The following is a 226,993-nucleotide window of genomic DNA, read 5'->3' as shown; positions in this document are numbered from 1 at the left end:
TAAATGAAGTAGACTGGTTTTCCCTGGCTTCCATGTTTTCTTTCAATTATTTTCTGGAGTTACAAAACATTACAGTGGCAACAAAGAAGATTTCAAAAAAAAACGAGACAACTACCTACCTGGTGAAGTGCAGCACATTTTTTCTTCACAGATAGAGCAAGAAGTTCAAGTTTTTTTTTCAAAAGTACAACACATATTTCTTCACAAGGGGAGAGAGATGGTTGACTTTTAAAAAAAGGGCAGAAAATGGACAACATTCACAGGTTTATAAACAGTGAGTACCAGGCGATAATAAATAAATAAATAAAAAGTAGAAATAGCTGGCTACATTGGAAACGTAGACAAGATCAATTGCACAACAGGTGACTGGATGATGTATACTGAATGATTTGAACAGTATTTTAAAGCAAATGGAAAAGCCAATAAGGAACAAGTGCTGGTTTTTCTGAGTGCAATTGGTAGAAGAGAATTCAATTTGCTTAGAAGTTTCACTGCACCAACCAAACCAGCTGAAATGAGCTTTGCTGATATTGTGAACAGTAACATAGGAATATTTAGAACTGAAACCATTATTGATTGCAGAACACTTTAGATTTCATAAGCCATATCAAAAGCTTATGTGGCTGAATTGAAGAAATTGTCAAGACATTGCCAGTCCAGTTATCGGCTTAATGTTGCACTGAGAGATCATTTAGTTTGTGGAATCTTACAAGATAGTATTCAAAAATGGCTCCTAACTGAAACACAACTCACATTTAAAAGGGCAGTTGAAATTGTAACAATGGAAACAGCAACCAGAGGTGCAATTAAGTTGTAGTCAAGAATGAAAGTGAGCGTGAACAAAATTGCAATGTTTGAACAGAAATGTGCCTGACCGTACAAATTTAGTTACCATTGTGGCGGGGGCTAAGGCACACCAGACTGATGCAAGTTTAAAGATAACACTTTCAGAAAAAGTAGGACACACATAAAGAGCATGTCAGCATATGAACATAAATAGACTGCAGAGGAAAGAGAAAAAGACGAAGAATCAAGTTGCCGTTTCAGAAGGAGCACTAATCTGCATGCTGTTGATGAAAAGTTTGATAATAATGAGTAACATAGGACTGAGTTTTAATGGCATTTCAAAGGTATTGAACTGAAGCCTGTAGATATCCAACTAAGAACTTATACTAGAGAAATGATAATTCCTGTTGGAATGAACTACAACCAACAAGCCACATTAGGCTTGTATGCAGCAAGAACAGGAGGGCAAAGTGAATTACAACTTAATTGGAAATGCATCCACTATTTCCATGCTACATCCCCTGCAATAAAGTCAACTGAAAGCAAATTAAGTTACTGAATGATGCCACAGCAGTGTCCAAGGATGGCACTGAAAAACACAGACCTATCATGAGTAAAATAGTGTTAACTGAAAATGTCACACCTTAGTTTTACAAAGCCTATCCAGTTCCTTATACCATCCGGATAAAGTAGCCAGTAGCTAGGTCGTATGGAGGCTGAAGGTATTCTTTCCAAGTCTGATTGGAGCCCATGGGCAATGTCAGTGGTCCCAGTAGCAAAGAAGAATGTGTCTATCAGGATCTGTGCTGATTTTAAGGTCATCATCTAATCAGTACTAAAAGTAGATCAATACCCTCTGCCCAGGATAGAGAATGACTTTGCAAACCTTTCTGGAAGGAAACATTTCAGCAAAGTGGACTTCACTATGGTCTACCTACAGATGGAGATGTAAGATAAGTCCAAATTGTTTCTTAACATAAAAATTCATAAAGGGCTTTATTGTCATAATAGGCTTATTTTGGAGTAGCATCTTCACCAGTACTCTGGCAGAAAGCTATGAACCAAGTGCTGTTCGGCTGCCCAGGCACTCATCGTTACCTGGATGACATCACCTTTGCTAGTAAGGATGACAAGGGATATCTTGAAAATCTCAAGTCAGTATTCAAAAGATTAGAAGATTGTGTGCTTAGAGCACAATGCAGCAAGCATAAAATGTTTAAACCAAGCATCGCTTACTGTGGTCACATCATTGACACCTAAGAATTACACATTGTGCCAAGAAAATGCAAGCAGTGGTGGATGTCCCAAGGGCAATGGATATGTCACAGTTGTGGTCCTTTTTAGGATTTGTCAATTACTATAATAGGTCCCTGCCAAACCTAGCTACTGTGCTCCACCCCTCAAACTCATTACTACAGATCAGGAAGAAATGGCAATGGACAAAACAGTAAGGTGGCTTTCCAAAAGGCCATGGAAATCATTCCAAATAAACTGATTCCTAAGCTCTGGAACCTGGGCCTTAGCTCTCAGATCTTCAACTTCCTCACAGACAGGACCCAGGCTGTAAAAATAGGGGGCAAGCTCTCCTCTACAATCACTCTGAGCACCGGTGCCCCACAAGGCTGTGTACTCAGCCCCCTGCTGTACTCACTGTACACCCATGATTGTGTAGCCAAGTTTCCATCGAACTCAATATATAAGTTTGCTGATGACACCACAATTGTAGGCCGTATCCCAGGTAATGATGAGTTTGAGTACAGAGAACCTGGTGGCATGGTGCGAAGACAATAACCTGTCCCTTAACGTCAGCAAGATGAAGGAATTGGTTGTTGACTTCAGAAGGGGTAGTGGACCACACGACCCCATTTACATCAGTGGTGCGCAAGTGGAACAGGTCAAAAGCTTTAAGTTCCTCGGGGTCAATATCGCAAGTGACCTGACTTGGTCCAACCAAGCAGAATCCAGTGCCAAGAACGCCCACCAGCAACTTTACTTCCTGAAAAAGCTAAAGAAATTTGGCCTGTCCCCTAAAACCCTCACTAATTTTTATAGATGCACCGTAGAAAGCATTCTTCTAGGGTGCATCACAATCTGGTATGGAAGTTGTCCTGTCCAAGACTGGAAGAAGCTGCAGAAGATCGTGAACACAGCCCAGCACATCACACAAACCAATCTTCTGCCCTTGGACTCACTTTACACCGCAAGCTGTCGGAGAGGTACTGCCAGGATAATCAAGGACACGACCCACCCAGCTAACACACTTTTCGTCCCTCTTCCCTCTGGGAGAAGGCTCAGGAGCTTGAAGACTAGTACAGCCAGATTTGGGAACAGCTTCTCTCCAACTGTGATAAGACTGCTGAACGGATCCTGTCCCGGATCTGGGCCCTACCCTCCAAATATCTGGACCTGCCTCTCAGTTTTTTTGCACTACCTTACTTTCCCTTTTCTATTTTCTATTTATGATTTATAATTTAAGTTTTTTAAATATTTACTATCGATTTGTACTCCAGGGAGTGCGAAGTGCAGAATCAAATATCGCCGTGATGATTGTACGTTCTAGTACCAATTGTTTGGCGACAATAAAGTATAAAGTATAAATGGTGACATCAGACACTGTACTGACACATTATGATCCACATCATCCAGTGAAGCTTGCCTCAGAAGACTCACCTCAGGGTATAGGTGCAGTCCCACCAACATGTTATGAGTGATGGAAGTGAATGCCCATAGCCTTTGTATCACATTCCTTTACCACTGCTGAGGAAGATTACACAAAGATTGACAGACAGACCTTGAGTTTGGTTTGGGGTCTAAAATGTTTCAACTAGTACTTGTATGAGAGATAGTTTATCCTCATTACTATCACTAACCATGAGTGTCCATTTTCAATCCACTGAAAGGCATTCCACTAACAGCAGCAGCACATATGCAGGAATAGGACACAATTACAAGATCAAATTCAAGAGGATAACTAATCATGGAAATGCTGATGGATTATCCCATTTAAGCATGGAAAAATACCTGAAAATATGCAAAAGAGAACACTTCCCTTGACATATTCTCCCTGATATAAACTGAATGTTTCACTATCACGGTAGAGATGATCCAAAGGGAAACCAGAAAAGATGCCACATTGTCTCAGGTCTATGTGGCCACCAAAATGGCTAGAATGTGCAGCAGAATCCACAGTTCCCTCATTTTTCACCAGCTCCTGGATGAACTCACCTTCTTGACAGAGGTTGCTTTAGGTGTAGATTCAGAGTTCATCCAAGCTGAGAGCTAAAGTGTTGGAAGAGCTACATGCGGCGTAGTCAAAATGAAAGCTGGGATAGATCAGCAGATTGAGCAGCTTGCCAAGCATTGTTCAGAATGCTAACATGTCCAGAAGATGCCCAGAGAAGAGCCTCTCTAAACCTGGGAATGACCTGCATTGTCCTGGCAGAAGATTCATGATGATTTTGCTGGCACAGGTTTCTTGGTAGTTGTGGATGCAGCTACAAAGTGGCCAGAAGAGTTCTCGATAGCCTCCACTACGACCTCACACACTGCTGATGTGCTGAAAAGCCTCTTTTCCAGGACTAGTGTTCCAGAACACTTAGTTGGTGACAATGGATTACAGTTTGCTGTGGAATCATTCCAGTAATTCCTGAAAAGTAGTAGATAAGACACATTACATCTATGCTGTACAACGCAGCTACAAATGGCTTGGCAGAAATGCTTGTCTAGAGTCTAATGTCAGCAGAACACACTACAGTAACACAACCAGAAGCTTGCCAACATCATCCTTGCATATCACAATGCAGCACACTCCAGAATGAACAGCTGACCAGCCATGCTATTTCTGGGTCGTCCCTTGCACTCAGCTTGGATCTCCTCAAACCTAATATCAGAATGAGTAGGCAGGACAAACAGCTGAGACAAACTGAAGCCTCCTCAAACTATGGGGGTTTGATATTTCACTCTTGTACAAGCAGTCCTGGTGAGGGTCTATAGAGGTGATCAAAATTGGGTGCTTGTAAATATCAAGGACACAACTGAATCACTCTCCTACACAGTGGAGATTGCATCTGATGTCATCTGGAGGCAATACATCGATCAGTTGAGGAGTGCAGAGTCAATTTTTAGATAAGGAAGGTGGCTAGAGCTGTCAGAACTACCACACAGTTTCAGAGTCAACTTCTACAATCACCACAGAGGAGGCCCCAGGCCCTAAGATTTTTTCCACAGCCTCAAGTCTCACCTGCCAAGCAAAATGAACACCACTCCACCACCTTAATCAGGAGAGACATTATCCCACAAGAGTGAGAAATCCTTCACAACAATTACATTTTTAGGCCTGAATGGGACAATTTTAAGTTTACTTTGCTGTGCCTGTCCGTATAGTAGTTGTATTATTTATGTAAAATACAGAGACCACTGGTGAGCAATACGTTACATATGCATTCTATATTTAGTTGGAGTTTCTAGCTAAGCATGGGAGGAGTGTAGTGTTTTTTAATACTTCAGTAATATTTTAGCAATATTGTAAATATATTGTTTGGTTAAGCATTGTTTGTTTTCATAATTCATTATGGGTTAGATGTAAAAGTATGTGAATGGCTTACATCATTACACCATGTTACCTGTGAACGCCTCTCTCTAAAAAAAAGTAAAACAAAGTAGACCCCTTTTCCCAGGTTCCCATGTTTTTCTTTCAATTAGTTTCTACAGTTACAAACATCACACCATGACCACTACTTCATTATTCTTTTTCCTTGCACTTTTTATTTATTTTGTAATATATGGTGTTACTTACACGCAACAGTTTAAATGAACCAGCAGCAATAGGACACACCTGGAGTCTGGTTTTGATATTAAAAACCACTATTTATTAGTAAATACCTATTACAGTAATTTAAACCAGGTAAATCAAAAGTTAGCAGTGTTATGCATATATATCTGTGTAAATATAATTCCCAAACTCATTCAAGCTCGGGTGGCAAGATTTAAAGTCTCATGATGGTAATGTAAGGAAAGTCAGTTCGATGCTTGGAGTTGGTGGGGGAGAGAGAGGTGAGAAGAACGAATTTACAGGTGCTGTTGGTCTTCCGCTGTCAGACACTGAATCCATTCTCGAGTTAGCCAAACGTAGCTTATCACGAAAGGGTACTGTCTTCGAGGGAAAACTGCCACCCAGGCAAGGGTAGACACACCGGTAGCCTTCACAGGGTCAGCCCTGCTACACACCGTGATAGCCACTGATCAATTCTCAACCCACCCTTGTGGGCACTCGGAAGTTCCACCCAGTGACTCTTCTGCCACTAGCTTCTTTTCCTTGACCGGTCGCCTTAATCAGTGTTCCACTCTGTGTCTGTGAGAGAGTCATCTGACCTTACTTAAATAAACACACTGCGAAACATCTGTAAACATCAACTGTCCATCATATAACTCCACCTCTCTCTCACCATAGCAACCCAGAAGCAGGCAGCAGTACTGTAGTCAGTTTCTCTCTCTCTCTCTCCCCACCCCCTTTTAAAGGCACAGTCCATGTCCGTCACAATGGTAAATATATGTTTTTGCACTATACTGCACAAAACAACACTTTTCATATCATAGAAGATAAAGCTGATTCTGATCCTCTTTTCATAGCACTTTATCATGCAATCATAGATATTGATTTACCTCATCCTTTCCCACAATCCCGGCAACCAAAATGGTCTTCCAAGTGAAGCATTAATTTACTTGGACTTTCTCCAATTTAGTGCATTGTACTTGTGTTCACAATATTGACTACCTACAGTGGAGCAACAAAAAATAAATTAAGTTTCATCAAAATTAATTAAAAGTCATCAGCCAAAAATGCTAACCCTGTTTCTCTTCACTCAGATGCTGCCAGAAATACTGAGTTGTACATCTTGTTTTAACTTCAGCTTTCCAGCATCTACAGGTTAATTTTCCTTTTCCTCATTGGGTGCTTCAATTAACAGCAAAGATATTCTACGTGTTATATCATCTTGAATAATTGAACATCTGTAGTTTAACAGCCGTTACTTCTAAGGATGTGGTTGATATTGACAATTTTTTTGTATATCTAAAGCTATGCAGCGATCCTGGAAACCAGTCTTCTTAACAAACAATGAAAATTTTCTGTAATCATTGCTGAACTCTTTTAGTAATCACTTTGATAAGTGAAGAGAGTCAGATTTTGGCCAGATCCAGACAAGGATGATAGGATTTTCTTTTCCTAAAACTTGTCAACCAGTTACAGATTATAATAAAACAGCAGCTTCAGAGTCACTTTCATGCAAACAATAATTCTTAGATTTCTGATTCTTAAACTGCCATGTTGATATTTGAAAATTTACTCTGTGCAGTCTTTTGTTTTGGCCTAATTGCAAAATGTAGCATTCTTACTTCCATTCGTCAAAGGGAATCTTTCAGCTTAAAATGTAACTTTGATATGCCACAAAACTATTTTGCTTTATGAATATATGTTATCTTGTGATGATCAGGTTCCTTAACAATGGACAGTCAAAATATTAACAGGAAAATTAGCGGCTTTTACTTCAAGAAATTTAATTTTAATTCAAGATATGGAATATACGTACATAAACTTAAATAGCATGCGGTAAAGAAATTCTGCTTCTATTAACTGGATATTAGAACAAAATGTAAAGTAACAAGTACAGAAACTCTAAGGCTGGTTTCACTTCCATGGTGATTCTGTTTGTAAATAGTCTAGCACTAATAGAGCATTTAAAGTGGTTAGTCATCAGATGTACGATGACATTTTTAATTTTGTATTCTACATCTCTTATTAGAGCATGTCTGCAAGAATGAAGTACCTCATTTTGCCTTTTTTCTGTAAATGTGGGATCGGTAAAGTACTGGCAATGATATCATACAATATGATATACAATTCACATCTACATTTGTCCCATTTTGCATATCCATTATGACATAATTTGAAACTAATTTAGGCACTGTAAGATCCCACAATTAGCCATGAAAATATGAGCAGAACCATTGCTCTTTCTACCAGGACTTGGATGAGGCATATTCAAGAACATGATGCACAGTGATTTTTGAAACATATTGAGTCCTGAAAATATTGGCATCTGCACTTGACTGCTGGTGAACCAAATTAAAATTTCTCTTCTATATTCATTTGGTACAGCAGCTTTGGTCAGTTGATAATTAACCCAAACACCTATGGTGAGAAAAGTGGATGTAGAGTCAAAGGCAATGCTTGGAATTAAATACTCCTGATTCCAGTTGGTGCAAAAACCTAGAGGATAAGAATGAAAAAAAAAAACAAGAACATGATATACTATCTATACTAATGATTTGCCCAAACCTGCTGATGAGCAATCCAATTTTGATGGTCCTAGGAAAGAAATGAAATTTTTTCTCCTTTTCATTCATTTTAGAGAAGTGTGGCACCAATTTCCCATTTCCAGACGTTCCTGAATCAAAGTCTGGAATTGCCTCTGTTCTGCCGGTGAAGGCATGCCCAAAGTGTTGTTGGGTGGGAAAAATCCAGATTTTGGACAACAAAAAGTGACCAGCTATATTGTTTAAGCTTGGATGGCAGCAAACTGGAGGGAAACTTCTAGGTGATAGGTAGTATTCTCATGCACCCACTAATCTTATTATCATCCTTTGTTTAGTGGCCATTAGCTCATCAGATGCCACCAGAACAGCCTGGGCAAGTAATTGCCATGTATTTGTACGTAGTATGCACTGTTATAAAGAGAATAGATACTCAATTGACAGAAACTAGAGCACAGTTAATTAACAAAAGAACTAGAAGTGACAAAAGAATGTTTAAGAAATATTTCTCTTTTAAATTATTTGGTGAGAATAGAAGCAGATTCAATTGCTGTGTTCAAAAGGAAGTGGGAAGAAGGATTTGCAGAGATCTGAGAAAGCAGCTGGCATCTACCTAGATTGCTCTTATAAATTTTTTGGACTACTTAGACTACAAGCTGAATAGCCCCCTATTTTCTAACCATTCCTCAATTCTGCATTGGAGCAGATTTAGGCCATTCAACCCATTGACTCTGGGCTGTCATTTTTTCATTGTGATTATCCCTCTCAAGCCCATTCTCCTGACTTCTTCCCATAACCTTTGACATCCTTATTAATTAAGAATCTATCAACATCCACTTTGAAAATACCCAATCACTTGGCCTCCATGGATTCACCACCCTCTGGCTAAAGAAGTTCCTCCTCATCCATTCTAAAGAGACATCTTTGTTTTCTGAAGCTTTGTTCTCTGCTCCTGGACTCACCCACTATAGGAAACATCCTCTCCATGTCCACTCTACCTCGACCTTTCAATATTTGATAAGGTTTCAATGAGATCCCCCTTCATCCTTCTAAACTCCAGTGAGTACAGGCCCAGAGCCATCAAATGCTCCCCATATGTTAATCCTTTTATTTCCAGGATCATTCTTGTGAACCTCCTCTCGACCGTCTCCAATGACAGCAGATCCTCTTTTAGATAAGGGACTGTTATTCCTGGAACACCTAGTGTTCAAGTGTCATCTTTATCTGCTGAGAGTTTTCCGCTTTTCCTGATAGCGGTGTACATTCCACATCAGGCAGGCAGTGGTGGTGCTGAACACCTCGATCATCAGTCACAAAACAGTGCACCATGATGCGTTCCTGATCATTGCGGGAACCAGGGGAGCCACCACACTTGACCACTGTCATGCCATCATCAAGAATGCCATTCCACTCATGCACTTTGGCAAAATGATCACCTGGCTGTACTTCTACTTCCACTTCCAGCGTACAGGCAGACTGAGGACTGCAGTACCAGTGGTGAGGACCACAAAGATATAGTCAAGGGAGGCAGAGGAGCACTTACAGGACTGCTTTAAATTGGTGCACCGGACTATATTCAAGGACTCCTCTTTGAATCTGAATGAATACGCCACAGTTGTCACCGATTTCATTAAGACCTGTACAGATGAATGTGACTTAAGGAACAACAGAATCAGATGCAAGTCAGCTCTGACAGAGTTTGCAAGCATTTACTTACCTCAAAGAGAAACCTAACATCATGAATGGCTGCGATCCTTCACTCCCAGATGAGTTCAACTCCTTTTATGCACATTTTGAAATGGAGGATCAAACTACACCTGTGCGAATCACTGCAGCACCTGGTGACCCTGTGACCTGTCTCTGAGGCAGATGTCAGAATATCTTTCAAGAGGGTGAACCCTCACAAGACGTCATGCCCTGAAGGTGTACCTGGTAGTGCTCTTCCTTCCTTTCTTTAACTTTTTATTGAATTAGAAAGAGCATATATACAAATGAGAATTATCTCAAATATATATATCAATAACAATACAAACAGAAAGTGAAATAGACATCATCAAAATCATACATAGTATTAAGCAAATATGTAATATATAGTAAAAAAAAACTAATTCTCCTCCTAGAGAGAAAAAAACTTTAAATTTTTAAAATGAGAAGCAAAAGGAAAAAAACACTACACTATAAGAAAAAAGAAAAAAAAGGGGGACTGGACGGTCCATTCTGAGGATAGGACTTTCTAATCAAATCTAAAACTTTCCTTCCACTTCAGTAAAATGGCTCTCCTAGCCAATAAAGTTGAAAAGGCTATCATACATTGAGCGGAAACAGGAATATTTCCTGCTTCCGATGAGATAATCCCAAAGATTGCCGTAAGAAAATTAGGTTGTAGGTCCAGATCCAAGACTTTCGATAGCATTTTAAAAACATCTCTCCAAAAATTATCTAGCTTTATACAAAACCAAAATATAGGAGTTAAAGTGGCCACCTCAACATTACATCTGTCACAAATAGGATTAATGTTAGAAAAAAATACGTGTTAGTTTCTCCTTTGACATATGGGCTCGATGCACTACCTTGAACTGTATCAAGGAATGACGGGCACAAATAGATGAGTTATTAACCAAATGAAAAATTTGACTCCATTGATTATCTGAAAATGACTCTTGAAATTCCAATTCCAAGCATGTTTAATTTTATTGTTAGATATCATTTGTAAATTCAATAACCATTTATAAATTATAGCTATCAACCCTTTTTGAAGCAGTTTAAACTAAAAGAGAGCACCTGTCATATTAAGTGGATAAGCAGAAAGGTAATTTGGCAGCAAACCACGGTAGTACTCTAAAAACCTGTGCCAACCAACTGGCAGGAGCATTGAAGTACATCTTCAATCTCTCACTTCTGCAGTCAGTGGTTCCCACCTGTTTCATAAGGCCGAAAATCATACCAGTGCCTAAGAAGAGCTGCCTCAACGACTATTGCCTAGATGTACTCACATCTACTGTGATGAAGTGCTTTGACAGGCTGGTCATGGCCAGAATCATTTCCTGCCTAACCAAGCACCTGGACACATTGCTATATGCAATCGCTGCAATAGGTCTACAACGGATGCAATTTCACTGGCTCTTCACTCTGCTTTGGACCACCAAGATAATAGTAACACCCATGTCAGGCTGCGGTTTATTGACTACAGTTCAACGTTCAACAACATTATACTCTCAGTACCAATAAACAAACTCAAAACCCTGGGCCTCTCAACATCCCACTGCAACTGATCCCTGACCTCCACATCACTGGACCACAGTCAGTGCAAATTGAAAGTAACATCTCCTCTCATTGACAATGCCAATGCATCTCAGAATGTGTGCTTAGCCCATTGCTCTACTCTCGTTACACTCATGACTGTGTGGCTGGACACAGCCCAAATGCCATCTATAAATTTGTTGATGACAATTATTATTTGCAGAATTTTAGGTGGTGATCAGGAGGCATACAAAACTGAGATAAATTAGCTGGTTGAGTGGTCTTGCAACAACAAAATTTAACTCAATATCAATAAGTACAAGGAATTGATTGGAGACTTCTATCCATGATGGTATCTTTCCTGTATAACTATGGGTTTAGCAGCCTCACGTGCAGCACCTTGTCAAAGAGCTCCTGAAAATCCAAGTAAACAATATCTACCAACTTTCCTTTGTCTATCCTGCCTGTTATTTCCTCAGAAAATTCCATAAGATTTGTCAAGCAGGATTTCCTCTAAAGACATAGGATATAGGAGCAGAGTTACGCCATTTGGCCCATCGAGTCTGCTCCACCATTTCATCATGGCTGATACATTTTTCCTCTCATCCTCAATCTCCCGCCTTTCCCTCATATTCCTTCATGTCCTCAACCATTTGGGAGCATGGTTAAGGAAACTAAAGTTTCTTGTCTTTTAGGCCAGTTAGCCTAACCTCAGTGGTCATGAAGGTGTTGGAGTCGGTTGTTAAGGATGTGATTTTGGGGTACTTGGAAGCTCATTGTAAAATAGGCCAAAGTCAGCAAGGTTTCCTTCAGGGAAAAACTTGCCTGACAGATCTTTTGGAATTCTTAGTCAAAGGTGAATTTGTGCATGTTGTGTACAAGACTGCTGAACAAGGTAAGAACCCATCAAATTACAGGAAGAATACTAGTGTGGATAGATCATTGGCTGATTGGTAGGAAGCAAAGAGGGGCAATAAAGGGAGCCTCTTCCGATTGGCTGTCACTGACAAGTGGTGTTCCACAGGGACTTTATATTACATTGTATGTCAATCATTTGCATAATGGAATTGATGGCTTTGTGGCCAAGTTTGTGGACAATACAAAGATAAGTGGAGGGGCAGGTAGTGTGAAGGAAGAAGGACAGCTGAAAAGGACTTAGATGAGGAGAATGGGTAAAGAAATGGCAAATGAAATATAGTGTCGATAAGTGTATCACCATGCACTTTGGTTGAACAAATAAAAGCATACATTATTTTCTAATCAGGAAGAAAATTCAAAAATCTGAGGTACAATGGGACTAAGGAGTCTTTGTGCAGAATTTCCTAAAGAATAATTTGCAGATTGAGTCAGTGCTGATAAAGGGAAATGCAATGTTAGCATTCATTTTGAGAGGACTAGAACATAAAAGCAAGGACGTAATGCTGAGGTTTATAAGGCACTGGTGAGGCTTCAACTTGTGAGCAGTTTTGGGCCCCTTATTTAAGAAAGTATGTGTTGACATTGGAGAAAGTTCAGAGTAACATCACTACTGTGATTCCGGGAATGAAAGTGTGATACTATGATAATGAAAGGGTTATCGATTGATAGCTCTGGCTCTTTACTCGCTGGAATTTAGAAGAATCAGGAGGGATTCTCAATGAAACCGATCGGATGTTGAAGGCCTAGCTAGAGTGGATACTTAGGGTATTTTTCCTGCGGTGGCAGAGTCTTGGGAGTGTCCAATCCATTCTCAGTGCAGATGTTGCTGTAGATAATTCCTACAACTTGGTTGCGCTGTTCAGTGTATGTTGTCTCAGCCTGGATCTTGCACCCTGCTACTACGTGGTGGATGGTTTCAGCAGATTCCTTGCCATAGTCTGCATCCTGGGTCTTGTCTGATATTGCTCACACACACATTTACAAGGCGGTTTGCTCAATTATGTCAACTTCCGCACAAGGGAATAATGGATAGCAAGTACAAGGACACCAGGGCAGGACAAGTGCTGGTATGTGGAGGGTGATAGGGAATGTATCAACAGATTGGAGGGAGGACTGAGACCAGATTTGAAAGGAAAAAGTTAATTATAAAGAGTAAAGAGATTGAGAGATCAGAGACCAGAGAGTGGATTAGTGGAAGAGGATTTGGGTAACCAATGGAGAAGTGTGAAGTGTGGCCAGAGAGATGATTGTTGGTGGTCAATCAGACATCCAAATGTGAAGGGCTTCAAGGAATTAGCTACAAAGATAAGAGTGTGCTAATTATAGGATGGGAGGTGAAAATGGTCACTAACAATGGAATGTTAATGAAGACTCTCAGATAAAGGTCATCTTCCTGTTTTTGAAAACTGCCTAGATTAGGTCTTTTAGAAAAAGCATTCCTCAACATTCTGGTTAAACTCTGTGTCAGCTTTTCAGTTCCACGTCATTCATATGCATAATAGACTTCTGTGGGGATCATGTCATATTGGTGCTGTACCCATACCCAGCAGCAACCACAGACCTGCACATACAGTGAAATGTAAGCAGCAACATTATCTCACAATCTTTGATCCAAATTGAAAAGGGATATGCAATCACTAAATTTTGTGCATTTTGGCTCTTAAAGTCTGGTCTGGCCCCTGAAATTCCTGTGCCAATATAGATTCCTGAAATTTTTGGTGTTGACAAAAAATTTGGTATGATAGAAGTGAGACATCTTGAAACATGGGATATATCTACAAGGGACATATCCAACCTGTTTGGCACAAGGATTGAGATTATTTGGGTTGTTTCCTTCCTCTAGCTTACCCTTCAGTAAAAGGTTCAATCTCAAATCACTTTCTATTTTCTGCTCTTTTCAACTTGAACATCCATGAAATGTTATGCTTCTCCAAAACTATTCCCACTAAATTATTAACAACCAAAATTCCCTTCTTCAGCCAAAAACTGGCCGTAAAAGAATTTTCTCCTCTACTTCATGGACTCATGTCCTATTCTGACAGCAGGATCCTTCTTTTCATAAGGGTAACCCCTTGACCTTGGTCCTCTTGGGCAACTGTCTACTCCACACCAATCCACTACTCTAAAATCCTACAAACGATGTAGACACCAAAATTGTGCCAATTTTACTTAGAACTGCCTGCATCTCTCATCCAGGTGTCCATTGATGTCAGCATATTTCAACTATCTATTCAAATTTCCTAACAATATGTGATTTTACAAAATGCAGATTCTTTTCCATCTTTCCTGATCCAACTACAGTCTTTGACTCTGCTATCTATGTCATATCCCTACACTGTCTATCCACCACTGTCCTTCTGGATGTATTCACACTTGCCTGGGAGTATTCTCTCCAGCTGCAACCAAAGAATTATCAAAAAATAAAATCCAAGGCTGCAGTGTTACCTCAGCCATCTCTTATCTATCCATCATCTCTAGCAGCTTCATCCAAAAGAGGAAACATCCAGCATTAGTTCCAATCTGTGAAATAACAACTCTTTTACCTCACCATTACTACACTGGACTCTCCAAGATCTTTACTTATTATTCCTGAATTAGGAATTTCTTCTATACGATTATAATTGGTAAGTTTTGAGTACCCATCTTAAACTATGTTCCTTAAGCACTGTCCCACTCCCTGCCAACTGCGTTATTCACAAAACTTGATTGGGTTCAGAGGTCATATCTGTGTCACAATGATGACAGTCAATTTCTAACATGTAATATCCACAAAGTCAGCCCCTCTGCGTAGGATTGCCTGCTGCTTAAACCCAGACGCATGGTTTTGCTGCCTATCACCAGTTCCTTGTATTCCCAATGAATACCCTTTTATTCTACTCTCTGTCAATATGGTATACATTGAGACAGTGTACTGATTTTTTTTCATTAAAAGGTTGATCTAAAGAAGTTATTGTCTAATTATTCTATAGGCTAGCCATTAATTGGTCAATAAATTACTAAAGAAATTGGCTGGATACATTTAAAAGAAGAGTAAAACCTCACCAAATATAGAGTTACTTGTTCAACACTGATGCAAGTTCCTTTCATTCAAAGAAATCTTTTCAGAAAAAGAAATACTGTTTATTTTCCCACACTGTACTTTTAAGGTATATGCAGCTTAAACATTTTTGGCATGGTTTTAAATCCAGTCCAAAATAATAACTGGTTTTCCAGCTGAAAGATCTCAATTGGCCCAACAATCTTGTTTATCCAGTTCACATATTATAATTTGGTCCAACTTGGCACTAAATAGATTATTAATTACACTTAAAATAGACTGTGACAAGGCCAGTAAAGCTATTGAGGCTAACAACGGCAGATATAATAAGGATAAGAATGTTTTTCTTCCAACTGGCAGGTAAACTTGCAGGCAAATAGTGAAAAAATTATTAAATTTCCTATTACTGACATCCTGCAACATCAGCACAAAATAATCTCCCCAGTCCCATTTTACTTTCTATTTCTGCGAAAGCAAATTTTGACCTCAATGACAATAGACAATAGGTGCAGGAGCAGGCCATTCAGCCCTTTGAGCCAGCACCACCATTCACTGTGATCTAGTAGAAATAAGTACTTGTGTGAATGTTAATTATTATAACATATTTTAAATGTACTTACATCAATTTTGCTTCTGTATTGTTTTGGTATTATATTTTTCACTATCAAAAACAATCTCTTTACTTAATATTGTTTTGATGTTGATAATAATAGCTTTCTTGAGTTTAGTCTCAGAGCTGCTCAACTCAAAAATATGCCTAGTCTGTTGATTGAAATTTGTAACCAGATGGTGACACAGTTATAAATTTATATTCTTATAGGCAAGACTATCATTAAAATACTGTTTTCTAAAAGCAAAGTTTGAGAAAATTTAAATTTGTATTTAATTCAGAGTATCCTGCTAGATGTAGATTGCTAAGTTATTAACAATATTTACATTTTCTTCATTTAGTTGTAACCTGCCCATCAGGAATGTCAAAAAATAATGGCTAAACAAATATCCCACGTTAAACACATTATATTATGTAACAATTTTATGAATCAGCAGATCAATTAAATAACAGTTCTAATTTAATTACAAGCATAACAAAAATTAAACATTACGTATAAAATCTAATTGGCATTCATACCTTCAGGTATCTTTTATATATAACACAACTCACTGAAATACACAAAGAAGAATGTGATAATCAGGCCTGAGAGTTTTCAGTTGTGGACTGAAATTTCAATTACTGAAACACTCACCAATGTCTGTAGAAAGAGGAAAACAAAGCAAAATACTGCAGGCAATGGAATTTTGTGTCTTCTGAAGAAGACCTGAAGAAGAAAGACCCATTATTTATTGACATCCCTGATGGGCAGATTACAACTAAATGAAGGAAATGTAAATATTGTTAATAACTTGGCAATCTACATCTAGCAGGATACTCTGAATTAAAAGCAAATTTAAATTTTCTCAAACTTTGCTTTTAGAAAACAATATTTTAATGATAGTCTTGCCTATAAGAATATAAATTTATAATTGTGTCCATCTAGTTACAAATTTCAATCAACAGACTAGGCATATTTTTGAGTTGAGCAGCTCTGAGACTAAACTCAAGGAAGCTATTATTATCAACATCAAAACAATATTAAATAAAGAGATTGCTTTTGATAGTGAAAAATATAATACCAAAATAATGCAGAAGCAAAATTGATGTAAGTACATTTCTACCTTTCTCTTCCATGGTATTTCATCATACTCTACATATTTCCTGAGACACTGATTTCACCTCCTTCCCCACCCCCAGGCAAGTTAGATGTCTAATTAAAGTAGAAATGCTTCTGCATGAGGTCATGCATTGCAATGCACTGGATAACACCTGGAACTGTTACCCAGGTTCAATGGACTGATCAATACATTGATTCCAGTATACAGCATATTCTACATTTGTGTGAAATTCAGCTATAAGGGGAAAGAAAGTGCTTTGATGAATGAATGTTGCTTTAACACAGTGAAAATAATGAACACATTATCACTTGCAAGCAAAGACTGTCCTCAGATTTATGATGCACATTTGGACAATCACTTGATTTCCATGACAACAGATTCAATGGTGTTATAGAATGATACGACGATGACCTTTGTGGCCATTAAGAATTACAGATTGAGCATCCAGTAGCCTCATTTGTGAAGGGAGTGCAAGATTTGAGAAGTGCTATGTTCTAACTCTTGTGCTCATTACTTTCTATTTATAAGACATTCCTGGTCTGCCACATAATGAATGTTAAGCAAAAGAAAAACTTTAGACATGGAAATTTCAGAGCAAAAACAGACAAAGGTGGAAGCATTATAGCAGGTCAGACATAATCAGTGAGGAGGGAAAAAGAATTAATATTCTAGGTTAAAGACCCACCATCAAAACTGGAAATGTGGAAAGGCAAGTACGTATTACGTTGCAGAAAGGAGGATGGAGACATAAAAGGAATGCCAGTGAGAACATGCAGAGCTGTCATGGTAATTATTACCTTAAAAACATAATGACATTTGGTGTCAGAAGAAATAACTGAACTAAATTGAACATAAAGGTACAGCCACATCCACGTACGGGGGGGGGGGGGGGGTGCAATAAAGGAGTTACCAAAGATTGTTAAATTCAATACTGAATCTCAGTGTTTGACCTACGTCATTAGTATCTTATGTTACTCTAATGAAGCACGTTGTGAGCTCATCATTTTTTCTACCCAAGTGTATGGTGACATATACAAACTTTGGTAAAAATTTAGAGCATTGAGTAGGTCAGACACTTCTTCTATTCTCTCCAAGTTCCCTTTCTCTGCAATTTAACATATGCTGGTCTCATCACTTATCCAGGTCTGATGCAGTGCCTTTGACACAAAATACTGGCTATATTTTTCAGTCTACTGGTGCTACACAAATCTGCTGAGTAATTATAGAGTTTTCTGGGTTTTTTTTAAAGTCCAGTGTAAAGATGTTGTACCTGTATTATGGGAAAAAGAGCAGTACATATAAAGCCTTTATATTCTCTTGAAACCCTGTCATAATTACTTTGGTTCTGTTTTCACTAAGGAGGACATAAATAATCTTCCAGAAATAGTAGGGGACAGAGGGTCCAGTGAGATGGAGGAACTGAGCGAAATAGATGTTAGTAGGGAAGTGGTGTTAGGTAAATTGAAGGGATTGAAGGCAGATAAATCCCCAGGGCCAGATGGTCTGCATCCCAGGGTGCTTAAGGAAGTAGCCCAAGAAATAGTGGATGCATTAGTGATAATTTTTCAAAATTCGTTAGATTCTGGACTAGTTCCTGAGGATTGGCGGGTGGCTAATGTAACTCCACTTTTTAAAAAAGGAGGGAGAGAGAAACCGGGGAATTATAGACCGGTTAGCCTAACGTCGGTGGTGGGGAAACTGCTGGAGTCAGTTATCAAGGATGTGATAACAGCACATTTGGAAAACGGTGAAATGATCGGACAAAGTCAGCATGGATTTGTGAAAGGAAAATCATGTCTGACGAATCTCATAGAATTTTTTTGAGGATGTAACTAGTAGAGTGGATAGGGGAGAACCAGTGGATGTGGTATATTTGGATTTTCAGAAGGCTTTTGACAAGGTCCCACACAGGAGATTAGTGTGCAAACTTAAAGCACACGGTATTGGGGGTAAGGTATTGGTGTGGGTGGAGAGTTGGTTAGCAGATAGGAAGCAAAGAGTGGGAATAAACGGGACCTTTTCAGAATGGCAGGCGGTGACTAGTGGGGTACCGCAAGCTCAGTGCTGGGACCCCAGTTGTTTACAATATATATTAATGACTTGGACGAGGGAATTAAATGCAGCATCTCCAAGTTTGCGGATGACACGAAGCTGGGTGGCAGTGTTAGCTGTGAGGAGGATGCTAAGAGGATGCAGGCTGACTTGGATAGGTTGGGTGAGTGGGCAAATTCATGGCAGATGCAATTTAATGTGGATAAGTGTGAAGTTATCCACTTTGGTGGCAAAAATAGGAAAACAGATTATTATCTGAATGGTGGCCGATTAGGAAAAGGGGAGGTGCAACGAGACCTGGGTGTCATTATACACCAGTCATTGAAAGTGGGCATGCAGGTACAGCAGGCGGTGAAAAAGGCGAATGGTATGCTGGCATTTATAGCGAGAGGATTTGAGTACAGGAGCAGGGAGGTACTACTGCAGTTGTACAAGGCCTTGGTGAGACCACACCTGGAGTATTGTGTGCAGTTTTGGTCCCCTAATCTGAGGAAAGACATCCTTGCCATAGAGGGAGTACAGAGAAGGTTCACCAGATTGATTCCTGGGATGGCAGGACTTTCATATGAAGAAAGACTGGATGAACTGGGCTTGTACTCATTGGAATTTAGAAGATTGAGGGGGGATCTGATTGAAACGTATAAGATCCTAAAGGGATTGGACAGGCTAGATGCAGGAAGATTGTTCCCGATGTTGGGGAAGTTCAGAACGAGGGGCCACAGTTTGAGGATAGAGGGGAAGCCTTTTAGGACCGAGATTAGGAAAAACTTCTTCACACAGAGAGTGGTGAATCTGTGGAATTCTCTGCCACAGGAAACAGTTGAGGCCAGTTCATTGGCTATATTTAAGAGGGAGTTAGATATGGCCCTTGTGGCTACGGGGGTCAGGGGGTATGGAGGGAAGGCTGGGGCGGTGTTCTGAGTTGGATGATCAGCCATGATCATAATAAATGGTGGTGCAGGCTCGAAGGGCCGAATGGCCTACTCCTGCACCTATTTTCTATGTTTCTATGTTTCTATAATTTTATAAGGCCAGTTACTCCATGGAACCACTGAAAGGAAATCCCATCCTTCATTGCAGGAAAATTTAAGAATTAGATGAAATCATATGGAAAAAAAGTCTCAAAATTCAAAACAAAAGTTGAAATTCAAAGGTCAATTCATGTAATAAAACAAAAACAAAAATAAATTTATATATATTGTTCTTAATATTACAACCAACAGACTCTGTAAACTCTGCTGTATCCACTTCAAAAGATACCCAGTACTGCTAACAAGAACCTGAAAGTCAAATGGAAATTTACAGGCTCGCTGACCAAAAATATTAATTTTATTTTCACTCCCTACATATACTACCTGACCTGCTGGGTATTTCCACCACTTTTTTTTAAAAACCAGTTTTTCTTTAACAATCCTCTTAAACATTACCGAAGCTGAACAGCCGCAAAACCTGTTTTTCATTCTCATCTATGAAAAATCAATGTTAAGTAGTAGGGGCACAAACTTGTTACTGATTTTACACCCAACACCTAATTTAGCAAATCTGTGCTCTATAGAAATTAAGGCTTGGGTTATCCCTCACGGAAGATTTGGAAAATTACCTGATCATCTAATTAAATTCTAATGTGAATTAGTGGAATCCCTTGAGCAGGTTTCCGAGGTGGTTATAGAGAAGGAGTTTCGAGGACCAGATTTGTGAGAACATAGAAATACTAAAGTTAAAATATTTTATTCTATGATTGTTGATCCATTTGCTTTAGGTGCAGAACTCTTTCCCAGATAGTGTAACGTGTTTACATTAAAAATCCATTTGCACACTTACAAGCCATTTATTACATAGCCTAGAATTAACCAATATTGCTTAGTTTGTAAAATATGGTGTTTGTGTCAAATCTAAGCATTCTACTGCAGCCTGGCAACTAGTGCTGAACACGCTATATATTTGCAGCGGTATGTTGTATTCCTTCCAAAACTCGAATCAATCAAAGTTTGAGACCACTTAAGAGCTACCAATGAGGCACAAAGTTCTAGGCAGTATATTTTGCCATGTTGTAGCAATAGAAAGTGCTGCAAATTGTAATGTAATATTGGGAACAACTATACTATGATATTAAGAAGTTACAATTGCAATAGAGTTGAAAAAAGGTTTTCATGACTTAAAATTGTATATAAAATTTTGATACCACAAAAACAATACTTACATTTTTAATCTCTCCCTCTCCCAGTGCAGTGTAGTGCCCTCCTGTTTCAAATCGTCCATCACTGTCCCTGTACCTAAGAAAACAACCAAGGTAGCATGCCTGAACAACTGGCGCCCTGTCACACTCACCTCAATTACAGTTTAAGCAACTACATTGGGAAGCTGGTTGAAGACTACATCTACAGCAGGCTACCACCCACAATGGACACTACAAATCACCTACCAAAGGAACCAGTCTACTGATGGCGTCATAGCCACAGTACTACACACCATCCTCACTCTCCTGGGGAAGAGGGATGCATACATTAGAATGGTGTTCCTGGACTACAATTCAGCATTCAACAACATAATTCCCTCCAGACTTGACAGGAAGCTCAGAGACCTTGGCCTGCATCCTGCCTTGTGCAGCTGGATCCTGGACTTCCTATCAGATCGCCGACAGGTGGTAAGGATGGGATCCATCACCTCTGTCCCTCTGACCTCCAACACAGGTGCCCCCAGAGTTGTGTCCTGAGTCCCCTCCTCTATCCCTTTACATCCCCAACTGTGCTGTCACACACAGCTCCAATCTGCTGATGAAATTTGCAGATGACACGACATTGATCGGCCTTATTTCTAACAGTGACAAGACAGCTTAGAGGAGAGGTTAACACCCTGACACAGTAGTGCTAGGATAACAACCTCTCCCTCAATGTCCAGAAAACTACAGAGCTGATCGTGGATTATAGGAGACAGGCTCGCTCCGATCAGCATCAATGGGACTGCAGTTAAGAGGGTGAGTAGCTTCAAGTTCCTCGGTATACACATCATGAAGATCTCACCTGGACTGTACACACCGGCTGTGTGGCAAAAAAAGCACAACAGCATCTATTCACCCCAAGCGACTGAAGAAGCTTGGCATGAGCCCCCAAATGCACAGGACCTTCTGCAGGAGCGACATTGACAGCATCCTGACTAGCTGAATCAACACCTGGTACAGGAACTGCATCAACCTTGACTGCTAAGCACTGCAGAGAGTGGTATGGACAGCCCAACACATCTGTAGATGTAAACTTCCCTCCATTGAGGACATTTACAGCAGCAGATGCATATACAAGGCCTGGAAGATCATCAGGGTCACCAGTCACCCCAACCATAAACTGTTTCAGCTGCTTCCATCCGCAAACAGTACCGCATCATTAAAGTCAGGACAAACAGGCTACAGGACAGCTTCTTTCTATAAGCCATTAGACTTTTAAATTCACAAGTCTGTACATTGCGATGGTCTCATTACACAAAGATTTTACTCCCTCACATTGTAGGATGAATGTAAGACGTAAATAAATTCTAAATTCCAAATACTCATTAAGAACAATAAAGAGTACTGGAAACAGATTAGTCCAAACATTTCTTATAAATTACTCAGATCCATAGCAACAAGAGAAAGTGTCCTTAAAACTCAGTTAAACTGAATAGCAAATGTATTTTATAATTATTTTTCATTAAAATTTCTTATTTTTGCATGTCAGTTGTTAAATAATCATTCCAAGTTGATTCTTATATAATAAGTACATTTATATTACTTCCACCCTGGGCAAGCAAACATAATGACCCAAAAATTAAAGAATGCTATAGGGTCTCACAGCAAATAAACAAACCACTGGAGGAACTCAGCAGATTGAACAGCATCTGCAGAAGCGAAGGGATAGCTGACGTTTCTGGGTCTAACCCTGCATTAGGACAGTATTGTAAATGAATAAATAAACTCAACGTTTAGTTCATGGGCATTCCCATTAAGATCCTAGGAAAAGGTTGTGAAGAATAAGCTGCTTTGTTATCTGCACCTGCTATCTGGAATGGCATACGTAACAGGGCTTTGAAAGGGGCACATCTTGAAGATTGGGTGGAATGGTAGTGATCAAAAGCCTATGCGTGAGCTTTAATGTGTGGCTGCTGGGAGCACATTTAATATCATTTACTGTCCAAAAAAAAACATTAAAATGTAGGCTTTCAGTAGGGAGATGTATTTATGACCAGATGGTTATAATTTGAAGAACCTCATATCACCTGTTATAAAAAGGAACCATCAAATATTGAAAAAATTGAGATAACAACTAATGAGGAACTATTTTTATTTGTTATCTCATCTTGATCATATCAAAATAAAATATTAGCAAATTAATGTTAAGAGGCTGAATTATTAAAACATATAAACTTTAATCTACAAAATTCAAATGTGTTAAATATAAAATACACAAGTACCATTAGAATTGTACTTTGTAAAATTCAACTCACCCATATATAAAAAATGAACAATAAAGATATAGGGTGTAAATGACATTATTCTATTGTACAAAGCATGCTTTGGACTTTCCATTAACTTCAAAGAGTGGGGTAAAGGTCAGTTTAGAATGCAGAAAACTACTTTGTAACCAGTGTTAATCCCCGAATGAAAGTTATACACTTTAGGCAAATGTTTCCATCTCCTTAATACAGGAGGCTCGACTTTCAGAAGAGATACCAAAGTGGTACTGTAATTGCAAATACAATGGATGGCAACATAAACAAGTCAGCACTTAACAGTGCTGATAAAATTTGGTGTTTCTGCAATATTATGCAGATTTTTAAATTTTATTTCAGCTCAGTAGCTAAAATAAATAAATTAAAATGTTAAGGAACTTGTGTATATATAACATATACAGTATACAGACACATTTTGTATTCTCCAACTGTGGAGGAAGAAGCAGCTTCTAAACGTTAGCTGCAAGGTCAAGTATAAACTAAATCATGAATGTTCAAAATTAATAAAGACAAAAGATCAACCTCTCATGCAATATTTTCTTGAATTAATTTTTATTTTAAAAATAGGATCAGAATAAGGATCCTAAGGGATATGGCAAAATGCTGTTCTGCAGATATGAACAGTATAACAAGTATATAATATATACTGTGTTTGGAGTTTACCTTTATGATGCTGCATATTAATTTTGATGAGCCCATTGAAATGGTACCTCAAATGAATGACCTCAACAAAATGAATACAATTTCAATATTACAATAATGTCCTAAAATGCTTTCCAAAATATCAAACTACATGTTTTAACAAAACTGCAATTTACGTCATCGAAATTCTAAACACAGTATATTTTATATGATAAACATATCAGTAAGTGAATAAAAAGGTTTACCTAATATCAGGGTTCTGATGACATTAATCACCTGCTCGGATTTAATTCTTATCAGAAACCCTTAAATAGGATATGGCCTCAATCACTCATGTATCCAATATTTTATTTACACAATTTTTGACAAAGAATTACAAAAGGGAAAGAGACACTTTAATTCAGTTTGTGGGAAAATTACTGTCTCGGACCAGTAAGAATAAAACAAGGTCACATTTAATTTGTACATAAAATGACAATTATTTCTTGGTTCGCTGATTATTAAAAAAATTAACAGAAGTACATACTTAAATAAGCGACAGAATAATGTATGGGCACATACCAAAACAACAGTCTCAAACTTGACTGGATATAGCACATTGGTGTCTTATTGAGTCTGATCCTTCTCTAAATATCTATAAGATAGATTTGGAAAATTGCTGACTTTCCTTACCAACATGAAAGAGGGTCACAATCTTAAAAATACAGAAAATTTAAAACAATTATTTGTCTTAAAAACCTAATCAAATCAAGATGGTAAACCAAGAAATAAAAACTTGTCACATTACTTCAGGAAAATGAATTGCAAAAGAAAACAATTGCAACTTGGTGAGAAGATTTTAAGTCAAATCAAGCATCACCTTACAACTGCCATGGGGAAAAGCAGAACTGGGACAACATTCTTCTAAGTACCTTAAAGAAATATTTTACTTCAGCTAGCATTGTTTACATTTGGCAGTTTGGAAGAGAAATGATCTGCAATCATGTGTACATTTACAGCATGCAGTGCATGACATCTCATCACTTTCAAAAGGGATAATCTGTGCTCTCATGTAAAAACGCAGAGACTTATATTGTTTCTGTTATATACATATAAGTAGGTGGTGTCAAAAGGTAGAAAACTCTGGAGTGTAATAATCTTCATCCCAGCCCTAACCATTAACTAGAAAAAAGAAAAAAAATATATATTCAAGGCACAATCACCAAATGCTATTTCTTTTGAGGGAAGTTACTGACTTAAAGTAGCATAATAGACATAGGCAGAAAGTGCACAAAAACAACACTGTGTAGTAATGTACAATTTTTAGACATCCAATAAAAAGTCATTTGACCATTTAATTACTGATTACAAAAAAAGCCAACTTTTCTTTAAAATCAGAAAATAGGGTGCAAGCTCCAGAATGCATTACTGCATGGAATGAATTTTAAACCATGTTTTACTAAAAAAGCCCAATAAGCATAATTGAGCTAATATTCATATACAATGGGACCTTTACATTGAGACATTTGTTAACTGCGTACCAGTGCCAAGAAAGTTCCCATGAAACCATATACTATTGAAGGGGTAGGCAAAATCCTCACAAATTAAAGAAGTCTGGAAATTTCAGTGCGATTTACATGCTTGGTAGTTTTAAAATCTCAGAACCTTTTCCAACTTTTAAAGGAGTTAGGCACGGTTCTCATAAACCCAAGATGGAAAGTGTATGTGTGTGTGCTAAAAGCCACTTGAACAGATGGCACGTCTCAACCCCATTCCTGTACTATATCTTAAAATATTTCTTTTCTACTTACAATATACAATATTTGTGTGTACGCATAAAAGCGCCTGTGAAAACATAACTAAAATCAATCCCCTTTTCTAGTTTGCCTCATTTTTTCCTGATTGTGTAAGGTAAGCAAGAAACAACCACTCAGTCCAGTGCAATACAGTCTTTTTTGTTTGCCTCTACATTCAATAAATGGGAGAAGCAGCTTACAATTGCTTCACAAATGCGGGAACGTAAAGGGCCTTTTGTGCAATTCTTTGGAAAACTTGAATTGCAGGTGCCCAAACACACTTGAAGTCACTGCGAGTTCTCTGCAGTACACCTTGATTGACAAATGAGCAAGGACTTCATTACTAACTCGTGTGATTGTATATCAGTGTGTTTGAGGTTGGAGTGGGAGGGTGAGAGGGAGGCAGTAGCAGCTGAAATATCTTACAAAATAACTATTAACATGTATTTCTGATGACAAATACATAATTATACATGCATAGTAATAATAAGCAGATAATTACACAGTAGTAGTAGTGCAAAAACTTGCAAACATTTTCTGATTGAACGAGTACATGAAATGATCAGAAATTGGAAATGCAGAACAAGTGAAATGAAAATTCTAACAGGCTTTGGTGGCATATATTTTAGGAATCCAATTAAGCTTAAGTCAGCTTTTAACATTCTTGCCAACTTAGCATTAACTTAATACAGCTCCAACTTAGTAAACTCATTGAAGAATCGGAACGTAATATAAATGTACAAACCAATCCAAGGACAGCACAGGTGCAACCACTTCCTTAGAAAAATGCAAGACAGAATGATATTGATCTGTTAAAATCCTGAACAGAAAACAAATCATACATTACATATCGATGAATTTCAACTCCAAGCAAATTAAGAACTAAACAGTTCTTGTTTAGAAAAATACTGACCAATGTACTTTACTAAAATTAACTGACCAGTGAAGACATTATGAACAGCAAATGTTATATATATATGTACATACAGGATTTTGAAAATCATCAATATGAATTCATTTCATCTAATTGTTTTGGCTAACTTCCATAAATGCTTGGTAGTCGCAAATAATTGATTAAAATGTAATGGTATTCCTATGATATCTCTCCATATATTAAAAAAATGAAGATCAGAAATTTTAAAGGCAGATTTTAAATGAACAGGTTTGCCAAATTCAATCTTGAACTATTAGCAAATCTGTAATGATAACTGTTTGATAAGTGCAAATACCAACCAGCCACATCTTTCCAGCCAGTAACTATACTCTACTTCCAAACAATTCAAAATCTGGAGTTATTCAGAAGATGACCACATGTATGCCAGAAAGCTAATATTCTAACAACACTGAAAATTTAAGTATGATAAAATGTACCAGACAGTTATGGGTGGATAGGAAACAAGATTTTCAGCTGTAGAGAAAAGTATTTTTTTGGATCAGTCCTTGCTCATTTTGCCTTCCCTGCAGGTGACAATGCAGTAACTTCAAGTGCAACAAACCCTTACCTGTTCTTGTCTAAACAAGAAGCCTGACCAAGTAGACAAAACCCTACAGATGTTTACCAACCTATCAGGTTGGCTTTTGCTTTTTCAGTCAGTTTCCGCAGCCTGCCTCGACTGGATGTTCCAAAAGTTAACGTGGAATCTTCAAACAGCAGCTGCCTTTGCTCCTCTTCTGAATCCTCCTCATTGTAGCATGTTGTCCGTCTACCTTGATTCCTTGTTTTCATGACAGATATAGAACTCATGGCCGCCTCAGTCCTTTCATCTTCTTCCACAGGTTCTATATGCTCAGCGGGCTCCATGGGTTCTTCTTGCTTCTTACTGTTGCTTCTCGTTTGCATCTTACGTTTAGCAAAAACTGTCAATTTGGATTTAGCTTGTAGACTCTTTCCTTTGGGTTTCCTGCCTCTTGTTGACTTCTTCGGCAAAGATTCTCTTTGTGTGTTGCTCTCTAAAGTAGAGCTGCTTTCTGAGGTAGCTTCTTCACCATTCAAATTAGATAAGTCTTTCTTTGCTTCTGTTTTCTTCATTTCATTCTCTTGTAGAATACTAAGTAGCTCTTTTTTACTTTTCCTACCTCTTTTCTTACCAGGTCCTTTAAAACTTTTAACCTCTTCTGGTTTCATACCAAGACCCTTTTTGACCGCCGATTCAGAGATACATGAAGTGTGCCCGTTTATTTGTGGGCTCTTCTGCACTGAGGATTCAGCTTTGATATTACCTGCACATTAAATGGAAAATAAATATGTAAAAACACAGATAAAATAGAATGCATAAACTATTAACAATTAAATTGCTTTTAAATAAGATTCTCATTTGATCATTGATTAACAGTTTAGGCTGAAGACAATTTTTATTCTTTAAGCAATAATCTGAGTTAATTCTTCACTTAAACAGACCAACAAAACAAATGATTTTAATTTGGCAATACTTAGCCCAATTTCCTCAGCCTCTGCACAACTCTTTTTTCATTTTTGAGAAACCCTTCTTAAGATACATTTCTTTTCCCATTCGTACTTGGTCACCTCTCCGAATTTCTTGTTTCTTATGTTGGCAATTATCTACCTCAAATGTGAAGCAACTTGGGATCTTCTGTAATTAAAGGAGTGACATTACAGACATAGTTACCCGTATGGTTTTCTTTCTGGTCTTCCAGGAATCACCTTCATAGATTTTAGCTCTTCCAAAAATTAGGCTTCCATGTTCAGTCCCTCAATGATCCTTATTTGCCCTTCCTGCTTTATCGGTACTACTTCTTTATATTCCGGTGCATTACTTTATAAAATCATAAAAACTTTAAACTCATCTTCGAGTTATTTTAAGCTTGTCACTTGTATGTTCCTTCAGCCTTATTTTCATACTGGTATCCTACTGGCCTCCATATCCAGCTATTTATATATTCCACAATTCCTTTGCCTAAACAATGATGCCAACGCTATCTGTTCCACTCTCCCTGACTCTCCAAAGCTTCTTTGTTTCCACTTCTAAAATATCCAGGAGGAAGTGGATAGCCTTAACCCTTTAAAAGCTAGCCATCTTGATGACAAAGCAGCTGAAATACATCAAATGGCCCGAAAATCAGAGTCAATTTTTTTTGTCAGAAGTTAGAAACATGACATGGAAAATGAAAATTTTCTTCCCTTGTTACACATTAACTTAACATTTAGAAAGTGAATTCAACTATTGCACAGGGTTTGCAGAGTAAGGAGCCCTCTATGAATGCAGTCCATTATTCTTCAAAAGGAAATATGACAATTCTCATATATCCGCACATCTGCGACTATCAATGGCCATTATTCAATGAGGAGGAAATAAAGATGAAGATGAGAAATTCAATGACAGAAGGCACAAGTACAATGGACATCATGATATAATTTCATGCCCCCTTTGGTGTAGTGCTAATAGTTAACCAGTCTGCTAACTTAGTGACGTGCTGGATATAATGCAATAGGTTACAGTATATAAACAGGTTATTCCCACTAAGATGTGATTATCATAACAATCAGATACTTGACTATTAGAAGTAACTGGCTGCTATTTGCCAGTTTAAAAAAAACTTGCCTTTAGGTTGTTTGAAGATTGTTGCTTTATTTCTACGTGTGTACCTCCTTTTCTGAGGCTTTTCACCTGTCAATGAAGTCTTAGCATTGTGTTTTGATTCAGATAGTTTGGGATTAAGGACATTGTTCTGTGCTTTCGATGGCTTAGAATTATTGTCCGCTAAAATATTAAACAAGAAAAGAAATTATGTCTTTTTATTTACCATTAAAGTAATCACATCTGATGTTTCCAATTAAGTTTTATTTTACAGATGCTGTAAAGCATCAGATATTCATAGCAAGATTTCCAGGATTAGTTCTTCAAGTCTATTCTTTTTACTTGAGAGGTTAATAAAACAATAATTCTGGGGACCCAGATAGCAGATAATCGGTTCCTGAGAATATTTAATTTTCTGTTACCCATATCAAGGGAGTCAATGGGCTAGACCACAGCATAAAACATGTTGGCAGACAAAATGGATTTTTCACATCTCACTGTTCATTGGGCACTAATCTTAAAGGAATCCCAAGCAAGCTTGGTGGGGAGGGAAGTGGTGATGGAGAGTGAGGTGGACAACTGAGCAACATTCAGGAGAATGGGGAGAGGGCATGAACCAATGAGTATGACAGAATGGAAGATCTAAATGATATTTAGTGGATGGACATTCAGGTTCCAAGTTTCAGAATCTGAACATAGTTTAAAATCAATATGGAAATAGCTCATATTTGCAATGACCCCAATCCAGTACAAATGTGATTGACTCAAAACTATCCTTTGACATAACATTGTAACCCATTCAGTTGTATCAAATTGCTAAACAACAAAGAAAAAAAATCAACTGCAGATGGACAACCATGCTGACGCTTTCAACAGTGCACACATCAATAATTAATGAAAAGCATTATCAAAGCACCGTCAATTGAAACATCATGGCTTGAGCCATCACAATAGAAGCATGCTGGATTAGCCAGAGTTTGAACCGATGGCAAGTGGGGAGAACTCAGAAAGGGTGTGCAGAGTTAGATTACAAGAGCCCCAAGTTAGAATAACGGTTTTCAAAGGACGGTCTTTTCAAAATGTAAAGGCTTACAAGAAACAAAAATAGCAAAGTACATAAAATGAATTAAGTACAATAGTTCAGCTAAAAATTAACATGGTCAATGGAGGCCAGGGGTGGCAGGCAAGGTGGACAATATGCCAGTAGAAGGATCCATTTTTTCCAAAGGTAGAGGGCAATAGGTCAGGTCAGAAATGCATAAAATGGCTGAGTCTGGTTTTACAAGGCCTAGGATTAGAGATAAAATTAAGAGGCAGATGATATTATGGAGCATATGGAAAACAAAGTATAGAGAAGGAAAAGTCGTGCCAAGATACAAGAACAGTGATGATCTTACTGAGTAGCGCAGCAGACATGCAGGGCTGAATGTCTGATTCCTGCTTACATTTTAATTGCAAACAATTCAGTCTGGCAGAAAGGCTGGGTGGGGATATGAAATGAAATTGTATAAATAAATGTTTGTCCATCCACAAATCTCAATTTCATCAAGATTAGTATTCAAAAAGTACAGAGAATAACACTTGTTTAAACTGGATTGCAGCAATATGCACTTGTTTTCCCCTCTACCATTTGAATTCGGTTTTCTTATACGTATCAGGTTGCAAGTGATCCTGTTAGTCACCATACAACGGGAACCTGAAGACAGAGGTTGAGTCTGGCTCTCACTAATAGCATCAGTCTCTTTGGCCATTTGCCTTTTCAAGGATAACACCACCTTATCTTATATATGCCAACACGAAGAAATCTGCGTATGCTGGAAATTCAAGCAACACACACAAGATGCTGGTGGAACGCAGCAGGCCAGGCAGCATCTATAGAAAGAGGTACAGTCGACATTTCAGGCCGAGACCCTTCGTCAGGACTAACTGAAAGAAGAGATAGTGAGAGATTTGAAAGTGGGAGGGGGAGGGGGAGGGGGAGATCCGAAATGATAGAAGACAGGAGGAGGAGAGGAAGAGCTGGAAAGTTGATTGGCAAAAGGGATACAAGGCTGGAGAAGGGAGAGGATCATGGGGCAGGAGACCGAGGGAAAAAGAAAGGGGGAGGGGAGCACCAGAGGAAGATGGAGAGCAGGCAAGGAGATATTGTGAGAGGGATAGAGAGAGAAAGGGGGGGGATAAATAAATAAGGGATGGGGTAAGAAGGGGAGGAGGGGCATTAACGGAAGTTAGAGAAATCGATGTTCATGCCATCAGGTTGGAGGCTACCCAGACGGAATATAAGGTGTTGTTTCTCCAACGTGAATGTGGCTTCATCTTGACAGTAGAGGAGGCCATGGATTGACATATCAGAATGGGAATGGGACGCGGAATTAAAATGTGGGCCACTGGGAGATCCTGCTTTCTCTGGCGGACAGAGCATGTGTAGTGCTCAGCAAAACGGTCTCCCAGCCTGAGTCAGGTCTCACCAATATATAGAAGGCCGCACCGGGAGCACCAGACCCAGTATATCACACCAGCCGACTCACAGGTGAAGTGTCGTCTCACCTGGAAGGACTATCTGGGGCCCTGAATGGTGGTGAGGGAGGAAGTGTTAGAACAGGTGTAGCACTTGTTCCGCTTACAAGGATAAGTGCCAAGAGAGAGATCCGTGGGAAGGGATGAGGGGGACGAATGGACAAGGGAGTTGCGTAGGGAGCAATCCCTGTGGAAAGCAGAAAGGTGGGGGGAGGGAAAGATGTGCTTGGTGGTGGGATCCCATTGGAGGTGGCGGAAGTTACGGAGAATTATATGTTGGACCCGGAGGCTGGTGGGGTGGTAGGTGAGGACAAGGGGAACCCTATTCATAGTGGGGTGGCAGGAGGATGGAGTGAGAGCAGATGTGCGTGAAATGGGAGAGATGCGTTTGAGAGCAGAATTGATGGTGGAGGAAGGGAAATCCCTTTCTTTAAAAAAGGAAGACATCTCCTGCATCCTGGAATGAAAAGCCTCATCTACGCTCTGTCCACCCGAGAAAGCAGGATCTCCCAGTGGCCACACATTTTAATTCCACATCTTATTCCCATTCTGATGTGTTAATCCATAGCCTCCTCTACTGTCAAGAACTCAGGCTGGAGGAACAACACCTTATATTCCATCTGGGTAGCCTCCAATCTGATGGCATGAACATTGATTTCTCTAACTTCCATTAATGGCCCTCCTCCCCTTCTTACCCCATCCTTTTTTTCTTTCTTTATTTATTTCCCCCTTTTTTCTCTCTGTCCCTCTCACAATAACTCCTTGCCTACTCTCCATCTTCCTCTGGTGCTCCCCTCCCCCTTTCTTTCTCTCTAGGCCTCCTGTCCCATGATCTTCTCCCTTCTTCAGCCTTGTATCCCTTTTGCCAATCAACTTTCCAGCTCTTAGCTTCATCCCTCCCCCTCCTGTCTTCTCCTATCATTTCGGATCTCCCCCTCCCCCTCCCACATTCAAATTTCTTACTATCTCTTCTTTCAGTTAGTCCTGACAAAAGGTCTTGGCCCAAAACGTCGACTGTACCTCTTCCTATAGATGCTGCCTGGCCTGCTGCGTTCTACCAGCATTTTGTATGTGTTGCTTATCCAATAACATAAAGGATTTAACTGCCAACCACAAACTAAATTATTTTGCAGCAACAGTTTTCACTTACTTGCACTTGCTGATGATGCAGCCACAAATGTCTTTGAAACAGCTGCCACCTCCCCTAATAAAGGTGATGTTTCAATCCCAGGAACCATACCCTGTCGTAGCCTTGTACTTCTGGTACGAGCCACTGTAGCAGATTCACCTGGTTTTCCATTGGCATGAACAACAGGGGACTTCATACTTGCTGATCTCACGGGCATTGATAAAGGTGAAGCTAGATATTCTGTCTTGGCTTGAGGTTTCAAAAATTTCCGTTTCCTTTCAGGGCTATAATTTAAAAACATCCTGTCATTGTATATTCATTTATGTCTTTTATGGACAGGATCCACATACAAACATTTTTAAAAATTATTGATCAACTTCTGTTCATTTTCTTCAAGGGAAGAGTTCAGAAATACCTTAGTACATCCAGACAAGTTGTATCTAATTTAAGTTCATATAATTTTATTTGTTTGAAAACAGTTAAACAAAGAAAGATAGCTAAGTTCCTAGAGTAATTTACAATGTTTCTTACTCTTTCAGAAATAAACTTTAACTTTTTTTTTTATCAACTATCATTCAACATTCAAACAACTTCACTATATTTAAACTGCATCAAAAATGCTATCAGTCCAATTGAAATAATTATCCGATCTTAATGTACCACATCACAGCATCACCCATGGTGCAGACCACAGTGCTTTGAGAGCACTTTCCAATTAATCCCATAGTTCTGCTCTTTCCCACTGCCTTAAAAATTGACACATACTTGAGAATAATCATGGAACTCTCACCAACATCTTGGCTCATTTTGAGTCCAAGGAGGGCCTGATTTCCAGTTTGACTTGAGAGCATGAATAAAAACCTCTGCTTTGATAAAAGGTTAGGTGGAAGGACATGCACAATCTGGCACAACTGGAATTGTCCATTGCTGCACCTCACTTTGTATTTTTGGTGGGCATTAATACCTTTTAGGACAAAGCAACACACATATCTGAACAATACACTCTTGAGACATAGATTTGATAAAATTGGGATTAATATATATAGATAGAGAAAAAAATATTGTTTGTTATTGATAAAATAAGGCAAAATTGGCCTCACTTCAATTTCTATTCATGGTTAATCTCCTCCAGCACTTATACAAAGTAGCAATGGAAGGTGGAATAAAAAATCTTCACAACAAATTGTACTCAACATTTTTCAACCTTGCAAGACCTTTTAAAATTTTTTACTTACTTAGCCCTACATATGAGGCCACTTTACCTGTCATATTCATGCCAACTCCTAGCAGAACAAATCCATCATTAAGGGCTTTAAAATGTTACTTCTACTCTAAATGGGATGCATTGAGATTATTTTGTCCAACAGATGGAAATATTAAAACCAGTAAAGGTTTTTCATTAAGAAACATGTGAGCACTTAGCTAATCATTTAACAACAGTTAGCTAATATGTTTGGAGATGCGCAGTTAACAGGTTTGTTAATTTTAGAGTAGTCACTGATAGCTTAGTCCTTTTACCAATTGGTCTGTTTCCTGAAAAGACATAATTGGATTCATACCTTCAAAATGACACCACTTTCAAGCACTCCCTGCAAAACAATGATACAAGTAATGGAAAAGAAAAGCAAGCTATTTACCACCTTGCCTACTCTGAATGAATATACCTTGATGCAGCACTGCTTGAGGGAGAGCTACTTCTTCTCCGCTTCTGCCTTTGTGTACACGGCTTCTTCCTTGAACAAAATCGAACTGCTGCCTTATAATCAGAAATGACTGAGCTTATGTGGTCTTCAAACAATGCTGACAACCGTAAACTCATACTGTAGATCTGGTGAGATTGAACATTTAGTTATAATACAACTCTAATGTCCATAAAAGTGTTTTAAATGTCTAGCTTTAAAAAAAAGTCTAATCAACAGTAAAACTACATTCCAGTTTATAACAATATATTTAGAATTTTTAAAAAATAAACAGTTTACGGGCATCCCAAACCAAGATTCTTTACATCATATATCCAAATATTATTCATTCTTGTGAAATTTGTAAAACTTAGTTTTTTTCAGCAGTATTCAAAAAGATTCATCCCATATCCTGGACAACTTATCTCTCAATCATTAATATAAAAAGACACTAATTGCTCATTCATTTCAACGTTAGTTGAAAATAAACTGCTGTATTTGGTAACATCATAACAGGGAATACTCTCCAAACAGTGACAGTGAAGAGCCTGGGGAAACCCTGAAATTGTTATGGGAACTATTTAAATGGAATACGAGAGAATCTACGATATCAAGTTATAGAATGTAACTCTATGGTGTCAACCAGAACTGCTGTACAATGAAAAGGTAGTAAGTTGTAATTTACAGGGCTTTGCTTGCAGCAAATGTACACCATGGTACTGAGAAGGATGATTTAATATGAACTCAAAGTTCTCATGAGTGCTGTACTTGTTAGATTGGCTATTTGGACTGAAATGTCATTTATAATAGTTTAACACTGGATATGGATGCATGAGGTCATCTAGATATTTTTAGCATGGTAGGTCTTAAATTTATCCCTGCCTTTTGTTCATATTAATTTGCGAGAGAGATTAATTTCCTTTGAAAAAAGTAAAATAGCATCCAAAAAATGATTTGTTTTTGTAATATGTAGGAGTTTACTTCGGAATGAGATGTGAATTTTTGGATTCTGGGATACTACAGAATAAAAGTAAAGATACACCGCTGAACAGCCACCAAATAGTCCAGGATGTATTAATAAATAGAATTGTCAGTAAGAATTGACCAAATGATAATAAAGGGCAAAAAGTGCTGTGGCCGGCTGGTGGTGTAGTAGCATCAGTGCTGGACTTTGGAGCGAAGGCTCCCAAGTTCAAATCCAGCCGGCTCCCTTGCATGCTTTCCATCCGTGCTGGGTTGAGCGTCAAGCTAGCAACTCGGCCTCGTAAAAATAAGAAAGCCTGCTAATAAAAAAAAACGCCGTCATGACGGCGTCCTGATGACTCCACTTAGAGTTAAGGGCTTTCTTCTTCTTCTTCAAAAAGTGGTGTAGTTAATGGTCCTTCCTTAATAGGAAGACCCTATTTTGTAGGTGAATAGTAGATTCACTGGGAACTGATAAGGAATGGGGAGAGAATAAAATATGGGTTAATGTAGCATCACTGTAAAGGGGGTGGTTAATTGGCACAGACTTAGTGCGCCGATTAGTCTTTTTCTGTGATGTAAGTTCTTGTGATTCTTGAATTTTTTTTTGTTTTTAATGGATGTTATTTCTAACTTCATCAATGGCTTACTCTTGACTTTTTGCTGGGAGTGTAAGCCTTGGAGTTGCTAAAAACAAGGCGGACATCTTTACACAATTCCATCGGTGTTTCATAATTTCCAGCCTCCAATGTCTCCTTTACTGTGCCAAAATCCATTGGTGTGTCAACGATCTCTCTATAGTCCTGAAAAAAAGATGTACAAAAAGAGGATGAAACCAAATCCAGGCAGTTAAATCAAGGCCACTGTTTGGAGAAATTACAATTTACATTCTTAAAATTAGGCCTTTCTTTAAATCTCCCAATTAAACAACATAATTTTGGTGGATGTATGTTCAAACATGCTCCATAAACTTGTTTTTCTACCAAACCAAAACACCTAAGATAAAGTAGTGAAGGAAATCCCAGAAAAGGATAACAATGAATATCCCACATGTAACAAGTAGCCAACACACACAAAATGCTGGAGGAACTCAACAGGCCAAGCAGATGCAGATTTTCTCTTGTTTGTGATTTGATTACTACTCTGTGAGGTCTTCTCCAAGGATGCCTACCCTGAAGGAGTTTAAATCTTCCCTTCAACAGGAGTTCAGCGAAACTCTGTCACTGCTCCCCAGCTGTGATCCCTGCTGCTCTCAGACCCTGAACACGTGCTTACCCAAACCTGCTACTGCAGCCATGTATCCTTTCTGGGAACAGGTCTTCACCAATCAACTTCCAACACTTTACTTCATCTCTCCCCCTCTAGGTTTCACCTATCACCTGATGTTTCTCTCTTCCATCCTTCCACCTTTTAAATCTACTCCTCAGCTTTTTTTTCTTCAGTCCTGCCAAAGGATTTCGGCCCAAAACGTCGACTGGACTTTTTTCCATAGATGCTGCCTGGCCTACTGAGTTCCTCCAGCATTTTGTGTGTATTGCTCAGATTTCTAGCATCTGCAGATTTTCTCGTTTGTGTAAAAAATAGCCTGTGATTCTTGCTATAGATAGAACTAATCCTTTACAGATTTAACTAAAAGCAAACACTGGAAACCTGAAATAAAAATAGAAAATGCTGGATGTGGATCTATCAGTGAAGATCTTTTTAAAAAAAAGATGCATTAACATGGCAGCGCAGGCACTTGGTTTCACACTTAGAAATTGCCATCTTCTTAAAAAGATGAGCCAGCAAAAAAAGGCATTAATCGCAGACTGCTGGGCTTTCTTCTGGTACCATATGTTAATTTGTATAGGGTTCCGGCCCGAAACATCGACCGATCTTTTCCAAGGATGCTGCCCGACCTGCTGAGTTCCTCCAGCGTGTTGTGAGTGTTAATTTGTATATGAATATGAGGATGGATTAAATAACGGACTGTGAAGGAGGGAAAGCTATACATTTTTGAATCACTGTTACTGGGGAGCTGCACAAACTGGGCAGTTTTCATCTGAACTGGAATTGGTCCATTATCCCTGTTGAAAGGTTTGCTAGTGCTGTTTGGCAGAGTTTAAGCTAACTTAGCAAGGCAGAGAAAAAATGGACATAATAACACACATGCGGTAATGCAGGCTAAATTGCATCCATGTTAATGAACTTATTGTCATGTGCCATGTGGGAATACAATATTGTTGCTATCACAGAATATCTTTGAAAAAAAGGATAAGACTGTCAACTCAGCATTCCAGGGCGTTGATTCTTCATTTGTATTGGGGAGGTGGGAGTGTGGAACCAAAAGAGATTGCAGTGCCATGTTTATTAAGGAGTCCATTACCGTGGTAATAAGGGAGGATGTCCAAGAAGGCTCTTTAAATAAAGGCACATGGGTTGAGCTTTGCTGGGTGTATACTACAGGTCTGCTAACAATTAGCAGGAGATAGAATAGATATGTTAGACATATCACAAAGAGATGCAAGAATAATTACATGAATGTGTTTTGGATTTCAACATTGTGATATTAACTGAAATTGTTTTAGTGTGAAGGACACCGAGGGGAGAAGCTTTTAGAACGTACACATGGACAGTCCTAATAACACTGATAATGGCAGTATTGGACCCAAACTCAGGAAATGTGAAAATATAACGATGACTGCAAGTTGCAAGATATTATGGAAAGGGAAAAGGATTATCCAGAAATTGTCCTGAACTGAGGGAATTTGATATCATAAGATAGGATATATCAGGCTCTTGTGAATCTAACCATTGTCCATTATTCAATTATGCCTGGAGTCCACTGTTGGAAGGAACTCTGAGGGTATCACACCACTTCAGCTGATTACCAGGGCAGTTGATATCCCGCTAAGAGTTTGTGACATTAGTTTGGTGGATAACTAATTTGCCTCTTGACAGTATCGTGTAACAGTATACTAGTTCAGAATAAAGTGGGGTGGAATGAAGACAGTTAGTGTTAGCATGGTGGGTGGAAAGGCCTATTTTTGAGCTCCATCACTGTGGTTATGAGTGCTCTACTCAACAACACCTATCATCCTGTCAGCTCAAACTGCTGCCACTAACAAGACACTACAATATGAAACTGGGCCACCTACATGAATCAATTTCAAGGAGTCATCAATTGTAGAGTCTGACAAGAGGCATCACACCTGTATGCTTCCAATATAAGCACACACAAAAGTGCAGCTTTTATAATTAATGAAGCTTGTTTAAGCTACTGATTTTTATTCAATTTTACAATACAGTTCTGCCCCATTGCATTTAAAGAAATACATCATGTGATTAAACTTGTCAACCATGTTTCTTGTACCAACTTCTGTAACCCTTACAGAATTTCAGGCTTTGCACTGTGAGGAGGAACTCAAAAACTACTTTCATACAACTTAGTTTAAGCATTAAGTTAAATGAAAAAATGAGATAAGCAGATAGCACACAACAAAATAAAGAAATTAATGTATTTACATACTGGGTATTGAAACAAATCTACAGGACGCCGAAAGGGCTCCGAGTCTTCACATTGAAAAATTAGATCCAATAGCTCTCTACATCTCTCCTTCCATGCATTTATATCATGTGTTTGAACACGATTACGCTGTGTTCTCCTCGGACGGTACTCCTGTATTCAGCAACACAAAGGAAGTTGAAAGATTATACCTACAATATATATGAGCACCCTCGATTCTGATCTTCCATCACAATATGTAGCCCAATACAGTTTCTACTCTTGACAGTACAGCTATGATCAGACTTTAGTGCAAGCTCCAACCTGTAACCAGGGTCCTTGTGCACAACATGTCGGAAAGTAAATGCTTTTTAGCTCCAAGAAAATCTACAAAATCCATATCAGGGCACATAATGAAAAAAAGTCTTGAACACACATGTTCATTGATGTTTATCTTTCTCATGGGTGCATCCAGAATAAAACACATGCTGGTTTCAGAAATAAGGTATACGAGGGGTGATTAATAAATTCATGGCCTAAGGTAGAAGAAGTCAATTTTAGAAAACCTAGCACATTTATTTTTCAACATAGTCCCCTCCTACATTTACACACTTAGTCCAGTGGTCGTGCAGCATACAGATCTTGGACCTCCAGAAAGTGTCCACAGCAGGGGTGATTAATAAGTTTGTGGCCTAAGGCAGAAGGAGATGAGTTATACAGCTCTCGTTACATGCACATGCAGTTCAACTCTTTGAGTGATTAGGCAGAAGGTTTGAGGTTAATAACTCATCTGCTTCTACCTTAGGCCACGAACTTATCAATCACCCCTGCTGTGGACACTTTCTGGAGGTCCAAGATCCATATGCTCCACGACCGCTGGACTAAGTGTGTAAATGTAGGAGGGGACTATGTTGAAAAATAAATGTGCTAGGTTTTCTAAAATTGACTCCTTCTACCTTAGGCCACAAACTTATCAATCATCCCCCCCCATAGGTCACATGCTTAAAAATATTTTAATAGGCTATTTTAGGTAGATTACAGTTTCATGTAGATGACAATACATCCCCTCTTTATACCACACTGAAGAATCCACTATCATGTAAAATGTCAACAGAATTAGGTTTGGATACTGATACTTCACAAGGCGAATATCAAGCTACCTTTGTATTCCTGGTAGAAGTTCCTGGAACATCAGAATTCTCTGCCTCATGATCCTAATGTCCAAAAAAAATCAAAACTTTTACAAAGAAATATGAAGCACATTAATAATAATTATTGAATATTTCAGAATGACTAGCTACTTCAAAGCAAAATTAAAATGTCATTTTCCATTTGGTGAATAACAATTAGTGCTTTAACATGACTGCATATCCAGGATTAAAAAAATTTAATAGTTTCCAAGTACCCTACATAGAGTGCATAAAGACATGTTGGTGATTGAAGTATTACTCATGGCATCCATTTTTCCTACACACAATAGTGGTTCCCGAGCTGGAGTGAGCAGCCCTTTGAGGATGGGAACGCCAAAGATTAAAGGGGTGTATTAAGTGTAATAATGATGCCGATTTAGTGAAAAGAAGATAGCTAAAAAGAACTGGTCTGACTACCAGTCAGTAGGCATTGCTAGCAGAACTGCAACTCCTTAAAGGGAATAACTCAAAAATTCATTGCACACATTCGGCTTTGTTTTTTTTCCCGGGGGCGGGGGGAACAGCGCATATTATATTGACTGTTAGCAAGTAGAGCTCATGCTCAGAAAAGCTGGGAACTATTGACCTGTTAATTGAGGCAATAACACAACCCAAAACAAAACCCTACTTAACCATCCTCAAAAAGACTAACTTGAAGTGCTCGATTCTGTTTGCCTCACTATAGAAAGGGTGCAGAGGAGACTTACAAAGATGTTGCCTGGATTGGGGAGCATGCCTTATGAGAATAGGTTGAGTGAACTCGGCCTTTTCTCCTTGGAGCGACAGAGGATGAGAGCTGACTTGATAGAGGTGTACAAGATAACGAGAGGCATTGATCGTGTAGACAGTCAGAGGCTTTTCCCCAGGGCTGAATTGGCTAGCACAAGAGGGCATAGTTTTAAGGTGCTTGGAAGTAGGTACAGAGGAGATGTCAGGGGTAAGTTTTTTATGCAGAGAGTAGTGAGTACGTGGAATGGGCTGCTGGCGGCGGTGGTGGAGGTGGAAACGATAGGGTCTTTTAAGAGACTCCTGGATGGCTACACGGAGCTTAGAAAAATAGAGGGCTATGGGTAAAGCCTAGGTAGTTCTAAGGTAGGGGACATGTTCAGCACAGCTTTGTGGGCCGAAGGGCCTGTATTGTGCTGTATGTTTTCTATGTTTCTATGAAGTTACTGAACATTGGAATGGGCAATGTAAGCAGTACAAATCCCAACTATGCATAACGCAATCACTGACAAATGATGATGGACATTTTTTTAACCACAGAGTATTATACATCTGATTCTATCTTTTGCTCAAAATGTTAACATGTAAATTTTAGCAAGGAATTACTAGACTGCCATCTGCATTAAAAATCTAGCCTATTTTCCTTCAATGTCATTTGAGGCTAGACAGTCGAAGTTCAGTTATTGCTTCCAAGTTCCTATGTGGTGCCGCAGATGAAATCAGATATATTAGCAACTCTGAACTCTGAACAGAATGGACACCATTATGTCTAGCTTGAGTCCGTCAAATCAAGCTGGGTAATTTTTTTTACATTTAATGGTATCTATTTTGCACATTATTTTGTTCAATTTCAGAGACTTATTTTACCTCATCATCGTCATCTGACATCATTTTCTTCTTCAGGTTATTATAAAATGGTAGGATATCAGTACAGCTCTGGTCTCTGCAGCAATAAATATTTAAGGTTAAGTTATAATAGGATACAGTCAAAAGGAAAGTCCATCAAACAAAGGACTACTGACAGCTCAGAGATCTCTAGAAAAGTAATAATGGAATACAATGATATTCTAGAAGCCTAGATATGGTAGGCTGTGAAGATTTATAATTTACATTTCAAATATTAAGGTTTGGAAATAGGATGTAAATATTTTTGCACTGAACCACTTTACCTGAGGGTAGAAATTTTTAAATATGCCAGATATGGAGTTCAAGTATTTTTTATTCAATTATTTATGAGAATCATAAATTAAGAGCAAGAAAACATTTTAGCACAATGAAACAGAAAGAGAAATAATAAATTACTGACTAGTAGTAAAGTACTGACTGGCCAGTTTTTGAGTATTTAACATGTAGGATATTTAAGTTAATGGCCTAAAAAATATTTATTCTTGAGGTAAAACTGGCATCAAATCTAGTATCTTTCTCAGGCTACTCCTGGAATCAGAAGGCATATTTGGGATATCTTCTTGACCATCTCTGTGTTGGAGCGCTGACTGGACCCAAAAAAATTCTAATAATCGTGGAATTCAATTCTAGGAAAATTCTAATTGAGAGAAGGTCCTGACAGTTGCATGAAGAGTTATCTGATAATGGTTCTCGAGTCTTTGAGCTATTCAGTTTACCAACAGGCACTAAAGGAGAGCAACGGAATCCAATCACATGGCTGGCCTTTATTAAGAGCTTCTTGAGAAGTTTCAAAATGTGCTAGGATGTAAACTAAATACGTTATTTACCCAACTACAAAAGCTACACTAACCTAGCTAAAAATTCAATATTTCAACAACAAAATAAATGGCTACAGATGGTGCTTTGTTCATCCAGATAGGACACTGTTATCCCTGCATTAATGAGGCTCTAATTCCATGACACAGATGATTCTCAATTAGTGGCATTATGGATAGGAAGTAAATTCAGTCTGGACAGTGATATCTCACAAAGGAATGAATAAGATTTATTATAGAACTGAATTTGTAATAATTATACAAAATATTATAAAGATGCAAAATTTAAGTTATAGTTCTTTTACATAGCATTTTTATGACATATTTTCTAACCCTAGGAAGTTCCTCATAGCATGTTAAGTATTACAAAAAGCTGCAATTAATCAACTTTGGAAGCGAGATCTTCTGGTAGTGCCAGTAGTGGGCAGTTTTACGAGCAGAAATAAATATAATTACTTCTTCAGAAATATGCTAATATGTTCAGAGAACATTTTTTACCAACTATCTTGAAAGCCAAAAATTTTGGGGAAGTTCTACAGTATAAACAAAGTACAAACTGGACACAATAGATCCATCTTTCCTTCTCTGCACCAAAGAAAATAATGGAGTTCCCTGTGAAGAATATATCAAGTGACTGACGACAAAGTTGTAAGTCGAATGCAGAAAAATGTGAGATCAACAAATGGTGCACCAAATGGAAAATCAGAGTACTTTAAAATAGTTACAGTTGTAAAATGTTGATATTCAAAGGAACTTGGGTGTACAAAAGTCTCTGAAAGCCAACATTCAGGTGCAGCAAAGCAATCTATCATTTGCTTTTAATACATGACAAATGGGTAAAAAAATAAAGATACTTTATTGAAATTACACAGGGCCTTGGTAAGACCGTACTTTTGAGATAGTTTTGATCCTTTTTTTCTAAAAATATTATATACCTGTCTTCCATGGAGTGCAGTGAAAATCCAAACCGATCCCAGGGTTGGCAAGTTTGTTGTATGAAGAGAGATTGGGATTCTTAGGTCTTTACTACTTACAATTCAAAAGAATTGGAGGCAAGGCCATTAAAATGTGGAAGATTCTTACAGGTCTTGACATGTTGGACGCAGAGAGGGTGTTTCCTGTGGTGGCAGAGTCTAGAACTGAGGCATTACTCCCAGAACAAGGACTGGGCCATTTAAATTTCAGGCAAGGAGAAATTTCTTCCCTCGGAGTGTAGCGAATCCTGGAGAACTACAGGGTGTCATTCATCAAGTTCATTCAAAGCAGGAATTAATAATTTTTCCTGGGACTTAGGTAAATTAAAGGAAATGAAGATTCTGCAGAAAATGCTGAGGTAGATTAGCCATGATCTTAATTAATAACAAAGCAGATAGTCTTCGCCTACTCCTCATTCTTACATTTCTCTCATGTATTTTTCTATACATTTGTTCAAGTATAATTTGACGACTATGATACTTCCTGTAAGATGGCAGCACACTTGGACGCAATGGCCTTTCGAGGTGCAACCAAATGTATGATTGTTTGTCCTTTATGTCCTTTTTATGATCGCAAGATTGTGCTGGATATTAAGAACACAAAGTACTGCAGGTCTACCCTACTAGCAAGTTGTTCGATAGCAGTAGAGCTGGACTTGTTGCGCACTGTGTTGCAGCCTATTTCAGCCATCTGGGGAAGAAGGCATTCGTGGCAGTGCATGGTCCAGTGGATGGTATGGGTGATTGTCTTGGACGTTTCTGTTGTGATCACAAGACCCTGTCGGACAAAGTAATGTAGAATGCTGAGAGTCCCATTCACTGGTTCATTGACGAGACTGAAGGTGGAGGGAGCAGCATGGCCCTGGTTGTAGGGCAGACCAGGCCTTTGTCAATGTCTCAGGGTTGCTGAAGAAGTTGAAACTGGAAATGGCTCAATGCCACTGCATTCTGTGCTGGGTTAGTGACTGGCCCCTCCCGCTGGTGTTTGCTCCGAGGAAGACAAACTGGATTGCATTCATCTGCAGCTGCACTGTCAGATATGAGGAAGTGCTGTGAGCTGTTCTTACAGAAACATGGCTGCATGCCATCATCTATAGGCCATGACTCTCAGGGACTTGGGCTATATTGTTAATTTATAACTATGTTATTTTTGTTACTATATGTTTTTCTGCTATCATAATTAAATGTGCAGTGTCTTGTGTGCAACTATTGGAGCTTCTGTTGAAGGATAATTGAACTTGAACTGACCATGTACAAATATAACACACATTGTACACAAAGCAACGTGCCTCACTTTAAGGCAGGAGTTATGTTTACTAGCTGCAATACATTCCTACGTATATATCAAAATAAAACTTACTTAATGAAATGCAGGAGGACATTGATGACAAATTTGGCAGATTTAACAATAGGGCTTCCAGGCTCATTGAAGGTACGTGCATTGTGTTCAATATATCGTACCTCCCATATCAGTGATGACATACGTCTGAAAAACAGCAACATGTTGCTTAAGCATAGAATTTTAAATGATTACATAAAAACCATTTATGAGCACAGGCAACTCCTTAGAGGAGATGTATCCAGGTCGGGAAAATAATTGGTACTTCTGGAAATTTCTTCAAACAGTATGATATCAAATCAAAAGTGAGGAAATAAAATTTCCTTTCACACATTCCTTGTCCTAAGTAGTAACCAAAACTAAACCAAGGAAATAAAATGAAAACAAACAAAAGAAAATGTCTCTATTTTCACAATATTAAAGTCAATGTGGATTAGAAGTCTTGCTTTTCTCCAAACTTTTAATATTCATATAATTCATATTCCATGATGGCAATTTTACATTGTAAAATTTATTAGCACAAACTTTTATTCCTCTCCCTGCTGTAATTTTTACAAGAGACGAAATACTACTGCTTTACTATCTATTAAAATATATCGCTAAGCAAACAGATTTCAATATGCTCAAATCACGAGCAGAAGCTAAATCAAAAGATCTCTGATTCATAGGAAACACTGACACCAACCTCTCTTTAAAACTGTGCCAAAGAGAATCTCAAGACAGGAAAAGTGTCACAACATGTATTTATACATATATTGCCCTAATATTGCAAATAGCCTGATGCACTCCACAGGAACATTAACAATATAGTTTGGAAGTTATTCTAAAGGACAGTACAACTAAGTATTTCGATAGGCAGTACCTGATCAACATGGCTTTGTGTATGGTAGGACATCTAACCAACCTTATAGAGTTTTTTGATGAGGTTACAAAGAAAGTTAATGAAGGCAAGGTGGTGAATGTTGTCTGTATGCACTTTAACCAGGCCTTTAACAAGAGTCCTGTAGGAAGGATGGTCCAGCTGGTTGTCACTTGGCACTCAGGATGAAGTAATAAACTGGATTTAGCATTGGCTTAGCAGGAGAAGACAGTAGATAAGTTGCCTGTGACTAGTAGTGTGCTGGGCTCATTGTCACTTGTTACCTATATTAACAATTTGGATGATAATCTGGTAAATTTGCAGTGACATGAGCGGTGAGCAAAATGATAAGCAGCATAGATAGAGAGTCAGATAATTTTCCCCAGGGTGAAAATGGATAATACAAGGGAGAATTATTTGAAGGAGATAAGAGGAAAGTACATGGAGAATGTGTGAGGTTAAATTCTTTACACAGAGTGATGGATGTCTGAAACACTGTGCTAGGGGTGGTACAGGCAGATACATTAGAAGTATTTTAAAAAAACTCTTAGATAGGGACATGGATGATAGAAAAATGCAGAGTTATGTAGGAAGGAAGGGTTACATTGATCTTAAGAGTAGTTTAAAAAGTTAGTAAAACAACATGGGCCAAAGGGCCTTTTTTGTGCTGTAATGTTCAAAGTTCTAAAACACCAAGATTGGGGATGTAGTGGAGAGCAAGGAAGGCTATTAAAACTTGCAAAGTGATCTGGACCAGCTGGAAAAATGGGGTGAAAAATGGCAGATAGAATTTAATACAGGTAAATGTGAGGTGATGCACTTTGGAAGGACCAACCAGCATAGGAATTACAAAAAGAACGGTGAGGCACTGAGGTGTGCAGTAGAGCAAAGGGATCTAGGAGTACAGATCTATAATTCCTTGGTGACACGGGGTAGATCGAGTCATAAGGGGACCTTCTGAAACAGTGACATTCACTGAGCACAGGAGTTGAGATAATATGTTGAAGCTGAGTTTGGGGCAGTGTGCAGTTCTGGGCACTTACCAACATGGAAGATACCAATAAGCCTGGATGAGTGCAAAGAAAATTTATCAAGATGTTTCTGGGACTTGAGGACCTGAGTTATAGGGAAAGGTTGGAGAGGTTAGAACATTATTCCCAAGAGTGTAGGAGAATGAGAGGAGATTTAATAAAGGTATACAAAATTGTTATGGGTCTAAATAGGATAAATGCAAGCATGCTGAGCTGCAATATTTGAGAAGTTTTGATGAATGAGAGGGGTATGATGGCTATGGCTGGGTGCAGGTAGGTGGGACTAGGAAGACAAACAGGTCAGCATAGAATAGATAGGCCACAGGGCCAGATTCTGTGGTGCAGTGCTCTATGACTCTATAACATAGAGTCAGAGAACACTGTAGTCAGAAACAGTTCATTTAACCCATCAAGTCCCTGCTGACGTTATAACTTGTCTTGTCCCATCGACCTGCACCTGGACCACAGCCCCCCATATCCCTCCCATCCACATACCTTACCAAATTTCTCTTAAATGTTGAAGTCGAACCCACATCCACTACTTCCACTGACAGCTCGTTCTACAATCTCATCAACCTCCGAGTGAAGATATTTCCCCTCATGTTCCCCTTAAGCATTCAACTTTCATTGATGACCTCTAGTTCTAGTCTCACCCAATTCCAGTGGAAAAAGCCTACTTACATTTACCCAATCTATACCCTTCTTAATTTTATATACCTCAATCAAATTTCCCCTTATTCTCCTACACTCCAGGGAATGAAGTCCCACCTAATGCAACCTTTCGCTATATTTCTGGTCCACAAGTCCTGGCACTCTTTCAAACTTACTTACATCTTTCCTGGAGGTCAGTGACCAAAACTGCACACAATACTCCAAATCAGACCTCATCAAAGTCTTATACAACTTCAACATAACATCCCATCTCCTGTACTCAATACTTTGATTTATGAAGGCGAAAGTGCCAAAAGCCTTCTTTATGATGCAAACCTATTCAACCTTTCCCTATAACACAGGTCCTCAAGTCCTGGCAACACCCTTGTAAATTTTCTCTGCACTCTTTCCATATTATTGACAGCATTCCTGTAGGTGGGTGACTAGAACTGAACACAATACTCTAAATTAGGCCTCACCAACATCTTATACAACTTCAACATAACATTATCTCTCCTGTACTCAATTACTTTGATTTACAAAGGCCAATGTTCCAGAAGCTTTACAATCCTATCTACCTGTGCCACCACTTTCAATGAATTCCTACATCCCTCTGTTCTACTGCACTCCTCAGAGCCCTAGCACTCACCATGTAATTCCTACCCTGGTTTGTCCTCCCAAAGGGCAAAACCTCACACTTGCCTGTATTAATTTTCATCTGCCATTCTTCAGTTCATTTTTCCAGCTGGTCCAGATCCCACTGCAAGCTTTAATTGTCTTCCTCACTGTCCTTGATGTCATCCAGACATTTGCAGGTCCATTTTTCCACACTATCATCCAGATCATTGATATAGATGACAAACAACAATGAACCTGGCACCAATTCCTGCAGCACACCTCTAGTCACATGCCTCCAGTCAGAGACGCAACTGTCTAGTACTTCTCTAGTTTCCCCTGCTAAGTCAATGTCTAATCCAATTTACTATCTCACCTTGATTGCCAAACCATTGAACCTGCTTGACCAATCTCCTATGCAGGACTTTGTCAAAGGCCTTGCTAAAGTTCACGTAGACAATTTCCACTACGTTGTCCTCATGAGCTTTTCTGATAACTTCATTGAAAACTATAAGTTTGGTTAGACATGACTTACCACGCACAAAGCCATGTTGACTATTCCCGAATCAGCTCCTGTCTATGCAAATAATTATACAGTGCATTCTGCTTAACTGGTCTATCGGATAATCAGGGCAGCCACTTATTTGGGACAGCTCTTAAAGGACAAAAACTAATCAAGAAAATAGCCAAGATTCCCTTTATTTATTTGGGACAATATGCTGATCAATAGGACAGTCTCCAAGAGGACCACAAGCTTGTCGTAGGGTTTGCAGGCTTACGTACCTCAATGACCCAGAGAACTATATTGACTGGAGCATTATGCTTTGGTTTTTGGTAGGCTCCTGGTTCAGGGGTTCAACTCAGGGCTAACAACTCTGACTGGTAAGACAACATTGTAATGGAAACAGCAATGAAAATCCTTCTTCATCCAAGTGTGCAGGTATTCCTGAGTCTCCAGCAGGGACTGACAGTAGTGAAAACTGAGAGGAAGCTACCGACATGATGAAGGAAGCCCTGAACACTACCAAAGATAAAGGACCTTCATTGCTGCCCTAAATACTAATGGCAGAAAGATAGTAGACAAATAGTTTCCAACTAGCATCAGTTGTGTGTGCTTGTGCTTAAAAAGTAGTGATTTTTATCACTGATAGCTAGCAAAAAATACGCAGTAAAACAGTTTAGAATTGTTTTGCCCACTGCAGTTTCAAGCATTCAGGCTTGAAAATGCCAGAAAAGGCCAGAAATGAAAATGAAACAATATCACTACTTCAGTAAGTTAAGAACAATGAAAAATTTGAAGGTGTTGATAATGTGAGGGGATCCAGGAGTGCCCCTATTAACTGTTTGAAGAGAGACAGAGAGAGACATTCATCATGGATGGTTTGTTTGGAAAGGAGAGAGAGACAGAGTTATTTACCACCGATATGTTGCTTTTGAAGGGAGGGAGGGAGGGAGGGAGGGAGGGAGGGAGGGAGAGAGAGAGAGAGAGAGAAGATTAACGGTTGGACTGTCACTTTAAGGCATTGGAAGTAACTTTGGATTTCTACTGAGTTTGGAGTTGGAGACAGCACTCAGCAGCTCAGAAGTTGCTATGGTGACTGAAGGCGGTGTTATTTAATCATTCGATGTTATGATTTTCAGCAGGTTGTTGATATTTCTTTCAAGGACTTGTTGCCTGCTTGTGCTCTCCTTTACAGACAAAGGAGGGAGGGACTCTTTGAGTGACAGGTGATGCTCAGCCTGGTGAAATAAATGGCAGATCAGATGATACAGACCTCAGACACATGATCTGGACACTGAATGAGCATTGCTGTGCCCGCAGAGAAAGTGGGTTTTGGAGGATCGATCAGGCGGATCAATCTAACTTGCTATTCCAACGGTAGGAGAAGGGGTTGACTGGTGAGGAGTTGTCTATGTGTCCACCCTTGCCGGGGTGATAGCTCCACCACAGGAAAACTGGTCCCCCGGTTAAGATCATAGTCGGTGACTTGTGAAGGATTTCGGAGGACGACGAGAAGATCAACGGCATCAGCTCACCTGAAGACTCAACTCACTCTCTCTCTCTCTCTCTCCATCACTACTCAACTAAATACCACGAACTGAACTGAACTTTACTCAACATCGTAAGACTGTATCTTTTTACCCCTAGACTTAAAGAAGCTTGGTTTTCATACATATATATTCCACACTTACTTTTATATATAATCATTGCTAACCTGTCTGATTTATCTACATTTATATTACTGTATTGCATAGTTACTAATAAATATTATTAGTTTATAGCAATACTGGACTCCAAAATGGTTTCTATTTCTGCTGGTTCTTTATCCCCGTCACGGGGTACGTGACAATAATCATCTTGAATGTTACGATGAAAATGACGATTTGGAGGATACAATCACCAAAAGCATTGTACGTATGCAGGCAGCCCATTATCTGCACTCAGTGTCTACACAAATGTTGTTCATTTACAGTCAGTTAAAAGAACACGGCAGTGTGCTGGTTGTTCATCCTATCCAACTATGGTAGTGAAACCTATGTGGGAGAGTTTTAAATGTGGAAAAACCATTGCACTGCAATAGTTCCATCATTTGGACCTCAGAATTCTGGGTCCAGTGGTTCGAGCAGTCATCACCAACTGGGGTCTTCACTGTCTGCAACGGACAGCCATGACTTCTCTGCACCTTATCATACCCTTCGCTCTCCACAAAGCATGGCAGAACAGCCTTCTTGTCCATCGGATCTCACTGTTGAGATTACACGCCAAATCTGCTGGAGCTGATTTCATATGCTAAGACAGGCACGTCCCTACTTCAGCGAGTTCTGAGGTCCACCGGCTACCCTCACCTGGTTTAGCCTGCCTGCCGAAGCGATGTACCAGGGTGTGGCCACTGTTGCATGCAAACAGCTACTTGGAGTCACACGTGACAGCAGAGTGTCCGGTGGGGACCAAAGGTAAGTGAGCAGCTCCATAATGGACACAACAAGCCCCTTCACCAGAGGTGCTACCCCTCCCTGAACAGTCCATACATGGCAACGTACACTGGATGTATTCCATCGAAAACTATTAGGAACTAATACACATTTTTATAGTATTATGGTAGTTTTGGAAGTGTTCTCATTTGTTCTGTATTTCAGTTATATACATAATTTGTTACACAGTTAAACAGAAGTTTACCTTTTTTCAAAATACCTTTTTAGCTATTTCCGTGAAACCAGCTAATAGGGGCAGTCGCTTAATTGGGCCAAAATGTACTGGTCCCAATGTGTCCCCATTAACCCAAATCCACTGTCTATCCAGTCCCCTAGAATGCGTTCTAATAACTTGCTAATACTGATGTCAGACTCACCAGCCTATAACTTCCTGATATATCCTTAAGAGCCTTTCTTGAGCAACATAATGACATTAGTTAGCCTCCAATCCTCTGGCACCTCACCTTTGGCTAGGACATTTTAAATATCTCTGGTAGGGTCCTTGCAATTTTTGTACTGACCTCCCAATGTCCAAACGAACAGCTTGTCAAGCCCTAGGGATCCACTCTAATTTTCCTCAAGACAGCAAACTCCTACTTCTCTGCAACTTGTATAGAGTCCATGATCTCACCGCTACTTTGTCTCAATATAGACTCCATGTCCATCTCCCAAGTAAATACAGGTGCAAAAAAAATCCATTTAAGAACCCTGCCATCTGTTTCGGTTTCATGCATAGATGAACCATTGCTATTTTTTTGCTCTTAGTACTTCTGCAGAAGCCCTTGGAATTGTCCTTTACCTTGTCTGCTAAAACAACCTCATGCCTTCTGATTTCCTTCTTAAATTTCATTTTCACTTTCTCTTTCATTTCTTATACTCATGTACCCCATTTGCTCCTTCACTGCCTGCACTTGCTATGCGTCTCCTTTTTCTTTACGGGAGCTTCAACATCTCCTGAAAACCAAGGATCCCCTAAACTTGTTATCTTTGCCTTCTATTCTGACAGGAACATATAAACTCCGTATTCTCAAAATTTCACTTTTGAAGGCCTCCCACTTACAAAGCACACCTTTGCCAGAAAACAGCCTGTTCCAATCCATATTTGCCAAATCCTTTCTGAGACCATCAGAATTGGACTTTCTCCAATTTAAAATCATTAACTTGGTCATTCCTTTCCTATTCTTCAGTTTCACCCTGATAGTCTCAGTCCACAAGCTCTCCAGATGGTCCTATCTGAGCACTACCATGACATTTTCCCTGAGATGTAATGCCATCCTCCACCTTTGCTCATGCTTCTTTGCTCGCTATTTTGATTATGTTACTCACTATTTTTGAATATTTACTTGCCATTTTGAATGTTTTGCACCTTGGCCCCAGAGGAACACTATCTCATTCAGCTGTATCTATATATAGTTTGAATGATAATTACACTTGTTTGATTTTGATTTGATTTAATCCCACCTATACGATCATATCTAAAACAATGGAACCCTGGAACATTGAGCTGCCAGTCCTGCCATTCTTGCAATTAAGTCTCATTAATGTTTACAATGTCATAACTCTACATGTTGATCCATATCCTGAGCTCATCCGCCTTTCCTACAACGCTCCTTTCAGAGAAATATACACAACTCAGAACATTAGTCTCATAAACTCAATCTTTCAATTCCTGATCTCCTCGTTTAAGCTGATGCAAGAAAGAACACTATAAGTTTAGACAAAGAATATGCTTAAGATAGAGAAAGACACAGAGCTGTTTAGGGAAGAAATCCTAGAGCTTGGCACTTGGTTCACCAAAATCAATCTACCAGCAGAGAACATGACTACATTCAGATGATCAGCAAATCAAAAACGGAGAAAAACAAACAATGTCTTAGAGGATCAGAGTGACAGAGGACATTACAGGAAGTGAACACTGGCAAAGAATGCCTTCTTTTTAGAAAAATAAACAGTGACAGAACTTTCTGACAAATACAGATCCATTTTTCACAGTTCACACTTTCAGCTATTCTTCCATTTCAAATATTCTCCATCAGTAAAAAGAATTGACTTGCTAGGCTGCAGGCAGTTCCTATCTACTGTCAAAGAGATATTTTCCCTTTATATTCATCAATCACTTTGCTAATGAAACAAGAGACATATCTGAGCCAGGGCCGTTAAATTCAGTCTATCTTTATTACCTCTGCATGAATAGCTTCATAATATCTCAGGACAACTTTCCAGTACAAACTTCAGATAATAACGTCACTGTGTGAAACACTGGGTAATAACCTTTGACCTTTTATTCCATACTCTTGTATATTCATGCATCTATGCCTTATCTCAGTTACCAGAGGTGTCGAATGACAGTGGGAGCATGCATAAATTGTTTTTTACCCCTGCTGAGAGAGAATATTTCACTTAAATAGCTGACAGCAATTGGATTGAAATCTCAATCAAAAATGACATCAGAATTTTTATCACCAAGTTAACTATCCATGTTATAGAGAGGTACAATAGGTGCTGGCAACTGTAATTAACAATGCATTTTTGCTTTCACCCATGTATAAAGGTTTGCAAGCTCACCTGTAAAACCTATTCTCTAGCCTCTCTTTAATTGTGTTGAGGTCTGTGGGATACGCCACAACTGTACAATACAGAGGATAAGCCTGGAGATCCACAGGTGCCACAAATGGAGCAGCAATATCTGAAAAGAGATTGTGTATGTTTGCATTATTCATAATATACAGTAAGTTACTTAGACTATAATTATCTCACCTTTGTTTAATTTATTGTAAGCCTAGAATAGAGACTGCAATTTAAAAAAACTTATCTATACCTTCCTTATGGAGGCATTTCATGCAGATGAGATCAATGTTAGAATTAGATATGAATGAAATGCATGCGCTATATATTAATTCATTTAAGAAAATGGCACTCTGCAAATTATTTTTTAATTATCAGTTCAGTAGCATACTTTTTCACCTGTCCTAATTTCATATGATAGAGCAGGCCACCATTCTATGTCCTCTCTCAGAGTATTCCCAAAGTCCCATTCTCCCACTTACTTTAACTAATTCTCTCTTACATACCAATCAATTCCACTCAATTTTCAAACCCAGCTACAATAGTAGTAATTTACACCAGCTAATTAATTTATCAACTAGCACACCTTTAGGGTCAAAGGAAGAACATGTAAATGCCACAGAACCCAAGATTCAAGATTGTTTATTGTCATTCTTTCATACACAAGTGTCAAGGAGAACTAAAATATTCAATGCAGCATTAAAAAAAAATTCAGCATAAAAAACACAATAAATAAATATAAAAGCAATCCTATAAAACACAATGATTAATCTATATACACAAATTGAATGTATGTGCTGTATATAAAGTGATGCTAGGTGCAGGAGTATCTGAACATAAGGGAACTCTGCCAGGAAATGATAAAGTGACAAAGTGAGTCTTAGCAAGAGGAACTCTTTGAGAGTTCAAGCTGAATACAAAGTCAAGATACCAAGAGCTATGAGGCAGCAATCTAACTGCAACATCACTGACCTTTTAAACTACAGCAGCAGCTCACAGTAACTCAAGATGATGGATCTTACTTTTCCCCCCGAGAGCAAATTCAGATATCAACAGAAATTTGGTGTGAATTAGTTCAGTGGGATTGCCTCCAAAATTAAGCCCAACTCTACCCAGCAGGTGGACTGGGTTTCATCTATTTCTAGATGAAACTTCATCAAGCAACAAAGGGTAGCTCCAACTGCACTGGGCACTTACCTCAGGAAAAGGTATTTTAAAGGCAGAAAGGTATTAAGGATTTAGATTTTGTTTTTCCCCCTTACTCTTACTGCACATTATTTTTAAACAACTGGCAATAGTCAGGATGAAGGAAAGTTAACCACAGCAAACCTTTGCATTTCGGATGCAGAGCAAACAGTATTAAAAGAGTTTAAACAGCTCCTGCCAATGTCACATAGCTCCGAATTAGTCATCAATGAACTGACGGAAGTTTGATCATAGGAACATAAACAGAGATTAGGTCACTAGGCCCCTTGCACTTGCTTCATTATTTAACAACATCGGAACTGATCTTCTGCCTGCATGTTGTGTGATTCCACAGCATCCAAAAATCTTTCAATCTCACTTTTGAGGATATTCAGCACTAAGCTTCCAAAGCACTTTTCAGTAGAGAATTTCAAAAATTCAGGACCCTCCATATGAAAAAAATTCTCTTTTCTGAAAGCCCAACATCTAACTTTGAGACTGCAAACCTTGGATCAAGTTCTCCGGCTTTGAGAATCACGATTCCTACACCTAATCTGCAGAGTCTTACAAAAATTTATAAATTTTAATGTGATTACGCCTCACTGTTCTAAATTAAAAGAGAGTACAGACCTGGCCTACTTAATCTCTCATTGTACAGCGAACCCTCCAACAAGCCTGCACATCAATCTGACCGAAGTTAGATGAACTCCCATCTATTGCTAAAATTTTCAATTCAGCAAAATTAGTCAATCTTGTAATACAATCTACAGGGTGTGACTGCTTCCTGGAACAAAACATCCAAGTGACTTTACTTCTTCTTGCTGACTGAATTAGCAAGGCTCATTAAGTCTCAATCGAAATTTCTCAAGATGCAAAACATTACTGAAGATATGGGTGTGGTGCCATGGATCAAGATGGCTTGTTTCAATTCCACACACTGTAGCTGGTAACAAGAGGGTTCTATTTCTTGTACAGGATCTGGCTGATAGCATGAAGACCCCAAATTTAACAAATGAGTTGAGTGGGTGAAGGTGGGACTTAAGAACAGGAGGTAGTGAAATTAATTTAAAAATGGATCGAAGCTTCATATTTCAATGGCAGATGTTATTTTTAATTACTTTGTTTTGTTTTATTGCATTAGGACGTACCAAGAGTTGTGAGTTGACTGATCCCAGCATTAATTCTATTACATTCTTCATCTCTCTTTCTGCAGCCCCATTCTCCTTCCTGAGATTTGTACAATTGTACCTTGTGTTCAGCAGCCGTCAATGGAACACTTGACCCTGGCTCAGTGGGGAACACAGCTGAAATACAACACACATTGTAGATCCAACAGAAATTATGTAAATTACTTGATTGAAAAAAACAATTCATATAAAATTATAAACACAAGATATTCTGCAGATGCTGGAAATCCAAAACAACACACACAAAATGCTGGAGGAGTTCAGCAGGTCAGGCACCATCAATGGAAAGGAATAAACAGTCGACATTTCAGGCTGAGACCCTTCTTCAGAACTGGAAAGGAAGGGGAAGTTGTCAGAAGAAAAAGGTGCAGGGAGGGGAAGTAGGACTAACTAGAAGGTGATAGCTGAAGCCAGGTGGATGGGAAAGATAAAGGGTTGGACAAGAAGAATCTGATAGGAGAGCAGAGTTGACTATGGGAGAAAGGGAAGGAGGGATAGCAGGGGAGGTGAAGAAAAGAGGTAAGAGGCCAAGGTGGACAAAGAAGAAAAGGGAAAGGGGAGTGAAAAAAATTATCGGGAGAAATCAATGTTCATGCCATCAGGTCGGAGGCTAACTAAATAAAATATGAGGTGCTCTTCCACTCTGAACATGGGAAAAGAGGAGGGCATGGACCAACATATTGGAATGGGAATAGGAATGAAAATGGTTGGCCACTAAGGAAATACTGCTTTTGGCGGATGGAGTGGAGGTTCTCAACAATGCGGTCTCCCAATTTAAGTCATGTCTCACTAACGTAGAAGAGACCACACCCGATACAATAGATGACCCCAAACAGATTTGCAGGTGAAGCACTGCCTCACCTGGAAGGACTGCTTGGGGTCCTGAATGGAGGTGAGGGAAGAGGCGAATGGGCAGACATAGCATTTCTGTCACTTGCAGGGATATGTGCCAAGAGGGAGATTAATGCAGAGGGACAAAGAGACAAGAGAATCACAGAGGAAGCGATCCCTGCAGAAAACAGAGTGTGGGCGGGAGGTAAAGATATGTTTAGTGGTAGGATCCTACTGAAGGTAGTACAAGTTGTAGCGAATGTATTGGATGCAGATGCTCATGGGATGATAGGCAAGGACAAAAGTAACTCTATACCTGTTAAGGCTACGAGATGATGGTCCCTTAATCGTGTGTAAAACAAGGGTGAGCGTACAAGTCCGGGAAATGTGGGAGATGTGAATGAGGGCAGCATCATCAATATTATGGAGGGGAAATTCTGTTTCCTTGCAGGAAGAGGACATCCCATCTCTAATGTACTGGAAAGGAAAGACTCAATCCTGGGAACAAATCTAGTGAAGATGAAGAAACTGAGAAAAGGGAATAGCATTCTTACAGGAGAAAGGGTAAGAAGAGATATAGTTAAGATAGCCATAAGAATCGGTAGATTTATAAAATATGTCAACAGACAGCTTGTATCCAGATATGGAGACAGAAGAGATTGAGGAAGGGGAGAGAGGTGTCAAAAATGGACTGCAAATTTAAGAGCAGGGTGGAAAGTTGGAGGCAAAGTTGATAAAATTGATGAGCTCAGCTTGGGTACGTGAAACAGAAACAATGCAGCCATCACTGTAGTGCAGGAAGAGTTGGGGAGCACCATCAGTAAAGGCTTGGGACATGGGACGTTCCACATAGCCAGTGAAAAGGCAGGCATAGTTGGGGCCCATGCAGGTGCTCATGGCTTCCCCTTTAGTTTGGAGAATGTGGGAGCAGTCAAAAGAGAAATTATTGAGGGTGAGGACCAGTTCTACCAGACAGAAGAGGGTGGTGGGGGGAACTGGTTGGGTCTTTTTTTTGAGAAAGAAGTGGAGAGATTTAAGGCCTTCTTGATTAAGGATACAAGTGTACAGGGACTGGATATCCATGTTGAAAATGAGGTGGTTAGGGCCAGGGAATTGAAAGTTGTTTAAGAGATTGAGAGCAGGTGAAGTGTCAAAGATGCAAGTGGGTAGGGACTGAACCAAGGGAGATAGAATGGAGTTGAGATATGCGGACACAAGTTCAGTGGGGCAGAATCAGGCAGCGACAATGGGCCTACCCACACAGTCAGGTTTGTAGATCTTGAGTAGGAGGCAGAAACGAGTGGTGCAGGGTAAGGGAATTATACGTTGGTTGACAGGGGATGGGAATTCTCCAGAGTTGGTGAGGTTAGTGACAGTATCAGAGACAATTTTTCTGATGGTCCAGTGAGGGGTCCTTTTCAAGGGGCAAGTAGGAGGACGTGTCAGAGTTGCCACCTCACCTCAGCAAGGTAGAGGTCAGTCTGCCACACAACAACAGGGCCTGTTCAATAACTCAAGATTAAAAAAACTTATACCCAATGTATAGCTACCTAAAAAGTTATTAAGTGAAAAGTATATAATTTTAAGAGTTTTCTCAGGCAATCTCTCAATTTGCGCTTTTTCATTTCATGACTGTTTTGGTATCCTTTAAATCCTTTTTTCTCATTTGTGCTTATATTTTCAACATGGAGTTCAAAGCTGGGAAATGAATGTTTTCATTGGATCTTCCTACGTGTTGCAAAAATGGTATTTGAGTTGTGGTCCACATCTCTGCAACAAAATTTCAGCAGCATCTGAGAATGCTGAAGGGATGCTGTGATTTTTTTTCAGTGGGACTGAGCCAGATTTGAGAACTGGAGTTTTGGGGGAGGGGCAGGCAGCTAAAAAATACAGATCAAAGCCCAGGATCCAGAAACAACGTTAGAAAAATAAAGACCATAAGATATAGGCGCATAAGTAGACCATATGGCCCATCTAGTCTGCTCCATCATTCCATCATGGCTGAGCAGCCAAGGTATAAGATTTTCCATCAAAGATCAGGGCCAGAGATTTTAAGGGATGCCTTCATTTGGAATCATGAATAGAGGGGTGCAGATACAATGGACTGAAATTCATTGATGTTCGGGGTCTGGGATTAATATCAACAATCAGCCTAAGTGGCCATTGTGAGGTAGAGAAGGCTGATAGATTATGGAGATTCCATATTTTTGGGCTGAGGCCACAGGCAAATTGAAGAGTTGAAGTGAAGTAGATGTGGACAGAGGAATGTCATGTCCCATAAGAAATCTGAGGGTCCAATCAACGTAGGGACAACAAGGTATCAGCATTGCAAAGAGTTGTTGGAGGATTGAGGCAATTCAGGAGACATTAGAGAGTCAAGCACAAACACTGCAAGTTTGGAAGTAAGATTGGGGGGCTGGATGAGTTTTGAAGGTTCAAAGAGAAGGTATTTTGATACTGATCTTGGCTTACTTTAGTAAAACTTGCTTGTCTCTGGAATGACCAACAATGACAACTAACAGGTCTAAATTTTTCAAAGAAAACATCAACATATCAGTCGCACAAGGGCGACACACCCACATGAATTTCTAGATTGATACAAAGTGGCTAATAAACAGTCAGCTGTAGCTTCAGCAAAAGTCAGTGCTTAGTCACATGACTCCAAAATTATGTGTCATTTAAGTTTTAGGTTTTAAAATGTGCAAAACAATATATAATTTTAATATCGCAAAATTTTAATATAATTTGTCTAATTTTGTATTATATCACTTTAGAAATGAATCCTGGTTTATCATTCACATCTATTAAGATAGCAATAATACTTTGATGGCAGTAAATACAGAAGTTTGTTAGGAAGTGATGAAGGAATGAAAAGGGTGGCTTTTACACTTGATTATCAAAATGTCAGGATGCAGGCATTATTATCTCTGCTTGCACCCAGAGAAAGGAGGTCAGAACTGTGGGCATGGAAAGTGAAAGCAGCAGACAAGTGAGAGAAACATGCCACACAAGCACTGGGGTTACAGCCCACAACTTTGTAACAGTAATGCAATGATTGTTCATCCTATACAAAATGAAAGCTGAAATTGAAAGTTGTGTTTCTCAGCATGAATATGACAATGAGATTTTAAAGTCATTACAATATCCCATTTTAAATATTTGTGCATTATCAAATAGCTTTGGGACTGAAATTATTAACTGTCAAACTGAGCAATCCTACACAGTATCAAATCCAAACGTGACATTTTAGGTGAACGAAAAACTGAGAATTGAGTAAAACTTCAGTAAAACAAAAAGATAAATATACCCTGTAGAAATTCTAATTTTGTTTAAAACATTGTCGAAGAAATTAACAAGGACCTTCCTCCCCTCTCCCACTCACCAAAAGAAATTCTTAACGGTGACATTCCAGCAATTATTGAAGCAGCGTTATCAGATTACTACTCTACAGTGGCATGCAAAAGTTTGGGCACCCCTGCAAAATTTCTGTTACTGTGAATAGTTAAGTAAGTAGAAGATGAACTGATCTCCAAAAGTCATAAAGTTAAAGATGAAACATTCTTTTCATCATTTTAAGCAAGATCATTGTATTATTTTTGTTTCATACAAATTTAGAATGAAAAAAAGGAAAGGAGAACCATGCAAAAGTTTGGGCACCCCAAGAGATTTGAGCTCTCAGATAACTTTTACCAAGGTCTCAGACTTTGATTAGCTTGTTAGGGCTATGGCTTGTTCACAATCATCATTAGGAAAGGCCAGGTGATGCAAATTTCAAAGCTTTATAAATACCCTGACCCCTCAAAAACTTTGTCCCAACAATCAGCAGCAATGGGCTCCTCTAAGCAGCTGCCTAGCACCCTGAAAATTGAAATAAATGATGCCCATAAAGCAGGAGAAGGCTATAAGAAGACAGCACAGCATTTTCCGTAGCTGTTTCCTCAGTTCATAATGTAATTAAGAAATGGCAGTTAACAGGAACGGTGAGGTCTAAAAGACCAAGAAAACTTTCCAAGAGAACTGCTCGTAGGATTGCTAGAAAGGCAAAACAAAACCCCCGTTTGATTACAAAAAACCTTCAAGAAGATTTAGCAGACTCTGGAGTGGTGGTGCACTGTTCTACTGTGCAGCGACACCTGAACAAATATGACCTTCATGGAAGAGTCATCAGAAGAAAACCTTTCCTGCATCCTCACCACAAAATTCAGCGTCACAAGTTTGCAAAGGAACATCTAAACAAGCCTGATGCTTTTTGGAAACAAGTCCTGTAGACTGATAAAGTTAAAATAGAACTTTTTGGCCGCAATGAGCAAAAGTATGTTTGGAGAAAAAAGGGTGCAGAATTTCATGAAAAGAACACCTCTCCAACTGTTAAGCATGGGGGCGGATCGATCATACTTTGGGCTTGTGTTGCAGCCAGTGGCACGGGGAACATTTCACTGGTAGAGGGAAGAATTAATTCAATTAAATACCTGCAAATTCTGGAAGCAAGTATCACACCGTCTGTAAAAAAAGCTGAAGGAGAAAAGAGGATGGCTTCTACAACAGGATAATGATCCTATTAACACACCTCAAAATCCACAATGGACTACCTCAAGAGGCGCAAGCTGAAGATTTTACCATGGTCCTCACAGTCCCCCGACTCAAAGAGCATCGAAAATCTGTGGATAGACCTCAGAAAAGCAGTACATGCAAGACAGCCCAAGAATGTCACAGAAGTAGACGCCTTTTGCAAGGAAGAATGGACAAAAATCCCCCAAACAAGAATTTAAAGACTCTTAGCTGGCTACAGAAAGCGTTTACAAGCTGTGATACTTGCCAAAGGGGGTGTTACTAAATACTAACCAGGCAAGGTGCCCAAACTTTTGCTTTGGGCCCTTTTCCTTTTTTGTTATTTTGAAACTGTAAAAGATGGAAATATAAAAGTAATCTTGCTTAAAATATTAAAGAAATGTGTATCTTCAACTTTGTGCCTTTTGGAAATCAGGTCATCTTTTACTCGCTTAGCTATTCACTGTAACAGAAATTTTGACCAGGGGTGCCCAAACTTTGCATGCCACTGTATATGATTGATTTTACAACATGCTAAATATGAAAATGTGTGTCCTAGTTACTATTCAAAGAAAATTATTTGTTTCAATCAGATAACTAATGGATCATTTCACATTTGAAATTTACCGCATATTTCAAAAGAACATTTCCAAATTAATGCAGTTGTTCTACTGCCAAGTAAATGGGTCCTGAGAGGAGTTGAGGAGTGTCAGGGAGGAGAAGTGCTGAGATATGACCTGCTCAGTTGAACAAATTGCTGAGGAACTGAATTTAAATATTCATGCTAGTGATTAATACATCATATTAAGACAGCAGCAAACTTTATCAAAAGTTAATATCAATCACTCCTCTCAAAAACAACATCTTAAGGAATGGCAGCTTTTTCACTGTGCTTTGTATATATATATATATATATATGCCTTCCTTCCCCACCCTCACCCCATAAATCTTGCCTCAAGATTCACCCAAACATGCATGTGCAAATAATATCCTGTTGTACTTATCTAAAAATAACAACATTTAGAAACCTTCCTTTGTAAAACTTTTTTTTTGAAAAGTGTGGGAAAAGATCATGTCGCAAAAACACCCACATTCAGACCGCATTTTGCAGAAAATCTACTCCACATTCAATCTACAGAGGATAATTAAAAACAATAGTTCTATTTCTGCCCATTTCCTCAACTAATGACTTAAAAGAAACAAACCTGCTTCATACTTGCTCCCGATGTAGCAATGAACCCCATTATAAGAATAGCAGTTTATGATTGAGATAATCTGGTACCAATCTACACATCATATTTTAACAGGTGTTGATTACTTACTCAGATCATGTTACACAAAAAAAATCTAACTCTAGCTTTCACACAGGAATTGCAATTAACTTTCATTTCCTTGTTTATCGATCGCCAAAGAATGCAATACATTTTTACATTGTATTATAAAACACATCTTTCCCACAGAACAAGAAACATTATCTTGAGTGTTTTTTTAAATTCCAATTCTATTTATTCATGAATACTTACAAATTTGCTAAACAACAAATCTAATGCTCAACTGTTACTTGTGTATAACCATTTCTATAACCACAATTTGAGTAAAATTAGTAAAATACTTTGCATATTACATTAACCACAACCCTAAAAGATACAGTTAAGTAAAACTTATACGTTATTATGAGGGACTATGTGAGGGATTGTGGCTTTTCTTTTGATTCAATTCACAGTGAATGTTCATTACCATGCATTTTAACATTCAGAAATTGAAGATCAAAGAAAACAAATGAATGGACACATACAACAGACACAAAATCTGGATGAACTCAGCGGGCCAGGTAGCATCTGGTCAGCTGAGCTCCAACAGTACTTTCTGTATTATTGCTGAATGGACACATACATAATTAAGACAAAAAAAAATACTATTTTGGCCACAAATTAAACTTACCATTCACTTCCATAATCAATACACCTAATATCTGATATTTTAAAGATTGGAAGGTGCAGTTATGGCAAAAGAATACTTTCTCTCTTTTATGTTTTGTTTGTACATACCATCAGGAGGTATTACTTCCATATCCCAAGGACTCATCTTCTCAGTGTCACCATTATCCCAACTAGAAGTAAAAAGACAAAAAGTATGCACAGATTATTATTCACGGATCCTTTACTGAAATCTTGACTCAGAATGAATTTCAAATACACGTTTTCTCCTTTAAAGCAGATGCGACTTTTTAGAAAGCACAGTTCATCAGTTCTTCACAGCACACAAATTTCAAAAATCGTCTACCTCGAAAAAATATTTAAGAAGAAAATCTCGTGCCTTCCCTTAAGTGTAGCATATTTTTCAGTCATAGATGTCTGAAGGAGAAATGATGAGATGCAGTGGTGGTAAAAGAAAGGAAAAAAGGGTGATGGGAGGGAGAGGGACAAGAAAGGAGGGAACTGCAGCAAAGGACTTTGGATTTGCTCCTAGAGCATTTTGATGGTGATTATTCAGGGAACAGTTAGCAGCTATTATAATAGACCATGGTTGTATGAAAAAAAGGTCATAGAAAGACCAAGTGGCTTCGTAATTTTAGTGTAATTTTATTACTTTACTACCTACTTTATGTCAGTCAGTTTATGTTCAGCATACAGTGCTGATCATCTTACCAGACATTGTAACACTGAAAGAGACTGTCAGGATATTCTGGTTGCAGGGGCTCTTGACTTTCAATTGTTCCAAACCACCATGCATCATCAATCACCGACCGAAAACGATCACCTATTACAGAAACAAATACATTCATATTTTGTTGCCAAACCTCATCAAAACAAAAGTACTAAAACAGTTACCAAAAGCAATGAATATTTTGCAAACTCCTGCAGTAATCTCGTAATTCTGACACAATATCATTCAGTCTTCCAAAATTTGTATGGTCTTACTTGACTCTATAATACACTAGTTAAATTTCAATAACAACTTTTAAACTCAACCATGTTATAAACTATTATTTATAGGAATGAAGAAAATCTCATTCCATTGTTGACTGAATATGGGAATGCAGGTTCAGAAATTCTAGTGCATCCTATACTTGTCATAGATGGTCATATCACCAATGATCCAAAAACTGTTTTGAAAATGGATCTGCTGCTACAAACATTAGTTGCAATTGGTACTGAAGATCAGAAGGTCTATCCAGAGTCAGAGCCAATTTTCTGAGATGTTGGTGGGGAGAGGAAATGAACACCATATCTGAAGCTCACGTGAGAAACTGGAGGATATATTATGCTATAGTAAAGGAATAGAAGTTAAATTTGAGTCTTCATCAAATGGAGTTTCAACATAGCCCCACAAATGTGCTGTGAAGATTGTTCCGGATATGCACGATTCAGGGCCACAAACAGTCCTTCCAGGTGAGGGAACACTTCACCTGCAAATATATCAAAATAATCTACTGTTCCAGTAGATTTATCTAGTGTTCCAGTGCAGCCTTCTGTACATTTGTGGGACCCGACATAGAATGGGGGACTGCCCTGTTGTGTATCTTCGCTTGCTCTGCAACAGGGACGATTTCCTCATTGCCAACTATTTTAATTCCACTCACTATTCCCACATGTTGATCCATGGCTGCTCTACTGCCACAACAAGGCCACTTTCAGATTGGAGGAGCAACACCTTACATTCCATTTGGATAGTCTCCAATCTGAGAGTATAAGCATCAAATTCTCTGACTTCCAATAATTTCCCTACCCTCCCCTCCCCATCTCTCCTTTTCCATTCCCCATTCTGCCTCCCCTCTTACCCCTTCTCTTTCCCTCACATGCCTCTGTCACCTCCCTCTGGTGATCCTCCTCTTTCCCTTTCTCCCATGGTCCACTCTCCTCTCCTATCAGATTGCGTCTTCTTCAGCCTGCCGCCTTTCTCAGCTTCTCACTTCATCACCTCCACCCACATACCTTCCCCTTCACCTGGCTTTGCCTATCACCTTCCAGCTTGTACTCCTTCCCCTCTCTCCACCTTCTTATTCTGGTGTCTTCCCTCTTCCTTTCCAGTCTTGATAAAGGGACTTTGCCTGAAACATCGACTGTTTATTCCTCTCCACAGATGCTGCCTAACCTGCTGAGTTCCTCCAGTAGTTTGTGTGCACGTTTTTTCCTGATATAACTTGGTTTACTCCCTTTGCAATAATTGAAAGGGAGCTTTACATGGTCCTATGGCAGTATCCATTGTGTAACTACCACTAAAACCGGGGCAATGCACAAGAATGCTGGCAGAACTCAGCAGATCAGGTAGAGGCTATGCAGTGGAAACAGATAGTTGAAGCTTCAGGTCCAGATGAAGGGCCTGGACCCGAGACATCAACTAACCACTTCCCTCCATAGATGCTGCTTCACTCATCGAGTTCCTCTAGCATCTTGTGTGTTGCTCCAGATTTTAACATCTGCAGTCTCTTGTGTTGTCACTAGAATTACCTGACTGAACATTCACAGCAGTGTAACTGTAACATGTCAAGATTGTTCTCCATTCTGGAGGGAGGGAAAGAAAATCACTGTTCAGTGGTGTAGAAAAATGCAGTGCTGTTTACAAATTCCTAGGCATACAGTATGTCATTGCTTTATATTGGCAAATATAGAGTACAAAGTACAATATGATTCAAGAACACCACCAATCACATTCTTAACACATTTACTATGCTCAGTAGGTTAAATGAGATGGAATAATTTGAATTTTCAGTCACTTTCACAGGGTTATCATTCAGAAAGAAAACCAGAGGAATGACAAATGAAAATACAGAGTTTGATTTGCCTGGCAGGTGTTGAGGGACACAGAAGTTAGCACAATATTGCTCCACTTCAGGTTAAGATACTTTTAAACCACACAGTATGGCTTATTTTGGAATATGTAGGCCTTAGTTTGAGCTACTAGTCAAAACAGAAATAATGAGAATCCAAGACCGAGTGGGACACTGATAAACCCGGTTCCCTTACTCACCAACTTTCCATTGTCGAGATTTTGTTTCATCAAACTGTTGTCTGAGTACAAGGAAGTCAATAACATCTGGCATATCGTGATATCTACAGTCAAAATAAAAACTACATCATTAAAAGAAAAACCCATGATTTTTGACAATATACAAAGAAAATTCAAATCTTTTTGAAGATATTTAAAATACCAGAAATAAAGTTGGATAAGGGACTATGTAATGTTATTGTAATTTTAAACTTGTTTTATATTTTCATATAAAGTGTTATTTGGAAATTATGTAGCAAATGCAGAAGTTGACATTATTAATTATAAATAAGTTATAACCAACTTCCAGTGAACTAGATTGCCCTTGTTCAATATAACCCATTTTCTAACAATTAATTGTATCTCACTATTTCTTTCCAGATTTATATTTTCATTTAATTCACAAAGGCAACATGTACATTATTCTTTAGTATGTCTCTTCCAGAATGAAAGTAATAAAAGTTAAAAATGGATTCCATTGGGTGCCCAATGAATGCAAGTAAAGGCCTCATTAATATAACTGTTGGGAACTCATGGTGCAGTTTTGATATAGCAAAGACATAAAGCTGAAGTACCAAAAGAAACACCGAAATGCCAAGCTTTTGTTTCCTTGTGGGTCAGTGAATGAGTGCGGGAACACTCTACAAACTTATCCTAGGTCTCTCCTGCCTGGCTTTTCCTTTTATTTTCCCTGACCAAATTGAACCCTTAATGTCCACTTCCTTCACAACGTGGCTTATACCGGACCAGATCTGCAGGTATGGTGTTTGGCCAGTGAAATTCCACTGTCCCTCTCAGCCATCTAGATATTCCCACTGGATCTGAACAGGAATCCAACTTGAACACCAAAATAAGGCCTGGAAATTCAAAATCTAGATCTTGTGCAGGAGACAACATGGACATTTTCCTCTCCCTATATTCTTTCCCTGAATTCAAGTCAAAGCGTATATATCACCTGTGTCTGAAAGAATTTGTTTCCACCAATAGCACTTCTAAGCTCACAGAGTAAAAGCATATTTAGTCAGATTTTATGTTACTGGCTCCCCTGCTTATTTATTCATTTTATTGAGATACAGTGCAGAATAGGCCCTTCCTGCCCTTCAAGCCATGCTGCCCAGTAATCCCCCAGTTTAATCTTAACCTAGTCACGGGACAATTTACAACGATCAAATAACCTACCAACAGGGATGCCTTTGAACTGTGAGAGGAACCCAGAGCACCCAGACAAATCCACGCGGTCACAGGGAGAAGGTACAAATTCCTTACAAGCAGCAGCGGAAAATGAACCGTTGCTGGCACTGTAAAGTGTCATATAACTGTTACACTATCATGCCACCCTATCAAATGTTGCCAGGTACATACAAACATCAATTTATAAAGGTGTAATTATTATATTTTACTCTAACAAATGCCTCTTACTTCATAGAAAATGACCCTCCAGTCAATTTGCCAGTGTCTGGGTCAAGGAATGCCAGTTTGAGGCAGCAGAGAGATGGAGGTCCCACTTCATATTTGATCCCAACAATTTTCACTAGTTCTTGCTCCTGAAAAAATAAAATATATTCCAAGTTGTACTTATCATGAACTTGATGGTATCTACTTACTAGATGATCATGCATAATCTTAGAATCACAAAGGCAGCAAGTGTTTTGCAAACAAGGGAAGATGCTTCAGGAAGGAGCAAACTTCAAGAAGTTGAGCACATGGTTCACATGTGTCCACATGGTTGAAGCAGGATAGGCTACTGATGACACTTAACTTCTAAGAACTTGAACCTCAAAGCTGCTTATATACCACATGCTCCTACGTACATCAGGGGTGTTGAGGTGAGAGGATTGAGAGCTTCAGATTCCTGCAGTGAACATCACCAAAAGCCTGCAAAGATCTAACCATATAGACACCACAGACAAGAAACCTCAACAAACACCCCTACTTCCTCAGGAGACTAAAAAAATCTTATATGTCTCTGTCGACTCTCAGCAATTTTGATCGATGCAGACAGTATTCTATACGGATGCATCAAGGCTTGGTAAGACACATGTCCACAAGAGACTGCAGGGAGATGCAGATACAGCTCAGCACATCATGGGAAGCAGCTTCCCCTCCATGGTATCTCTCTACACTTCTCACTGCCTCCGTAAAGCAGCCAGCATTATCAAAGACAACACCCACCCCAGTTATTCTCTCTTCCACTGGGCGGAAGATACAAAGGCCTGAAGCTCAAGGACTGCATCGACTCCACTGTTATAAGACTATTGAATGGTTCTCTGGTACAATAAGATGGACTCTTGACGTCACAATCTTCCTCATCATAATCTTGCACCTTATTGTTTATCTGCATTGCACTTTCTCTGTATGCGTTACAGTTCATTTTACGTCCTCTTATAGTTTTACTTTGTTCTACTGTACCTCAATGCACTGTGTAATGACTTGACCTGTATGAACAACTGTATCTCCCTACATGAGACAATAATAAAACATTTCCCAATTTCAATGGAAAGCACTGTAAATTCTCTAAAGGCAGAAAGGAAACATTCATAGCACAAGTAGTTACTTTTTCATTGATTGATACCTGCAGCATATAGAAGTCCATTTACATGTTTAAGGAGACCAGATAATGCCCAATAAGAAATTCTAAAAAGTAGATCAATTGTATGTCCAGTATAGCAGACATACTCTGCCCAACCCTTTCCCTTTCCTCCAGTGTATATAAGCTTGCTGATAGCATACAGCACCAAGAGGTTGGAAGATGGGGTTGATCAACCAAATACACACAAGCTCAATAAAAACACCCATCTAAAATATTCCATACACAACAAAAATAAATTGATTCTGAGTAAATTACATCAGCAGATGAATATCAGCCAAGGCCTCTACCATGTGTTGATTACTATAGGTACACATTCCTTTATCCGAAATTCTGAAATCCAAAAAGCTCCAAAACCCGAAGTTTTTTTCGCCAACAGCTGATGTCACTCAGGTGTGACGTGGCAGCGCTAGCAGAGGCCGCCAGACGTCAGTTGTGGCTCAGCGCTCGTACTGGTTACACGTACATTTGCTGTCCGCTGATATTTTGTGTTCACTGTTGACTTTGTGTTTAATTTCACTGTGAAAATGTCAAAAAGAGCCGTAGATACCCCTATGGGTAACAATGAGAAAAAGAGAAGGAATCTTCTCTATCAATAATGCAGGAAGTGGAGTTATTGCAGAAGTTTGATCGTGGTGTGGCGTCTTACTGAAGAAAATAGTGTCAGAACTACCACTGTATATGATTTAAATAAACAGAAAGACAAGTTACTGAAGTTTTATAGTGACAGTGACAGTGATGTTCTACATTTATTCCAATAGGTCATTTACCATGTGTTTGATTCGGTTCATTTGAAGTTGTGTATTTTTCTGTTTTATTGAATGTTTTTGTTGGAAATAAAATTTCTTGTCATTATTCCCTAAACAATGCAGTATAACAATTATTTACATTGTGTTAGGTATTACAAGTAATCTAGAGATGATTTAAAGTATACGGGAGGATGGGCACAGGTTTGGTGCACCACTGGGTCCTAAGCTCCACCGCACTGGCACCGGTTGAATGAGGGCCTTGAGCATACGTGGTTTTTGGTGTATCGGTGGGGGGGGTCTGAAATCTGAAAACTTCTGAATTCCGAAATGCAATTGGCCCCAAGGATTTCAGATAAGGGGTTGTGGACCTGTAGTTACTTCATGTTTATTATCTCACAAACGTCGATTAAAATCAACAGAATTTGGGTTTCCCCAAGTTATATGGTACTCTTATCATTTAATCTAAAATCATCAAGTGATTAAATCAGGAGGCAGAAACATATCTGTTAGTTAAATAGCAAATAGAAATAAAATTTAACAATATGGGCAATATTTTCTTTGACTATAGAGGAAAAAAAGAGTACCTGTACATTTTGAGGGGAAATAGTAAAAACCTGTAAAAACAATTATTCATGAGTAATTTCCTCAGATCCTACAGATGAAGCACAGTATCATGTAAAATTGGGTGCTACATCTACATTCAGAGAAAAAACTGGACACCCAACAACCCTCTTAAGCAATGTCACAAAAAAAAACCCTCACTTGGATTCAAAGAAATTAAATATCAAAACAATTGTTCTGTTATGACTAATGTTTAGGCAGCAAAACAGAGGAAATTATCTTAGTAAAACTGCTACCAGGATGCCGAAGATACCTTACCCTTAAATCCATCTTGTGCCATGCCTGTTTTTTAGTATTTATGCCAATAATTTTCAACTTCTTAGCCATTTCAACATAGGCTTCGTGACCCTGTCGAAAATAGTAAACCTGGAATTCAAACATAAAAATACATTTGTAGCTGACTTACAATTCCCACAGGAGTCTCCAGATATAAATGACAGATAAGTTACAAAACAATGAATTAGTACTGACAGCAATGAATAGTTCCTCGACCAAGGCATAATAATAATACAACTATATGTCAAGGGAGAAGTACAGTATTACAAAAAGAATGAGTATTTATTTCCTGCAACACACATCAAAGTTGCTGGTGAACACAAATTTATTTCCTATAATGCTGAAATTAAAAATGAGGCAACAATAACATTCCTAGTACAAATTTGAGGAAAGGATAACAATGATCAAAGTCATTCTTTTTAAATAAATCAGTATAAAAATACTCTGACGTTTGTTCACGAAAAAGTTTAAATTTTCACATACATTATAGATTAAATTATTTTCAGCTTTGATGCATAATTCACTCTATTCTGCAAGAAATGCAAATTTTAAGTCAAATTAAACACTGATGCGCTGAATTAAGTGGCTGGATGTAAACTTCATGTCAGCCACACATCCAATTCCTAAATGGACATTGAATCTTTGGATACCACCTTACTTTCCTTTATTTCTGTTTTTGCACTTTTTTTTACCTATTCAATATATGTATACTGTAACTGATTTACTTATTTATTATTTTTTCTATTTTTTTTCTCTGCTAGATTATGTATTGCATTGAACTGTTGCTGCTAAGTTAACAAATGTCACGTCACATGCTAGCGATAATAAACCTGATTCTGATTCTGATCAGACACTTTATGGCAGATTTACAAACATTACCAATTTTTTCTGAGTTAAGTGCTCCAATTAGAGTAACCCTTCTATTTTGAGAACATAATCAAATTTTAACAGTGCGTTAATTTTGATTTCAATGTCTTGACATAATTTACAAGAATCTGAGTTTAGAAGTTATACTGATATAATTATTTTACAGTTGAATAGAACACAGGTCCAGTTTCAAGAAAACTTATTATTGGAAGAACAGCAACCTACAGTCGAAGGACAAGGAATATCCCACTTTCAGCTCCACAGGATTATTTCTGAGCCTGAACTACACATACTGGGCATTAATCTGCTGTTCTGCAATCCAATCAGCTTCCCATGGTAATCACATAACTTCAGGTGGGACAATTTTTCATGAACAGTGATCCAAATTACTATAAAATTACTGTATCACAAATGACCTGACTTGGTCCAACCAAGCAGAGTCCACTGCCAAGAAGGCCCACCAGCACCTTTACTTCTTGAAAAAACTAAAGAAATTTGGTCTGTCCCCTAAAACCCTCACTAATTTTTATAGATGCACCATAGAAAGCATTCTTCTAGGGTGCATCACAACCTGGTATGGAAGTTGTCCTGTCCAAGACCAGAAAAAGCTGCAGAAGATCGTGAACACAGCCCAGCACATCACACAAACCAATCTTCCGTCCTTGGACTCACTTTACACCGCACGCTGTCAGAGCAGTGCTGCCAGGATAATCAAGGACACAACCCACCCAGCCAACACACTTTTCGTCCCTCTTCCCTCTGGGAGAAGGCTCAAGAGCTTGAAGACTCGTATAGCCAGAATTGAGAACAGCTTCTTTCCAACTGTGATAAGACTGCTGAACGGATCCTGACCCGGATCCGGGCCATACCCTCCAAATATCCGGACCTGCCTCTTGGTTTTTTGCACTACCTTACTTTCCCCTTTCTATTTTCTATTTATGATTTATAATTTAAATTTTTAATATTTACTATCGATTTGTACGCCAGGGAGCGCAAAGCGCAGAATCAAATATCGCTGTGATGATTGTGCGTTCTAGTATCAATTGTTTGGCGACAATAAAGTATAACCACACTGCCAGCTAACCTGCTGCAGGATAACTCCAGTGCATGTGTGAGCACCTAAGGAATGCTTGCAGCTTTGCAGTGCAGTGTTAATGTGTACAAAATGTCAGAAGTTCACTATAGACCCATTCATTTGACTAGGGTTGGTGATTTTCACAAGGGAAGTTAATGAGTTGTACAAGTGGAATACAGTTTTAGATGCATTACATCCTAAAGTTCCTGAACATTAGGGGGGAAAGGCTTTTTTTTTTGCACAGGTTTTCAGAAATAATACAAGCATGGGAGTCTCACTTGCAGCAACCTGCTGCCAAATAGCCACTTGTAGTTCACTCTCCCTGACAGTATCACAGCAAAAGCAATGCTCACAGCACATTGAAAAACAAGGTTGCAGCTCAGGCTGCAACTCTGGCTCTGGTTAATGTCTCAGGCTACTGACCTTTTACTTAAACCATATATTTTTATATCTACTAATAACATCAGGCCACTTTATAGTTCAACGTTATGTGAGTGTATGTGATGAAGCAACACAATTAAAAATACCAAGTTCTTACCAAATCAGATTAAATGCTGATTACTTTGATTTGAAATATTATGCATCTCATATCAACTATGTGTAATGAAGGGAGGTGCTTAGTATTAGAAATACACAGAAAGTAAAAATTTAAAAATGAAAATACAATGTTTTCTCAGAGTCTCCACATATGTACTGTTTGAGCTGGGGCAATGAGTGATGCAGGCTAAGTTTGCTGATGATACAAAGATAGGTGGAGGGGCCGGTAGTGCTGAGGAAACAGAGAGTCTGCAGAGAGACTTGGATAGATTGGAAGAATGGGCAAAGAAGTGGCAAATGAAGTACAATGTTGGAAAGTGTATGGTTATGCACTTTGGCAGAAGTAATAAACGGGCAGACTATTATTTAAATGGGGAAAGAATTCAAAGTTCTGAGATGCAACGGGACTTGGGAGTCCTTGTACAGGATACTCTTAAGGTTAACCTCCAGGTTGAGTCAGTGGTGAAGAAGGCGAATGCAATTTTGGCATTCATTTCTAGAGGAATAGAGTATAGGAGCAGGGATGTGATGTTGAGGCTCTATAAGGCACTGGTGAGACCTCACTTGGAGTACTGTGGGCAGTTTTAGTCTCCTTATTTAAGAATGGATGTGCTGACGTTGGAGAGGGCACAGAAAAGATTCACTAGAATGATTCCGGGAATGAGAGGGTTAACATATGAGGAACGTTTGTCCGCTCTTGGATTGTATTCCTTGGAGTTTCGAAGAATGAGGGGAGACCTCATAGAAAAATTTCGAATGTTGAAAGTCGTGGACAGAGTGGATGTGGCAAAGTTGTTTCCCGTGATGGGGGAGTCTAGTATGAGAGGGCATGACTTAAGGATTGAAGGGCGCCCATTCAGAACAGAAATGCAAAGAAATTTTTTTAGCCAGAGAGTAGTGAATGTATGGAATTTGCTGCCACGGACAGCAGTGGAGGCCAAGTCATTGGGTGTATTTAAGGCAGAGATGGATAGATATCTGAGTAGCCAGGGCATCAAAGGTTATGGAGAAAAGGCGGGGGAGTGGGACTAAATGGGAGAATGGATCAGCTCATGATTAAATGGCAGAGCAGACTCAATGGGCCGAATGGCCGACTTCTGCTCCTTTGTCTTATGGTCTTATGCACATTTCTCCAGCATTTTAAAAATGAGCTTTACCAAGTAGAATGATTAAAATGTTTAAAGAAACTGATGTTTTTTTTATGATGAACTGAACTAAAACAAACGAACAAATGGAACATACTCTGAAAGGCAAACACTAACACGAATGTAAGAAATTACAATACCTCATCTCCCATTTGTGGAACAAAAGGGCATCGCCTGGGCATAGTGTCTGTAATCCACACTGGTGGCAGCCATTCTTCCAAAGTCTCTCCTTGCCCTGGTAGTACTCTAGCTCTTCTCTGTAGGATCATAAATAATGTTCAAATGGTCATTTTGACAACAAATGATTTGCTGCCTCTGCTTTTCTGTTCTACAGAGTGCATCAAAAAGAAATAAGACATCACCTTCATCCTTTTTTCCTTTGGCTTCCTTCTTATCTTTGGAGCTGCAGAACTATCTTTATCTTCCTTGTGTTTTTTCCTCTCCTTCTTCAACTCTTTTTCCTTCCCTTTCTCTTTATCACCCTCATCTTCTGAACTGCTCACAGCTTTTTTAGCTTGCTGCCGTGAAGATTTCTTTGGGGGCTGGAGGTTAATACCAACATCCGCAGTCCAGTCAGAATAGTCACTTGAATAATCACTAAAAAAGAATTACAGCAAGTTGGTCTAACTTCCTATGGAAGGCCTCAAACATATAGAATTAACAGTGTTACTCCCTCTGTAAGTGTTGTGAGTTTGTAGGCTTCTCTGCTTTAATTGCACAGAACTTCTTTTAAGTAATGTCCTCTGTATTACTACCCTAAACATTGAGGAGTTTACTGATAAACTTTTCAAGAATCACCTGCACATAACTGTCCAAGCACATTGCATTTCATGCCCACAGATGCGGAGTTTGGGGGGTGCAGACCACACAAAGAGTAATCTTAACACAAAGGGGGAGCCGTAGTGGAAGGGGGAGTAAGGGGGTAAAAAGGGCAAGAAGGATGGAAATGGAAGGGTAGGAAAGGGGAAAGGAGGGAAGAAAAAGAAGGTAGCAGAGGGGTTACTAGAGGAAAGTGAAGAGGGAAATTGCAGCAGTAAGGGACAAGAGAAAAAAATACTGTGTGACTGATTTAAAATGGATCATACTTTATTTTTAATATTTACCTTACTTAACAATAGTTTCAACAGGGTCAGTAAGAGTTATTAGTTCAGGTGCTGTCATGATTTGCCTTGGCTCTTGCATGGATAGGAGGATGAATAATGCATCCATTCCATCTCACTTGACACACTTTTTTAATTTTTAATGTGTGCATGTATCTAGTTTTGGTTCTTAGATTATCCAAATTCTTTTAGGTTCTTATGTGGGAAACCTCTTAGTTCTAAAGCTACAATAACATAAGAAAGAGAGGAAACGTAGGTCATAATACCCCTTAGACCTGTTCCACTGGTCAATAAAATCATGTATGGTTCTAATTTTGACCTTAAATCCATTCTCTTGCCCAATCAATTCAAAAGTCAATTTCAACGCTACATCACTACTGACACCGGCAGTAATAATCACCAAATCTTGCTTAAAATTTAAAGTAAATGGTAAATGGCTTAAAACATCAATTGCCTTGAACTGCTGCTCTCATTGTGCCATGCATCTCCATCTTCTTCTGAGGTTACACCGTTGACACCACGGACTTCAATCTCCTGAAAATTAAGATCAAAATGGAATGACGATATATACTAACATAATTAATGCTGCACATTCACTGTGCTCTAAAAACATGAATTATAACAAATAAAAATGTAAGTCAAACGTGGTCAAGTGGTTAAGGCATTGGACTAGTGACCAATGAGTTCGTGAGTTCGAGCCCCAGCCGAGGCAACGTGCGTTGTGTCCTTGAGCAAGGCACTTAATCACACATTGTTCTGCGTCCTAATGCCCTTCCCTTGGACAACATTGGTGTTGTGGAGAGGGGAGACTTGCAGCATGGGCAACTGCTGGTCCATACAACCCTGCCCAGGCCTGTGCCCTGGAAAGTGAAGACTTTCTAGGCGCAGATCCATGGTCTCGCAAGACTAATGGATGCCTTTAGATTAGATTAGATTAGATTCAACTTTATTGTCATTGTGCCAAGTACAGGTACAAAGCCAATGAAATGGAGTTAGCATCTAACCAGAAATCCAAATAATAATGTTAACTACAAAATAACTGCGAATAAAAAGTAAGTGCTATAGCACACAAATATAGAAGTACTGAGACAGAACAATGGGTGCAATACTGCTTAGCACTGTGATGTGAGGTTCAGCAGGGTCACAGCCTCAGGGAAGAAGTTCTTCCTGTGCCTGCTGGTGCGGGAACGGAGGCTCCTGTAGCACCTACCGGATGGGAGGAGAGTAAAAAGTCCATGGTTAGGGTGAGATGCATCCCTGATAATGTTTTTCGCTGTAACATTCGAGATGATCATTGATACCTTCAAATTCTTTGTAGTTTCTAACTTGTTGAAGTAGTGAAATCGTTCTATTTTCACTACTGGCTGTGTCTGATATATCCAAGCCAGAATGCTTGAAACTGCAGTGAGAAATCAGTTCTGAAATGCCTTACTGCTTATTTCTCGCCAACTAGTAAGTGACAAAATCACTGCTTTTTGATCACAAACATACACAACTGACGCTATTTAAAAACTGTTCACTCTAAGCACGATGTACCGTCTCACAGCCACACATGTGCATGCAACTGACACTAGTTAGAAGTGTTCGGCAACTGTCACAATAATCACGCATAGCGTCCCAAATAAACAAAAGGAATCCTGGTCATTTTCTAGGTTAGTTTTTGTTCTTTAAGAGTTGTCCCAAAGAAACAGCTGCCATGATTAACTGATGGCCCAATTAACCGGAATTCACTGTATTTCATTTGTCTTCTTAATTACGCTAACTTTCTACAGCACAATACAGGCCCTTTGGCCCACAAAACTGCTTAATAAGTTTGATAATATGCCAAGTCATAATTTGAAAACAGTTGCATAATTGTTACATATTGTATCTAATCAGGTAATTCTATGATCATCAGGAAAATTTTCATGCATGAACCTAGAAACTGTTAAAAATGTATGAAGATGATTCGTGGAAAACATTATCAACCAAATACACATTCACCCTCTATCCAACAATTAACCCATATAACAACCAGTAACGTTTCAGCAACTTGAATCATTAACAAATTACATGAAGAGGTATTTTCCTATAAAATTTACCTCTGAAGAACTGTTGTAATCTACATTCTGCTGTGAACTTCTGCTGCTGTCATCGATAGCAGATCTTGTGCGGTAGTTGTGTACATTCTGGCGGCCTTGTTTCCTCACTTCCCCGTTTTCATGCAACTGTTCATAGGTATGGGCCTAAAGATTATCAATTTAATAAGGCAAAATTTGTTTTAAAAAAATATTCACTTGAAGTTGCTCAAAAATACCACTGCATCTTTTCAGTCAATCAATTTTTAATAGCAATTGTATCACCAGGTTTATACAAGTTTAAATCTTAACATCAAATAGCTGCCATAATCCAACAGAACATGAGATTACCTTCAAGTTGAATTGGACTGTGGCACAAAATTAAAGTTCACAAAATGGAAATGAGATGAGGATTGACTCAGTTTGGAATGAACATGTAAAAGTGAACAATGTAAAGTCAAAGGGAATTGCAGGTGGCAGAAATCATGTTTAGCAGAGTGTGTGGGAAACACCCACTAGGCATGGCAACATCTGATAAAGGATCATGAACATAAAATATCAATTTCATTACTCTTTTCACAGATACAGGTTCCCCTGCCATCCGAAGGTAGAGTGCTCCTATGAAACTGTTCATAAGCCGGAATGTCGTAAAATGAAGAAGCAATTACCATTTATTTATATGGGAAAAATTTGTGAGCGTTCACAGACCCAAAAAATAACCTACCAAATCATGTCAAATAACACATAAAACCTAAAATAACAGTAACATATAGTAAAAGCAGGAATGATATGATAAATACACAGCCTATGTAAAGTAGAAATACTTTTCCACAATCATTGCCGCACTGTTCTCTATAGCGAAAATCTCACGCAAGCGCTCTCAGCAGAAACACGGCACAAGCGCTCTTGGCATAAACACTCTCTCCAGTAACCTTTAAGCTATGAAGCTGCCAAATCATACCAAATAACGCATAAAAATACACAGCCCATATAAAGTAGAAATAATGTATGTACAGTGTAGTATCACTTACCGGAATTGGGAAGACATCGAGCACACTGATGATGGTGTGTTAGGCTGAGTCGTCGGAGGGTGGGGTGGTGCAGTGGTCCCCAACCTCCGGACAGCGAACCGATATCAATCTGTGAAGAATGCAGTGGTGCAGCGGTAGCCCGGACATACCCAGCACACCTTTAAGAAAAAAGCCAAAATAAACAATCTAATTAATTAGGTGCCACATGGCACGTAAATGTCTGCCCAGATCAGAGGCCACGCAATCAGCAATCACCTCTGATCTGGGCCAACATTTACGTGTCGGGCGGCACCTAATTAATTAGCTTGTTTATTTTGGCTTATTTCTTAAAGATGTGTTGAGTGTGTCTCAGCTACCGCTGTATTCTCCGCGGCAATGTATCGGTCTGTGGCCCGGGGGTTGGGGTGGTGGGACACTGGGGTGTCATCTCATCGTCGTCTGTTCCATCAGGGCAGGCAGGTCATCTTGCTCCCGTTCAGTTCCTGGACGACTTCAATTTCGGTCCATTCGCTACTGCATTCAGTTTTGATTGTTATCCTTTCCTCTTCCAATTGATCAGCTCTTCATCTGTCAGTTCTTGGTCATGGGATGCCAAAAACTCTTCAACATCATCTTCGTCAACTTCCACAAGCCAAACTCACTTTGTCCTTACTTTGTTCACCACCATCGAAACGCTTAACTATGTCTAGTTTTACGCTAAGTGTAACACCCTTATCAGCTCTTTTAGGCTTTTCCGATACCTCAGAACTCATCTTGCTAACAGCTGATCACAGGCACGTATTTAAGCGATGCCGGCGAGAATGCAGTTCCAGGGGAGGAGCTTGGATGCTCGGGGCGCGCACTGGCTTTTATCGCACGCTGCCTTTTTTCGTAACAGTGAAAACACCTTCTGTTATCAAAAACAGGTAACTAATGTAGGTCTTTGGTAACAGCGAGGTTTCGTAAAGCGAACATTCGAGAAGCGGGGGACACCTGTACTGCCTCATCTGCTTAGTATTTCTAAATTTTCCTATTTCCCTTCTACATCAAAAGGAACTGCTAACATCCTGATCTGAATGTAATCTGAATGAATCTAATCTGAAAGTAATATAAGACATAAGACAAGACCATAAGACAAAGGAGCAGAAGGCGGCCATTCGGCCCATCGAGTCTGCTCCACCACTCTATCATGAGCTGATCCATTCTCCCATATAGTCTCACTCTCCTACCTTCTCACCATAACCTTTGATGCCCTGGCAACTCAGATACCTATCAATCTCTGCCTTAAATATACCCAATGACTTGACCTCCACTGCCGCCCGTGGCAACAAATTCCACAGACTCACCATCCTCTGGCAAAAAAATGTCTTCACATGTTTGTTCTGAATGGACGCCCTTCAATTCTTAAGTCATGCCCTCTCGTACTAGACTCCCCCATCATGGGAAACAACTTTGCCACATCCACTCTGTCCACGCCTTTCAACATTCAAAATGTTTCTATGAGGTCCCCCCTCATTCTTCTAAACTCCAAGGAATACAGTCCAAGAGCGGACAAACGATCCTCATATGTTAACCCTCTCATTCCCAGAATCATTCTAGTGAATCTTCTCTGAACCCTCTCCAATGTCAGCACATCCTTTCTTAAATAAGGAGCCCAAAACTGCACACAGTACTCCAAGTGAGGTCTTACCAGTGCCTTATAGAGCCTCAACATCACATCCCTGCTCCTATATTCTATTCCTCTAGAAATGAATGCCAACATATCATTCGCCTTCTTCACCAACTCAACCTGGGGGTTAACCTTAACGGTATCCTGCACAAGGAATCCCAAGTCCCGTTGCATCTCAGAACTTTGAATTCTCTCCCTATTTAAATAATAGTCTGCCCGTTTATTTCTTCTACCAAAGTGCATAACCATACACTTTCCAACATTGTATTTCATTTGCCACTTCTTTGACAATTCTCCCAAACTATCCAAGTGTCTCTGCAGACTCTCTGTTTCCTCAGCACTACCTCTCTCATGCCACTGTAATTTTCTTTACTCCACTGAAATACTGACACATCAGATTTCGGCTTCTCTTTTTCAAATTTCACAGTGAACTCAATCATGCTATCATCACTGCCTCCTAAGGGTTCCTTCACCTCAATCTCTCTAATCATCTCGGGTTTATTACACAATACCCAATCCAGTACAGCCAATCCCCTAGTGGGCTCAACAACAAGCTGATCTAATAAGCCATTTTATAGACATTCTACAAATTCTCTCTCTTGAGATCCAGTGCCGACCTGATTTTCCCAATCCATTTGCATGTTAAAATCCCCCACAATCATCATAACACTGCCCTTCTGACAAGCCTTTTCTATTTCCTGTTGTAATTTGTAGTCCACATCACGGCAGCTGTTAGGAGGCCTGTACATAACTGCCACCAGGGTCCTTTTACCCCGGCGATTTCTTAGCTCAACCCATAAAGATTCTGCACCTTCCGATCCTATGTCACCACTTTCTAATGATTTAATATCATTTCTTACCAAATAAAGCCACGCCTCCCCCTCTGCCTACCTGCCTATCTTTCCAATACACCATGTATCCTTGGACGTTCAGCTCTGACAGACATGCATCCTTTAGCCACGCCTCAGTGATGGCTACAATATCATATCTGCCAATCTGTAGCTGTATGACAAGATCATCCACTTTATTCCTTATGCTGCATGCATTTAAGTATAACACCTTAAGTCCAGTATTAGGTACTTTTTTGCTTTGATTGCACTGCAACTCATCCCAATGGCTGCAAATTTGCCTCATCCCCTGCCTGTCCTTCCTGATATCTTTACTGCTCACAATCTGAGATTTATTTCTGTTTTCCCCCTCCTCCGCTCTATTATTCCGGTTCCCATCCCCCTGCCAAATTAGTTTAAACCCTCTCTAACCCTCTCTCCCTGTCAAATAACAGGAAACCATTTTAATATGTTAAATAACAGGAAACCGTTTTCTTCCACAAAATGAGAGTTGGATTCTGAGACATTCAACTTAAATGAGCACTTAGAAAAAAATTAAAACAGATCAGTTTTTTCAACATCAGCTTGTTCCACAAGTGAGCAGAAATATGGGATTTTGTTTACAAATAATTGATATTTAATACACCAGAAAGGAACTCTCACTAAATTGATGTTCTTCAAAGTCACTTTCAAAATAGATTTCTAAAAGTACTAATTCAGAGACAACATGTGTACTTCATTTACCACTACCCCAGAGATCACTCTAGATGCTCCAGTCTGAATGTTCAGGAAAGTGCAGCTTGTGCTTTAAAAGGACAAATACTTGGTTGCATGCTGCTGAGCTGGTGAGATGATACCATCCTCTGCCTCCTCACTGTTGCACTTTGCTGTGCTGCAATAGTTGTCCAAACCTTAACCATTCATTGCTGATCTCCAGCAATGAATTGTCATACTTGACGTGGAAAGATTATCTGTGAAGGTTGGGACACTCAGCACGAAGAAAGCAGGACTATTTTGGGGGGACCAGCAGCAACCACAGACCACCCAAGTCCAATACTACCTCTCATTAGACTTTTCAGTTGACCTTGTTACCGTAGAAAAACTTCGGCTGGGGAGGGCCTTGCAGTCAATCAAATAGGTGAATATAGCCTTTGCACACCAACCTCTGAATATGTGCAATATCAAGTTAGCCAGTTTCCATCACAGCAGTGCACAGCAACAAAGACAGCAAAAATTTGTGTCAGGTTCTTAGCTCAAAAGCATCTTTGGTAACCCAAAAGCACACTTATTCCTGGGAATACATTCCAAGCATTGAACAAGGTAATGGTTCAACTAATTTCAGCTAATGTGATTTCAGAATACTTTTTTTTTTGTTTTAGATATGCAGTCTTTTGGGTCTGTAGCAGAACTGACTCATTCAGATACAGATACATAAAACTCATCCATCTTTAATATTAATTCAGTTTTTCCCCTCTCCATAGAAAATATCTTTTAAGTAGTTCTGTTTTTTTTTGTTTCATAAATGACTTTATTACTTATCACTAAGTATTCAAATTCTAGTTGAAAATATAGAGTAAATCACAAGGGCCTTAGGACCACTGTTGTATAGAGGGACTTGGGAGTATAAGCATGTCGCTCATTGTAAGTAGAGAAACAGATTCATAAAATGGTCAAGAAGCCAGGACATTGTGGGGACATCATATTCCAAATATATGAAACATTGTTAGATCGCACTAGGAGCACTGTATACAGTTCTGTCACCACACCACAGGAAGATTGTGGTGGCAACGGACAATGCAGAAGAGATTGACCAGGACGTTGCCTAGAATAAAGGGCTATAATCATAAGTAGAGATTGGAAAGTTGGATTTAATCTCTCTAGAACATGGGATGCTAAGATGTAACCTTAAAGAGGTTTATAAAATTATGAGGGGCACAAATAGGGTAGACAGTCAGAATCTTTATCTTAGGGGGGCCGAAAACTGTAGGACAAAGGATTAAGGAGAGAGAGGAGAAATTTAAAGATGATCCAAAGGGTAAGCTTTTCAGAAAAGTGAAGAGGGTGCATATCTAGAAATAACTGCCGCAAGAGATGGTAAAGGTAAATACAATTACAGTGTTTTTGCAAGCATTTACGCATGTACTTAGATAGGAAAGGCATTGAAAGATATGGAAGGGCAAATGTGATTAACATAAATGGGCATCATGGTTGGCATGGACATAGTGGGCCAAGAGGACCAGTTTCTGTGCTTTAAGATTCTATGATCTATTAACTTTATTCCATTGTAACTTGGTATCAGGTCAAGTCCTGAGAGATAAAAAGAAAACAATTTGAACCACCAAGTTGAATACAGACTTGTACCTTCATTGGGAACCTGCAGTTGGCAGTGGATAGACCAGTACATTTGATAAGACCAAAATGGAGAAAACAGCTAACATTCAGGATTTCTGGAACTCCTATAGGCAATGAATGACCTAGTGTGCTGTGGGTTCAGGCTTCCTTGTTGTTAAACCTTCTAGCCTTGTGTATGAAGGTCGGCATCTAGCATACCTGGAGCTATCTCAGCAAAGTCATAGTGTACACAGCTGAACAACAAAATTGCAAAAGAGCTTCTGCAATTTTTATGGAAGATTGCTGGTTCTCTCTTTTTCTGAAAATTCTGCCTTCGTGCTGTTGAACACTACTGTTGGAGGGAGACTGTGTGACTGTTTTGCTGAAAAGGCCATTACCCACTTGAGATAAGGTAGCAATCATTTCACATTCAAGATGAAATAAAAATGAAATACACAATTTATCTTCACAAAACCAATCACCTGAGTTCATCTTTTATATGTACAGTTCTCCTCATTTACTCTAAAGATCGTAGAGTATCACACTGGCTAAACAAACAATCGTAAAGTGAGGAAGAAAAATTTAAATCTTATTCCAATAATCAATACATATCTTCAGTTTCGCCCAATCTAGGTTCGACCAAACAGTAAGAGAAAGCATAAATGTTCTGAAATTTGCAAAGCAGTTGCTTGTTCCATTTTGTGCTCAGTTTCAAGTTCTTTTGGAATCTTTCCACTGATTATAACGACGATACTCTCAGTACTTAGTTTTCTTAGTTACAGCACACTACTTGTACAATTGCAAGAAAAAGTTTGTGAATCCTTTGCAATTACCTAGTTTTCTGCATTCAATACTCATAAAATATAGTCTGATCGTCATCTAAGTCACAATAACAGACAAACACAATCTGCCTAAACCAATAACACATAAACAACTGTACTTGTCGTAAATACTGAGTACACCACTTAAACAACCACAGTCTAGGTTCAAAAAAGTATGTGAATCTCAGAGGTAATGCTTTCTACAAAAGCTATTTAGAGTCAGGCGTTCCAATCAATGAGATGAGATTGGAGGTGTGGGTTGTAGAGGTGCCCTGCCCTATTAAAAAAAAGACACACAAAGTCAGGTTACTGACAGGGCATGCACTTCTCAAGAAAGATCTCTTTATGTGCACCATACCTCGATCAAAACAACTTTCAGAGGACCTTAAAATAATTGTTGAGACACATGAAGCTGGAAAATGCTACAAAAGCATTTCTAAAAGACATGAGTGTTCATCAGTCCACAGTAAGAGAAGCTGTCTACAAATGGAGGAAATTCATTAATGTTGCTACTCTCCCTAGGAATGTGCGTCCTGCAAACATCACACCAAGAACACAACATGCAATGATGAAGGAGGTGAAAATGAACCCAAGAGTAACAGCAAAAGACCTGCAGAAATCTTCAGAATATGCTAAAGTCTCTGTTCATGTGTTCACTATAAGAAAAAAACTGAAATAGAATGGTGTTCATGAAAAAACCATTGCTGAACGTCTCAAGTTTGCAAATGACCACATGGATGTTCCACAATCCTTCTGGGACAACGTTCTGTGGACAGGTGAGACTAAAGTTGAATTTTTAGGCAGAAATGTATACCGCCATGTTTGGAGGAAAAAGGGCACTGTGAAGCATGGTGGAAGGAGCATCATTGTTTGGGGCTGCTTTGCTGCCTCAGGGCTGGACAGCTTGCAATCACTGAGAGAATCATTAATTCAAAATTGTATGACATTTACAGGAGAATGTCAGAGTAGTAGTCTGTCACCTGAAGGTCAGTAAAAGCTGGATGACTCAACAAGACAATGATATGAAATACAGGGGTAAATCAATAACAGAATGGTTTAAAAAGAAGAAAATTTGTGTTTTGGAATGGCCGAGTCAGAGTCCAGGCCTTGAACCAATTGAGATACTGTGGCATGTCCTGAAGAGGGCTGTTCATGCAAGGTATTCCAGAAATATAGATGAACTGAAACCATTTTGTATGGAGGAATGGTCTAAAATTCCTCCTCATTGTTGTGCAAGTCCGATCAGCAGCAGTTTGGTGGAGATTACTGCTGCTTAAGGAAGTTCTACCAGTTATTAAATAGAAGGGTTCACATACTTTTTCCAGCCTGGTCTGTGAATGATTAAACAATGTGTTCAATAAAGACATGAAAAGTACAATTGTTTGACTGTTATTAGTTTAGGCAGTTTGCATTTGTCTATTATCTTGAGCTAGATGAAGATGAGACCACATTTTATGAGCAATTAATGCAGAAAACCAGGTAGTTGCAAATGGCTCACAAACCTTTTCTTGCAACTGCACAATTATGGCTGATCTAATAAATATAAGCAGATTGCAATAGACTAACTGCAAAACAACACCAGGGAAAGGAACTAAAGTTCGCGGCTATAATTTCAGCTCTGTAATTAAGCTTATATTGAGAGGAGAAAAGGCATGTTTTCACAAGAAGCAAGGAACAGTAAGTAATAATTCACCCAGGCTGCTTTTGCACTTCCTGCTGGTCAAGTTAAGTCTACAATTAGAAAATAGCTTTAAAAAAATCTAACACTTTACTTACTGCTGCATTCTGAGTGCCCTCAATCGCCTACGTCAATTATTTATTATTATCCCTTATCCTGTTTGATGCAGAAACTCCTTCTCATTTCATTCATGAATATCACAACACATGTGGAAATGCTTCTACAGAGCTGTAGCACTGACAGGGTGAATCTTGCTTTCAGTGATCTCCAAGTAAGTCCATTGTATAGTTTTAGATGTAGAAATACGCATTCAGAGGATTAATTTATTTCCCATTTATTAACAGCAAGGTCAAGACATAACTGTATTGCTGGAAGCAAAATAAAATTAGCACCTTTGATAAAATAAATCTTCTGAAGTATATGCTTACACAGGTTAGGACCAATACAAGATAAAACTCTCTCCAAAGTTGCTCATACCACAATTTGAGAAATACCATAGTTATGTCCTAGTATAAAATTTAGATCATATAATAACTTGCAAAAAGAAATCCAGGAAAATAGACTGGTTGCAATTAGTCATACCGTTGCAACCTTAGAAAACACCAGTCATAAGTTGGTTATTTCGAGCATGAAGAATCAATCTTTAAATCATCTAAGAGTTATGTGGTCTCTTACCTACCCTTTTGGCTATTCTTCTAGAATTGCTAAATGTATCTGATGAAGTAATTACCTTGTTTTCTCGTTGAACTTGATTTGTTGTTTTCTTTCTCTTCTCATATTTATAAATGTTTACTTCTTCTTCCCCTTTGGCTGCTCTACATTCTTCCTGCTTACTGTAACACAAGTATAATTAGAAAAGGGAAGTTAAGAGTGGCACCCACACATACATCAACTGGATAATAAAGATGAAAATCTTTCGATGCTTTCCAAGGTCTCAATGTTGGAGCATTTTTGTTAGGGCTTATTGTGCAGTGATCAGAGGTTGGCAGAGGACCTTCATTTTGCAGAAGTTCAGCCACAATACAGTCTACATATGGTCACTACATAATGGCCCTTTATTTCAGACTCTCCAGTTCCTTTGCTGATAAATGCAATAATCTCTGGATCACTAATTTAAGCCGCACAATTGGTAGCCCTGTAACATAATCACAGTGCTACTGCACCATAATTTAATATACCCAGAACATGCAATTGATGAAAAAATTGTTGCAAAGTATTAACAGTGAATATCATGCAAACTATAATGCAGAATACATATTCCAAAGGATAAAAATACTTACTATCAATGGAAACAATGGACATTTCATTTCATTTATAAAAGAGAAATTAAAACATGTACAATTTTACTTTTCTTCCATAAAATTTGTATACGTACCTAGCTACACCCTGGGTTAATTCTGGCACTACTACCCTCCGACTCCAGGCCACAAGATCCCGCTCAGTGGCAATTTCACTTCTAGGTGCATTACTGTGCATCTGCCGCACACCTTCAATTTGTCCACTGCGTCTCAAGCCAACATTTGGAGGTGAGTGCATCTCAGAGGTAGAACTTTGTGAGCCTAGAATGAACAAATACAAAAACTTCTGAAATGTCTGTCATAGTGCTTCAAGGCAGGGGAAAACTTGCATGGTAGTACACTAGCAGAATGCATTTCAAACAGACAGAAGGATAATTACCATTAATAGCAATTTGGACTCAAAATGGCATATTTGGAAAGCATACTGATAATAAGTACAAAGTGAAAACAAGCAAATGAGAACATGAACAGCTTTGCAACTATATAGCATTTTCTTTTAAAAATACTCAAGATTTTCATTCTCACAATTTAGCAAAATGACCCAATTTAGATGGTGTACTCCCTTGCAGCATGCCATCAGTTGGAGAATAGAAAAATATCAGTATGATAATTTGAATGAACTGTCAATATTAAGAAATAAGCATTCTTCAAAATACTGGGCCAGATGATGCTGATGGCAAAAATTCTCACTCTCGCATGATCAATATAGTCCAGCCAATCCAAGAATGAGTCTAAAGAACTTCGGATGCACTCCCTTTAACAAGTATATCTGTTCCTAGGTGAAGAGACCATAACTACAGACACTTCAGGTATGGTCTTAGCAAAGACTGTACTCTTGCTCTTGTATTCAATACCTCTTATTACAGGAAGGCCTATCTCTCTTCATAATTGCTTGCTGCACCTGCAAGCTTGCCCTCAATGACAGACGCATAAGCTCCCTTTTCAATCAATATCTCTAAAGCTAACTTTTCGATAACCAGCTCTATATTTTCATCCAAAATGGATAACTACATTTATTCATGTTATGTTCTGTCTGCCAAATATTTTCATGCTCACCTAACTAGTCTATGTCACCTTGATGCCTCTGTATCATCCTCAAAACGTAATCCCACCAGTTCCCTCAACCAGCGTATTGTGAAAGGTACATTAATTTCTATGTGGGCTTTATTTCCATTACCTTTGTCCCTCTTTTGCCCAGAGAATTCATGACAAAGGAGTTGAACTTCTGTCTACTGGGTCCATGTCAGTGCCCAGTACAAAATAATGCAAATCCCATTACCCATTTCCTTATTTCTCTCTATCACCGCAAATTATTCTCTCTCAGATATGTTCATCAACTCATCTTTGAATTAATTTGCATTAGAATACATAATTAGCTGTAGCTATTTAGCATGTCCACAGGTTTTTAGGATGTGCTTAGATTTCTTCAATGTAAAAGACACCCATGTGGTCAAGGCACTGGTGAGGCCTCACCTTGAGTATTGTATAAAGTTTTGGGCTCTTCATCTAAGAAAAGATGTGCTGGCATTGGAGAAGATTCAGAGGAGGTTTACAAGGATGATTCTGAGAATGAAAGGGTTATCATACAAGGAACATTTGATGGCTCTGGGTCTGTATTCAATGGAATTTAGAAGGATGAAGGGGTATCTCATTGAAACCTCGCAAATGTTGAAAGGCCTACACAGAGCAGATGTGGAAAGGATGTTTCCCATGGTAGGGCAGTCTAGAAGAGGGCCCAGCCTCAGGATAGATGGGTGCCCATTTAAAACAGAGATGTAGAGTAATTTCTTAAGCCAGAGGGAGGTGAATTTGTTCCCACAAGTAGCTGTGGAGGCCAGGTCACTGGGTGTATTTAAGGCAGAGCGTGTTTGTTCTTGATTGGCCAGAGCATCAAAGGTTATGGTGAGAAGGCTGGGGAGTGGGGCTGAGGAGGAGAAAAGGGGATCAGCCATGACTGAATGGCAGAGCAGACTCAATAGACCAAATGGCCTAATGCCGCTCCAATGCCTTACGGTCCTATGAGGAGAATATGCATTATCTGGACAAACAGCATCGAAGGCTGGGATGCTAGGTTGGTAGGCGAGTTGGTCACTGCAAGTTGCCTCTATTGTGTAGATGAAAGTAGAATCTGGGGGTAGGAGAATAGGGATGGAGGCAAGGGGATGGAGTATGTGAAAATAAATTTCTAGGACACTTAGCAGGAATGGAACTGCTGTCTGAGCTGGCAAACCTGATGAGCTCAAATGGTCTCATTCTATGTCATGTGGAAATATGAACCAGGGTCTCTGAAGTTGGAAGGCAAACATACTTGCTTTATGTATTAAATTGTAAGTAAATTGATATGAGAAAGGTATATTTTCCAGAACATCTAGAAACTAAGATATGGATAAAGACATAAAAAAGCTTGACTGGAATCAGAGGCGAAGATAAGAAAAGTATATATACATAACATCTGTTACTGGTTACATAGACAAACACAGCACCAACTTTTGCACACCAGGTATTCATCAGTAACAAGCAAACAAGGGATTACATTTTTGGTACAAGATTATATAAGAGGGAAATAGGAATGAGGAAAATCTCTTCTTTTTCATTTATATTATGTCTTTGTTCCCCACCAGTGCTTTCCATTTTGGAAGGTCCTGGTTATGTAATAAAAATTCTTTAAGAGTTTTAGGACTCTTTATTGACTTTTTTTTCCCTCTAATCAGTGTCAAGTCCCTGCTGCAAAGTAACATCAGGGAAGAAACACCCTCCACTCCTTTAGTTAGGTAGCCCTTACCTCAAAAGTGAAATCTGACAGCATTAGTATTCCAGTCCACAAAGAAGAGCATTGCAAGTAAGCTTAACCCTCATTTCCCTTCCAAGCATTCACACACAATTAGTTTGTATTTAGCTTACAATCAGAAATGTAAACTCAATAAATTCCCCTCTCTTCTCACCCCCTCCACCAACTAGTTCAACTGAAACACAGGAACAATGACACAGTGGACAACTTCTGCATATTTGTGGTTGAATTCTGAGTATGGTGGAGCTTATCTCATCACAAACAAACTAACCTTCCAGTCTCAAGGCTGCTTTTGAACGTATGTTCTGCTCTTCGATAGAGTCAGCAAACCAACATTAGAAGCTTTAAAGGCCTGCTGGGATATGGTGTTGCTAGCAAAATCCAAACTATCACTGAAATGTTTTTTTTTTTATTTTTGTTGTCACATATATGACAGAGACAAAAGACATTTGGCCCACTGGGTCTGTGTGTTTTTCTATTTCCCTGTAATGTATTTTTTTTCATCCTGAATTTTTCTGCCATCCTCTACCCCCACTATATTAGGGGGAATTTGCTGCAACCGATTAATTTACAATCCAGCACATCTTTGGAATGTGGGAGGAAATAAGAGCACACAAAAGAATCCCAAGTGGACACAGGAAAAATGTACAAATTCTGTACAGCCAGCACTGGACATCAAGATTGAACCTGATACATTGGTAGTGGCACTACTTACTGTGCCACTGCTACCATAATAACTCTCCTTATTCCCCATGATCAATTGAAAAGGTGGCAGGTTTCACAAACTATTTAACTTTTAGCAGTTAAGCCCAGTGAACCTAGTGAAGCCTTGCACTACTCTGTTGCAACGGCAGCATGGGTAACAGAAATGAGATGGTGTTACTTCTGTTGCTCCCCTGCCATGGCACTTGTGGTGGAATGTTTTAACAAATGACATTATTCCATTATTTCTAACTTCCTTATTTTGTAGTTTACCATTTGTAATCCACCAGGGAAACTGCTGGAACATAAAATAATAAACAGGAAGAGCGTGGAGGCATTCAACTTTTTTTTATTTTAAAAAGGACTTTGGTTAATCTACCTTGCATCTTATTGTCTGCCTGCACTGGACTTTCTCTATGACTGTAACACTATATTCTGCATTCTGTTATTGCTTTTCCCCTGTACAACCTTGACATACTGATGTGATAAAATGGTCTGTATGGATAGCATGTAAACAAACTTCTTCATTATACCTCACTGCATATGAAAATAATAAACCAGTTATCAATTAAACATAATTTAGGCATCCTAAAGTCAATCAAATCTTACAGAAGGCTTAAATTTTTGAGGTGACAATTGGGAGTTCATGGACAAAACGATGAATGACATAAAAGCTATTCTGCTAAATTAGATACATGTTAATTAATTCTATAATATTGCATTTACTAGTCAGGTATTAAATTGTCCTACCTAATCTTCCTCTGTTCAAGGTGTTGTTGGTACCTGTAGTTAGTCTCTGATCTTGTTCCTGCTGAAGTCGTTGAATCATATTGTCCAATGGACTGACTTCATGGTTTGCTTGACTTAGAACTTGGTTCAAACCTAGAGCGAAAGTGGCAACAGCAAAATAACAGGCAAAGCAAAAGCAATTAGTTTCATTCTACAAATTAGCAAGCACTACCATATTCCTTAGTAAATTTTTTTATATTTTCCAAAATAAATATCTCTTGTTGCGTTTTCTAAAATTATATATGTGACATTTGAAAATCTTTACACTTTTTGTTAAATTTAGTATGTATTTATTTCTATTCTGCATTTTTAACTTGACAAGGACAATCAGATCTATGTATTATTGAGTTACCAGCATGGTAGTAATATCCCCTAAAGCTGCACCATTATGTGAGAATAAAATCCTACACACTATACAACTTAAGTATGAAATGAGCTTTTGAAAAATATTGGCACTACAATTTCTTGCCAAAAGTATTATATTCCACAGAGTCTGGAAGGAACACTGACATTAGCTTAAGAGACATGCAAGTTTTAACTGCATTCTGAATTTTTAAAAATTTTCATTTGTTAATATGCAATGCTAGATACTTGACCAGTTTTCAGTTTCCTTAGATCATGAGTTTGATTACCTGTTGCAGAAACACCCATTTGTGGAATGAGTTGGTCATCTTTACAGTTCTCCCGGCCAGGTACTAATCTCTGGAATTTTGGTGGATGGGGGTTACCATCCACATCCACCAGGAACGGAGGTGGCATAAGATGTGGTGCTTGCTGCGTCTGCTCATCCAGTACATAGTTGTTGGCATCACGAATTAAGGGTCGATAGTCCGTGTGGAAAAACATCTGATCAGAGATCTACAGCAAGAAATTTTGAAAGGTTCAGGCATTTCATTTTACCTTGAAGGATTTATCAACTGTTATATTCACTTCTTTTTAAACTTGAAAGCTATAAAACCTGATGGTGACATGTTAGTATTCTGAAATTTTAGTTTTTAAAAAAAAGCGAACTTTTGCCAAAAATCCCAACAAATTCCTATTTCTGAAAAGGGGAATTCCAATGACTAGAGCAGGGCCTTTTATTTTCATGTTCACCGTATACAATATGTTTCAACCCAATAAAAAAGTTAACTTGATTTCTCATGCCACAGATGCTGCCTGACCTACTGACGCTATCATAAGAATGTAAGAAAATTAGAGCTGGAGCATGCTATTTGCCCCCTCAAGCCGGTCCCACCATTCAAAATAATCTTGGTTGATTTGCCCCAGACTGCATCTCTGCCAGTTCCTTGTAACTCTCTAATTCATCATCATTCAGAAATTTATCTACTTCTGCTTTAAATACCTCAAATGACCTCCAGGGAAGAAAAATCAAGAGATTCATTGCCTGAGTTCCTATGGAATTAAACAGCAGCTCCTCCCAGTCCTATAATCATTCAAATCTCGCCCATTAATGGAAACATATCATGCTCAGCATATTCAGTTTTTAGCATCTGCAGCTTTTTGATGATTGATTTCTCTTTTAGTTGGGGTAGGAGAGTACAATTCCTTGAGTATAGAGGACAATTATTCAAAGATTTATGATGAGTTCAGAACATCAGCAGTTGAGCTTGGGAGCAGCAAGAGGTCTACAGGCAGATGGCACCAGTGAGGGAAGAAAGTTTAGAGGCGGCAAACAATTCAGTTACATACCAACAGATATTAAGTTATTTCTTCCTGTACAAACCGACAACTACTTACATTAATAGAAAGAGAAACTCTGTTTCTTATGTCAAACATCTGTTAACTAATTTCTCTATTAAGAACTACAACAGACCATCAGATTAGCTAACTTTATTTTTGTTTGCCTTCTCACACTGTAACATTAATAATAAACTTTGTTGCACATACATGGAATGAGATAAAACTATTGCTAGAAATTATGGAAATATTTTGGTGGTTTAACAATTGTTCATGAATACCATTTCATCTGGTATTCATGTGGCAAAACCAATTATACTTTATAATAAATCATGTGCTATATAGTAATTTTATATTGCTATGTATTTTAGAAAAGCTGAGTTTTGTTATAGACCCAGGAGGAATTGGTACATATTTCTCCAACTTCAATTTATTAACTAAACATTTGATGGTTTACTCCTTCCTCTAGTCAGCTATCTTTGGCTATTCTCTCAAACATCTTCTCCAGGGGCCTACGTTCTACTTCCCCATGCCTAGCGATACTAAACTAGTTGTCAGACACCACTCCCTTGACCAACTGAGATTGCTAATAATTTCTCTTGTCAAGTACTATTCCCAGCTGCCGGAAAATCTTTCATCATCATCTTTACACCTAAAAACCACTGATCTCTTTTCATTTTGCAAACTACTGCTACATCTTTACCCAGCTGCTCCTGGTAGAATGTACCCAATTCTTTGTTTTATATCTCCATCACCAAAGCCCCCTCTATCAACATCCTTTTATTATTAAGTTAACCAAAAATTTAATGAGAATAGCCACATAAAATTGATGCCTGCAAGTACAGGTGAAAAGTTCAAAATTCTGTGCAAGCCCTTCCAGCAACTACAAGCAATGAGAGTGCAATGAAATGGAACTGGAATAGTCCCACATCTCCTCTACAACACTCATGAACCTTGGCACCATCCAGGACAAGGTGGGGTGCTTGGCGCATCGGATCTGCTGTTTGTATTTTCTACCAAGTGCACTTCAGTTATTTACCAAGAGTAACACATACAAAATGCTGCAGGAACTAGCAGGTCAGGCAGCATTTATATTACTTATTGAACTATCTTTACTTACTTTACTATCAGAATTGGAACGCAGCCACCTATAGATTCCCCTCCAAATCACATTAGGTCCTGATTTAGAAACATTGCTAGATTTTTCACTGTTGTTGCCTAAATGTTTCAGGTCCAAAAGCCCATGTCTTTTATATGGGCTTGATGTCAGGTTTTGTTTCATACTGCTGCTGTACAACAGAATGGGACTTTTTGCTGAACTTAAAGATAGCACACAATTACAGGTAGCAGTGAATACAATATTTCTACTAATTAAAAATTTTTGATTACCCTTTCAATATAGAAACAAAGTAATAATAATCTACATCATAATTTTACTGTTTGGGATATTCAATGGTTATAGAAGCACTGGAATTCATCATCAGAATCTGAAGAATGAATATACAGTACACACACACAAACTTTTCCACAATAATAAATTGTTTCTTCAGATTCTGATGATGACAATAAACTCAAGATGTTGAGGTCAATGCTCATTAATAAACTCATGTGTCAGGAATGGAAACCGTTCATCATGTAGATAACTTTTTAAAAATACTTCTCTGGCTTCCATTTGTCTGCTCACATAATGATTCAACAGCAAAGGAGAAACAAACATTGAAATATTCAAAATGTCAAACAACAACAGTATCCAAGTTTTTTTTAATGTTGTAGATTGAAATTTTAAAAAAATATTCAAAACCAAAACCAATGTTGGGAATCTTTAAGACAACTTATTTTTTTCAAAAGCCATCATACCTTGTCATATTTACTGCTTGAACCAAAACCAAAAATAAGAAGGTGCCCATGGGAATCAGTACATGCAAAATGTTGCCCATCAGGGGAGCATTTGCAATCAAATACAGCTCCATGTCCCTGGCCTTCAATCTGAAAAATAGAATTTAAAAATAGTAATGAGAACAACACACATTGTATTTTTGCAGAGAAAGGATAGCTGACTTCGCCATCAGATGCACAAACCTACATCATTCTGAAATTACTGTATTTTTGATGGAGAAGTAATGATTTAAATTTAAGTACCATACAATCCATTTTTTAATTATATCTGCCAAAAATCTTGCCACAATTAATCCAAAAGCAGCTGGACAGAAAAATAAAAATCAACAGCAACAGAATAGAATTTATCTTGCCTTTTAAATATGAAGTGCTAATTTTATTAAGTGGACAAAAACATGGAAGACTTATGAAATGCATGCCTAAGGCTTGCACTAATTACAATAATCATACACACGTGACTTGACTGGCTTTAAATAGAACTAGGATCTCACAATTACCATGTTAACGTGCTGACAACAAAATGCATTTTGCATTCATAGTGATTACGGATGGATGAAGAAAAGGACAGTTCTCCGAGTTACACAGATCCAAGCAGCCACTTTTCTTTGTGGGGTTCAGAGTGATCAGCATGCTGCCAAGCAATGATACTAAAGTGAAACAGCATTTTAATTCCTAATAAGGATAGTATGTTTTTTTTTTAATCTAAAGGCATTCTGCTTAAACCTTTTATCATCCTGGTTTTGGTGAAAGTACCAAGGGAGAAGAAAGCACAAAAAAAAGAACAAGATTGTGCTTACATTTCAATTTTCAAAATTGTTAAAATACGGTTAGAATTAATCATTTTAATTAAGAATGTTGTAACATTCTATGTTGAGTCAAAATATTAGGCAGGACCACACTGAACCCATCCACCTTCTGAAATTGTCATCAAACGCTATCTGTCTGCATTAATCTGGGCTGCATGCAGTAGGCACGTTCCAATAACCTTCTGTCGCTGGCAGTCAGACATCAAGACAAAGCAAGGACTTAGGCCAGAGTATCCTGACAGCAAAGCTTGGGGTGAAGCTTTTGCTTTGTGATAAATCCTACAAAGCTTTGCTTTCGACATCAAAATAATATTAAAAAAATTAAAACATTTAAGGATGTATATTTTAAAAGTTATAAGAAATGCATTAAAGGCTGAAGTGAAATAATTTTAAAATACTAGCCTAGATACTGGACAGAAGGTCATATTTTTTCCAGCGGTGCAAAATTGAAATCATCTGGAGACTATATTAGAAAAAATTTTCAGCTGAAGTTGTCATAATATTGGATTAGGTGTTTCTGGTCACAATATATGCTAGCATATCAGACATCTTCCCAGCAAAAGATCTACACCTAATGCCAGCCAATTTGAGACCGCACTGAAACAAAGCTCCACACATAATGGAAGTAGAGTCGAGTCGGTTAATTGGGGCCGATACTTATTTGAAACAACTCTTAGAAAACAAAAACTAATTGAGAAAATAGCTAGGATTCCTTTCATTTACTTGAGACACTATGCCGCTTACTTTCTTGGGACATGATACTGCTGCCAAACAGTTTCTAACCAGTATCAGTCACGTGCACGTGTGGCCATTGGATGTGATTAGAGTGCAGTTTTTAAGTAGCGTCAGTTGCATGTGCCTGTGTTATGTTATCCATCTGGGGTGATGGACACCGATTCAAACAGCAATGCCTTTTGATAATTTTTACTTTAAAATTTCGAACCTTTGCAAGATGCCAAGAAACAGTTTGACATTAGTCAAATAAATTACTGACTTTGTTCATTTACAGTCAACCAAAAACATGGCAGAATACACAGATGAATTCCTCTTTCGATAAAAATAACAAACTAATACAGAATTTTATAGTACTGCCATAGCATTGGCTATGTTCTAATTTGTTCTGTATTTCATTTAAATACATAATTTGTTTTTCAGTTAAATGGTAATTTGTGTTTTTTAATACCTTTTTAACTATTTGCGTGAAACTCTGGCTAATTGGGGCAGCCGCATAATTGGGCCAAAGTATACTGGGTCCAATTAACCAGAATCCACTGTATTACAAGAATGAGAAGCTTGCCATGTTGTGTTATTATTTTATTCAGAATGTACGGAGCCTTGCAGCTAATAAGAAAAAAATGATTCAAAATAAACTGCACCAAAATATGCAAAGGTCTACAGAATGTGAAGAAGTTTAAAGCAAGTATTCTATTTCAAAAGTACCTTCTTGCTTAGCTTCTCATTCACTGAATGCCTCAGTGGTGACCTGAATTTCAGCTCCAAATCACACACGATCCTCTCTTGGAAATACATGAGGATTATCAGTCTGAACTCCCAATAATTGTTCTATTATTGTTAATCTGCTTCAGTTAAAGTCAGCCGAGAAGCCAATCTTTAATTGAAATCAGAACCCTCCCGGAGTACTGTGTGCAGTTCTGGTCTCCATACTTGAGGAAGGATATACTGGCTCTGGAGGCAGTGCAGAGGAGGTTCCCCAGGTTGACTCCGGGGATGCAGGGGTTAACCTATGAGGAGAGATTGAGTCGCCTGGGACTATACTTTCTGGAATTCAGAAGAATGAGAGGGGATCTTATAGAAGTATGCAAAATTTTGAAAGGGCTAGGTAAGATAGAATTAGGAAAGTTGTTTCCATTGGTAGGTGAGACTAGAATTAGGGGTCATTGCCTCAAGATTCAGGGGAGAAGATTTAAGACGGAGAGTGGTGAATCTGTAGAATTCTCTGCCCAGGGAAGCTGGTGAGACTTCTTCACAAAATATATTTAAGATACAGTTAGATAGATTTTTACATAGTAGGGGAATTAAGGGTTATGAGGAAAAGGCAGGTAGGTGGAGCTGAGTTTATGGACAGATCAGCCATGATCTTATTGAACGGCGGGGCAGGCTCGACGGGCTGGATGGCCTATTCCTGCTCCTATTTCTTATGTTCTTATGAAAGTGTCACTCTGAATTGAGGAAATTCAGTTTTGTTTGTATCAATTGTACCAACATTTTGAGATACCCACAATAAAATTTCAACATTTGAGGCTCTTTGGACTTGTGGGGGTAGGTCAGAAAAATGGGATAGCATTATTTAAACATTATTTATTTGTCAGTGTCAAAAGTCAAGTGTCTGAACATGTGATCAGCTGTTTTGCAAGTACCTGACCAGGCTTTGTTATCATCCTAGATGTGAATTAAGAGAGTTCTCATGAAAAAGACCTGGAATATGCACTAAACTATTAAAGGTGACACTTTCAGAAGATCAGAAGGTAGGAGAAAGGATTTCTTTTTTGTTATTGTTGTCTGACATGCAAGCATCTGTCAAGTGAAAAACTGCATTCTATTTTGCATGTAATTCGTAATTATCTATTGATGATTCTTATTTTAAGAATATTATATTTTAGATAGCATTCCTCATTTATTTTATTATATCCACCAGAGACAGTTAGGAAAGTTCTAATCAAAGTATTATGATAATATCACAAAGGCAACAAGGTAACAGACCACTGGAATATTGTTTCCACTTAAAAGCATTACACACAATAATGGCCTTAATTAGAAATGAAATCGACTAAATTCATATTTATAATAAATTTAGAAAGCACAATTTTATACCATATTGAAGTATGATCGAATTTTCACTCCTCTTACTAGGTCCCAAACTATCACATTGCCATCATGTCCTGCAGAGAAGAGAACTCTGGGATCAAAGGGGTGTGGTTCAAGTACAAAGACTTCATCTTCATGCCCCTGGAACAAAATAATTGTTGAATTTTTAACAATCTGTAATACAGCAAAATTTTTATTATCACTGTTTCAATTAAACTCTCATTCTTGCTGCTAAACTCCAGGAGATATAAACCTAGTGTGTTCAACATGTTAATGTGGGCCTAAAGGAGCCTACTTTCATCCTGTATGATTTTATAACTGTGTCACATAAGCTATCTTATGACAAGATAACTTATGGCATGCATCAAATAAACCTTCCCTGTACTGTTTCCACACATTCAGATCCACTCTTAATAAGACCAATCCCACTTGCAGCACTCCATATGAGTACCTACTAATGCCCCGTACAACTTGGGCAAACTCTGCCTACTTAACCTATTCAATTCCTGATCAATTAAGTGACAACAACCTGTAAGCTTTCCAAATTACATGCTGCACCTGCATCCTAGTCTTTAAAAAAAACATGCCCTGGGACACAAGATCCTGATGCTTCTCAAAACTCTGCAATCTCTTAACTGTTACATATGATGTTTTTTTTTAAATTTTTCTTGCCAAAATGAACATTTTTCATTTATTATAAACTTATCAACCATACCTTTTGTCCTTTCATTCACATCACTTACATAAATTATAACAAGTTGAGACCCAAGCCACAAACTCTGTGGCACACCACTTGTTACATCTTGCCAATCAGAAAGAACTCGTGTCAATTCCCTTATTCCTACTATCTCTGCCCATCTTCTAACCACAATAGTACATTTGTGCAACACCATGAGCTTTTATCAAACACCTTTCAAAACTCCAAATGCAGTGTGCATCCACTGGTTTTCATTTATCCTTAGCATGTTTCTTCTTCAAAGAAATCCAATTAATAGGTCAAACACAAATTCCCTTTCAGAAATCCATTATTAAATTTGTCTGAATTTTTCTGAGTGCCTTTCTATTACATCTTTAATGATAGCTTCAAACATTCAACAAGTAACAGATGTTAAGCTGACGTATACTGCTTTCTGTCTCAATCTCTTTTTGAAAAATAAATAACACTTCCTATTTTCTATTTAAGGGAACATTCTCCAAATCTAGAGAACTTTGGAAAATTTAGACAAATGCGTGAACTATCTTAATAGCCATTCCCTTCGAGACCCGAAAATAAAGTCCACCAGCGCCCAGGAACTAGTCAGTCTGCAACTCCTATGACATGTTTAGTACAGATTCTCGGAGACTGTAATTTTATCTAAGTTCCTCTCTACTTCCCAATTCTCAGTTTGCAGTTATTTCTATGATGTTACTCAGAATCTACTACATTGAAAACCAATGAAAAATACCTGTTTCAATTCATCTGCCATCTCAAAGTTCAACATTCAGAGTAAAAATATATGTCACTATATGCAACCCTGAGATTCATTTTCTTGCAGGCATATTCAGTAAATCCAAAACCATATAGAACCACTGAAAGACTGCACTAACAGGGTGAATAACCAGTGTGCAAAACAACAAACTGTGCAAACACTAAAAGAATAACAACCAAAATAAATAAATAAGCAACAAATATCGAGACCATGAGTTGACGAGTCCCGGAAAGTGAGTCCGTAAGTTGTGGGAAGCTATGTTCTCTCTAAGCTGTGCGCGTGTGCACGCATACACACGTTTTTCAACCAGTGCACAAAGGAAATTAATGTGCGCACAAAAGGTAGGTTGCCTAAAATAATGTAGTAATTAATAATTATACTTATTGAAAATAATCTTTTAGCTAAATGTTTCTGTTAACTAGTTAGTCAGTTTTTCAAATACCACAATGCACATCACTAATTTGTGTCACCTCACCTTTCCTGTTCTGGTTTGTACAGCTGCATCACGGCGGCAGCCATGTTTAGCAGACAGTGTTCATATCGTAAAGTTTACAAAGATCTGTTTCAAATCCTGTAGGTAGCTTACTATGTTTTTATTGAAAAAGATATTGATTCACTATGTCAAATTTAAAAGAAGTGAAGGGCGTGAAGCACAAAGGAACTGCAAATTTGTTTAAAGTTGAATGGCTTAACAAAATAGTAGAAACTGCTACACCGAAAGCTTATGAGGTCATGAACGTTCAGCTAAGAGAAATATTTATGTATGATTCGGAAACTGGAGTTATCTGTTTGTATTGTCGTGATGTAAAAGTTGCTGGAGAATTTGCTAGTGGAAAGAAGTGGGATGATATTTGGAAACTTGACTTTTTGAAGCATCATTTGGCAAGTAAATCGCATTTGGACGGTGTACAAAAGCTCAGGCAACAGAACCCGTCACTACCTGTTACAGGAGTGCTACGCATGTTACAGTTGAGTACAGATGAGCAAGAGCGAAAACGATCAAACTTAAAGATCAAAAGTTTCCTGAAGATGAGGTACAAGAACGGTCAGTTTTTGATTTCTCTGCATTTGCAAATTGTGACTTCACATTTGGCGATCAACAAGTTAATACCTTATGTCTAAAATGTCATGGTTTTCTAGCTGAAAATACTGTAATAGTTAGACAGTTTAATGACTTCAAATTTTCTGTGCAAAAACAATTTAAAGCCAAACTGATTTCAAACTTTCCTCAAATGGTGGCATTTGTACTTCAAAATGAAGACTTTTTCTACCTTGCACAGTTGATGGACATTGGGGAAACTTTTCTTGCATCTAGTGCGGACTGTGAGTGAGGTTTTAGCCTAATGAATCAACTCAAAAACAAGCTGAGAAACCGTTTAGGTGAATGTCATTTGGACATGTCAATGAGAATCAAAAGCTATCAATTGGATAGAAGCTCTATTAGTCTAGATAGAGATTACAAAGAATGGGTAAATGCCAAAGACAGGAGAGAGAAAAAAATAACTGAGTGAATTAAATGTGTATGTTATTTTGTTGTTATTCTGTGCAGTTTTATGTCAAATATTTTGTAAACCTACATAAACTGCACCATGTGTGCATTCAGTGCGCAAATACTTTTGTCACAGGAAAAAAATTTGCACTACTTAAGATTTTTGCACACACTACTAAAAATTAGGTGGAACATTGGTGGGAATATTTCAGTGATGGGGCAAGTGGAGTGAAGATATCCCCTTTGCTTCAAGAGTCTGATGATTGAAGGGTAATAACGCTTTCCGAACAATGGTGGTGAGTCTTGAGGCACTTAGACTTTTTTCCTAATAGCAGCAGCGAGAATAGAGCATGTCCTGGATGGTGGGGGTCCCTGTTGATGGAAGCTGCTTTCCTGCGACAACGCTCCATGTAGACGTACTCAATGGTGGGGAAGGGTTTACCCATGATGGACAGGGCTGTATCCACTACATTTTGTAGGATTTTCCTTTCAAAGGCATTGATATTTGCATACAAGGCTGTGATGCAGTCAATTTACTCTCCACGACACATCTATGGAAGTTTTTCAAAATTTTATATGTCATGCTGAATCTTCATACTCTCCTAAGGAAGTAGAGGTACTGTTGTGCTTTCTTCATAATTGCACTTGTGCTCTGCACGCAGAACCGGTCTTCTGAAATGGTAGCACCAAAGAAATTTAAAGTTGCTGACCCTCTCCACCTGTAATCCCCTGATGAGGACTGCCTCATGGACCTCTGGTTTTGTCCTCCTGAAGTCAATAATCAACTACTTGGTCTTGCTGACATTGAGTAAGAGGTTGGTGTTATGGTATTACTCAGCTAGATTTTCAATCTCTCTCTTATATGCTGATTTGTCACCATCTTTGATTTCACCTATAATAGTGGCATCACAAGTAAACGAATATGGCATTGGGCTGTGTGTAAAGCAAGAAGAGTAGGGGGATAAGCACATACCATTGTGGTGTACCTACGCTGAGGGAGATTGTGGAGGAAGTGTTGTTGGCAATCCAAACTGACTGGGGTCTGCAAGTGAGGAAGTCAAAGATTTAATTGCACAAAGATGGCCAAGGTCTTGAAGCTTATTGATTAGCTTTGAAGGGATGATAGCAATGAATGCCAAGCAGTAGTCTATAAAGAGCATCCTGATGTATGCATTTTGCTGTCCAGATGTTCCAGGGTTGACTGAAGATCCAATGAGATGACATCTGCTGTGGACCTGTTGTGCCGGTAGGCAAATTGGAGTGATCTAAATCGCTTCTCAGGCAGGAGGTCTCAAGCACCAACCTCTCAAAGCACTTCATCACTTTGGATGTATATGCTACTGAATGATAGCCATTGAGGCACGTTACCACGCTCTTCTTAGGCAGCAGTATAATTGAAGCTTGCTTAAAGCAGGTGGGTACCTCAGACTGCCAAAGCAAGAGGTTAAAGATCTCAGTGAACATCCAGTCACCTTAACTATTTGTCCAGGTACTTATATTTGTGCCAAATGCTTTCCATGGGTTCACCCTCCTTAAGGATGCTCACACATCGGCCTCAAAGATTGAAGTCACAGGATCATCAAGGGCTGTGGGAGTTCATGATGGTTCCTCCATGTATTGAAAGTCAAAGCAAGCAGAGAAGGCATTGAGCTTATCTGGAAGCAAAGCCCTGTTGTCACTTATGTCGCTTAATTTTACTTTATAAGAAGAAACAGCATTCAAGCCCTTCTACAACTGTCCAGCATCCCTCATTGATTCAAGTTTGGCCTGGAATTGCCACTTTGCCCATGAGATGGCTTTCTGGAGATCGTACCTGGACCTCACGTAATGTTCTTGGTAACCAGACTTGAATGCCTCTGATCTGGTTCTCAGTAGATTGCAAGTATCTTGGTTCATCCAGGGCTTCTAGCTGGAGAAGACTCTGAATGACTTTGTGGGGACACACATTTACAACAGTTTTTATAAAGTCTGTGACAGCATGAGGCATTAATTCATTCATCTGTGGATCTGAAGAGTCCTTATACAGTCCAGTACTACTCCTCTGTCTCCTATGACCACCTATTTGTTGTCCTAATCTCTGGAGCCTTACTCTTTAGTTTCTGCCTGTAAGCAGGTAGGAGGTGGACAGACAAGTGATCAGATTTCCCAAAATGCATTCTAGGCATGGAAGGGTAAGCATATTAGTATAACAGTTGTTGATTGTGTTGGGACCTCTGGTGCTACAGGTTATATGCTGATGGTAATTAGATTGGGATTTCTTCAAACAGACCTGGTTGAAATCCCCAACTATGACATGAAATGCACCACGATCTTCTTGTTTCCATCAGTAATCCCTCAGCTTCAATTTCTGTAGGACTAATATTCAGGTGGCTGTGGTATCCACAGACACGTTAATAGAATGTTAATGTTCCAGGTGGAAAATATGTTCCATTGCTGCCCTCCTTTTCCATATTTACACACCATCCTTCAAGAGACATTTCTAGTAGAAGTACAGCTGACTCCAATTTATGTCATGAAAATGCCCAAACATCCAAACCAAGCCTATCTTGCCAATGTTTATATCAAATATGAATAAGCTATAATAAAAATTACAGGCAATGAATTTAAAAATGAAAAGAATAGCAAGATAATAGAATATCAAAGAAAACAAAGATCAATAAAAAACCAAAAGAAATAAGAGGAAGGGAGATAAAATGATGGGATCACAGACAGCAATAATAATTGAGATACTTTTATAGAAAATGGGAAGGAGGCTTTAGGAATATCTGAAGTGATTAAGCAAAGAATAAAGGTAATAAGCTCTGAAAAAGTTTTTGTCATTGATAACACTTCATCCTCCAACACAATCTGGAGTTTTCTGGTACTCTCCTAGACTATCTCAATCGAAATGAAAAATGCAGATTCTTACCATTAAAACGTGTATGAGCTGACCAGTACAAGAGTTCCAAACCTTCAGTGTTAGGTTATTGACAGCTGTAATGACAGTGCTGTCATGCCGATCCCAAGCCACCATGGTTACTTTTAGTTTGTTCACTTTGTCTTCCAAACCCTGGGGATTATGCCTATAATAAGCAAAATCGTGTTACAAAAACATTAAACTTCCAAATCACTCTTGTTTATTCTCCACCTCATTATGTCCAAATAATAGCTCAAAGTGGTTCACATAATTTGTGAAAAAGGGATCAACAATGTTCATATCGTTATCATGGGATGTAAAGAATTTCTTTGCCTTCAAACTATGAAAATGATGATTAAGCAATGAAAGAACACAATAGGAACAAAGAAGAAAGCACCAACATTTCAGTTTCTCCTTGATGCAGCATTGGAATGTTAGCTTCAATTACAAGTTCAACCCTAACAAAGAACTCATGTCCACAAAATAAGAGGCAAAAATGTTTGCTAATGCAGCTATTGGCATAGTTACCCTTCCTTAAATGAATTAAGGCAGGTAACTTAAGGACATTAAATATTTTCCCCTTTCTCATTAGTAAATTTCAGATTAAAGTAGCATCATTCCAGAGGATTTGTGATTCACATGATGAGAAAATATTTATCTTCCATACAATTAAATTCTAAATTAGATTTCAACACCGCATATAAATATTTATAAATTAGTCACCAATTCTGTCAAATTCTCAGTTACAAGTGACTAAAAAATCTAAATCATTATTTCTAACTTATACGGTGAACATGTAGCTAACTGTCAACAGAAATTGTACAATGGGTCAAAGCACAGGACTATAGAGTGTAGTGAGATGCATAACATACATGTACGATATATTCTTGCCATATTCCTGTTATAGAAACCCCTTCATGGTCTCTGTCTATACTTCTGCTGGCTCAGTAAAGCGGCCAACATAATCAAAGACCCTATCCAACCTGGAGATTCTCTCTTCTACCTTCTCCCATCAGGCAGATGATACAAAAGCCTGAAAGCACATGCCACTACTCGAAGACAGCTTCTATCCTACTATTACTATTAAATGGTCGCTTAGTACAATAGGATAGACTCTTCACCCCACTCTCTACCTTGTTATGATGTCTGCCTGCACTGCGCTTTCCGTCTGTACCTGTTGTACTTTCTTCTGCATTCTGTTATTGTTTTACCTTAATGCACTGTGTAAAAACTGGTCTATATGAACAGTACGCAAGACAAGCTTTTCACTGTACTTCAGTACATGTGATGATAATAATAAACCAAATCCAATTGAACAAACTGCCCACTTGTGTTTTCACAAATTATTTATATATACATAATTAAGTGCACTAATGTTGCAACTCCATTAGTCTAAAAGGCATGTAAATTTAGAATGTTGCCTTGGCATCACTGTGCCATATAAGTGGGCTATATTAAGACAATGTCAAAAGCACTTTCCTCTCTCCCCTCTCCCTCACATAAATGTCTCTATAACCTTTGTAGCTCCAGTTAGTTTATAATTCATCACTAGAGTTTTCATTCAGCAGCACATACTGAAAGCCAGAAACAAACACAACAGCAAGGAAGATATTTTGTCCAAACATTACAAGAGTTCCTCTCTGCCCTCTAAATTTTAAATTTATTTTCACAAGGAAAAAGAGCTTTGACCAGCGACCAATTGGCATTTGGGATTGATTAGCATGAGCTAATAAAAAGAAGGCAGGGGCAAGCATGGCAGCCATCGTCAGAGTGGTGAGATGAGAGGAAAGAGAAACACAGGATGATGGTGAAACCGTGAGGGAGAGGGATGAAGTAAAGAGCTGGAAAGTTGATTGTTAAAAGAGATACAGGGCTAGAGAATGGGGAGTCCGATGAGGGAGGACAGAAAGTCATGGAAGAAAGAAAAGGGGGGAGGAGCACTAGGGGGAGGTGATAGGCAGGCAAGAGATAAGGTGAGAGAGGGAAAAGGGGATGGGGAATGGTGAGGGTGGCGGGGGGAGAGAAGTGGGGGGTACTGCCAGAAGTTCGAAAAATTCATACCATCAGGTTGGAGGCTACCCGGACGGAATATAAGGTGTTGTAGCGGTGGGCTACACACAGCGCTAAAATAACCATACGTAGTCCGTGAGTTGGAGTTGCGATGAAAGAGATTTATTCAAACTTCGCGGCCTGCTTTAAAGCCTTCCCGTTCCCGCCCTCCCTGGGGCAGGACTGCTGTGGAGAATGCATATTCTCAGACCCTTTCCACGTGTGGGATTTTCCCCCTGCTGGTGAAGATGGCCTGGCGCCCTTTTTGGGGCCGGCCCTCTGCCTGCGCACGCTGTTTCGTGAGCCGGTTCATGTGTGCGAGAAAGTGGGTCGCCACAGTGTTGTTTCTCCAACCTGAGTGTGGCCTCATTATAAAAGGAGGCCATGGATTCACATACTGGGGCCATACAGAACGCCGAACAGTCCTTCCACTTGAGGTGACACTTCAGTTGTGAGTCTATTGGGGTCATATACTGTGTCCGGTGCTCCCGGCGTGGCCTCCTGTATATCAGTGAGAACTGATGTAGATTGGGAGACCGCTTTGCTGAGCACCTACACGCTGTCCGCCAGAAGAACCAGGATCTCCCAATGGCCACCCATTTTAATTCCACTTCCCATTCCGATATGTCAATCAATGAACTCTTCTACTGTCGCGATGAGGCCACAATCAAGTTGGAGGAACAACACCTTATATTCCGTCTGGATAGCCTCCAACTTGATGGCATAAACATCAATTTCTCGAACTTCCAGTAATGCACCCCCCCACCCTTCACCATTCCCCATCCCCTTTTCCCTTTCCCAGCTTATCTCCTTGCCCGCCCATCAGCTCCCCCGGCGCTCCTCCCCCCTTTTCTTTCTTCCATGGCTTTCTGTCCTCCCCGATCAGTCTCCCCCTTCTCCAGCCCTGTATCTCTTTCACCAATCAATTTACTTCATCCTTCCCCCTCACAGTTTCTCCTATCACCGTATCTCTCTCCTCTCCACTCACTTTTTAAATCTACTCCTCATCTTATTTTTTTTCTACAGTCCTACCAAAGGGGTTCAGCCCGAAACATCAACTGTACTTTTTTTTTTCTGTAGATTGCTGCCTGCATCTAGGTTAAGTTTTTTTTTTCTTCCCTTCTTTATTTCTGCTCACCTAGGATAGTACAGATGTCAGGTAGGTCCTCCAGCAGCATTTGGGAAGGCAGGAAGACCTTCACTGTCCCTAATGATTACAAATATGAGAACTGCTTCCAGCTGAAGCTTCTAACAATCCACATTAAGGAGTTGGACCTGGAACTGGATGAACTCTGGATCATTCAGGAGGCAGAAGGGGCGATTGATAGGACATACAGAGAGATAGTTACACCCAAGGTGCAGGGAACAGGAGACTGGGTGACAGTCAGGAAGGGGAAAGGGGTTAAGGAGCCAGTGTGGAGTTACCCCTGTGGCCATCCCCCTCAACAACATATATATCACTTTGGATACTGAAGGGGGTGGGGGGGGGTGCGGGTTGGAGATGACCTATCAGAGGAAAGTCACAGTGGTCAGGTCTCTGGCACTAAGTCTGCCTCTGTGACTCAGAAGGTCAGGGGGGAGAAAAGACACGCTGTGGTGATAGAGGATTCATTAGTTTGGGAAAAGGACAAGAGGTTCTGTGGACGAGAGCGAGAATTCCAGATGGTATGTTGCCTCCCGGGTACCAGGGTCCAGGATATCTTGGATCGAGTCCTCAGCAAGTGGGAGGGTGAACAGCCAGAGATCGTGGTCCATGATCACATGGGCAGGACGAGTGATGAGGTTCTGCAGAGGGAGCTCAAGGAGTTAGGTGCTATGTTAAAGGGTAGGAACTCCAAAGTTGTGATCTCAGGATTGCTACCTGTGCCACATGCTAGTGAGTGCAGAACTAGGAAAATTATACTGTTTAATACATGGCTAAGGTGTTGGTGCAGGAGGGAAGACATAAGATTTTTGGATCATTGGGCTTTCTTCCAGGGAAGGTAGGACCTATACAGAAGGGACAGATTGCACTTGAACTGGAGGGGTCTAATATCCTATCAGGAAGGTTTATTAATGCTGCACAGTGGGGTTTAAACTAGAGCTGCAGGGGGATAGGAACCAAAATGCCAGAACAGTTAGTGGAAAGATTGTGGAGGCAGGTAGTAAGATCTCAAACAAAGTTAGGAATCACAAGATTGAGCATGTATGATTAGTGTCCTAAGCTGCTTATATTTAAATGCAATGTATCGAAGGAAAGGTGGATAATAGTGCTGAAGATTAGGTAGCTGGTTTATAAACAGAGGAAATATGCAATGAGGAGAGGCTGTTGATAAGGCAAAATTGCAGTCAATGGGATGAGTTTCGATGTAAAAGGCGGACAAAATCAAAAAAGGGTGAATACAGGGCTGAAAGAGTTATACTTGATTGTGTGCAGTATACAGAATAAGGAGAACGAACTTGTAGCAAGCACAATTGAAGACTGGCAGATATGATACTGTAGGCATCACTGAGTCATGGCTGAAAGAAGTTGGGAAACTAATGCCCAAGGATACACATTGTATCAAAAAGACAGGCAAGAAGGCAGGGAGGCTGACATTGCTCTGTTGGTAAAAAGTGAAATCAAATCTTGAGGAAGAGGTTACATACGGTCATAGTTCGTTAGATGTTGAATCAGTGCGAATAGAGCTAAGGAACTACAAGGGTAAAAAGACTTTGATGGGAGTTGTATACAGACCCCCAATCGATAGTAAGAATGTGGCCTACAAATTACAATGGGAGAAAGAAAAATGCATGCCAAAAGGGCAATGTTGCAAAAGTTATGGGGGACTTCAGTATGCAGGTAGATTTGGGAAAATCAAGTTGGTGCTGAATTCCTGGAGGGGGTATTTCTAGAGTGCCTACAAGATGGCAACTTGTGGTTGATTCCACTCGAGGATCTGCTATTCTGGATTGGGTGTTGTGTAATGAACCAGAAGTGAGCTTAAGCTAGAAGAACCCTCAGGGAAGAATGATCAGAATTTGATCAAATTCACTCTGAAATTTGATAAGGAAAAGCTAAAATCAGATGCATCAGTATTATAGTGGAGTTTTGGGGGATTACAGAGGCATGAGAGTGGAGCTGGTCAGAACTGATTGGTAAAGAACACTGGCAGGGATGACAACAGAGCAGCAATGGCTAAAATTTCTGGAAGGAATTTAGAAGGCACAGGAAAGAAGAAAAAAGTATTCTGAAGGAAAGATGGGAAACATGACATAACTATGTCTAACAAGGGAGGTCAGAAGATTAGGAAGCTTTTAAAAACCAACAGAAGGCAACTAAAAAAGTCATTAAGAAGGTAAAGATAGAATATGGAAGTAAGCAAGCCAATATTATTAAAGAGGATACCAAACATTTCCTCAGGTACATAAAATGTAAAAGAGAGGAAAAAGTGGATATCAGACCACTTGAAAACAATGCTGGAGAAGTAGTGATGGAGAACAAAGAAATGGCAGACAAATTCATTAAGTATTTTGCGTCAGTCTTCACTGTGGAAGTTCCAGATGTCAGGGCTCATGATAACTGTGAAATTACCATAATCAGAGAGAAAGTCCTTGGGATTAGACATGGTCAAGTTAAAAGGAGAGCTGGTTCAAAATGGCTGCACTGTTCACAGTTCTAATTGTCCTTTTAACCTGACTATGTCTGATCTGCTACATCTTGACTTTCCTAACTGTTCATTGATATCTTACCCTGACAAATGTTACTATGAGTGCCAATCAGCTTGCACTCCTAGAAACAATGCTTTGAAAGCTCTTTGAAGCACTGGTTTCATTTCTTCATTACAGCTGTGGTAATGGAGTCCATTAGGGCTAAAGCCCTCCTCACCATTGAGCACATACAGAACAACAGAGAGAAACAGATTGTCTGGATAAATTTAGAAAATGTCAGATGTCAGGAGGGAGGAGGAGATGGAGACGTGATGCAGCGCGCGTGGCCGTTCCGAATGATATCATATGTGTTAACTGGGGGCCGTGCGCAATCCTGATTTGATGGAGACAGCCATGAGAAGCACGGAGAATCACCTGGAGAAGCTTCTGAAATGCCCGCTTCGCTGCCGCTGCTACTGTGTGATCGAGAATCTCCAGAGGGGAAGGCCCCAAATCCTCGGCTTTGCCCATTGCCTGTTGCCAGGGCCGGGGTCGAAGCGCTCGACAGAGATGGTGCTCGGTGTCGGAGAGCTGGTCGGAGGCTCGGAGTCAGACTGTGGTCGGATGTTTCCAGGATGCTGCATTGGCAAGTTTGCAGCACTGGAGGTTCACTGTCTGCGTGAGATGATGGGACTTGAGAGACTTTGGGACTTTCGAGAGACTTTGAGACTTTTCACCGTGCCCATGGTCTGTTTTTTTATCAAATTACGGTATTGCTTTGCACTGTTTTAACTATATGTTATAATTATGTGGTTTTTGTCAGTTTTTCCAGTCGGTTTGTCATGTGTTTCTGTGATATCATTCTGGAGAAACATTGAATCATTTCGTAATGCATGCATTACTAAATGACAATAAAAGAGGACTGTGTGTCCTCATAATCTAATCTAATCTAATGTACAAAGTAGTCAGGTAAACTACAGGCCTGTTGATGCCATTAAAGATTCCTGCAGATGCAGAACAAGGGAAAGATATAGCATAGGAGATCACAGGCTGTGATACAACCGAATGTGAGATGGTAACAGAGAAGACAAATAGGTGCAATTAGCGGACAATTAACCGCAAAACAAAAACTGCCTACTTACGCAATGCACATCTTTGATACAGATAGGGGAGTGGGGGGAGAAGGGGAGACAGAGGGAGAATGAGAGCGAGAGAGAATGAAAGGGAGAGAGAGGGGGAGAGGGGAGGGGGAGGGGGGAAGGGGAGGGGGGAAGGGGAGGGGGGAAGGGGAGGGGGAAGGGGAGGGGAGGGGGAGGGGAGGGGGAGGGGAGGGGGAGGGGAGGGGGAGGGGGAGGGGGAAGGGGAGGGGGAAGGGGAGGGGGAAGGGGAGGGGGAAGGGGAGGGGGGAAGGGGAGGGGGAAGGGGGAAGGGGAGGGGAAGGGGAGGGGGAAGGGGAGGGGGAAGGGGAGGGGGAAGGGGAGGGGGAAGGGGAGGGGGAAGGGAAGGGGGAAGGGAAGGGGGAAGGGAAGGGGGAAGGGAAGGGGGAAGGGAAGGGGGAGGGGAAGGGGGAGGGGAAGGGGGAGGGGAAGGGGGAGGGGAAGGGGAGGAGGCAGAGGGAGAATGGAAGGGGAGGGGGGAGGGGGAAGGGGCAGAGGGAGAATGAGAGCAAGAGAGAATGAAAGTGAGAGGGAGAGGGGGAAAGGGGGAGGGAGAGACAGGGAGAATGAGATCGAGAGAGAATGAGAGTGGGGGAGAGAGGGGGGGAGGGGGGAGAGAGTGGGAGAGAGAGTGGGGGAGAGAGAGAGAGGGAGAGACAGAGAATGAGATGGAGAGAGAGAATGGGACAGAGAGAGAGAGGGAGTGAGAGAATCAGAGAGAGAGAATGGGAGAGGGAGGGTGAGGGAGCGGTGAAAATGTGAGGGTGGAGGGGGGGGAGAGGGTGGAGAGGATGGAGGGATAGAGGATGGAGAGGGAGCGGTAGAGGGTGGAGAGGGAGGAGGAGAGGGTGGAGAGGGAGGAGGAGAGGGTGGAGAGTGAGGGGGAGAGGGTGGAGAGTGAGGGGGAGAGGGAAATCTCCACGGTGTCCGAAGAGGTGGCGGGGGAGAGATAAGTATGTAATTTTTTGGTAGGATCCCATTGAAGATAGCGGAGGTTGCAGAGAATGATGTGCTGGATGCAGGGGCTCAAGTGGTGGCAAGTAAGGACATGAGGAACTCTATCCCTATTAATGTGGAAGGAAGATGGGGTGAGAGTGGATGTCCATGAAATGGAGAACATGCAACAATGGTTTAGGTTTGACAAACTTCAGTTGCTTAATCTCAAATGGTTGAGGAGCCGAGTGGAGACCTGATAAAGGTTTATATATACACACAGGATTATCTTTTTCTCAGGGTTGAAAGGTCTAACTCCAGAAGGCACACATTTATGGTGAGAGTGGTTAACTTCAAAGGAGATGTGCAGGCTAAATTGTTTTTTCTTATATCCTGAGTGATGGGCACCTGGAATGTGATATCAGGGATGGTGGCAATGGAAAAGAATGCTATAGAGGCATTCAAGAGTCTTTTAGATAATGTGAATGAAATGGAGATTGTGAAAGCAGCTTGGATTATTTTAGTACAATTTGATAATAATTAATTTATTTCAGCACTACACTGTGGGACGTAGGGCCTGTTCCTGTGTCGTTCCTGCTATGTTCTAGAATCATTAGAAATGAAAGGCCAACAACCACTTGGCAGTCTGTGTTTCCAAAGTTATTCTCATTAGTTACAGCATGGAAACGGGACATTCTGAATGTTAAGAGACAGGCAGATATAGAAAGATTGAATTCATTTTACATACTTGAACAAGAACTTGATAAGTCTGATCTTCAAGTTTGCCCAAATAGTTCTTTTTGGTTCAGTAGTTGAGGTCTGAGACATAATACTAATTTATTGCCTCATATTGGAAAGAAAAAAGGCTTTCAACTAGTTTATTTATTTATTTAGAGATACAGCACAGAATAGGCCCTTTTGCCTCAACAAGCCACACCACACAGCAGCCCACCTATTTAACCCTAGCCTAATCACAGCAGGACAAGTTACAATACAATGTGGGAGAAAACCAGAGCACCCGGAGTATCTTCTGATCCTTGTTTATGGTCTAGTATCTAGAAAGTTGCCAGTGGATTTCTTTGTTTTCCAAGTTCAGAAATCATTGTGGTTATGATAGTAATGTGGAGACTTGTAGCCAAATTCAGTGTAGGACAAAGGTCAAATACCTTGCAAGCGTCTCACCTCCTGACATACTCAAATCCTTTCCACCATTTAAAAAGCACAACTTGGAAGCACAGTGGAATAATTATCCATTGGTCCCAATGAATGTGACTTCAACAACACTACCCAGACCAAACCTATCCATGTGGTTGGCACCCAAGCACTTCCTTAAACATTCATTCCCTCTGTGCAAGTACTGTGGCTTCACTGCATACCATCTACAAAAGACACTGATGTTAATCATCTGGGCTACTCCAACAGCACTGCCCAATCCCATGATTCTACCCACTAAGGAGGAAATTGACTTCAAGATCACAAGAATATCACCACCTACATGCATGTCCATCCCAACTTGGAAATATATCACCAACTCTTTGCCACTATGTTTAAATCCTGGAACTCATTTCTAAAAGCACAGTGAGAATATTAAGACCAGAAGGTCTGGAGTTATTCAAGGCAGTAGTTCATCAACACCATCTCAAAGGGAATTAAGGCTGAACAATGAACGTTGACATTGTCAGACAAAACCAAATTCCCCCAAAAACAATCAATAACTGAGACGCAAACAACAGGAATTACGCAGATGCTGGAAATTCAAGCAACACACATAAAAGTTGCTGGTGAACGTAGCAGGCCAGGCAGCATCGTTCACCAGCAACTTTTATGTGTGTTGCAATAACTGAGACAACTTTTTTGTTATTTCTTTCTCTAACACTTAATAGACATATAGTACCGTAGTTTCTGAACATTTTTTTCTAGATGAATCTCCAAGCACGTGATGGAATTGTTTATACATAGCACTATTAATTATAAAAATAGTTGAAGATGACTCTAGTCACTCACCCAGCAGGCTTGACAGCCATATCCAATAAAATGCTCCTCCACTCCTGCCGACGGAACTGCCAGATCCTTGCTGTCCCATCACGGCTTCCACTAACAAACCTACTGAAAACCAAAACTTTACTTGTAATATTATACAAAGTTTGAAAAGCATAGAACAATATTACACAAAGAAAATAATGCCAAATTACTAGCTAATAGCAATGTTGTGATTCGTACTCAGAAAGGGAAGAATGAACAATTTCAGAAAACAGGTTTGTTTAATACCAGTGTTAGAAAGCCGCAATGAAACTTTATTCAAAAGGGTCAAGGAAGTACTTAAGAAACCAAATAAATAAATTGGACCATTTAATGATGTGATATGAGGACACAACTATCCATTAGTCATAAAAAAAATTGGAGAAAGTTGAAAATATTCTTCATAACAAGGGTAACTACTTTATAGCATTCTCTACTTCATTCTGGAAAAAGGCTAATGATCACTTCTACCAAGAAACTGATGGTTGCTTAATAAGTGTGAATATTGAAGACAAGAAAGTGATTCCTCAAGAAGTATGAGGTATTATGGTATGGAAGGCAGTCAGACAATGGAATTAGAGTTGGCTTCCTCAAGCAAAGGGCTTGGGCATTCTTGGCACTTCAAGGCTGTCTTTTGAAATGTCACTACTCAGAAAAGCAGCATGATGAAATTCAAAAAAACACCAGATTATTAAATAAAGATAGAAAACTTGTTGAAATACTTAGCAGATCAGGCAGCATTTGTCAAAAGAGAAACAAGCTTAATTTCAGGTGAACGAGACCATTGTCTTTTCCTGTTCTTTCATCTCCACTGATCACTCCCTTTCTCACAGTATATTCCTTGCAAAACCTGTTCTCATCTACAGTGACAAGGAAAAAACCATCATCTTATCTCAGAACACCGCGGCATTCAGAACTCAATATAGAACTCAACTATTCAGGTAACGCACCTTCTCTGCTTGCGTCAGGACTGGCCAATTCTGCTATTGTTGTCCATCCATAATATATGACTGAGCATTCCTTTCTCCATTGGCCTAGCCTGTTCCGCTTAGTACTTTTTAAATGTGGATGGCACAGCAGCATTGCAGTTTGCACAATCGCCAGCAATCACTAATCAGGGTTCCATCCCTCATTATGTCTGTAAGGAGTTTGTTCATTCTCCCCATGACCACAAGGGCTCCAGTTTCCTCCCACTTTCCAAAGATGTACGGTTAGGGTTAGTGATTTGTAGTCATGCTATGCTGATGCCAGAAGCATGGCACCACACTTGTGGTCTGCCCCAGTACAATCCTCAGACTATGGTGGTCGTTGATGCAAAATGCTGCATTTCACTGCATGTTTCAATGTTCATGAGACAAAAAAGCTTATCATTTCTAAATTTCACAGTGTTGATAATGTTGTTTGTTTGTGTTCACAACAGCAGCCCTAGCCTCACACTTCAGAGATATGTCTACAACCTAAAACTAACTTTTTTCTTCCCTTTTTTCCCCACTTCTGTCAAAGAATTATTGCTCTGAAAAATCTGTTTCTCTTTGCATACACATGGTATGACCTGCTAAGCATTCCATTTTTCTATTACAAACCCAATAGCAAATGAACAAGTTTCTATGACATATTTCAATGAGCTGGAAATTTGCATATTTAAAAGATTGAAGTACAAGATGATTCAAGTTCAACAGACTAAGTAATAAGTCATTTTTAACAAACAATTCAAGGAGCTGGCAAACAGCCAAACTGAAACTAGCAAGGGCTGGAAGGGCCTATTCCAGGTTTCACCCCTAAAGATGAGTGGCAGAGTGGAGATTTGTCTCTTCCAAAGGAGGTGTAAAGTGCTCGTTCCCTCCACTAGTCTGCAGGTGACCCTTGGGCAAAGTGTAGCACCTCCTTAGCCTTTGATCAGGGTCATGTGAAGCCATGTGAGCAGGTGGTGGATAGTCATCTGAGGGGCTGGTGCATATCACAAGTCCTGGTTATGCGACCACTGATGCCAGGCAGACAGTCTCTGAAGAGTTTTGATAATGGCTGGGGTCACCTGTCTTGCAAAGACACTGCCCAGAAAAAGGCAACAGCAAATCACTTCTGTAAAAATATTTGCCAAGAACAATCACTGTCCTGGAAAGACCATGATCATACAACATGGTACATAACAAACAAACAAACAATCTCTTCAAAAATAAAATTATTCTTACCTGTCACTTGTGTTGGAGAACTGAATACTGTCAACTTTGTCCTAACAAAAATATAAATAGGAGCTAAATTAACTGACTGTAATCTTTTTCGCCTTTTAAATTAAGCATCTATAATTTTTAATTTTTTTATATCAGTACACGTCAGATTTTTCAATCTTACAATTAATTAAACATAGTGCATAAGTATTCCAATGCTGCAAAACCATCTCTTACCAATCAGCATTCCTTATGTACTTACCATACTCTCCTTGTTACTTGTAAATGGATTCATTTCTGTGACTAGAAGAAACCTCAAGTTCCACCACATTCCCACAGCTTCTAATGAGCTACAGAGAGCCTATTACCACAATATGTATTTAGCAATGCAACACCCTCTAGACTTATCTCCAGGGATATACTAAGATTCTCAATATTTTCTGCACTGCCTTCCCTAAAGTTTCAATTCTTAATGAATGAATATCCTTCTTTGTTTTGAATTATTCTTATTACAAAATGCACAAACTATAAGCCCATATGTTAATATAATATCAACTCACTTCCTCCCAAACTGCTTATACAATTCTAGCCTTGGTAAATATTTAACTCCTGGTTGTTTTCTATGCAAGTGGACAATTTGGTCATGAGACCCAAGACCAACTTAACTGTTAAGAATGGAGTTGTAGGGAGAACAGAGCAGGGGAAAGTATAGAGTAAGGAAGGAAGTAAAGCTACAAATAGAGGAGAAGGGCAATGGAAAAAGAGGCAAGCCATTTATGTTTCACTTCATGACATGAAACTCTATAAAATCCTTTTAAATGAATGACAATCCAGTGAATTGGATCTAAATCATGTGATTCACCAAGATTGCATATTAGTTTTCGGCATTTAATGGATCATAGTCAAATTTGAATTCATAATATTAACTTCCGCTGAAGAATCTATTATGCACACAAACTCCTCAAAAATTACTTTGTAGAGCTAGCATTCTACAAATATTAAGTCACAATTCTTTCAAAATCCTCCTGGCAAACTTGCCAGGGAAGGTTTCCCAGTAGGTTTCCTCATTAACAGAATCAGATCAAAGAACTTACACTGTAATTTGCTACTGAATGCATCAGCCTTCACTGCAATTATATTATAGATATATGCTTGCATTAGAGATCAGTACCAGGCATTGCCTTTTCTTGTCATATAGGTAGCACAATTTTTAAATTAGTTTATCAAATGCAACTTCGAAACGTATATAAGAAGCAGGATTAAAGTGGGCAAACATATGGCAACTACAACTTAATAAGGAGCAAAGAGGGAACAACTTGCATTGCAAACGATATGGCACTTATTTTGAGATTGTGCAAATTCACAAATCTTTTGAATGTTGGCACAGGTGATCCTTGGCTTTGCATCCAGGGGAAGTGAAATTAAACCAAAAAAATATGGTAGTCAAGTCACATTTGCAAATGAGTTCTGAAATAGAAACATAGAAAATCTACAGCACAATATAGGCCCTTCAGCCCACAATGCTGTGCTGAACATGTACTTACTTTAGAAATTACCTAGGGTTACCCTTAACCCTCTATTTTTCTCAGCTCCATGTCCCTAACCAGGAATCTAGGGTTATCCAGGATCTCTGCTGAAATATTGTGTTTAATTCTGAGTACCACACTTTTGGAAGAATGGAAAGTATGGTTGAGTGTTTACTCAACAGATGATTTACCAGGATAATAATAGGAATGAAAAACTTCAAAAATTTGGAGAGCTTAAGGTTCAAGATTGTTTAATGTCATTTCCAGTACACAAATGTAAAGGCGAATGAAATAATTGTTACTCCATATCCAAGGCAGCATAAAAAAAACACAATAAGGTAAAGAACCTATTAATAAAAAAATATAAACGCAAAAGAAACTTATAAATATAGATTGATTGTATGTCCATAAGGTGATGCCAGACACAGGAGTGTCTTTCTACAAGGTGACTTTCACAGGAAACGATAAAGTAGTTGTGATGGGGGGTTATGGGGGAGGAGTTAGTGGGCAGAGGTGTTGATCAGCCTTACTGCTTGGGGAAAGTAACGGTTTTTGAGTCTGGTGATATCCTTCATGATGTTAGTGACCTTTATCTAGCAGCTTTCTGTATGTATGTCTGTCATGGCAGGTAAGATGATGCCAGTGATGCACTGAGCAGTTTCTGTACCATCAGGGATGCAGTATGTTGGGATGCTCTCTATTCACATTTGTAGAAGAACCCGAGTATAGATGTGCATAGTCAGCTCTCTGCAGCCTCCTCAGAAAGTAGAGTTATTGATGAGTTGTGCAGAATGTGTTCTGGGACCATGAGAGATTGTGCAAGATGTGTACTTCCAAGAGTTTGAAACTGCTCAGAGTTTCCACTGCTGTGCTACCAATATAAGAAGGGGTGTGAGTTGTCCTGAGATCAATAACCTGATTATTTAAGTGCTGAACCACAGTTGTGTCTGAGCAGAGTGCACAGTAATGGACTTAGCACACAGTCCCAGAAAGGAGAGGGCAACCCATGATGGGGAGGGAGGAGCGGTTGTGCAGCCTGACTTATCAGAGGTCTGTGGGTTCGGAAGTCCAATACCCAGTGGGAGTTTGTTCACCATGGGACAACAGTGTTGAAATCTCAACTGAAATCCAGAAACAGCATTCTGACAAGAGTGTCCTGTTTTCCTGGTGTGTCAGGGCCAGGTGCATAACAGATGTGCCTCTGTCATAGCGAAGTTCTGTCAGTAAGCATATTGGTGAATGTCCAGTGTGGAAGGGATGGAATTTTTGATCTGTACCATTACCAGCCATTCAAATCACATCATGATGATTGGTGTCAATGCCACCAGGATGTAATCCATTCAAAACAGTCCTGGAGCAGAGATTAATCTACCCAGAACAGACAAGCATATGCAGAGATTTGAATATATAGGCCCTACAGACTATGACAGATTTCGACTGAGCAAGCAGAGAACAACTGTTCCTTTTGGCAAGAAGGGCATCGACCAGATGCCAAAGATAAATTGGCAAAAGAGCTAGAAAGATAATTAGGAGATATACTTTCACATCGAGGAATGTAAAACATTTGATTTGCACTAACTGAAAGGGTGGTAAAAACACATTTCATTGAAAGTTTCAAAAGATAATTAGGCATGTACTTGGAGCATAACTTTGACCATTACAGGGAAAAGGCTAGGATCTGTTCATAAATTACTTGATTGTGAGAAAATAAAAGTACAGCTTAGTGATTTGTTATATTTAACACATATTAAATATGTGTTCGGAAGAAGGAGATAGCGCGCCTGCGTGTGCGCAGCCCTCCGGTGAAAATGATATCGTATCTGCTAAATAGGGGCCATGGACAATTCTGATATGATGGAGACAGACATGAAAGCACAGAAGAACATCTGGAGAAATTTCTGAAACACAGGTTCCCTGCCAATGTTACTGGGCGATTGAGAATCTTCCGCGGGAAGGCCCCAAAATCCCCGGCTTTGCATGCTGCTGGCGGCCGAGATTGAGGTCGAATCGTTCGGATAGAGATGGTGCTCGGTACTCGGTGTCGGAGAGCTGATCGGAGGCTCAAAGTTCTCGGATGACTCGGAGTCGGACTGTGGTCGGGCATGGCAGGGAGAGTTTTCTTCCTTCTCCCATCTGCGTGAGATGTGGGACATCTGAGAGACTTTGAACTTTTTACTGTGCCATGGACTGTTCTTCATCAAATTATGGTATTGTTGCACTGTTGTAACCATATGTTATAATTATGTGGTTTTGTTAGTATTTTTCAGTCTTGGTCTGTCCTGTGTTTTGTGATATCACACCAGAGAAAATATTGTATCATTTCTTAATGCATGCATTACTAAATGATAATAAAAGAGGACTGCATGTCTTCATAATCTAAATATTATAATTTTAACTCAGTATAAAACAATCAAACATATTTTTACTGTTTCAAAAAAGCACTTACAGTGTGAAACTCCAATTCTGAGATTTTCTCAGGTTGCCCTGAACCAAAATAGTAAACTCGAATAATGTGATCTGTGCTCCCCGTTGCCAAAAACATTCCACCTGTAAAGGAAGAGAGACAAATGTCAGTATCTACTGTATCCAAAAGTGAATTATTGTAATTATCATCCTTCACAAAATATAAACAATGACAGAAACAGCTGGCTTGTTTGGCCTTTTACCTGCAAGTTAAGTAAACAACAATCAGCTCATAAAAATAATCCTAATCACATTTTTCATCGCCTTCTCTTTCTCAGTTCAATCTTGGATGTTGATCATGGTAAAAGTGGGAACCATTAAGCCGAGAAGGGTAACAATGACCTCCACTTCAAAATATTTTGGCCAAGATTATGCATAAATAAGAATACAGGTTAGAATTAACCGTAGCTAACTGAACAACCATCTTTGACAGTGTACAAGTGCTCCATGGTGGCATAGCAGTTAGCGCAATGTGATACAGATCGGGGTGTCGTGATTCCGAGTCAGTCCTGGCTTCCTCTGTCAGGAGTCTCTGTGGAATGCATGGGTTTTCTCCAGGTTCTCTGCTTTCCATCCATTGTCTGAAGACGTACCAGATAGATTAATTGGTCATTGTAAATTGTCCTGTGCTTAAGTTAGGGTTTAAATGGGGCCGTCAGGGATTGATGGGTGGTGTGGCTCTTTGGCCTATTCTGTGCTGTATCCCTAAATTAAAATAAAATAAAATAAATCACAAAGTTGTGAAGAACCAGGTGGGAGAACTAGACTGAAGACAGCAAGGACTGTATGCTGCAACTAATACGACCAACACTATGAAAGGTTGTGTTACATAAAAATCTCATTCTACTTCATCTGTACTAGTACTCAAGGGAAATCATCAGTCTTCTATCACATCCTGTTCTTTCCCATGCACGTTTATTGAAGCAGGCATCTCCTTTCTAATTCTGCCTCTACATCAGTGAAAATTTCCCAGGGTTTGAAATTAATGGTAATTCTATTTAATGAAATAATGCAGGTATTTTACAGCATCACTGTCTTGGCTTCAAAATGTCATCCAATAGCTTGCACAGCTTGTGCCACCTCAGCTCAAATGCAATTAAAATAAGTTGTTGGCTTTTGAAAACATTATGCTGGGGTGGGGGTGGGGGTCCAAAAATGGAACTGATTTCTGCATCATATCCTCAGAAATGTAAAAATCAATTATGGCAAACTATACAAATAGGCACATGTTCAGTTTTCCTGAGAAAACTGAAGAAATTTGGCCTGACCCCTAAAACCCTCACTAATTTTTATAGATGCACCATAGAAAGCATTCTTCTAGGGTGCATCACAACCTGGTATGGAAGTTGTCCTGTCCAAGACTGGAAGAAGCTGCAGAAGATCGTGAACACGGCGCAGCACATCACACAAACTAATCTTCCTTCCTTGGACTCACTTTACACCGCACGCTGTTGGAGCAGTGCTGCCAGGATAATCAAGGACATGACCGGGAGAAGTCTCAGGAGCTTGAAGACTTGTACGGCCAGATTTGGTAACAGCTTCTTTCCAAATGTGGTAAGACTGCTGAACGGATCCTGACCCGGATTCTGGGTCGTACCCTCCAAATATCCGGACCTGCCTCTTGGTTTTTTTGCACTACCTTACTTTCCATTTCCTATTTTCTATTTATGATTTATAATTTAAATTTCTAATATTTTCTATCGATTTGTACTCCAGGGAGCAGGAAGCGCAGAATCAAATATCACTGTGATGATTGTACGTTCTAGTATCAATTGTTTGGCAACAATAAAGTATTAAGTATGTCAGAGAAAAGAGTTTAGATAAAATCAGTTTCCAAAAACAATAATCTGCTCCAAAAATTTAACAGGCCGATCAGCATCTGTGGGTGCAAAGAAATTGTCAAAGTTGAGGTCAAATCCCTGAATCAGAAACCCTGACCTAAAATATTGGCAATTTCTCCCCCCACCACTTATGCTCCCTCTGAGGTGTGCGCACAAAGGAATTGAAACTACGCACAAAATTTTATCACCCTCTACCTCATTGGCCATGTTAAGTATATTTCACAATTGTACACACAATCACATTTCCTTTCCCCATTTGTGATGCGGATGGTGTTGACAACGTGGAGTTTGTGTTGATCTGTCCGCAGATTTCAGAACTAGGTTATTTACACCGTTTTTATTGAAGAAATTATTCAATGCGCATGTGTTGTTGCCACTGGGCAAAAAGTTGCATAGCACAGGATTTTTGTGCACACTGGTCATTACAAATTAGAGGGAACACTGCCCACAACCCCCCATTCAGTTCCTTCAGCAGATTTCTGCTCCAGATTGTAGCATCTGTAGTCTCATGTCATCAGTATTTATAAAATGATGACAAATGTATAGTGCTGCACTTCCCAAATACATTTGCATTTTAGTCTATACATTTACTGTACTATCTATTAGATACTTATAATTTCATGGAGAATCAGACAGCAAGGAAACACACCCTTATGCCACTAAGCACCTACGTACACAAATCCCATTTTATTCTCCCTGAATTTCCATCAATTTTCTCAGGATTCCACCATTTACCTACACAGTAGAAACAATTTAAAATGACCAAATAACCTATCAACCTGCACATTTTTTGGATACAGGAGCACCTGGAAGAAATCAACATAGTCACAGAGCAAATGAGAAAACTCCACATATACAGCAAAATTGAAGATTGAATGCAGGTCACTGGAGTTCTGAGCCACCACTGTGTCCTTCAGGGCAAGCTACAATGATTATCAATTTAATTATAGTTTAAATTACTGATTCCTCCAAGAACCTTGTCATGGTGTGGAGACTTGCATGTCTCAATGACCCGGAAAGCTACATTGGCTGGAATCAAGGTATTATGCTTTGACTCTTGGCAAGATCACCCATGCCACACACGTTAAAGGGTAGAAGCCACACTGAGAGTGGTCCACTGGTACTCCAGGTTCAGGGGGTTCAGCTCAGGGCTAACAGCTCTGACTGGTAAAAAAATTTTTTTACAAAAACAGCAATGAAGAATCCTTCTACATCTGAGTGCATCCTGAGTCTCCACCTGGGACTTGCATGACTGATAGAAAACCAAGAGGAAACTACTGACATGATGAAGGAAGCCCCGAACACCAACAGAGATGGTGGACCTTCATTGCTGCCCTAAACGCTGGTGACATAATGGACAGTAAGCAAATTAGCAAATTATTGATTGATCCAATTATTGGTAAACAGCCTAATTTTGATTGTTTTCTTTCTTCCTGGATATAGGTAAGATTTGGCAGAGTAGATGTTTGGATCTAATGGTTAGGTGAATATTCTTCCTGGCTTCAGAATCTCTGATGTAGCATGTTTCAAATGGAACACTATTAATTAGTTTGCACCATATCAAATAAACTTGAGGAATGAGTTCTCAGATATCAACATAACAGAACTTCACTGCCAATTAAATGTTTGTTGCAGATGGACTGATTTTACATCTTCATTACCTGGACAATGTTTGTTCTTCAATCTACATCTGCTTGAACAATTTTGCAATCATCAAATGAAGTAATTCCTATCAGTTCGACAAATGATGATGTGTGTGCCAAAACATCAATAACCAAAGATGATTTCAAAAAAATCTAGCAATTCTGCCAGAATCATTTGAATTAGAAGTTCTAGATCCTTCAAATGAAGTTCCAATAGGAAAGAAATATTAAACTTAAAACAAAAGAGATTTACTGGAAATGAGTAATTAAAAAGCTTAATGAATAAACTCTTCTCGGGCTACCAGCAGGTACAGATATTGATTTTAAGCAATGTTTCGATGACAAACTCTTCCATCTTCATCAGGGCTGATGCCTAGACATGTCTAGTCTGGTGGTATATATAATCCCCGTCATCTGACCCTCCTGATTGGTTAGTCCTCATCCAATCAGGTTTGAATGAGGACTAACCAATCAGGAGGGATGGACAAATGGAGTATATATAAATCACAACCTCTAATCTATTTTTTTAATATCACTGTACACTCCCGTACCTAATTAAATGGATACTGAGTGTATGTTCATTGGCCTCTGTTGCTGTAGCCCATCCACATCAAGGTTTGACATGCGCATTCAGAGTTGCTCCTCTGCACATCACTGTTGTAATATGTTTATTTAAGCTGCTGTTGCCTTCCTGTCAACTTGAACCAGTCTACCCATTCTCCTCTGGCTCCTTTCATTAACAAGGTGTTTTTGCCCACAGAAGTGTGCTCATTAGAATTTTTTTGGTTTATTTTTGCACCATTCTCTTTAAACTCCAGAGACTATTGCATGTGAAAATTCCTAGGATTTTAGCATTTTCTGAGATACTCAAACCACACGATCTGATGCCAACAATCATTCCATGGTCAAGGTCACTTAGATGACATTTCTTCCTCTTTCTGATGATTGGCCTGAACAACAACAGAATCTCTTGACCATGGCTGTGTGCTTTTAGGTACTGACTTGCTACCACATGATAGGCTGATAAGATATTTGCATTAACGAAGTGTACAGATGTACTTAATAAAGTGGCCATAGATTGTAATACGCAATTAAAAGTTAATACAAGAAATTCCAGTCTTAAGATATGACACAGTAAGGAACTGCGTAAAAATATAGCCATGAGAATGACAGGACACTTCGCCAGATGTAAAGAGAGCCATGAGACCAGGTTAAAACAAAGGATCTGCCAGTTCAATCCTGGGAGGATTCAAGTAAACAGTCAGTATAAAAACAGATAATCTCATTGAAGCCTCGAGGGCTAAGGACACAACTATAAGTGAGAAACAGTATATGAATGGGCTATAAACAATAGCCTGATGGGCTGAAAACAGTTCACGCTACATATAATTGCACAATGTGCAAACTATGAATGGATAAATGGGCTAGCAGCACACCTGAAATACATGCAGGAATGAAGTAACCTGATACTACTGAAACAGTAAAATAACAAGAGGCTCTCTCTCTCAATCCAATGTGTAATAAAATGGAAAGGGATAATAGGATTTAGATTTTTTTTGGAAGTAATTGGCAATTTCATTTCATGAGTGAAGGCATATGAGAAAATGAATTAGTGCATGTAAACTATTTAATAATATGAAAAATTTGATAATTTCCAAATACCACACTGCTTGGAACAGATGCTAATACTGCTGTTTCAGTGTTTAGCTTATAAAAGCAACGATCTGAATAGCTGTTTCAGAACCCTGACAGATTATCCTCCTGTTTATTGCCAATCTATCATTGATTAAATTTCAAGCCTTAGAATCTACTTTTCCGTGACATATGAATGACCATGGAATCCAACGTTCAAATGTTCACAAGCAGCAAAGCAAAAATGTGGAAAGTCAAGACAACACAGTGAGAAGCTGTAAGTCCAAATTTCTTGACGTAGTTTTGTGCATCATCAATAAAAGTGAGGCTATGATAACACAAAAGTGAGGCTATAACCTCTTGATTCGGTCTCTGAATTTTGATTCAAGTAATTAATTACATCTGGAATATGAAGCTGATTATCTGTAATGTTAAAAACGAAAGTGCGAAATTATTGTAAATGCCTGCCTCATCGATCAAGAAATGGCATCGACTAGTGTGGTCCAAATGCAAGCAAAGTATCACAGCCCAATTCCAAGAGCAAAATGAAAAGTTACTAAATGACATTTCAGATGGTGAGATTCCGATTTATTTATCACATGTACATCATAACATACAATGAAATGCATTGTTTGTGGTAACAACCAACACAACCTAGCACATGCTGAAGTATCCCACACGTGCCGTCACACATTCTGGAGCTAAATTAGCATGGCGGTAATGCTCAGCAGAACCACACAGGGCACAACAAGTAACAAAGCAACAACAGCAAAATAAGCCCCTTTCCTCCCTCCCACCCACCCACCCATACAAGCGCGGTCCCCCAACTCCAGGACTGGCCTCCAGCCATTAGACTTCAACTTCAGGACCACCTGTACATGTTTACGGCCTTCAACAGCACAGCAGAGGCCTGGACTGCGGATGTCTTTAATCACCCATCCATGTTATTGGACCCTGAGCATGGAAATATCAAACCATCCCAGGGAAATTTGGAAGTATCAAACATTCTGGCCCAGCTAGTGATATGTACATCTCTATCAAATATATAACAAATAAAGCCACAATTTTCACTCAATGCCTGCTATTTTAGGTAGAGAAATGGAACCCAGGGTGGACTTCTACTGTTGTAGCACCGTCCACTTCAAGGTTTGACATGCTGTGTATTCAGAGATACTCTTCTACACACCACTGCTGTAACATGTTAATATCTGAGTCACTGTCACCTTCCTGTCAGCTTGAACTAGTCTGGCCATTCTCCTCTGACCTCTCTCAATAACAAGCCAGTTTCATGTACAGTACTCACTGGATGTCTTTTGTTTTTTTTTTCAAACTATTCTCTGTTAACTCTAGACACTGTTGTATGTGAAAACCCCAGGCGACCAGCCATTTCTGAGGTACTCAAACCACCCCATCCAGCACCAACATCATCCCATGGTTAAAGCCAATTAGGTCACATTTCTCATTCTGATGTTTGGTCTCAACAACAACTGAAACTTTTGACCATGTCTGCATGCTTTTATGCATTGAGTTGCTGCCACACGATTGGCTGATTAGATAAATGCATTGACGAGCAGGAGTACAGGTGTACCTAATAAAATGACCATTGATTCCTGCCGAAGGGCTATGGCCCGAAACATCAACTGTACTTTTATCCATTGATGCTGCCTGGTCTGCTGAGTTCCTCCAGCATTTTGCGTGTGTTACTCTTGATTGTGATTGAGTGTATATCTGCATTTAAAGTCAGAAAGCATACCTGAAGTTGTAAATACTATCCCTGTTATTCTTTATCCTGTGGAAGCTACATCCACAATACTACCAGAATCATCTTGAATAAGAAATAATACACGCATGAATGTGCACTTTTCTACCCAGAACAATGGCTGGCCTCATTTACAACAACGAAACTGGGTACAGAGAGTAGCTGGTAAAATGGTGTGAACACAACAACTTGAGTCTCAATGTGGACAAGACCAAAGAGATGACTGTGGACCTTAGGAAGGTACAGGTTGACCACTCCTCATGATTCCTCCATGCAGAGAGTTCGCAGCACCAAGTTTCATGGAGTGCACAGAATGGAAGATCTCACCTGATCCCTCAACACCAACGTTTTGGTCAAGAAAGTACATAAGCATCTCCACTTCCTGAGGAGACTGAGGTAAGTGAGGCTTCCCGTCCTCCCAACATTTCAACCAATTTTTATAGGAGCACCATCAAGAGTGTCCTGGCCAGCTGCATCACCTGGAATTGCAAAGCATCTGACCAAAAGTCCCTGTAAATGATTTCAAAAACTACTGACAGGATGATCAGGGCCCCACTTCCACCCATTAGGAGATATTTATCAGGAGAGTTCCAAACACAGAGCCCTTATTAGCATCGTTAATGATCCTTCCTATCCATCCAACAATCTCTTTGACACCCTACCATCAGGTAGGAGGTATCATAGCATTAGAACAAGAACTGTTAGGATGGGAAACAGCTTCTTCCCTCAGGCCATAAGAGTACTGAAGTCCCGGCTACCCAGGTCTCATCACATACAATCTGCAGGTAGCGTTCCACTGTTCATCTTTTTTCTTGTGTCGTATGCACCTTGTTATTTAATTTATTTGTGGTTATATTATTTTATGTGCTGTATTCGTCAAGTAAAGTGACGAGGGAGAAACATTGAGGCGAATGCAGTAAGTGAGCACCAGCTGCCTGCCTTTTGATCGCTGGTAGGATTGCTCTGCTACAGGAAAAGAAGAGACTGCCTTTTGATTTCTGGTATAAGCTATTCAGTCCTATAGTTTCTTAGACTCTGTGATTTTTGCCTGATCTTTCTCATTTTTCTGTTTGCGGCGGAGGAGGATTTGGGGGTTGATGTGCCTATTCCGTTTTAGTTTGTTTTTTTTGGGCAGGGAGGAGGATCTGGAGGCTGATTGTCCTGCTGCCATTCTTTTCTTCCTTGGTTTGATGACTAACTAGAGAAGAGGTTTTTCAGAGATGAACCTTTGATGTGTTATGAGTTATATATACTGTGTTGTGTACTTTGATCCGGAGGAACATTGTTTCATTTGACAGTAAAGATGTTTACAGTTGAATGACAATAAACTGAACTTGAATTGTCATACTGTCTGCTTGTGTTTCCAGATATAATATGCCTCTGTTAGTATTACTTTTTTCACCCATACTTCACTACCAATCTCACATCTGCACACACGGGTATTGAAGTAAGTATCCAATAACTAGCAAATTTTAAATGGATTCTTAGAATATGTGTTTCCTACAAATTAAGTTCAGAATTACAGTCAACAAGTGAGATTCTGACTTTGCTGAGCTCATCTGTGTTCTTAAACCAAGCTAGTTATCATACACTGTTCTCTGAGCTATTAATTTACAAGTTTTGTATAAACCATGTTAATAGCAAGCAAAAAACATACCTTTGAAAACTCATCAATATTATGCAGAAATATTAACATGAAGACCAGAATAAAGATTAGTAAGTGGATATTTTCTTTTGATTCGGGTGTTGACAACATGAGGGTGTAAGGGACAAACTAGAGACTCTTACAATATTCCAAAACTCGTGTAATTAGCTTCACCAACAAAAGTAAAATTAAACTACTAGAGAATATACTATTTACAGAATCAACTGTTCACAGAGCCAGTATTCTTCATAATCTGAACACCTTTTCTTTTTAAATATGCACTTTCTGAATTATGCAGGCATATTAATTTGAAATCTTCCTTCATGTTGAAACTTAAATAATTACTACCACCAATTCTTAAATATTAATAATGATAAATGTCACTTACCAGCACTGAAAGAAGAACAGATCATTTGGACCCCTGGCCTTGGGCGCTCAGTAAATTTAATTGGTCGATGACTGTAGTAAAAATAGAACAACATTAAGATATGATTGTAATTACTCTCATCTTAAACAGCTGTTAAAAACTGAAATATTTCACTTTTACGTTGGTGTGCACTTGCTCTCCTCCTGGAGGTTAATATTATTAAAACTAGAAGCTGACACAGGCAGCAATAATTAGTATGACTGACTCAGGAGATTTTTAATTTTATGTAAATTTGACATTGACTTTAAAGAGCTCACTCATTACAATAATTATTATGCTGCAGAAATAGGACACCATGAAACTAATGTCAAAATGGCTTCCTTGAAAAAGATCTTAAATCAAAAGGATGTTTAGCTATTAAAAAACTGTAACTGCTTCGTAAATGTGGACTTGAAGAAACAATTCAAAGATAAACACCACATTAATGGCAAGACAAATGCATCTCTCTTTAATTAAGTAATCATGGAAGCACAATAGAACACCATAAAGAAGCATGCTAACCATTACAGCAAATAAAAATAGGAACCTGCAAAAATGATAGCGAGCATTGCAAAGGGAAAACTATCCAAGTACAGGTACAGCACCAAAACAGTGCCTCCTACTCATTACAATGATTCCAGCCAGGGCTGAACAACTGACTCATCATATCAAAAGGGAACAAAAATTGTGTGAATGACCAGGTCAACTTAAACCGAACAAGTCACATACAGCTAACCATTAACGATGGTAACACTGAGGGGGAGGGGGGTGGAGAAGGAGATATGGTGGGTACAAAACTGTCGTAAGCTGTGGCTGGAGCAATTTGTGGCTTGAGAAAGGGAGCAAATCTTTTTCAGCCAGAGGGTGGTGAATCTGTGGAATTCTTTGTCACAGGCAGCTGTGGAGGCCAAGTCAAGAGGTTGATAGATTCTTGATTGGTCAGGGTATGAAGGGATACGGGGAGAGTACAGGAGATTGGGGCCGAGAGGAAAATTGGATCAGTCATGATGAAATGGTGGAGCAGACTCAATGGGCCGAATGGCCTGATTCCACTCCGATATCTTATGGTCAAATGTGACCCCAGGAAAATTAATGCAATGGAGACAGCTGACATTTCATGGCTTTCAGAAACTGTAAGTGTTACTGGGGCAGAAAATTAATGTCTTGTGGTACCACAAAAGAATGAGGTACAAGCCAAAAATAAAAGGCAAGCAGTGGAAGCAGACAGCTGCAGAGTTCCAGGGCAGAAGCACACCTCTATTAACTTCAATGTGGCATTACAAAAGTTCACTAACCTCACACAGGTGTTCAAAATCAGTGAATGCATACAAATACTACATTCTACCACCTGCACACCAAGCCTCAGTAACTGCTCATCTCTCCATTCATAACAAATAATGATGTTGAACAAATTTGTGCCAAGTCACAAAGATGCCCAGCAGCCTTTGTCACGTTGTTCCATGTAAATTGATGCACGTGAAGCAACTACCATGATACCAATATATGTAATACCATACCAACCACACTGAAGAAATCAACCATCAACAAATCCATTCAAATGGCACTAGTGGGATGGGAGGCTGGCCTGCCCTTCCTGTTGCTGATTCCATGTCCAGTCATCTGAGGTTAAGTGAGGGCACTAGCTGAGATGCTGATCTCCAAAATATTAGTAGATGTGTATACATTATCTGACAATCAAAGTATCACACAGTTATCAACCAAGACATCCTTTGTTAGTTGCTTTTATCATATCAGTACTGCAAAGTGCCCAAGGTCACAACCTGCCTGCTTGGCTCACTTCCACGAGTAATCACTGCTTATGTATTAACATCATTGCCGATACAATATCTGATTAATTCATTCCACAAAGATGCTGGTGCACCAAATTCAATACTTTAATAATGCATCATAAAAAGCTACCAATAAGTTAAAACTTCAACTAAAAGTCTGGATAAAACTAAAATCCACAAGTATCAACAAAATTACTGGAAAAAAATCCCTAAGTACATCAGGACACCGAATGCAAATATATTTTAACATCTTCAATTTAAACTTCATTTTAAAAGGTGAGATCAAAATTCTAGAGCCTGAGAATTACACTTCAAGCAGAACCTAATCTTTTAAGAACTACCCAGCTCTGTACACAACTTCATTGTTTCTAATGACATTCAATGCATCATTGTGCATTTGAAGCAAAGTCTAGCAGTTATTTAGAATATATTTTCCAGCCCTGGAAAGATGCTTTGGTTGATAACTAAGTGATACTTTATCAAATAGTGTGTTCAAATGCACTAATATTTCATAGATATTCTAAAGAAAAAGTGGGGGGGGGGATACATTATATTAATAAAATTAAATGGCTTAACATGGAACATAGAACTGTACAGCACAGGAACAGGCCTTCAGCCCATAATGCTGTGCCAAACCAATTAAATTAGTTTATCAAATGCCCATATTCTTCCATTTTCCACATGTTCAAGTGCCTGTCTAAACATCTCTTAAAAGTCTCTAATTGTTCTGCCTTTGCCACCATCCCAGGTAGCACATTCCATGTCCCTCATATCTCCTTTGAAATTACCCCCTCCCAGCTCACCTGGTATTAAACATTTCAACACTTGAAAAATATATTGTCTGTCTACTCATCAATGTCGCTCAGAACCTTATAAACTTGTCAGATCTTCCCCTTAACCTCCGCCACTCCAGAGAAAACAACCCCAGTCTGTCCCGCCTCTCAATATAGCACCTGCCCTCTAATCCAGGCAAGATCCTGTAAACCTCTTCTGCACCCACTCCAAGGATTCAACATCCTTCAGTCTATGAGGGGGCAAACAGGACTGTATGTAATACTCCAGATGCAGCCTGACTGGAATTTTATAAAGCTGCAATACAACTTCCTGAATTTTGAACTCAATGTCTCAACTAATTAAGGCAACTATTGCCAATTGCCTTCTTAACCACACTATAATCTGTGTAACCACTTTCAGGTAGCTATGAACCTGGACCCAAGGTCCCTCTGTTCATCAAGACTGTTAAGGATCTTGTCTTTAATAGTGTACTGTCTCTTAGCATCTGATTTACCAAGGTACAACATTTGACATTTGGCCAGGTTAAGCTCCATGTGCCATTTCTCCACACATACCTGCAACTTATTTATATCCCATTGTATTCTTTGTCACTCTTCTACGCTATCCACAACACCACCGATCTATGTATCATCTGCAAACGTGCTAACCCACCTATCTACATTTTTATCCAGATCATTTAGATACATCATTCACAGCAGAGGACATAGTACAGAGCCTGCAGAACACCACTAATCACATAGCTCCAGCCAGAATAAATCCTTTCAACCACTAATTTCTACAGACAAGACAGTTCTGAATCTAACCAGCCAATTCACCATGGATCCCATGCATCTTAATCTTCTAGATGAGCTTCCAATGAGGGATGTCATCAAACATCTTACTAAAATCCATATAGACAACATTTGCAGCTCTACCTTCATCAATTACCTTCGTCATCTCATCAAAATATTCAATCAAGTTTGTAAGATATGACTTGCCCCACACAAAGTTATGCTAGCTCGCTAATTAGGCCATAGGTTTTCCAAATGCTCATAAATCTTATCCCTAAAAATTCTCTCCAGTATAGTTTCCAGAATTATTCCCTTTCCTTCTTGCATGAGGAACAAATTTAGCTGTTCGCAGTACTCTAGAACCTTGCCTCTGGCTCGAGTACACGAAGATATTGGTCAAGGTCCCAGAAATCTCATCTCTTACCACTCTCAATAGCCTGGGGTAAATCCCATCTGACCCTGGGGATTTACCCACCTTAATGCTCTTAAGATATCCAACACTACCTCTTCTTTTACCTCAAAATGCCTAACATATCAATATGCTCAGAACTGATCACCCTATCCATCACATCACTCTCCTCAGTAAATACTAATGTAAAGTACTCATTAAGGACCTAACCCATATCCTCCACATCCAAGCAAATTTCTTCCCCGTTTATCCTCGAGTGCTCCAACCCTCTCCCTAGTTTTCCTCTTGCTCTTGATATATGTACAGAATGCCTTGGATTTTCTTTAATCTTACTTTCCAAGGATTCTTCATGGCTCCTCCTGGCTTCCCAAATTCCCATGAGTTCTTTTGTTGCTTTTTTATAATCATCAAGGGCTCTGTTTGATTCTTGGTGATGGCTACTTATTCACACACTTGCTGGGCTTGAAAATATGAAAGATCTTCATTTATCACCTTTCACAACCACAAGATTTTGCACAGTAGTGTACTGGCAACTTATGGACTTTTGTTATTACTGCTGCACTTTGTGTCTAATAAGGTCCTATAAACAACCATGTTATAATAACCGTGTAATTTTAAGGTTTGGTTGAGATACACACCTATTGGTCATGAGTTCACATCTGCTTTCAATACAGTACCATTAGTACTTTTATATCTACCTGATAAAGACTGACTCATTGGAGGGTTTAGTATTTCATCTGCACGAAAAGATGTTCTGTTAAGCACTGCTTTGGTGAAATTTTGTGCTCAAATCCCAAGTGGAGGAATCCAACCCAGAACTTTCTGATTAGAGTTGAGAATGTTTTTTTTATCCCTGTGTCTACCATGCACAAATCTCAAAAAATATCTATTTAAGTTTTACTTCAACAAAAAAGCTACAAACTGATTCGTGGAAGTATAGCCAAACAACTGAAGTGGTGCCAGTTCATTTGAATCCCCCTGTAATAACTTCAAAAGCCATTAGAAAGCAAGACACTCGACACTAAGTTAAACCCATGCATCAATCTCTCTGCAATATTGAATTACTTTGCTTTATATCAGAACAATAAAATAGCAATATCTAATGAAGTAGACAGTGCATTCAGTGCTTCTCTGAATAAACCAGTTTAAAATAACTGGGCATTTAGAATCTGCAATCTTCATTCATACTACCTTTAATGTAGTAAATTTTTTGACACCTTTTTTGACATCATTTTCCCAGCAAAGGTTATAAACATGAACAGAAGTAGCCCAAAACTTTTAACAAAAATAATCAGTATGTTTTTAAATCAAGTCAGGTGATCAGCAAAAACAAACTTTCAAGTTCTGGTTTACTGCTCTACTTCTGGATAATAGTAAATTAAAATGAATTAAAAATGATGTCAAGTTGATTAATACAGTGGGCCTTGTGACAGCCATGCTTAACTTCTAACATGCATACCTTTCAGAACTTTGTCTGTCACATTAGCAAGGCCACCCAATCAGCCCAAATCATTGGAGCTGAAGCTCAAAGGGAAATTTTCCAGTGATACTTAATACCTAAAAAGACTGTTCTTTGGCCATCGCTCAGTTTGGCTATTTGTCAAGTTAGACAAAAGCGATTAGGTACCCAAAAACAACTTATTTGGTCACTGATGTTTAACAAAAGCAACAACCACTCAATGAAACATCTGTCCAAAAACTATTCAAGCCAAAAAAGCAAAGAGCCTAATAAATTTCAGAAGAACAATAGAATTGAATAGTTTCAACAGGAAATTAATTTCTCAAATTGAAGTATCATAATCATTTCAGCGTTTAAGCAATTCATTAATGGACACCACAAAAAAGTAAGTTAGGGACCAACGTTTGATAAAATTAAACGTAGTTTAGTAAAAGAAACACAAATGCAGAGGGTAAATGCATTTACTTCCAGTGTTCAGCATGTAGCAATATTAGACCTAGAATTATAACAAAGTTATCAGACCTCCGTTATAAGTAACATTTATCAACAGATTTACCATATACCTGTGATTATTAATGTCAATTTTAACTATAAGAATTCTGTAATAAAAAAATGTCTTCTGCAAGTGTTTGTATAAATACTGAATGCTAAATACTATGTAACTGTTACTTTGCTGGCCGAAAATGGAGTTAGTAGGTTGCATTTCAAAGTTGACTGCTAAGGCATAAACATTTAAAATCACATTATTCAGTGATTTTAAACCTTTTATAGTGGTACTTCAGGAAGCGTTATTTCAAATAAGTGTACAGAAATGCACAATGATTCAGTGAAAATGAGAAAACTGAAACAAAAATATCCAATCCAAACCTGAAAGGCACATGACCAAAGCAAAATATGCAGTCATGAGTTAACTCTGGCAGGGAAAACATTAATCCTCATTTTATCAAGGACACTTTAAATTTTAATATACACATGCTCTAGACTCCTTATCCTTCACTTTTCATCTGTGAAATGTTAATTAGGTCGTTATACGAGAATGGAGTATTCACAGAATTGATTAAAAACAAATAATATCCATGGCTCTTGATTCATGAGAACAAAAAACATTGGAAAATTAATCTCCATGCTCAGCACAGCTTTTAAAGATATAAAATATTTTAACTTAAAAATGCTCAATATAATTATCATAGAATAATTATAAACTCTAAATTATGCCATTAATTGCATTCATCAAGAATTAGAACCTTATTCCAATGAGATTCGAATTTGAATAATTTTAAGAGGGGTGAATTTCTTATTCTATTTCATTCTAAACACATCCCCCTCAGTTTCAGCATATTGATTGTCACCATTGATCTGATACAAATATACAGTTTTTTTTTCCAGGAAGAAGCAAGCTTCTGTACAAATTTACACATTAAAAAATGCTGAGCTACTCTATTATAGAAATGTTTAGCCTTCGTAAAGACATAAAACAAATACTTGCAAATTACTAATTTCAGAGTGGAAAAACAATTATGGTTTACTACTTCTTAATGGAATCGAGACATACTATTCTTCAAAATACTTAATCGACAAAAAAATCTTTTATTAGCATGCTTTAAAATTTATTCTCAATATATGCATCAATTCCAAGATCAACTAACTTCAACTATAAGAGATTATACACCCCATCTACCTTTTCTATTTCCAACCCTATCTTCCAGTTTCATATGGGGGTTTACTTTAATCAGTTACAGTGTTAACATTTTAACAGATGCAGCGTTAGCATTTTAATGACCGCTGTTAATCACTCTTGAGAAGATGACTGCTTTCTTGAAATTTCTGTGGTTTAAAGTGCACTTTGCTTTAAGTCATTAGCAATGGACTGAGTAAATTTAAGGAACTGATACAAGATGCTTACATTACTGTGAATTTGGAGTCAAATACTGGCCACACCTGATAAGGAAGGCAGCGTTCACTTCATAAAGGAGATTTGTGAAATAGATGGTTTTATAATCATTTGGTCATAATGCTAATATTATTTAATTTCATTTAGATTTCTTTACATGACTGAATTTAAATTGCCTTTCTGATGTTTTCAGATTTGAATGCATCTCAACATTTTTGGGACTCAGCATTAATCTAGCAACATAACCACTTTTCTTTCCTCCCTGGCGTCAATGTGGAAGTAATCATGCTGTACCATGTGATATACATATCCATATGTATTTCAGTTTTAAATCAATATATTACATTATTATTATATATGTATAGATTTTATTTTTTTTAATTAAGTGGTTTACTGTGATATGTATTAAAATTGCTTAATTCAAGAAAATGGTTGTTCGGTTTAAAGCAAAAAAAAACAAAGACTTCAAAGAGAGTAATCTGAATGTTTTATTGAACATACTGAAGTGGACTGTACTGCTCAGAAGCTGATGTTTCCATAAATGCAATGAGTAGCTGCCACATAATGGTCACATCATGCCTGACTTCAGCATGTGTGAATTGCAACGCAGAAGTCAGTAGAGCTCGAGGCTAGAAGCCACTCCACTGCTGAGCAGATGTGAATGATCTGAGCTCAGTGGTACACATTTGACCCTTCAACGTTCGTGCCATCTATGGTTGGGTACGTATGCATTATAGCCACAGTCATTCACTCAGATCACCAAACTGAATTAATTTCTATTTTTGTCAGTTAAGTGTATTAATTGAAATCACTTTGCAAACATATTTTGTATTTTTGTAAATATTTAAATCAATTTCAATTGGTTTCAAATGTTTTTATCAATAGCATTTAAAAGCACGTAAACACTTAATGCAACAAAAGTTGCCAAAGGGATATCAAAGTGGTGAGGGCACAGTGCTCAGGGTCCACTACCCGAGACACAGTTGCCACCTACAGGTTGCTCAGCCTTATGAAACTGCCACAGCAGGAAGGCAGCCAAGATAGCCAAGACACTTGGACCTTGTGGTGAGTGCAGCTGCAGGACAAGGTCATTGACATTTTTATTCAGATTGTATTTTTTTAAACAAATATTAAATTACTTATTACCAACAGGTCCAAAAAATACTTTATCAAATAAAATAAAGAGTACATACTAACCTAAATTTGTACATGCCAGCATCCCACTGCCAGAAACAAATTGTGCCATCTGCCCCTGTGGAAGACAGAAACCTCAAAGAGCCAGTGCACATTGGCGAAAACTGGAAAACATCAAAATTAAACATGTTAGCATTGATAAAGATACAATAGCATATTTCACTGTCAAGATAGAAAACATGCTTATAGCTATTGATAATTATGTGGAGAGGCTATAAACATATTTGGTTTTCTCACCACTTGTTCCTTTAAGAATCCAGATTGGAGTCTTCGCTAACAATGTACTGACTATCACGAATTTAAAACAGAATCAGGAGTTAAGGAAATTTGTGAAGCAGGATAAAGAAAACTCTCCAAAAGGGACAATGGGAATGAATGCATACACATAGTGAGTCGCAGAAATGAATAAGCACTGAAGTTCTCAACCAGGAAGTACTTTCAAATGCAGCTACCGCACTGGGTTAAGTAACTTAAAGACAAGGTTTTTTTTTGAAAACAAAAGTACTGATACAAATGTCCACAATCAATGCCGAAGATCCAGACACCAAAATGTTTCTAGCATTTTCATTTTTACTGCCTTTTGATGATTTAAAATTAAAACCCAAAGGGCTAACTGGATAGGTATAGCATAAAGCAGACTTTTATTTAGATTTAAAAGAAACATTCTGATGTAAAATAAATTATTACTGAGTGTTTGTGAGTTGAGAATGGATCAGCTGTGGGTAAACTGGAATCTAGGTTGATAGAAAAATACTAAAATAAAGAACAGGTGGCCAACCACTGAGAAATTACAGTTTCCACATACAATGAAATGAGAAGCATAAACAACAAGGTAACTTTTAAATTTGATTGGCTGGGAGAGCAAGGATCAGTATAAACCAGTGAGAAGTGGAGTGATGGGTCAATTTACTGCAGGGCTGCATAGGGCAGCAGAGTTTTAGACAGGCAAGTTTACAGTGGAGGTGAATGGCAGATCAGTCAGAAAAATGTGTAATAAAATAAGTCACCTGACTGCAAACACACACAGGATCTAAGTCACAAGAGAGTGCTAGTGTTGGAATCAAGTGCAAAAGAAAGCGCTGGATGAATTCATCCCTGATGCAGGATCTCAAACCAAAATGTTCACCATCTGTTTACCTCTACAGATTCCACTTGATCTATTGATTTTTTTTCCCACCAGTTCATGTGAACACATGAACTTAATGAACACAGGCAAAATTATGACGTCAGAATTGGGGAGATAAAATAATTAAGATGTTATAGTCATGATCCATCTTGTAAGAATGACAAACCCACCAAGCAGAAGATTGGTCTCGGGCCTAGGTGGAAGGTTAAGTAACCAATTGCTCTGATAACTATACAGAGATCTATGGGGATAAGGAGTTGCTGACCGGAAACATTAACTTCATTTCTCTTTCTGTAGAATGTGACCTGACCAGCTGAGCATTTCCAGTAGCTTCTGTTTTTTATATTAATGATTATTATACCACACTTGCAGTAGATATGATTAGATGTTACATGCACATTGAAACACACAGTGAAATGTATCATTTGCATCAATGGCGAGAGTCAGAGGATTGAGCTGGACGAAGCCCACAAGTGTCACCACGCTTCCAGCGCCACAACTCATGAACATTAATCCTATCACATCTGCAGAATGTGGGAGAATGTGTACTCATATGGGGAGAACGTACAAATTCCTCACACAGACTGGTGGGAACTGAACCCTGATCAGTGAAGTGATCACTGGTGCTGTACAGTGTTGTGCTCTCCACTACACTAGAGCGCCAACCTGTTTCATACAAAACAGAAACAGGCCATTCAAAGTTTCTAGCAATTAACAAACGTGCAAGTTCCAAATGACATTCAGCACGCTAAAGGATTAGTATGTGCTATTTCACTTCTTCATCTGTCCTTGCAGTAAACCACTTCGTCTAGGTGTTATTTTTCTGTAAACTGCTAACAATTTACACGTGCTTCTTTTCGGTGATTTTATCTTTCCTAATTGTGTTGAAGGGTCTTTGACCTGAAACAGTGACTCTGTCTCTCTTTCCACCAGTGCTTCAGGATCAACTGAGTGTTTGCAACATTTTCTGTTTCACTTCCTTTCAATGAATTAGACGATGTTTTAGCAAGTAAGAGTTAACTTTGCATAGCTTCAAAATGAGTAAAATTAATTCCCAAAGGGCTACAAGGATGCTGACAGCATAAAGCAGCTGTTCTTCAGATGGAAAGGAAGCATTCTAAAGTAAAATTAATTACTGACAGTGTTAATGGGCTCAGCAAAAGTACAAACTACTAGAGGAAGTCAGCAGGTTGAGCAGCATCTGTGGTGGGGGGAGGGGGAAGGAGGAAATGTTGATGTTTCAAGTCTGGACCTTGTACTGATACAAGCTGGAATGAAAGTTGCTCTGGTTAAACTGGATTCAAAGACCGAAAACAAAAATGTAAGCGAATAACGCATGACCTTTAAAATAGCGTGGTTTTAAGGACAAGAACGAATGAACAAGGGCAGTTTTATATAAATCACGTTAATTGTACAAGAAAGAACCAGATTAATTAGACAACTCCTATGTGAAGAAGAGCAAGGATAATACAAGTACATACTCAAATAACAAATCGGGAAACTCAAAAGACTTCTATAAGCTTGATAAGGAAGATGATGGGGTCTACTGGGAGCAAAATGGCCATACAATCATGTAGGCAAAGGGAATGGCCAAAATGAAAATCAAATAACTTGCTTAGCTGACAGCAGGAAGAAGATCATGTAGTGGCTAGGAAAAAAAGAACATTGTGGAGATAGAGAAAATGGTGACTATTAGTTCAAAAACACCAGATTACATGAGGAATACAATTTGATTTTTTTAAATTCCTGGACAGTTTGCTCTGGACACACTCAGCAACAAGGCCGATTCAATTATATTCTTTAAAAGACCTGCAAGAGAGAGTGGTGACCGCTGCTGTGCTACAGAGAGTAGCACGGACTATAAAGGGTCAAATGGTCTCTCCTTGTGCTGTTGCTGTTTCTCCTAGGATATTACAAGTTCTTGTTCTTTTTGATTTTATGTAACTTGGAATTCTCTGAGCATATGAAGAGTTTCTTAAGGTTGTCATAGCTGGGGGTGGGGGGTAGTGGGGTTGAGCCTCCACTGCCTATTAAATGCTCCCAATAGCATGCATCTCAAATAACCTCTTGACAACTAAGTCCAGCTCCAGGCCTTCACTTGTGGCATAGCTACTAAGCCCAGCAGAACAGTTTATACTGACAGGAGAAGGGGCATTGGCAGGTTATGGCACCATAAAATCAGAAGCTTCTATCTCTGAAAAAAAATTATTGTAACCGTCAAATAATATGATCAAATTGACTAAATAAGTATGTTTATTATTGGAAATCTAGGAAGCCCATGAGGCTCATGCTAAGATTTTCCTTTTTACAGGAGGAAAATTGTTTCAGATTAACATTGTTATTAAATTACTGAAAGAAACCAATAAGATATTAACATACTTAATTTTCCACGAACTTCAAGTAGCCATATCTAAATTTGACAAAAAATGGTTTGTAATAAATTCAAACAGTTATAAGACAGGCAAAAGCATATATTTCTGATATGAAAAAATTCTAGCTGAAAACGTCTGCAGAGAGCTTAGGAGCCAAACTGAATTCCATCCTGACTTCCAGCCAGGACGGCACCAACGAACATCATCATCTCAGGCGACATCTTTCAGATAGTCCACAAAACTGTTTCTTTCACTTCCTCTACGTCTTCTTTTTATTTTAAATGTGTTTCTGCTACTGTTAGAGCCTGTGATCTACAGTTTGAAGACTGATTGAGCAATCTGGCACTTTGCTGTCTCTGAGGAGGTTCCAGAAGGCAAGGGTCATGAGGCCTCAAAGTTTCGAAATGAGGCGCGGACCCATGATCGACCCCATTTTTCGCTGATATCACCAATTAAAGCTTTGAGGAAGACTGAGACATTGAGGCAAGTGCAAAAGGTGCCTCAATGCTCTCACTCACTGCTGCTGTTGTTGGAAGGTGTCAGTGTGTGACAGTCTCTTGCTCGCTGCTCCTGCGGGAAGGCTCGTGTCCAGTGGCCTCTCTCTCCCACGATGCAGTTAGGGGATGTTACCGAAGCACTCGGTCTGTGATTTAAAGATTGGACTGTGGTTCTCTAGGAGTTTTTCAGTTTTCTTTAAATTTTGTTTTTTTTTGTCCATTCTTTCTGGTTGTCATTTGCACAATGTTTGCTTTTTTTGTGCATTGGGGTTTTTATGTTCTTGTGCCTTTTGCATGATCTGCTTATTGCTTGCATGGGTGCTTGGGGTTTGATGCTCTGTCCGCACAATTTTTTTGTGCTTGGAGGGTTGATGTTTTCTTTGATTTTCTTTGTTTCGTAGTTGTGTGGAGAAGATGAATCTCAGAGTTGTACACTGCATACATATTTTGATAATAAATGCACCTTTGAATGGTGTTGGAAGCCATGGGCTAGGATCACAATGTTCTGTAAGCCAGAACTTCTCAACCAGGCACAGTCAACAGATGCTGGAAGCTGAAGCAATAACAAAGTGCCACAGAAACTCAGAAGGTCAAGCTCCAACTGTGGAAGGAAATGGGCAGCCGAACATTCAGGATGGCATCCTTCCTCTGAATGCTGCCTGGCCTGCTAGGTTCCTACAGCATCCTGCTTTTTGCTGCAGGGCACTTAAGGCAATGTCACCTCCTCCTTCTGTGCTTCAAGTGATAGCCAGTAATGATCATACTGCTGATTAGTTTAGGGCATCACAACTCCAGATTTCAGGAGTAGTGGATACCCATAAAAGCTGATGGCTATTAAACCTAACTTGCACTTCTTTAAGAGGATATGGGCTTCAGCTGAAACTTGCAAAATAACTCATCCAGAGGTTGCAACACCATGCTGGAATCTACAGCTGAACACAAGCAGCCAGATTCCCAAACAATCCACTGAGCCAACTCCACTTCAGCACTTGCAAACTCAACAAGTACGAACCTTCTAACGATCAATTTGACTCAATTTCCACCACTGGAAATGTAAAAGCCATCCAACTTCCAAATGCTGCAGTGGAAACTCAAACATATACAACACAAGTTCAGACTGCTCTCAAGCAAGATCCAATTTGAAACATGTAAGCCAAGACTACTGCCATCATCGTTCTGGATAAAGGATTGTGAAACTTCAAGCAATCTGTCATCTCACCTCAGCCAACGGAGAATGACAGTGGACAACAAATCTGCTATGCATGATCTTATCACTGCCACTTTACTGCCTTCTTCCTGCTAATCAATCAATTAACCATGCTTGTTGGGATGGTGCTATCTGAAATCAAAAATTCAGCCAGAGCCTCTCTTCTTCCAAAGCCATCTGCTCCTCCACCACAACAGTCCATGCCTAGATACAGCAGGAAATGCATTTAGATAATATTCAGGCACGGGGTGAAAACTGGCAGGTAACTTGTACCACAGAAGTGAAAACTACTGATCGCTCCCAACAAGAGAGTCCAACCATTTATCCCAGATAATCAACGGCATCATCATCATCAATATCCTGCAAGTTACCATTACACAGAAATGTAATTTGGCCAATCACATAAACACTCAGGCTAGGAGAGTTCGGAGGCTGGATACCCTTCAGAACAAAAGCAGAGTGCCTGTTTGGTAACTCCTTCACCATTTCTTTTAACATCCCAGCATCCCAGCAGAGTGAATGTGGTATGCACCATCTAAAGATTCTTCAACAGCAACTCCCATGCCCCCAACTTCTACCACCATGAAGGAAAAAGACAACAGTGCACAGGAAAACCACCAAGCAGAAGATTTTTCTCTTGCACATCGTTTTGATGTGGAAGTCTCACAGGTTCTTCGTCAATCCTGGGTTTAAATCTTAGAACTCTCTCTCTGACATCATCAACACCAGGAATGCAGCAATTTAAGACATTGGCACACCACCACCATCTTAAAGGCAAATAGGGCTGGAGGGCTGGACAATAAATGCTAGTCCTGCCAGTACCCTGATCCCAAAAATTGAGTAAAAATAAAGTCAGCTTCTGCTGAAGTTACAAGTTCAATTTTAATACCATGAGCATACATATCCAGGGTGTATGTGTTATAAAAATTAGCTTTTCCTGGTAGAAGCTCAGTACATTATGAACATGAGAACACACACACACACACACACACACACATATATATATATGTATATATATATATAATTTAGTTCTATATACATTTGTATATGACTTGAACTAAATTATAACTCAACTTTAAATCAAGGCACATTGCCACTTCCTTCTGCAAAATCATTAATGGCTGCAATGATATCTAATGATTAACCTTGAAAGTTACACCAACCAACCATTCTTTTGGGACCACACCTCTCTATACCATTAGTGATCCCTTAATATAGCAAGTGCGTGGTCCTTCCAGAAGCTAAATAGTGGGCCATTGTGCAAATTAAACAAACATAAGCTGCACTGTTCAAATCCAATTCTTGTCTGCTTGCAGCAAAACAGTGCTGTGCAATGATTTATCTCACAGTCTCATTCTTCTGCATTCTTCAGGTCTGAAAACAACGGCTGCCTTGCAATTCTCTGCAAAGTGCACTACAAATGCAACCCACAGATCAGACAGAAAATTAAAAGCAATTTAGAACATAACACAGTGAGAGATAAAAGCCAATACAGTATGTATTGAAAAAGTGCACCTTTTAGAAAAGAATTGTTAACTAAAATATATGCTTATTAAATATACATGACATCCAGAATCAATGAAGACAATGATAAGTAATGCATTATTATTTTGACATATGTTAAATATGGCACATTTCCAACATTCTTTTTGTTTTGGATTTTGGATTTCCAGCATCTACAGTATCAGCATGCATTTAATACATTAACATTTTTAATGGCTTAGCTGTAAACAACATGATATAGGTGTATGCCTTATTCCTGATATATTTTATCATCATCCATCTCCTCAGTTTCACTTTCACATTAGAGACCACTAAAATGTTAAGCCAAGTGTGGGATGATGAACAAACTCAAGTTTCCATCCCCACAGATGCAGCCTCACCAAATGAGTATTTGCAGTACTTTCTGTTTTTATTCCATTATTCACCACAATTCCACTTTCCTGCCTAATCTTATGGTTGGTTGATCAAGAACAAAAAAATATATATATAAAAGCAGTTTTCTTTACACAAAAACAGAAATGCTGGAACAGCTCAGCCAGTCAAGAAGCATCTGTAAAAGAAGAAACTGGTCAACATTTTAGGTCAGCAACACTTCCACTTTATAAAAATCCCATTGGAAGAATGAAAGGAGGGTCATGGAAAACTATTAATTGTGGTTAGTCAAGGTAGGGTTCTTCAATGGCATGTTTAATTAAACTGGCACCTGAACACAGTTACCAAGCAGCTCAAGCTTTCCATTTTTGTTTCTGATACTGCTATTTTGCTTACCTAATCCTATTCTCACCGTTGCTCTGCTCTATTATCTCTTGGACCCCATTCCTACTGTTACCATGTTACTTTCTGGTTTCCTCCAGCCCTTTCTAACACCATTAAGGATTTTCCTCTCCATACATCAGGATCGTCTTTATTTTTAATCCTTTCCCTTCTGCTCACTGGCTTTTACTCCAGAATGTCATATTCATCACGCTCCCTCGTCACCCCACCTTTCCTTCCTACATCCGACACTTGCCTTCCTGCTTGTTCTCACAAGTTTTCCCCAACAATATCCCATTCCTACCCTCATTCCATTTCCAACTCTCAGGCTTTCTCAGGTGTGGATTCCATTCATCTTGCATAGAAACACAGAAAACCTACAGCACAGTCGTCATCTTCCTATCATTATTTATCTAACCATTACAGTAATGAAAATTTATCTCCAAAAGAATGAGATAATTGCAGAAATAATCAATGATTAAAAAAACAGAATGTTGCATGTGCTTAGAATCTAAGCTTAAAAAAAACTGGAAATGCTTATCCGGTTAGACAGTACCTCTGGAGTCAGAATTGGAGCCATTCGTTGATTCTATTATGCTTCTTGGAGTTATTGAGTATGCCCACAAGAAAATGAATCTCAGGGTTGTATATGGTGACATACATGTACTTTGATAATAAATTTACTTTGAACTTTGAAACCAAGCTCTCATCAAACACCATCAATTTGAAACATTAGCTCTATTTCCCTGTGCCCATGTGATGTATTACCTGCAATTAGTTTAATATATAAATAATTATACTGTTAATGAATATCTTTACCTGTAAGGATGTGATAGATGCAGTATGGCCCTGTAGAACAGCTAAAGGTGCACATGTCCGGAGGCACCAAACTCGGATGATTTTATCACAGCTGCCCGCAGCAATCATGGTATTTTCATAGTTAACTGCCATGTCTGAGATTTCAGCAGAATGTCCTCGCAAGGTTGCCAGAAGCCTGCCATCATCTGTTGTCCAGATCTTCACCAGACAATCATCAGATCCCTGTACATTGTTTCAAAGAAGGTCATTTTAAATTGGTGCCATCCATTTTCAGTAACATTTGTTTATTTTACAGATTTATCCATTTGGCTGCCGCTTACTGCAATGCCATATATTTGTATTTCATACCATCATTAAAAACAGCTGCATAATGCAATAGTTTGTATTGTGCAAGTTGCTTCAAAAGCTGGGCTTGATTCATCAATTGATTTGAAAAAATATTTAAACGTCTTGAAAAATAGAAGAGGATATGCAGCAATTTTGTTCATAACATTCCTGTAATAAAAGTATTCCATAATTAGTCTCAGAATTGTAGAAATATAAGCTGACAGTATACAAAGAGAACTGTATTTATATTTATTACATCCTTAGCGGTCGATTCCCCTTCTCGAGATTTTAAATGCAGCCAAGTGTCTCAACCTGCGGAATCAATAACAGAAACTTTGTGATTTCCACACGGTGCTACAGATGTGCAGATGTTGTAGATGTCACAATGTAACATCATAGCTCATTCATGATAACAACAGAATCTATGAATGTTAATGAAGTCGTAAAATAATGTTTTGAAAAGTACCATATTCCTTTGTGAGATACTTCCCAGCATCAGAGGAGGCCTGCCCTGTGACGGCTGTTTGAAATTGCTAAACAATCAGACTAACTCCCTGAGATTTCATTGCAGCCACGGATTTTGTTTTCCTCTTGCAAGGCCATGCCTAATCTTTTGAAAGCTGGTATTAAATTTGTTTCCACCACACTCTCAGGCATTGGCTTCCCATTCATGGCTCCATCATTGCAGGCTGGTTAAAGCACCTGTGAAAATCTGGTTCGGGCGTTTCAGCATGGTGTAGAACAAACCTGTCCAGCCAGTACCTGGTTCCAGTCTCTTAGTGTATTTATACAGAGATCAGCCCAGTCAGCTAGTATCAAATTTTGCTCTCATGCTCTCATTTAGTCCAGTTTTCATGCCCTTCAACTTGCAGATTAGTCTCTGATTAACACCCATGAAATGAGATTTTTTTTATTTGAATAGAAATAACTCAGTATCACATGCAATAGAATGTGATAAAAGATAAGTCTGCCTTCATGAACAGACTTGTGAAAATAGCACATTGAGCAGTAACTACCCTGTCAGAAGCAAGTCTAGAATAATTGATTCAATGATTACTGCACTCCAAGAGGTGACAGAACTAATCACATTCTACCACACAGAAAAAAAACATTTTTCTAAACTATTCATGCCACATAACCTTAATTCTCAGCACACCACGTTTACTATTATTTATGGACCCACTTAAAGCATCAAAATGTTGGTACAGTCCATTCCTATCAAATCAAACTAGTTTTCTACTTGGAAAATTATGAAATCGTTCAACAACCTGAACTATCAGTATAAGTAAAAATAGATATCCTCCCCACCCCCATATTTCCCATTCAAATCAACACACAACTCAAATTAAGCAGCTTTCAATAATGGAAAGATAGTTTGTGTAGGGGAGCTCATGGCTTACAAACTAGATTTTCTTTTGACGTGATGAAGATCACAAACTCCCTCTCTGACAGGACCAAGTGTGTGAAGCTAGGCAAACTACATCTCCACATACCACTCACTCAGCAATGGTGCATATCGACTTCAAGATAAACGTATCTCCTTGGCGCCCACTTATCAACAACAACTCTATGCAGAGCACTGTTTCAACATTCAGGTTCATGGGCATCATCATTTCACAGGACCTCATGTGTAAAAATTATTTATCCTTCATTAACAAAAAGGCTCAGCAGAGGATATATACTGTACTTCTTGTGGCAGTAGATAAAATTCTATCTTTCCCAGAATATACTGGTGCAATTCTACACTGCCACTACTGTCTGATTTGGTGCAGCAACTTGTCACAATATACAAAAACTACATCAAATTATCAGGTGAGCAGTACACCATCACCATAGGACTTGTACGTGTCCAGGACAAAGAAGTGGGCATAAAAAATATCATTGCGGACACTACCCACCCAGCAAACTGCCTTTTCCAAAAGCTCCCTTCTCAAAAGCACTGTAGGGCAATTAAAAAAAAATTCATGCCATCTTAAAAGAATCTTCCTCCAGGCATTAATCTGATCAACCATTCTAGATGGCCACTCCACCTTAGTCAGTGCACTGCACTGTAAACACTTTAAACCATTTTTCACAAATGCTGTTTACTTTTTAAATACATGTTGGTATTTATGTACTCGTGCACATTTTAATCCATATTCATACTTTAAACGCAAGTTTATTTCTTATATAATTCTATATTCTTATAATTATTGTATGCTATTATCTTTTGTTGCATGGCACACCCTGACCTACGCACACAGCTAAAGGCTAATTTATATTTGTGCATCAAACGTATGCCGTAGGTATCGCGTACCCTACGCCGTAGGGTGACATGCACCTCCCCAAAAATGTAACTCGCGTCGCGGCAACGCAGACCGCAACAACTGTGATTGGTCGGCTTGGTAGCATCGCATTTCTTCTTACGCATTTCCGGTTGCTTTTCTCCACCATGTCTGTACACTGATGCGAAATAAATGGTTGGAGACGATGAACCAGATCGTCAAATCTACCTGCTGACATCCGAAAATATTTGAAATGCATTTCCTCGTCCATGTCTCTCACAAAGAAATTCAACACAGTGGCATAGAAACCCCACCCACCGCCAACTAGCATTTTGGTGGCGAATTTCAGAGCAACGCAGACACAACTACGCATGCTCGCTATGGCGTAGGGCTATACAAAAGCATAAATCAGGCCTACGGTGTAGCGTAGCCCGTACGCACAAGTATAAATCAGCCTTAATACCTAATACGTGTAAATGTATATGGTGAATAAAGTTATCCCTTGATGACTGATGAGGGTAGGATTGAGGATGTTGGCTACATGGACTTTAATACAGGATTCAAGAAAATCTTTCATGATGGGCTTTTCCAGAAGATTAAAGCACAAAAGTCCACAGGCACTTGGTAGGCTGGATTCAAAACTGACTTGATCATGGAAGACAGAGGACAATAGAGAGATGTTATTCTGACTTGAAGTCTGTGATCAATGCTATATCACAGAGATCTATGCTAGGACCTTGTAATTTAAAAGAAAATACAGGCATCAGCAAGCTTGCAGATGACAGGAAAGTAAGCAGATTGTCAAAAGGGACACCAGTATATAGGACTGCTGGAAATGTGGTTGGACAAATGGGAGATGTTGAACTCTGGGACGCCAAAGACAAGAGGACAGTATATAATAAGTGGCAGGTCTCTTAGAAGAATTGATATACAGAGGGATCTTCGGCTGCAAGTCCATGAAAGTGGCAACTAGCAAGGGTGGTAAAGTCAGCACAAGACAAGCTTTTCTTCACCAGTTGGAGCACTGAGTATAAAAGTTGACAAGGCATATTGCAGTTGTATAAAACTTTTATTAGGCCAAATTTTAAGCACTGAGTGCAGCTATGTCCACTGCAAATCAGAAAGGACATAGAGGCTTTAAAGAAGGTGCAAACATGGTTCACCAAGACATGAACAACAAACAATCTGCCGGAGAAATTTAGCAGGTCGAGGATCATCCATGGGAGAAAAGAAATTGTGAACATTTCAGGTTGAAATGTTCCTAAAGCAGTCCAAAATGTTGACACTTCCCTTCCTCTTATAGACACTGCTCAACCCGCCAAGTTCCTCCAGATTCCACCATCTGCAATCTCTCGTGCTTTCACCAGGATGCTACCTGGATTAGAGAGTATTAACTATAAGTAGCAAGACAAAATTGGATTGCTTTCCTTTGAGCATGGGAGGCTGATGGGCAATTTGAAATAAAATTATAAGAGCCATAATTGATTTAGGCGATTTATTGATTTCAGCTCAGTATTCAACACAAACCTACTCTCAGTTCTAATCAACAAGTTCCAATACATGGGCCTCCATACCTCCATCTGCAAATGGATCCTTGACTTCTTCACTGGGAGACCACAATCTCTGGAGATCAGAAATATCATCTCCTCCTCAGTGACAGTCAATATTGCTGTACCTCAAGGATGCATACTTAGCCCAATGGTCTACTCTCTCTACACCAACTGTGTGGCTAGGCACAGTTCAAATGCCATCTATAAATTTGCCGACAACACAACTATTTTGGCAGAATTTCAGATGGTAATGAGATGCACAGGAGTGAGATAGATCAGCTAGTTGAGTGGTGTCACAACAACCACCTTATACTCAACTTCAGTAAGACCAGGAATTGACTGTGGACTTCAGAAAGCAAAGCTGAGGAAACACACAGCAGTCTTCATCGAGGGATCAGCGGTGGAAAGGCTGAGCAGTTTCAAAAACACAAAATACTCTGCAGATGCTGGGGTCAAAGTAACACTCACAACACACTGGAGGAACTCAGCAGGTCGGGCAGCATCCATGGAAAGGATCAGTCAACGTTTTGGGCCGGAACCCTTTGTCAGGGCTGAAGAGGGAAGGGGCAGACCCCACCTTATTTATAGGGCCTTTGCCCCTTCCCTCTTCAGTCCTGATGAAGGGTTCCGGCCCAAAACGTTGACTGATCGTTTCCACAGATACTGCCCAACCTGCTGAGTTCCTCCAGCGTGTTGTGAGTGAGCAGCTTCAAGTTCCTGTGTATCAACATCTCTGAGGATCTACCCTGGGTCCAACATATTGACATAATTACAAAAAAAGGCACGAGTCAGAGTTGACCACAGATACTGCATCCTAGTTGTCTAAATATGCAAGCCTGGGCAGTACGATATGGAGAGCAAGCTGTTGACCATGCAGCAAGCTCCCCCTCTCCACACATCTGATGAACCCAAAGGAACGTCAGAGGCCCACACAGTTTAGTACCAGCAGCGTCACAGGAGTTGCCAGTCTACATTGAACTCGATGTAGGACTGCCTTAGGGACTCCAGCTTCAGATTTTTCCCCTCGGAGTTTACTCCTGAAGCCGTCCCCATGAGTGGGTGTAGCCACATGGCAGTGGAGGTTTGAGATCAGATAAGCTGCCAACTATGGCTGACGAGCCCAATCTGCCGGAAAAGAAGGCACAACAGTGGCTATATTTCATCAGGAGTTTGAGGAGAGTTGGTATGTCACCAATGACACTGATAGATTTCTACAGATACACCGTGGAAAGCATTCTGATTACATCGTCATCTGGTATGGAGGGGCCACTGCGCAGGATTGGAAAATGCTGCAGGAAATTACAAGCTCAGCTGGCTCCATCATGGGCACCAGCTTCCCCAGCATCAAGAATACCTTCAAATACCAAGCCTCAAAGAACCAGCATCTATCATTGAAGACCCCCATTACCCAGGATATGCCCTCTTCTCATTGTCACCATCAAGGTGGTGGTACAGGAGCCTTCAGGCAGCTTCTTCCCTTCTGCCAGATTTCTGAATGGTTAGTCAACACATACATGAATGCTACTTCAGTTTTCTCCCCCTCTTTTTGCATTACTTGTTTAATTTATTTTATATACTTATTGTAATTTACAGTTTTTATTACCGTGTATTGCAATTCATAACATATGCAGTGATATTAAACCTAATTCTGATCCATAGATAGGGTAGAGAGTCACAGACTTTCCTCAGGATAGAAATGTCAAAGTTAGAAGGGATGGATTTAAGATGTGAGGTAAACTTTACTGATTTGTGAGTCAATATTTTTTTAACACAGAGTAAAATGTGTGTAGAATGTACAGCCAATGGAGGTACAAGTGAAAGCAGGTACAACAGTTAGAAAAGGCATTTAGACAGGCACAGGAACAGGCAGAAAATGGAGGGATACACTCCACATGCAGGCAGATGGGATTAGTACATATTAGTACCATGTTCTGCACAGACCTGTTTTATGTTCTATTTTATAGACACAAAATTTAACATTCAATTACATCTATCCAAAACAAGACTCAACCCCAGGCCACACACAAAATCATTTCATTCAGTTATTATCATCAAACTAACAAATGGGATACCTACCCTTTACTTTTCCTTTGACTGCTCTAGTCCAATAAAACGTAACTTATCACCATATGTCTTTAATCAATTTTAGTTTCATTTGCCAAGGCCCTTTCCTGCTGCCAATATACAAACTGACTTCATTCAACTCAATTTCACTTTCCAGTAAGCAGTCCATTTCCCCACTTCAAAAAAGAAAAAGGTTTTCAGTAATACTTAAGTTTTAATTTGCATTTGACTATTATATAATCGTCATGTTTAAAATGTTCTTGAATATATACTGAGGTTCTGTGGCCTGAAGGACTATGGAACTGGTTCTAAGATACAAAATGAGGTCTAAGTTCCTCTGTTCCTCACCTACCACCTCACCAGCCTCCGTGTCCAACATATAATTCTCTGCAACTTCCACCATCTTCAATGGGATCCCACCACCGAGCACATCTTTCCCTCCCCCCCAACTTTCTGCTTTCCACAGGGATCGCTCCCTATGCGACTCCCTTGTCCATTCATCCCCCCATCCCTTCCCACCTATCTTCCTCTTGGCAATTATCCTTGTAAGCGGAACAAGTGCTACACCTACCCTTACACTTCCTCCCTCACCACCATTCAGGGCCACAGATGGTCCTTCCAGGTGAGGTGACACTTCATCTGTGAGTCAGCGGGGTTGATATACTGTGTCCGGTGCTCCTGATGCGGCCTTCTATATATTGGCAAGAACCGACACAGACTGGGAGACCGCTTTGCTGAACACCTACGCTCTATCCGCCAGAGGAAACAGGATCTCCCAGTGGCCACACATCTTAATTCCATGTCTCATTCCCAATCCGATATGTCAATCCATGGCCTCCTCTACTGTCGAGATGAAGCCACACTCAGGTTGGAGGAACACCACCTTATATTCTGTCTGGGTAGCCTCCAACCTGATGGCATGAACATTGATTTCTCTAACTTCCGTTAATGACTCTTCTCCCCTTCTTACCCCATCCCTAACTTATTATTTATTTATACGTTTATCTATTTTTCTCTCTTTCCCCTTCACGATAACTCTTTGCCTGTTCTCCATCTACCTCTGGTGCTCCCCTCCCCCTTTCTTTCTTCCAAAGCCTTCCGTCCCATGATACTCCCCCTTCTCCAGCCTTGTACCCCTTTTACCAATCAACTTCCCAGCTTTTGGCTTCATCCCTCCCCCTCCTGTCTTCTCCTATCATTTCGGGTCTCCTCCTCCCACTTTCAAGTCTCTTACTATTTCTTTTTTCCGTTAGTCCTGACAAGGGGTCTCGACCTGAAACGTTGACTGTATTTCTTTCTATAGATGCTGCGTTCCACCAGCATTTTGTGTGTGTTGCTTGATTAGGTCTAAGTGCCATTTTTTGTTTGACACTGACTTAATGGGTGAATGGCTTCCTTCTGTGTGATATATTTTCCGTGATTCTATCTCTACTTCAGACAGATATTGTCACTGGGTGCCTGAATTGGAAAATCTGTCCCATATTTAGTGCCAGTATCACTCACCTAGAAAAGAAAGTAATTTTCTTTTTCCACCATTACAGAAACATCCCGAGTATTTTAAAAACATACTTTATATTGTAATCTCTTTTCAAAAAATACACAATCTACATAAATTCAGAATAAATTTTTTTCATAATTAATATTTTCCCTATCACGCATTCCAATGTGGCCTGGTAGGTCAAGACTGACTTATTCAGTCTCCCTTTTAATCAAAATAAAATGAGATCTCAGAAAAACTCAAACACTTGATCCAAAAAAGTTATAAGATGAGCCTATGTTTTCTTTCTTTTAAATGTAAATAGGTTTCCCTTTTCTTGTTATAAATTAAAAGAACATAAAAGATGAATCACTCAAATGGCCTCTGGCTGCTTGTACCTCAATAATGCACTGGTACAAACTGAGTCATTGTCTCATCAAGAATTCCATTCGTACACCTGGAATCCCTGAGGAGCTATCCTTGGTCACTTCTTATCTAAACATTGGTTTTACTGATATCAAAATGCATTGTTAACTTCCACATGTTCTACAAAATACCATCCACCACTGACTCAGGTACTTTACTGTATTCTTACAGTCAGTCTGACTTGGACAAGACACAGTTTTCTTCAGTATATTATTAAGACTACAGTCATTGAGATCTGCTGCCATTGACTCCATGTTATTACCACCTAATTCATTTCCACCTCGCCCCCTTCCCTCATCCCAGTCAATGTCCTAGGTATAAGCTCTCTTTTCCCTTCAACTCTGAGCTGAGTTACCACTGAAATGTTGTCTGCTGCTACTTCCACAGAATCACCAAATAGGCTCCTACTTTTTGCAGCTATTACACTCATCCACTCTTCAAGCACTTGAAATTCAATTATTCCAATGCTCTTCTAACCCACTTATCCTTAGTAATTTCACAATCCTACCATCAAAGAAAACACTACTACATGTCATTCAAAACCCACCATTGCTGGGGCTACAACTGACTGCCAATAATCACAACCAGTGCTGTTGAGCAGGAAGTTCCAGGATTTTCACTTAATGACAAAGCTAATGAAGTTCTAGCAAGTGTACTGTGTATCTGTAACTAGTGTAAACGGCTATCACAACACAGGGTTGGGAAAGAATGTGAAAGTATAGGTGGACTGCTAATCAAGCAGATAGCTTGATTCCAAATGGCAGATCATCAACTCGGTGAAAGACGCTCTTTGGTCGGCCTGAAACTTGATGATCTACCAGCACATGGAGATGTCCGTGGGAGAATGCTGCCAACTGGCACATTCTCAGTTGCAGGAGTACGTGCTGAGGGACGCACTGAAACTCGGTGCAGCCACCGCAAGGGCCCAGTGGGGAAGGACCACAGTATAGGTTTCTCCACCTGTGGGAGTGGGAGGGGTCGGGGAGTATACCCCTCAACAATGATATGGTAAGCTGAACTACTAGAGTGCCACGTGGGTAGCTATAAATACAGATATGTACTGACTATAATGGAAACATATGTAAAGGATGGAAAGTTATTGAATGGTTTATTGTATATATTTATTTTTGAATAAAGTATATTTTGAAATAAAAAAAAAGATAGCTTGATTCCAAATGGTTGCAACCTTCTTTAATGTTGATCGACCTGCAATCATGCAGGCTAATAGAAAGCCTGTATTCGACAGTATTCCTCCCAAGCCTTAACAGGAAGTAGAAACCATCTGGGAAATCAGGAAACACATATAAAAGCTGCTGGTGAACGCAGCAGGCCAGGCAGCATCTCTCGGAAGAGGTACAGTCGACGTTTCGGGTCGAGGCCCTTCATCAGGACTAATTGAAAGAAGAGCTAGTAAGAGATTTGAAAGTGCGTCATCACAGAATACTATGTCTATGACGTGTTCTTGTAGCTAGTGGCCAGCAGGACATTGATGGTGGGAGGCTTGAGATGGAAATGCCTATGAGAGGGATGGCAATTTGATCATTAACTGCTGACATATATAGCCCAAAGATACATTCCACAGAAGTACAAGTCTGAAAGTAGTCATGATTTTGTTGCAAACAGGCATAAACCTTTTCAATAAGATAGAAGTTGGTATGAAACTGAACACCATGGAATCATGAACAGCAGCTCAGTTCCAAACTTGAGAGAAGATCATTAACGGAGCACATGAAAATCATAGATCCTAGGACACTGCCTGAAAATACCAACTGGGGCTACAAATGGCCACCAATAATCACAACCATCTTCTTTCATTTAAAATACAATTCAAAATGTTGGAACATTTTTCCTCTTAATTCCTATCTACTTCAATTTTAGTTTGGATCTCTTTCTAAGTTCTGAGAAAGGATCTCAGATATGAAACATTAACTGTTTTTCTTCTCAACAAACCTGTTGTGTTTCTATTTCAGATATCCAATAATTGCAGCTTTTGCTATTTTGATTTAGATTGAGAGAGTTATCTTACAGATGAGTCAAGCAGAGGCAGGGTATGTTTGCTCACACTTCTGCAATGTTAATTTCTAATAGCAGACCCTCTGCAAATGATGCATTCAGATTTAAACTGATAAGAAAGAATAATTACTGAAAGCAGAGGACGAGAGAAAACTCAGTCTGCTGTACATATGATTAAACACTTCTGAATTTAATAACACATATTGAAGCTTGCTCATACATACAAGTGTCCATAAATGAGACTTACACTGGTTATGCATTGATTAAATTGCAGGGTTGGCCAAATTAACATATACCCTTGTGATAATTGAACTATATCATAATTTTTAGCCACCAGAATTATAAAGGAATGCAACCCACTGTCATCATATTGAGAAAATGGAATTCTCTAAAAAAAACATTTCTGCCAAGAATTTATAATGTCACAGCTCATAACACAGACCATGGCCGGCTGGTGGATTGATAGACAATAGGTAAACGGCAGGATATTTACAGCATTTTAAGCTTTTATTTCAGAGTTCCAGCATCTCCATTAGATTGCTTTTGAATTAGTCAATAATACACCCACTTATCAAGTTAGTTATCTGCTAAACTACTTAAAGCTATTTAACATATGTGTACAGACATAGTGATTGCTAAAGCTGCCAATCAATATCATTAAAAAGACAGCTTTAATTAAAACTATAAACTGCTAACAATAATGATTTTTGAAATAATGAGAAAATAAACCCAAGATTTCTATGGCTAGCCACAATTCTCTTTGGGTGTACAGTGTATAATACATCATATTTTAATATATAATTTAGAGAGATGCGAGAGACAAAAAGACAGTTATGATGCCCTGTTCAAATTCCTCTCTCTTCCTCCCACAACCCAAAAAGGTAACTTGTTTTTTCTTCTAAGGATACCACATAACTTGCTGAGATTTTCCTTCATTTTGTTGTTACATTTATAGCTGAATACGTTGCTCAGATGCACTAGTCGGTGCATCAATAACAATAATTTAGGGAAGAGACTCAGCAACAAGGGAATTAAATGAATAGGGAACAAGAAATGCCAAGTAAAGCTATGATATGCAAAATATTCAAACATCTGTTACATCTAGCTGCTCAAAAGATTTTGAATCTAAACATTACAGAATAGAGAAAGTGGGGTCCTCACACAAACAGATGAATATATATACTAATATTTTATTTAATTACAAAGCAGTCCACATATATTAGAGACCTATAAAAGATGTCGAGGATGACAACTCCATCATGAAACATTATCATTAAGAAAGGCAACAACTTATTAGGGTTTAAACTGCAAATACTGGATAGATAAAGAACCAGTGGTACAGATTTAAAGTGTAGGCAAGTCAAAGCAAACAACATAAGGGAACAGCACTGTCTCAGATGCTCTATAAAGAATAGGTGTGAATGGGTCCAACGTCTTCTTCCAATACCATAACAATTCAATGATTCTAAATACAAATTTAATGAACATGACTGAGATCTGTAAAGAAATAAAGATCAAAAAAAATAATTTCAGTTTGTGATTTTTTTTAAATAGACAGGGATATTAGCCATATAAAATGCCCAAATGTTTGTTGAGATGCCAGTAAACATTTTTTTCACAAGTCAGCCTTCAAGTAGCCTGCTGGCTACTCCAGCCGTAGGGCTGAGAGAGGTCTCTAGAAACCCTCAAGATAATTCCAGCATTAAAAGTATGAGGTTAATACACTGTTATGGGCATTTTTTTAAAATTGTGATTAAGAATTAAATTCATAAGTGGGTTTAATGAAAAAGATTCCTGATGTTTGACAGTCTAAGCCACAAAAATGTTACTCCAGAGATGGTATCTCAGAAATAAGAGACTGACGACTTTAAACTGAGATAAGGAGGAATTTCTTTCCTTACAGTGTTGTGAAAATTAGAGCTATGGGACAGCTCTTGAATTAATGACATCAGGGTCACGAACAGGGTCATAACAGGGTCAAATGGAGTGGGTATGGCTTCATCACATCCAAGTTAGATCTGTCAGTTGCAAATGAATAACAAATATAATAATATAATAAAATAACAAATTTTATTCTTTCTGGCAATCTGATGCAACCAAGTACTTTGCTTGTTCACTTTCCAGGGTACACATTCAGGTACTGGGACAGAATTCTTCCTGAACAGATAGGAGTGAAACAATTTTACAGCTTCTCTGTCACTGTCTGAAAATAACTCACTATTCCAGACTTAAATGAACATAATTGAAATATTCAAGGTAAAACATGACCTTTGGATTTTGAGTGCATATCTCTAGATAACTAATCTAATATAACCAATACTTTTTTTCCATGATACATATCTGCAAATAATATGAGACATTACATTTCCTTTCAGTAGAGAACAACCTCCAAACTTGATTTGGAAACAAATCTACAAATTGTACCCTTATTCAAATCAGTTAAATTAATGCTAACAAAGTATCCCACAGAAATATATAAAGAGAGATATGGAACAAAAATGGATGTGCTCTAGAGAAAACTGAATCTCTAGTCATTTATAAAGATATGTATCTGCCTGATAAAGCAAGGACGTATAGATGTTCGGTACTCAAAGAAGGCAATTCCACTTGTCTGGTTATGTCCATATTAACCCAATTCCAATTATCAATAACTGGAAAGAAGTGTTCAATAATACCTACTCAGTAATGTTAGTTTGGGCTCCACCAGGAGCATCTGGGCAATTGACTCATTACAACCTGGATAAAAACATGGACCCAACATCATGGTGACATCTGAATATGGTACCATGGAACACTAATAAAATTAAAATCTCATCTAGCACAAAGAAAAATGATTAAGATTGATGGGGGTCAATTGGCTTAAAACATCACTGATGTTTTATTCAGGGCAAAATCCATTGGTAATTAATCAGCTAATAAAGCAGTACAAACCTGCCAATGTTTTAGACTGTGCTTGCAATATGACTAAACACCAGTTCTCGGCACTATCCAATACTACCCAAGAAGCGAATGAGGTTCAGATTTACAAGAATGATACCTTGATTACAAGAGCTAAATTATGAAATTACACATTCTGCTTGCACTGCTTGAACTTGAAATTCTTAAGAGGGCAGAGGAAACTCTGAAAGCCCTTGAAGCATTTAGGACAGCTAATAGAGGAGACAGAGGCTACTTCTGTTGGTTGGGCAGAAGATCATGAACACAGCCCAGCATATCACATAAACTAATCTTCCGTCCGTGGACTCACTTTACACCGCACGCTGTCGGTGCAGTGCTGCCAGGATAATCAAGGACATGACCCACCCAGCCAACAAAGTTTTCATCCTTCTTCGCTCCGGGAGAAGGCTCAGGAGCTTGAAGACTCGTATGGCCAGATTTGGGAACAGCTTCTTTCCAACTGTGGTAAGACTGCCGAATGGATCCTGACCCGGATCTGGGCCGTACCCTCCAAATATTCAGACCAGCCTCTCAGTTTTTTTGCACTACCTCACTTTCCATTTTCTATTTATGATTTATAATTTAAATTTTCAATATTTACTATCGATTTGTATTCCAGGGAGCACAAAGCGCAGAATCAAATATCGCTGTGATGATTGTACGCTCTAGTATCAATTGTTTGGTGACAATAAAGTATAAAGTCTAGAGCTAGAGCCTTAGACCAAAAATTAGAAGGAAGCTTCAAGAATGTTGTAAGAAATATATTTAACCTATGGTGTTCTTTTCCAACTTCCACAATAGATTCAAACAAATTCAAGATATATAGTTTACATGATATTGAAAGTTTTCAGGCACATTGTGGAGTAACTTTCACAGGTCAATCCTGATCTCACTGAAATGTGGAACAGCCTTGAGCTGCTAAATAGCTTCATACTGTTTGTTTCTTGCTCTCTCATTTTTTGCCAACAACATGACAGGTCTCACCACCTTTCCTTGCTATTTAATTTCAATGCCATTGCAAGACCTCATCATCACAACCACGAGAATCATCTCTGATGAGAATTTCAATGCACCAGACACATAAATATTGTGGTTTTGCACAAGTTAGAGGATGTGAAGAAAACCGGACAATTGATCGCTCGTTATGCCAGAGTTGCTCCACTCCCAATATGGCCCGTGTCAGAAATAAAACTGAATTCTCCACTGGACTGATGAAGGCTGCTGTTTATTCTTCTCCCCTGCACCCCCCCCCCACTCTTAAACATTGATTCATTCCACATATGATACATCTGGTAGCAGTTTGTATCCACATGCAAGATGCCCTTCAGCAGCAAGATTTCTGTAAACACCATGCAACACTTGCCCACAAAAGAAATGAAGCAGGCAAGGACCACCCTCCAAGGAACAATATATTGCTGATTTTTTCCTCATTCCTGACACACAATCCTGGAATTCATCATCAAACAATGTTTATGAAGACAGCTATCAAGATCAATGGGGATGTGCAACTAATATCTGTGCTTGCCATTGCCATTCTTTACTATGTTCCAACCTTCTTCGGCTACAAGATTCTTTACAGACGACTGCAGGATTTTAACAATATTGTACAGCTTTAAAAGAGAGGAAAGAATAACTGTAGGCCAGTTAGTTTAACTTCAATAATGGGAAAATTATGGGAATTGATTCTAAGGGTCAGTGTAAACCTTCATACAGAAAGGAAGAGGTTAATCAAAGTAGTCAGTAGATTTGCTAAAGTCTCATCATATCTAATTAACATGTTTGAGGTTATTTTTGAGGCAACAAGATGGGGATCAATGAAAGCAGTATATTTGAAGGGATCTACCCGGATTTTAGCAAGGCTTATGACAATGTCTCTCACCACAAGCTCATCAAAAAAGTGGAACAATACTAACACAAAATGACTGCAGTGTTTCCTATATTGCAATAAGTGTTCACATTTATGAAAGCACCTTCTTAGTCATAACGGACTTTGGGATAATCTGTTCATCCTTTGCAAGTCTTCTTTTAATTTTTAAGCATAATATATAAAACTAGAATTATAAAATTCAATCTGTACACAAAGTAGCACTAACAGTTTGCAGAAGTCATGTTCATGCACAGTCCAGTTTTGCTAAACTATCCCTCTAATCTTACAGCCATACATTACTGATCATCTGCTAATGTACAACCACTAGCAAAACAAGTTTCCATTCACTAGTATACATGCACAACTAGTGCAAATTCAAGGCTCTTTCATCAATTTTATTCTCAATAAAGTATCGATCTGATACTTGTCATTTTAATGCAACATCACTTTTGGATATTTTGTCAAAACATGCATAATGCACAGCATTGTTCTAGTCCTTTATCAAAGTAAAACATAGCATATTAACTGAGGAGAAAATGATAACATATTTTAAATAATCTATTACTCGTTTTCTACACAAAGAGGTAAATGCTGAATTTGGCAACAAATTGCTTTGGTTTAGCCTACATCATCCCTTTCTAATGCTTTGTTTGAAGATTACCATGAAATCAGTGCATTTTCTCAGCAATTACACTCCTCGTTGCATTCCCTCCTTAGTTTCATGGATACCGCCTCTACAACCTCCCTTGGAGTCCCATTTTATTATGTGTAAATTGTTGGCTGGCAACTCAGTCACAAGGAGGACACAGCTATGCAGATATTGTTCTTGTTTAATACCCATGCAAGTGTATTTCCAGCAGAGGGTGTTAGCTCATCAAAAGCAAGAATTTAACCAGTTTCCTAACTGGAGAGTGCTGAGACCATCTGTGGTACCAATGCTCATAGTTAAATCAGCTAACTCAGCAAAGATCTGGGCTTTGATGGTCCTAGACTGCATAATTCAGCATTGCACTGCCTCTAATCAGCTGAGCCACAAGAAAAGCTTAAAGCTTTCCTTACCTACTAGCTATGAGAGGTGATTGCTAAGTTTGTGACCTAAGGTAGAAGGAATCAATTTTAGAAAACCGAGTACATTTATTTCACCTACATTTACACACTTAGTCTAGCGGTCGTGGAGCATACAGATCCCTTCTTTGTAGAAGCCGGAGTCTTGGACTTCCAGGTGGTCCACAGCAGGGGTGATTGCTAAGTTCGTGGCCTAAAGTAGGAGATGAGTTATTAACTTCAAACTTTCTGCATTTTCACTCAAAGAGTTGAACTGCACATGCATGTAACCAGAGCTGTATTACTCATCTCCTTCTACCTTAGGCCGTGAACTTATCAATCACCCCTGCTGTGGACCACCTGGAGGTCCAAGAAGCTCTCGTTACATGCATGTGCAGTTCAACTCTTTGAGTGATAATGCAAAAAGTTTGAAGTTAATAACTCATCTCCTTCTACCTTAGGCCACAAATTTATCAATCGCTCCTGCTGTGGACTACAAAGAAGGGATCCATATGCTTCACCATTGCTGGACTAAGTGTGTAAATGTAGGAGGGGACTATGTTGAAAAATAAATGTGCTAGGTTTTCTAAAATTGACTCCTTCTACCTTAGGCCACGAACTTATCAAACACCCCTCGTAATTCATCAGTGCTTGCAGTTGACTGAGCCACTTGGTTCAGGAACTAATTATCATTAATAAAGGCATTATACCTTGCAAATGGTTACTAGAACTATGTGAAACTGCTCCAAAGCTCATGTCCACTTCCACCTTCAATCTTAGAATCGCATTACGGGGGGTATGTTTTTGGGTCGATGGCCAGAAGGCAGTGGGTGGGAGGGGTCACAGCTTAAGGCAGCAATCTTACATAAGAAATTTTTTTTTAAATGTACCTAAGCAACAGCCAATTCTTCCTCAACAATACTTTAGCCAATTAAGTATACAGCTATCAAGCATCCATAGCAGAGGACTTGCTCAATCAATGGTCTGAAATACTGCAGTAAAAATACAGTAATTCTTAGAAAAACACAGAACAGGATAAATCCTATTTTATTCTACAGCAATATGCTGCAGAGGCTGTTTAACCACAGGAGTACTTCTATGTAATGTGGCTAGTGATAATAGTTCGAGCAGCAAACCAAAATGAGCTCGGGTAACAGGTCACCTGTGGCTCTTAACGACAACTCTCAAGCTTCTATTTCTTCAATCTCTGACAGCCCTGATGCATTAATCCATCAGACCATCTGAACACTTAAGAGCTCTATTTGTCTCCTAGTCAGCAAATGCAGAACTCAAGTCCAGCAAGTGTCACATTTTTAAAAGCACATCTGTATATCACCAAATTGCCAAACATTTTATCAAGAACACCCTGAAGATTTTACAGATCTAATAATAAGGTATAAATCTTGGAAAATATAGACGTTTGAATAGTTTGCTAATTTCATCAGAGTATTCAAAATATATTTCCAATTATTCATTGGTCTACAAAACATCTCTTATAATCAAGTCAGTATACTATAATTTACCTAGGATCTTTAGTGGAAATACTTAAAAAATATTAATTCATAACAAAGGGAAACTTAATGTGCAAAGAATTGATAATCATTTTAGCAGTCCATATAGAAAATCATTGATTCCAAAACTACCAAGATTACATATCATTAGCAAGAACAAAAATAATCAAAGTATCTTGAGCTTTTTTTGTAGCCATTTATTTTATTGTTGAGAAATAGTATGAATAAAACCAATCTTCACTAGTATCTGGTTTTTATTATTCAGTTCAAGTTGGGATCTATCCACCCATAAAACATACAAAAACTAGCATTTTTTTTATTGTTTGTCTAGGCCTACCTGACACAAAACTGAATATCCTTTCTAAAACAGATATAACTAAAAGAGGAATCTGATATACGATGATAATTGTGGAGTACTCACACAGTTACAACTAATTTTTTTAAATTTACTTAAAAATTACATCTTTTCCAGGGATGTACTAAGTGAAATTGTATAAATTGGAAAATCTGTAAATCAGTACAGCATAATTAATCCTTTACCCATGTGGTGCAGTCAATTGTATCAGAGCAACATTTTTCACATCAATCATTCAAATATTGAAGAATTATTTGTTTGAGTTTCACTTCACTTAAGAGAGCATAGGTATCCTCACATCATGATAATGACAAAAAGATTTGTCAACTACATGAAATTGTCACCCTTCGTACAAAGTTTCAGTTCAAAAAATTAACTAATGACAAACTAAATCATAGTTAGATGAAATTTATTTTGCGAACACTGGGAATACCTTTCTAAAATAAATTACATACTATATATTAGGAAACATATTCCTAGGAGAGGAGGCACCGAAGGCAGTGTGAAAGAGAGCAGCCTCTGTGGACATGCTGGAATCCTTACTATGTTGAAGGCCGACCTCTCCTGTCAGTGCTGCCTTCCAGTGTTGGCTCAGTGGAAGGAAGACAAACTGGACCAGGACCACATTCACCCCATTACCCAAGGATGTGGGCTATATTTATTTTCTTTTGACCATGTTTTTCTGTTTTCGCAACTATATCTGCTAAATGTGCAATGTGTTGATAATGTGTTTCGCACCCTGGCCCCAGAAGAACACTGATAATGTTTGGTTGCATTCATATATGATTAAATGACAAGCTTCAACTTCAATACACTTGCAAACAACAGGAATTCTGCAGATGCTGGAAATTCAAGCAACTTTTATGTGTGCTGCTCAATACACTTGCAGCTTGTTTTTTTTTTAAATGGTTTATCTTAATCTAAGTTGATTAGAAAATACCTTCTTTGTACAGAATGCATGTCCTAAGCAATAGGCTTCTGTACTACAACAGTTTACTTGCCATCACCTAGAAAATCAAATCTTACAGTGTGGAAGTACATCAGTTAATTATACCTGTGTGCCTACCCTCCCTTCAACTGCATTGCTTAGTCCAAAGATTCATTTTAAATGCTTACCCACTCAATGCAAGCCCTCCCCAGCTCAAGAACAACTGACATAAGTATAGCCTGTAGATACAAAGAATAATTTGGGAAACAAGCGGAGTGGATGGGGATGGATTGGCTAGCTGCTGCAGGCATCTTCTACTATGGATTCGCTGCTGCACTTCTAATTTTCAAATTATTTGGGTTATGAACAATACATAGGATCTGAACCCTACCCTAACCTTAGGGAGAATGGTACTAACCTCATTGGTATAAAAAATAGATTAGAAATCTACATGAAAAGATACATTTGAATTGATACATGTAGACTTCATTTAAAATGCTCGTTGCACTTTATAACAATTCTAATTGATAGTAGAGGATTTTATTCAATGATTATTCATCGCACTGATGTGTGTTTTGATTTGCTGGCCAAATCATTAATGCTTGTGCAAAGATCTCGCTGCAAGCGGCTGATGATCTTGTGAATGAAAAGGTCAATGGCAGGAGATATATAGGGCAAAGAGAAAGATGTGCTTTATAATAATTGAAAACTGAAGCACCTGAGAAATGACCCAATTCCACATGTTCAGGATGTCTTAAACACCTCATAGTCAATTCTTTTCAAATGCAGTTACCATTTCAATTACATTGGCAGGAAAATTAGCTGCCAATTTGGGAACAACAAATTCCCACAAGCAGCAATAATGCTCAGATAATCTGTTACACAGGAAGGCAGGAATGATGAAAGGGAAATCTTGAGATAGTTAACTGATGTACCATATTACAATAGGCATCAGCAGGAAGACCAATTAAAATCCTCATCCCGATCACTGTAGACATTTTAAAATAAAAGAATAATGAAAATATCTCTAATTTTACCTTTCAAACATAGATTGCTTATTAAATGAATATAGTTTTATTTGTTTAAAACTGCTTAGCAATGATGTGCTTCTAAAACAGAATGACAATTTCAGACAAAATTTGCTTTGACAAAAGCTTGAGCAATATATGTGAACCACGTCACAACTTAAAATTAACATTTTTTCATTTGTTCCCATTTTCTTTAATAAAGTCAGATGAATAGAAACATTTTTCTTGCAAAAGGAATTTAAATAAATACTTCATTTGGCAATTTTTTAGAGCTACAAAAGTAGTGACCAAGGAATTTAATTCCAACTTCCCAAAGGAATTTCATAAATATTTTGATTTATACACACATGAAACATCAGTAACGGACAGTCATAGCAAACTCTTTATTTTTTTTAAACTGAACTGAACAACTTGATGTAAGACTTCTTTTGAAGGAAACATGCTAATGGTCTCTCCACTTGAATGCTAATCTTTTTTATATATTGTACTAAATACTTCAAAGTGAAAAAATACAAGCAGCACAACTACCACTGCCAAATAAAAACTTCAATTCTGTATTAAAGATTGCAATTGTCAGGACACTCTGCAAGGTAAAAAGCCAACAAGCAAGAAGAGAAACAAGGTATTTAGCTGGAAACATAATCAATATTCTGGAGTGAGCTAAGGAATTACAGAAGACAAGGAAATTTTGACTAAATGAGAAGCTAAACTGGACTTTATTTTAGCAACACACATCAAAGTTGCTGGTGAACACAGCAGGCCAGGAAGCATCTCTAGGAGAGGTACAGTCGACGTTTCAGGCCGAGACCCTTCGTCCTCACCAGCAACTTTGATGTGTGTTGCTTGAATTTTCAGCATCTGCAGAATTCCTGTTGTTTGGACTTTATTTTGTTGTTTTAATTGTGTTATTTGTAAAAACGTGTATAATTTATGTTTAATTGTTTTTTTTTGTGAATGCTGCTACAAGTATTTCATTGCACCTGTTCATATGACAAAAAACTCAACTTTGACTTTTGAGTAGTGGATTTCATAAAAGTCAAGAGTATATCAAGGGATGCAGCAGGGAAAGTCACTATAAGATACGGATGCATGGAGTCGGAGCAAGTGTATTGGCATGGACAGTGAATTAGTTAACCGATAGAAGGCAGAGAATTGGTATAAATGGGTGTTTCTCCAGTTGGCAGTCTGTGGTGAGTGGGGTGCCGCAGAGGTCAGTGCTGGGTCCGCAACTGTTTACCAGTTACACTTTGATGATTTGGAAGACAGGTCTGAGTGTAGCATAGCAAAACTTGCTGATGACACTAAACTGAGTGGAAAAGCAAATTGTACAGAGGATGTGGAGAGTCTGCAGAGGGATATAGATAAGTTAAGTGAGTGGGCCAAGGTCTGGCAGATAGAATACAACGTTGGTAAATGCAAGACTACGGCCTTTGGAAGGAATAATAGAAGAGCAGATTATTATTTAAATAGTGAAAGATTGCAGCATGCTGTTGTGTGGAGGGACTTGGGAGTGCAGGTACAACAGGTTATTAAGGCAAACGGAATGTTGGCCTTCATTGCTAGAGGGATTGAATTCAAGAGCAGGGAGGTCATGCTGCAACTATACAGGGCACTCTGTGCAGTTCTGGTCTCCATAACTTGAGGAAGGATATACTGGTTTTGGAGGCAGTGCAGAGGAGGTTCACCAGGTTGACTCCAGGGATGAAGGGGTTAACCTGAGGAGAGATTTAGTCACCTGGGATTATACTCTCTGGAATTCAGAAGAATGAGAGGGGATCTTATACAAACATACAAAATTTTGAAAGGGCTAGATAAGATAGAATTAAGAAAGTTGTTTCCATTGGTTGGTGAGACTAGAACTAGGGGACATTGCCTCAAGATTCAGGGAAGAAGATTTAGGACGGAGATAAGGAGAAACTGTTTTTCCCAGAGAATGGTGAATCTATGGAATTCTCTGCCCAGTGCAGCAGTTGAGTCTTCTTCACTAAATATATTTAAGAAACAGTTAGATAGGTTTTTACATAGTAAAGGAATTAAAGGTTATGGGGAAAAGGCAGATAGATGGAGCTGAGTTAACAGACAGATCAGCAATGATCTTATTGAACGGCAGGGAAGGCTCAATGGGCCGGATGGCCTACTCCTGCTCCTATTTCTTACGTTCTTATGTTCTTATGTAAAGTAAGGTGCAAGAATATAGAGGGTTTAACAGTCCATAAAGATTTGACAAAAACCTTAAAGGTCTGTTCATTGAGCAAAGATTAGTGACCGTGATATGGCTATAATACCAAGCATGTAGAACAGTTTATTGTGTCATTATTAACTGTTGTGGTACTTATTCCTCCCCACCCCGTAGGCCATCCCTCCTGATTGATTAGTCATACTTATAACAACAGTTGTAAGTTTTGTTTTAAATCTGTCAGTAAGCTCAAGATTTATTTTAGAATTCGATTGTAAACAAGGTGGGAGAACAGAACCCTGATTGGATGAGGACTAACCAATCAGATGGGATGGCCTACAGGAGGGTGGGAGGGTTACAAATACCACCGAATTAGACAGGCCCAGGCATCATCCCTGATGAAGATGGTGGAGTGTGTCATCGAAACGTCGGTTATAAGTGATACCTGTACCCGGTTGAAAGCCCGAGAGGAGTTTATTCAAAATATTTTTACATTTTTAAAATGGATTCTTAACTTATTTTTCTGTATAAGACACTAATGTTCACATATGAAAACGTACAGCATTCTATAATCCATTAATTTTACTAACTAAATCAGTATCACAGAGTAACATATCAAAGCCCACATGCTTGTGCCAAAGGGTAGTCCTCCTTGTACCTTTCCTTGTTCCACAAACAATTTAATAGCTTCAAAAAAAAAAAAAAGTTTACTGTGTAAGTTTAATTAAAATTGACTAGTTTATACTGGTCCTGTATCCGCAATAAAGAAGAAATGGGAACAGTTTATGCTCTGTAAACTATAGAATATACTTATCGGAAGACTGTATAGAGTTGCATGTGCACCACCCTGCAATGGATGCTTTTCACAATTGAAATACGATAGCAACCATTTTCTTTCTAGATTTTACTCAACGAAAACATTCAACTTTAGTTTACTAAACTTTAATACAATCTTATTAATAATCTACTAAACAATTCTGCTGTTAATTCACTGATATTCTATAGGGATAGGGGAAAAGAAAGGATCACTATTGAGCAGTAATTTAAAAGAAATCTTGGGTTTACTGACAGATAAAAACAACTTAATATTTATCCCTGGATTTAACAAAAGTTAAAGGTCTGGGATGAGGTAAATGAGCATAACTTATTTTAAAATGTCAAAGATTTAAAAAAGACAGAAACTCACAGTAAAAATTCTCCTCCCTGTCCGATCAAATGTAATACAGTAAACAGATGAAAGGTGCCCTAGGATCCGCTTGTGCATCTTCATATGTTGATATACAGGAGTTGGAACAAGCTGACTGAGTCTAAAGCTCCCAGTAAGTTGTCTTGCCCGGACGGTATCCACTGCAAACAAGAAATGGAGACAGTTTATGATCTCTGATTTACAGGAAGGTTTTATCTGAAAAACAATGGGAAGCTGCTTCCGTACTATGTGGAAGCATAAATGTTTTTCACAATTAGAAAACAATAGTGATTTTTCTGTTCGGTTGTTACTCAATGTAAAAGTTCACACCTTGTGACTAAGCTTTAATACAAAAATCATGAACTCAGTATAGAGAAAATAGGATAAAACTAGTTCATATTTATTCAGAGTTAACTGCATTTACACTTTGTGATCATTATACTTAGGCATATTTAACAAATGGTAAAGAAATAATTCCCCTTACCAAAAGGAGTTCACATCAAAGTGGGGCACAAGTTCACAAGCTTAGTATTTAAAAATCAATTTGAAGTCTTTGTTTTTAAAGAAATTAACTATACTGCTAATATTAGGAACAGTTCCTTGTATAGTCTCCACTAGAACACTAATACTGTGATCTTTATTTTAAACTGTAAACATTATAGGCATGAAAGAAAGCAGCCAGCAATCAACTTCAGCCATTTTATTAACATTCTGTAATGCTCCAGTTACAATCATTTTAGGAGTCCAGTTATAATACCATTTACATAGCAAAGATTTTACAATCAGTACATTCAAAAAATAAGAACGTTGATATGGCATCACATAACTGCATCACCGGTTTGATGAAGAAAAATAAGATATTTTGATTTGCATGAATGTTCACTTGCTTGCACACTGTGATTTGCTAAGAATAATGGACAGAAGAATACTCTGACATGCACACATAGCAAGCGAGAATGCTCGAGAGACAGAGAAGGAAAAAAGCTACAAGGTGGAAAAGTGCAGTGAGAAATACTCCCCTTTATCAAATCTAATTTTAACATAGCCAATTTTAAAATTTCACACACTTTTTAATGATATTTTAAATATAAACTTCCATGAGGTTCCTTCCTACGTATGTGTAAGTTTAAGTTATGAAGAAATATCAGTTACAAACAAGTTCAATGCAGTAAGAAAACAGCTGCAATTGTGAATGAGATTAATTATCATCAGCGTCACCTCAAAGTTACCCATTTTTCTTCTACTCCCCCAGAGCATCCACAAATTTATACAAAGAAAAGGGATAATTAGTTTAAAACAGTTTAACATAAACCATTAATCCTGCTTGCAAAAACCTAGCTGCTAGAGGAACTCAGCAAGTCAAGCAACATCCGTAAGCAAAAGAACGGTCAAAGTTTTAGGCCGCAACACAAGAGAGTGCAGATTCCAGCATCTGCAGTCTTGTGTGTCTCCATTAATTTTGCTTCTTTAGTTTCACAAGGAGAGATGAATTATGCATTTAATGCAGTTTTTAATCCACAGGAACACATTATGATCAATAAATATGGTCAAAATATAACTTGAAAGTCTATTAACAAATGTGACGGAGAAAATGGATTCAGCTACCACTGTTGATAATTTACTGAAAGTTCAGGATTAATATGAAAAAAAAATTAGATCCCATACCCATTCTCCCAAGTGCTTATACTATATCTGGATGCAGTTTTATTTGAAGGAGTGCTGAGAATCAACATACTCAGAGCTGGACATAATACTTACCTTCCCCTCCAGTTCAGCTATGAGTACTTACTTATGCCAACAGCACCTCCAAGAGACAAGGATGATACTGCAAAAATATGAGCAACCCCAGGCTTCATCCCTGAGGGAGCAATTTCCTCACTCAACCGCAGTACTTCGCCATCATGTTTTCAAGGCAACTCTGAACGGTCATTAAAATAATGTGTTAAGAGCAGCAGCACATTCAGGTAGCAAATATGGAACATGTAGGTTTTAATATAATTGCAATGGTCCTGGAGATCATCATAGGTATTCCAGTACCAAGCAGCTAGAAGTTGGTTAAGATTTAGCGAGAGAATTGTATATTCATATGGTATGGCAAAATATAATCAGATACAAACACCCTGAGATGCAATTTCAATTTATTCATTTTGTATTTGGACTGCGAACACAGAATTAGTAATCAAGAGTTTTAAAACTTAACAAGCTCCTAGTCAGACGGGAGACTAGAATAAATTTTCACCCTTCAGAATTGTAGCTGTTGAACACACGCAACAATAACAAGTAATATTTTTATCTATTAATTGCAATAAGAGAATATTATAAAAAGTGAAATTAGGCCAACAATAAAAACTAACATTTCTGTACAATACTGACAGATTGTGGTGGTGCTTTGATGCCTTTCAGATAAGTTATTAATCTGAGATGTTGCGTGTTATACCTACTGTATTGTGCACCTTGGTCCACAGGAACATTGTTTTGTTCGGCAAGAAATGTGTACATGAACTTAATAAATGATGTCTCTCATTCTCCGTAAAGCTATTATAGGCTTGGAAAATATTGTCGCTCACAATAAAGGGGGTAGGAGCGAGGAATGTTCTGACAGGTAGGGAGTAGGGATGAGGCCTAGCCAAAGAGGCAAGCAGCAGTGAAGAGAGCCAATCAGGGCCATAGATTAAAATGAAATGTAGTAAGGAGACTATAAATAATATAGTCATTATACATACATAAACAAAACAAGTTACAATTAACACATGTAACCTGACAAGAAATTACAGGTACACAAGAACGGAGTAGCAGATATCAAATACTTTTGGAATTCATTTGTATTAAAACAAGGACTTCCCAATGTGCTCCAGCTTCACCCCACATGCCCAAGATATGGACACGTATAAGAAAACCAAATTAATTGCTACTGCATATTACCTCTTATGTAGGTGACTGGCAGGTAAATTAGTAGGGAGCATGGAAACAGGAAAGAACTGAAGAAAATGCTAAAGGAAAAAAAATATAAGATTAATGTTAATGGATGCCTGATAGCCAGTGTGGACACAGTGGACTGACAGTGAGCTGCTTTTGTGCACCATGACCATGACAAACATCACAATGGAGAAGTTGGTGCTAAGTTAACAAATTCCATGACACATGCTGGTGATAATAAACTTGATTCTGATTTTTATATATGACAAAGGAGACAAAGCATTTAACAGTACAGAAACAGAAAAGATTCTTCTGCTTACAATGTGGTGCTGAACTAACTGAACAAGTAATTGAATGATGAACGCCGATATAAACTAATCCCTTCTGCTTACACAAAGTCTACATCCATCCATTCCCTGCACATAATCATGCGAATTTAGAAAACATGGACAAAGTACTAAATGAGTACTTTGCATCCCTCTTCATTAACAAAGATCCTGATAAATATAACAGTGAATGAAAGATAACAAAGTGTAAATGAGTTTTATAAAAAGATAGAGAGACCTTAAAAGATTTCAAAATGGAAAAGTCACTTGGTCCAGCTGTGATGCATACTACAAAGATGAAGAGAAGAATAAAGATCACAATCTTCTCGTGGTCTTTGGGTATTAAGCAAGCAGAAGAGACATAAACATGTTGAAAATCAAAGAAGTCATAGTATCAATTGTGGTAAAATGCTTAGAGACAATAACTGAATGACCCAGAAAAATATGCTTAAAAATGACAGCCAGCACTGATTTACTGAGGGTAAATAAATGTGTGACTAAGCAGATTGGTATATCGATGATGCAACAGAAAGGAGTGACGAAGATGCAACATAAATACAAAATTGGTTAAGAACAAGAAAACTGAATTGGCATAGACACAAATAGCTGCCACAGACACTATGACTCAAATTATTGTACTTTCATGTCACATCTTTTAAACTGAAGGAAGCATGAAACTCTTAAGAGTCCCTCTCTAACAGTTCAGCACCTTTCCTCAAGAACAATGCCAAAAATTGGACACAAAATTGTCAAAGCAAGACTTACTAGTGATTCTATACACCATATTCTAATTTACAAAGACAAGCAATTCACAGTCTTTTTAACAACCTTCTCATCTTGCCTTCAGTGTCCCAGAAAATATTTACACCCCAAACAACACTGCCAATATTATCTAAGTTACTTATCATAGTTTCTGCTTATGAATTCTCTTACGACTGGGGGTAGTCAGAAATAAGCAGTAAATAAGTAATTCAATATTGTGTATTTGACTGGCTTTATTCACAGAGGAATATTTTTACAACATGGTTAGGGCACTGCATTCAGATACAAATACAGTCTATAATATTCTCAATCAAAAATTTATTTAAGTTGTATAGAATGCTTTCTACTTTTCTTTGAAATAGTACCCAAAGTCAAAAACAGCCTTCAAGCTCCTCGACAATTTTTGCCTTTATCAAAGCTGTTTCAAACAACAGTGCTCACCAAATTTTAGCATGGCTCCAACAAGGCATAACTTTACAATATTAAACTTTAAAAGCACCTCAAAATGAGAAGTCCATCATATTTAGCTTCATGGCATGAACATAATCAATCTCAATAGCAATGGCCCACATTAAAATCTGTCACTTTGTTGACGGCGTGATGCTTCCCAAAGTCTTTACAGACTAGATATGCTTTTTTATATAGCCTGAGCTTCTTGTTTACCACACTTCCACAAATGCCCTTTTTGTGCAAGGCCTTAGAGACTGTGGAACCACTTTTTCACGACAGACTGCACTAAGCTCCGAGGTATGTTCAGTGCCTTTGAGATGGTCTTGTACCTTTCCCCAGATTTGTGCTTCTCTATTATCATTTCCCTGACTTATCTTGAATGCTCTTTTGTTTTCATTTTGGTTTGATCTGTTAAAAATCTACCATACTGTTGGACCTTACAGAAAGACAGGGTATTTATTCTTATGAATTCCCTGAAATCAGGTGATCCTCCAATTTTCTGCATCAACAAGGTAATATTGCACCCAAGGAAAGTTAGCGTAGTGATTACAAAGGGGATGAGTACTTTTTCAGCCTCACAATTGCATTTTATTAAGTTTTAGTAAATTGTTGACAGGTTCTGGAATATTACTTTTGATGTTGACATGATGCACAATGGTTTGTAGGTTAGTTCAAAAATTCTACCTCAATATATTTTAAAGATGAATATTGTCGTAACGTGAACAAAGTCATCAGACAGAAGCAGCTACAGGATATGAAGTGGTCTTTTGTTCGAAAAATTGAGATACAGCAAGCATCATTTTGAGACCCTTTCGGAGGAAGAGGCCTGCTTGACCCAAGATCAAAGGACAATTCTATATTTACAACGTGTCTACAACACTTTCTTTGACTATACATAACTCTCACATTCTCCCCCCTACTTCGCACCCACAATCCAGACAATGTTTTCTGGTCCTTCAATCAACTATATTGTCACAGCTCAAGGATCCCATTGCCCACAGATGCATTTAAAAATTAATCTACAGTCCATATTCAGATCTGAAGATCGGTGGCTATGGTTCATTGCTGAAGTTAGTTGCAATATGTCCTCACCCCAAAAACACACTAACAATAGTAAATTGTTATTCAAACCCAATCAGGATATGTGAACACGAGGAATTCTGCAGATGCTGGAAATTCAAGCAACACACATCAAAGTTGCCGGTGAACGCAGCAGGCCACGCAGCATCTCTAGGAAGAGGTACAGTCAATGTTTCGGGCCAAGTCCCTTCATCAGGACTAACTGAAGGAAGAGCTAGTAAGAGATTTGAAAGTGGGAGAGGGAGGGGGAGATCCAAAATGATAGGAGAAGACAGGAGGGGGAGGGATGGAGCCAAGAGCTGGACAGGTGACTGGCAAAAAGGATATGAGAGGATCATGGGACAGGAGGCCCAGGGAGAAGGAAAAGGGGGAGGGGGGGAAACCCAGAGGATGGGCAAGGGTATAGTCAGAGGGACAGAGGGAGAAAAAGGAGAGAGAGAGAGAGAGAAAGAATGTGTGTATATAAATAAATAACAGATGGGGTACAAGGGGGAGGTGGGGCATTAGCAGAAGTTAGAGAAGTCAATGTTCATGCCATCAGGTTGGAGGCTACCCAGACGGAATGTAAGGTGTTGTTCCTCCAACCTGAGTGTAGCTTCATCTTTACAGTAAAGGAGGTCATGGATAGACATATCAGAATGGGAATGGGATGTGGAATTAAAATATTGGGCCACTGGGAGATCCTGCTTTCTCTGGCGGACAGAGCATAGGTGATATGTGTCTGCTTCAGATCACGTGCATATACTCAAACTATTCACATCAAGTCCAGGTGTGGTGGGGGAGGCGAGGGAGGAGGGTGGTGTAGAGATACAGAGGGAGAAAATTATTCAAATTGTGTTACTTCCAAAAATGTCATCAAATGGCTCATTTAAGTTATTAAAATCTGAAAATAACTATGATTCTATGCAATTCAATATTTAAAATAACCTGAACTATTTAAATAACGCTGCAGCTTCATCACAACATTTTGTACCTTACATAAACTCTCCCTACAGGGATGCTCATTGTTATTCTGTAGATAGCAGTACTTTAAATCATTTCCAGTAGCAAAATGCTGATTTAACAAAGATGGAAACTTCTTTGCTTTTAACTAATCATAAAAATCAAACTATATCAAACCAGGTTTAAAAATTACATTGTTTAAATAACCTGCAACCCATCTAGTTATTTGCCACAAATTCCCAATCAGATTTCAAAAACAATTATTTAGAGCCTGCAAAATCAACAGGATTAATTGTCTTTTTGCACTTCTTCAGCCTCATTTACCTATGATACATCCACCAAATATATTGGGCATTCCAAAACAGCCTCAATCATTACCTTCAATCCCATCTAAATGCTTAATCTTTTAACTATACTGCAATAAAAAAAACATTTCTATAAATGTTAATTCTTTTTGAATTAACTTCAATGAGTACATTTCTAGTGTTTAAAATATGTTAAGCGTTTTGTATACTTGGAGCCTTGTTATTACACAAAATGCAACAGTCCTAAAGAAAGATTATAGATCTAAAAACTAATTCTATTTATAAATCATTCGATGCTGCCTGATTCTATATTTAAATTAATCTTGACCTTTCACCTGGTTAACAGCAAAATCAACAAGAATGACAATTGTTTTACAAATTTGCATAAATTCCTAACTTTCAAAATAAATGTTCCAAGAAACAGAGTACTTTTTTCCCCAAGAGATCAATTCTGCAGCTTTTCCTGACATCTTACGTCAGATACCGAATTTTAAGATTCATAAAAATCGCAAGCAGAATCGCAACCACTTTTACAGAGTGCTCATACAGTTTAACTACTCTATTCAAGTGCTTATTTTCACTTTGTACTTTATAACCTTCTATCATTTTCTCCTTGATATATCTACCTTTATTAGCCTTTCTTTATATTTGTGATTAATCCTAATCTCTGTATTCTTAGTCATAGAGTCATGAGTACTAGAGCACAGAAACAAGGCTTTCAGTCTATCTAATCTAAGCCAAACTAATAATTAGCCTGGTCCCATCAACCTGCATCGACCAGAGCGCTCCATCCACATAACCATCCAAATTTCTCTTAAATGTTGCAATCAAACCTGCATCTACCACTTCTCTGGCAGTTCATTCCACACTTGCATGGAAAGTGGAGGCTCTCCTTAAAAATTTCACCTTTCCCCCTTAACCTAAGAACTCTAGTTCCAGTCTGACACAACCTCAATGGAAAAAAACCTTCTCGTATTTACTCTATCTATACCCATTAATTTTGTATCTTTCCGTCAAATCTCCTCTAATTCTTCTACACTCTAAGCAACAAAGTCCTAGCCCCGGGGTCGGCAACCTTTTTGCCTCTGTGGGTCGGATCGTGTATTAATGCACGGACAGTGGGCCAGATAAACACCATAAAAAACTTGAAATATGGTAATTATCCATTTAAATACTTCTAGTTATGTTTTGCTTCAGATTAATGAATAACACATACTAGAAAATCATTTGTGCTTAACCAAGGATGCCAATTAGTAATCAAAGAACTCAGTTGCAATTTATTTCAGTCAAGGCATCTTTTCAATCTATTAAAAGGACACAAAGAATCTTTAAATATAAAACATATGAACATGATGCATTGAATGGTGGTAAATTAAGTAATAAAAAATAAAATTTTAATGCAAACAGTCAATAAATCAATGTGAAACTTGATGCTGTTTGTTGCTTGGAAGCTTCTCAATATTGGGTGTCAGACTTGTTGATTCCAAGAGCAAGACATTATCCAGATGGGTATCAGTCAATCTTGTTCACAAATGGTTCTTGGTGTGCTTCATTTTTGAAGATAATTACTCAATGATAAGTGCTGCCAAACAATGATGCCACCTTTCTTGCATGGTCCACAAGTTAGGATACTTCCCACTTAGATGAACATATTTTCCATAGAAGTCAAGCACTGACACATCTTCAGAATGAAATTTCGATCTCAATATGTCATCACACTGCATCTCAATCAATTCCATTTGAAAAATTTTTGATGCAGTGTCCACTTCCTCATCAAATGGAGTAGCAAACAGCTTGAACTCATTAGCATGCAAGCAAAAATCAGCAAAACAAGATGAAAACTCTTTTCTCAATTCTTTGACCATATTCGCAAAAATGCCTGGACATTGTGCTTTATGTTTTTGAAAAGTAGGAAAATGTGCACAATTTCCTTTTTGAAGCTGGCAGTCCCACAACTGCAGCTTTCTTTCAAAGGCCACAATATGACCATACATCTCATGTATCAGCTGAATTTTTTCCTTGAAGTTGTAAATGAGTTATTTAAATGAGATGTAATGTGCACAAGAAATGCCAAGGTTGCAAGCCAATCAGGATTACGAAAATGTGAAGCATCCTGATTTTTGCTTTCAAGAAATATTGCCACCTCTTCATGCGATGCAAATACTCCTTCCAGCATTGACCCTCGGCTAAGCCAGCGCACATTACAGAAAAAAGCCTGGTCCCCATATTCTGCCACCGTATCCAACAAAAGCTGCTGAATCTGGCGATGATTCAATCCACGAGATAGGATCACTGCTTTCACAACAATGTCCATAACATCCTTTAATTTCAAAGACTGGCATATCATGCCTCCTGATGGATAATGCAATGAATTTTAATCAGTTTCTGTGTGATTCCAAAGTTTTCCATTTGTCCTTGCAGCAATGTGTTGATGCTTTTTTTCTGTCCCACCATTGCTGATGTTCCATCAGTTGTGATGCCAATTAGCTTCGACACATTAAGGTTCATTTCTGACATAATTTTTAATAAAGCTTCAAAAATGCCTGCTCCAGTAACCGTGTCCTTCATAGGAATTAATTGAATAAACTCTTCAAAAATTTTAGAAGTTGAGGTCACTCCTCGCACAAACACCGCAAGTTGAGCAGTGTCTCTCAAGTCTGTGCTCTCATCAAGCGCAATGGAAAAAAATTGCAATTCATTGCAGGCATCCCTGAAACAACTTTTAACATCTGCTGACATTTCTTCAACTCACTGTGTGATCATTCTTGCTAACAAGCCGATAGATGCAAATAAAGATTTCCGCTCAGGACAAACAATATCCAACACTGTCTGTAAACATTCTTTCACAAACTCTCCATCTGTACAAGGCTTCAACTTTTCTGCAATACATTTTGAGACTTCACAGCTGGCACGGGTATTTCCTTCATTTTCACTGCTTTTCTTGGCAAAAACTGATGTTTGTTTTCTGAAACTAGTCTTCATTCGCTCAACTTCATCTTTCCTTGCTTGCTCAGTAAACTTGTTAAAGTTTCCACTATGGTAGGTCTCATAACGTCGCCTGATATTTGCCACCTTCTTCACAGCAACATTTTCTAGGCAAATGAGACAAACTGGTTTCCCAGCTTGCTCGATGAAGAAGTAATCTAGTGTCAAAGTGACTTGGAAATTTGGCAACTCAGGCTATGTCCACACTAGACTGGATAATTCTGAAAACACCAGTTTCGCGTAAAAATGATAGGCGTCCACACCAGGTGTTTTAAAAGATATCTCCGTCCACATTAGAGCAGAAATTTGGGCGAATCTCCTCCTACTGGGAATGCGCAGGGCACACAGAAAACAAGCGAAGAGGAAACTATATACTTGGTGCGCGTTTGTCCAGTTACAGAGTAGAAGAAACTTAAAAGGAATTGCTGTTGGCTGTCATGCAGGAGGACTTAAAACCAAAAAAAAATACTGGAGCGTATGGAAGCAACCGACAGGGAGTTCACAACTGACGACCCAGCTGACGACGAACATTGAAAAACTGACTACCTTGTTAAATGTATAAAACATGTCTGCATCAGTGCAAACACGAGGAATTCTGCAGATGCTGGAAATTCAAGCAACACACATCAAGGTTGCTGGTGAACGCAGCAGGCCAGGCAGCATCTGTAGGAAGAGGTACAGTCGACGTTTCGGGCCGAGACCCTTCGTCAGGACCCCAGTTGACGTTTCCGGCTGGGACCCTTCGTCAGGACTCAGTCCTGACAAAGGGTCTTGGCCCGAAACGTTGACTGTACCTCTTCCTAGAGATGCTCCCTTTGCCTGCTGCGTTCACCAGCAACTTTGATGTGTGATGTCTGCATCAGTGTTATCTTATATTTCCATACAATGTTACATTACATTAGGCTGTTACACATCTATTGTCCGAGAAGTACTTGCATAAGTAGGTAAACCACCTTCATACAAGCAAGGACAGATAACAGGGCAAAGTGAGGATACTTATTTATTCAGTAAATTATGGGTCAAATTATTTGGTGAGTACATTTCTAACTCTTCTGGCTTCAGTCTCATTGCCGTCTGTTCTGAAATTGTTAGGTTGTGTGGGGAGTTGCGTTCAAGAAAACAATGAAATGCCGCGTTGCCACCACCATCTGTTCCGGCACGTCATGACAGTGTTTTTAAAAATATCCATTTACCCCGTCCACACTGCTCTGCACAATCGGTGTCTTCAAATTTACACACTCTGGAGGGTATTTTAGAAAATCTCCCGTTTTCGGGGGTGGAAAACGCCGTTTCAGTGTGGACAGAGGGTCAAAACAAAGAGAAAAAGCTTCAGTTACGGAATTATCCAGTCTAGTGTGGACATAGCCTCAGTGTCTACCTTCTTACGTTTTGCATTCATTGCCATTGGGATTTTTTTCTTCGATTTTATTACGAAAAGCGAGTTATTCAGTAAGTATCGTAGCACATGTAAATATCTAGATATTTAGCGTGGGTTTCTTGTTAAAACACAGTGACGCTGTTTCTGTTTACAAATTTGAACGATCCAATCTGAAAACCTGCACGTGCACGGAGTATCTAATACATAATAATAAGGTAGTCTGCCTTCCTGTCATTTGTAAATATACCAGTGTTTGATTTGGAACAAAACGGAACCTGGGGCCAGTGCAACAAGACGTCATGCATGTCCATCAGTGTGGCCGCGTGAAACACTGAGAATAAGGGAAAATCGCTCGCGGGCCGGATCGAGTATCCCAATATTTGCTCGCGGGCTGGTCAAAATACCTCCGCAGGCTGGATTTGGTTGCCTACCTGTTTTAATACATGGAACCAAAGGCACCAGCTACTAAACCCTAACACTAAGATGGAGGAGGAAAATTACAGAAAAATGGAAGTAGACCCTCTTCCTCTCCCCTTCTTTCTCTCCTTTGCGGGACTCTATCCTAAATTCCCAGCTGACAGGCTGCCGGAGATACTGTTATGGAAATAGCAATGATTGGCATAGCCGCCGCACAATATAACGCCCAACAGCTGTGACGACAAGTCCAACAGTCTCAGCCCTATTCCGGGAACCAGCTTCCCTCACAGGAACAGATTTCCCCATCAGGTGTCTCGAACACAGGGAATGCTTCAGCTCCCATGGAACAAGAACAGTCACAACCTGTGGACAATCCACAGAGTGTAAGGATGCACACACAGTCACAAACCAAGAGAGTACAGTCTATGGAGCATAGTATCCCAATATTTGCTTGCAGGCCAGATCCGGTCCACGGACCGTAGGTTGCCTACCCCTGTCCTAGCCTATTCAACCTTTCCCGAGAATTCAGGTGTACATGTCCTAGCAACATCCTTATAAATTTTCTCTGTAATCTTTCAATCTTATTGATATTTCCTGCAAGTAGGTGACCAGAACTGCATACAATACTCCAAATTAGGCCTCAACAATGTCTTACACAACTTCAACATGACATCCCAACTCCAGTACTCAATACTCTGATTTATGAAGGCCAATGTGCCTGAAAGCTTTCTTTGTGACCCTAACCTGTGACACTACATTCAAAGCATTATCGATCTGTATCCCTTTGACCTACTGCATTCCTCAGTGCCCTTCCATTCCCTGTAAAAGTCTTACTCTGGTTTCTCCTCCCAAAGTGCAACACCTCACAACTGCCTACATTAAGTTCCTTACCAAGTGTCTAATAACCCCATGATCTCAAGCTGTGCAGAAAGTACCAAAAGGTCCTACTCAATTTTTAAAAATCTGGCAAATAAACGTCACAAGCAACTGTCCCGTGATCTCAAGCTGCGATGAAAGTCCAAACAGGCCATGCTCCCTTTTCAGACTGGGGAGCCTTGTACTTGTTAATAATTTTTATTGCCTTAATGAAACAAATCCTAAATTACTTACTGGATTTATTGAACATATTGGACTTTAGGTTCTGGTTTTGGACACTCCTACAAACTTTCTCTATAGTGTAGCTATATCTACCGTGGCAGAACCTTTCATATCTTTAAAGATATCTATCAGTTCACGTCCGTCTTCTACCTTCTACAAATGAATGTCTGTTCAGTCTTTCCTGATAGCATAATTCTCTCAGTTTTGTTACCACCTTTTTTTGTTTATTTTGCAATTCCTTTGTATTCCTTTTGTAATATGTTAGCTAAAATTATTGAGAGTAAGCCAATTGTAGGCTAAAGGCTTGTTGACTAGTTGAGAATATGTCACAAACAAGAGAAAATCTGCAGATGCTGGAAATCCGAGCAACACACACAAAATGCTGGAGGAACTCAGCAGGTCAGGCAGCGTCTACGGAATATGTCAATGCTTGGAAATACTGAGATACAGAACACACTGCAAGTTGGATTCCGGCACATTAGAATTTTTATACACACTACCAAATACAGGATCAGATTTGTAACGTTCTGAGCTGAAAAGGACGAATAAACCATATCTGGCTTCTGGACATCTGATACCAATGATAACTGGCACATCCAGCAAAATCACATTCATTTGAATGAAGTTGCTGACAAGAGAAATTTTATCCTTTTCTTTATTTTGTTGCATATTTTCATTTTACATTATTAATAGTAGTCTGATGGTTTTTAAATAATTTTCTTAATGATAATATTTAAATGAACTAAAATGAAGAAAGAGAAAACAATTCAAATTACTAAAGTCATTTAAAAGTAGTTATGTACTCTTCTGACAGGACTGCGTGATACTAGAAACAAACATGAAATGCTGCATCTCAAAGTCTGGTTATGATTCACAGACTGCTCAACATCACAGAACAGCCTTAGAAATGAAGCTTTAAGATCAGTGGAAGTAAAATACCAAACAATGATGCAAATGAGACCACTGGGCTGCATGAGGCAAGGAGCAGATCAAGTGCAAACAACGGGGCAGATCTAGCACAAAAGGCACAATACTGAATTCTATTCTTTTAGATACAATTACGGCACTTTGGTTATATAGTTAACTTTGAGAACTTTTGTTGCAACCAGTAAGTATTTATGAATAAGTATTCCTTTCTACATATACTCCTTAATAATGCTTAGCCTGAACATGGTTAATCCAAAGGGAAATTCAACTTATTCTGAATTTTCACATGCAGTTCTGTAAGCTATTATACTAGCATCTCTCACATTAAGCACTGGTCACAATACTGAAAGTCACTAGATACTTCAGAACATGCTGCCATTTTAGTATAACTTAAAGAAAGGAGGAAGAATATATGTTGAGCGAAATAGAAAATAGCCAAAGACATCTTAAAACCATTTCTTGAAATTATGTACAATTCAGAATTTATACAGAATTTTTAGCTACACTAATTAACATCCAATGCATACCTCCGCTCATAGTGCTCATGTTCCTTCATCAGGCATTTCCAATTCAAATTTTAATGTTACTACTGGATTCATTGTCAGAAGTCTTTCAATTAGTGCACTCTGTATCACAAGTACTTATCTCCCCTCTAATTCTCCTGACAATTAACTTAAATTTATACCCTTTAACTACAAAACCTGCATTAGATATATAAACTATTCGTCAAAAACTTAGCTGGAAATTTTTATTTCCAACAAACTCATTAATTAGGTGGCCAGTCAGTCAATGGATACAAGTCCATTGTTGTCCACATTACTACAGCTGAAAGTTACAACAAAATTCAGGTACTGCTTTTATTTTTGTGACATTTGAGGAAATCAGCAAGTCAGGCAGCATCTATGGAGGCGAATAAACAGTTAACATTTTAGGCCAAGATTCTTTAGTGAGGGTCTTGGCCTGCAGCTTTGAAAATTTATTCCCCTCCATAGATGCTGCTTCACCTTCTGAGTTCCTCCAGCATTTTGTGTGTTGCTCTAGATTTCCAGCATCTAGAGAATCCCTTGTTTTATCAATGGTTCCTTTGCAACACCTTCTCAATTACCCCTGAAAAACCATGCACACAACAAGCATTATGCATTCCACAATCCTAAGATTGTTACTTTTGCATTGGACCATGTTGTCTTTGCCAAACGCTACTCATGACCCAATACAGCTCCTCTCAGACTCACCAGACATTAAAGCTGCCACTATTATTGAATGTTAGTGAATATCTCAAAACCATTCAAAATCAGCAGGTGTGCTTAAAAATAAATGTTAAATAATTATTGTTTTTTTAAAATAAAGAAAGCAAGCATACAAAAAATATTTAATTAACTTGTAGAAGGTTATTCGCCTGATCCAATCAATACTGACTCGCAAAGGAATCCCATTTCACTTCTAGTTTCCTTGTAACCTGCATCTATAAACACCTACCCCAAGTGCCCCACCAATCTAAAAGTAACGTACTGCAACTAATTAACCTATCAAGCAGCAGGTTTGGGGGATGGAAGACCTTTGTGGGGAAACCCACCTGGTTGCAGGAAGAACATGCCAATTCCACATAGACAGCACTGGAGGTCAGAACTGAACTCAGGTCACTGAGGCTATACAACAGCTGCAAAATCTGCAGTGCCATTGTGCCACCTAGAAAATAAACAGCTAATTCCCTGTTTGTTTTAATGGGATTGCTTAGTTATGCCAGCTCTAACATGGTGCTACATCAATGGGCAAACTTACTAGTCTGAGAACTCTGCTGTACAGAAGGCCAAAGCTTAGGAATTAAATGCACTAGATAGATTTTTCAGGCAGACATGCACGATTATGCACTAAAACTATTTGGTTTTAGCTTTGTAATAAATCAATCAAGCACGTCTTTCTCCCTATGTCTCAGTCTATCACTATTTTAAATATGTCTTTAATTTTAGGCTCTAATCATCTCTGCCTCAGCAGCACCTGAGGAAAGTATTCCATGTTCCAATGACTTTCTATACAGACATTACTCATTGCACATTGTCTTTATATCTTTTTATTACAAATTCTGCAACCACAAAAGATCTTTCCAAGTTCAATCTATCAAGATCATAATAATCTTAAATCATCTCAGCAAAATAGGAAATACATTAGGCTATTCAACCCATCAAACTCGATTTACCATGCTTGGTTTCATCATAATAACCTCCAAAGGTTAATAGAAGATATGAAGTTCATGATGATGTACAATTAGGACTTGCAACCCAAAAAGCTGGATAAATGACCTGAAGATGACCTGGAGTTCAAGTCACTCCACTGACTCAACAAGTTACAACATTTCCTCATTCTACTTAGCCCAGCATCATTTTGTGAAAACTAACTCAAAGCTGAAGAATCTTTCTTCTAGTCCAACATGCACAACTGTATTCAACACACGAGATATGCCCCAACTAAAACATAAGACAAAGGAGCAGAATTAGCCAATTCCATCCACTGTGTCCGCTCTATCATTTTACTATGGCTGATTTATTGTCTCTCAACCCATTCACCAGTTTTCAAAGACTTATGCTTTGTCTATGAATCCACATTATATTTTACTGGTGTCTATGCCAGTTCCTCCACATTCCATTAAATACTTGACCTAATCTGTGGTTGTTCTTAATTAGCTATGACTCACAAGACAGGCATTAAATTTAGTTCACAGTACCTCCCCTTTAGGTCTCTAATTCTTATTCCACGTAAGAATGCGAGAAATATCTCAAGTGACTCTAATCATGTGTGGTAGTCCTTCGGATTCCAAGAAGACACGCTGTTGTGCAGTTCATCTGTGGACACAGAGGTGGCTCTGCAGTCCCAGTCTGGAAGCGCAGAGTCTAGCACAATGGGGGTACTGTTAGTCCGTTGTTGTAATAATTGTGGCTGCTGTTCTGTGACGCTGCTCACAGTTTTCCATCCGTTTTTGGCAGCGTCTATCTTCAAAACTGGTGTAGGCTTCATAGCAAAGGGCTCGCCAGCGGGTCTGTCAACAGCCGCAGCTTCTAGTTCCCTTGGCTGGATGTCACAGTAGCGTAAGGTTTCCTTCACAGCGTCTTTGTAGCATTTTGCATGGACGACTTTGAGGTCTCCTTCCAGTCTCCAGTTCACCATAGAGCAGCTGGTGAGGCATACGGTGGTCGTCCATTCTGATGACGTGTCCCATGATCAGGGACTCAATGCTGGTGGACTCCGTGCGATCCAAGACCTCACAAGTTGGAGACACGGTCTTGCCAATGAATGCCAAGGATGGGGCGGAGGGCGCGCATGTGAAACTCCTCCAGTTGTTTGATGTGTTGTTGGTACAGAGTCCAGGTCTCACGTCCATATAGGAGAGAAGGGATGACCACAGCTCTGAAGACTTTCAGTTTTGTGGAGATGCGGACGTTGTGTTGATTGAGCACTCTGGTACGCAGCCTCCCCAGAGCCTGGCTGGCCTCACTGATCCTGGAGTCAACTTCTTTGTCCAAAGACCCATCACTCGAGATGATGCTTCCTAAGTATACGAAACGGTTTACATTTGTCAGGTGGATGTCGTCAACAGTGATTTTTGGTTCTATGAGGTTGGAGTTTGGCACAAGCTGGTGAAGTACTTCAGTCTTGTTCAGGCTGATAGTCAGGCCAAAGGGCGTAGCAGCGTCTTGAGATTTGTTCAGCATCAACCGCAGATCACTGTCTTTGTGTGATCACTGACTCTGTACCAGGAACACACAGTCATCAGCAAAGAGGGTTTCTTGAATGACTGTATGAGGGCCTTTGTCCGTGCGTTCAAGCGGTGAAGGTCAAACAGAGAGCCGTCCATTCGGTACCTGATGTACACTCCCTTCTTCAGACCTTGGACAGCACAGGGCAACATGCAAGTGAAGAACAGATTGAACAGGGCTGGGGCTAGTACACAGCCCTGCTTCACCCCATTGGAAATGGCAAATGCAGCTGATGTATCACCACTGCAAAAGACCTCTCCTGTCATTCCGTCGCGGAGCAGCTGAATCATCTTCACGAATTTCCTCGGGCATCCGTAACGTCTCAGGATGATCCAGAGGGCCTCCCTGTTTACAATCTCAAATGCCTTTGTCAGGTCAATGAAGAAAGAGTAAATAGGCTTGTTCTGCTCGATGCACTTCCGGACTTGCCTCACGGCAAATATCATGTCTACTGTACTCCATTCTGGCCGAAAGGCACACTGCATCTCCGGGAGGTTCCTTTCCGAGACAGTGACAAGTCTGTTCAGGAGAACGCGGGCAAAAATCGTGCCTGCGATGGACAGCAGTGAGATACCCCTGTAGCTTCTGCAGTCTGATTTGCTTCCTTGTTTTTGTAGAGAGCCACGATGAGGGCATTGCAGAAGTCATCAGGCATCTCCTCTGTGATACAGATCTCTTCTAGGATGTCTTGGAATGCCTGTAAGGCATTTGGGCCTAATGCTATGTAGATCTCGGCAGGAATGCCATCCTGCCCTGTTCCTTTATTTGAGTTCATCTGCGAGATCACTTTCTTGATCTCATCAGTAGAGGGCGGCAGGTCTAGGTCATCCAGGACTGGCTGCTGAGGGATCTGCTGTAAGACATCAGGATCAACTGTGGACGGCCTATTGAGTAGGTTGGAAAAGTGTTCAGCCCAGCGGTTTTTCAGTCCTTCTGGGTTTTTGATCAGGCTTGACCCGTCAGGTGACAGCAAGGGTGAGCATCCTGATTTAGAAGGACCATAAACTGACTTTATGGCGCTGAAGAACTCTCTGGTGGCAGGCATGTCTGCATAGCATTCCACCTGCTCAGCCTTTCTCTGCCACCACTCGTCCTGCACTTCTCCCAGTTCCATCTGTACTTTGGGCTGCAGGTGTTTAAACTTGTCTTTCTTTGAGACAGATGACGGGTCATTCTGCCAGTCTGCATAGGCCTTGTTCTTGGCCGGAAGGGCTGCTGAAATGGTCTCGTGGTTTTCATCAAACCAGTCTTGATGTGCTCAGGTTTTCAGTCCAAGTACAGTTGCTGCAGTCTGCATGACGGCATCTTTGAACTGCGTCCACTTTTCAGAACAAGTTCCCACAAGCGGTGAATTGCCGGAGAGTTTTTCATTAAGTACATCTTGAAAATGTTGGACTTGACCTGGGTCTTGCAGTCTGCCGATGTTGAATGACAGTCCTATGATGCAAAGGGGCTACATGCAGGTTGAGGAGCGACCAAACCAGCCTGCGATCTGTCCAACACTCAGCACCTTGCATGGCCCGGGCAATGGTGACATCTTGAAGGTCACGCTGGTGTACTATGACATAGTCAAGTAGATACCAGTATTTGGACCTGGGATGCATCCAGCTTGTTTTGTACTTGTTTGAAAGTCTGAACGTCATGTTAGTGATGCACAGGTTGTGCTTGGCACACTTGCTCAGAAGCAGCAGGCCGTTATTGTTTAGTTTTCCCACCCCATATCTCCCAAGGACTCCATCTCAGTTGTCGCTGTCTGTCCCCACCCTAGCGTTGAAGTCGCCCAAGATGACTAGTTTGTCGCTAGTGGGGGTTGTCCGAACAGTCTGGTCCAGGTCCTCGTAGAAACTTTCCTTGTCTTTGTCTGGCCTCACGAGAGTTGGTGCATAGACACAGACAATGGTGATAAACCGGGACTTGCTGAGGGGAAAGCGGAACTTCATGATACCTTCATTTATTCCAGTGGGGTAGGGATGTTCTTCAGCAGAGCGGTTTTGATTGCAAAACCTACTCTGTGGATCCTGTCGTCAATCTGTGGTTTCCCTTTCCAAAAGAATGTATATCCAGTCACTGCTTCCTGTAATGAACCCTCGTCTGCAAGCCTGGTCTCACTGAGTGGGCGATATCAGTGCGATAACGGCGAAGTTCGGCTGCTGTGAGTGCTGTTCGTCTTTCAAGCCTTGCCACCTTGTCTCTGTCCAGCAGGGTGCAGACGTTCCAGGCTCCAAAGATGAGTTTTCTTTGATTTGTTTTTCTTGATGGATGTCGACCGCTAAGGAGATGATCTGCCAGCCGTGGTTAGCTAGCCAGATGTTGTGGGGCAGGCAATGTTTAGGGTACCTTCTCTAACCCCCTCCCTCATGCGAGGATGGGCAGTGCTGTTCTAAAGGGGCTGTCCAGTCGCCCTGGATGTTGCCAGACATCTCTGCTGCCCCGGGTACAGAGACGAACAACCACTGGTCCAAAGGCTGCCTATGTGTAGGTTCGTGACTACAGCTGCCTGTGGTCATCTCCACCTGTTGCTTCACCACTCCCCCATCGCAGCAGGGCTTGACGAGTTGGGTTTGGACTGAGATGAATTGCACAACAGAAAGCTGTGTGTGATGGAGTTTTAAGTGGAACAGCCGTTGCACAGGGGCAATCCCACTCTCTCAGCAGAAGAGACCTTGATCCAGTGGCACGGACAACCGTTACGGCTGGAGACCTCTCCTGCTGCAGTGGATGACCAGGACATCTAAGTGCCTTGTTGTGCTCTTAGCACTCCACAACGCTTGCTGGGCCTGCCTCCTTGACCGTTGGACCATTAATCGGTCTCCTCCGCTCAACCTGCCAGGGCCAGACTTCACATACTGGGATAGGCAGATCCCCTACCTCAACAGAGGGTCGAAGACCCGTCGGCTACCCTCACCTGGTGTGGCACATCTGCCGAGACGGTTTACCAGGGTGTGGCTGCTGCGCGTTACAGTTACTTGGAGCCATGGGTGAGAGCTGAGCGCCAGGCAGGGACCAAAGGTGGTCGAGCTGCCCTGAAAAGGGCACAACAGGGACCCCTCCCCCCACCACCACCACCAGAGGTGCTACCCCTCACTAGACACCCCATACGCCTCTAATCATAAACAAGAGAAAATCTGCAAATGCTGGAAAACAAAGCAACACACACAAAATGCTGGAGGAACTCAGCAGGCCGGGCTGCATCTGTGCAAAAATGTTTCAGGCTGAGAGACTGCTAAAGGGTCTTGGTCCAAAACATCAACTGCACTTTTTTCCATAGACGGGATTTGATGGAAGTACATTTGAATAAACACAGAAATTGTTTATTATCTGGAACATGCCGCCACAGAAGATGGTGTAGTACAATCGTTACGTTTAAAAGGCAATTAGAAAGACACTGATATAGCCAAGGCATTGTAGCATACAGACTAATGCAGGCAAATGGAATAAGTACAGATGGGCAAAAAGATCAGCAAAGATGTGGTGGGCTGAAGTGTCCGTACCTGTGCTGCAACAGTCATGAATCCACAAGGATGGTGGGCGGAGAATAAAAAGAATATTCCAGTGATAGAATAGGGAATGTTGTTGTGCTCGTGTTTACATAATAACAAAGCTAAAGTGAGAAAATGTTCCTTTACCAAAGAACTAGATGTCTCATTTGCACAGCAGGCAATGCTACATTGAAATGACGATTCCATTCAAAAGATTATACCAATCTTTCATTTCAGATTCAAAAACTGGACTCTTTACTGGACTCTTTACATTTCATATTGTGTCATTAAGCTCTTTGATCATTCAAATGTTAACAACAGACTGTTAACTTTGGATCAAATCCAACTAATTAATTTAATACCATATGGAGGTTAATGCAATTCCTTACATTTTAACCAGGGATCAGTGTATGACTTCTGGTCATGATGCTTCAAAATCAATGTCCTCACTGTGGTGATGTCTCACATTCTATGATAAATTTTCAATTTATTTCCTAGAGGGTTGGACTGAGCAAGTTATATAATTTGGCATGAAATACATTGTTCCAGCGAATTGCTTGTGTTTAAAACCATCAGTGTCAATCCTCTATAAGATCTACATCTTTGTTAAAGAGAATCACTCTGCATGTCATAAGCACTGATGAAACTCCAGCAGTCTGAGAGAAAATCAGTTACCTCCTTTGCTCATCAAAAGGACTTAGAAGGAATCTTCTTTAAACTAAGACTGTACTGGTTACACTGAAATTATCCGGAAAAAAATTCAGTTGAAGAACTTGTTCAGCCATTCCAAATCTTCCTGTAATCAATCAACATTCTTTCACTTCATGCAACCTGTTTCTCAAACCTCCATCAGAAAGTATTCTTCAAACTCCAGCATCTTGTAATATTTTATTTTTCACTCTAATTTTTAAATTATTCAGTGCCTATAAAAAGTATTCACCCCCTTGGAAGCTTTCATGTTTTATTGTTTTACAACATTGAAACACAGTGGACTTAATTTGGCTTTTTTGACACTGAACAACAGAAAAAATTCTTTCATGTCAAAGTGAAAGCAGATCTCTAAAAAGTGACCTAAATTAATTACAAATATCAAACAGAAAATAATTGATTACATAAGCATTCACTCCCTTTAATATGACACAGCAAATCATCACCAGTGCAGCCGGTTGGCTTTAGAAGTCACATAATTAGTTAAATGGAGATTACTGTGTGCAGTCAAGGTGTTTCAATTGATTGTAGTAAAAATACACCTGTATCTGGAATGCACCTGTATGCTAGTGAGTCAGTATCCTGGCAAAAGCTACACCATGAAGACAAAAGAACACTCCAAGCAACTCTGTGAAAAGGTTATTGAAAAAAACAAGTCAGGAGATGGATACAAGAAAATTTCCAAGTCATTGAATATCCCTTGGAGTACAGTTAAGCCAATCATCGAGAAATGGAAAGAACATGGCACAGCTGGAAACCTGCCTAGAACAGGCCATCCTCAAAAACTGAGTGACCGTGCAAGAAAGGGACTACTGACGGAGGCCACTAAGAGACATGACAATTCTGAGCAACACACACAAAATGCTGGAGGAACTCAGCAGGCCAGGCAGCATCTATGGGAAAAGGTACAGTCGATGTTTCAGGCCGAAACCTTTGGTAGGGCTGGAGAAAAAAAAGCTGTGGAGTAGATATAAAAGGTGGGGGAGGGGTGAGAGAAACACCAAGTGATGGGTGAGACTTGGAGGGTGTGGGATCAAGTAAAGAACTGGGAGGTTGAATGGTGTAAGAGACAGAAGGACACGGAGGAAAAAAGGGGGTGGGCAAGGAGATAAGGCGAGAGAGGAAAAAGGGGATGGAAAGTGGTGAAGGTGTGGACAGGTGGGGGGGGTTGGGCATTACCCAAAGTTTGAGAAATCAATGTTCACACCACCAGATTGGAGGCTACCCAAACAGAATACAAAGTGTTGTTCCTCCAACCTAAGTGTGGCCTCATCACGACAGTGGAAGAGGGTGCCCACTGGGAGATCCCGCTTGTTCTCGCAGATAACTCTGGAGCAGTTACAATCTTCAGTGGCTGAGATGGGAGAGACTATGCATACAACAACTGTTGACTGGGTGCTTCACCAGTCACAGCTTTATAGGAGACTAAGAAAGAGAAAGCCACTGTTTAGAAAAACCCACATGAAATCTTGGCTAGAGTTTGCCAGAAGACATACGGGAAGACTCTGAAGTCAGGCAGAAGAAGGGTCTATGGTCCAATGAAAATAAAATTGAGCTTTTTTGCCATCTGACTCATGGGATGCTTCACTACAGCAGGACTTGAAAGTCCTTTAAGTCAGCTGGAAGATGGTTCTCTGGTCTGTGAAGGTTGTGAAGGTAGAGGGTAAAATGAATGCAGCAAAATACAGGAAAATCCTGGAGGAAAACCTGACGCAGTCTGTAAAAGAACTGCAACTTGGGAGAAGATTTGTTTTCCAGCAAGAAAATGACCCCAAGCAGAAAAGCCAAGCTCACCAGGAATGGTTTAAAAACAACAAAATTAGGGTCCTACAATGGCCAAGTCAGAATACAGACCTCAATCCAATTGAGAATTTGTGGCTGGACTTGAAAAGTCTGTTCACTCACTATCCCCATGCAATGTGACAGAGCTTAAGCAGCTGTGGTAAAGAAGAATGAGGGAGAAATTGCAGTGTCCAGATATGAGAAGATAAAAGAGACCTATCCACACAGACTCAAGGTTATAAATGCAGCCAAAGGTGCATCTACTAAATACTGACTTGAAGGGGGTGAGTAATTATGCAATCAATTATTTTGGGTTTAATAATTGTAATAAATTTAGACCAATTTGTAGACATCTGTTTTCACTTTGACACAACAGTCGTTTCTATCGATCAGTGTCAAAAAAGCCAAATTAAATCCACTGTGATTCAATGTTGTAAAACAATAAACCATGAAAACTTCCAAGGGAGATGAATACTTTTTTTTAGGCACTGTATATTTTAACTCATTTTGCCTTATTTGTTTACTCTCTGCATTTCTTATTCTTCTATTAGATAAACAAATCTTCAAATATTAATCCCAAAGACAGACATCATAAGAGGCACAAAAACAGGCCCTGAATCCAGTTAGCCAATACGGATCAGTTGCTTTCCTAAGCTCGTCCCATTTGCCTGCATTTGGCTCATATCCCTTTAAACCCTTCCGATTCATAAATCTCTCCGAATATTGTAATTGTGCTCACTTCTACAGCTTTCCTTAACATTTTATTCTTTATACTCTATCTTTCTGTGAAAAAAATGCACCTCATCTCCCTTAAAAATCTTTCCCATCCCACCCCTCTTCTCTCAGACTCCCCTGCACTTTTTAAAAAAAAATGTCTATGGCCATCCATCTCATCTATGCTCATGATGGTATGAATCTGAGGTCACGGTCAGCCTTCTCAACTCAAGGAAAAACAGTTTCAGCCTGGTAGCAATCTTTTTTGCACCCTCTCTTACTTAATCTCATCCTTCCTACAGCACAATACAACGTGAAACAGGCCCTTCTGGCCCAAAGAGCCTCCCTCACTGCCCAGCAGCCCACCTTTTTAACACTAGCCTAATCACAGGACAATTTGCAATGACCAATTTACCTATTAACTGCTCTGTCTTTGGTCTGGAGCTCTCAGAGGAAACTCACACACTCACCGGGAGAACGTACAAACTCCTTACAGACAGCGTCAGAAATGAACTCCAAACACCGAGCTGTAATAGCGCCATGTATCCGCAACGCCACCATGGTGCATATTCCATGTGTGGTCTCATCAACATCATTCACAGCCGGAACATAATGTCCGTACTCTTGTCTCAGTACCTCTGCCAATGAAGGCAGGTGTGACATACGCTTTTTTTCCACCACTTTGTCCAGCTTTGCTGCCACTGTCAGTGAACTATATACCTGTAACTCTCCATTCTCATGGTTTGTACTGAACTCCCCAGAGCCCCTGATCTACATCATTCCCTAGGGTACTTAGGCCCAACAGCCTGACCAACATTAAAGTTATGAACAACGTGGATTAACGACAACAGTATTACAGCCAACAAACCATGGTAGGTCTTACACACTGAATGGCAGAACAAAGAGGAGAAAAGATCAGTAATAAAGAAAGGTCTGCTGCTGGGGGTCTGACACTTATCCACAATTAGACTCATCTTGCAAAATTGAAAAGAATTTCTTGAGTTATCAACCTGATTCTGTTTCCACAACACCAGATTCCAGAGCGTGGAGGAATTGCTGCAGAAATGTCCCACACACAAGACTGAAAATGCCAAAAGTGATGTCCAAATGTGCACAAGCCATGGATCACTGACATCTGGGTACAACCACAGAATAGCATTCTGGCTGCACAAAGAACCCGCAACAAAAACTTCAAAATTCAGAAGGCTAGTTCCCAAATTAACAAAATAATTTTTATCAAAGTGGGATTGCACAGAACAAAAAAACACTGAATAATTCAATAGAATTTCTAGGCCCGTTACCATTTCAGAAGTTCATATGGCACACTTGAGTTGTTTCCCTCATGTCTTGCCTCCTTATTAAATTGCAAGTTATTCATGTATTTTTCCAGCAATCTCAAATGAATTGAGAAAAATCACCTGAAACTGAAGCTTACTAAGAAACTCTTCACATACACTGAGTTTCTGAACAGGAATGATTTCCGGAGGAATGGGTGCATCAAAGCTGTAAACAACAAATGGGACAGGTAACCTGTTTTTAGTGACTAATGGATAAGTGGAAACATGTCACTGGGGAATCATCTTGTTTCTCTGGAGAGTAATAGGATATAAAGTAAAATGTGCAGGTGAATTTGGAGTACCACATAGAAACAGTTCACACTGAGTCTATGCCAACCATCATATCTGCCCATACTAATCCCAATTCCCCACATTAACTCTACATCCCTCTATGTCCCTGCTGATTTCAGTACTGCCTACTATTCCCGCCTTCATCTTTACTGGCAACTCACTCCATAGAACAGTACAAGACAAGTTACTAACTCCTCTTTATGAGAAAAATTTAACCCTCATATACCCTACTAAACCTCTTCCCTCTCTTTAATCTTCTGCTCAGCACGCAAGTGCAATTATGAAAAAAGCATAGCAGTGCCTCTATTACCTAGGAAGTTTGTGAAGATTTGGCATGATATCTAAAACTTTGACAAACTTCTATAGATGTGCAGTGGAGAGTACATTGACCAGTTGCATCACGGCCTGGTATGGAAACACCAATGCCCTTGAACAGAAAATCCTACAAAAAGTCATTGATCCAGCCCAGTGCATCATGTGTAAGGCCCGTCCAACCATTGAGCACGTCTACATGAAACACTGTTGCAGGAAAGCAGCATCCACTATAAGGTATCTCTACCACCCAGGTCATGCTCCCTTCTCACTGCTGCCATCAGGAAGGTGGTACAGAAGCCCCAGGACTCACACCTCCAGGTTCAGGAACAATTACCCCTCAACCATCAGACTCTTCAACCAAAGGGGATAACTTCACTTGCCCCCATCACTGAACTCTTCCCACAACCTATGGATTGCTTATTTCTTATTGATTTATTGCTTATTTATTTATTACCATTATTCTTTTCATACTTGCACAGTTTGGTGTCTTTTGCACAATGGTTGTCCACCCTGTTGATGTGGTCTTTCATTGATTCTATTATGGTTTATTGAGTATGCATGCAAGAAAATGAATCTTGGGGTTGTACTTGCTGACGTATATGTACTTTGATAATAAATTTACTTTCAAATTTAGACACCTCTTCCATGAGAAACAGACACAGGTTATCAATCTTTTTCTATGCATCTCATAATTTACTTTCAGTTTAAAGTCTTAAGGTAGTGCCAGTGCCCTACGGCAACATCCTGCAGACAGACAGTTCACAAAGCTATTTATTTTCTTCTTCTTCTTTTAAATGTGCTTCTTCTCCTGAACTGCATGCAACTGGATTGAGGTTTACATCTTGATGAGTTTTACATTTTTGAGTTGACTGGGTGATTGGTGCTTTTCATGTCTCCAGGGCAGTCTGGCATGATTGAGAGCAGAGTGTGTGACCTAATGCTGGAGGACAAACTCATGATCAGCTTCACTACTCATCGCCAATTATAGAGTTAATCAAGATAGAAATCGACGAGGATGAAAGGCAAGAAGGTGTTCACACCATCTGCCCACGTTTGACCTGTCCCCCTTCATCTCACTTGCTGCTGCCAGAGGAAGGTGCAGGAAATTTGGATCCATGTCGCAAGCATTGATCTATGCAGCTCATGCCAGTGATACCTTTTTTTTGGAGGACTCTGCAGTTTCATAATTAGAGTCTGCAGTTTTGGACTTGCTTTGGAGGACTCTGCAGCTTTGGACTTGCTTTGGAGGACTCTGCAGTTCATGTTGCGTGCATCTCTGATTCTGGCTGCCCAGTTTTTTTTCGCATGATTTGATCGGGCACCTCAGCGCAGACTGGCTCTGTCAACAAACGGCACAGCGCTGAACAGAATTGAATTGAACTAAACACTCCTAGACCACTTAATGTTTAGATGTGTTATTCAGTCTTTTTTTTTTGCCTTTTGTGCGACTTGTTCTTGTTTTCACACATTGGATGTTTGATGTTTTCTTTGAACGGATTCCATGGTGTTTCTTTGTCTTGTAGCTGGGTGCAGGAGGATGAATCTCAGGGGTCTATACTGTATACATACTGTTTATATATTTCTGTCAATGTCACCTCTCAGCCACCTTCAAGGAAAACAGACCTAGCCTGACCTAGGTTCCCCGATAACTCGGGCACTCCAATCCAGAGAGCATGCTTGAGAGCCAATCTAGCTTACTCATATCCTTCCTATGGCATAGTGACCAGAAATGTACACAATTCTCCAAGTGTGGCCTATCCAATATTTTGTACACTGTAACGTTGCACAACAACCCTTAAAATCAATACCTCAGAGATAAAGGCAAGCACACCATATGCCTTCCTCTCCACATTGCATGCCTGAGGTCCCATTTTCAGGAAACTATTTACACATACCCCAAGATTTCTGCTTTTAACAAAACTCCCCAAGATCTTTCCATTTACTGTGTATTTCCTGCCCTGTTAACTTCTCAACATGAATGACTTCACACTGTCCAAATTCCTTCTGCCATTCCTCTGCCCACTTTCCCAATTGATCTAGACCCTGCTGTAACCTTAGACAACATTCTTCACTGTTCACGATGTCAGCAATTTTGGTGTCATCTCAGAATTACTAATTATGTCACCTATATTCTCATCCGAATCATTAATATACATGCAATCACCGAAGGACCCAGCACAGATCTCTGAAGCACACCACCAGCCAGAGGGCTCCAAATTGTGAAAGCAACCCTTCTTCCTATGACTAAGTTACCTTTCTATTCAGTCTGTTAGGCCACAGCAGTCTCATGTTACATAACCTTTCAGACCAGCCTAATATGTGAACTTTGTCAAAGGCCTTGCTAAGGCGCATGCAGAAAATGTCTATCACCATAGTCTTGTCAATCCTTGTGTTCACCTCTTCAAGAAAATCAATCTGTAAGCTATGAATTCTCAAGCTCAGAGCCATGCCTAAGCAGACGTTGCTTCTCTAAATACAAATAAATCCTATCCCTGCCAATTACATTCCCACCACTGATGTAATCGCACTAGCCTACAGTAATTACGCACACAGCCCTTCTTAAACAAAAGCATATTAGTTATCATCCAATCTTGTGAAACCTCATCTCTGGCTAATTAAAATACAAGGATCTATTACAAGGCCCCACCAATCATCTCTCTTGCTTCCAATAGCCTACAAGGATGCACATGATCAGGCCCCTGGGATTTATCCATCTTTATTCATCTTCAAGATCTCCAGCACCATCTCCTCTGTAACACTGATATGCTCCATCAGTGTTCCTTCCCCTGAACAAATTAGCTTCCATGTTTTTCTTCCACAGTAAATGCAAATGAGAAACGTTCATTTCAAATCCCACTGTTTCAAATATAGATGACAACACTGATCCTCAGGAGGTTCTAATGAAATGTTGCCACTATTTTTTTTTACAGCTGCATGGACCAACCTTTGCTCTGAGCAGGAAATTTTTACATGGCCCGAAAATTTTTTCTTTATATAAAATACACACTCCAAATATTTCAAGTGAAAATTTAAAATTCACATACGTTTGATTACTTACCAAAAAAAATCAGAATTATAGAATTTTTCCACACCAAACAAATTCAAACCACAACTCACAACAGAAGTAGACAATATCAGGAAATCAAAACAACTGACAAACACAATGGCAAAAGTAAAGTGTTTTGATTAGAAGGTGTTGGCATTCAGCGGGCCAGTGGTTTATTAACAATGAGCTTCCAGCTTCCATTCTGTGTTATTGTTACAACTTATAGCAGTGTCGTAACTTGCAACATTAGCAATGTAAATACGTCATAACTCTAAAATGTTTCAAAGTAACGGCTGTGATACATTTATTTTTAGAAATTTTGTGTATTATACTCATTAACATGATTAATTATAGGGTATTTCACATTATCATAGATTTCAAAATTGTATCAGCAAATTTCAAAATTACATTAACATTAAATAAAATAAAATTCCACCTGTGCAGAAGCATTTCAGTTATTGTGTGGCTGTGCATCTGTGCAGCTGAGATGAAACAGTGATCTACTGTCTCACTAGTTGCTCCTTTGCTCTTAATATACTTAAGGAATATTTTTTTATGATTTACTTTGATCTTTCAGCTACAGATATCTCAGGGTCCTTTTCTGCCCTCCTAATTTTTACTGAACTGTACTCCTACAATCCCCGTTTAAGTGTTTCACTGGAACGGGGCTCCACGAGAACATACACCATCAAAACTTCTCCATGGATGGCTTCTGGACCGTTCGGGCTGACCGGAAGTGCACTGAGAGCGGTAAGCATAAAGGAGTTGGGTGCTTACTGATCTGGTTAACAACAGATGGTGCAATCCGGGTCATATTACGATCGAGGAACGTGTTTGTAGACCGGATATTGAACTTTTTACTGTTGGACTTCGGCCATATTCCACCGAGATACAACAATGGGTGGCACGGGAGGTCGTTCCTGACTGTGGCCATCGAACTTGCAGCTCCTCCCGTGGAGGGTCAGACACCCTGAGCCAATAGACTGGTCCTGGACTTATTTTCCATCTGGCATAGTCTGCATTTTGTTGTTTGATTGTTCGTGGTTTTTGTATTGCTATATTTATGCTCCATTCTTGGTTGGTGCGGCTGTAACGAAACCCAATTTCCCTCGGGATCAATAAAGTATATCTATCTATATATCTATCTATCTACATCCTCTGTACACCTCAAGAGACTTACCTGAATTCAGCTGCCTATATCTGGCATATGCCTCTTTCTTTTTCTAACTATCACTCATCAACCAGAATTTTGTTGACCAAGTACTCCACTCTAACAGGAATATAGAACATAGAACAGTACAGCACAGTACAGGCCCTTCGGGGCCCACAATGTAGTGCCGACCCTTAAGCCCTGCCTCCCATATAACCCCCCCACCTTAAATTCCTCCATATACCTGTCTAGTAGTCTCTTAAATTTCACTAGTGTATCTGCCTCCACCACTGACTCAGGCAGTGCATTCCACACACCAACCACTCTCTGAGTAAAAAACCTTCCTCTAATATCCCCCTTGAACTTCCCACCCTTTACCTTAAAGCCACGACCTCCTGTATTGCGCAGTGGTGCCCTGGGGAAGAGGTGCTGGCTATCCATTCTATCTATTCCTCTTATTATCTTGTACACCTCTATCATGTCTCCTCTCATCCTCCTTCTCTCCAAAGAATGAAGCCCTAGTTCCCTTAATCTCTGATCATAATCCATACTCTCTAAACCAGACAGCATCCTGGTAAATCTCTGTACACTTTCCAATGCTTCCGCATCCTTCCTATAGTGAGGCAACCAGAACTGGACACAGTACTCCAAGTGTGACCTAACCAGAGTTTTACAGAGCTGCATCATTACCTCACGACTCTTAAACTCTATCCCTCGATTTATGAAAGCTAGCACCCCATAAGCTTTCTTAACTACCCTATCCATCTGTGAGGCAACTTTCAGGGATCTGTGGACATGTACCCCCAGATCCCTCTGATCCTCCACACTACCAAGTATCCTGCTATTTATTTTACTTTTACTTTATACTTTATTGTTGCCAAACAATGGATACTAGAACGTACAATCATCACAGCGACATTTGATTCTGCACTTTGCGATCCCTGGAGTACAAATCAATAGTAAATATTAAAAATTTAAATTATAAATCATAAATAGAAAATAGAAAATGGAAATTAGTGCAAAAAAACAGAGAGGTAGGTCCGGATATTTGGAGGGTATGGCCTAGATCTGGGTCAAGATCCGTTCAGCAGTCTTATCACAGTTGGAAAGAAGCTGTTCCCAAATCAGGCCGTACGAGTCTTCAAGCTCCTAAGCCTTCTCCCGGAGGGAAGAGGGACGAAAAGTGTGTTGGCTGGGTGGGTTGTGTCCTTGATTATCCTGGCAGCACTGCTCTGACAGCACGCGGTATAAAGTGAGTCCAAGGATGGAAGATTGGTTTGCGTGATGTGCTGGGTTGTGTTCACGATCTTGTGCAGTTTCTTCCATTCTTGGACAGGACAACTTCCATACCAGGTTGTGATGCACCCTAGAAGAATGCTTTCTACAGTGCATCTATAAAAATCAGTGAGGGTTTTAGGAGACAGGCCAAATTTCTTTAGCTTTCTCAGGAAGTAAAGACGCTAGTGGGCCTTCTTGGCAGTGGATTCTGCTTGGTTGGACCAAGTCAAGTCATTTGTGATATTGACCCCGAGGAACTTAAAGCTTTTGACCTGTTCCACTTGCGCACCACCAATGTAAATGGGGTCGTGCGGTCCGCTACTCCTTCTGAAGTCAACAACCAATTCCTTTGTCTTGCTGACGTTGAGGGATAGGTTATTGTCTTCGCACCATGCCACCAGGTTCTTAGTTTCCTCTCTGTACTCAAACTCATCATTACCCGAGATACGGCCTCCAATTGTGGTGTCATCAGCAAACTTATATATTGAGTTCGGTGGAAACTTGGCTACACAATCATGGGTGTACAGTGAGTACAGCCCGGGGCTGAGTACACAGCCTTGTGGGGCACCAGTGCTCAGAGTGATTGTAGAGGAGAGCTTGTCCCCTATTGTTACAGCCTGGGTCCTCTCTGTGAGGAAGTTGAAGATCCAGCTGCAGATCTGAGTGCTAAGGCCCAGGTTCCGGAGCTTAGGAATCAGTTTATTTGGAATGATGGTATTAAAGGCAGAGATGTAATCAATGAAAAAGTGCCTTACATATGCGTCTTTATTCTCCAGGTGCTCTAAGGAGGAATGTAGGGCCAGATAGATGGCATCTGCCGTCGACCTGTTGCTCTGGTAGGCGAATTGCAAAGCGTCGAGGTTGACTGGTAGGCTGCGTTTGATGTGTGCCATAACCAGTCGCTCGAAGCACTTCATAGCAATTGATGTCAGAGCCACAGGTCGATAGTCATTCAGGCATGCCACCTTGCTCTTCTTCGGCACCGAGATTATGTTGCCTTCTTAAAACATGAGGGGACCTTAGACTGAAGCAAGGAGCAGTTGAAGATGTCAGCAAACACTCCAGCTAGCTCACTTGCATAGGCCCGGAGAACCTGTCCCGGGACACCATCTGGGCCCATCAACTTCCTTGGATTTATCTTCAGGAAGGCCCTTCTAAGTCCTCCTCAGTGACGATGAATCTCGATGCCACCAGGTCCGGTTCATCCGGAGGGAGCGGGATGCTCCTCTTCTGTTTGAATCTTGCATAGAATACGTTAAGTTCGTCAGGAAGAGAAGCGCCACAGTTATTGATATTCCCAGCCTTTTCTTTGCGCCCAGTGATCTCATTTAGACTCTGCTATAGTCTACTGGCATCCCTCTAGTTAGCCTGGGCTTCCAACTTGGCTCGATATTGCCTCTTGGCGCCCTTAATGGCTTTGCGGAGTTCACGCCTGGATTCCGTGTAGCGACTGGTATCCCTGGACCTAAATGCCGCAGCTCTAGCGTTTAAAAGGGACTTGACCTCATAATTCATCCAAGGTTTCCAGTTCGGGAATACCCTGATTGTCTTGTGAGACACACAGTCCTCGGTGCATTTCCAGATAAAGTCTGTGACAGCTGAGGGATACTCATCGAGAAGCTGCCGAGTCCTTGGATACTAACCAGTCCACCAATTCAAAGCAGTCACAGAGGACCTCATCCGTTTCCTCCGTTCAATGCGACACCATCTTTGACATTGTGACTTTCCGCTTCAGTTTCTGTTTGTAAGCCTTGAAGTTTGTCTTTCCAAAGTGTACCACCTCACACGTCTCCGGTCGAACTCGAACTTCTGCATCCTATCAAAGTCTCTCTGCAATCTTCGACAATCCACTACACTATCGACAACACCACCAACCTTTGTGTCATCTGCAAACTTGCCAACCCACCCTTCTACCCCCAAATCCAGGTCATTAATAAAAATCATGAGAAGTAGAGGTCCCAGAACAGATCCTTGTGGGACACCACCAGTCACAACCCTCCAATCTGAATGTACTCCCTCCACCACCACCCTCTGCCTTCTGCAGGCAAGCCAATTCTGAATCCATTTGGCCGAACTTCCCTGGATCCCATGCCTTCTGACTTTTTGAATAAGCCTACCATGTGGAACCTTGTCAAATGCCTTACCAAAATCCATGTAGATCACATCTACTGCACTACCCTCATCTATATGCCTCGTCACCTCCTCAAAGAACTCTATCAGGCTTGTTACACATGATCTGCCCTTCACAAAGCCATGCTGACTGTCCCTGATCAGACCATGATTCTCTTAATGCCCATAGATCCTATCTTTAAGAATTTTTTCCAACAGCGTTCCCACAACAGACGTAAGGCTCACTGGTCTGTAATTACCCAGACTATCCCTACGACCTTTTTTGAACAAGTGGACAACATTCGCCTCCCTCCAATCCTCCGGTACCATTCTAGTAGACAATGAGGACATAAAGATCCTAGCCAGAGGCTCAGCAATCTCTTCCCTTGCCTCGTGGAGCAGCCTGGGGAATATTCCGTCAGGCCCCGGGGACTTATCCATCCTAATGTATTTTAACAACTCCAACACCTCCTCTCTCTTAATATCAACATGCGCCAGAACATCAACCTCACTCATATTGTCCTCACCGTCAAGTTCCCTCTCATTGGTGAATACCGAAGAGAAGTATTCATTGAGGACCTCGCTCACTTCCACAGTCTCCAGGCACATCTTCCCACCTTTAACTTTAATCGGTCCTACCTTCACTCCTGTCATCCTTATGTTCTTCACATAATTGAAGAATGCATTGGGGATTTCCTTTACCCTACTCACCAAGGCCTTCTCATGACCCCTTCTTGCTCTCCTCAGCCCCTTCTTAAGCTCCTTTCTTGCTACCCTATATTCCCCAATAGACCCATCAGAATATGCTGGCCCTCAACTCTTCCTAGGTCACTTTTTAAAGGCTTCCATTGCCAGACATCCCTTTACCTGCAAACAAGCTCTCCCAATCAAGTTTTAAAAGTTTCTGTCTGATTCCATCAAAATTAGCCTTCCCCCAATTTAGGAGTTTGAGTTGAGGATCAGTCCCATCTTTTTCTATAATTAAACTAAAACAGAATTATAATCATTGGTTCCAACGTGTTTCCACTCTGGTGCATCAACCACTTTCCCAGCCTCACTTCTTAACATTTTGTTTTGCTCCACTGAATCAGTAACAATAATCAAAAATCAATACCTCATCTGTTGTCACAGAATACATTCAACACAATTGGACTTCTTTTTTACAACTACCAATCAGAAACATGTAAAGGTCTGTGCTTTTGTTTTACTAATCAAAATTCAACAGGTATAATTTTAAAGAATCATTATATAAAATTTATTGACCATATCCAGACCTAAGCACATTTCAGTTAGTGTTGTATTCCACTTTTAAAAATACTTTCATACTATAAAACTTCATTCTTATTACATTGAGTTCAAATTCATAATCCCTATTGCATTCTCCTTTCTTATTGCCATGCTCATTTCATCAAAAGTACACAGGCACCTCTATTACAATAACCGTAAGATTTTAACGTGCACACTGTAATGCAGACAATATTGACCCAACTTTCACAAGGCAATGGATGGAAATTTCTTATTCAACAAAAAAGTGTTCACCACCAGCTGACTTGGTAATAATTAGTCAAGTAAGCAATGATTCAAAGCAAGAGGGCTGCGGGTGAACAGCTAAGGATTTCCAGAGCGAAGGCATTTTACTACTCGGGGTAAAGACAGGCAAGAATGCACAGGTGTGTAACATCAGCCAGTAGAGCGGGAAATGTTTAAAAAGGCGACCACCATATCCAGCAGGCAGCGGAGAGAGAGGGTAGTAGAGTGATAGGGCTTTGGCTCAGCGGGCTCAGACAGTAACAGGACGAGGCAAGGTAGGTTTACCTGTGTTAATTGCGGAAAGGATGAGTATGTGTATGAGGCCGGTGTTGTGTTCGGTGTCAGACGTGGGAAGCCCTGGAGGCGCCTAGCCTCCCGGACTGCCATATCTGCACCCAGTGTGTTGAACTGCAGCTCCTAGAGGACTGCTTTAGGGAACTGGAGTTGCAGCATGATGACTTTCGTCTGGTCAGGGAGAGCGAGGAGGTGATAGAAAGGAGTCAAAGGCAGCTGGTCACACCAGGGCCATGGGAGACAGACAACTGGGTTACAATCAGGAGAGGGAAGGGGAAGAGTCAGGTAGTAGAGAGTACCCCTGGACAATAAGTATTCCTGTTTGAGAACTGTTGGGGGGGGACAGCCTACCTGGGGGAAGCAGCAATGGCAGTGCCTCTGGCACTGAGTCCGGCACTGTGGCTCAGAAGGGTAGGGAAAGGAAGAGAAAGGCAGTAGCGATAGGGGATTCTACAGTTAGGGGGTCAGACAGGCGAATTTGTGGACGCAGGAAAGAAACTCAGATGGTAGTTTGCCTCCCAGGTGCCAGGGTCCGGGATGTTTCAGATCGCGTCCAAGATATCCTGCAGCGGGAGGGAGAACAGCCAGAGGTCGTGGTACATATTGGTACCAATGACATAGGTAGGAAAAGGGAAGAGGTCCTGAAAACAGATGACAGGAAGTTAGGAAGGAAGTTGAGAAACAGGACCACAAGGGTAGTAATCTCAGGATTACTGCCTGTGCCACGCGACAGTGAGTATAGGAATAGAATGAGGTAGAGGATAAATGCGTGGCTGAGGGATTGGAGCAGGGGGCAGGGATTCAGATTTCTGGATCATTGGGACCTGATTTGGGGCAGGTGTGACCTGTACAAAAAGGACGGATTGCACTTGAATCCCAGGGGGACCAACATCCTGGCGGGGAGGATACTGGGGAGAGTTTAAACTAGAATTGTTGAGGGGTGGGAACTGAACTGAAGAGATTGGGAAAGAGGCGGTTGGCTCACAAAGAGAGAAAGCTTGGAGACAGTGTGTGAGGGAGGATAGGCAGCTGATAGAGAAGGGACGTGCTAAGACTGACCGTTTGAGATGTGTCTATTTTAATGCAAAGAGTATTGTGAACAAGGCAGATGAACTTAAGAGTGTGGATGAGTACTTGGAGCTATGATGTGGTGGCCATTACAGAGACTTGAATGGCTCAGGGACAGGAATGGCTACTTCAAGTCTCAGTTTTAGATGTTTCAGAAAGGACAAGGAGGGAGGCAACAGAGGAGGGGGCATGGCACTGTTAATCAGAGATAGAGTCACAACTGTAGAAAAGGTGGAAGTCATGGAGAGATTGTCTACAGAGTCTCTGTGGGTGGAAGTTAGGAACAGGAAGGGGTCAATAACTCTACTGGGTGTTTCTTATAGGCCCCCCAATAGTAACAGGGATATCGAGGAGCAGATAGGGGAACAGATCCTGGAAAGGTGTAATAATAACAGAGTTGTCGTCGTGGGAGATTTTAATTTCCCAAATATCAATTGGCATCTCCCTACAGCAAGGAGTTTAGATGGGGTGGAGTTTGTTAGACGTGTTCAGGAAGGTTTCTTGACACAGTATGTAGATAAGTCTACAAGAGGAGAGACCGTACTTGATTTGGTACTGGGAAATAAACCTGGTCAGGTGTCAGATCTCTTAGTGGGAGAGCATTTTAGAGATAGTGGTCATAATTCTATCTCCTTTACAATAGCTTTTAATTGGAGTAAGGGGAATTAAGAGGCTACCAGGCAGGAACTTGGAACCATAAATTGGGAACAGATGTTCTCAGGGAAAGGTACAGAAGAAATGTGGCAAATATTCAGGGGATATTTGTGTGAAGTTCTGCATGGGTACGTTCCAATGAGTCAGGGAAGTGATGGTAGGGTTCAGGAACCGTGGTGTACAAAGGCTGTAGTAAATCTAGTCAAGAAGAAAAGAAAAGGTTATGAAAGGTTCAGAGAGCTAGGTAATGTTAGAGATCTGGAAGATTATAAGGCTAACAGAAAGGAGCTTAAGAAGGAAATTAGGAGAGCCAGAAGGGGCCATGAGAAGGCCTTGCTGGGCAGGATTAAGGAAAACCCCAAGGCATTCGACAGGTATGTGAAGAGCAAGAGGATAAGACGTAAAAGAATAGGACCTATCAAGTGTGACAGTGGGAAAGTGTGTATGGAACCAAAGGAAATAGCAAAGGTACTTAATGAATACTTCAGTATTCACTATGGAAAAGGATTTTGGTGATTGTAGTGATGACTTGCAGCTGACTGAAGAGCATGTAGATACTAAGAAAGAGGATGTGCTTGAGCATTTGGAAAGCATCAAGTTGGATAAGTCGCCGGAACCAGATGAGATGTACCCCAGGCTACTGTGGGAGGTGAGGGAGGAGATTGCTGAGCCTCTGGTAATGATCTCTGCATCATCAATAGGGACGGGAGAGGTTCTGGAGGATTGGAGGGTTGCGGATATTGTTCCCTTATTCAAGAAATGGCGTAGAGATAGCCCAGGAAATTAGAGACCAGCGAGTCTTACTTCAGTGGTTGATAAGTTGATGGAGAAGATCCTGAGAGGCAGGATTTAAGAAGATTTGGACAGGTATAATATGATTAGGAATAGTCAGCATGGCTTTGTCAAGGGCAGGTCGTGCCTTACAAGCCTGATTGAATTTTTTGAGGATGTGACTAAATACATTGATGAAGGAAGAGCAGTAGATGTAGTGATAAGGATTTCAGCAAAGCATTTGATAAGGTACCCCATGCAAGGCTTATTGAGAAAGTAAGGAGGCATGGGATCCAAGAGGACATTGCTTTGTGGATCCAGAACTGGCTTGCCCACAGAAGGCAAAGAGTGGTTGTAGAGGGGTCATACTCTGCATGGAGGTTGGTGACCAGTGGTGTGCCTCAGGGATCTGTTCTAGGACCCTTACTCTTTGGGATTTTTATAAATGAGCTGGATGAGGAAGTGGAGGGATGGGTTAGTAAGTTTGCTGATGACACAAAGGTTGGGGGTGTTGTGGATCGTGTGGAGGGCTGTCAGAGGTTACAGTGGGACATTGACAGAATGCAAAACTGGGCTGAGAAGTGGCAGATGGAGTTCAAGCCAGATAAGCATGAAGTGGCTCATTTTGGTAGGTCAAATATGATGGCAGAATATAGTATTAATGGCAAGACTCTTGGCAGTGTGGAGGATCAGAGGGATCTTGGGGTCCCAGTCCATAGGACACTCAAAGCAGCTGCGCAGGTTGACTCTGTGGTTAAGAAGGCATACAGTGTATTGGCCTTCATCACTCGTGGGATTGAGTTTAGGAGCCGAGAGGTAATGTTGCAGCTATATAGGACCCTGGTCAGACCCCACTTGGAGTACTGTGCTCAGTTCTGGTCGCCTCACTATAGGAAGGATGTGGAAACCACAGAAAGGGTGCAGAGGAGATTTACAAGGATGTTGCCTGGATTGGGGAGCATGCCTTATGAAAACAGGTTGAGTGAACGCGGTCTTTTCTCCTTGGAGCGATGGAAGATGAGAGGTGACCTGATAGAGGTGTATAAGCTGATGAGAGGCATTGATCGTGTGGATAGTCAGAGGCTTTTTCCCAGGGTTGAAATGGCTGCCACAAGAGGGCACAGGTTTAAGGTGCTGGGGAGTAGGTACAGAGGAGATGTCAGGGATAAGTTTTTTTTTACACACAGAGAGTGGAGAGCGCGTGGAATGGGCTGCCGAGAACAGTGGTGGAGGTGGATACGATAGGGTCTTTTAAGAAACTTTTGGATAGGTACATGGAGCTTAGGAAAATAGAGGGCTATGGGTAACCCTAGTAATTTCTAAGGTATGTTCAGCACAACTTTGTGGGACGAAGGGCCTGTATTGTTCTGTAGGTTTTCTATGTCTATGTTTCTAAACTTGCAAATCAGTCAAGCTGGTCCGGAGAAATGTACCAATATTCCACATTCCAAGTTTCACTTTTCAAGATAACCTTTGATGATGAAATACCGGGCATTTTTAATAAATATTTTCATCCTCCGTGCTAGTCAACATGAAAAACAGATGTTATTGATTCCAAGTATTTTGCATAAGTTTTTTTGGACATTACCAAACCCAACATAAACATACCAATATTAGGTGGGCTGCCATAATTGATTGGTGGCTCTGGAGGTCTTCCACGATGCAACGCTGCAAGCGCTGATCCTTTCCATACCACGTGCTTGCAACCTTCACATTTAAATTCAAAAGAAATCCAGAATTATCAAATGAATTTGCGTTGAAATTAGGAATATATATCGGGATATTGCTTTACTAATGAACTTCTCGTACTTTTGTTTGTTCGAAGCAAAGACTGCCTTCCTGCTCCCAGTAATGAACGAACTCCTGGGACACTCTGAGGAATTTCTTTTTCTAGGAGAGGTCCAAGTCGCTGACATATCTGAAGGAGGTGATCTGGAGCTATGTGCCTATGTGTTTTCACCTTTTTACACACACACAGAAAAAAAACATTAAAAATAATTAAATTCCTGGTTTCACAAACAATAGAAGACAGCTTATTCATGATCAATTTCCACTTCCTTTGCATTACTTTACAGTTCAGAAGCCAGAACCATACCTCTTTTGTGGAACTGCTGAGTCATATACACAAACATCATATGCATAATTATCCTCTCAGCTCAAGAAGTAACCCAAGCAAAGATCTTTTCTTTGCTCATTTGACTGCACTCTAAATTTGGTTAAATAGATTAGCAGTTATCACTATTGTCATGAATCCTCTTTGCAACAGAACAAAATCTGTATTATCGCAGAAATAGTTCCGTAGAACTTGCATGCTCAAACATTTATGGCATCATAATATTAACTCTCAGCTCCATCACTGCTTCTCATGAATATGTAACAAACAGATATAAGGCTTCCTGGGAAACATTAAACAAAAATAACCCAGATCTTTTATTTTTAACCCTTCTACACCTTTGGTGCAATTTATAACTTTTTTTACTTGAGGAGTTTAGCACTTACTTGCGCTCCTTTGTTAAGTATCAACTGTAGTAACTGAACTATTGCGTGTGATTTTACTTAAAGTTTTGTTGCTATTGTCACTCTATAAAGTAAGATTATCTAATTCATAAATATTGCAAATATGGATGACCTGATAAATAGTCAAAAGGCCCCTAAAATATTTTCATTGCTCCGCTTGAATGAATGGAACCAGTTTTCACATTAGATGGAAAACAGGTCAATGGTAGGATTAAACTGACTCCTGCTAAGACTCCCAAGACCTAGCACTCCAACAAACCTAACAGGTTTGATGGTCTGGTCTTTATCTACATAGTCCTGCAATGCAGCTTGCAGAAGATATCAGTCTCAAGGAATACACAGATATCTTAGGATTGAACACTTCAGCCATTTCACTGCAAGGCCAAGCAAAAGCTTCAATTTTAGAAGCAGTTAGCATTCAATAACATTGTGGCTGAAATAAACTCAACTTCCCATTCCCATTTAACCAAGTAACCCTTCATCCTTCTCATCAAGAATCTATTCTTCCACTCAATAATGCTCCATCACCCTTTAAAAGCAAAGGAGTTGCAAAGATTCAGTTGAACTCTTCAATCTATAGCAATTGACAATGCTAAAGCATGCATACCCCTGTTGAACCAGGCAGTGGAGGTGGGGATCCAGTCACCAACTAACAGGAAGATTTCAACGTGTAAAGCTCAGATCAAAAATGAAGCTATGTATATCAGGAAAGGGACTGTGTACTACAATCTCTGGATTTTTGTTTCTGTCCATGTTAATTATCCAGTTCAAATTGACTGCTTCACTACACCCTTCTACTCAATAACTTAACAGATGGAAAAAAAAACAACTGGTTACTCTGGCAAGGACTCCCAAAATCTATTTCCAAATCTTTTCCAAGGAAGGAGATCCTTTGCAACACCTACAGAGTCTAAAAACGATTACAGTGCTACAAAACCAGGGAAGGAAAAACAAAGGGCAATTACTTTCAGTCAGGTGTTGGAACAACACACACAAAATCTAGCAGGCCATATGCAGAGTTTGGAAGTGTTTCAGATTTGGAAGACTGAAAAATAGTTTCATTTCAGCATGGTGTTTAGACATGACATTTTCCTGAAAACAATCTTTTAAAAATACCCAGCTAATGTTTTCCCAGACTAGCAGTAAGTCAAATAATACAAAACAGCTAAGAGAAAAAAATCCACAATTTGCACCCACTTTGACACTGTCTTGCTTGACTATCAAGCAAGTGAATATATAATTACACAGTAGCAGAGGAGACCATTTAGCCCTTTGAGCCTGTTACACTTTTCAATAAGATCACAGCTATTCCAAATCTAAAAAATAAACAACCAAAACAAATCATGAATTGACACAGAAGTCACAAATTAGGACATTACATTGAAAACAACAAATGAAATTATCAGTATATGTTGTCCCATTAAATGTTGATATAAAATGGAGTATACATCATCTGAAGATGATGTTGAATCATTACACTGAAGGCAGAATTGATTTGGGTAAACAGCTTAAATAGGAAAAATATTAACAGTGGTATATAAGAATATAAGCCCAAATGGGGAGTTCATATAAACAGACTTCATTTATACTTAAATTACAATTATTCTAAAATGCATTTATCTAAACATGTCTTGTGCTGGTTACATAGCATATTCTGAGATTGTATTCATTAAAAAGAACCTTAATGCATAATTAGGAAAATGTTTTGTGATTTTTGTGGTGCATTTTTTTTTATATTCTGTACTTAGCCCAAGGTAAAATGATTTTATATCTTGGCTGTATCAGCACATCTCAGGTGCTTTCCTCCAAATATATTGTTAATGAAATTTCTTCAATGCACTTTTTTTTAAATGTAAAAGCAAAAATATTTGAGTGTTGTTTCTGTAAAAATTAGCTTTAAAATTAGCAAATAAAGCAATTCATTTATTTTCCAAGCAAGGCAGTGAAATGATGAGCATGCAGCTCCCACCGATAGCTTTATGACATTTAAAAAACTCATTATAGTTTATTAACTCCAGCAATGAATATTAGATCACTAGTCAGCATGAAAGATATTATGTTCTTTACAAATAGTTATACATTTGTGATTAATTAAATATCTTTTTAAACATCATTCCGCTGCTCAATCAATGAATCCTGAAAATATTAAGTCTCCCAAATTTTGTAAGAATTACTTGCACAGCAAGATGGATCTCCAGAACATAGTAGGCCATCTGGAGCTGTCACCTCTCAAGATATACTGGCGGTCAGTAAACTGACACAAAATTGACTAAAAATGATTTCCTACTGGCAATCAAGAGCAAGTGATATGTGTTTGCTACAACGAGACACAACCAAGTGGTGATTTACCAGCACTTGGCGCAAAGAGAAAGACTTCAATATATATTTTTAGAAAAATCAGACTAACACCCCATCATAATTTACAGTTGTAAGATGCACAAACCATCTGCACAAGAGATGAAACTTAGACAACCATGTGCCAAAAGAATTAATAGGGAACTCCATTTTCTCCCTTTTCCACACATTTATTAGCAGGACTCAGACAGTGGTACTACCACAATAAAAATCTAGGGACATAGATATGTTGCATCTCTGAGGAATGTTTATGACTGTACACCATCTAGAATGTCAGAATTTTATGCTTATCTTGCAAAACTGATATCGAAAGTGTGAGCTGCAAGGAAGCTTTTTGTGACTAATTTCTTAGTAGATGTCCAAGAGGTGACTGCACAAATTTATAATACTTATAAATTAAACTAAGGGAGTGTGACAGGAAATCACAGGTCAAAGACAAGTAGAAAGACAAACTTCAGATTGATATCTGGTTCCTTGACTGAGTTTGGAGAGAGAATTGCAATGTCACTTCAGAAACTGACAGAAATATGGCCAAAGGGATAGCAATTTTCCCACATTTCCAAGTCAAATTAAAAATAATGTAGGAATAGCTGCCAAATTATGAGAGAAAATATCTTTTATTTCTTATAAATGATTGTGTCAATTTTACACCAGTAAAAATATGACAAATGTTAAGAGTTAAGTGAAGTTATTCTACATTGAGCAAAAATACTATTTCTAACAGCTTTTAGCTGACCTTAGAAATAACTTGTTATAGGATGTTTTTAAAACCAATTTGTCCATCCATGTCATTTGTTTCAATTCTTCTAAAACCTTTGGAAAGTTGATGACTCATAGGTAGGTTATGCAGGGGAAATATTTTGAAATTTCCCTAAAGTATTATAAATTCCTATCCAAAAACATTTTGGAAGTTTGCAATATTGCTGTCAAATAGAACAGCTATGTAGGAACTGTCAAAAGTTCAACAATCAACCAAATGAAGGAATAAACATTTCATGAATTATTCCATGCAATTTCTGCATCGATGTCAACAAAAATTAAACAAAATTAGCAAATAGCAAAAATTATGATTATAATTGGGCCACATTGAATTGTCTGAGCATTATTAATAACTGTAAATTTACTGTTTAGTCTACCTCCTTCAACTACTATGTTACTAAAGTAATTTAGTTTCACAATTCTGTAAAATTATGCGAAGTGATTTGGTACAGAGGTTAAATAAGTTTAGAAATTTGCAGATAATTACTTTAGATACAACAAAAATTTCAAAGCATTTTGCTTCATTAAAAGTGACTACCATCAAAAAATTAAAAGAATTAATATTTCACAGGTATAGGCAAACTCAATTACTCTCTTTCGAAAATATTATCAATTTGTAAGATACATAAATTTCATCCTATTAAACATTTACATCTGAAACTTATTTTCCAAATTATAACAAAATGAAATTAGCCAGGAGAAAAACAATTACAAATTATTGTAATTTTTGGTACAAATTTGATCATTCATCTCATTACGATTATATGTGGTTCCAAATTACTGCATAAATTCTAAAAAAGGAATAATTAATAAATTATCACTAAAATTACTTCACGACCCTCTCTAAATTTAGATAAAATCACAAACATGTAGGTTATGACTCTATAGTAGCAATGAACATACAGACCACTATCCACAAATCTAAAAATTTGTATTTTGTTTAAACAACTGTAAATCAACTGTTTTCCCAAGCTCTTCTCATAGATCTAGTTAAAAAAGTTTTCCTGTTTGCAAACCAAATTTTATCAAGGGAAAAATATATTAAAGTCTTGTAGGTTCACAAAAAAAAACAGAAAAAAATCAGCAGAAATTGTTAGGTATTGAGTAGTAAGTCTGCTTTAGTAGCATAGTGACAGGAACCTTTGTTAAACATGTTTTCAATATACACTGCTCCAAATTCTGACTTGTGCACTACTCTAACTAATATTCATAAATAATTGCACTGATGTTTGTAGTATTCCACTTTATTGCAATTTATAAAATAAACATTCTACAATTGATCAAGGTGCAACTGTGGAACTAGATACTGAATTTCAAAAAAAAATCAGGATTAGATTTTTGTTTTGAAAATACTGAAGATTTTTTACCACTGAATTAACAATATGTGGAAACAGTCTTCCAAAAACTGAACTAACTTCAATAACTGGCAACAGAATCACTTATATGCTTCTCGTAAAAGAAAATCAATGGTTTTTGAAACTTGGTGAGCTGCAGTAACTTTGTAAGAACTAAGTAGCTCAAAGTTCCGTGGTCAGATTTCCATTTTGCTGTAGAATGACTCTTGTTCCTCTTTCCCAGTCAAGCTGTACTGCTTGCCATTTCATATTAAGGACCCATTAAAAATTTGCTCATCTGTTCACATGCTCAGATCTGCAAAGTTTAGCTTTTACTGGAATATTTTGTGCCAAGAATTTAACAGTTGTTGGTTTACAAATTACACCTTTAAATAAAATATTTATATTCATCTTGAAAACTCCAACTGTAAAATTCAGTGCAGACATTCCAATGAAGTCAACAAGCTCCTCCATCCTAGCCATAGTAACAGCTGGTCTCTGAGTGTGATACAAATGTACAAAATGATCCATCAATAGTCTAAAACTATTTCACATAACACATCTGATCTTAACTTGGTTTGATTCTTTAATTCTAAAATGAAACATGCCTCCAAACACAGTATTTCAGTTTGTCTTTTAAGTTGTAGCCCTGCAATTACTTTTAAATAAAACATCACTTTCCTCCTCTTCTCGTATTCAATAATCTCATAGCTTTAAGAAATAAAATAGCTTACCCACCCGTTTCTACAGAATCAAATGTTGTTTTGATTTGTTTGTGTGCAAATCTATAAATGAACTAGAGAAGCTTTAGACCAATCAGCGTTGCCAAGCTGCATTAGTGCTGGGAGTGTAAAGAGTCAAAGCGCCTCCCTTTCTCACTGCTGCCTTCTCACCACAGTGAGCGCTCGCGTCACTCAAGCAGCCCTGCTCCTGCACAATAATCATGACGTATCTTTATTTCCACTATAGTTTAAACTAAATATTTTTTCTGGTAATCGTAATTTTAACACAAATTTTCAAACTAATTCCCAATCACCTCTCACGTATTACTATCTGTTCTTTTTCCTTGCTAAAGCTTTGTTTTGGATGGGGCTAATCGGGTTTTCCTGGTAAAATTTTTGCGGGAGATTCAATTTTTCCTCTCTGAAAGTTTTCTCTGTGATATGAATCTCTCACCAAATTTTCGTAGGTCCTGGGATGCTCCTTGCCCTTCCAGTCAATTCTTTTCGGCAGCAGCTGGAAGAAAAAACCCTGGTTACAATCATCAAAATTCGCCCAAAATCCATGTCTAGCATCTTTTTCTTAAAATATTAAAAGACGATCCAGTTTTAAATCAGAACCTTAAGTCCTCTGCAGAGTTAGAATGCGAGCTGAATGCAGCCTACCTGCTTCTCCTCCACTTCGCGTATCAGGACCTGAAAGAGCACATAAAGCCGTTTATTGTACAGAAAAATCGTCCTCAAAACATTACCGAATTCCAAAATGTAGATTTACTCACCTCGGTCGCCTCCTGACAGGGTCCGGATGCCAAAAATCTGGCTATTAGGAAGTACAATTCTATTGAAATAATAAGACAGTGTTCAGTCATCAGATGCCCGATGGTGGATGTAAATTTAGAAATAACCCACATAATCCTTCTTGTTTCATGTGTTTACTCACCAGATTCCAATTCATAGATTTGTTTAATATCTGCAGGCATGTTTGGGGGTGATTTTTTAGTGTTAAACGGTGAGGGAACCGATGTAATCAGCCAGTCTGTGCGTGAGTGTTTACTCTCCAGGAAGAGTCTCCTCCATTCACCCACATAGAGAGAGAGGGGCAAGCGCCTCCACCAGAGCGGTTCCTTCCGCACCAAAAACAGAGTTCCCAGCAGACAACCTTCAATATTTAACAAAAATGCAACGAAATCCTACGCCGCTGTCCACAGCACCCCCGCCATTACTTGAAAATATCACATTTGGCACTCAGTCCCCGGTGTGCGTTGGGTGTGAAAGGATAAAAGGTTTAGGGTTTTTTTGTGGCGGCGGTGGTTGTCGATTTTTTTGTGAGCTAGTTCCGGCGGATGGATCTGACGCATGGTTTGGGTTGGGGGTGGTTGGGTGAGGTGACATTACGCTGAGTATCAGGAATGAGCGCAGCAACAATGTAGCGACGAAGGGGAAGGAAATGTAGCGAGAGAGGGACACACACTCATACGGATCCTGCGCGCCGGAGACCGGCTAGAGCGCGCATTTAGCCGCCTGCCCGGTTCACTCCAGACCCCAGCACACTAGGCGTCCCTTTCTTTCTATCTCCCTTGATAGCAATCAATTACCACATGCAATTCGTTAAACTTTTTTTAAAAAAATAATACACCTAAGAATTCGTTTTGGCCGTCGCAAACCGAAAGTTGCCCTGAAGACTCTGGAGAGGGGGAAGAAAAATAATATTTTTTTTGGAAATTACAAGAATTCATGATCTCGCCACCAAATATTCCTTCGGTTCGAGCAGGCCTTCAGAACTGCTTGGTGCTGGTAACTGAAGCGACCGTTTATACAGTGAAATCAAGGTTTATGGGTGGATGGCGTAAATGTTTTTCCATTGTTGCAAGTGGATCAAAATTGCTAATTGTGCCTTAATTTTCTTTTTATATTTATGGGCGATTTTGAAATAATCACGTGCAAAGACTTGGGTTTTTAAATTTTTTTGTGAGGGCTTGTGGAAAACTGGTTGTGGATCTGTGTCTTGTTCTATGAGTACATCGTATAAAAGTGTGTGGAATTTCAAGATAGATTTCTTCTAAATTATTAAATTATGATTAGTTTATTTAAGCTTTAATTTTGTGTTGTAATATTGTAATTAAAGTACTTTTAGGCTGGTCTGTGGTTCTTTGTTGTATAGTGATAAGCATATCTTTTACATGTGCATGTATAATTTGGGTAAGAAAATCGCATTAAAATTAATAGAACTATAAATATCTGTATATTTATGGTGTAGTAGTTGAATAAATGACAGCGATTTGCCTAACTTCATGAGGTATATAAATTTTGAAGAAAACTGCCTTTTTTAGTGTTGCACTTTGTGACCATTGCTGGGTCAGTAACTTTTTTAGAGGACAGATTAACCAACTAAATGGATATATTGAACTACCATAAACATTGCATGATATTATGGTTAAGTATTCGTTCGGTTTCATAGCTGTTGCCCCTGCAAACAGTAATGTTAAATATTCCAGTCAATATTTGCATGTTTTCCCTCTTAAAATATTCGCCATTTTTTTTGTAGTGTACTTTCACATTGTTGCTACAATAAACAATCTTGGCAGAGTGGATAACTTGTAATACCACTGGAAGTAAAAAATGTAGAGCATTATTAGCATTGAATTACAGAAGTTCAGTCCACTGCAATCAGTTGCAAGGTCCTACTTAAAAAGTTATCGCTTTCCACGATAGAAGACTGTCATGCTCAAAGTAAATTACACACATCCTCATTATGCTGTTGTTTGTTCTCTGTTAAAGGACAAATTGGTACGAAAAATTAACACAGTGCAATATTGTATTAAATTATGGCATGCACGAATAGTCAATCTGGGGGGGAAATCTATTGATCTTTTTGTTTGAAATCTTGGTTTACATTTGGGGAAGATAATATTTAATGGTAACAGTATATTTTATTATTATGCCTGACAATGTTTGAGATTTTTTCTGCTATTAAAACATTAATTTATGCAATTCATGCATGTTTTGTGTTAAATTTATGTTGTTATGTTAAACTTCATTATTTCTAATCTGTTCTCAGAAACCAAAATTCATTTTATTGGTGCCAGGGATATTTTGCCATGGCCATGTCTAATATGGGTTCATATCTGTAGTAGTGCATAGATTGTGAATTTGTATTCAAACATGACCCTATGTAAAGCGAAGCTCAGGATTGCTTTCATGAAACTCAAGAACTAATGGGGAACAATGTTCCTCTGCATATTTATAAATTCTGATTAGAGGCTAGTAAAATTAGTTTAGTCTTTCTAGGCAAGCATAATTTAATTTGGGTTATACTAGGTCTTGTTATTTTTAACATGACATTCATGTCAGCATTGTTACTTTTCTTTAGTCATAAGAGGAAGGAAAAAAAATCAGGGCCATGCCCTTTCAGATGACAGTCCATGTCAACTCCTAACTTGCAAAAAGAAAGCTCTAAGTAGCTAGCCTTAAAGTGGCATTCTCTTCCCCCCCCCCACCAAAATCAAGGCAAGAATGTTGCAACATTAGCTGAAGTTTGAGCTCCTGATTGTAAGATGAGGTGAGTTATTATCAATGTAACATGCAGTCATGATGTGGATCAAATTTTCATCAGATAATATTGCAGTGTAGTTACCTGTAGCCTCTGATACCCTATATAAGTGTTCGTGATGCAAGATATTTTAAAGTTAGGCTTAATTGTTAGGCTTAATTCAGCAGTGTTTCTAAAAAAATACTTTTAGAAGTGGGGACATTGGTAAGTGGTTACATAGTTTACTCATCCTTCCCCATAGAAGCTATTCGATTGCTATTGTTATATTATTGTCTTGGCTGAAGTAACCAGGTCCAACCTTAAGTAAGATGTCAGAAGCACAGATTCTGCCTACAGTTTTCTATTCCTAGCCCAATGGGAGGATTCAAAATACATTGACATGTTACATGAACAGTTCTACTCTTGTGTTGCAGCACATTCCTTTGAGCCTGCTGAATCCTGTTTGCTTGGCTTTGCACTCATACTGATGAAGTGGCAAATAGAATAGTCTCTTCCGTTTTGGTTCTGATATTCTCTATATGATGTAGTTCTAGTACAGAAACCGGTGGCAGCATTCAGACTGCCCAGTAATTTGAGAAAGCTGCAAGCAACAGCCGTGTGAGAGGGAAAATTTAAAAATAAACTTTTCTGTTGGATTATGTACTGAAAAGTTGCTTTTGCCATACAGTGACCTTCTGCACTTGAAGGAGAACACAGTTTATGTAGTAATGATCACTGGAGCTTGGAGATCATCTTTTAATGTCACCATTAATGAGTGTTGTTGAAGTATATATGAAGTGGTAAGGGGTCGATTAGTTAATGCAGAGAAATGTGTACTTAGATCTCATTTAATTCAATCATTCAGGTTTATTTTGCTTTGAGCCTTATGTAAAAATATTGAAGATTTTCTATGTATCAAGATTTAATAATGAAAGTAGTAAAACTTGTGAATAAATTATGGGAGGGAGGGTGAGCTTATGTTTTTTTCTGACAAGTGAAAATTTATTTTGCATAATTCAAATTTGAAATAGTGTTTTGTGAACAGTCCTTAAAAGCTGATAGCAGAAAGATGTCAGATTATGGAAACGGGTAGCAAGTGCTAAATATCTATGATCTTGTTTTGCCATTCAAGGTGACCACATTGTTATAGATCACTCAGAACAGTAAAGGAGAAATGTTTCTGTACTGTTAGTTGTTAATTTGCTATCAAATGTACCCAGAGATACATGTTGATTTAGAATTTTGACCTTTATGCAGTGTAGCCATAACAAAATCCAGCATAAATAAAATACAGGGAAAATCATTGTCTTGAGCAAGCCCATAGGGACAAAGGTAAGTTGTTTTCATTCCAGTTCTGTGGTGCTGAGGTAACTGAGTCAGAAGAATCCAAATCAGTTTCATTATCAATGAATTATGTCGTGAGATTAGTTTTGCAGCAGCAGTACAGTGCAAGATGTGAAAATTGCTAAAATGTAACAAATAATTGGTGCAAAAGACACATAATAAAGTGGTGTTAATGGACCATTCAGAAATCGGAGAGCGAGAAATTTGCATTAAAATGTCCCGCCACCTCAATGATAGTAAAATGAAGAGGGTCTGTCCAGGATGGTGAGGATCTTTAATGATGTATGCTGCTTCCTTTGTGCACTGCCTCCTAAATGTGTTCTTGGTGGTGGGGAAGGTTGAGCCCAGGATGGAACAGGCAGAATCTGCAATTCTGTGCATTGAAAGCTGCATTCCTGTATACTGTCTGTGATGCAAACTGTCCACAAACTTGCCACAAATTCTACAGAAGGTTCCTGACGGGATAAGTGTTGATTAAGTTATGTGCTCTCAGTGGGCTCCTGTATATTCTTGGCAAGGGTATTTGAGATTCTTAGTGCTAGCCCAATTCCTCTTCCATGTTGCCTGCCCATATACCAGGCATTCTTTCAAGTCTTTGGTAAATGTTACACATTTTCATGAAGGTTTGAGAACATTCTAGAATCACTTTTTTGATTCACCACTTGGTATGATGGAGTTTGGAAAAGAGTGCGTGTTTCAGAACAATGGTATCTACGTCAATGATATTGCGGGCTCAGCAGAGCCAGCTGGGTGTAATTTGAAGTCTCAAAGCTTGGAATGTAAAAATTTTCGGATGCTGAATAAACATCATTCATTGGTGCATTGATCTTCAATGAACAACCATCACTGATAAGATCTGATTGAACTCATTACACTGCATTAATCATGATTGCTTAGTTGTTGATTTCTCCTTTGATTTTGGTCTCCAGCAGCAGTTTCTTCAAGGAAGTGGGCAAGAGGCAAATAGGAAAATTACCATTTTGGATTGCTGCAAGACTTGGCTATTTGCTCATCAGGGTGATACGTAAATTGATTTTGTGATACGAAAGACAAGCAAAATAACTTAGCTATGATGACACTCCCATCTTCTGGAAGACAATGAAGGATAAGTGGGAATTGCTGACCTGTCTCAACTGTGGGTATGCCTTTTTGAAAAAAATTAAATGCTGCAAGCATTTGCAATGAGAAAAGTTTCACAAGTTTCATTTCCTGATGTGAGCTACTTTATTGACAGACTATCTACTATTTGTGTTTAGAAAAGACAGTCAAACCTTGATATTACTATTAGCGTAATGTCCCGTGTAGCAGCAGTGCTCCAGCTATGCTCTGAAGAAATTAATAGTCAAAGCATTCAGGAAACCTTTAATATTGGCATTCTGTGCCAATTTAAAACAACATTCTGAACCATGATGCACATTTACCAAATAAGTATCCCCCAGCCTTTTGTACTTCAAGAACCCCCGGTCGACAGATTGGTTAGTTAGCGGTTAGACACAGATGTAGAAATCTTAAGCTGGCCACTTTGTGAACAGAGTAGCCCCAAAACACTACCAGTCTGAAAATCTGTTGTAGGAGCTTCATGCTCCATACACTAGCCTATTTTTATTACAGTACTGTCTGTGATTGAGTTGCAACATAATACCAACCTTATGAAATGTATTTCTTTGTTGGGAAAGCAGTAGGATAGTTTCTTTGGAAACAAAAACAATCAAGCCTTAATGTACCAGAGCCTAACTGATTTTTGCCCTCCTAAAGTATGAATTAGACTGCTGTAGTTCAGCAAGAAGTAACAGCATTTTCCTTTTAAAAAGGCATTTATGGATAAGTACCTTATTTCTCTTAACACCAGGAAAATTGCATAAATATTTTAAGTTTTCAAACCACAAGCAGCAGTCATGCTGTCGGGGATGTCCAACAGATCTCCATTAGGTCTGAAGAAAATAGAGAAACTTTGTTGGCAAATTTCTTAGAAGTGAATAAGCAAATACAATGTTAATGGTTCAGTTACCCAAAATTTAAATGGTAAATGTTCAGATAAAGAAAGGGGGCACCAAGTTGCTAAATTCCTCCTTGAAGATTCATTTAGTTAGTGTATCACAGCCAAGGAGGGATTGCAGGGAAGTAATTTCTAGACTTGGTTTAAGAGGCTAAAGCCAAAAAAAAATGAATGATATGTCCCGATGAAGGGTCTCAGCCTAAAGTATTGCCTCTTTATTCCTTTCCATAGATGATTCCGACCTGCTGAGTTCCTCCAGCATTTTGTGTGTGTTACTTTGAATTTTCAGCATCTGCAGAATCTTCTGTTTATTGGTTGCATAGCCATTTTTTTAAATTTAGTGTTCAAAATGCACTTAAATTTATCACAGTTTTGAACTGGGGCAAAGAAAGGAGTTGTGTCTTAATTTGGGATGTTGTTCAATTTAACTAGACAAAGTGATCTGGTAAAAGTGATTTGGAAACAACTCCTTGAAGGAAAACCAGACAATGAATAATGAGAGGCTTTGAAGAAGGAGCTTTGAGGGTTCAGAGTGAACATATTTCCGCACAGAAAGAAATCTTATGTGAGTAAGGATATATTCTGGAGAAATCAAATTAAAATAGATACAGTATTAAGAAAGCTGAGGAAAGATATTAACAAAATAGTTGGTATTTGAAGAAAATACAAAGATATTTTGTATGTACATAAAAAGCAAGAGAATAACTAAGGGAAAAGGAGCGCCTATAAAGGACCAAAAAAGTAATCATGGGAGAATGTAAATGATATTCGTAATAAATAGTTTGTAACTGTACTCTTAAGGAGATGCTGCCAGTGTTGCATTACAGCAGGATATGAAATATTGGATGGCATAAGCTTTGTAGTGGAGAAAGCATGAAAGCATGGAAAGTGAAGAATAGTTAGCCCTGGGTGAAATTTATCCCAAACTCTTCAAAGAAGCAAGCAAGAGAGGACACGGCAGAGATTTTCAGTACAATTGGCAGAGGACTGTTGTTTAAAAAGGAAGGATAAGATAATGTGAATATTTGCTAGCCTTGCTAACTCCAGTAGCTATAATTTTTAAACCAATCTTAAAGGGCAGTATGAAGCTATATTTAGAAAGGAAGAGGTTAATCAGGAATAGTCAATGTGGGTTTTTACGAGAAATCCCCTCTGACAAGCCAAAAAAAAATTTTTGTGGGGAGGCAACAAGCAGGGTTGATGGGGATAGTGTATGTGATATAGTCAAAATGGGCTTTTCACAGGAGCCCACGTGACAAGCTTGTCAAAACGTAAAGGACCACTGTATCCAGTGGAGAGGAGCAAAAGCGATGTGACACCAGCTCAGTCAGAGGCAGTAAAAGGTAATGGTTAATAAGCTCTTCGTGACTAGAAAGCATCAATGAGTGAGGTTCTATACTCAATACAGTACTTTGCTGTTCACAATATATTAACTGAATCAGGCTGAAATTCAGAGGGGTAATTTTTTTTTTAAAAAACTGCAGTGATAGGAAAACTGGCTTTGTGGCTAACAGTGAAGAGCAAACCCTTTGAGAAGGAAAAGATGGCTTGGTAATTGGGCAAAAAAATGGCAAATGGAAATTAATCTCCATTTAATACACAGTACATGAAACAGTATTGAGTTTTGTGAAAAAAGAAGGGTTCTTAGAATAGTTCTCCAATGATTTGTACAAGTAACAGGACAGATTTATTATCACTGCCTCGTATATCATGAAATTTGTTCTGTAGCAGCAATACTGTGCAAAGATGAAATTACTATAAATAAATTGCAAAATAAATAGTGCAAAATTGCAATCATGAAGTAACTTCCCAAACACAAAAAAAATCTGCAGATGCTGGAGATCAAAACCAATACACACAAAATGCTGGAGGAACAGAGATGGCCAGGCAGCATCTATGGAAAATGAGTAAAGAGTCGACATTTCGGGTCGAGACCTTTCATTGGGACTGGAAAAGAAGAGAAGTTGGAAGTAACAGTCATAGAAAACCTACAGCGAAATACAGGCCCATTGGCTCACAATGCTTTAATACTTTAGAAATTACCTACCCATAGCCCTCTATTTTTCTAAGCTCTATGAACCCTATCCAGGAATCTCTTTTAAGACCCTATTGTATCTGCCTCCACCACAGTCGCCAGCAGCCCATTTCACGCACTCACCACTCTCTATGTAAAAAAAAACAACTTACCCCTGACATCCCCTCTGTACCTACTTCCAAGCACCTTAAAACTGTGCCCTCTCATGCTAGCCATTTCAGCCCTGGGAAAAAGCCTCTGACTATCCACACAATCAATGCCTCACATCATCTTATACACCTCTATCAGGTCACCTCTCATCCTCTGTGGCTTCAACGAGAAAAGGCCAAGTTTACTCAACCTATTCTCGTAAGGCATGCTCCCCAATCCAGGCAATATCCTTGTAAATCTCCTCTGCACCTGTCTAACGTTTTCACATCCTTCTTGCAGTGAGGTGACCAGAACTGAACACAGTACTCCAAATAGGGTCTGACCAGGGTCCTACATAGCTGTAACATTACCTCGGCTCTTGAACTCAATCCCACGGCTGATGAAGGCCAATGTACCGTATGCTTTCTCAACCATGCAGTCAACCTGCACAGCAGATTTAAGTGTCCTATGGACATGGACCCCAAGATCCCTCTGATCATCCACAGTCTTATCATTAATACTATATTCTGCCATCATATTTGACCTACCTCAAACCACCTCACACTTATTTGACCTACCTCAAACCACCTCACACTTATCTGGTATTCATCAGGTATACTATGCTGGAATTGTCACTGCAACATCTAGACCACAGTTTGGGTGCTGTATGCAGATCTAGTCACCACCTTCAAGGAATAATGTGACGGAACTGAAGATTTCAGTGGAGATTTCCAATTATATTGCCTGGATTAAAATAATGGCTGTAAGGAAATACTCCATGGTGTGGAGCTGATCTTTAAAAATAATGGGAAACTGGTCAACCTATGGTAACTACATTAAAAAAACAGGGTCATCCCATTCCCATGTGCAGATGAGCTGCATTTGGGCATGTTCCAATCCAGAATTAATTCATTCTCTAAAGCTTGCAAGATTGTAGGCCTTGCATTCAACATCTGCATGAAACTCCTTTCAAGTGACCAACAACTTCCTAGCAAAGGCAGTCATCTGTGATGAAATTCATTATTATCTTCAATGGATCAATGAAAGAAAAGATACTGAAGATCATGACCTCAGACCTGAACAAAACCTATATTCCTGTATGCTTTGAACATAGATTTGGACTATACTCCAGTACACTGAGGCATCCTAAAGCTGTCTCTGCAAATTTCCAAATTGTCAGCAAAGGTTATGCAAGTTACTATGTCCTCGTGAAGATCAGCTTCCTAGTTCCACTCAGCCCATCATGTTTAAATCCCAATACCAAAGCTCCAGACTGGGTAATCTATTTCAAGCTCTAACAGGGGGAGAGATTTTAGAGGAAAAAGAGGATTTACTCAAAACCTGTTTGGAGAAACAACATTCCCACTGAGTTCTGAGATTCTTTCATTTATGACTCAAATGAAGAAGCCACATTGGGGATGGTTTTAGAAGTCTCAAGTCTTTGAATTGGGAATACACAGAAGCTCTCTGTCAGCTGTGGAAGGAGAATTCAACTGTACAAATTGTCCATCTACAGTACTAAGGGATCATCAATAACTATGGTCTGTGTGGCCTGCTCTTTACTTTGAAAAACATGTTGGGAAATACATCTTTGCAAAATTGCCACTTTGAGGGAGCAATCCATTGATGTAATCACAAATAAGGCACATAAGTGTCTACTTCATTAGAAGTTTGAGGATATTTTATATCTCACCAAAGACTAGCAAATTTCTATGGATGCACAGTTCTGATCAGAAAGCCACATTGCCTAAGCCTCTGTACCACCCTTTGCAACTGGATCCTCAACTTCCTAACCGGAAGACCACAATCTGCAGATTGGAGATAACATCTCCACCTTGCTTACAATCAACACTGGTGCACCACAGGGGTGTGTGCTTAGCCCACTGCTCTACTCCCTCTGCAACCAATACTGTGTGGCTAGGCACAACTCAAATGCCATCTGTAAATTTGCAACAGTTGGAAGAATTTAAGATGGTGATGAAAGGTCATAACAAGAGTGTGATATACGAACTAGCTGAGCAGTGTCACAGCAGCACCCTTGCACTCAACGTTAGCAAGACCAAAGAATTGATTGTGTGGACTTCAGAAATGGTAAGATGAGAGAACATAAACCAGTCCTCATAGAGGGATAAGAAGTGGAGAGAGTGAGCAATTTCAAGTTTCTGGGTGTCAATATCTCTGAGGACCTAACCTGGATGCAACATATTGATGCAACTATTTAAAAAAAGCAATACAGCAGTTGTATTTCATTGGGACCATGAGGAGATTTGCTTCGTCAACTAAAACACTAAACTTCTACAAATGTACCATGGAGAACATTCGGACTGGCTGCACCCCCCTCTGATATGGGGGGGAGAGGCTACTGGACAAGCTCGTAGGTTGAGGAAATTTGTAAAATTAGTCAGCTCCATCATGGGTATTAGCCTTCGTAGTATCCAGGATATCTTCAAGGAGCAGTGCTTTAGGAAGGTGGTGTCCATCATTAAGGACCCCCACCACCCAGGACATGCCATCTTCTCATTGTTACTGTCAGGATGGAGATACAAAAGCCAGAAGGCACACACTCAGCGATTCAGGAACAGCTTCTTCCCCTCTGCCATCGATTTCTAAATCAACATTGAACCCATGAGCACTACCTTACTACTTTTTTTATTTGTATTTTTTGCACTACTTATTTTAACTATTTAATAGACACATATATACTTAATGTAATTCAGTTTTTTCTCTATTTATTTATCATGTATTTCATTGTACTGCTGCCATAAAGCTAAGGAATTTCACAACATTTGACATGATTCTGATTCTGGAGACCATTCTAACTGGTTGCATTGCGGCCTGGTGTGGAGGCTCCATCGCATAGGATCCTGAGAGGCTGCAAAAGGTTGCAGTTCAGCTTGTACCATGAGCACAGCCTTCCCCACCTTTGAGAAAATCTTCAAGGCGTGGTTCCTCAAGAAAGTTATATCCATCCTTAAAGACCCTCACCAATCAGGACATGCCTTGTTACTACAGTTAGAGAGGAGGTTTCAGAGACTGAAGGCACAATTAAATGATTCAGGAACATTATCAGGTTTCTAAGCGGTTCATAAACCAATGAAATTACCTCATAATTCCCTTTTTTTGCACTATATCTTTATTTTGTAATTTGTAGTAATTGTCTTTGCTCTGTGCTGCTGCCTCAAAATGCCAAATTTCACTT

The 226,993-nt window shown here is 39.3% G+C and overlaps 1 protein-coding gene across 3 annotated transcripts; it reads right to left on the bottom strand.

Annotated features, from left to right (window-relative positions):
• Window positions 1–23,428: 23,428 nt before the first annotated feature.
• On the bottom strand, window positions 23,429–216,066 carry phip (pleckstrin homology domain interacting protein). 3 transcript variants are annotated; one of them, XM_072250216.1, is made up of 40 exons: window positions 215,702–216,066; window positions 215,541–215,599; window positions 215,428–215,457; window positions 215,219–215,278; window positions 208,887–209,037; window positions 208,686–208,784; window positions 169,217–169,377; window positions 146,064–146,285; window positions 137,790–137,890; window positions 129,461–129,531; window positions 120,536–120,636; window positions 116,588–116,628; window positions 114,384–114,485; window positions 104,644–104,797; window positions 98,784–98,918; window positions 95,107–95,235; window positions 92,202–92,427; window positions 91,564–91,662; window positions 87,368–87,551; window positions 86,723–86,825; window positions 77,681–77,824; window positions 76,054–76,133; window positions 74,862–75,096; window positions 74,640–74,756; window positions 70,858–70,965; window positions 68,062–68,186; window positions 66,625–66,707; window positions 64,302–64,413; window positions 63,702–63,763; window positions 56,236–56,391; window positions 53,903–54,023; window positions 45,230–45,355; window positions 42,042–42,117; window positions 40,419–40,472; window positions 39,283–39,432; window positions 36,425–36,577; window positions 34,797–34,960; window positions 33,154–33,416; window positions 29,511–29,669; window positions 23,429–28,170 (listed from the first exon to the last, which is right to left on the bottom strand). In XM_072250216.1, exons 1-40 carry the CDS (start codon window positions 215,739–215,741, stop codon window positions 27,506–27,508), a joined length of 5,421 nt encoding a protein of 1,806 aa, XP_072106317.1. In that variant the 5' UTR covers window positions 215,742–216,066; the 3' UTR covers window positions 23,429–27,505. The 3 variants fall into 3 exon arrangements, with proteins under 3 accessions (XP_072106317.1, XP_072106316.1, XP_072106311.1); XM_072250215.1 differs by having other exon boundaries at window positions 91,531–91,662; window positions 114,384–114,482; XM_072250210.1 differs by having other exon boundaries at window positions 91,531–91,662; window positions 215,702–216,065.
• Window positions 216,067–226,993: the final 10,927 nt, after the last annotated feature.

Source organism: Mobula birostris, chromosome 2 (genome assembly GCF_030028105.1).
Source record: "Mobula birostris isolate sMobBir1 chromosome 2, sMobBir1.hap1, whole genome shotgun sequence".
In the NCBI taxonomy this organism is placed as follows: Eukaryota; Metazoa; Chordata; class Chondrichthyes; order Myliobatiformes; family Myliobatidae; genus Mobula; species Mobula birostris.
Note: the sequence above shows the minus strand (reverse complement) of the source record. Positions and strands in the feature narration are given on the sequence as shown.

Bases quoted from the DNA above. Each gene is read 5' to 3' on its own strand.
- phip (XM_072250210.1), bottom strand. From the start codon at position 215,741: ATGCCTGCAGATATTAAACAAATCTATGAATTGGAATCTG. The intron at 209,038-215,218 runs GTGAGAGATTCA...GTGTGTAAAAAG, and splicing joins CCAGGACCTACGAAAATTTG to GTGAAAACACATAGGCACAT. The intron at 54,024-56,235 runs GTACGTCCTAAT...ATCTCTTTTCAG, and splicing joins CAGTCAACTCACAACTCTTG to ATATTGCTGCTCCATTTGTG.